General features: G+C 42.1%; 11 protein-coding genes across 16 annotated transcripts; 4 read left to right on the forward strand and 7 right to left on the reverse strand.

Annotated features, from left to right (window-relative positions):
* The first annotated feature begins 10,941 nt into the window (after positions 1 to 10,941).
* On the forward strand, positions 10,942 to 33,414 carry htr7c (5-hydroxytryptamine (serotonin) receptor 7c). Its single transcript, XM_036527684.1, has 2 exons — positions 10,942 to 11,476; positions 32,669 to 33,414. The coding sequence occupies exons 1-2, from the start codon at positions 11,019 to 11,021 to the stop codon at positions 33,405 to 33,407; spliced, it is 1,197 nt and encodes a 398-aa protein (XP_036383577.1). The 5' UTR covers positions 10,942 to 11,018; the 3' UTR covers positions 33,408 to 33,414.
* A 20,956-nt stretch (positions 33,415 to 54,370) lies between these two features.
* On the reverse strand, positions 54,371 to 63,593 carry atad1a (ATPase family AAA domain containing 1a). Its single transcript, XM_036527946.1, has 10 exons — positions 63,524 to 63,593; positions 62,734 to 62,967; positions 62,156 to 62,254; positions 61,791 to 61,911; positions 61,454 to 61,654; positions 60,928 to 61,031; positions 60,526 to 60,615; positions 59,565 to 59,615; positions 58,738 to 58,910; positions 54,371 to 58,393 (listed from the first exon to the last, which is right to left on the reverse strand). The coding sequence occupies exons 2-10, from the start codon at positions 62,905 to 62,907 to the stop codon at positions 58,267 to 58,269; spliced, it is 1,140 nt and encodes a 379-aa protein (XP_036383839.1). The 5' UTR covers positions 62,908 to 62,967; positions 63,524 to 63,593; the 3' UTR covers positions 54,371 to 58,266.
* A 2,629-nt stretch (positions 63,594 to 66,222) lies between these two features.
* On the reverse strand, positions 66,223 to 98,322 carry LOC118776269 (disintegrin and metalloproteinase domain-containing protein 9-like). 2 transcript variants are annotated; one of them, XM_036526471.1, is made up of 23 exons: positions 97,929 to 98,322; positions 92,204 to 92,307; positions 88,710 to 88,768; positions 87,070 to 87,148; positions 79,535 to 79,611; positions 77,260 to 77,461; positions 77,105 to 77,170; positions 76,341 to 76,412; positions 75,935 to 76,104; positions 75,532 to 75,613; positions 74,882 to 75,015; positions 74,588 to 74,759; positions 73,964 to 74,056; positions 73,383 to 73,578; positions 72,642 to 72,747; positions 72,312 to 72,495; positions 72,090 to 72,170; positions 71,721 to 71,826; positions 71,368 to 71,509; positions 71,081 to 71,159; positions 70,572 to 70,601; positions 68,996 to 69,066; positions 66,223 to 68,881 (listed from the first exon to the last, which is right to left on the reverse strand). In XM_036526471.1, exons 1-23 carry the CDS (start codon positions 98,008 to 98,010, stop codon positions 68,824 to 68,826), a joined length of 2,445 nt encoding a protein of 814 aa, XP_036382364.1. In that variant the 5' UTR covers positions 98,011 to 98,322; the 3' UTR covers positions 66,223 to 68,823. The 2 variants fall into 2 exon arrangements, with proteins under 2 accessions (XP_036382364.1, XP_036382365.1); XM_036526472.1 differs by lacking the exon at positions 70,572 to 70,601.
* A 1,155-nt stretch (positions 98,323 to 99,477) lies between these two features.
* Positions 99,478 to 104,246, forward strand: nudt18 (nudix (nucleoside diphosphate linked moiety X)-type motif 18). The gene is made up of 4 exons (XM_036527940.1): positions 99,478 to 99,613; positions 100,241 to 100,413; positions 102,470 to 102,683; positions 103,003 to 104,246. Exons 2-4 carry the CDS (start codon positions 100,252 to 100,254, stop codon positions 103,605 to 103,607), a joined length of 981 nt encoding a protein of 326 aa, XP_036383833.1. The 5' UTR covers positions 99,478 to 99,613; positions 100,241 to 100,251; the 3' UTR covers positions 103,608 to 104,246.
* Positions 104,247 to 105,323: 1,077 nt separating this feature from the next.
* fam160b2 (family with sequence similarity 160 member B2) lies at positions 105,324 to 114,880 on the reverse strand. The gene is made up of 17 exons (XM_036526683.1): positions 114,506 to 114,880; positions 113,309 to 113,387; positions 112,872 to 113,041; positions 112,515 to 112,619; positions 112,156 to 112,275; positions 111,533 to 111,790; positions 111,145 to 111,341; positions 110,797 to 110,914; positions 110,457 to 110,533; positions 109,969 to 110,161; positions 108,896 to 109,065; positions 107,961 to 108,098; positions 107,682 to 107,772; positions 107,070 to 107,213; positions 106,830 to 106,970; positions 106,322 to 106,422; positions 105,324 to 105,718 (listed from the first exon to the last, which is right to left on the reverse strand). The coding sequence occupies exons 1-17, from the start codon at positions 114,554 to 114,556 to the stop codon at positions 105,616 to 105,618; spliced, it is 2,256 nt and encodes a 751-aa protein (XP_036382576.1). The 5' UTR covers positions 114,557 to 114,880; the 3' UTR covers positions 105,324 to 105,615.
* Positions 114,881 to 115,188: 308 nt separating this feature from the next.
* On the reverse strand, positions 115,189 to 140,672 carry si:dkey-220o5.5 (actin filament-associated protein 1-like 2). The gene is made up of 16 exons (XM_036528063.1): positions 140,449 to 140,672; positions 133,505 to 133,633; positions 132,470 to 132,553; positions 132,266 to 132,345; positions 127,184 to 127,280; positions 126,394 to 126,602; positions 125,075 to 125,251; positions 124,631 to 124,723; positions 124,379 to 124,466; positions 122,726 to 122,937; positions 122,058 to 122,182; positions 121,518 to 121,638; positions 121,061 to 121,145; positions 119,443 to 119,612; positions 117,028 to 117,138; positions 115,189 to 116,095 (listed from the first exon to the last, which is right to left on the reverse strand). The coding sequence occupies exons 1-16, from the start codon at positions 140,462 to 140,464 to the stop codon at positions 116,069 to 116,071; spliced, it is 1,824 nt and encodes a 607-aa protein (XP_036383956.1). The 5' UTR covers positions 140,465 to 140,672; the 3' UTR covers positions 115,189 to 116,068.
* A 650-nt stretch (positions 140,673 to 141,322) lies between these two features.
* On the reverse strand, positions 141,323 to 177,256 carry LOC118776865 (dematin-like). Of its 5 annotated transcripts, XM_036527474.1 has the most exons (18): positions 175,851 to 176,119; positions 172,844 to 173,028; positions 158,529 to 158,586; positions 157,127 to 157,197; positions 155,973 to 156,053; positions 154,471 to 154,626; positions 152,624 to 152,668; positions 150,924 to 151,056; positions 150,633 to 150,677; positions 150,252 to 150,401; positions 149,680 to 149,816; positions 149,245 to 149,350; positions 146,476 to 146,540; positions 146,221 to 146,269; positions 145,498 to 145,505; positions 145,097 to 145,162; positions 144,454 to 144,534; positions 141,323 to 143,732 (listed from the first exon to the last, which is right to left on the reverse strand). In XM_036527474.1, the coding sequence occupies exons 4-18, from the start codon at positions 157,136 to 157,138 to the stop codon at positions 143,619 to 143,621; spliced, it is 1,248 nt and encodes a 415-aa protein (XP_036383367.1). In that variant the 5' UTR covers positions 157,139 to 157,197; positions 158,529 to 158,586; positions 172,844 to 173,028; positions 175,851 to 176,119; the 3' UTR covers positions 141,323 to 143,618. The 5 variants fall into 5 exon arrangements, with proteins under 5 accessions (XP_036383367.1, XP_036383366.1, XP_036383365.1 ...); XM_036527473.1 differs by lacking the exons at positions 172,844 to 173,028; positions 175,851 to 176,119 and adding an exon at positions 176,767 to 177,256; XM_036527472.1 differs by lacking the exon at positions 172,844 to 173,028.
* A 5,868-nt stretch (positions 177,257 to 183,124) lies between these two features.
* Positions 183,125 to 187,853, reverse strand: fgf17 (fibroblast growth factor 17). Its single transcript, XM_036526180.1, has 5 exons — positions 187,822 to 187,853; positions 187,687 to 187,723; positions 187,068 to 187,245; positions 185,614 to 185,720; positions 183,125 to 183,415 (listed from the first exon to the last, which is right to left on the reverse strand). The coding sequence occupies exons 1-5, from the start codon at positions 187,851 to 187,853 to the stop codon at positions 183,125 to 183,127; spliced, it is 645 nt and encodes a 214-aa protein (XP_036382073.1).
* An 18,069-nt stretch (positions 187,854 to 205,922) lies between these two features.
* On the reverse strand, positions 205,923 to 232,987 carry LOC118776261 (exportin-7). Its single transcript, XM_036526453.1, has 28 exons — positions 232,923 to 232,987; positions 226,019 to 226,165; positions 225,555 to 225,648; positions 224,754 to 224,920; positions 224,389 to 224,454; positions 222,241 to 222,345; positions 221,620 to 221,785; positions 220,656 to 220,729; positions 219,818 to 219,937; positions 219,421 to 219,567; positions 218,475 to 218,647; positions 217,649 to 217,842; positions 216,829 to 216,934; positions 216,509 to 216,644; positions 214,437 to 214,510; positions 214,121 to 214,201; positions 213,706 to 213,769; positions 212,704 to 212,812; positions 212,102 to 212,208; positions 211,762 to 211,850; positions 211,343 to 211,450; positions 210,939 to 211,021; positions 210,323 to 210,537; positions 209,511 to 209,649; positions 208,918 to 209,078; positions 208,399 to 208,497; positions 207,608 to 207,735; positions 205,923 to 207,222 (listed from the first exon to the last, which is right to left on the reverse strand). The coding sequence occupies exons 1-28, from the start codon at positions 232,938 to 232,940 to the stop codon at positions 207,129 to 207,131; spliced, it is 3,264 nt and encodes a 1,087-aa protein (XP_036382346.1). The 5' UTR covers positions 232,941 to 232,987; the 3' UTR covers positions 205,923 to 207,128.
* Positions 232,988 to 235,548: 2,561 nt separating this feature from the next.
* Positions 235,549 to 239,297, forward strand: kazald3 (Kazal-type serine peptidase inhibitor domain 3). Its single transcript, XM_036525923.1, has 4 exons — positions 235,549 to 236,056; positions 236,550 to 236,710; positions 238,449 to 238,596; positions 239,207 to 239,297. Exons 1-4 carry the CDS (start codon positions 235,549 to 235,551, stop codon positions 239,290 to 239,292), a joined length of 903 nt encoding a protein of 300 aa, XP_036381816.1. The 3' UTR covers positions 239,293 to 239,297.
* Positions 239,298 to 248,783: 9,486 nt separating this feature from the next.
* On the forward strand, positions 248,784 to 263,542 carry dok2 (docking protein 2). The gene is made up of 5 exons (XM_036527550.1): positions 248,784 to 248,870; positions 251,921 to 252,226; positions 254,186 to 254,297; positions 260,732 to 260,907; positions 261,216 to 263,542. Exons 1-5 carry the CDS (start codon positions 248,811 to 248,813, stop codon positions 262,206 to 262,208), a joined length of 1,647 nt encoding a protein of 548 aa, XP_036383443.1. The 5' UTR covers positions 248,784 to 248,810; the 3' UTR covers positions 262,209 to 263,542.
* Positions 263,543 to 288,358: the final 24,816 nt, after the last annotated feature.

Here is a 288,358-nt window from a genome sequence, read left to right on the forward strand (position 1 = left end):
CATTTATGAGGTCAGGCACTGATGTTGGACGACAAGGCCTGGCTCGCAATCTCCATTCCAGTTCATCCCAAAGGTGCTCAATGGGGTTGAGGTCAGGGCTCTGTGCGGGCCAGTCAAGTTCTTCCACACCAAACTCATCACACCATGTCTTTATAGTCCTTGCTTTGTGCACTGGGGCACAGTCATGTTGGAATAGACAAGGGCCTTCCCAAACTGTTGCCACAAAGTTGGAAGCATAGCATTGTCCAAACTGTCTTGGTATGCTGAAGCATTAAGATTGCCTTTCACTGGAGATAAGGGGCCTAGCCCAAACCCTGAAAAACATGTGTGGCCAAATACTTTTGTCCATATAGTGTATTTCCATGGTTCCACGCTACATCCGTTAACGGTACTGTTGTAGGTTTGCAGCAACTCAATGATCGATGAAGTCATAAATTAAAGCGTATCCCTAACAAATGTATTCACCCAACTTACCCTAGCTTAGTTATGTGCAGGGCTTTCCTGCTTACACTTCGTTTGATGCTAAAAAGCCACGAGTAAGTATAGGACTGTATGGGACAACTCGGACACATGGGTCCTTTTTGTTAGCCAAGCCGTCAAAGCCGCTCATTTAGCTAAGTTCAATCACAATTAGCTTGCAGTTATCTAATAGTAATTTCTAATACAGATTCTGAAAAACGCATTTCATCGTATTAATAAAAAATTCAAATATTAAAGCTTTTTAACTCAGTCAAATTAAAATGTTTTAATAGACTGAATAGATGCAGCTACTTAGTACACTTGCATGTCATACACTGACACCAGGTTCGGGTCGGAATTTGACCACTAGCCTAGCTAGCTAGCTGACTAGCAAGTTAGCTGCCTAAACAGCTAAACCCAATGTAACTATATGTGCAATGAAAAATCTAATCACTCAGCAGACTAATTCCAAAGCTATTGGCTAAAACTACGATGAAATATCTGGCGTTCTTTTATTTTGACAGATGTTCTTCACTACGATATACTATCAGTTAGCTATATGGTTAACGTCAGCCAACATGCATAATGAATGCATTCGCTTCATTATAAGCTTCGTTTGAACGCACATTACCTTTTTTCCCCAACCACTCTCCAAGCGGTCTAGATTAGTTACACAGGTGGTTAGCTAACTGTACTGAACAGTGCTGAGTGCAGCAGAAAGTAACACAGAATGAAATATTTGGCTAATTATCACATTTACATGGCCAAACTTCAGTCATTCCGTCTGGAATCCAATCTTACATTTCAGAAATTTGGCAGGGAAAATGCGGATTACGCTGATTTTCCGCGTCGGCGACCCACACGCTTCCATATACAACCGACGACAGACCAGCTGTTGACGGGCAACCGCCTTTCCAATTTTACTAGTTGGCTATTGGATATTCTAACAAAAGGCGGTTCCAGTCTGAATAATCCATTGGTTCGTTTTGTTGTCAATCAGAGTAGAGCGTTCACATAATACACGCTTTCATCGTTGAAATTCCAAAAACTGCAAATATTCTATTTAAAAACCTAACCAAAATGGCCACTTGTTTAGCTAATCGGGTGTAACCACTCTATTAAATAGAGGGTGCGGTGGGCACATAAACCGGCAGAACCTTTGTCCATTTGTTAGTACACCCACATATCTTCTGCACCGCCTGTTCAGCACAGATCAAGGAGAATGCAGCCAAGAAATTTGAAGATTTCCTTGTATTGAGCCAAATGTTTACTAATTCTATATCTCAGATAGGCAACATGCTATTTGAACTCTTTCATAATCTAGTTATGAGGTAGAACCAAGTCAAAGTAAGTTAAAATTAAATAAACACATTTATCCTTTTAACAAAAACATACAATTTTATGATCACTTGTAGTGCAGTGTAGCATAGTGGTAAGGAGCAGGGCTCGTAACTGAAAGGTTGTTGGTTCAATTCCCCAATGACACTACTGTTGTACATTTGGCAAGGTACTAAACCCACAATTGCCTCAGTAAATACCCAGATTAACCTATGTAAGTCGCTCTGGAGACGAATGTCTGCTAAAATGATAATAATGTAATGTAGTATGCCTGCCTAGTGCCAGGTAATCAGAGCACTTGAGTAGGCAGCATATCACAGTCTGTGCTCAAAATACATTTGGTTGTGAACCAGGCAGCATAGGACACTTGTTTTGGTATGACTATTATGACAAACACTGACTTTGATATGACAAATTCACTTTATGATATTGAAAACACAATGGTGTGGTGCATGTCAGACCTGTCTATAACAATGGGTCTTTATAGGAGTGATCTAGATAAACCATCTTTTGTGATGTTCTCCATCAGAGAACTAATATGCCACTGTAGTGGCAAATTCATACTATATTACTTAGCACATAATAAACTGCCGTATCCTGATGTATGGGCAGGATACATTTTCATATACCAATTTATACAGGTGGACAGGTTAAATTGTACACAGGTAGAACAGCAGTTCCCCCATAATACACAACATCCCTATGCCACATTTCTGAGTTTTTGTTTTATGTGTGTTTAGGAAAATAATACACACGACAAACCTGCTGCATCTCTCAAGCACAGCAACAACCAAGAACAAAGCAATTTAGTGTGTGACGCTTAGTGGGAAAATTTAAGTGAATGTTCTATATTCGTCCAAGAGAGGGAGCTAGAGTCAAAGGGACCTAAATGTAGAGGAGTCAAAGTTGCTGAGGATGCCCTAACAGTGGTTAATTTCTCAAGTCAGGAGTATTCCATAGGTAATGTAGTTCCAGCTGTTCGCTTGAGTTTCATGTAATTTCATTTTTATGATTGTACTGTAATGCCAAGATGCATGCATAGCAAGGGTGTTGCTAAATAGAGCAAGCGTAAGAGACCTGCGATTAGCCAGCTATGGACAGAGACCTCAGTCTAAGGTGGATATAGCTATATTTGGAATGGGCAAATGTACTAATTTGCTGTATTTGCACAATATTGTAATATGATATTTTTCCAGAAACTTGAAACAGAGAATTACAACAGAAAATTAATAAATGAGCATACAGGTAAGAGGTTTCAGGTAAGACAAAGCATCACGTTTACCATGTTATAGATTAGACCTTTGCCTAAGAAGAGAATGCAAGAAATACTGAAATGAAAGGCAACTGTTTTGTAACAATTTCAGACATTTTACTCTAAATGCCATAATCACATTCAATACATGTTTTATTTTATGTCCTACAGTGTGTCAACCATCCCTTAAGTCCATTATTTGGGGCCAATCATGTTTAGTCTTAGGTTAAATTCATTTTTATGTTAGATTTGTGTTTAGACACCTCCCGGTTGAAAGAATGAACCGATACTGGATTAACTTGTCTAGTTTTGGCTGTGAGGCTGATTGCTTTAGGTACATCGACACAAGGCTTTCTGTTGATGCAAGGGTATTTGCTGCTGAAGCTGAGAGGGTGGTTTTTAACAATACCATCATGTCACTCCTCCTAAAGGAGGAGTAGTTTAATTTGAGTGATTTTATTGGTCAGTGTTCTGTCCAATGGCATTGAAGCACGATGGGAGGTTAAAAAAGGGTGCCTATTTTCAATGTAACACAGCAAAGCAAGGTCAGCTTCAAAAAATCAAATGCTCTGTATTTAAAGTAGGACTCTTGATAAAACACCATCCAAACAGCTTTCCTTCCTCAGTTTGGGGGTTTGGACAATTTGTTCCAGCCTGTCCTACAGGATGTAAGCATTAACATGTATTCCAGCCTGACAATTGAGCCTTACAACTGAGCCAGCCTTACAACTTCTTTCTCTTAAGCCACAATTCAATATCTGTTTGCCAGCAGCTTGTTACTGGCAAAAAAAGAGAAAACATGACAAAATCTTTGGAGCAGCATGCCCATTGATATTCATAATAAATTGAGGTTATTTGAAAATGTAGTTTGTGCCACATGATATATTTTGACATGAGAAGTTGTCAAAATTAAGTAAAATTGCAGAAGTGGATGTCATAATTGTCTATGATACTCCAGAAGGTTGTGGGCAATAGGTATAGCAGCTGCATATTAGCAGGTCAGTGGCTTACTAGTTATCAAAATGATGATTCACAATAATTTGGATGGTAGGTATGCTGCCCACCAAGTTAAGGGTTGTTTGTAGGGCATACCCCATACATGTATAGAACCGATACTTACTAGCCATTAAACAATGGAAAGTTTTGCCTTTGAGTTGAAGTTATTTCACCCTAATTGCTTAGTGTAATTTGGCTTCATTTTAATAATTTAATGGCAGACAGAAGACTTACAGAAGTTAAGTACAGTACTTAGCACATGTGAGTAACTTGGCATGATTATAGCTGAAAACATTTTGTGGTGATTATTATACACCACAACAGCTGTAGCTAGCTACTGAGCTAGTAAATCAAAGTAGCTAGCTAGCTTTGATTTATAGTCATGCATCTGACTTTATTTGCATGGGCTACACCCCTATGAAACTCCCTATCTCTTTTCTGTGAGTAGGCATCTGTAGCATGTATTGTAGACAGCACAGTGAGGGCCACTCAAGGAGCAGGGTTAGATCCATGGGAGTCTGGAATACCACCTTGACCTGAATGACCTGATCTGCCTTAACCTAAAGTTGTGCCTTTGCACGATCCTATCATTCACTGTAAAAATTACAAACAAATGGGTATTTAGTAAATCTCCTATCACAAATGTGGGCTGAACCAGCCAGTTATCCAGTTATTGAGAAGGGATGTCACCAAGCATATTGTCATTCATCACATGAGCCTAATAATGCCTGGCAGTCTGTCACTTCACCCTCTTGCCTCTGTGCCCATCTCTGTTCATCGGCTGAAATACTGTGGGTGTGGCACACTGCACAGCAATCACAAGCCGTGGTTACAGCAGAATTCACATGATGCTTGCACATCAGAATTATGCCTTTGAAGGTAATGACTATATAGAATGTAGACCTCTTTTAGCTCTTCTAGCATTTTCAAAGAATGAGCAATTTTTTTGTATTATTCCTGGAAAGAGGCAGCTCATAAAAGCCGAAGACTCACATGAGCACAGATATATTCCCGCTTTTACCTTTATTAACAGCAGAGTGGGTTAAGTGCAGCACATTGTATTGTCAGGTCCAGAGAGAGATAATTAACACTGTCAGGTCACATCTTGATGGCAATCCATTTTAGAAAGGTTTTCTTTGATTGGATGTAATAAAAACGTAATTGATCAAATTATATAACCATAATGATATTTCATCAAATAAATTATGTAGTACATTGTATACACCATTATAATTACAATGTGATTATTGAGTGGGATGAATGTCATTTCCAATTCACATTATTATCAGCAGTACTGCTCGTTGTTCATTAAAGAAAAGGCTTCAATTCACCACCCTCCCCTTATGAACTCTAGACGCTGGACTCATGACAGCTTGCATTTCTGTATCGATAACAGCTGCTGAGTGTAGCTCTATGGGGCATTTTCTACCACAGACTCTTAATAACTCATATAATACACTGCTATTCCATCCAATGAGGAATCTCATTTTGAAGTAAGGTGTTTCGTAAGCAATTTAAGGTTAAACCATTTATCATAATTGCAAAGCATTGCTCTCATATCCTGAACTTATTCTGCAATCTGTCAATCCACTCACATTTTTTTTAAAGTGTTGCAATTATCTCAAATGCTATTCTCTGGTGTAAATGCGACATTAACATAGGTGCATATGGGGTAGGCTCCAAATACGGAGACAGAGGGACTCTCTGTGACTGCCAGCTACACACATGTATCTCATTTGTGCTGTCTGTTTCTAGGAAAGGAGTGATTGAGAACATCTGTTCGTCAGTGATGGTTTTCCAGCCATTAGTTTCGTTCATCCTCCAGTTGTGTAGTCCTGTTCGTGCTTCAGCACATTAGACACATTTTCCCAGATGTGGGTTGTCCTCATGGGATTCTGCCCCCAGCTGGTCTCTCCAAGAGGAACTGCCTCTTCCTGCATTCCTAAACAATCACAGCCCCACAGCATTATGTAATGTGTTGGAGGATTTCAAAATATAGTCTTAGAGCAATGTGAACAAGTCTTTCTGCCAATTATTGATTGCATTACATAAATGGTTTTCTTATTCAATGTACTTGAATATATATTTCTATATCCTTTACTAATAGCAGAGATTTTTTGTTTGTCTACAGCTGTCCCTGTTTAACAACAGCTATTACTGTAAACTGCAAAGGAGTTGTTATCTGCATCATTGCAATAGCCTAAGGTGTTCAATTTTACTTCATTTTTAATGTCTCATGCATTTCTAATCTCCATTTTGCAAGTTGCTCCTGCTAGGTATACACTGCAATTACATCACAGTGTATAGTTTTAAAGCATAATGAACAGTTACTTTGACTATCCAACATGAATCTTCACAGGGCTTTTAAAAAATCTATAAATGTGCACGAGGTACCATCAGGGCAGTAAATCATTGATATTGTTGGATGAGGACAGAGGAGACATAATATCCTCCTAAAAAACCTGAAAAACTGTCATCCTTGTCGAAGCTTGTTGCATTGGCTATTGTGAATTCCTCTACCACTATCTACTTACAGTATACACACACGATTATTTATACGGCTCATAAATTGAATTTTATATGCATGGTTTTAAAGGAAATACATGTTATGCAATCCATTACATTTCATTTATATGTTTTCTTTATAACCATTCATTTGTCATTTTTATAGATCATTCATCCATGCAATTGTGTAGAGGAGAGGTATTATATTCTTGAAACCACAGAGTTAAATTTTGCTCATATTACTCATTTTCCCCACCATACTCATTTTCTTATTTTTCATGTGTTAATGTCATTATAATTACCCAGAACCTTTCATCTCTCCACTCAATTTTTTAAGTAGCAAAGGTTGCAATCGTGAGGGCATAGTTTGGCACCAACAAAAACAAACACTCTGCATTTCTATCTTGCCAGGAATGTTAAGTGTTTCAGTAAAATCGCATCCCATCAGAAACAAACCAAAAGCAATCAGGGAAGAGAGGGGAGAGACAGGGCCCCGTCTCTGGAAAGAACCAATTATACTCTTATAATTACAAAACAGATCGGAGAAACACCACCTCCACATCTCCCCTCTCACTTCTCAAGAATGACGTGATGATTCACTCTGTGGTGGAGACAGTCACTGAGAGCTTCTGAAATTGATTCCCTCTTTAACAGCGCAGACAGCAGACAATAAGGTGGCAATATAAAAAGCACTCATTATTGGACATATAATAGCTGATGATGACAATTGTCAAAAAAATAACAAAAGTGTGAATAGAGTAATTTGGGAATGAAGGAGATACCTCAGACCAGTGGTAGGTTATTGATGTGCTTTTGGATGATTGCTTGTAGAACATTTAAAAGCTTTTCACTTGGCATATCCTCTGAGCATTTGAAACTGCGCACACTTTTGAAAAATGGTAATACTTCCTGTTTAAAAGAACATTTAAACTGCTTTCACTGGAAGTGCCATCAGTGATTTGTATCTGAATACAAATCCTAATATGCAACAAAAACATAACCTGTTGTTTGCAATGTATCCGTTTAGATTATTTTGGGCAAAGCTTTGATGTAGTGCAGCCACTTTTCAAAGTTTTTAAGGAGTCCTATGTAACATGTGTGCATGACTGAAAATGTGTATGCTTGCATAAACATTTAGCTATAGTCCTATCCCAGTGTACATTCCCTTAAATCCTGATATGTTGGCACCACATTCACAACAGAATTACACAAGAATTGCTATGTTGCATTGTTTATTTGGGACTTCTGGAAATAAAATATGTGGACATTAACAAACCTTACATAATTTGAGTGCTTTTGAAGACTACCTGGACCTACTCCATTGTCCTTTTTCAAGGAGGTGCAGAACATGGGGCCTCAGGATTTGTGCTGGAGGATTAGAAAGACTGCTTCCACCAATGAGAAATGGAGATTCTCCAAACTCAATCTAAGTACCCCTTTACAGAAACAACACTTTTCAAGGCATACAGTTACACATTGACTTTGGGAGATTTCACGGCTGGTATTGTTGGAGCAACAAGAGGTAGTGTTGTGCTATGCCGGAGGTGCCAGAGACACCAATGAAAGTGCAAGGCATACTGCGTGGGCAGTTTCTCAGGCAATGATTGACAATGCACCCTCATCTCAATGTCATCTGATCATGCTGAGGTCCACAGGGACAGAGGGAGGCTGTCGAAGGAGCTGTGGGCTGGAGAGAGAGCGCGGCTGAGAAGTGGCAACTGGCTGAGAACTTGTCTGGCGTCTGTCAGGGAAGTCAGCCGTCACTTCAGCCCCACCGTGGGGCTGGGAGAGTGCATCGAGGAGCGATACCACTTCGGAGCATGACCGCAGTTCACGTACGATCAGGCAGTTAGTGAGAAGGTGCTCTGGAAGCCCCACTGAAGGTCGGCCTCTTAAATGTCACGTCTATCACTCTGAAATGATCAAATCTGGAGTGACACATGGGAATAGACCGTACCATTCAAGGTTCATAGGCAACCCTCTTTTCTGCTTCAGACTTTCAACCCAGACAGACAAAGATGCTATAATTGCAATTAACAACTTTCTGATTATGAAAAATCTAATGCATCCATTCTCTTCTGCTTCTGCATCCTCCTGTAGGGCCAATTAAGAAGCTGACAGGCTCCGGTATATCAGCAACTGTCTAGCCTTCCCCTCATCACTGTTGCTGTGTTTTTGCCCATTTTAACAATACTAAAATGTCCTCCTTGCAACTGAGGCAATTCCACTGCCATAAGGTCACATTGGACATTGGCCACTGGCATCACACATCAAAACACCCCAATCAAATGTGACAATCATCATTATGACCCTGTGAGCGGGCCTGATCCTCAGAAACAGCTGCAGTGTGTGCAGTTCAGGCGAACGAAGTGGGCTTGGTGAAGCCCAAGAGGTTAACACGGGACAGATATTCCTTAGAGGTTCGTTGACAGCAATTTCCGCAGAGCTGCCATGCACTCTGTTGTGTCTCTGTTTCATTATTCATTCCCTCATCAGACACCCGTATCCGGGTCAACAGACATAACCCACATTCTTAACTACTTCATTATGTATTCACTAATTAATGATGTTAATAGCTGTATTTGGCAAGCATGATTTTCATATAGTTTTTCTTCTGCCTTGGTAGACATTCAGTGCAATTGTATACTGAACTCCTTTTCTAACTTGATCCTCATACTCCAACTTGTTCACACCCCTTCCATGTTTTGGACAACATAATATGTAAGCCATGACCACTTAATTGTACATATATTAAACATTAACATTTTGTACATATTGTGTATATATAATGAAAACACTGACCTTTAGGTTACAAGCAGAGCTACAACAGATCATTTGAAGTGCTTGTTTCTGAGTTAAAACCATTGTCTGTTTTTCTTCACCGATTCATGATGAAAGTCTTTGATCTGGGTGACCTAGAAACTGACGGTTTTGCGTTTTCATAATTCACAATCTAATGTCTGCTAGTCACTGTGTCATATTGTCATACGACGTTACAGATTGAAGAAGTTCTACATTAGACAAGGTTTGTGTAAATTTTGAATTTATGTAATTAATATATATTCAATTATGTAAAAATAAAACCCCTCACCCCAGTGTAGAGTCTTGTAGGTTCCAGAAGCACCAGCACAGGTCACTGACAGACACAGTTCCTCCATCTCATTTCATGGAATATTTTATGAGCGAAGCGCCCGATGAGGCAAAGAAAAGGACATCAGACAGGACACTGGCTGTAACTCGGCAGCTTCTTTTCATCGCCTCCTGCTTTATAATATGTGGTCCAACTCTGTGATTGCGGATCATAACCGCCAGCAATTAATGGCGCGTGGAAGCGCGCTGTCCGTAGAACATAGGAAACGCCGATAATGGATGGTTAGAAGGAAGGGAGACTTGAATGTCAAAGCTCATGCAAAGTGCAAGCAATAATCACAAGGTATAATACATCATAATTTCACACAGTTATAAATACGCAATAATTAGTGAGGTAAACAAACACATAATCAAATTTCTGCCTATATAATATCACCAGAGTCCCCATGTGACCATTATGTTAATTTCCTTAAAACGAATATTACATCTGTGCAGGACTATGGAACATGGACAGAAGAATTAAACAACGGATCGAAAACCTCAGCTAAGGCGGTTTCCTCAAGGTGTCTTTCGGGAGCAATTTCTCTTATTGTATCTTGTAAGGAGGATGGAACGCCACGTATATTTACCGTTCCACTTAAGTAAAACTTGCCAGTTAACTCAGATTTATGAATTTCGGTCATAAACATTAAAGCAATTTATGATAAACGAGGTAAGCAGGTTGCATGTTTTTCCCACGTTGTGCCGTTTGGGCACTCTGAGTGCGTGAGTATCAGAATGAGTTGAACCACCTCATGGGAGAGCACACACGAGTCTATAACCAAAGCCTTGCGTTGCTATCTGATGTCAGTCAGTATCACACTTGTAAGCGCTCAGTCTGACTGGAGCATTCGAAGCCTGACCTTACTTTTTTCCGAAGAACTGGGTTTGTGCGGAAACCGTCTGTGGTGGAGTTGCGTAGGGGACAAACTTTCCGCAAAAATGATCAAAACATGAAGGTGTGAATACTAAGGTCGTCGTTTCCTTGTCTACATCTTGCTTTCCTGAAGTTTCAGTCGGCATGCAAGAGACAAGTGTTACGCTCTTTGAAGACGAAACATGAGGAGGTGGCGCTGTTATTAGGATAAAACCTTGTACCTTTTCCGCGCTGAGGGGGAAACCATATCCCTAGTCGTCAGGCGCCTGAACTAATATGATTTGTTGAAGGACCTTTTTTCCAAAATTTGAATGTTTTATTTCTGTATTTATGCCTCGCAGATGTGAAAGAAGCGACTGAACCCGACGCTAGATCCAGACTGATCCAAAGAATAATGCGCTTGGCAGGCGCACACTGTTGGCGAGGTGTCCCTTGCACCACCAGCGGGATTTCGCTGTCGTGATGTTCAATACCTCGGGCTTTGATCCCACTTACAGCCCGAAAGAAGATGTTTCTGAAGTTATCAATGGCACCGCACAGCAATTATATGATCTTACTGGTCCTACGGCCATGGCCAATAAGTCGTGCGGGGAGGAACTACTTGACTTCGGCACGGCGGAGAAGATTATTATTGGGGCGATGCTGGCCATTATCACAGCGGTCACTGTGATGGGAAACACCCTGGTGGTGATAGCCGTTTGCGTTGTAAAGAAACTTAGACAGCCCTCAAACTACCTGCTCGTATCCTTGGCTGTGGCAGACCTGTCAGTTGCTCTTGTAGTTATGCCCTTTGTGATAGTGACGGACCTAACCGGGGGCAAGTGGCTTTTTGGGGAAGTGTTCTGCAACATCTTCATTGGTATGGATGTAATGTGTTGCACAGCCTCCATAATGACCCTGTGCGTGATCAGCGTGGACAGGTAAGTTAATTTTGTCACTTTCTAATTAGCCTACTATATACTGGGTACTAAAAGATGAGAGTGTGAAAGTCCGTGCGTGAAGCCCCGCGTGAGTATTTCAGGTATGAGTGAGTACTGCATTAAAATAAACTAAATACTAAATATTTGAAGCTAATAATGGAAAAAAGTTATTCCGTTGGCACTCATTTAAGGAAACGGGGGAGCGTGGGATAATATTAATTGGTGAAATTAGTTGGCCTAATTAAATCACTGTCGGATTGTTGTACGGAAGTTACAGAAGCTTTTAAAGCATCAAATCCAGAGACGCAGTGTTTATTATTTATTTCAGCGGGGATGTGGTGGAGTGCAGGTGCGTTAGACCGTGCGCTCTGTGGCAATGAAAACATCTGGCGATTGAAATGAAAACGTTATGTCCAGCTGAGTTACTTGTTACATTATTGTATTTTGTCTCAGGTGAGTCTGTCGCAGAGTAACGGTATTCAGCATAGCTCGATATGTCTTTCATTTTATCAGTTTGCTATTGAGTGAATACAAATTGTCGTTCGTTTGGATTGGTCTCAGCATTCCATTTTCTTCGCAAATGCAAGCATGCAACTTTTAAAATACCCAAGCACATTTAAACATGTCGTATTTTTGCTGCAGATCCGAATTTATCACAGTATTTTAAATGGTCTTTAAAAAAAAGATAACCAAATAAAATCCAAAATGTAACGTACTAACACATTTTAATCAGTCCAGTGTTCCCGTTACCAGGATGGCCACAAAACATCACAAGGCGTTACCCAGCAAGGATGTAAGCATGTAAAGCTTTTCAGCTGACAGTAGACAAATTTCATTAATGTCTCATCTCACTCAGAGTCTGTGAATTTAATGCTTTTAAAAGGTATGTAACGTTTTGAGAATTGTAGCTAAGTGAATTGTGCCCTTAATTCGCCATACTCTTGCAGACACAGAGACACACATGTAAATGTTTAATAATAGTAATAAAATGTTACAATAGCGAAAGAAAAAACAATAATGTGAAGTTCGACGGGAATACAGGGATTACTCAGGGATTTTAACATCTAGTCCTATCTGCTTGACAGTTGTCCAATGGTCCAATAGATGACTATCTGGCTAACTATCAAATAAAGAGGATTTATAACAAATGATACAATCTCAGTCGAAAGCAAAAATTGCATGCCATTTCACCTCAACAAAGGCAACAAAAGAGCAATTACTATAACCACGTAAGGCTCCGAAGTCAGCTGCATGCCCATTTAAACGTTCACGCGTCTTCATAATTGCCTGCCACGACAAATGTATGAGAGCCGCCTTTGCCATATAGCGTTTCCATACCAGAACTACAGAAGACACCATTGACGGCAATGCCATGCGACTGCTGTTAAACCCAACCAAATTCACCAGATGGTATAGATGGTATAGTTGGTATACATGTCAACAAGGTCAACCCGCATTTCCTTTCGTAATTGATAGCTAGCTATCAGCAGTGATCTTGTGTAAAGAGAAATATTAGGTTTCATCAATGAGTACAACTACATGGAATTCTGCTCACAATTAAGATAACTAACAAGTTAGATGATTAAAGGTAGCTAGCTACATCACCGAGCTAACCTTGATTCATTGAGATAAAGTAGTTAGCACACCCGTTCACAGACTAAAGCAACTTGCTATTTTAAGTTAACTAAAGTATACATTTAATTGTAAAGTAGCCTTGAAAGTCAAGTCATCTCCGTTGAATAGGATGGAGAGAGAAAACTACTTTGATTGCCTTACAGGTTGATATGGAAAACATCTGCATGTATTCCATATAGGCCCATCCTGTTCTCAGTCAAGTCTTGCATATGAGTCTTGGAGAAGCCTGCAAAGTACAGTAAGCAAAGACAGCTTTGAGTATACCTCTGGATGTCAGTAAGCCACAAACACTGGACCTTACAACTAACGCTCATTAATACAAGTCATTGCTACTATAACGAATACAACACATTCTCTGTTATGACTTGTTGTAGAGGTTTGATACATAGTCCTACTCAGTGGTGAAACCCTATGGTAAGGTTTTTCACTGGTACAATTGTTTGACAGAAGCTTTTTTTTTGAGAGGAGCTCTGTTTTTTAAAAAAATAAAACCGAACTAAGGAGGGCAAACAAGTTATCAGCATGGCTCCCGGAGCTTAGTTTACCTGCACAAAAGTTTTATAAAACTTACCCAAATGAAAAGGAGAGTATGATGCTGAATGGATGGGACTGCCCTGTAAGCAGCCACGGATAACTAAAATGCTGAGCAACACGAAAAAGCTAATGTTAAACTCGTAGAATAGCAGTATGCAATAACATATCTCTTTGTCTCCTTATTCCACACTGTAGCTAGCTAGATACTGCTAAATGGTAACTAGTGTGTACCCTAATGTGAATCAAGTCACTGGTCAGTTTTGAATTTTTAAGAGAAGGTCAGGGATGCATTTGCAAGGACAGGCACTGTAAAATGAAAGTCTAACTTTGAGTCAATCAGAACCCTATTAATCATTGTTATACTATGCCAATTCTTGCCTACTGCCATACCTTGCTTAACCTCCTAACCACTGCCATACCTCACCTATACTATTTTCTTGTTACTTAACATGCCAAATGAATTCAGTCTTACCAAACTTGCCTACCCTGCTCATCTTTTCCATACAATTTCAACTTGAATGGATACACTTATGTTCTGTTGTGCTGGAAGTCGCTCTGGATAGGGCTGTCTTCTAAATGAATGTAATGTATGTCATGTACAATACATACATAGCCAAGCCTCCAATATACTTACCATGCTATATATGACAAACCTTCCTATGTTTCATGCTATAAAACATCATACCCAACAAAACACTTGGAAAACATTTTAACTGTTCAGTTCTATAGTAAACAGGGTGCTTTCACTTTGCAAACATTTTTCTGCAAAGTGTCAGATTTAGTTTTGCAGCCAGTCTTGTACAGTTGGTTTCCAGTTGTTATTTCAATGTCTTCAATGCAATTACGCAATGTAGAATATGTTTGCCAAACTAAAATACGTGGACACAAGCTACTCTCTGAGGGAGACATCACCAAAGAGTTGCAAAACACTGCTTCCTGCACTCATTTATTTCAGCCTCGTACAACCAGAAACCATTGCAGAGTGCTCATCTGAGTGTTCAGCTGTTGCATTATATAGCCAACCACAGTGGTTTACACTTGCTGGTGAAGAGCTGTTTAAAGTAGCCTGCACACACCACGTATTTTGTCACGCTTGTTTTTCCACATATAGTGTGACTGTTAATGTTGCATCCTAAATGATTAATTGATACTGTCTACTGTCTACAGTCTACTGGCTACACATAGGGTAAAACTACAACACATCAGCAAAACAATTTGTGTTAGCCAGGTCGTAGATATGCATGTGAAGGTAGTTACCAGCATTTGACTTCACAGTGAGAGAGCAAATATTTAAACGTAGCAACTGCAAATAGATTTAATACTGAGACAGAAACAGAAGCACGTTATTAAAAGGAACCGCTGTGACCAACACGTTTGTAAAGATAAACAGTTTGAATTTGAATTCAAACGCTAATTCTTTTGATTACTGTTAGATTTGTCACACTATAGACTGTCATGTCAAGAAACCCGTAGGAAAATTTGGCACTATGTAATAACTGACTGGTATTTGTTTTCCTCTGCTGCCATTAATAATTGAATAATCATTTGCTAATACAAAGACATTGTGGATATTCATCTAATTAGTCATGGTACAATAAATACATGGCATATGAGCCGAAGGCCATGCCATTTATTGAGGCCATGTCAGTAGCCTTTATTTATGTCTTGGCTGCACTAAACACTCAATCCCTGGTTTCAGTTAGTCTAAACCCAAAATATGTGCACAATTATCAATGGGGAAACCAGCAAAGAGACAAAGTTATTTACATATGCTGTGGAACAGAAATAGAAGTACAGATAATGCCGCCAGTTTTCTCAAATGCTTTTTCTTATTTCGTTTCCCCATAGAACTATTCTGATTATTCATGCATTAACATAAAGAAGATGTAAAATGTCTTCCAGCTCACACTTGCTTGTTTGTTTATTTCAGTGATTCCCAGTGAGCATTTCAGAGCTGAAATTTACATTCTGCCTAGAGAAAGACACTTCTAAACGTTTTTGAAGTCTTTGCACATTATGATTGAACTGAACCAGATTATTTCTTTCTTCTCTGATGGTCAAGTTGATTGTAAAACCAGGGTGACTGAAGTCTAGGTTTCTAATAAGCCTGCACTAAATACATTCAAGTTATCTATCTGTGGTTTTTTATTCCTCAGGAGCTTCAATGAAGACATAGTCTGATAGGGCTTACCATGATCAGATTACCTTTCCCCTGCTTGTGTGTATAGTCTTATTAGTTCAATCTGTTACACCAAAAACCTATCATGAAATCAACAATGCTTTGTGAAAGTAGAATGTTTAAGGACACCGGCACTATTTGACTTTTTGAAAGCCATTGAACGAGGGTAGGAACATCATTTGAAATCAATACTGTAAGCAACGTTTATTTATCAATGACGATATATGAATAGACAATGAAATCATGGTTGAAGATAGCGTGCACCAAACCAAGATAACTTTTTTGCTTGCCCGACTGTAAATTGTCGATGGTTCTCCATTTCCCTGAAATCAGAAGAGCGTATGCCCAAAAAAGGTACAATGGAATCCTAGTGTTATTAGAACAAATTCCATCCTGGGCTTTTATGGGCTTGAGGTTCAGGAGAGGTCAATACTCCTTGGAGAGCTCAACAGTAATCAACACTGGGGAACAACAGAGTCACACTAGTCAAGCCATCAATACGAAGCGGTTCGAAGCGTGACCTAGCTAATCTGTAAAAATCGTCAATGAGCTCAGGTCAGAATCATTTGCATTTATATATAATATCAATATAATATATTTTCTGGAAATTCCACTAAAATTCTACCTGGAAATGTATTTCATCATCTTCAAAAAAGGTGAATTTCTTAGTGTCACCACATATGACAATTATTTTCAAATGGGTGTGGGTGTGTTGTGTGTAGCTTCCACAAAGACACAGGGGGTGTGTCTTCAAAGGTAAAATAAATGATTTTACCCTAGATAACCTGAGGTGAGTTGTAGGTGGATCTGTAAAAGCAAATCATATCCTGGAAATAGCACATAAAAAAGAGAAAGTGAAATTAAATGCAAGCAGCTCACATGCAGTACTTCAAGATGCTCTTCCTTTCTACCAAAGTCAATAAAAAAGGTTTAATAGGATATATATAGAATCTATCTACAAAGTCTTCTCAAACCAAAACTACACCTGCCAACATGCAGGCTCCTTTTTTTACCACCCACTTTGCATGTTATAACAACTCTGAGCCGAAGTTCAAGAAATGAGGACTGCAGACCTGCTGCTTGCCAGTTGGAGCTCATGGCATTCTGATGTCAAAGTTGGGGCTGTATTTCTTTGTCAGTCATGTTAGTATTTGCCCCCGTGACACCGAGTGTCTGTAAAATATTCTGACAGCGTCAAATGCACTGTCTCTTACGGGGTCACATATAATATGTCTTAATAACCTTTGTGCAGCTGTGTTCTACAGAGTGCACATCATTTGCATTATTGTTATTTATCAGATGCTCTTACCCAGAGTGATTTACATAGGCTATAATTTTATCCATTTATACAGGTGAGGATATTCTGTACTAAGTACCTTGCCAAGGGGTAAAGTAGGAATACCCCAGAAGGTAATCAAACCAGCATCCTTTCAGTTATGAGCCAATGTAATGCAATTGTACACAATATACAAACTACTGACATATGCAGAAATGGACACTACAGAGAAGGAGCATGGGAACAGCATTTTAATGGTTAATTCCTAAAAATTCTGTATCGTTAAAAACAGGGTGACAAGTTCAGAATAGATACTGTAGACCAGAATTTATGATGTAAACCTCTGGCTTAAAAGTGATACAATACAATATTAATACGTTAGCAACAATACAATGTATCTACGTGTCCATACAATAAGGTGCATTTTGTTCTAATGTGATTCAACATAACCATAAAATGATTCTGCTGTAAAAGAAATTTGGTGTGTATAAGCATTACTTCATTCAAGAATATGCCATTGGAATGACAGTATTCAAAGACTGTCACTGTAACTATTCAAAGACTGTCACAAGCACTCTATTGTCACCCCTACTGCTGCATAGTATGAATAAAAAAATAAAAAGTAAAACTAATGGGATGGATCAATTTTCACATGCAGCATCACTACAGCTGTGTCATTGCTTTTGCATCCATGCATCAATATGAATCCTATATTCATGGTTATCCCAACCCCTAGAATGTATTTATAACAGGCATCGATATGAATGCATATTTTATATCAACTTAAAAGAGAGCACTTCAGCCCTAAGGGTTGCAAATGTGGAATGCCCTTGTGCTGGGAGGGTTTTTACTCCTTTCAGCAGTGGAAGTGGTCGTTGCTAAGAGCCGTCACACAGCACCCTGGAGCGGTGCACGGACTCCTTTGAAGATTACCTGGAAATGCAGAGAGACAGAAAAGATGAAAAACCGATAGGCTGGATGTCCTCGTAATTGTTATTTGTTCACACAAGGCGTTCGCCTGCCTGCAGTGGTTCTCGAGGTTGTCACGGATGGTTTTCTGTCGTCCGCGGCGGGACGTCTGGAATGATTTCCCCCCGCCGACGCCGTGCACGCTCAGCATCTGCCCTCTCTGGCCGCGCTAGTGGCCCAGCTACATATTTACATGGATCATCTCCACAGCAGTGCCTCGGTTCAGCATCCAGCATGTTTTTCATCTATAAAACCTCTGCTGCCTAATCACTCTGGTTGAATGATCCCATTTTCCACTTCAGTAAATGATTCGGGGATGGTCTGCTGCCTGTCTGCAGTCGAGGTTCAAAGAACAACTTTTTTTCTACCTTAGAGCTTGGCAGCTACACTTTTTTTTTGAAAGGTAATATAAAAAAAAAACTAATGTGCTGAACGTGACCTTAAAAGACAGCAGCAACCTTTGCAACCCAGCAGCTTCGCCCTCTGTTCTCAGCTCTCTTGGAAAAATTGCTGGCCCTGTGGTAAATTAATGACATATAATTGCCTTAAAGACCTTGTGGTGCATTTCATTTCTTTGCATATTCAGTTCCCCGGTAAAAGCAGCGTTCATCACATCATTCTAAATACATCTGCGGTAAGGAGAGATTAAAATTGCCTTTAATCGAAGTTCAGGTAACCTAGAATGGAAAAAAGCAGTGGGAGATGGACCCACCGTAGAATGATGAAACGCACAATTGTTGTCTGTCATTTTTGTCCAGCAAGAAAGTGTGGGCATTTCAATCTCCCACAGTCCTCAAGATAGAGTTGACCTTTAAAAAGCTTGGTTGCCGTATTAGGATTGAACCGTTACTCCTCATTCAGGATGAAATTAGCATCAAAGCCAGAGGCAATTCTGACATGAAGTAGCTAAAGGATAAAAAAAAAAAAATGAAAGGCTTGCAGAATGGTTGGAGAAGGGAGAGAAGCGGGGGGGTGGTGGTGTTTACTGCTCACAGTTGGGGCATTGCAACGGACCACAGGTGGAATCAGGCTCCCTTGTGGGATTGATGGATCAGTGAAAGCGTGTCAGTCGTGCTCTTGCAGAACGCTCCACAGGAAGGGCACTGGAGTGTGATAATCCCGACTTCATATGCCGGTCCGTCAGGGATAAGGTATGAGTGTTGACGCAGCGATCGCTGCTGTAGAGCTAATCCCAGCGCTTCGGCACACCCACGCGAGAAACCCGGCAGGGCTAATCAGGGTGAATACACCGCTCAAGTGGAGTAGCCACCACCCTGTGATTGGGGATTACAGCTGCCATCCTCCCAGCGGGGGATAGAACAGTCTCTGTTTCATCTCTGCTCCTGTGTGACAAGGCAGGGAAACATCCTTTCACCTCTCCCGGGATATTCGGGATTCCTCCAGAGCAACTACCCAGCATAACTAGCCCGGAAGCTCAAATGTATCGCTTGCGAATCAAATCTAGCTCGGGTTAAAAGAGGCGAGCCGTGCACAGTTGTGCTAAGGCTTTTGAGTGCAGTCTAAAATCCTCAACCCTTGTGCATCCGCTGTCACCTTCAGTGTACGACTTCAGCTGCAGTGTGAGTGTTTGGAACCTGACATGGTTCATGTACATTAGTTTGTCTGCCCTTCTTACTCCCTTTTTATCTTCTTGCATTCTGAGAGTGGTGGTTTACAGTGCCCAGCGTCAGGCCTCTATCTCATGGAGGGTACCATTTCGGTTTGTAAATATTTAAAAAGCCAGAAATGAATAATTCACTGGCAAGAGGGAAGAACGAAAATTCTCTTTATAGTCCTTGCAAACATTTCAGGATTGTATCAAGGGAAAATGCAGTAGTTAGTAATTGAGAAAGAGGGATTGATATTCAAATTTCAAATTAGAATTAGGCCACCTTACCCTCATTGACTTTTGAGATGGAGGATGTAGACGTAGTTTGAGCTTAAAAAAGTTTCTCACTGTCTCGTGGCATTATACAAGGCTGTCCTATTGATTTCTATCTGTGATACATTATGCTGTGACAGCCTACTTCCCCCAATGTCCTCATGACCACCTGTCCTGTTAGGTAGCAGTAGGGTGTGACTGGCAACAGGTTCGCCCTGCGACACCTGACACTGCCATTCCTTCAGGTGTGAGCCCCGCAGAGCGGAGATCTGCTCCAGATTGCGTCTGTGGGAGTCACGTAATGAGATCAGCTGAGGACAGCCATACCTGTGTGACAGATGCACAGATGGGCTGACCTGGGCAGCAGCATCTCCTGGGACGCAGCCTGGCTCCTGTGAACCAAAGCAGAGCTCCGTCTCCGTCACCCTGTCACCAGTCCAGGGCGGGAAGACATGAGGGCTTGCTGTGATCCCCCCCAAAGCTAATGCCACCAGATCAAGTGAATGTAATAGCATAGCAAGGCTTGCTCTTTTAATCCCTTAAACAGCAAAAAAACAGATAAACATCCAAATCCTCTGCAGTACTTCCAGCCTGCTGGATATGCTTTTCCAGCACAGACTTATGCAATCTGGGCTAAATTTGTCCAGGCCAAAAATGTGTTTCTGAACAAAATAAATGAATCACACGAATGAATTATTTATTTAAAAGCATGGTTTATCAAAGTGGCCGTGGCTCTCTGGCAAGGCCTCAGATCTGTTCACGCAATGGGCTTTCACAAACGAAGACCTTCTTTGTCACCGAATTGAGCTGGACTTCGATCAATGCCGCTAAAGAACACAAGGAAGAAAGCCCTCCAGTTAAGCCATTCCATCTGAGGTCTGTCATGTCTCAATGCAGTCTACTTTGATGTGCATCTTTTAATCGGCAATTACTGTACCCTGGGAAGAGCCTCCAACTCAATGGAATTAAGGGAGAGGGTACTAACAAAATGGGTCGAATGCTCTTAAATTAACAGAATGGCAGGTCCCGTATAGACATGTCATTTGTCTTCATGGCCAAGAATATGTTTTCAGAACCTCTCTGCTAATGACACAGGAAGGTGAAGAGGTGATCTGGTGCTTGATTGTGTCTTCGGCAACTGAAGTGCCATTTTGTTTAGCAATTCAGAAGGGTAGGTTCAGCTGCACCGTTATTTTCTGGGGGAGTTTCCAGGCTTGTTTTAGGGCTTAATTGTTGACCCCTACTTTCACTTGTCTGGCTTTCTAATCTTTCTTGCATTTTATTATCAGTCTGCAGCTGCCCTGCACAGCTGTCTGGTTTGGCCATGTTAATCCACACATGCTCAGCTTCAGTGAATTCTTTCCTTAGGAAACAGAAAAACCCTAATTATCAAAAAGCTGGATAAAGAGGAGAGAACTCAGACTGCACATTCTGTGCAGTTTGTGCAAATATTACCTGTAAAAGTTTGTGTAATTGTGAGGAGGCATATATGTGCAAGAGCAGGATTTGATTTTGATTTGAAAATAGACAATACATTGTGATGAGATCCTATGTTTTCATTTAATTTATTTTACAAACAAAACACTGAAATTTTCCTGTTCAATCAGAGTATTACTGAGGTGCAGCTTCAGGTGAATTGGACACCATGAGCAATGCTACAGATCAACTGTTTTGGCAGAAATCGTTTTACCTAAATTTAGAGTGTTACTCACAGTAGCATTTTAGCTTCGGGTCTGTACTGTACAAAACACAAAATTGTTTTAGCTTTTGGACCCTTGCAGTATAAAAGCCAAATAATTATCTTAACCACTTCTATTCTGGGAGCAAAATCAACAGTTGTCATCGTAATTTTTTTTTCCTCATTAGAAAACTCATTAGTGTGAAAGAAACGAGATGAAAAGCTTGTTTTAGAGATGCAACACATGCAGGCAACAGCTGCGGAGAAGGCAATGGAACATAAATTTCCCAAAGGGAAAGGCACTATGAGCGGTATTAATGTCACGTTCCCAGAGACAGATCATTTGGTGGGCGTCTGAACTAATCTGCATGTTTTGCATGGTGCAGCCCAAGAGGGGAGGATAAGGCAAAGGATTTACTCCAAGCCAGTCAGGGCTCAAGACCTTTCCCCTCCTCTGTAATCATGACATGGTGCTGAAATTTATAATCAGGCAGCGACTGAGCTGAAACAAGGTGGCCAACAGTTGATAACGGCCCCAAAACTGACATGCATGCTTGGAACAGAACTGCTGTAATGCACATCAAATCTGGAACTGATAACCAGGAAGCTGGAAGGGCAGTGAAACATGATTCCTAGTAATAGGCAAAGATTAGATCGGCAGTGCGTGCATATTTTTGGTTAAGGCCAAGGTCTGAAGGTTTGCTTTGCCTCCTTGGCACAGATGAGAATCCTGTTACACAGACATACGCAGGATGTTGAGAGAGGCTAATGCGGAATGTGTGCAAATGTGGAAATTCTATACCTGTATACATTCCATCTGTGACTGTTTATATCACCAGCCACACAGCCAGTGGTTAAAGTCCACACTGATATGAAATGAGAGACTGATGGATAACCCTGTTTCAGTTAGGGCAGTTTGCACATTGGCTGAAGAGCAGCAGGCCCAGCACAAGATTGGCCCTGCTCTCTTTAGCAGTGAACCAGGAAAAAGTGAGAGAGACGCCCTTTGTTGCACAGATGTTCTCAACAGAAGCAAGACAAGAGTCTTGGAGATAAGCATGGCACTGTTTGCAGCACAGGCCTTGGCACGTTTCCCTTTGCATCCCACTTTGTATTTCTTTGTCAGAGCAGAGCAGTTATTTCTAAGTGGTGCAGTGGTCATTCGGGGCATGTGGATCTCCTGTAATTGCTTGCTCATACACCCTGGCATCAGCATCATGACAAGCACTACACGCACCACTTCATACTGGCTCCCTGAGATAGACTCTGCATGAGGGTTGTGCCTCCAGCCAGTTAGAATGACATAAAATATATTAAATTCAAAACCGTATCTGTGAACCTCTGTTTGCTCTGGCTCTGCTCAGTAATACTAAAGGACAATGAAGAATGTTCTCAAGGTACTCATAAGTGGAGATAAAAATGCTACTGCATTGTTATACAAAGAGCACCACGTTGTGCTCAAAAAAGACTTGTATCAACATTGTTCCAACATAGTTCCATAGATTTGGCTTAAAGGAAGAACACTCATTAGTTTACCGACAGCAGGAAAAAGTGGCCTACACACCCTAGCTCTGAAGTTAGATTTTCTCTGGGTAAGCTGGTGTTTCTGCTTCTTTGGAACATAGTCTCCTCTGTTTTCCATGTTAGATTTACATTTGCTCACCTGCAAGATTTCCCGATAACGTACTGTGTAACAAGATGATAACAGAGACTAGCAATGTAGCAATATCGCAAACAGGCCAGGGCATGCAGGTGCCAGTGAATAATGAGAGAACTAAAGAGAGAGAAGGCATTCAGGATTACTTACTTAAGCATTAGCCTATACATACAGTAGGTCATTGTGTTTGCTCTGGATTTAGATCCATATTAGTCAAGCCCATGTAAACCACTTGTCATAAGGAAAACAAGTTATAACAATATCACCCTGTAGCATTTAGTTATTCTAAATAGATATTGCAGATACTTGACACATTAATAAAACATCAATCATATTTTTATTTATTTATAAGAGCGTCCACTCAATGATAATAATGTAATAATATAATATTGCTGACATAACGTCTGTAAAGGAAACATTCTGTATATTTTACAGCTGAATACAGACTGTTGTATTTAGTCAAAGACTGTCAATGTGATCATTTAAGATTAACATTGAGGTGGTCTGCGCAGTGTATCTTGCCTCATCAACAATGCTGTGTGATATATCTTTGAATATGCCTGTTCTTTACAAACATAGGTTAACCAATGTTATCATTCCTTAAGGTTATGATCATTAAAAAAACACATTCAATGAATATAATATAACACCTGGGGAAGTGTTGGAAATGGAAATGTGTTGCATCAGATTTGGTCCCTGCTAGGAGATTTGGTTCCCTTCATCTTCCAACAGATTGGGATACATCCAAGTGCTCACAATAAAAATGTTCACAACTTAAGTGTTCTTACCCCCCTGAGAGCAAGGCTGCTCTTTCTTCTGTCCCTAAAGGGGTCGCACTTTCTGTTTACCTACGCTACCATGAACATGAATTTGGAACAAGTTTTGGACAACGTCCTTTGGGGATAACATGATTCCCAGGGGGAACCAAACCATAGTACCAGTAATTTTGAGTTTAACCTGTTCAGAGTGTCTGGACTTCCTAGTGAGTCATGGCACTTATGAGTCTAGGTGCATAAAAATGAGTCCTGACAATTTTCATTTTAGCTGAGCATTACTCATCTACCCATTTCCAGACCTGGTGAAAGAGTTTGGTTGTGGCTAGGACATAAAGTACAACTGGTTTATTCAGCGGACTACAACTCCCAAACCACAATGTGCCACATAAACTTGCTCCTATGAGTATATGAACATCAAACATCAGGCATTTTTCCGTGTGTTTCAACATAAATATTTTAAAATGAGAAGTACAGCGTTGAAATCACTCACCAAATTTCAGCCCATGATGATCCTTCTTGCGAGGCCAAGTCCCAGAGGAAATTTTAGCATTTTGATGCAGAGTGCAAATGTCATGTTTTGGGCTCCAGCCTTTTACTCAGGCCTAACTCAGTCATTTCAACATTCATGTTGATATATATATATATATATATATATATATATATATATATTTCACCCTTGCTACACAATGACACATCAATAACCCTAACCCAAACCCTAACCCTGACCTCTCCAGCTGTCAGCTCTCATGTGTCTCGCTTTGCTGAGCAAAACATCTCTGATAGTGTCACAATGAAAGCCCTCCAAATCTCACATTTTCACGGTCATGTGCTGATAAAATTACGTTTGAGTTGTACAGGAATTTTAGTGAAAAGCTTAAACATTCCATTAGTTAAAGAAGATAAGAGTGAAGTTTTTGAATGCCGTGATGTTATATGTTGGGTGGTCAGCGATGCGAGACAGCTGGACAGGAAGCAATGGAGCAGTGGGACAGGGCTCTGAGAGGCAATAAACACAGAAACATAAACAATGAGGAACAGAAATAGGTCGTCACAAACAGACAGAAAAAAGAGAGAGACAGTAGGACACAGGAGGGTAGCAGTGAATTCCTTTTTTCCCATATTTCACGCACTGATCTGGACATAACTGGCATTGTGGCCTGCATCCCAGCACACTGACGTTAAGTCAAGCATTTTGTTGTGTATCACATGGCAAATGAGCCATTGTGATTTGTTAGGCTGCAGGTGTTTCGGGTCAGTTTTCTGAAAGTACACTTCTTGCTCTGATTAATTATGTATTCTGCATTTGGCCATAGAGGTTGAATCGGGATGCGCTTATGTTCTGTTGTGATGGACGTTGCTCAGGGTATGCACATCTGCTAAATGCATGCAATGTAATGTAATAACTGAGGGAAGTGAAAAGGATGTAAATTAATGGTTAATGTGATACATGTGAGTGGGATGCAAGGGAACAAAATGGAAGTTGCATGCCCAACACTTTACAGGAGGTAGGAGTGGTGTACAGCTTCTCCTCATCTTTAGCTTTTTGATCCTGTGTGATATCAGCTGCAGTTACCTCTAGCATCTCTATTGTTTGGAAATGTCTTTGTCTGATTACAAGTAGAGGTATGACGATGCTTCTGTGCCTACATATTTAATTAATTTCCACATATGTCAAACCCACATGGCTAACGGTTCATAGATTTAAAGGCCATTACTTCTGTCTAAATGATATAAAACACAATATAGGTAACAAGCAATACACATATGAGGTCAATATCAGGCTTTCGTGATTCGCTGCAGTTTGTAATGTTGCTCGTTCAAAGGAAATCAAACATCCACTCATGCCAATTCACATAGAAGGTTGAACATTGAGCACTCCCTCTCTTTCTAATCAGCCTGTTACCACACACAGGCTTGTTTTTTTCTGGGGCCTTTCCCAAGGGTGTCATGCATCCAATGTTAATTTAATCATTAGTGTAAACAGAACCCAGGGTTTGTTCAATGGTTTTAGTGTGATTTCACATCTGAGTACAGACTTTGCCCATACTATGTACGGGAATCACAGTAGACCTATTTTTGCAAGGCTCAGGCAAGAAATGTTGAGGTCATCTTTCTCTTCATATCAGGGCAGTGTCTGTTCAATGTAATACCTCTCTGCTCCTAGATGATTAAACTGAGGTCACATACGTAGCTGTAGTCCAGTTAGGTACGAGCAAATTGTCACAGACACAAAGAGGACAGAATATGTGATAAAGGAATGACCCACAGGATAAAGCTGCCTTAGAGTTGCACTGATTATCATTACAGCCATGAGGCTAAATCTGTTTTTTATTCATTTTTTCACACATTCATTCTCAATCCATGTTGTGCCAGACAACTTTTAAATACACAAACTGATCAATTATTTACAGTATATGCATATACTCAGTCTCTCAGGTGGGTCAATTATATTTGAAAGTACGTGTGTAACATTTGGATTGACAGCAATGTTATACTGTTTACTTAGCTAGTGTCTATTGAGATCACTACTACTACTACTGCTACTATTGAGATCAAAAAACTACTGGAATGTCAGCACATAAATTAACATCTACAAGTTTACTCTTGCTGTTCCAATAAACAATTACCTTTTGATTTATGCAGAGAAAAGGCCAGTTCTGACATCATTATGATATCTCTAAAGAATCAAAACAAAGAGTATGTAAATGGCTATATTGGCCAGTTCAAAAATACACGGTATTGATGTATGTATTACATTTTCAGTGTATATATTTCATATAGCCATCGCAGTATTGAGGTTGAGAAAAACTTTTGGCCCTTTTGTAATGCACCACGTCACTGCATCTAGCATCACATGACTTTTATTGCCATAAAGTAAACACTGTCTCTCTGTATTCTGTCAACTATGCTGGGAAAAGTCCCATTTCCTTATTTACTCATAGTGTTTTACACCACATTTTTTATTGTTATAGTGCTGTGTTTAGCAGCTGTATAGCTTTGTTTGTGAGAGAATATGAATGAAGACATTTCTGAATTTTGAATCTGTCTAGACCATGCAGGAGAGAGAAGACCCAAGCTTTATGATGAAATACATTAACTTAGCAAGTTCACGTATTTCAGTATTCAAAAACATCAGGGAGTGCTCCGTGTGCTGAAACCATTTTCCTTTTCCAATGGCACAAAAGAACAGTGTTAGCCAGATATATGAAGCAACCTCCAAAACATTGTCTTCTCCTTTTTGCATTAAGAGAAGAGAAAAAGAGAGATATACTACAGACTCTGAGCAAAGGCAACATTTTTTTTTACCTTGTTAAATGGCACCTTGATTTCAAAACTGAAGTTTCCAAATGGATTTTTAAAAAGCCTTTAGATTACTTCATATTGTCCTTTCCCATCAGCCTCATAAAATGGCCACTAATGGGATCATTTAAGTGCTGTCTTGAAACAAGTCTAATAAGAGTGTCAATAAGGTGCAGTCTTATCTCAGCTGTTTGATGAAACGAAATAAAGAGGATAAAAATAAACCAGGCCAACAATTTCTGGTTTAGGTTTTGGTTACCATGACAACTGTGACCTGGATGTCACAGTCATTGCATAGGTCAAAAAAAAAACCAATGTGCTGTAACACTTTTGTTTGACAGGAATAAAAGAGAAAAACAATGCATAGAAACAAATTTTATATGTCCACATCTATCCATATAATTATCAATATTATTTATTGAATGAAAAAATTCAGGTCACACATACCATTTCTAAATAGTTCATTGAAATACCACAGAATTGTGCATGGCGTTTAATGGTATATCTCTTCAAGTAAGATACCAGTGTATAGTAGAGTAACTGGGGGGAAATTAATGGTTTGATGACTAAAAGGTATCCTTACCACTCCTTATCTGTGAGAGAGTTATGAAACTGAGAGGCCCAGGTGGCATCTGACATATAACGACTCACAGCAATAAGACCATAAAGGACTGTTTATACATGGAGGGACAGAGCAAGTAAGAAAGGAGGGGATAACATGACAGAGAGAGAGCGCCAAACAAGAGAAGGTTCTAACTCAAGGTCAGAGAAACACTCAGGCGTTCACTGTTGGATTGCTCCTTCGAGCTCATCAGCCACAGGCCTAGAATGATTTTCACCCCCTGAGTATTCCAAAAGCACAATCAGGCTCAGCCACAGGTTTTCTCTTTATGGTTTCTGGCCCATCTGGCATGGGGCTTAGAACAGCTGTTCATATATACCTCATTCATTCCATACTTATTCCATGTATGTATCCTGCGCTACTGTTGTTATCTGGTATTCATTGTTGTCACTTTGATGTTGTATGCAAGCACTATGAGAGACGTCGGAACCAGAGTCAAATTCCTTGCATGTGTCGAAGCATGCCTGGCAAATGAAGCTTGACTCTGACTCTAAAAGAGCAGACAGTGTTTGTGAGGCAGAAGGAGTTAAAAGGAGATTGCAGTGTCGGTTGGCACACCTGTGACCCCACATTGCACCATGGGGCTGTCTTAAGAGATAAGGGTTGTTTGATCATGCTTGCTCCAGCTCAGGCTCATGCTGTCATAATGTGGAGCTGGGGACCTGTGGGCGTGCCCCTCCTCCCACCCAAAAGACCGGGAGGTCATGACCTCCTGAAAGATATAAACTCACAACCTTCCCTGCAAGTCTCAGCAGGCTTGGCTCAGCAATTATATCCAAAAATAGATGTGCTCCGGACAGCTCAGTGTATATACATGCCAGCATTGTTTAAAGGGGGCAACAGCACACAGTTTGCTCCGTATCTAAGCACACATCAGGGAGGCAGATGACAACATCAGGCAAGCATTTGTTATTTTAATAGGTCCTTGATGCATACAGAACCATTTTATGTGACTCAAATGACTGGCATAAGGTCTGGAGTCTCCGGTCAATCAGGGTTTTTTTTTTTTTGTAATATATTATATATTAAATTGCATATATGCTTTACAAGAAAACAAACACATAATTTTGTGTCACATAATGACATCTTGGGGGGCAGCAACTGCAAATTACAATTGCTATTGAATGGAGTGTGGTATCTTTGAGGGACATATACAGTATTAATACAATCTAGTAATTATGTCCTGCCATATAACTCTGTTGAGCTCTGTAAATATCAAATATCCTTGGAGCAAATGCAGAGCAATGAATAACAGAGAAACATTGTGATACATAGACGATGGTTTAGACATCCATATTGTATCCTAAAAATGATAGGTCGGCTTGACGTTCCTTCAAATACACTTATATTTAACCGCACCCTTTGAAATACTCATGTCAGTACATACACATACATTTTGAATAGACATCTATATTCATTATTCACAATCAATGACTGCAGTAACTCTCAATCCATTTGACCTAGCAGAACAGAATGAGAAGACACAAGTGTCCCGATAAATTGATCTGGGCCAGTAGCTTATATTATGCTTTGTTGGGGCAGTGATTCTTTTATGAACTGCAAATCCTACTTGTATTGTGGAACCTAGAAATAGCTCTCCCGTCAAAAGGGCATGCGTACACACGCATCCCATCAGAGTGATGTATGCGTTCAGACACCGCATGCTCACTGTGCGCGTACAGTAAGGTGCACGTTTGTGTGTGCTGGAGAGCATCAGACGGCGATGAGAAAACGCTGCCGTGGCGGAAGGCTGCACCGTGCCAAGAACATTCAGAGGCGGGATGCTAATGCAAGATGAAACATCATGCGATTTCGAATGTGTCTTATAAACCCAGCGGGGCTACACACTACTCAGCTTAATTCAGCGTATGCCACAGACTACTTTTGGGGCTGCGTGCTTGGTACTGGAAAAATTTACCGCTTCTTAGCATGGCCGTCATCAGAGGATATAGTTTCATGTGATGTCATACGAGGTGGGGGCGATCCTCAGGGCACAGGGGTGTCACAGAGGCAGGGAGCCAGCAGGAAGGTGGGCGTCATTGATTTAAGCAGTAGTCCATCCTAAAGCCATAAGAATTTGACCTCATTTTAAAAAATCCGTGGTTACGTTGTTGTAGACAGTGTTCTTTTTAACTGAATTTTATCATTATTATTATTGTAGGCGTTTAGTTCTGTGTGTTGTGTGCATTTCCGTGTATCCTTTTTTAACCATCTGGGAACCCCTCAAAAATGATATGTTATGTTGGGGGGGGGGGGGGTTAACATGGAAACCCGAATAATAAAATACAAATAAACTGTGGAGGAAGACAGATCCTAAACCCCCTGCCCAACGACCCCTAGTCTGCTGGGGATGCCTCACACAATTTACCCAGGCAATCAGGGAGCAGTCTGTCCTAATACAACCCCACTCTGCTTCACCCTTATAAACCTCTGCCTCAGCAATGTATCCCATGACCAACAAGACCAGTCTGTGAGCTAAAAAAGAGCTCAGCAAGTCATGTGGAGGCTCAAGGTCCCCTGCAGTTCACTCTGCGTTGAACCAGTGAAACTGAGGTCACACTGCTTCAGACTTCAACACCATCCCACCCCCTGTAGCCCACTGTACCCAGAGGTGCTTCCAAGATAAAAGGAGCATTTTGCTGGTCTGCAGTCACAGTTGTCCTCTATCAGAGGGTATGAAGCTGATGGGTACGTTTGTAAGACTGGATGGGGAAAAATGTTGAGAGTGCCTGGTTGTCCTTTCCCTATGTACCAGTTTGTTTTGGAAGGCCCATTTGAATTTACCGCCCTTCCCCCCTCCCCAAAAACATACACGTGCACACTCCATCCTGCAGTTCTTTAAATATTTTAGAACGCACTCCATCTCAGAAAAAACGACTGAGTGGTGCGCTTGAAGAGGAAGTGACAGTCGCAGCCAGGCTGCACTGTTTGCTTTCCCAAGCAAGAGTTCACTTTACTGTGCTTTGTCAACCTAGTGGAAGTAACTGGAGAATACTTCCATTAGCCTGAGCACACACACGGACACAGAACAGATCCTTCCCCCAGAGCAGCACAGCCCTGAAATTACCTGGGATCCCTCTTTTGAGGTTTACTTTAAAATTGCCTGAAATCCTTCCACTTAACTGCACAGGAAGTGTTCTTTTTTGTTTTTTTGAACAAAACTACTCTCAGTGTAAATACCCATATACTGTATGGCTTGGACTCTTCCCGAAAGTTATGACACAGGTATTCCATACAAAACAAGAGTTTTGCATAAAGGTCCATGGGGGTGTTAATGATATGGTAACTACTGCCTGGCAGTTGTATGTGAGTGTAAAATTATTCCTTGCCACATCCTCACTGCTCACAGAAGAGAGAGACTGTTTAAAGGGCACAAAATGGTAAAATCACTCAGGGAACAAGATGTGCCATTGTGCTTGAATGTTATGCATATTTACGCTTACATTCACATTATCATTTTAGACAATGATAAAAAAAAAGTTCAGGGTAGATATAGGAGAAACATTTCAACAATATTACAAATGCTCTTTTTCTTGTACTGAATTACAATTACAGACACAGTGCAATAGTCACAGAATGTTGGAGGTTTTAAATCAATTGCTATGCATGGAGGAATTACAATTTCACTTATGTAAACTATTGGAGGTATACAAGACTCATAGTCTTTTCTGTGAGAAATTTTGAAAATCATTTCCACCTACACTGTTGATGGAAACATTTCTTGAAACAGAACATCAATTTGTTGTATTAAAGTAATAAGATTTGTAAATTAAATCAAATCCATTCTCTTTCACGCTTTACATATGACCTTTCCTCCATTACCAGCATGGAAATGAGAACACACTGCACTTACAGCTCCACTTATGTCATCATCCCAAACAAAGTGATCCAAACATTCCTTTTTTAGCTGCTGCTAAGAGCATTCCAGAAAGCATGGTCCAGATTTTCTATTTATGAGCTTGACCATATTTATAGAAGAGTAATCACGGCAACTACAATCAACAAAGAAAAACTAGACCTACTATAGATTGTCTGACAACAAAGGACATTAAATGTCTTGAGTTTAAAAACTGATCTGTATCTTCTTACAGATACAAACCTGAGATGGCAGGTACTCCTTTGAAACTTTCAGATTGGATCTGTACCTGATCAGAATTGTTATGGAGTCCATTATCATTGCTTCACAATCATGCCCAGCCACCAGTCTTTGGACTGAAACAGGCTCATCAAAAGTTATATCCCCCACAGGTCATCCATCCACAGGGTGCCCCAGGGAAGCTCTTAAGTCTGATGGTTACATAATGTACATTTTGTCCTCCTGCTGTTTTGAAAGAGATTCTCAGCATCCGGATAGTGCAGCTGAAATTAACCCCTGAGTGTCTGAGTGAGATGAATCTCTGTTGTGGAAAATTGCTATAGATCACTGCAGTCTCGGTGTCTCAAGTTACTGGCACATGGGTAGCTGTACAGGGTGTTGACAGTTCTGTAACTTGTATGTTGCATATGAAACATTCACATTTACATTTACATTTATTCATTTGGCAGAGGCTTTTATCCAAAGAGACTTACAAGTGAGGCAGAGTACAAGAAAACATTTGTGATACACAGTTTCTGACCAAAGCTCTCACTATGTGAAGAACATAACGTTGATTTTTACAGTATTGTTGTTGGTTTTCCCCCACAGATACCTTGGCATCACGCGACCCTTGACCTACCCAGCACGACAGAACGGGCAGCTGATGGCGAAAATGATCCTGGGTGTGTGGCTGGTGTCCGCCTCCATCACCTTGCCTCCCTTCTGCGGCTGGGCCAAGAACGTCAACAGGGCCGAGCTGTGCCTGATCAGCCAGGACTTCAGCTACACGATCTACTCCACCGCCGTGGCCTTCTACATCCCCATGGCTGTCATGCTCATCATGTACTACAAGATCTTTCGTGCCGCCCGCAAGAGCGGCGCCAAGCACCGCTTCTCCGACTTCTCCCGCCGCGAGCGCCCGGAGACGGTGGCCAGCGAGGCGCTGAAGATGCAGGGCCTGAAGCCTCCGGGCGTGGCGGAGGAGTGCGCCGCCCTGTCCCGTCTGCTGAACCGCGAGCGCCGCAACATCTCCATCTTCAAGCGGGAGCAGAAGGCGGCCACCACGCTGGGGGTGATCGTGGGCGTCTTCTCCGTGTGCTGGCTGCCCTTCTTCATCCTGTCCACCGCCCGGCCCTTCATCTGCGGGGTGGAGTGCAGCTGCATGCCCATCTGGCTGGAGCGCACCCTGCTATGGCTGGGCTACGCCAACTCCCTCATGAACCCCTTCATCTACGCCTTCTTCAACCGCGACCTGCGCTCCACCTACAAGGACCTGCTGCGTTGCCGATACCGCAACATCAACCGCCGTCTCTCTGCTGTGGGCGTGCACGAGGCCCTCAAGGTTTAGGAGCAACCCCGGGGGGGGAGGGGTGCCAAGGAACAACTCAAAGGCTCATGGGAAGTGTAGTCCCAGGGTAAACTAAGTGTTTGTCTAATCGTGAGGAGACAGAGTGAACTGCACCCTTGGTGTCTGAAGTTCTAGACTTTGCTGGAAGCACAGAAATCACAGAAGGATCTCTTCTAGTTCCTTTTTCTCAGAAGGCAGGGAAAGACCAAGAGGGAGAGACTTGAGGAATCCGTTTTCATGGTCTATGTACATTGACATTGCTGTTGTAGGTGTGCTGCATTTTCCATATACTCCATTATTTTCAGCAAGTTGGTTGCAATGGGTGCCAGTAATGGGTGCCAACTCGGGGACTGTGATTTCAAGCAAAAACCAGGGACCAGGGTGCTGCATGTTATTCTTTAAAAATGATGGTATGTTTTGTGGGTATACACTACCTGTTATACAACATTGAAAATATTAAACACCAGGCAGTGGACTGATAATTCCTGGTGTCCATGACTCAGATGGGCTCTGAAAGCAAAGCAAAGAATTGCCTGAGTAAGGGGATACACAATACACACATAGCTTTCTATACGCACATGACCAAGTGTTATGGAAAAATCCATATCTGTATTTAACACTGCAATCTAAAACACAGGGAGGCATCCTGCCAATGTCATTCTGGTAGTTAGCGTGCTTTGTTAAGAGAACCCATGCTGTTCAGCCTCACGTCAGTTTCAAAGGATTCAGCAGAACAAATACATGCCAAGAAAATATCACAAAATCGACAGGGTTGAGTGCATTTGAATGATCTGATTTTGAACTGATCACTATCACATCAGTACCACAAATGACAGTGACTTCATGATCAGTTTTGGGACATCTAAAGTCTGCATTGTGTATTGTCCAGTGGGGTCAGCATGAAACCCACATTTTGTCTGACACTTTATCAAAAAGAAATACAAAATGCCTGTGAAGTAAATCTGAGTTTGTTTTGCACAAATTTACACAGTTTTAAGCTTCACTAGCTGTTGTAAATTATTACACAGAGCAGATATTCTATAGATATTGGCAAAGTCTGAACAAAGCTTTTTTTTTTTTTTTTAATTTCCTCTGTAAAAAGTTGTTTTCAACACATGAAGTGAACATATTTCTAAATGTCTGCTTAATTCAGACCAATGTTCCCTTTATTTCTCTTGGATCATTACAATTCCTGACCAAACAATTCATAACCATAACCCTATTGGCAGACACTTTTATTGATGGTTTTGGGTTGCGACAGAGGAAGTAATAAGTACAACCATAAAATCCTCAGCTTTTGACAGTTGAAACAGGTGTCGACACAGGGAGGTACCCACCGTGGCCTAAGTGCAACAGAGGGGAAAAGTCAGAGCTGATGTGATTTTATTACCACCATTCCTCTGCAACACCAGCTTATGGCTTTGCCCTGAAGAGCTGGGTCTGCATCCTGTCCCTCTGTGGAGTTTGCACTCACTCATGTTTGCGTTTGTTGCCATCCATGTAAACTAAATCAGCTGAGCAATGTGTGCTTTTTCTACCTCGATTTTTAAAAATATACCATTGCGAAGACACTGGGACTCTGGGCTCTGTATTCTGTGAAATAATTGTTTTGTTTTTTGTTTTTTTTACAACTATTATCTCTACACAAACGGAAGCAGGTAAAAGTATTTTACTACTTAGCAAATAAGGAAGCACCTGGTTAAAAATTTCTGGATCCAAAGTATGGTAGCAGGTACAAACATACAAAGAGGCATGTGACAATGCAAGACCGCACACACCCCCATACACATACACATACACATACACACACATACATACATACACATACACATACACATACACACACACATATACAGACACATACACATACACATACATATACAGACACATTTTTGTGAGCACTGGTAGCACAAAATTGTATTGCATAATTGTATAAATACCTCAGCTACTGAAAGTCATTAGTCATCGGGGGAACAATTGTTATCATACGCAAATATCATGCACATATTACACCAATATTCGCATAGCATCTGTCCTGATACAAAATCAACCCAAGACCCACGGTTGTCTACTATCTGCCAAACTACTGCCAAGCAATGAGCAGGTTTATACAAGCTCCCTTTTAAAACTGACAACCTTCTAAAAAAAATGAGACAGGGAGCACAGAGCTTTTAGGAGAAGCAGGGAATTGCAGTAAATTGGAACGGCGAGGAAGACAATGAACAAGCATGGCCTTTAAACTCAAGTCTGCTCCCAGCCAAATCACTCATTAGAGACTTGTATGGCACCTGTGTCCTCTCGGTAGTGTTTCAAACAGAGTGCATAATGGATACTCGGGCTGAAGGGGAGAGCAGTATAACACGTTAGGGTAGAAAAGGAAACTAGCAAAAAACTCCAAAAAAGACTAAGGACAAACACACTGATATTTTCAAATTTCATAACTGACAAAGACCCACATGGTTTGCTTAATCTCCAAACTGCATGGTCAGCAAACATTTGTGTTAGTAAATAGTATTGCACGTTGGTGCAAAGGTGCATCGTATTGCAAAAGTGTGAAATTGGGTGTTGCAATCAAAAGGAAGTAGGCTTTAGGTGTTGCCACACAGCTTCCTTGGTTCTGATGAGATAGTGAACCGCGAAGGACTCTGACCTGATTTTGACACTTGTGCTTAAGCAGACACATGCTGTTAAATGTCACTTCAGTTTCAAAAGATTCAGCAGAACAAAGGCATACCTTGGAGCACAGTGCGAGTGGCAAGGGTTAGGATCTTTGAATGATCCTATTTTGTATAGATCAGGAACATGTCAGGGACATCTGACAAAGTCCCACGTGGTTTGGTCACTAGTTCATCTCCAAACAGCACCATCAGGGGGCAACATGATACTGAAAGGAAGTGGGCTTCAGGTATCATCACACAGCCTCCTTGGCTCTGATGACAGAGTGAATCAACACTGAGATCATCAACACATGATGGAGAGAGAGAGAAACAGACAGAAAGAGAGAGAGACAGACAGAAAGCCCATACTCTCGTGATCTTCTGTGTGTCTTCATCAGGAAGTGACTGACAGAGAGATAGTGGCAGCTGGCTAGGCCGCACAAGCTGCCCACAGGTCTCTCTGTCAGGCACACCTACTCCCGAGGGTAACAATCTACCATCTATTTTTCATCTTACAAGGTATTTATAGAAGACATAATTAAGTGATTAAACTTTTAAAATGAAAAAATACCAAAACTTTTTTTTAATACCTTATATTGCATTTTCAATTAGTTTTCAATTTGAACTGGGAGCTCAGGGTTTAATTAAAGAAATGATGGAAAAAATATAATAGGAATAGGAAGGTATAGCAAAAGCAGGATTGCAGAATATAACCTCCTGTAACAACATGAAATAGAGTACTGAACTGAAAGTAAGATGACGTATGTTCAAACACCAGCTCATATATGACATAACCCTTAGTCATAAAAGGTTTTTGTAGCCATTTCATCTAACACTGTTCTAGATAGTGTGGTCTAAAAAACCCCAAGGGTCTCTGGCTCCACTACATTTGCTGGTACTGTAAGTTATTCCATGCATTACTAACCAATTCTCCATGTAACTAACTGACAAGACCACATCATCTTGCACAGTCTTTTACATAGTGAACATAAAACCGGGGGGCCATGACACTGCATACGCAACAGTGCTACACTAATCGCATTGAGTTATATGGCAATAGCAAAGAATCCATTTTCCCAGCATAATTCCTTCTAGCAATATATATAAATACCACTGTGACCATGCCAATCACTAAAGTAATCCAATTTATCTTGTGTGACCTGAAATATCAACAGCCTCCCACCATCACAGCCTTTGGCCAATGGCAAAATGACAACAAGCTATCAACTGAAAGCCCACTATAAATGCAAAGATCTTCGAGCTGCCGAAGTCCTGAAATGAAATGAATGAAGTGAAACATTGAACTGGGATCGCTGGTTTGATAGAACACTTGGAGCATGAGCATCCTGAAGTCTATGCGATTTATGACAGCTGCTCCAAGGCTCAGCTCTCCCTCAACATACTTGCCATTTCCTGTGGAAATTCTGCAGTTCCACAGATTTTTTTAGGTATTGCCTGAACAGCTCAGTTAGTTCTATATCGCCTCTGCCTGGAGCTACAACTATTCAGATTTTCTGGCTTGTTATGAACATTCTTGAAGGGCCGTAGTCTAAAACATAATGTTGATCATCAGCATAGGAATGCGGGCAGCACCAAAACTCCCTGGTACCAACCAGAAACTCCTAGATGGAGGACTGACAGAATACTAGACCTGTATATTGGCTCATACCTGGAAGAGGCAGTGTAGCATGGTGGTCAGGAGCAGAACTTGTAACCCAAAGGTTGCTGGTTCGATTCTCTGCTGCGGCACTGCTGTTGTACCGTTGGGAAAGGTACTTCACCCACAATTGCATCAGTAAATATCCAGCTTTATAAAAGGATAACAAGTAAAAAACTGTAACCTATGTAGGTTGCTCTGGATAAGAGCATCTGCTAAATGACAATGATGTAATGTAATAGAAGAATATCATTCGTAAAATGTAAATGTTGGCAATTTAACTGATGTGATGACAGGATTTTTTTTCATAATGAACACTGACGTGGCATCATTCACTGCTTTTAAATTAAATTAATTCATAAAGGCACCTCCTAACAGTCTTTTTTCATATTAAAGAAAAACAGCAAGACAATGGCCATTTGGAAAAAAAAATAATAAAAATGGATAGGTTTCATGAATAGATCATAATGCAATAGAAAAAAAATCTGAATTATCTACCAGGAGCCAAGTGGAGAGCACAGAACACAATTTTAGCCTCTCTAGACAGTGCATTTAAACTGGCTTTTTATTTTCTTCCAGGATGAAAAATGAATGAACTATGTTCAGTGAGTAAGCTGTTCACATCATGGATTCCTTTGTGGAGCAGAAGTGAATCCTCTTTAAGTAAAGATAAGCATAGCAGGCCAGTCTTTACCTGAGTGCCTCACCACATCTGCCTCCTCTGCTTTGGTTCTATTTGTGTTATGGCCCTCATGGCCTCCTCTCAGACATCAACAACCCACACTAAAACAAGACACCAACCCACACTGTACGTGTGAAACCCGACGGCTCAACGGACAAGCATATATCTAAAAAGCACGCTTGCTATTCATACACGCCCACTCACAATGACATCAATGTCCATTTTTAGATTACTCCCTGCAATTGATGCAGGGGTCAAAGGGACACGGCGGCAAATAAATGGCTTTTTGCAGAGCAGAATTGCAGTAGCGTTGCTTTGACGTCACAGAGCCTAACTGAGATGGGCTGGATGGAGGGATCTGAGGTGAAGGTTCCTGATCTTTCGGCAGATGCCAATGGATCACAGATCTCACTGGAGTGTAACATTTACTCATAGTGATGAGGGTTTCCAAACTGCCCCCTGGGTTAAGTCTGGGTCCATCACAAGCGTTTCAGGCACTTTTACTTTGAAGCAGAAGGAAAGCCACAGCTGTGCATTGTACAGTTTCCATCCAATGATGAAAGTTCCTTTAAAAGATCATATACAGACACACACACACACACACACACACACACACACACACACACATTCACACACATTCACACAAACCTCTGTATATAAAACAGGGGTGTAAATTTATATTACTTTTTTCCAAATTATACATTTTTTCTCACGTAGAATGACATTTAATACATAGAACAAACTGTTATTTTGTTCATCATGACCCCAAAATCATGACCATAAGATGGTTAAAAAGCTTTGTTTCAGGGTTATGAACATGAATCAAATAAACAAAATTCCACGGAAGAGCAAATGCATACATTTGTTAGCAAACTCACTACATTTAACATGGTTGCATCCACAGGTGCACCATAGTATCTTGAAAATGCTGGTGATCATCAACAATCAGCTGCTCAGATGTAGTGCTGCACAGACACCAGACACCTTTCCCCCTGTGACAATCTTCTATTCATCATGGGTGGGCAACATATAAAATATTGAGTGTTTGGTCATAAATCTTCCTAAGGCCAGTCATGAATGAATGATGTGCCTGTCGTGTCCCTTCATCGCTGAGGTGAGGTGGGCCACAAATGAGCCGTACATCCCAGGAAACGGCCTACGACTTTAGCCTAAACAAAGACCATGAACAACGTGGGGATTTAAAAACAAATCACCACATTCCCATCCACTGAACACAAAAATGTATCCCATTCAAAGTGACAGACTCATTACACTTTTATGCTTTGACTTTTATGGACTTGCAACATCGATATTCTCTATTTTACTCTGTTATACATCACCCATAACAAGTTTGCAGTTATTAAAATCTGCACGGAATCCGGTCCTGTTATAGAAAACATGGTGGCCTGCTGAAATATTAATAAACGCAATACATTATTTAGTTTGTTTAAACTCCAGTTGTTTTTGTTTGTGCACTTTTGTCATATCAATAGAAGCAGAACAATGAATTTCAGTGGTGTAAATACAAATATGAAATGAAATGTTTGAAAATCTATCCAAAAAATGAAATAACATAGAAGAAAAAGTCAAACACTCTTGCATTCCTTCTGACCTTGTGAAGAAATATCTTTTGAAAAAAATTGTCCATTGATTTGACTTGATTAGATCCATTAGATCCATACCAATCCCATATTTCATCTGGGCTACACCTGAAACTTAAGCAGACTCCAGGAACAATGTCATGATACATAGACACATACTGTATATAGATGTGCACATTCAGAAATATTAATTTGCTTCAGGTTTCAAGCAGAAGTATGGTTAAAATATTCAAAATTGACAAAATGTAAGAATAAATATTAACATATTCCCGTATACCACATAACTGTACAGCGTGGAGGAGCCATGTACTTAATTTGCATTTTTCATTTCTTGCTATCCTATTCCTACCTCGTCCGGTGTTTGGTTACTTTAAAACAAAAGAAAGATGCATTACTGCCACCTGCTGTACTCAATTGTTGGTTCTGTTTTGACTGAAATTTTTGTTTGAATTTTGTTTTACACCATGATGTGGCAATTGGATTTCAGAACATTATGACACTTCTTTTAATATCAATATCAATAATTGATAATATGAATATCCTGCCTTAACCTCTCCCTAGTGAATGACCAGGTTATTATTAGTCTTCTAGATGCGTACCTGCACTGTATGTAGCCAATGTATCCTAACACACAGTGGATATCCCCTTCCGCTCCTCAGGCTTCAGGTTCTGCCAGTGGCCTGCTTGGAACTTACATGATCCTCCTTTATGATCAGAGGAACAAAAGCCACGTTCTTTTAATCAATGAGAGGGGTTCATTCTGTTCAGTAACACCACTGTTATCAGCCAATCCATATTACATAAAGATTGGAGAATATATCCAGCATTTATGCAGCACTCATCCAGAAAAAAAATAGCATAAGCTAGTCCCTGATTGTGCAGTCCTTACAGGGTTAGAGGCCTTGTCTGCAGCCTTGGCTACGAGCTTGCAATCTTGTGCTCCATGAAGGAATTTTCAGAGCAAAAAAAACACATCTGTCATTTACTCACATTCACACAGAGGCAACTAATCACTATGCCGTCAAGCAATCAGTCATTTCTTGGTTCATTCTGAAGATAGTGCTGTGTTTGTCATTTGCAGTGGTGAGATATCTACTCCGTCAAATCCCTCTAATTTGGATGGATGTGCCATTGTGCTTTTCAGCAAATCGCATCCTGATCCTTTATGTATGAATGTGTCCCATTTTGCATGAACAAAAGAAGAACAAAATGGATCTTCCTGTAACATGAAATATTATAGAACACGACCACGCAGAACCGATGGCAATGGCTTAGTTTCACAAAGCAGATTCTTGCCTCTCCAGAAACAGGAAGCCACGGTAGTTGTCACAGCAGGTCGAAGGCTTTTACAGCAGGAAATAAGGGTGGCAATTAGATGACATCGTGCAGCTGGGTCGGCGCATTATTCCAGGAACTCTCATCCTGTCTGTGCCTGTCACAGATGCTGTCTATCTATGCCCGGGTTCTGTCAGAACACATTGGTTCTGATTCACAGCCCAGCCCGTGCCTGGCCCTTCTGACCTGACACCTTGTCAGATCCCAGATCTCCCGGGTTGCTCAGGAAACAAGGTCACTCCGGCACGTTATCATTCTCACCTCCAACCGCCGCTCACCTGCTCGCCAGAGGACAGGCCTGGGAGGACAGAACACCTTGAGTGACCTGCGCACCTATGGCTGCACTGATCATTATGAGAGACAGCAGTCCAACAGCCAGTAGGGCAGAGTGAAAGGTCTTCTACAAGATAAACAAAATCAAGTAACCATGTTCTCTATCATCGTCCAATGTCACAGCTCAGCGGTACTGCATCTACTCGAAAGGCAATAGTGTTTCATTATCTGGGCACCATGGGGCAAACATCATTCACTTAAGAGAGCATCTGCATCTTGCACTGCCAAGGATTCAACTGGCCAATGGAGCTCAAATTCCATCTTTTCAGGAGAGCTCCCAAGAAAGCACTTTCATAAATGTAATGTGAAAATGGACAAAAGTGTTCAACAAAAGTGTAATATGAAATTGCAGTACAGTCAAGTCACATATATTAAGTGTTCTAAAAAGGAAAGTAGGAAGCGAGAAATTAAAATGTGACATATAAGCAAGAGTAATTCAAGCCAAGCTAAAAATAATGTGTGTTTATATGTGGTTGAGTAACAGCAAGTATCCTGCATTGCTAATGTGCTGAATGTTCCAGGTGTCAGAGTAAATATCACATTAGTCTGAACATAAGGCAGCTGTGATTATATGGCAACCCCTTACATGTTCAGAGAACAGAATTTTATAAGATTACAAAACGCATCAAATGCATCAAACCAACCAAAAAACAAAACAAATTCAGCAATCTGGTGGAACTTATCATTGGTTTGCTTTGAGAGGATAGTATTAGCATTAGAAATTTGTACCCATCTGCAAATATAGTAAAATTCTTAAAGCACATATTCTGGTGAAAAAATCCTTGGCCTTAGCCTTGTATTTAGACCAACAGGGTGGTTGTACATTACTTTTCCATTTCTTGATAAAGTCCACAGTCAATGGCATCCCCCCCCCCCCAGAGTCTCTGTTAAATTTCACATGAGACAGATTAGCAATAAAAAATCAAATTGAGGAATATAAATAAAATAAATTGGCCACATTACCACCCACATTAATACCAATCAGCTGGCAGACAATGTTATGCTACTATAGGCATTGAATACTGTGAGAGACTCTCAGAATAATTTGCATACAAATTCTGACCCCATGTCATACAAGGTGTTTTAGCAGTAGCTGTTTAAGCATATGCTCTATGAAGTGAAAGTCTTCAAAAAAGAAGATGAGAGAATGAGACTTTCTCTTCAAATTGACCCATTGTGTAGGGTAATTGAAAGGAGTTCAACATCAAAAACATTAAGCTGATAGAATGGCTACATGGCTACATGGAAACCCTCCACAAACAAATAAGCTGTTAAAAATGGACAGTTAACAGTTAGGGTAAAAGACAAACAGATGTGTGTGTGTTCAGCAAAAGTGATTTTATACAATGAGTGTCACCAAATGCCCAGGTTTGGGAGAGGAGGCTCTACAGTGAACAAGTTCCAAGAGGCACACCCTGGCCCAGAACACAGGCCACAGATGTTTCTGTGATGGTCACAGCCAGGGAGAGGAAATTATAGCCATGTTTATGATGTTTTGCCCAGATACAATGACACTACATTGCATGCATGATGTCCTAATTCTGCAACAGATGGCTACAAGAAAAAAACATTGCACGGGTGTGTTGAAGTATGCACATGCCCCGATTAAATCTACTCTGGATAAGGGAAACAATGTCATTATACAGGCCATTTGTGTCAGAGGAAATTGGCGATGTCCAGTGGCATTAGCTGAATGACTCTGCCGCCACTTTGGAGAGCACAATCGAAGTGTCATTTCCATTTGCAACAGCTTGAATTCCAGGATTCTTCATACGCCATTCCTCTCACAGATTCCGGCGCAACAGCAGAGTGGTCACAATAAAAACCTAAATGGAGTGTGCTCCCCTGGGTAATGAATTGCGTTCTTCCTTTCAGGTGGTAATTCATATTCCATTCATTTACTTATTTATTCATTTCTTTTCATTCGGAAAAGGAGAAACCGGTCATTTGGGAGAGCAGATCTGTTTTCCATGATAAAATGTGACAGGAAACCTGTTTTTCCCTTGGCAGCTGTTATTTTTGTCAAGCTTGTGCGCCTCCACACGGGACACTCTCTACAAGTTCAGAGACCTCAATTTTGGTTGGTTAATCTATTCTTGACAGAGCGATCTTCATTTGTGCACCTGCCTGAATCTAGTCGGCAACCTGCAATCTGAGATTTGGAGTGGGTGACCCTCTTTGCCAGTATCATAATCACAATTAATTACTTCAGAAGGGAGACAGACTTTATCAGTTCTCTGTGCTTTTTAATTATTTATACTCGATAAACATCTCAGCTCCATTCAATCTAAAATAATCATATTTTTTTCTGCCAGGGAGGTATGCTTCATGCATGAAGACAGCATAAGAACCTGTGATTTCACACGTGCATCTTTCATCAGCAGCTTTCATTACATATTACATCTCAGTGTGACATATTGCAGATATGTAGAAAGAAGGGCTAATTTGCTTGCACCGTGAATTGCTGCTGCTAAATTAGCCCTTGTCTGCATCTCAATCAAGGTGGCTAAATTGATTTGTACAAAATTATACTTACATTATGCAGAAGCAACAATTAACAGGAAAGTATTTCTGGACCATGTTAGTGTAAGTACAACTAGCATGGCTAAGAATAAAGAATTATGGTAGTAGAAATGTTTCTATGAATCTGACATCAAAATCTATATCTCTGCAAGCATAATATCATCAAAACTGTCAAACACAAGGTGCTTTGGAGTAGATTACAGCCTGTAGTATTGCCTGTTTAAAGAGATGCATAATGTGCTCACACACACACGCACAAAGAGAACAGTGGCAGATTAAGTATTTCACAGCTCTGATGCTCCTCTCCATTTTGGTGGCTGACAGATGCAAATACGTCAGCTGCAGCAACCGTTTCCTCCTTTGTCCTGAGCTGCAGACAATTCCATTCTCAGCATAACCTCTTATCTCTGATGAGGGAGCGAGGAGAGATGCTCCATTCGGCCAAACGGTGGCAACGCGTTAAGTAGCGGCCGGGTCATAAATATGCATCTGGGCATGCACCAGATTAAACCTCAATCTTTTCCTTTCTCCTCACTGCCGCCTCAGGATCCTGTGCTTCCGCCAGCTTCCTGTGAAATTCAGTGCCAGCTTCAGGGCTGAGTCAGTCTCTTGAAGGAGAAACAGAGCAAAACAGAGCAGGGTGCTCAAAGCGGGGGGTACTCATTTCCCTTTATTGATCATGCATTAACTGTCAACATTTCAAAAGTGTTGTACTGGTCCAAACATCCTATCTGCTTGTTTGTGTTCGCAAGTATCCAGCTGTACTTAAATGTGACCTTGTTAAAAACACCATTTCTACTACATGACAAAAGTATTTGGTCACACCTGTTTTTCAGGGTTTGGGATAGGCCCCTTATCTCCAGTGAAGGACAATCTTAATGCTTCAGCATACCAAGACATTTTGGACAATGCTATGCTTCCAACTTTGTGGTAACAGTCTGGGGAAGGCCCTTTTCTATTCCAACATGACTGTGCCCCAGTGCACAAAGCAAGGACTATAAAGACATGGTTTGATGAGTTGGGTGTGGAAGAGCTTGACTGGCCAGCACAGAGCCCTGACCTCAACCCCATCCAGCACCTTTGGGATGAACTGGAACAGAGATTACGAGCCAGGCCTTCTCGTCCAACATCAGTGCCTGACCTCATAAATGGTCTACAGAATGAATGGGCACAAATTCCCACAGAAACACTCCAAAATCTTGTGGAAAGCCTTCCAAGAAGAGTGGAAGCTGTTATAGCTGCAAAAGCGGGACCAACTCCATATTAAAGTATATTTATCTGAATACAGCTCAAAAAAAAAACAGCTGATTTTTTTAAAGCAACCTTCCATCACAATAGAACATAAGTGTATCCATTCAATTTAAATGAGCAACAGTCTGTAAATTTAAATTACAGAAACAGTGAGCATCAGACCAGGCTCACAGCACTTCCACACCAGTGAGCGTGAGCATAAGACCAGTGAGTGTGAGCAAAACACCAACACATTTCACATCTCACAAGTGAAGCTGGTCAGACCTACAGAAAATCTATTGCGGCCATACATATCCTCATGTCATTCACAGATTAGGTACCACTATTGGCTATTGGCTATTAGTTAGTAGTGCATTATGGGTATAATCCTTGTTTCATTACATTGCAAGAAAGACACTAAAAGAGCTGAAAGTTCTGAAATTGCAGCCAAAAGAGTTGCATCCATAAGTGTGAAAAAATGTATTCTGAACTTTGTAACTTTCTCTGAAATTTATTCAGGCCACACTTCTCAATATTCCTGGGGCTCCTCAGGCAAAAAATAGATCATTTCTATGACACCTAGCTTGCAACCAAATAATGCAGTATACCAATGTGAAAAATCAATCACTAGAGAATATGGAAGCCCCTCTGAAATTTCATGGCATAGATGTTCATTACCACTATGTTTATTTTTCATGCAACTAATTACCGGAAAAAATGGAGGAGAAATTATACAGCCACTGAGTGGGTTACTTAAGGAGATTTTATAGCCTCTTTCCATAATATAGTATAATTATTAATAATCACAAAGTATATTTTCATGCTGTGATATAGTTTGTGACTTCTATAGATTGTTTCATTTCTTTTAATTCATAATTTGAATTACGAAGAATTATAACATGAAATAGAAAAGGTAAATGGAGTCATTGTTGCCTTTTATTTTCCCAACAGTACATTATTACATTATAAGCATGCAGGGTGTTATTGCTCATATCATCAAATATTCCACATTTTAAGAGAAACAGGCAAAGATGTTTTTTTCTCTAGCATGGAGTCTCGGCTGTAATCAGTGTATGTGTATGCACCTCCAGCTCACACTGTATATTAAGAACTCCCAGTGGCAGTCTCTAGGGATGGCCACATTAGAGGGTAATTTATGTTTACAAACTGTAGAAAACATGCTTTCCTCTACAGTTTATACATTGGCAATTGCTCTACTGAGACATATGAAAAAAGAACTCCCTTATTAAATGCAAGAAATAAAATCATGCTTTTTGGCTGCAACTGGAGGAAGCAATTACAGAAATGGTTGACTACTCAATGACTCCCTCACCAGCGCATGGCAGTAACAATGTAGCCCAGTAAAGTAGCTGTAGCATTGAATCTTTTAAAACAACATTAGAACGTTTAAATACTGCCAAAATGCCATTGAGCACATCTCCCTCTTTCTCCCCTAACTATAATACTAATAATAATACACTTGATTTACATGTTCCTTCTCATGTACTGAATATAATAAAATATTTCATTTCTTATTCATTAAAATGTAATGTTCAGTTCTTGTTGTCCGCATGAATACTTGTAGTGCTGACTTGTGTTATTGTATTACCAGTATATCTATTAAAACTGCCTCATACCTGGAAACTGTTCTTAGCTAAAGGACATATAAATATGAAACAGCCACCACGAACATGGAAATTATAACGATAATGGATTCTGTTGTACAGTGTGACATAAGTTAATAGACTGTATATTAAAATGACAGAAAAAAAACAGCTTGCTGTAGGAAGAAATCAGAATTTAAGGGTAAACATTTGATACTGTGCGTATGTGTCAGCAGGAATAATTGACACTGCTGTTTATGAAGCCAGTCTGTTGTTGTGTTGTTCAGGCACTATTTCTAATCATTTACGCCCCACAACCACACCAAATGCCACTGCGTCAATAAAAAGGAAAGTGCATTCACTTAATGCCACACTGTGTCTCACTCCATGCCACAACAGAGACAGCTTCACCTTTAAAGAGTAACAGTTTGTCAGTCTGCATGCGTAATGATGAAGCATTGTTTTTGTTTCGTGAAAATTTGCCATTGAAAAATTATAAAACAAAATGTTCACAACATAACACTCATGTGAGCTACAAACTAAAAATATTCTATATTATTTAGTAATATTCGTTATTAAATTATCTAATAAATATCATGATTATATTTAGCAAAATATTTACAGAGTTCGTAGATGTGACTGGATTTGACTGAGAAAACCGTGATCTTGTGATAAAATTTTAAATAAAATGTTGCAGCAACACCCTCCACTCTTATTGCAGGTAACCTGCTTATAAAGGAGACAGCAATATTTGGAACTGTTGTTGGGTTATGTTACTACTAGCAGATTATCACATCTCCTCCTTCTAAACAGACAACCAAGCAGTCACACCAGAAGACTACCGCCCTGCATGCAGACAAGGAACTTTAGTTCAATTTCAAAAAGTTGCTGAGGGGACTAGTTTAAGAACAAAATCATACAGCTTTGAGCTCAAAATATTCATCCCAACTGTGCTTTTGGAGACCAGAGGGCAGGAAATCAAGAAGATTAATTCAACCATTATGACAGCATTATTTACTAAGGGCTTATGTTTGAAATTCTAGATGGCAACAAGTGGATTCATTTTATATAAATTTAACTGCAATGTAAATACACGTTTTCCATAACAACTGGATGTCTCAAACTAATTCATAAAAACTGCAAGTAGTTTAATTTTGATTGATTTAAAAATCATTAAACACCTGGTTCTTCTTCTAACAAAAGTAATTGATTCAGATATTCTGTTTTAATAGCCCATCATAATATGGGCAAATTAGCCATGTAATGTAAATGTTATTTCAAATACAGATTAAATCTGCAGCCTCTAAACATGTCTTTATGAGAAGTATGTAGATGTTATGGCATCCAAAAAATGCAGTGCTTTAGCAACTAGTAGACTAGAGGTGAACAAGTACCATGCCGGCAGGTAAATGAAGGACAGAAACTTCAAGAACATTGTACCAATTCCAAGTTCAACATCAGGCTGATATCAAGCTAGAACAATTTATTCTATGAGGTGTGCTGTACAAGCATGGCAGTTAGAAATCTTGAAAGCTGCTCTTTTGGTTGCCAGGGTCATTTCTTCAATCCTCAACCCATACAAAAGAAAAGAAAAGAACAGAAAAAAAAAAAAACAAAAAAGGCAAATCAAAAGCAGCTCCCCCTAAAGCCCATTACAATTAAGGCTTATTCCTGAAACAACAGCCGCAGCGAACGCAACGCATGCCAGGGAGGGGAGAAGTGAAGCTGATCCACAGGAAAGGAGTGCATTTGCATCGGAGTCCCTTTCACGGGCTGGAAACCTCACGGGGGGCTGCTTTCATCCAAAGGTCCCCACCACACCGCGTCACTCCCATCCGCCCACACATCTCACCATGAGACTCAACCTTTACTTTTGGCGTGCTGGCTTCCCATTCTCCGCTAATGGGCACATTCAGGCTCCACAGTAATTACTGTGAATGCAGACAGAGAGAGAGAGCGGAAGCCGCCGGGAGTGAATGCCTGCCCCCGCCCGGGCCCGGGCTTTGTTGTGACCTGGATTACGGATCAATACGGGGCTGTTGTTGCGCGCCACGAATGCGCAGCATGCGGCTGGTTAAATTCTGAAGTGAATGTACCGGGAAAAGACACAGCTGTTGCCTAGCACCTGATGAGGTATCTGAGAACGCTTTTTATTATTTCGGAGGTCAATGTCGCCCAAACCCGACACCCACCACACTTCTCACTTTCACCTGAGGGTAAAAGCTGGAGTCATGCTCTAATTTGAGGCAGTTTACGTTTATGAATTTTTTTTTTCTCTCTCTCTCAGGGCCATTATGCAGCAACACGGGAGGTTGTCAACTGAGATCAGTAATATCTACGAGAGATGTGAATACTACTAATCAGGAGACATTTGATATTCTTTAATTTGACTTTTCCTTTGAACAATCACTGGAAGCCATTCAGAGCCTTGATAGGAATAAAGCAGAAAAAACGACCTTTGCTTCAGTGAGACCCTTGCTGTTGGGTATTAAGTCCCTGCTACTTAGTACTAATTTCATTAATTTTTTTTGCATACTATTCTTTCTGTAGTCACATGTGATCTAGTTACTCACACAAATTGCTCATGCTCTAATCTGAACAGCTTTATTCTCCAGACTTGGAGAGCAAGCTCTGATGCCTTTTTTTCTGCCCGTACACTCACAGCGTGTATTAGCAGCATTTTCCGTTGTCTCCTCAAGCTTGTGTAGCCTGCCCTGCTTGGCTCCGGGTTGTACACCAAACCAAATCAGGTTAATCAGAAGAGAGGCAGAGATCTAAATGGGGCGATGAGGCTGAGGCAGCCACCGCGGGCTGTTTGTTCCACATCAGAATGTCAACCGCCACAGCGGCAGCTTGCGCTGAGTCACAGAGGTGAAAATAATGTCAGGCTGAAGTCCAGACAATTCAGCAGACTGGGACGTTTATACGTAAAACCATCCAAAGAACACGTAAGTGGTTAAGACAAGGCCTTCCAATGCCACTGTTACACAGTCAAAGCAAATACACCCGTGTTCAGCTCTCAGCAAGGACGGGAGAGAAAATGGGCTATACATTTTATATTCTGCTTTTTTTTTGTACAGTAACATGCAGTTATGAACAAACAAATGTTGTAAAATGTTTTTTCTTTGAGCAGACCTTGCATATCTCTCATTTAAGAGACTTAAACCTTTGTCACTTAGTAACATCTCTTAGAGTGGTCTGCCTGTTTGCTGACATACCATCCTTGCAAATATTGATACTGTGTTTCAACAGAGCATTATATGTGAGAAAGGCTGAGGGGATAAAAAAAATGCAAATTCTTAAGGGCTTTGAGGTAATGGCAAGAATTTAATTGACATTTTCTCTCAGTCGACTGCCTTTCCCTGTGGACCCCAATATGACTGCTTGACTTCTGCAAAATGGAAACGGGCTCCAAAATCCAATCGCCTCGCAACCCTCCACTAAGCTCATCTGTCAAGCCAATTGTCAACACTGCGACTAGAAGATTACTTTTAATAGTACTGAAGGAACCTTCTCCCCGTTATGTATTCATATCTTTAGAGGAAGGCTTTCTGAAGTTTCACTGAAGCAGTGTGCCCATCTGCAGCCCAATGCTTCATATTCCCCTCTTATTTCCCGCTGAGAAGAAGCTCAGCTTAATGCTGAAACACACACTTCTTGGAAATTGTGGGTACAGGTCTCCTTCTGAAAACAAAAGCAAGAAAGTCAAAAAGAAAAGAGAGCAGTGATTTTGAAGTCAGCTGGATTATGAATTTAGCCTATTGTTAGCCTGCCGATAAGTGCAATTTGTTATGTCTCATTTACCTCATCAAGAATGGCTAGTTGTATGTATACAACTGGCGAGTGCATTTCAGTGACTTTTCACTCACCTGGTGACACTGTGAGGACACTCTTCAGCCTACACCTACAATTCACCAACATTCCTTTGAGAGAGGGCATCTCACTCTAAGTGAGAATAAACCTATTTATGACTCAATACACTACACAATACACAATACACTATCAATACAATAGTTTTCTTTGTGTGCTTCCCACCTACTCATTTTTAGTTAAAAATAAAAAAAAAACACACATAAGTTGTGAAATGGGAGGGGTGGAGGTAGAGTACTGACGTATGGGCGCAATACCATAGTATGTGTGGCCACTATTCCACTCCTTCATTTTCAATACATTTCACACACAGCTTTGCCCCTTCAGACAACAGGCTAAGTGATGTCACTATTGTGAAACTGGTACAGAAAAGATAGTGTCATTTTTTCGTTTCACAAAACCACACCATGATTTTCTTTTTAAAAGTGCCCATTGTGATACAAGGAACATTTCATTTCACTTGCAATTTAGAATCTTGAATAACACACTTTAATACCCTGGCAAATCTCTCCCACGTAATGCATGAAAAACGTAATTTTATTTCTTCAGATCACTTTTCATTGCATAGCAATTAGGATGATTTATCCACCTGGAGTAAAGTGCTGACAATCCTAAAGTGGATGAAAGGCTATGGTTTCATACTCATGAAGGCTTGGTTTAGTGTCAACAATAACTATTTTTTCAAGTGGTCAGTGAGTTAGGGTGGCTGTATATGACTGATCTTGGTCACCTTTCTTGCTATTATGAGTGATCAGTAAATAGAGTACTCAAACAACACACGGCAAATGTTTAAGCCGTACACGAAAAATGTGTGAAACTACAATGGAATCGAACACAATAACTATGAGAATGAATAGAATGAGCTCAAGACAAGACGTATTTTTATAGGGGGCATAACTCAGCTGACAATTCTGAAACAAACGTAAATTGCTACATGCGTTCTCTCTGAATTTTTGCAATTGTGATGTAGGCTGAGGAGCTGCAGATGCTAATGTACACGACCATATTAAACCAGAAGCTCGTTTGTCTTTGGCATGGCTGGGGTAGTCAGGCACACGTTATCTGACAGACTCCGCAATGCACTGATTATGCACTGTCGGGATGAGAGGTTGAGCCGTTTCCGCACGATAGCCCGGGCGTCTACGCGTGTCTAAAAAGACATCCAAATTATTTACGAGCGCGTCACTCGCTGGAGCCTTGCAAAGTGAATCATGTTCCCTACTCTCCTCGTCTCGCCGAGGCGCTGAAAAGATTAGAATGCAGGACCTCTGACCTGATCGCACGTGCAAACACGCACGCACGCACACACACACACACAGACGCACACCTCTTTCAACTCCCACTGCACGGCTAATGAGTTATCATTATCCCATCTCTTGTTTCCTATGTGGGCGTTGCGCTTTACCGCATCATGAGCATTGCTAATAACGCTGACACGGGGACACCCACTCCCCGATTACGGTCGTGACTCAAGTACACACCATGGCGATATATGGCAGCCGCCGCACGCTCGGTACAGCGGATCGCTGTACGGGAGACACGCACCCTTTCAGAGCTATGTTTTGGTGTTAGCACAGAGGGATGCTCAGAAAATATTAAAGGCCATAAAAACGCATTAACACATTCTTACATATTACACATACTGTATAAATTTGGAGTATGTACCATTAAAGTATGGTCAGATATCATGTTATGCTGACAAGGAGAGAAAGTGAGGTTAAATGATGTACTGTAAAAACCATTGGCTGTTAAATCTAAGGACAGATTGTCACTGGGGCCATGGTACTCGGGGCCCAGTGAAATAATACAACAAGCCAGCCAACTTGCCACCAGTTGATTAACTGTTTGTGACACACAATGGGGTTTCTTACCCCGTAACATCAGAAACTGCTTGGGGTGGGGCGTCTGTCCCCAGCACACACCCTCCAAACACACCTCCTATGCAAATCTCTTTTCAACCAATGGTAATAGAGGGGGCTCTTTTAACACACTGCACCTTTCATTTAGCAGTGTGCAGGGAACAAGCAGTAATTTTTTTTCAAGACTAAGGTACAAACCGTACTTTTAAATCTGTGCGTGACCCCCTCCCTCACCTCAATAATACAACTTTGCTCGATGTTCTTGAAGGCTTGAGGCTTTTTTCTCCCTCCAATAGTTGTGTGTTATCCATGGCCAAGCTTCCTCTCACACAGTTACACATAAAAAAAATCATTATTACAATTATTAGAATTATTATTAGAATTCACAACTCTGTAAGAAATACTGTGAAGAAGACACTGGGAAACTTTAATGGGGCCTGGCTCAGCTTTGTGTAATATTCTCAGGCATTGACATTTCAGTTAAATTCATGGATAATTCTGTATGTGCACTATTTTTATCAGGTGAAAAAACAAGAAGAGAATCTCTACCTTCACTGAGCTGTGATACAGAGGTGCGTAAGCAAGAGAAGTCTGGACTTCTTAAAATCAATGGTTTTTTCTAATTTGAATGACAAAAACACGGTAAGAATATGTTTAAATCACAACTAACACGGTAAACTTAGTAATTTCAAACAATTGCTGTGCATGTTTTGAAGGTACAAACCGTACTTTTGATGCTGTACATGACCCCCTCCCTCATCCCAATAACAAATCTTTACTCAATGTTCTTTAAAGTTTAAGGCTTTTTTTCTTCCTCCAACAGTTGTGTGTTGTCCATGGCCTAGCTGATGTTCACATAACATACCACTGCTGCACATAAAAAAAAAAAAAAAAATTCTACTGTTACAATTATTTTTAGAATTCACAACTCCATATGAGATACTGTGAAGTGTTGACACCTGGGAACTTTAACAGGGCCTTATCCAGCTCTGTGTAATATTCTCAGACATTAAAAATTCAGTTCAATTCATGGACCATTCTGTATGTGTATCTGTATTTATTAGGTGAAAAAAAAGAGAATCTCTACCTTTGCTAAGCAAGGTGTGTAAGCAACAAACATCTATACATTTACATTTACATTTATTCATTTAGCAGACGCTTTTATCCAAAGCGACTTACATAGGTTACAGTTCTTTACAATGTTATCCATTTATACAGCTGGATATTTACTGAGGCAATTGTAGGTTAAGTACCTTGCCCAAGGGTACAGCAGCAGTGTCTCAGCGGGGATCGAACCGGCAACCTTTCGGTTACGAGTCCTGCTCCTTAACCACTATGCTACACTGCCGCCCATCTATACTTCTTATGGGAGTGTGAACACCATTTTTTCTCTGCAATATTTGCAATAATTTCATTTCCCTGGATGAAAAAAACAGAATTTAATTGAATCTAATTTGAATGATGAAAACACAATAACAACACAGTCGTAAATAACATGGTAAACTTCGTAACTTTGAAGGATCCCTGTGCATGTTTTTAAAAAGAAAAGGTCACAGAAAAGAGTGCAAAACAAAATAATACAACCCAAGCACAAACCAATCTGATTCGAGCTGACGTTTTTATTGTTCAGTTATCACTTCAGATGTGAACTTACAGATATACTGCTCTCTGCTAATGGTTTCTGTGAGGCAAACACAAATGAATTGTGACCGTTCTCCTACAGCACAACAGTGTTAATCAAGTTTCGTATGTGACCCCTTCTGAGTCAATTCCTGCTGGCAGCGGGCGTCCCTGCCCCCCGTCATTTGTCAAAGATAATTCTGCAAGATTACATGCATCATGTGAGTGCACCGCACTCCCAAGTCCCTGTCACAAATCAGTGGGGCAAGACTAGCATGACGCCGATTTAAAAAAAAAAAAAAAGAGCGCAGAATCGATAAACAAGATTGCCTGCTGGAATATGCTGAGAAAAGCAAGTCAAAGAAATGACTCGTGCTGACTTTGACTGTGAAAATGGAGTTAGAAACCAGATGATCTGGAGGGTCTGGTCTGCATTTGATCTCTTCTGAAGATTGATACGACTGAGCATGTGAGAGCACCATAACGTTATTAACTAATAATAACCTAAACTGAAGGATAAATCCAAAAAGCTTTGGCTATAACTACCATTCTAGTTGTCAGTCTGTTGTCATGTCCAGGAGAATGACTCATATTTCTATATTCGACAGCCCCTCGCTGTATGCCAGAGGACTTTCACTCATTAATGAATGAATTTATTGTCCTCCACCATAAGCGTCGTATAACACAATTAAGACTTGTGAGTTACCTGCCTCAAACAATACAATAGTAACCAATAAGGTGTTTCAGACTATTTATTCAAAAGACAAAATGAATGTACCTAACTCTCTACAGTTTACAGAGCATAGAACCTGTGTGACACATTTACAAGTATTTACAGGATGCAGAGCTACACGGACACATCTGGGCGTCAGTACCAGTCAATGATGACATCCTAAGAAAACCCTCCTGATTAGCTCTGAGAATAAAAAAAAATGCAACTCAAAAAACACACTAAACCTACTTTAAAAAACTCTCCATTGCCCACATAATTCTTGTGATATCAACGGTGCTCCAAGTGACCACAAGGTTTTGTAAGTACTAAATACAAAATGCCAGCATGGGTGACTCCATTCAGTACAGCCATATATTATATGCATTATCACCACTTACTATGAGTAGCATTAAAAATGTTCAAGTGCCTAAAATAAAAAAACATTCAGAAAAATCATTTCAGTCAAACAGGGAGGACAGTGAAGTAACACTTCACTGGAAATTTATGTAACAGTAATGTTTTTTTAAACTAGACCCAGCCATCTCTGTGCTTATGGGAGGCAATTAGGGGAAAGTGGCAGGTAGGCACCTGGGATGTTAGACGTTGGGATTTTACACTGAGTCCAGACTGTTACCACAAGCCGAAACAAACCAAAACAATTCAATCACAAGGGGCGGAACTGTGACACAGGAAATGCTATGCAGGTTTTCAGCCCAAAACTAAGGCCCATGCAATAAATTGTTGGAGAAATACTGACAAATGTCAAAGAAGCCCCAAAATTCAGGCAATAAAGGGTGGATTTATTCAGCTCAAGCCACACAATAATGTTAGGCCTACTGCTTCACTGTATAAACTGCTTGATAACCAAACTCAGGGACATTCAGACCTCTGTGCTGTAAATAAATCAGGTTACTGAGGTTTCATACCTATTCAGTGTCTTTTACTGAAGACAGACTGGACTTTAAAAAGGACAATATGCCACAACAATGTTACTTTCTCTGAGCGACTACAGGAAAGGCCGGGAGTGTTGAAAGAATGCAGTGCTTAAAAAAATAAATACAACATATTTTCTCTTTGCTCCCAACTAAACAGCCAAGACTGACCATCTTTTAAATTGCTTAAACTGAAAACCACAGGAGACATGCATGCTTGCGACAACTGATAAAAAGCTGCCAATACCATGGCCGTTCACGGTTCACTTTCACAGCTCAGAGTGGAACAACAGTGACACCTGCTGTTGTTTTTCAGGCCAAACACCTACGAAGCAATCATCTCTGGAAGCACAGCACCCATTTAATATCACTGCAGCGGAGGAAGAGAGGGCCAGGCTGGGCCAATTCACACCTACAGAGCCAGCTTGTGTGTTGGAGGGTGACAAACAGCCATTGAGGCTATGCCTATATGCTGGCCAGGCCAGCTTGTCATCGTCTCACATTTTTCCAGATGGCAAAATGACATTGGCTGGGATTGGGGTTTGAGAATGTACCAATGGTCTCCATGGAGACAGACAGGCAGAGCAGTTCTGATAACATCTACACAGAGCTAATTGATGTCTGCCCTTTCTCACGGCTATAATAAGGTTCTTGGCATCAGTGAGAATGCAAAGGCTAACAAAAAAAAAGATAGCTCACATAGCATTTCCTGCAGTCTTAAAATGATGCCCAAGTGTAAGACATGACTGTGCTGGCGATGTTAGGCTCAAAGGTCACATTGGGCTGTTCTTAAAAATATTAGATCAAATTTAATATCCAAATAGTTAAGTTTTTAATTCACCTTGAGGTTTCTGTAAAGAGTCAGGACATCTTTGAAAGTATTTGAAACAAACCTCCATGGAAAGGGATTTAGGTTGATTTACAAATGCTTGCTAAGTCCAGTCAAATATTTCCCCAGAGTATTATTTCCTTAACAACCTATACTAAGCAAGTTCAAAAAACTGAAGCAAATGGGCAAGAATGAGCAATTTGCTTGGTCGCTGCTCAAGATAAACAGAAATGTATTTGGATTCCTGGAATAGAAGAACTGATATGGAAAAGAGGTAACAGCAGTTATAGCAGACCGCTTTAAGATTCAACACTGATGATATAACCTTATCCCATCTTGAGAAAACATGGTTTATCTACAGCACAAAATAGAGATGACAGAATGCAATGAAATGAGCAGTGATTAATTCAGTTTAAAGCAAATACATTCACAGAGACTGGTCTGGTTTTCATTTAAAAAAAAAGTCATTCTCCCGTTTGGTATGCTACCCGTAGTTTTGACTTTTGATGCAACAGAACAAGGCTTCCATTTCTAGTCTATTAAGCAGACATGCAGATAACTATCCACTGACAGCATTGCTTGTCCAATGTGAGTTCACAGTTCAAGTGATGCCTGATTGCTGATGCAATCTGAGACACATTCAGCAACTTGAAGCTGAGGGGAAAACATACATGTACTAAATGTGAACTACACAAGCAGTGCACTACCTGTCTACTACACTAGCAGTCAGACAGAACTACACATCTGAAAGTTATTGCTTGATAATGGAAGTTTTCCTTACGGTCCTTAGTGATATCAAACACACAACAAATAATTTGTTAAATATTTAGACTTAGATCTCCATTATCCTTTAAGATAGCTGGCAGGATTCCTATGTCATGATAACCAGCAGTCCAAAGCTCTTGCAAATTCCACAGAGTATAGTTCTACCTTTGCTGTAATTTGGTCCCAGAAATTTTCAATGACATGTAAGACTGGTGCTCAGTTCAAAACCCCTTCAAACCATGCATTAATACTGTCGGCTCAATGACAAAGGATGTTACCGTGTTCATTCTGTGCCTCCAACACCTTCTACCTATGTTAATACATGAGGAGCTTCAAAAGAATTATGCAACAGAGGTAAAAGGTAATTAGGAATGGTATACATTTCTACATGCAGTAATACTGTCTGACTGCCAGCGCATTTCATACTAACATTGACAACACTTAGACAGAGCCATCCCCCGCTTCTCTCAGAAGCTGCCTTGCCTCTATAAACAGAAGGACATCGGTCTCACAGAAGCCAGGAGCTCTGATTAATCCACCTGTGCCGATGTCACTTCCTGTCTCTGACCACAGGTCCCAAGGGCAGTGCCGTCGGAGTGCTGGGAGCAGAGGAGGGGCAGTGAGGTGAGAGAGGGGCAGGTGGGTGCTGGTTAATCCAGGGGCACCTCCTTTAGGGAGCTGTGGCACACAGTGGCTTGCTTGGACTCCTTCATCTTGTCCAGGCCGAACAGCAGGTCCAGCTGGGTCACGGGCCTCAACCGGTCCTCGTCCACCGGCCTGCAGGAACAATGTGTCGCATCATGATGGGGAAATAAACACTACACAACATGGAAAGGCCACAAATTCAAATCTCAGTTCAGGTTTTGTCTTCCCTCTGTCACCAAAGAGTCTGCTAGAAAGCAAAGAGCCACAGTGCAGACATCGTTAATCAGTGTCAGTCTCAAAGCTGTCGCTTCAGACAATTATCAAATTAGCTATACATACAGCTATGTATAGTTCAATACCCATAGAGCTGGATATTAAAGTACCTTGCATATGGGTACAATGGCCATGTCCAATGCGAGATTCAAACCTGCAACCTTTTATCACAAGCCCACGCCTGTGGCCCGCCCCGGCTTTACCTCTCGTCCTCGTCACTCTCCTGCAGCTGTTGCGCGATCTGCTTCATCTGCTGTTTGCGCACGTAGTCGCGCACCCGGTACATGGCAGCGTCACGGCACAGCTCCCGCAGGTCGCTGCCCGAGTAACCCTCCGTCTTCTCTGCGATCTCCTTCAGGTTGATGGCATTGCTGAGCTGAGGGGGGGGGGGGGTCAGGGAGGCGCCAGAAGGTCAGTACTTGGCTACCGGTTGGTCATGAACAAGTATAATATACCCTGAATACCACGCAGGGTGTTACTGGACATGCGTGTTACTCCATCCTCACTAAGAGCAAAACTCAGACATTCATGTACAAAGGTTACAACCTGAGAGGCCCTTAGTGGAGGAATTTGTAGGTGCCTCTAAATGGTTCCGATGGCCAAATAGCCTTCAGAAAACTCTTTCACCTAAAGGCCACAACCTTTTTGAGTTTGCCGGTTACAGGGAAAACTTAAAGAAAAAAGAAAGCTTATATAAGTTATAAGCTTCATAAAAGTTAGGGACGTAGCACAAGGCAGAGGGATTACTTAGCTCTCTCAAAGTGAGATGCATATATTTCCAATTTAATACTTTATACAAGATTTAATTTCATGAGATGGCATCCTCTGGTCACTCTACAGCAGAAGAGATGAATGCTGCTATTTGGCAGTGATACAGCCGTAGTATATACTGAGACAACTTCACAACCAGTTTAGGTGTTCATATTTCCTGAGCACATCAGCTGACTGTAGAGTTTTAAGAACAATAAACAGTCAATTGATGTTTTTGTACAGACTGTCGCATAAAGTGCTGGAAAGATTCGAAATTTACATTCTCTCCTGCTAGAATCAACTTCAGGATGTCTTGTCTTTGCTTCACGTTCTGCAGAAAGAAAAGAGAACAGAGAAATCTTTAGTGTAATTAGATAAGCTATCCATGTTAATGACAATGACACACATTATCCAGATCATTAGATCACTGTGATTATTTAAAACAGCCCCTGGAAAATGACTACTGGTGCCCAGCATGAATTCATCTTTCATGCACATGTGTTGTAATAAACACATTTATTTGGGGAAAATAGGCCATATGCTTGTGATAATTGTCATATATGTTAATCTCAAATTAATTCTCATTAAAGCCCTATGACATGTCTTTACTAGCACAGACCATATATGCACTTTCACACAATAACAAAGTTAGACATCTTGTCAGTTATTTCAATGATTTCAATAACACTGACCGTCTATACCAATAGGTTCAATTTCCCCTCAACACAACATCATCTTTCTTCTCAGTATCAGTAGCAGCAGAGGTTGGTAGCAGTGGGAGTGGTAATATTTATTTGTATAATTTTTTTGTATAGCACATGCCCTTCACCAAGGCAACCCTCAGAATATACAGTTTTCCATTAAATTATCCATCCTTGATTTTTACATTCACCTTCTCATAATTAATATATTTATTCCATTACTGTAGACAGAATACACACAATAATATGGTTAACATGGGATAGGGATATTCTTTACTTCAAGTCATGTAGCTTACAATTCAAGTCATGTACATTGCTCAACAACAGTGCCCCCCCAGTGCGCCCCCCCGAGATCTGAAACAACTAATTCCTGCTGCCTCCATTCACACTGATACTTAAAAAAACATGTTTTCATGTAGCTCATTTTTAAAGGTTTTGGATCAAATGTGTGTGTGCTAAACTACAACCCTGATGATTGGTAATGTGTGCAGTGAAGGGGGGGGGGGGGTGCTTGAGTGTGTGAGTGTGTGCGAGGCTCACTGGAAGGCTGATCTGAAAAGCAGTGGGCATCCTCCGCAATATGGCTGGGTCCACATCCTGAGGTCTGTTGGTGGCTCCCATCACCATAACCTACAGAGACATCGAAACAGCAGTTGGAGTTATCTCCTATGCGATTAATACAGATGTGCTGCACCACTGTCATCCAACATCAAACTGGAACTTAAAAATGAAAACAAAATTACATGGGGAATAAGTCAATATGTGTTTGAAATTCAGGCAAGTGTGTTTGGTGAGATTGCCTGAGCCTGCCTGATCGCCTGAAAAAAAAAAATGTTTAGATTGGCTTCAGTGTTGACAGAGAGCAAGTGCTGTACTGTCACACAGAATACACAGCAGATGGAAAACCACATGGAGATGAGAGGAGGGATTTGGACATGGTACCTGGCTGTCTCCCGTCTCCAGGCCATCCCACAGGCTCATAAACTGGGCCTTCATCATGGCTGTGGCCTCATGGTCCAAACTGGAGCGGTTGCGTAGGAATGAGTCTGATGCAGAGAAACAAAATTGCAAACATAAATGAATAAATAATAGGAATAATAACAGTAAGAACAATCATTGGCAATAACAGGATGGTCGACTCAACCCACATGTCTATATTATTCAACGAGTGGGAGTATTAATCTCATTGAATATCTGAATACATCAGAAGAACCAACAGAGGATGATTGAGTAATTCAACTAACATCCCGCATTACTCCCACATGCATGCTGTAATTGACATTTATCTCTATTTTAATTTCTCCAACACAATTCACCTACTCCTCCTACCCAAATCACCTACGCCTTCGCAGGACGTGAGATCACCTTGGGAGAACAACTGGAGGAGCCCATGGACTGAGAGACAGACGCAGACAAACCAAACCCAAACCAAATGCTGGCTTCCCAACTCAACACCCGAAAGACTCACCAATCTCATCAACGAAGATGATGCAAGGTTGGATCTTGACGGCTAATGAGAAGACAGCAGCCGTGAGCTTCTGCGATTCTCCGTACCACTTATCCGTCAAAGTGGAGGCCTGCAGGTTGATGAACTGGCAGCCTGAAGCCTTGGCTGTTGCCTTGGCAATCAGGGTTTTTCCACAGCCTGGAGGCCCATACAGTAGCACCCCTGGGGCGGGAAAGAGACAGACCTTTCACTTACAGCTCCACATCAGTGACTAAGATATTTTTTACTTTTGGCTACATGAATATAACAGCATTCTGACAATAATGATAATGTTACATACATAAATATGTCTCAATACCTTTGGGAGGCTGGAAGAGCTTGGAGCCAGCGAACAGGTGTCGCTTCTGAAAGGGTAGGATAACCGTGTCCTGCAACTCCGTGATGACCTCATCCAGTCCTGCAATGTCCCTCCAAGTGACCTTGCAGAGGAAACCACAGCCTTACACACACTAGTCTCAGGCCACCACCTCTCCCCCTCTTACAGTTAGCTGAACACCATATTTTCATCGCACAAAACCTGCTGGTCTTCAGTCCCACACCATTTGTTGACACTTGTGTGTGAAACACGTTACAAAAGTAAATAATCCATATGTATTTAAAGAGATTGTACTGTTATTCTGAGTTTTTTAACGCAAATTTCAAACAGGTCCAGGGTTGCAGTACCTTCATGCCGCGTGGATCTACCAGGTGTGAAGCAATGTTCATCTCATACTCTGTCAGCTTCACCCCTTCCACTCCGATCTGCTTCATCAGCTGCTCAGCCTACAGGGCAACACAAACAAACACACAGAACAGCCTTCATACTCTCTGTAATTTCATGACTGGGGCTGTATGGCCACATGTATGGAATAGCTGGACATTTATAAAACATGCCATTCATATTCTGAATCCAATGTATATTAAATACAGTCAATAATAAAGTCAAACTGCCACCCAGTAAACAAGTTTGTTTCTGAAAGCAAAATATTTCCTGAACATCATCAACATTGAAACGATACAATGTAATTCCTCATACAATGTAATGCACCACCGGGCAAATAACTTATCTAACTTATACATGGTTGTCTGTATCTTTGGATATGTTCAAGTTTAACTGAGTCTGCCTGAGTATGCCTTGCTTCTGAATTCGTTCAATCAATGTTGAGCACATTCAGGGAGCCCAATCTCAATCTTCAGATGCAAAAATATACACATTAAATGTCACAATCTCTTTTAAAATCATGCACCAAGCCAAACTTCACCCTTTTCTTTGCTTGTAGCTTTTGCTTGTGTGTGGGGTCCAGGGCTTCCACCACCCATTTGATGCTGAAATAAGTGGCCGCTCCAAATATGGTCAGACGCACTATCATCCCCACCACCTCGTTCCGGGTTAAAGGTCGCATCAGGGCGTCCCGGGGTATGTCCTTCAAAAACATTTTTGCTCTCCGATGTCAGCCCATTGGAAGATAATGGCTAAGAGACAGGTGTCAGTTGCTCTGAGGAGGGGATGAATATAAAACAAAACAAATTCCATTTTTAATGATTAGATAAATCGTCAAATTACTAGATACCAAGCAGGCTGCACACAGGCTATATGTTACTTATTCTGACACCTTTAACTGTCTAGCTAGCCGCACATCATTCCCACAACACACAACTGCTTGGTACTAGCTAGCTAGCTACATTTTTCATATCGAACACGTCAAAATCAATCAGCTAGCCACATTCGGGTTATTCCGTACACCAAAGTTTTAGCGACATTGCTCTTCTGACAACAACATGACTCAGTTTATTGTTCTTAATCATTTACACATGACTGCAAAAACATTTTCTGAGTGTAACGGTACTATATCAGATATGACTGGCCACCTAGATTACGCTATTAGTATCACGCGCAAATTATGGCTATGGTTTCGTAGCAACGCATAATGGGTTGAAAAAGTAATCAGCATTATATATATGTCACATGTACGCTATTGAGATAACAAAATTATAATGACAGCTTTTGGGATGAAATTAAAAACAAACAAAACAGAAACATATTGTACATACAGTTTCCCGAGGCATCCCTTGTGTTACCAACATTGTGCACCGTTCGGGAGAATGGCGTTTAGGATTTCAGTTCCTATCCTGCGGATAAACCGTGTGGAAATGTGTTGCTGTCCTTTTTACCCACTGATTTAACCTTATCCATGTCAGAAATAGGATTTATGTATCACTTATAAACCAATAATTATTTTTCTAGATCTAATGGGCTGTAGTAATGCATGTATGAACATGGATATTGAGATATTAAAATAGTATTAATACTAATCCATAATTATATTTTCATTATTGTCGAGGGGGGGTGTGCCACACCATTTTGCCCTGACGATAGGTAACGTTACCTCTAAATGTTGTCAAATATTCTTGTTTCAGTTCCGGTAGGTCTGAGCGAGGTAACATCTGATCATTTTCGATTCTGTTTTCACGTAATAGCGTTAGACCAAAATAGATAATCAAACTGACATATCCAAACAAGTCCAAAACATTAGGCTATGTGATAAACTACAAAGTTTTTTTTTTTTTTCCCTTGAGATGTACTCTCAGTAGGTATAGGGTCTGACATATCCACAATTCAGAATTGTATCTTATTTCCTTATTTAAGGGTATGCTAGGATTCTATAAATCCTAGCTGGTTTCATTCCATTAAAAGTGGTATACCCATGTACTTAATCGGATGTGTAGCAATGCAGTGCCAAACCTTTTTAAATTGCACGAAGGCTATGATTGATGAAATCTTGTTGTCCAAGCGTTGGTGTTAATGATATGTTCGACGCACATTCAGTGATAAACATGAAAATGTTCTTGGAGACACAAGGCTAGAGTGTCACGATCGCAGTACATGTACAGTTATATGGAACGAACGTAGAACGAAGATAGTTTGTTCTACGTTCAAGCGGTAGTTGATGATTCAGAGTGAAAAACAAGATAGTTGCGAACTGAATGATACACTCTACTAGCCAACTCGCTGCTTCTTTTATCCTAGGTAAAAATTAACATGTAGTCCACTTGTTCTGGAATTTTTTTTTTTATTATTATTATTATTTTTTTTTAAATCTTATTTAGGTTACGAACAGAGCTGAGAAGCTGCTAATGATAGCTAGGTTTTTGTTATAATAGTTGTCCACATAAGTTGAGTATCAGTTTGCTGCTAGCTAGCTCACATTGTGAAGACGAGTAGAAAAATATGACGGAAAATATTGGCTATCTGGTGAATTCTCAGCCAGTTTACTACCATAACTGTGTGATGGTAGCAGTTTGCGTTTGAGTTTGAAACTGTGACACTTCATGAATTGACAATTTATGAGACATGAGAAGATTACATTTCAACTAAGACAGCATCTTATCGTTAGGGGGTGTTTTTTTTTTAATAACATCAGCTGATTTGTGAAAGATGACAGATGGGACTGTTGTGACAGACTGCAATGATTTATTCATAGCATAATTTGGCAGAAATATCCAGGCAAGACTGTTGCACAAGAACTTTTAGAGCTGTTATAATAGAAATTAAGCTTCCAGCCCTTGATGGGCTCTTCATTTGATAGGAGTGTGAGGTTTCATGATCAATACTGGCTAAAGCTATCATGAGCTTTCAGACTTACTGAGATGAACCAAGGGTTTCATTATAGTGGCCTTTTTATTGGATCATAGAAAGTCATGACTGATATCTTAAGATAACTCCACCCATCATGGAACTCATGAAGCCTCTTCATGAAGGCCTGTGTGTTGGGCCTCTGAATCTGCCAGGTTTAATTTTCATATTTCATCAGAAGGTTGCTATGGAAAATGAGGTTGCACATGCTTTGTTACCGTAGTATATTGTGGATATGTCTTATGATGGGTTCATGTGACAGCGTAGAAAGTACTCCTCAGGGTTGCCAGATGAAATAGTTTTCATGTCTCAGAAAAACAAATGTGCTACGAAATGAAACAAGGAAGTTTATTCAACCTGGACTGGAAAAGGACAGAACTGCGTACATGCAGGCTTTTTATTCAGACAGGAGATGCATTTTCACCCTTGTGTACTTCATCTCCCTTTCGGCTGAAAAATGTAATGCATTTATGACACATGGAAATGTAAACTTTATTCATTTTATCCTAATATCATTTGATGACTGTACATATTGTACAAATCTGAATATACATGTTCTCTGATATTGAACAGCCTATCACTTACATTTGTGTAATAAAATCTGTCATTGTACATTGTTTTTTTTTTCCACAGGCAAAATGGGTTATAGATGTTTTCAATAGGTAAACATTATATCTTAAGATATAATTTCACCTAATATGTATGTAATTAATATTCTTTCAGTTACGCTGAATAGCTACTATTTATTAGAATAGATTTAAAATTTGGATCGCCATATTGAGTAACCACATGCACAAGGCACAGAGACACTCCTTTCAATTCAGCAGTCTACCATTTCAAGATCAATCAATTCCACAATGCTATGAAAAAATAGCAATTCAATTGTAATGGCAGGTGGAATATATATACACTAAAAACAGTGTTGATAAAGTGTGAGAAGGTACAAAACAATGGGATTGTCATAAAAAAAGGCTTCATCTCTGCAAAATCCTGAATCATGTAACTTTAGATTTGATTAAATCCAGATTAAAAAAAAAACATGCATGTAAGTTTACAGAAAAAGTGAGTTTTATTTAATATGCAATACCAAAACCACCACCACTACCAACCAGCTAGCTAACCAAATCAAAGGGCAACAAGAAGAGCCCTGTTCTTTTGGCAATGTGTCAGCCAGCTACTGAATCCTCCACCAGCAACCATGAAATCACTACCATAATACTAAGGAACTGAAAGAAATGTTAAGTGTGGTGCAATTAAGCCATCCAATCAATCAGTACATCTTTTCTTTCTTAAGCTTCTGAGTATACATTTACAAGACAATCTGCAAACATTAGATATGAAAATGTAGATCACAAATATGTACATGATTTATAAACACAAGTTCTATTAACACCAGTTTTTGCACTTGCTGCATTACACATGACAAGTCCTCTTGAAGTTGGACCCTGTTAGCTTTGGGCACAGAACAAGAGGCACACAATGGGCCAGTGAGGGAAGTGTTTGACAAGGTGCCATATTGCAATAGTGCCACTTCCTACCGTACCAACACATCTGTGCAGCAGGGGACAGTGGCATTAAAACAGCAGGAGCCAGAGTGTAACAGGTTTCTGAAGCTGGTAGATATAAAGTCCATACATACATGTATGTATAACAGACCTGTAGATCAACAAGGTTCCTGAGACAGGAAGAACATGGGATCATTTTCTTTAAAAAAAATCTAACAGAAATCACCATGGTACAGTGCAGAGTGAAGATTTTGTACAATCAGAGTCTCAAACCTTAAATGATCTGGCAGGTTTTGTTTATGTCTTCTTGATTTTCATTTTGATTTTCATTCATGGCATGTGGAATTTTCATGCAGTGCCCCGTAGCCCTTAGGATCAATGCAAATACAATAGGACTGTTTTGGAGATTACATCATTTGTGAAACAAGCATGTATTAGAGACATAAAGGACAAACCCCAGTCAAACCAGTCAGTATCACCCACATCAGAAACATGTCATATATAAAAATACACAAGACTGATACCTAGATTACCATTTACCTGTGGAGACAGTAACTAAATTTGCAAAAATATAAACAAATTTCCTTTTCAAATTTATTAAATAAAACTAAAAAAAAACAAAGCAACAAGGGGATCTTAACCATAGGCTACTCTCCTGCCTGGCTTGCCAAACTGCATAATCATTCTTCAAGTAGAATGAGTCCAGGTCATACAGCTATCCAACATACAGATGATTTTGTCTGCCCCAAAGTTAAATGGGTAATGTACAAATCCAGCATATTCCAGATGCACATAGTGTCAGAGGCCTGAACTGAAATCTTTGAATTATTGCACGTGTGTGGCTTTAGCAACCTAGAAACTGTTTTATATTGCACTTGTGTGAGCATGTGAAGAGTACATCTATTAACGGGTGTGAAGGAATGTCTCAGGGCTATCCCCTGATGAAAGCCTGCTTTATTTCATTAGATGGGGCAAAAAATAAAAAAAAAACTAAAGCAGTCAAATCTGAAGCTCATATTCAGGCAAAAATCATCTGAGGCAAACTGAATTTGATAGAGAACATCTCTGCAATTAAAAAGAGCGATGTAGGACAAGAATATAAAAAGAATATCTATACAGGGTTCCTGCACATTTCCATTTTAAAAATTCCAAACTTTTTCCAAACCTCAATTTACAGACCTCAGCTGAGTTTTTTGGCTTGTGCTTTGGTGGCTTAGGCTACAAGTCATTGTATGTTAATCCACTAAAATGTTTGGCTGGAAAAGAGATCTCGGCTCTAACTGAAGGCAGAGACCATCTGTTAGATGAGCATTCGGACTCGTACCCTTTGACTCACGATGATTTTCTTAATTTAAATACTACAGACATTCTTTGTCCGGTACAGCTAAACATGTTCTAACTGCATTAAATATACAAAATAGGATGTCCCCCTTGATAGCTTGAGTGCCCCCTTCCAACTCTTTTTGCTTCAGCGCTTCCCTGAAGGCTTCCAGTGAGAAACCCTGGGTTACAGCATACAACTAATTTGCCGCAGAGCCATTCATCTATAATCATGTTGGTTGCATAATAGGATAATGAATAAAAATGCTGAACCTTTGGCCAGAATATGGCGATGTTATGGAATCACAAATCTTTTCACCAGATTTTTCCAGGTGTGAAAATTATCCATATATCTTCCACACTTTTGCGGACTTTCCAGACCTGTGCAGGAACCCTGATAACTACACAGTGTTGCTCAGCATGACGGCAAATTGCAGCAATGCTCAAACCAGTTACAATTGTCCCCAGTTCTAAATACAGCCAGTGCTGTGTTTACATTCCACGTCAGATCCGGGGGGGGTGACTAAAATATGTTACCTAAAATAAAATAAAAAAAACACCATACATAACTTCCCCTCACGTTTTTCAAGGGCTTGTGAGGTTGCTTTGACATTCCTATGATAACACTTGAGGAGCAGTTTGAAGGGCAGTTATTAGCAGTCGTCCTGCTAAGGTGCTCTGATCTCCACTCTTCGCAGTAGGGGGTCGTTGGAGGCCTCAGAGTGAGCATAGACTGGTGCGGGGTCACCATGAACACAGCTCCTTATTGCAGGAAACGCTTTGTCAAGTGACTTGCATGTCTAGTCTGGATTTGGCTGACTGGTGCAAAAAGTTTTGGAGGAAGAGTTTGAGTGATGCACCCCACTGGGCCCCACCCCCCCAGCACTCATGGGCTATACTGGAGGTGGAGGCGCAGGTCTCTGAGGCACAAGTTGTGTTGCAGCAGGTGGTCTGGAGAGAGAGAGAGAAGAGAGAAAAAGACAGTCACGCGAAAGCTGAGACTCTTACAGCACAGCAGCGCTCTTGGTTTTCCCAGATGACACAAAGGACTGCCACTGCCTTTACCGTGGGTGAGGAGGTGGTGGAGGCCTGACAGCATATGATGGCGCTGACGCAGTCCTGCTCGTCTGTACGACCTGCACACAAACACAACATCCAGACCGGTAAGAGGAGACCAGGGCCAGGCACCGCACAGGACGTGTTACATACCATTTAGCTGAAGCACAGGGATAAGCACTGCCAACAAGACGGTGGAATCTCTGCTTTCCTTCAAGTAACATTGACCAAAGTGGTCTTTTTGAATGGGCATTTATAAAATGCACTTAAAATGTAGAGGGAAGGTGCAGCACCATGTGTTGTTACAGCTCACAGATGTTCTGTGAGCTTACTGACTGTTTTGTCAAGTTTTACTTCCATGGAAACAGTTGTTAAATTAGTTACGACCGCTGGATAGTCAAATTGACTGAACGTGGTCAATGGGATCACAACAGACAGTGATCCAAAAATCAGACTGTCAACATTGCCTGATATACTCTATATATCTCTCTATTAATTATTCCTAGCAGTTGTAAGTCCAGACACTGCTACCTACAATGTAATGCCAGCCACCATTCTGAAGTAATGCCATGATTACCAGTTTTGTTGTCACTTATGTCTTAACATTTTGTCACTGATCCAGAGCGACTCACAAAGCAGTGAGTTGTGCTGTGGTGATGAAACGACAAAGTTGTGTGGTAGTGATGAAAGTGCTAAATCGAAACACAAACAGACCAGACTTTGCAGGGCAAAAGAGCTTTTCGTGTGGCGCAATGCGAGAAAGTGCCGATGCTCTTTTGCGAGAGGGAGGCGAGGACAAGGTGAGGGTGGGGTGGTGTGAAAGAGTGTGGAAAATGTGCAACCTTTACCAAAAGAACACACAATCAAAGACACAGGTGTCCTGTTGCAAAACAGGTTAGTAGAGGGTCGAGTAGATTAGCAAGAAGAGGGAAAGTCAGAAGCATGCTTGCTTTTCTCACAACCCAAAGGCCACAAAACCCCTCCTCTGAAAAGCCAGTTATCAGCTTCGGCATGTCCATGCCTCCAAAATAAGCGTACTGAATATCGATCTTAGTTTTCTGTATTATTCTCTCCAATTACATTTGTCATATAGTATTCATAATCTGTGGGAAATTTCTTTTTTTGAGACACCTTATATCTGTACATTACCTTATTATTATTATTGGCATTTAGCAGATGCTTTTATCCAAAGCGACTTACATCGGTTACAGTTTTTTACAATGTTATCCATTTTATAGAGCTGGATATTTACTGAGGCAACTGGGGGTTAAGTACTTTGCCCAAGGGTGCAGCAGCAGTGTCCAAGCGAGGAATTGAAATGGCAACCTTTTGGTTACGAATCCTCCTCCTTAACCACTATGCTACGCTGCCTCCCTCTGTAGGACTCCCTAGCCCTCAGAAGGATGTGTAAGTGATAGAAACACCCTGGTGTCCAGCAGCTGATGACAGGCTGGTGACAGAGGGGCCTTGTGGCCAATCCCTGAGGTGGTGTGCCAACAGGTCAGAAGGGTGCAACAGGGTCCCTAAAGCAGCAGCGATGCCTGAAAGACCCACTCCAAAAGACCAAAGATACCATGTCATTTACCTCCTCTGGTGGTAATAACTGAACCTGGTGCTTTTTTTTACAGAGGGGAGAGAAGAGGAATCTTGTCATTGTCACATACTTTCAACACTTTAACACATGTTTGTTATCACACTTTGATCTATCCCACACGAGGGGGGCATACTGAAAGATAACCAAGTCAAGTGCAGTTCTACCCGTATTTCTCCATGTAAGCGGAGCACATATTTGTAGTTTAGTTACGCAGAATACCCCGTATTATTATATAAAAAAAACATTCATCATGACAGAGAGACTAACTCCTTTGGAAATCTGGGTAATTAAATCTGGGAAAAGATCAACACAGGGCCTTATGAATACAGACAGACAAACAAAGAAACACAAAGCATAAAACATGGAGGAAGGGCATCTACACTAGACTAAACTATAGCCAGGTTAAAAGTGTGATCCGGTTATTTTTAGTGGTTTATTTGTCACTTTCTCAGCACATGCGTGAAGTTAGCATTCAGTGTATGGGGGGGGGGGTCACTCACTCCGTCCTTGACGATGTTGTTGGAGCTGCTTCTCGGGGGCGGTCCTCGGCTGCTGTTTGCCTGGGGTCTGCTGTCAGCCCTGTACGGGAATGCTGAGGTTACACACAGTAAAAGGGGCGGGGCTATCTCCTTAACAGCAACCAGAGCAATAGGGGCTACCCTAGCATTGCCAGTCCTGCATGGCCTCATTCTGAAATACCCATCTGCAGAGCGGAGTGACAGGGGGAGCTGCTGTAGCCCAGCCGCGCTCCCGGCTGCAGTCCAGAGTCCTGCACTGCGGCACTCACTCGTAGCCCTGGGATCTCTTCTTCCTGCAGAAGCGCCGTCGCAGTTCGTTCCTCCTGAAGAAGACGTAGAGGCCGACCGCCAGCAGGGGGAGCACCAGGAAGAAAAAGACCAGCAGGCCGTCCCTCGTGGAGGTGTCTTTGTCTGTAGGGAAGAACGGAAGGAGGGCGGATGCTCAGGTCGGCCCCATTCTGGCACAGCTGCAGTGGCTGTGCGGTTAGACACCAAGCACAAGCTCTCTAAGTGGGAAGACAACACGTAACAAGGGGCCTGCGGAGAGCCTCATCAGTCAGCATGCAGTAGGACCCTGCCAGCACTCGGCTGATAGGGGGACGCTACTGTCCTGTTGTCTCACCATTCCACGTGGGGCCACTGTCCACGCTCCCCCCGTAGCCTTTGGCTTCGCAGTTGGGAGGGGCCCAGCCGTTGTCACAGTGGCAATGTTTATTGCTGTTGCATACCTGGGGGAGCGGGTCAGGAAACAAAGACTCACATTTCAAACCAACCACTCAGAAGAAAAATGAGGTCTCATGTGGAATGAAGCTGATTGCATTAAGGAGATTAAACTCATATGATTGATATCTTCTTGGAATCAGCTGAGCTACTTTTGTTAACAACAGAACGAGGATGTATAGATTAGTGTTAGGTTTGCAGCATGGCATGATACTGACAGTGTTCATTTGAGAAGGGAAGGAGAGGGGATGTATTTTATGCTAGGACTTACCCCATGACCATGGCATTTGTTTTGGACGTCGCAATCATATTTCAGCACCTCAACACTCACACACTGGTAATTCAAACACACCTGAGAGCAAAACGAACAGGAGACAAACCCACTCAGTATATGCACTTAGACCCACTTAGCTATTAATGCAGCCACTAGAAGTGATCTGAGGTGGGCGGACTACCTAAATTAGGCAACAGCAGCTAGATGGAGACGTAGTACCTTGTTTTCCCCACACTTGGTCCCCTCGTTCACCATGCCCGGGTCGGGGACATCCGAGCCCAGCAGGAAGTCCACCCCCCAGCACTTTGTTCCAGCGACGGGCGTCTTGATGATGGACGGCTCGATGCCGAAGACCGTGACCGACCCCACGTTCTCACACTGCAGCTTCCCGCACATGGCGTTCCTGTGGAGACCGCGGTCACGAAATGGCCCAGAGCGGTCAGAGGGCAAACGCGTGCAAACCAGAGATCCCAGCATGACAGTACAGATGGCTGTGGCTTTCATGCGTATGTGCTGTACATGCGTGTGGGACGGGGCGTTCAGACTGACCTGGTTTCACACTTCTTGTAGCCGTGGCCCTGGTAGCCGCAGTTTCCGAACCGGTCTCCCTTCAGGTTAACATCTTTAAAGCAGAGGTCCGGGGCAGCCTTGGCCTCTGCACACAAAAATGAGGAGACTCACTGAATTTGACAGGATGCATCTCTACCAGTTTCATCCACACTTCATCAAAGTAGTTTGCATTTAAATACCGAATTACATTATTACTTAATGCTGTCAGCCAAACATGTCTTGCTCAAGTGAGAACCATCTAGTCAAAAAGTGTAGGAGCTAAATGCTACCTTATTATGTGCAGTAATGAAAACTCACAAGAGATGTGTCTCACCCCAGTGTAATTTACAGACATAAGCAGCTGATGTAATATGTTTACAGTTTTTATTGCACCAAAGGCTTTATTTGGCTTCTAGTGGAAGAGGCTTGCTGCACTACTGCACACTGAGCTAGCTGCATGAGAGCCTCCACAATGGACTACAGACATTTCACCACAAGAGGGCAGTCAGACACAATTTATAGACTGTATCGCAAAAGCCTTTTTCCTCCTAAGTAAGTTAGGTCCACTAACAAGACCATAATGACAGGACAAATGCAAGATTACTTATAAATTTGATTTTCTCCATTAATGTGCTTGTTGGAATCTAAGTAACCTAAATAATTCCTCTAAGGACCCTGTGGATCAGACCTCTAACAGTAGGCAATGTGGCAGACTCATGAATGAAAGATGTGGGTACTCACTTGGCCCAAAGATGGCCTGGCACTGCCTGTCGTAATTCTGGCACTTGCCATTGTAGCAGTAGGCCTGGCTCTCCTTGCAAGGGTGGCCGTTCTGCTTGAAAACGTCGCTCTGGCAGACGGGGGAGGAGCCGTTGCAGTATTCCGGCAGGTCGCATTCGTCCAGGCTGCCTCTGCATACCGTCCCGCCCGGCAAGAACTGAGAGAGGAGGAGAGGAAGGAGGAGGAAAAAAAAAAAGGGGTGGAGGGGTGGGGAGGAGGGAGGAATGGAAACGAGTGTGGGAATAAATTCTCCAGGCACTGCGGACTGGCTGGACGCTCCAAGTGCTTCTCATCAAGCATAAAACCAGTTGTCTGCTGTCTCGGGAACAGAGTCAACACACAAGGCCGTACAAGCAGAAGGCTGCAAGGCTTAGGGATACTGCTGGACCATCTCAAAAGAAACTGCCCTGATATACTAAGCGCTGCAGCGACAGGCCTGTGGGTAATGGTATTTGAAGACGTCTGGTGTCCAATCCACAGGGTGGCCTGTTGACATTACATTCATGTAATGTAATGTAATGACACAGTGTTACAGTACCTACCTGGCAGTTTTTGCAGCACACTCCGTCAGCACACTGCGCCCCGGTCTTCAGCTTGCAGGTCTTGGCCTCGCAGCAGGGATCTTTCTCACATTCCTGCATGGGAGAGAGAGAGTTTGGGGGTGATAAGTACAGCTCTGCGGTCCTCTCTCTCTCTCCCCAGTACGCGCACACAAGCTCGCCCCATCTGCAGCCAGAGGCTGGCAAACACATCAGCGCCCTGAGACCCGGCCCTGATTGAAATTCAGGGCTGGTGCTCTCCCCTTTCACAGCGGCAGCATGAATCCAAACAAGCCTGTCACTGATGCCGGGAATATCCATGCGGGTGTACGAACCGGCAACTCTGCTAGAAATTCAACCAAGGGAAAGTGCTTAGCTGGATACACCAAGCAATTATAAATCAGCTTTATTAGGCCACTGTGACTTGACCCACATGTCTATGGACTTCCAGAAATATGCCAATTTAAAGTACAAATTTTACATAAATGAAAAATGGTCATTTCAGAGTAAACTGCTGGTCGTTTTACAAAGAATACATTCAAGGTGGCAAAGACATTTCTCCAATGTTGAATTAAAATGAACATGGGAGACAGGTTTCTCTCACGCACACTCTCTGCGGCTCCTCACCTTATCCGAGCCGCAGTCACATTCCTCGCCCACGTCCACCAGCTTGTTGCCACAGTAGGGGGCGCTGTAGGCTTCGTCGGGGCGTGGGATGTTCAGCAAGCAGCTGCCCCCGCTGTTGAGGATCAGCTTCTCGAAATCGTCGGCACTGCAGCTGCTGAAGTTGCGTGAGCCGCTGTGAAGGGGGGGGGGCAGGGGAGGGGGTTAGAGTCGGGGGAGAGGCGGAGCACTGTGATGGACAGGTAGCCGTGACGACGGGGGGGGGGGGGGGGGCCCGGGGGGGCCGGGCACACTCACGTGGCGCCGGAGTTCATGATGCAGCTTTCGACGCTGCAGTGGCAGTTGCGGTCGTCATCGTGGTTCATCCCAAGGTTGTGTCCCAGCTCGTGGGCGACGATGGACGCGAACGACTGGATGTTGTTGCTGGTGTACTGCGAACCCAGATAAGAGGAGCCAGTCAGACCGCACATCATGTCTCGGGCTCAAGATTATGACTTAAATAAGCTTAAATAACTACGTATGTGCGGCTTATACAGTATGAATGCCCACATTCATAGTCACAGTACAGTAAAATACATCGTGTTCTATGTTAAGTATTACAAGGATAAATAAAAAAAAACAAGCATTTTTAATATTAGAGTATAAAAAGTAAGTTTATTTGGAAACAACTTTCAACTTGAAAGACCTTTTAAAACTGGGAGGAGTAAGACTAAGAGCATGTTTTTCAATAAACTGCACACTTCCCAACAAATGAGTATGCGAGACACTTCTACACATCATTCGCTGGGCTTAAATCAGTGAGAAAGGCGGTATTTCAGAATGTCTGCCTATGGCAATGCTGCCTGTTTCATAGTGAGTGTAAAAGAAGGTTTGGCTCGCTTTGGCTGCTGTGAGGTGACAGCCAGCCTGTGGGATCAGCCAGGCCTGGCTGATGCAGAGTGACGTACCGCGTTGATCCCTCCGCCGTGACTCCGAGAGCAGACCGTGCTGACGAACGCCATCCCCGCGGTGCCCCCGAAGCTCTTCTTCCTGGGGGAAGAAGGAGAGCACAGAGAGTGAGAATGGGGCGGCAGTGAAGCATAGTGGTAAGGAGCAGGGCTTGTTACAAAAGGTTGCCAGTTGGATTCCCTGCTGGGGCACTGCTGCTGTACCTGTGGGCAAGGTACTTAACACACAATTGCCTCAGTAAATATCCTATAAATGAAGGGCATGTTAAAAAACTGTAACATATGGAAGTCGCTGAATGACAATAACGTAATATTGATGTTCATGGGGACAGGGGGTGTGGAGAGGGGTGGGGGCTTGTGGTGTGGTGGGCGGGGTTGAGCAGTGGAGGGGGCGGGGACTCACAGGATCAGCTGGGCGCTGTCGTGTCTGCGTCGGGGAACCAGCTGCTGCTCCCTCCACTGGACGAAGCGGCCGAGAACCTCCCCCGCGCTGCCGTCCGTGTTGATGAGGTTCTGCTGGTTCCAGATCTCCAGCCCCACCAGCACAATGCGGATGTTTAAGGCCACGTACATCTGACATCAGAGAGTGGGGAAGGGTGGGGGTGTTCGTCAGGTATAATGGAGAACTATTGCCACTCAATATGAGCACTGGGTTTGTGATCAAGAGAAAAGGCATTTACAATGCACAGACTAAACTGGAAATCTGACTGGCTCCTTTCTGCTGACTCAAGTCAAGGGCGCTGCCATCTATGGGCGTGAGCTGCAACCTGAACACTAACGAGCCGCTCCGCCTTAAGTACTGTACTCACGCTGTCGACGTAGTTGGCGAGATGAACCATTTCCTCTCTCACAGCTGTCTGGTTCCTGTTCATGTAGGAAAACTGGCAGGAAGCAGGTAGAGAGAGTAGTATTGGTATGGTCCTACAACACACACACTGCAGAAACTCAAAGGACATCAAGCCAAGGTAAATCCTGAGAGCCCGAGGAGGAATATGAACACAGCATCCAAGCACATGATCTGTTTCAACACAGTTATTCCACAACATCTGCAGGACAACAGGGGCCCTTCTGTATTGCAATAAAATTAGATCCCATTACTCAATTACTTGGATCCCAACCATAACCATAAATGAATATAACTGAAGGCTGTACTAGAAATATTTACTAATTTTTCTATGTCTGTTGCAGTGAAGCATTGCAAAAACTTACTTGACAAGTAAAACTTACTTGACCTACAGTATAAAAGTGATGTGTACAGCAGCACAAAAGTGACCCAACCATGACAGACAGAGGAAGAGTTAAGCTGTTTTTTTAATCTTTTTTCATGAACATGCTTTGTATATTGTATTTGCCTTGTGGCTTATTTTCTACCTGCACTGCAGAAACCTGAATTTGAATATCACATTGAGAGATCAAAAATGTATTGCATTGCGTTGTGGTGAGGTGTACTATAGGGTACTGCATTATATTGTAGTTTAGTAGACTCTAGTGTCCTGTATTGTAGTGTTGTCTACTGTAGGATACTGCATTATACTGTAATGCAGTGTACTGCTTTTTATTGTAGGGTACTCACCCTTTCGTTGTCCACCACAAGCAGCAGCTCCACGTAGTGTGTCTGGTGCAGCACAGCCCGTTTTCTCTAGAAGAGCAGCAAACGCAGGCGTTACCATAGCGACACAGGGGCCACGGGCCCTTGCGCTTGCAGCAGAGAGCAGGGCCGTCACTCACCCTCAGCAGCTGGCTGACGGGGACCTCGCGCGGGTCGTGGTGCTGTTCCGACCCTGTCCCCTCCTCCGTTCCCGAGTGGGGCGTCCCGCACTGCAGGGGCTCTGTCTGGACGTCCTCCAGCCGATACACTAGGTGCTGGAAGCCCGAGGAGGACTCCAGGGGCTCGATCCCGTAGCTCCCGTTACGCATGTGCAGGACACCCCTGCAGGTCGAAGCACAGAAACGCGCCTTCTGATGACAGTCTGCAACGTTCCCGCCCACATCAAAACCGCCGAGCTTGATAATGAAGAGGACCTGCCGTAAGCCTTAAAAGAATAATTGTGGTGATGTTCTCTCTTCTATTCAGCGTCAGTTTAATCAGTTTCTTGTTACATGGACTATGTCATTACCACACTCCCAAAATGTGCTACTATAGGGGAGTGGACTGTAGACAGAAGGGCAGCGTGCCGGCTCTGCTCGTTAATTACTATATATCCCCTGAAGTGCAGCACTTTGGAAATTACACATTGATCAAAGTCATGCTTAGTCTTCTGATAGGACCAAAAGTACAGCTTGTCCTCAGAGCAAGCTTGCTGAACCGAATCGAGGAGGTCAAAACAAGACAACCAATTGAGCCCTTAACGGGAGGAAGCGGCTTTGGCTCTTCAGGGAAGAGCAAACCTGACCCAACAGGGGAAAAATACCTTGCGCTGAACATTGATAGTGCCATTATCTACTTCACTTCTTGGTTGTCTCAGGACAAGAGGAGTTATTTCATCAGTCACCCAGGGCTGCCTCTATTCCAAACCAAGACTATATTCCAAGCCTCTGAAGGGCCCTCTGTTAAAGTGAGCCTAATCCCCATTTCTACTCTCCAGCCCATTTCAGTTATTTGCTTCACTGGTGTAACAGGCGGACATTCACGTCGCCAAAGCACATGCATGCCGGATACTAGAGCAAGCGAAAATCATCCGTCTCTTGTTTGTGTTCTTGTCTACATGGTATACGGTGCCCCTCCCTCTCCCGAGAAGTGTGCGTAACTCCTGGCTCTGGATCGGATTCCTGGGAGATTACTGGCTGCGAGTTGACTTTCCTTCCTGGGCCCCTTATCCACTTTGTGGGGAGAGAGAGAGAAAGGCTTACAGTCTTTTAACTGTGCTACGGTACTTGGCAGGCATTATGTGACCGTCTTATTGACCCCTGCCGTCACAAGTGAAATTTCTTTTCCCCAAATGCCCTCGTGTGATGGGTGCAGAGAATTATCATTATCACCACAAAGGAAATTTCTCACACAAGTTGAATGCAGCTATATCTTTTTTGACAGATCAGGTTCCTTGCGCGTTCATAGGTGCAAGGACATTTCAGTCGTAACACTCTAGATCTCTAAGCTGTCACCGAGTCATTAAAGGAGCAAAATTCGGACACTGTGCAGACGTGCGTGTTTACTCTAAACGGGACCAGGAATTCCACCCGGAGCTGGATGAAACAACGGCGAGTCACGGCGCACGTGCTGCACATGTGAGGTTTCAGCGGCCCGCCGAAGCTCGCCCCGAAGCTGACACTACGCCACGTTTCGGGTCACCGCCTCCCCTTCACAGACCAGCAGTTTCTCTGCAAACCGCGGGAATAATCCAATTGTGTCACTGAATTGACAGTGAGAGAAAACGGCCTTTTCAGGACGTTTCTATCATGTTCAGTGTCCTGCTCACTGCTGCCCTGGAAACTGGAAAGAAAAAAAGAGCCAAAAAACAACAGTTGGTTGTAATTAAATCTAATGACCCTGCGCTGTTATATAATGTAGATGTTCTGAGGCAGTGCAGAAAAAGGGACCTTTCTGCAAGCACAAAAAACAGCTCACAATCCCCTTTCCTACCCATGAGCAGGCATAAGTTGCCTTCCTTCTAAAGCAATAACTAACCAACAAACAAATAAAAAGCCCACAGGTTAAACAGATGCACTCTTCACTTTGCTGTCAGCCATGTCAGTCAGCCCCAGCCCTGCTGCTTCAGGAGGCCACAGGGTGTCTTTGAGAGCAGGTGGCAACAAGATTCTTTCACCTTAAATCTTGCCTGTGAGGACTACCAGTGACGGGGAGGTGGAAGAGACTTAACCCCACAGCTTGATGGGAGAGGTGTCTGCCGGACTGCTGCTGGGGCCATGAATAATGGAAAGGGGCTTTGGGGTTGCGCCTCGTGCCTCAGCCCACGGCCGGCCAGTAATCCTGACCCCTGCCCTCTAATCCACTTTCTCTTCCCCGGCCGAGTGTTGGCAGAGCGGGCGGTGACAATCCCCTTACCTCAGGCCGGAGCAGATGCTCAGGGCCACCGACGAACCCTCCACGTCCTCCACGTAACCCTGATAGTGGCAATGATTCTGCGGAGAGGAGATGTGAGAGGTCAGAGGTCACTTCCACATGTCACGCATGATCAAAGCGCAAAGTAACAGGATGGCGGCTGGTGGGGGGATTTAAACAGGAACCTGTTTTAAAGGATGAGACAAGTCATTAGCTCTGACCATTGTGTGGGGTGAAACGCTTCTTTTCCTGTATTTGTAACTTTGGGGAGATCGGCACACTGGCGAGAGCTTTTGAAAGTCAGAAGTCAGCCTGTTTCCGCTTAGATCCTTGCACAACGGCAAAGTGATACTGATAGCCAAGTTTCGCTCAGGGTGTTTGGAGTCTCGGACTGCGTTTTCCAGTGGGTGGTCTAAACTCGTCCAAGACTGGAAAGGGGCCCGATGGTGAAAGAAAGGGGCAAGGTAGATATCGTTTTCCCAAAACAATACATTAAAGCAGGAAGTGATGTACTCACACGACATCTCCAAACAAAGGCATATTCAGTGCTGTAGATTATGAGTGTAATGTCTCCCCCTCTCACCAGTGTTCCCTTGGCCTCTCCCAGTCAGGAGAAAAAAAAAAAAACCTGGCAACCCTAAGCACTCAAGCAATAGCATGACCTAATTGTCCAACTCTTGATGCCTTGCATATGTGCAGTCTTCAAAACATGTCATGCACTGCAGCTGAGAAAGACACAGAAAGATACAGAAAAGCACAGCCTACAAGCTATTCATAGGAGTATTGGTGTTAACTACAAAGAAATCCAGATAGCAGGTCACCCTGAACGCCGAGTTAAAAATTGCTCTGCGACTGCATTCCAGGTTAAACATAGCATACAAATACTGTAATCTGGATGTCAGCGAGCGATCAAATCCTCCAGACCTAAGGAAGGCAGAACAAGCAGGGTGCTAGACAGAAAGAGATTTAGACTGCTGTTAGGAGTGGGTGTCTCTAACAGGGTTTGGCCTTTGTGCAGCACAAGTGCAGTTCTCTCCTCACTCTCTGTGGCTGCCGAACTCTGAGGGAGGTCACAGCCGCCACAGAGTCAACGGCACAGCATCCTGCCCTGGCAAATTCCGAGTGAGCGACGGCATTCGGTGCTAGTGGGCAGATAACCAAATTCGCTCACCGCTTGATGCGCGGTCTCGTACCTTGCCTCTGCGAGACCGCAAATAGAGCGCAGACGAGCGAGAAGCTTGTGCCCCGACTCCTCCACGGCTTTAATCCGTTAATCAGTTAATCGGAGAAAATATTTACTTAATAGTATTAATCAAGCCTGGTATATCTCCCAGTCTGAAAGGGGGGGCAATACCATAATGTGGCCGCTGCATCACTGTGGCTCTCTGTTCTGTGAGCGAGGGGGGAGACACACAAAGCCCTCACTGTCACCAGTGCGTCAGAGAAACAAGGGCTTCCACTCGGGGTGAAAACGCGCCAAGCATGCTGTCTGATAAGCCCTTCTTTTTCGGCATCTTGAGGGGAAAAGTGAGATGTCTACTGACCTGCAGTTTGATACATCGAGGGAGAGATCAATGCAGTACCACTGAGAAACATCTCCCGTTTTTTTTTTTTTTTCTTCATCCCCAAAGATATTCAGTGTGCTTATTTTTGCCAGCGTTGGGGAAGAACCTGTCATTACACTGCTTTTTCATGTTTCCCAGTATTTGCCTTGTTGATCGATAGAGGAGAAACTGCAGTGTAATTAAGCACAGCAAAAGGCTGACCTGAAGCAATCAAGTGAAGAGTGGTGCTTGTAAACTCTCACATCCAGGAATTTTTATTGAGCCTCAGAGATGGGAAACTGAGTCCATCTCTGCGGTGGCTTGGCTCAGAGCAGGATCCACACTCAGTTCCTGTATGGTTCCCACAGGATCGTGTAAAAGACTTCCTGTTGTGCAGGGCCCCGCGGTTCCCAGCCTGAAGAATGAGGAGGATCTTCCTGCTATCACTGTCCTGCTGTGAGCTTTGCCTACTAGGGACCAGTCCTGGCAGCTTGCTCCTCAGATGATTATCTTGCAAATTACTTTAGCTCCAGCTAAAGTACAAAAAAGTTGATGTTTGTTGTCGTGTCACTGTAATGATACTAAGATGTCCTTAACCCAAAGTTCATCTGAGAGAATTCATTAGCCACATGTAAAGTGTGTGTTTATGGAGAGGCTTGTGGGTTCATCTATGAGACTACTGATGAAATCCTACCCTGGCAGAATGGCAGAAATTGCCATGCAGCACAATCACACAGATGGAGAAAAACATACACTGGAATATGACTACTTTTTTTAACTCAAGGCTAGCAAGTTATGCTATCTGATGATCACATTCAAATTTATCCACTGGCAGTAGCAAATAGAGGGGAGACAGGGAACCGCCCTGCCCTCCAACAATAAAAAACATCTCCACTCATGACAGAGAGAGAGAGAGAAGCAGTGAGTGATAAACCCAGAGAGAAAGAGACAGAAAGAGACAGTGAGTGATATACCCGGAACGAGAGAGAGAGAGAGACAGAGAGAGAGAGAGAGAGAGAGAGAGAGAGAGAGAGAGAGAGAGACGGTATTATGTCCTGGCAGGGATGACATATTCAATGCAGTACAATGAGAGGCATTCTTCAGCGGCCAGTCAGGAATTAGACGAGCTATTATGGGTCGTGTCAACAGCCCCCTCCCTTCCCCGCACACTCGGGCAGGTTCACCTCGGAGCGGGTCCGCAGGGTTTGTCATTCCCTGTTGGTACATGGAGATCAGGCTCACCCCACGTGGCAGGGCGCTTATAACAGCCGCTGATGAGGGTGTGTAAACAAAGCAAAAACAGGGAGCCCGGCGTGCCTACGAAGGCACCCGCAGCCCCGTCAACGGCCTGCAAAGTCCAGGAGAAGGCGGCCAGCCCCTGGGTTTGCTTCCAAAGTAAATGTCTGCTCTAAAGGCTTAACGTGATGACAGACATTCAAAGGGGGGGGCGGGGGGGGGGGGGGGCATCTGGAAGACTTCTGCGAATCTTTACTTCACTGATCGATTAACAGAAAATGGAAAACTGCTATGCAGTAATTTAACCCTTTTCTACACTCTTGCTAGGCCCCACTGTGACCAAGGCGTTACGGCCACCGAGGTAAGCCTGCAAGTGGACGAGCGGCCAATTCTACATCCGTTTGCTGTTCCTTACTCTCTTCATTCCCAGAAATACCACCACACTTTGCTTTCACACTGATGAGATCAGCCCGGATTCCCAGTATTTCGAAACAAACGACTAACTGAGCTGTTTGTAGTTCACAGAATGCGGGGGCTGGGCACAGAAGCTGATAAAAGAAACAAGAAGTCTCAACCAATCCCTTTCCTGTTGTTAGGAGTGATTCAACATCTTACGATCTGCTCAGTTTTACTGAGAACTCTTCAGAAAACACAAGCTGAGGCTGCATTCACTAAAGACCATGCTGCTCTCCCTCTTCACAGATGAGTGCAGATGTCTGGTGGAGCGGAGTTGAGACACTTATGCTTTGAGGTTACACCCTCTCCAGCAGTCACCTGTGTCACCTGTGGCAACTCAGTTCAGTTTTGGTATTTATAACCCTTTCAGTCTTCTACATGGCCTACATTTCCTTCATCACAGAGGGTCCGTTCAGTACCATGACTGGACAGCACGATATCTTAAAAGACGTGTTACATGCATTTGCAAAGGAAACGAATCACTCCATGCTGACGTCAAGTAAACAGGAAATATTTAAGCTGTCAAGATTAATGTGAATTTGTGCTTGTCATATTAAGAATGGAAGGCTATTCAGATTTCATTCCTTGGAGAAAGTATGTGACTAAATAAACAATTCTTTGTTCAGCAGAAATATCTTCCTGTAGCTGTGCGGCCTCGGTTTCCTGGTTGAGAACTAGAGTCTTATTGCTTTTACAACATTTATTAAATCTAAATAAATCCAATAAAAACTGAATTAAGATTGACTGCAGTACAAGACACATCTGCAGCTTTAAAATATGTGAAAGAGAAAGTCCATAAATGGATATGTGCACAATGAAAAGCAATTTAACTTAATGTCTTAAATTTGGTTATGAGATGTTACTGCAAAAACAAATAACTATCACAGAAAACATGCTTTCTGTAATCCTAAATGTAAGCAAGCAGACAATTAAAGCTTGGCTAATTTTTTATTTTCTTATATCTCACAAGTGTATTTGGTGTGAAAACACTTTTGCCTGGACACACAACGGGTGGCTCAGATGTAGTTACTGTCTGTTCTCACCAACTTCCTCCCACACTAAAAAAACCCCACCGAGGGACATGAGCTCCAGAGGCATGCTTGCACAAAACAGGGTTTTCAGGAATAACAGAGACTTTGCTTTTAACTGCAGGAAAAATCCAGTGTAATAGACGAGGTCTGAGTTATACAAAAGGAAAGATGTCGAATGTAATAAATCTGTATGGGAAAATCAGCAATCCTCTCAGTGAAACTGCCTGCTTTCTCTCAGCTTACTGTATTACCCTCATGCACATGGCATAACCGCCAAATTACTGGAGCATGAGTCAGGTACTTGCACAGTGGAGCAACGGAAAGTATTAGGGATTGGTGTGTGTGTGTGTGTGTGTGTGTGTGTGTGTGTGTGTATGAGCATGCGTGGGTGTCTGTACGTGCAAATAACATAACAATGACCTCACTGTGTCCACAGGGTAATGTTGCAAAGACTGAATGAAACCAGGAGTCTAAAGCTCAAAATCAGCACGAGACACAACAGATTCTAGAAGAGGAATGATAACATTCACTCTGCAGCGTGGCCACTGCTGGTCTCCATTATCCCACATGTGCCAGTCAAAAGCCACTGTCAACCAGCTGCTCTGCTGGTTTACACATTCTGCTGGGGTTGTGTACATCCATAATGGTGGACTTTGCTTTGGATTCCTTAGAGAAATGACATCAGTCAAAGAAATGGCGCCTGAACAAACACTTCAAAAAAAGACTCCACTGGCAGTAATGTGTGGAAACTGTGAGCCGCTAAGGTCCAAAGTAACTTGTGGATTACAATAATGACTCAGTGACTCAGTGAACTCTCTTGTGTCGCCACCCAGCATTAGAGGAGCGACAGGGCAAATCATTACCGTGGCAGAGACGCACTGCAAAGTTGCACAGTTACAGGAGTGACAAACGCTTCTCTCCCCACTGCATTCGGCCCAGTTTATTAATACTAAAGTGGCAAGGGGTGAGCTGTGGGTTTGTGTTCACAACGACATGAAAACCCCACTGACATCTGAGGTGACCACATTCCTGCACATAGATTCGTAAAGGCTGAAATACTTCTGTATTCTCGTCTTCGGGTCCGATAGCATCTCAAGGCTGTGATCTCAGTGGTTTCTGCATGCCAGTGCGATAATCTCGTTAACTCCTCACCGCAAAGTACAGAGGGTGGGGAGCCAGTGGCTTCCAGATAACACGGACGACACCAAGCTCCACGGCGTCGCTGTGGCACAAAATCAGAGTTTACAAGTGCAATTAATTCATAGCCACGATTGCCACGTTGCATTTCCGTACCAGAACCACGCAGCACATGCAAATTTAAGGTGGTCTGGTGATTGCGTTCATTGCATTGAGGGGATCAAATGATGTCTGTTCACAGAGTGTAACAGGTTCCACTGCACTACTGTGAGGTGCTGATCCAGTCTCCCCAACCCCTCCCCCCCCCCCCCCCCCCCCCCCAATCCAGACCATACCCTACCCAAAGGGACACACTGAGTTGGTCCCCATCACAGGACAAAAGCGGCCCTACCAAGAGTTAGTGTGTAGGGTTAAAAGGAAAGAGTGATCAGCCAGCCATCTTCCAACTATGATTTAAGTGTAGTGACATTGATCATAATACTGTTCCTTTCTCAGACCCAAGCATCCTTAATTCTCTAGAGGTTACATACAATCCTCAAGTCTAACACTTGAATTAAAAAATCTCATTATGACATTTCTAGAAAGGACAGCATTTCTGCATCCTCTAGGAACAAGAAGTCACATGAATAATAAGTTTCCAGTTAATGTCCGGTGAAAAAAAAAAGCGACCTGAAATAACATCCAAAAATGCTTTCAGAGCTGTTTCTAGCGTAACCTCTTCCTCTTGCGTTTCACCTCCAACTCCCAGCTCCGTCCCATCAAGTTACCCGGCAAACATAAGGGCCGGTCTATGTTCTGGCACCACTTCCCGTCTGGCAGTGAATCACGCACCCTAGAGAGGGTCTGAGAGGAAGTGGGCGGGGCTTCCCATCAGCGTGACGCGTTTTCATCAGCACTGACCCCAGTCCCGTCCCTGGCCCTGTCGAGTGCCGAGCTGCTGCTGCTGCTGCCTCGTCATGCTCCTGTTTGCAGTGGGATCCTCTGCGTAACCGGTGACGTACGGCGATTTCCCCATGGCCAAACGCCGCATCACCCTATCGCAATCACAGTTGTTATGGCGCATGCAGTCCATTGAGGATGTCTGGCCTGTCCATATAGAGGTTAAAGGGTAATCTAATTTGACCTCCTGAGAATGAGAGACAAAAAAACTAACCTAATCCCACTGCATGCATTTCCTCTGTCTGGCAGAAGGAGATTGAATTAGGATGCTTCTGTTCTGACATGCTTATTTCCCACTCCTACTCACTCCCTGCGCTGAGGAACACATGCTCTTTCCTTGTTCAATATTGTCCTTTGGATCCCCTTGCTCACCCATTCACTTTTATCTCTGTCGCCTGCACAACAGGAAGCAGTTGGAAGTAAACACCAACGAGGAACTCATTTAAGATAAATAGCCAATGACGGTGGTTCAGTGCAGTCCTTTTGTGGGAATGCACAAAGGTGAGATTAACTTGTCAGAGAAGTTACTCGCACCATTGCCTTCCAATAGACAGAGTATATTTGTCTGGCTCCTTGGCCACACCTGAAAAAGATCCTGCATACGGCTGGCAACATGACAATGCCGAGGGACAAATAGTTTGCTGTTTTGGCAATGCAAAGGACATTGAGACTGATGACATAGACTAACTTCACAAAGAACGTGAAAGTGTGTTTTAGGAGTTGCGATGACCACTGGGAGAAACAGGGAAGCAACATAATTTGACTCATTTACAGTGTAGCAGGATCCTTTGCACATTTCAAAAGTGGCAGATTCTTGAGGAAATAAAGTCCAACACTGTGTTGTCTAATTACCTACTGATGCTACTTTTAGAGAAGTATTGAGTCTATTTTCAGCAATAAAATCAGTGATTTACTGAGTAAAGCAGAACAAAATGAAAATTTATCTGAAAATTAACTGCTGCAGTACCAGTTCTCACACCATGTGGTCAGTTAGGGACTGTTATGTGGATTGTTGGGCCTGGATAAGGGAGGTTCTGTATACACTCATTCCCCCAATCATCTTGATCATTATGCAACCACTGACATCAAACCCCACCCATTTTGTGTTGAAGCTGGACACTGATCCAGGACTGGTGCTTGGGGTAAGAATCTGCCTAAACGGCTGACTGCTGGCAAACCTAACAGCTTGTCTTACCTGCATGCGGGGCCTCTCTGTGATCAGGGAGCCATCCTTTCCGTACGAGTAGACGGTGAAGTCCTCGGGAAGGAGCAGCCTGCAAGACCAGAGAAGGCAGTTACGCACAGTTTCGGGAGAGGAGAACGCAGACGGGCTCGGTGAAGCTCAGCGGCCCGTCGGACTAATCCGTGACCCGCGCACCACAGAGAGGACGTGCTGACGATCCATTTTTAGATCGCACCTACAGCTCAGGTGCACCCGAGCGCGGCCAGCGTGAGGGGAGGCGTGGCTGCGACGCCGGCCCCCTCCCCTCCTCTCCGCTGGACGCTGCAGAGGAGCATCTGGTATTTTTCTCCAGTACGTCATCGGGAGCGGCGAGTCCAGCGGGCGATTTGGGTCTGCAGGGGTGGTAATGATTAATCCACAGCAGCGCTTTGATCTGCCAGCCAGCTGCCGGGAACTAACGCTTCCTGCAGAAGGGTGTAAAAAAAGGGGAAAAAAGGAGGGGACGGGTGACCCACCTGCCAAACCCCCACAGCTCAATATCTCATGGGAATGACAGCCGTACTGCACAGCACTGGCCGCTAAGGGAGGGGCTGCTTCCTGTTCTGCATTCTAGTTCTCTGTTAGTTTCAATCCTTACTTCTCTGAAATGCTGATATAGATTTTTCGAAGAATGGGAAAAAAAAAGCCATCCAGGGGGCAAAGACCAAAAAAGAAGCACTCGATCTCGACCTAGCGTTGTCCGTGCACAGCCAGCAGATAAGAGCCGTTGGACAGTCTTCTGTCCTTAATCACATTTCATTGAACAGCATCCTCTGTTTGATGCGGTCTGCTCTGTCCCTAATAGCCCCATGTTCAGAACACCCGGACCACACTCGATACCATTACAACTGTCCCCCAGGAGAGCAAGTGGGAAAACATCAGCTCTCAAATTCCCTCAAAGCACCATTTCAGTAGACATCCTGCCAGAGCTGCCCGCTGCCTAATCCTCACGGCAGAGACTGAAATATATAACTTTAAGTAAGGGACAGGTGCGAGAGGAGCAGGTTCCAAACACAGGGTTTCTTTTGGCACAGGCGCCTGGCACAGTCTGAGGGCAGGGCCACAGGCACAGAGCTCTGCGCCTCTGCAGCAGCACAAAGGATGAGGTGGAGGGCATCCTTCCTGGAGCCTGATCCCTCTCAGGCTCTGCCAGCTTTTAACTTTTATGGATGGAACAGAAACGCTGATGTGTTCCTTTTAATTGCTTTATAAAACATTCCTGTCTCAGTTAATGGACTCCAGACCCAGGGTCTGGGCTGCACCCTCTCCATCCGCCAAAAGCCACCGACTGCAGACTCACCCAGCACAACCCGGGCTGAAAAAAAAATCATTCACACAGACCTTTTTTTTTAATCCCCTCACACTGCTCTCTGTGAGTTATCGGAAGCTCATTCCGAGCCCCAGGCAACCTCATTTACCAGTCGAAGTGTGATGCAGTGGCAGCGGAAGCCTGAATGTGACTGTTTTGTCCCCCCTGATGTCCCATTCCCTGGGCTCGGAAAGCGTTCACCGAACCGAGGCTGCTGCTTCAGGTCAAGTCGATACTTGTGAAAACGCCATGCAAGCTTCCTCCTTCAGGACTAGGAGACCGACACACAGAAGAAGCAACTTACTCGTTTTTCTCGAGGACGACGACATGGTCCTTCCCCTGGGCGCGGATGACATACGACACCTACAGAACACAGAGAGAGAAACATCCATTACACCGTGTGTTTTCATAAGGCATGCTTAAATAATGGCTGAATCCTATCCCCCCATCCCCCCGGCCCACCTCCCATCAACTAAGTTGTCCATTAGGGGAGAGTGTTTATTGGCCGGTGTCCTGTCCTATCAGTGGTGAGATATCCATTGGCACAGTGATGTACGGCATTGGTTTCTGCCCTGCCCTGCCCGCCCATGACACCGCATCACATCTGATAATCTCACCCCACAGTCTCGTGCCCGCAGTTGGCTCATTCACACAGACCATGAGCTTTTCCGCCTCAGGTTACGGAAAGTTCAAAAGGGAGCCGACGGACCACAGACTGCTGCTGCCCAGCATCTGCGAGCCAGCTGTCCTCTCCTACAGCACTATCGAATCAATGAACGTGTTAACGTAATGCTCAGCTAAAGGCTTCGCTCCATAATGACTGCGCCTTTGACCCTAATCTCTGCGTTACAAGGTTGGATGAGGAAAGGTCTGACCTAACTGCAGAGATCGTGGATGGGGACTGCAGAAGCTTTGCGGGATGAAACAGCAGGATGACAGGAATTCAAGAATGAAAAAGTTCCCGAAAACAGCGCTGGTTGTGCGCTCTCTTCGCCCCTGCCAAATTTCTGACACGGCGCCTTTCGATCACATCGTGCCAACGACAGAGAGCCAAAGAAGAGAACACATGACAGGAAAGGACAAAAGGAGAGATGAAGGACAGGCCAGGACAGAAGCTGTGAAGCCAGCTGCTTCTGCCGCGCTGTCCTGGCACAGCTGGTTCTTACCTGACCCCTTCTCTGTGTCTCTCTACCACCCTCAGCTACCACCCTCAGACAATCCTGACTCATGGAGCCCACCATGCCCCTGTGTTTATAGCTCCTCCCATGAACTGACTGCCTGATCGCATAATTGAAAACATCTGCAGAACCAAGAGCGGAGCTGAGTTCTTTTAAACCATGTGATCGCTCTGCGTTGTGTATGCTCTGATGGGGGTCAAGTAGACCGAAACATTAGCATTTTTTCTATAATAAACAGAGGTGCTCTGCAAGTGCAGTGTGTGGGAGTTTTTTTTATCAGATGATAGACCAGTTAATATGTACATCACAGAAAGATTTTAAGGAAGTAAGAATTAATGAATGGAATTTACAGTGGTCCTACCCAATTGTACACGAGTTTCTTGTTCTTGTAGGTACTTGAGTCAATTTGACATGATTATATGAAACACACTGATTGCGGTAAGGATACCAGTAAAAGCTATGTCAGCACAACTGTGTCATTATGATTAATATATGCATTTTAACAGCACTGGACAGGAAAAAAATTAGAGTACGGAATTATAAAGGCATAATATAATGCCTATAATTAATCATTTGCTTTTGTCCAGTGGCAGGGCTCAGATTACACAAGCTCAGAGCCACAAGCTCAGGGTCAGCCACCAATAAACAAGGGTCAGAAACTGTTACCCTTGGGTTGTCATCCCATTTTTCAAGCTCCTTCTGGGCACAGGCAAAGCAGACACCTGCGTCTGCTGATGAAATGTGCAGACCAGCTTCATCTAATTTTGCTAAGGGAGAGTCAGGATGCAGTAACAAAACTGAGCAATTTAATTAAAAACAAACAAATAACCATATGACAGGCTAAATATACGACTGCGGTCTGACCTACTGAATAAAAACATACTCATAAAACCACAGTGAAACCGATGTGTGCAGCCTGTCACAGATTTGCTCCGCATAACACTTCAGCATCGACAGCCTAGTTTGCCCACACAGGTGTGCGGAGAACTGAGCTGCTCCTGCCTGTGTTTGTTGCCGCAGGTATTTGCAGAGCCAAGCCCTAGTGCGTGCTGCTCTTAGTAGCTTCCCCCTCACCGACCGGGCACCTGTTCCTGACAGATGGTTCCTGCGGTGCTTTTGGATCCACAGAAAGGAGGAGTGTTTTTGAACCGAGCACAGGGACGAAAGAGCAACGGGCCAGTGCTAGGAGAGCCGAAAAGCGACGGGCTTTGCCCCTTTCTGCCACTTTTCCTCCATTCAGAGGAGGAGACATGAGCGCAGCAGCTTTGCCCTGGCTCTCTAATGTCAGCAGGCAGCCTCCCGACCCCCCTCATCTGGTGGTACAAACACAGGATCCAGTGAAGCCCATTCACAAAAACACCGTGGAACACTGCATTTTCCCTGCCATGCACGGACATACGCTATAATTTGCCCTGCCCCTGCCAGAGCGGTGTCATTACGCGTTCTAATTAAACAGTCGCTGTGTGAAGAGGAAGGACGAGCGCAGCCTCCTCTGTCCCAGATGGAACGTTCCCGAGTCTGAGCCGCAAGCGTGTTCAAACACGCCGACCAGACACACTGGAACTTCAGAACCCGTGCCCGGCAGGCAAGAATGCTGGATCACCCACAGCACTGCACTGAACTCCACAGCAGCAGAGTGTGCAACCAGCTTGGCTCGGTCTGACATATCTGTCATAGCACTGAACGGAAGTCTTAAACATTCCAGAGTGAATCAAGATATAAGCACGGATTTCACTGGCGAAGGACGGACGAGGGGGGGTGGGACTTCACTTGAACTTAACAAGGGAGGGCCCGGATGGTATTTGTCTGGCTTTTAGGAAGTGCTTCCCCTTTGCCCAGCAGAGTACCACCGACCTCTCCCAGAGCAGGCCAGCCAAGTGCCCTCTGGATTACATAACTGACCCTGGTTATACTTCCAGGCAGATTTCCACCATTATAGCACTGGGAAAGCCAACTGCCCAGTGCAGAGGAGCCAGCCAGCAGGAAGCCTGTTATCAGCAGAGGTACTGTGCTGGGACTGCAGTGGGAAAAATAACCACAGCGCTCACCCAGAAGCCCAGCAGCACCAAGCTCTGGCTGTCAGCCATCATGAGGGCTGCCCTGAATTTCAGGACACCAGGAGAGTGCAAGACTGGAGACTGGAGAAGTGTACCCTTAAACCTAATGCACATTATTATGGAATGCATCCATCTGACTAATACAAAGGCCATATATCAACACCACACAAAAAAGTACAAATTTTAAATATGTTTCTTACATAATGGTATGAAAGGAAGCTTCATGTCTGAATTGTGGTATTTGACCCTTATGCTACATTTATCTCAAATGAAGTAACTAAGAGAAGGGAAGGGAAGCCAGGCTGAATGAGGCGGGCCTGACACAGTCAGTGAGGTTAATATGTTCAAAACGTAAGAATTTGTCATACCATTCCACTAAACAAAGGTAGCAAGTCATGAAACTGCAATGTGTTACAAAGTTAAAGACTTCCTTCCACTGACTAGTTGAATTCAGCCAACTGCATTACATAGCATGGAGCATGTGGTGAGAGGGGGGACAATCTGGGAATAGAGCCCTGGGGTGAATGGGTGAGATGTGCTGTCATTTTGCCCTGGTGCCACACCTTGTCCGAGGCCACATTGTCCAGGTCTCTCCTCTGCTTCCCAATCCGCCTGGGGACGGTCACTTCGTACGCGGACAGCTGGGAGGTCTGGTGGGAGGCTGAGCCTGAGAAAAAAGGTGAAAAAGAAAAGAATTTCTACACTGTATTACAGAGCAAAATGATATTACCTATGAATGGCAAACATCTCTCATCATGGAGGGCTCATCCCTGTTCCCTGTCTATCCCTGCTGAGTGAAATTTCCCCATTTCCTCTAATGTGTCTGCATCACTTTTTATCATAAAACACTCTTTTAGGATTACCAGCAATTCTGCAAAGTGCAATTGATTTTGCACTAAGTGCTGTGCCTCTGATTTTTACTGTCTGAGCGGGCAGCACCTTTGGCTGTGCCACACTGCGGGATCAGACTGAGCCAGCCTCCCTCCTCCCCCAACCTCCGCCTGATTTGTCAGCATGGTCGGAACAGTGCTGGCGTGCCGTTTTCCTGGGGTGATAGGTCAGGACGGGGCAGGGGAAAGAGAGCAGGCGGCACAATGCAGGACACCTTCCTGCAGGAACCCTGAGCCACTGATAGACACCGCATCAGCAGCTCCGCCTGGCGCATGGGCTTCCAGCCCCCCCCCCCCCGAGCTGGCGGGCCGCCAGACTCGGGCCTGTCCTACGCTGCCAATAATGCGCTCACAGTGGACACTCGTGGCCCCTGGTGTGCGAACGACCTTCCTTCCCACAAGTGTAATATTAAATGTGGTTTAAAAAAAAACAAACAAACTCCTTGATTGGATTCTTGTTCTGGCATGTAGCCTACATGGTCTTTGTTCAAAACCGATGCTGTCAGTTGCAACATTGGTGTTCCTGGAAGAGTTTTACTGCTACATGGCTCTGCTATAAGTGGAGAAATGTGATTAACAATGACTGGATGGGAGGATTTAAGTCAAATGTAAAGTGAAAGTGAAGTGAAGTGAAAGTGAAATGAATAACAGTCTACATTAAACACAGTACTAAAGCTGCCCAAAGCCCATTTTCTGATTGACACAGAACACCCTATAATGTTTCACTAGAAAAAATACAATAAAATATAATAATATTTACTTTGTCGTTCACAGCATACCAAATATCTCAAAATTTGTCACAGAAACCTCAATCTATTATTCTATTTTATCACTTTATCTCTGCTTTGATCTCCACAAGACAAATATGAAAATATCCTCCCACAACACTGGCTGAGGCCCATTCTTGTGGTGAGCAGACTAAAACAAGGCTGCTCAGGAACCTCAAGATCACATTCTGCACTCTGCTGCAGAGGGGGCCCAAAGCAACAGCCTCAGGTGACCTGCAGGAATGGCAGCATGTGGTATCTCCCATGATCTTCCCTGACCTGCACTCTAATGAAGTAGTAAAGATGTAGCTTGTATTGTATTATCAATACTGTGAGTAGGGCTGGGTGGTATAGCCGTCCTATTTTTAGCGCAATAACAGCTATCCCTGATGCGGGAGCACACCTCCAGAGTTCAGTGAAATGCTTCCCGGGCAGAAAAATATCACTTGTATCTATATGTTGGTTAACTTACCTATTAGCTTTGAGGTTAGCATATGTTTTCACTCTTTATCTTTGTAGCCATGTGTTTCTATCTACCACACGGAAGCAGCATAGTGCTGTTGCTGTGATATCAACATTGAATAGATACGAGTGGCATTTTTCCCCCGCAAGCAATTCACATGGCCTCGGAAAACTGGAGGTGTGCTCCCGCATCAGGTATGGCTAAAGAGAAAAAATACAGGAAGAAACCTAACGCCCCATGCCGGGGATAGCTGTTATTGCGATGTATCGTGACAGCTATACCGCTCAGCTCTAGCTGTGAATATAGGATTAAACCCCCTTAAGATATAAAGTTTTGAAGGGTTCTGCGAGCCATTTAAATTGTTTCTTTTGTTTACAGCACACAGCCCTCATCTATCTAAATCATCTAATTTAAAGTGGCTCACAACATGACAATCTGTTGAAGGTCAGGGGCTCTGATGCTATGGTGAAAACCCCATCTCAAGAAATCTTGCCACACAATTTATTAAACTCTGACACGCATTTTGGAGGACATTATAGAGGACCATTACATTGATTAAGACTGTACTATACCTTCTTGTATGTATATAACATTCCAGCATTGCTCAGCACAGAGAAACAAGGCATGTTTTCAATTTCAACCTGACCACCCCCAGAATGAAATCAGTCTTTTCATCGGGTACCTGTAGGAGCAGCTGGCCCTCCCATCGAAAACACATTCATCACTGACCGGGTGCCACAATTATGGAAAGGTCAAGGTCAAATTTGCAATCCACATTTCTCTGATTCATACTGAAGTGGATAAATATGGCATAAGCAAAGCCCCAGCAAGACAGACTTCTGTGTGGGAAAACACTGAACTCCTGAATCTCAGACATGGGTGTTTAAATAAAGACTTTGGTTTGGCTAAAGTCATAGGCTGGAAAAAAAATTCTGCCTTTATATTACAGAGTCTAATATACAAATCAACAACAAACAACCAAATGGGAAATTGATTATACATTTGTTTTATTAAACTGTTATTTGCATACTTGTGGTATGCCCTACTTTATTAAATAAAGTAGCAGTCAGGTACTAATGTATCCATTCCAGTGAAGCATTACACTACTCATACAAGTGGTTGCACAAGCATCACATCTTCATTGACCATAATTCTGATCGGGGGAACTTCAGTCTGGCAACAGAACTGAACAGACTATGGTGTGAACAGCTAAGCAGCTTGCTGTGATCTGTGCTACACCTCAGACACTTTCCACGAAATAACTGCAGTAGACAAATAGACTTGATACAAAATCTGAAAAGAACATATGTTCTGCATTATTGTCAATTTGTTTTGCTTCAGTCACCAAAAACAAGGAGTGCAACCTTAAACCTTACTGCAATATCCATTTAATAAGGGTTTCTACAAGCATGAAAATTATGAAGAAAACATAAATAGAGAATATGTTTTGAGGCATGCATGCCTGGCACTGGCCACTTAACTTAACTCCATAGCCAACAAGCGTTCTTGCCTTATGACTTTTGGTGGTTTATTCACCCACATCCACAAAGCTATTCACATGAGCTAATGAATTAAGATGAGGGCAGAATTATGAATATGAACTCCAAGGGATACTCAGATATCTAAAATGTTTTAAGATGGCCTTTTGCATGGCACTGACTTTCAGGACCGAATGGACACCCAGCTGGCAAGTAAACATCCTTGAAAAAAATTAGTCCTCAATTGCTCCCAGCTCTCTCGCCTACTCCACACAGGCCGTTGCACTGGCGGTTTAGCGCTCTTTAATTAACGGGTGTGGGCAAGCAGCTGTGTATATTGTCTGCTGTTACATCTGCACACTTTGTAGGGCGCCTGGACTTCCAGCTTGGTGGGAGAGATAACAGCCAGCATTGTCCTCTCTATTGCCATGGAAACCCATTTCCCACATTGCCTTTACCATGGCGATAAAGTTCAGCCTAAATCAACCTCTGGCTAAACCAAGAGCAAAGCGACTAGCCATAGACACAAACATAAAGAAAGACCGGGACCATCCAGAAAGTCACGCCACACATTTAGAAACAGGGAACGGAAGGAAACATCTGTGGAGGCAGGAATGGAAAAATGTAAAGTCCTTGTAAATGAACAAAAAATACATGATATAGGGGCCACAACAGGATATTTGGGAAGATACATGTCATTTGGCAAATTTAATACAACTAATCAGCCACAGAGAATGCAGTCAGAGTGCACAACTCTGGTGTCCTAATTTTAAATTCTTTTGTATATAAATATTAGCAGACTGCTTGAATTAAATATTAATTGTTGGGAAAAGCCAAAGGAAACAAAATAAAATGATTCAATATCTTGATACAAGATAAACATACACTGAGACTTTGTACTGTAGTAAAGTAAAGTAAGTTTGACTGTACCTCTAATTTGTCACAACCTTCAGCCTGATAACTGCTCAAACATAGCGCTCCTTCAACCCTCCAAAATCTTTATCTTTACACCAGACATAGGATGTGGGCAAATGACAGGAACTAACACCTAAAGAAGCAAATCTATACTGTTTTACAAGTACAACAGTTTAAAAAAAGGACTAAAATAGGTGAGAGGAGAACTGAAAAGAAAGCTTTCCTCACAGACCATTATAGGCACTGGCAATTGTGACAAAGCTGAATAAGAGTTGCCCTGTGGTGACCTCAAAAGTACGAGTAACTGTAAAGTAGGCATTTCCAAAACATACAGATTATTCAAAATAAACGAGCTGACCTTTTGCTCAGAAAAGTTTAAAGTGCTCCTGCATGTCAATTATATGCTCAAGACGCGTAATTTGCTTCTTCCTACAATTCCAGATAATTATCTTGCAAGACAATAATTAATGTAAGTGCAAATAGGCTACACCTTTCTTTATTGCGACAAAAACTATTCGTTAGGTGTTTTTACGTGATATACCACACAACAGAGATTACGGTGATAAATTGTACGAGTGTTAGAATATGGTATCGTGGGGTTTACTATCAAAATATGTAGTTGGAAAACATTACGTTCCTTAACAAGGATCTAACGGATACGTTCCTGTATCCGTTAGATAAGATGCATCGCACTTCATAGCTAGCTAGTCAGTCGGGCACACAATATTCAAAAACAGTTTCACTGGCACGTAGTGAAAATATATCCATCGTTTTCTATCAGGTTGCTTTGCTATATACACATCATCGGTATATACCCAACATAAAACCTCACAGAATTAGACTGGTAAGCTGCTTACATGTGTACCACCACGTCCTCATCCCACCTTTAAAAACTCCTGTAGACTGGCAACAAGTCAAGGGAGCCAACTCGTTTTAAGACAGGCTAATCGACTGGACTCACAAATATCAAAAGAAATGATTTCTCCTGTCAGCCTGCGATTACGATAGATATCAGTTGGGGAGGAACAAGCGCAGAAGCTCAAACATTTAAAAACATACTAGCCAAGCGCTTGTCACTACATGTTTGTGGAAGTTGGAATTTAACATGTTTTTTTTTAGCTAGTAACGTTTGAAACTTCTACATAATGCTTCGTTTCTCTTCATTCGCAGTGGCAGTAACTGTCATAGGACACACATGTCATGATTTACCCGTTGTCTTTTTTCATGATTTACCAGATGTCTTTTTTGTTGCATCTGCGATGTATCAACCAGGAACCTTAATTGCGCGAAAACGTTAAACTGTCATACAGCAAATTTTAACATTATAACCTGCGAGAGTATTTTACCGTGAATGATACAAGTCACAAGCTAGCTAACTGGCAAGCTTTAGCATTTGGTATGAGAATGTAACGTTAGTTGACTCGCCAGCTAACCATCCAAAAAAGTGCCTTTGTAAAACGTAGTGTTGGGTACCTAGCAAAAGAGCTCACAGTAGATACAGTGAACCTCATCTACCGAAATGGGTTAACTTTAGCCATAGACTATTTAATTACAGTTGGCTAGCTTTGTTTTGCAAACCACTGTTTACAAACGAATAATGTTTGGTGTGAATCTGGTGTAAAAATACATTATAAGCACATGTATGCAATTTTTTAACCAGACAAGAAGCCAACGGTTTGACAAGTAGCCACAGATAACAGTCAATTATTAGCTTAGTTAGCTAGACAGATGTCCACCTTTCCTAGCTAGCCAGTATGGATTTGCGCACGACTTACTTCCGCTGCTGTCGCTGGGCTCGAAGAACAACGCAAAGACCAAAACGACTTGAAAGCACTGCTGAGGTAACGTTGTACCCATATTCTTAAATCCAAAAAAGCTGCAGAAAATAATTATGTTCAGTTTATCTTCCTTATCCAGGCGTTGCCTTCCAAGCCGTAACGCTGGTGAAGTCCCTCTCACACATACTGCGAAAAACCCCTAGCAATCTGTTCTATCTTGCCATTATTGTGTTCTTATTTCTAATTAGCGACTGACGTTACAGTTCCTACAATGTTGCTAGTTTATTTATCCGTATTACGATACCATGTGACTATAATAATGACAGATTATGCTGATTCATTGATATGTAGCTTGAACCGTTTGTTCGGACGACTACGAATGGCAAATCCATTGAACTATACTAGAATAGCTTAGATACAACAGAGCATGCGTCAGTAAACAGTTTGGAGTTATATATTTAACCCTTTGCTGTCTCCCGTCACCCTATTCCGGGGTTTCCCAAAGTGTGGTGCGCGGACTGCCTCTAGGGGGTGCGCAAGACTAAAAAAAATGTAATGGCGGAAATGAAAAATAATAATTTTTTAAAATCTAAAATAAACTGTTTGAAGTGTTTTTTTTTAGTTTGCATGCATTTAAAAATATAGCGACTATGTAATCATTAGAATCTAAAATGTCATAGCCTGTTAACCGGATATGCACCTGCCGACCTTTGTGTGGAGTTATCCAGCTTTCTAGCCATTGCCTGTCAATACCGGTAGCTAGCCTAGCCTGTGGCTAACTGAGTATAAGCGTATGTGCAAACATGTACAAATGGTTAAAATCGGGGAAACTGCCGTGCCAAAACGTTGTTCAGCTATTGGATTCGGATATCAGTAATGAGGGAGGAGATGGAAAGATCGAGTGTGAGAAGGGATCGGAGACCAGAGAAAGGGAGGGAATGGGACATGGAGAAATGGAGCGGGAACAGGAGAGGCTATTCCAATTATTATCCATTATTTTGCGTATGATTATACATTAAACTCGATGGCTTCGTGCAGCTGTAAATGTGCTATGTTGCGTCTTTTTTTTTTTTTTTGGGGGGGGGGGGGGGGGGGGGGGGTCAACTTGGTCAGGATGTAGAAGGGGGTGCGTGACCTAAAAAGTTTGGGAACCGCTGCCCTATTCAATGTAACGTTACGGTATGATACTTAAACTAAACCGTTGGTTAATTTGTAACGTTACACCAAGGGCGACATATTTGTTAGTTATGGCATATCTAGGTATTTCACATTAAAGACACCTTACTTGTGTAATGTTAACCGAACTAGCTAGCCAGCTAGATGCTTAAGGGTCATAGACACCTTAGATTACCAAAAAGGATTCGTTAACGGTAATGATTGGCATGGTGTTATTATCATGTAGCCTATATTTCCTAAAATATAAAACAGTTTATGTATAAACGCGGAAACAAGTGAATATCTAACTTGTGAGCACATATTACAGAGCTTGGTAGCTTGCAATACGATATACTAATTCATTCGCCTCGCTTGCTGAATAATTGTTTCTCCCCGGTCCCTTACATGCAGCCAATTGCTGTACAATGACAGTGAATGGACTACGGACATGATGTACATAGCTACTGTAACTAACGTTAGCTAGCGTCCGGCTGTATGGCCTGCCGAAACATTATTTTCTGAAAACGGTGCGTGTGAATAATATTTAGCTAACCCTAGCGACAACTACGACGTTTGGCCTGAAAGTTCTAGCTTGATAAAAAAAATTATCGAATACTCTTGTTACACGAAAATGTCACTGTTAAGCTAGCCACCAGTCATAGCCGTGGTGCAGCTAGCTTGCTAGAGGTAGCTAAGGTAACGTTAGCCAGCAAAGTTAGCTGTGAAATGAGCAACTTTCACATAAAGCAAATTTTAGCGACAGGATCTTACAGGCAAATTAGCTACATATAGCGTTATCAACGACCTTTATACAGTGAGTGTTTTCAGTTTAGTAATATGATTAGGTAGCTAACGTTGGCGTTTGAAAGCTTTCAAAGTGAGTTTTTGGATTGGGTTCTGCAGATGTAGCTAGTCAGCTGTGTGATCATTTTGCCAATTCACTTTATCAACATAAAGTTTTCTCATGCAGATCATACCCTGAGAGCTATACTAACTCTTATAAAAAATAAATAAATCGTAAGCGAGACAGCTTGTCAGACTGGACGGAGAATTTTGAAATTGCTGATTTTTGTTTAGTAGCTCCGGTTGGAATTGGGAAAGAGACTAAATCGCTTTGCCAGATAGTTAATTAATATATTTTTTATATCTTGCAGCGAGAGCAAGCATGGGTTCCGAAGCCTTAATTTTAGAGGATAATGTGGAGAAGATTTTAAACGGGGAAGGATTCGAAATAAAAGAATTAGATTCTGTCCCTGAACAAGTCACCGCTGTAGCCCTGCGGAAAACCGTTTGCTACATTGTGAGTGCCGTCATCTTCAATACAAAGGTAATGCAAGACTGGAACGCTGCCATGGTCCAAGGGAACCGACTGGGGTTGAATTAGCTAATCAAACTAAACTGGTAATTAATTCAGTTAGTGTAATTAACTTTCAAGTGGATTGAAAACCAGACTCCCTATTTGTGGATTTGGCACCGGTGTGTGGAAGTCTGCACTATAGTGCTGGGCTAATGCATGACATTTACAGTAGAATGTATTAAACAAATGAATTGTGTTTACAAAAATACTAAGATATATATTTCTACTTATGTTAGAAATCTGTTAAAATGATATGCTTGGACATTCTCCCAATTTCATATCATACACACCGGTGAAATTTTACCAGAGCACTGAGCGGTTGAGTCTGAAATACCTATGTTTCCATTAATAACCTAACTTGGTACTTAGTCTGAATATGAATCATGTCAGACATAATTACATGTTCACACAATTTCGGGACTGTATGAACGTGTTATTATGCACCATTCCTATCTTTCCTCAACCCAGAATATGAACCCTTACTCGTCTCTCAGTTTTTAAAAAGCATATGTAAATCTTAGCATAATCTGTATGTTATTAAGCTTATGGTATTTTGTTGGTTGTTGACTGTGTTTTCAAAATTTAAAAAATCCCATTGAAATACATTACGATGACATCACTTTATATTTAAAGCATAACTGTCCCTGGCCAATCAGTGTATGCGAAGCATAACCAATAAATTGTCAAGCCATGCACTTGAACCTTACATTGAAAGATTTATAACTCTGACCCTCAACTGATGGCATGGGGGTCCACATGTAGATATCAAAGGGTTAATTTATGGTCTGCATACAGCTCCAAAGTACTTGTAATCAAGTAGCTGATGGAAAAAATGTTGCACAGTAATTCTGTGAGACCTTAGGCTGGAAGTTTAAGTAATTGCTGTAGCAATACCCAGTTTGACATATTCAAGTTTACCTACATTTTGGTTGCTCTGACACATGCATAACCCTGTTAAAGCACAACAAAGACCAGGGTAGATTACAATGATAGAGAAGTGCATGGACCCCCAAAACAGCCTACAACCACGCATGTGAGGAGTGATATGAACTCCAAATGGACACTTTATCAAAAATGATCAGCAGCAACAACAACTTTACCCCCTCATACAGACCCCTGAAAACAAACAATGGCAACTGAACAGGACACTGGGAAAAAAAAACCCCACCATGTCCAGGGAAGCCACAGTATGTTCTCACACTCGTGGCTGCTGTCTCATTCCAGATGCTCTCAGGACACATGTCAGCTGGCAGTAATGACCGTCAGTTGTTCCAGCTAGCTCTTGAGCCAACTGTAGATCCCTCCAGACTTTCTAGCCTGGTTTGAAGCAAGCAAAATGGCAGCCCACAGGAACTTGGCAATTACTATTTCAATGAGACCCAACCATTCTTACTATTCTTAATAACACAACTATGATTTCTTTAACAGACTACCTCATTCACCAATGTTTGCATTTTTATTTCGCTAGTGTAGCATGTTCCTGCCAGCTTACTCTGCTGATGCTGTCTAGATAGTGGTTTGTATGTGGTTACAATCCCATGTACTGCTTGTTTTTAATTGGCTTAATTACCACAGACCAACCATTTCTTAGCTTGTATGCATCTAAACCACAATTTATGGTGTGCTGTTCTGATATTGGTTCATTAGGATTAATGTTTCTAAGGGCTGTGAAAATACTGCCACATTCAGACCTCCTCAGACACTTCAATTTTCTGATTTGCATTTTAAGATTGTTGCTGGTAGGACATTTTGCACTGTCACTTGTTTACATATTCTGCCCCCCAGTGGCTACAAAATAAATTTCAAGCTGTAATTTGAAAAGCATGGTCATTATATTTTGGGCACCATGAAAAACAAGTATGATGGAATAATGTGAATATTTGCCATGGCTATAAACTGAAACAAACTTATCAAAACAACACAGTTGGCATACACGTCTAACATTAGCAATGTTTCATGCCTTCCGAGTAGCCCTGACTCTTAATGGACTGAACTTGCCATGTCTTGTGGTCACCTTGGTTCACAGAATGAGGTGCTGATGATGCAGGAGGCTAAGCCTGAGTGCTACAGGCGCTGGTACCTCCCAGCAGGTCGCATGGAGGAGACCGAGAGCATCGTGGAAGGCATGAGGAGAGAAGTGAAGGAGGAGACCGGACTGGACTGCCAGCCCATCACCCTGCTGCTGGTACAAGAACAGGGGATGCAGTGGATCAGATTCGTTTTTCTGGCTGAAGTCACAGGTTGGACTAAACCAATTACCTGCTTGCTTTTATCCAAGGAATGAAGAAAAGATTTAATGGGATATACTTGTTCAGGAGGTGCTGTAACGTGTAGACTGCATGCTTTCCATATAACTACTAATATTGTTGACTTTTTATGTTTTTTTTGCTTGTGTTGTACTCTGCGTCACTTGTAAGTCACTCTGGATAAAAGCATCTGCCAAATGAATAAGTGTAAATGTAAATAACAGCAGGTACCGATCCTAAAATGCAGCTTGGCTGTTCTCTGTTAATTAAATACGGTGTCTTGCCTGACCCATGTACCATGTTTGTCCACTAGGGGGCACCCTCAAGACAGAGGAAGAGGCTGATGCAGAGTCAATCCAAGCTCAGTGGTGGGACAGAGAGTCCCCACTCCCACTGAGGTGTCGGGACATCCTGTGCCTGATTGATGCGGGTCTAAAATACAGAGAGAAGCCCTGGTTCTCTCCAGTCCTTCCTGCAGACATCCCTTGCCACATCATCTGTCAGAGACTTCTCCTGACCTTCTGCAACCCCGATGGAGACGTGTGGGTCTTGCTGGGCAGTGCTGGAGACCTGCACCTTCCTGTCACCCTGTCTGTCAGATCCCATGCAGTTACCTGGTCCAGCCACAGACTGGTAAAGGAGTGCATGCCCTCTTCCTACAACCAGCTCAATGTCAAAACCTGGGGCATTCTGGGAGTGCAGCACAATGGGAGGATCCCAGGGAAGACGGATGGGATTTGCTTCAACACGCTGGTGTCTGTGGGGTACACCAGCGAGGCGTCAGAGGCCAGCCAGCCACCTGTGCTGGAGGGCCCTGGGTTTCAGTGGCAGAAAGTGGACAGTCTTCCCTTAAGGGACAGGATTCGGGAGAGAATGACCTCTGGGTCCCTCCTCCCACTGCATAATCTGTATTGCTGAAGGGGAAACTTACTTAGGAGTCAGAGGCCATGGTTGCATTCCAAACCCCTCCCTCATCCCCATCTCCCCTCATTAAGGGCTCACTTGAAACGTCATCCCTGAGTGATTACTTTACTAGCCAGGGTCAGGGGGGAGCAGTGACCTGTGTTTTGTCTGAAATGCACTGCAGCATTGTGACACAGTCAATCTGTAATTTAGATTTGATCTACAAGCATGATGCAGATACATCAGTTACAAGGCAGTGCTCATTTTGGGGACACACACTGTATATACAAGGGTGTACTACTGAAAACATCCCAGAGTTCTGTAGATGCCACAAAGGCATCTTTGCTGAAATATACTTCAACGTTTATCAGTTACTCAATTAAAATTTATATCAGTCTTTTCTGCCAGTATGTAAAAATACAGAACAACCTCATTTACAAGGAGATTGAGATTTAGGTTTCTATTTTAGGACTATTTAAATATTTTCAGATATAATCACTTGTGTAAAGGCAATGCTTTGAAAGCAGGTACATTGTTCTACTCCCATTGAAATGCTCAAGACAGTGGCTTGGAATGCAGCCATTGAGTGAATGCTAACTGGGGTGGGTATCTGCTAAGGATGTTACAAAACCTCCAATATGTATCCAAGAACAATAGGGCTTACCTCATGGACAGTAAACTGCAATATTCCTTCAGGTAAAATAGCGATATTTAATTTGATGGTTTAACAGATGATGTATTTCTTCAACTGAAAGCAAGGTTCAAAGATTTTACGTAATGAAATGTTTCATTCTGAGGAGGAATAGTTTTTGATACTATATAATGCTTTATTGTATGTTTCTGCTGTATAATGAATTCTATACCTCTTTATTCTGGTTTAATACAGTCCTCAATAGAGGCACTGTGTTGCAGTGGCCTGTATGTAGCCTTATGAGTTCACCTGCTTCTGCATCACCAAGTCAGGGGTTCATTAAGGCCTCACAAGAAACTACAATCAGTGATTACTTCAATACTGTAACTTACTTTTTAATGCTCCAGTTCCAAGGACCCCTCATCACAGGGTAGTGACCCTGTGTAGCTGATGACAATTTCATACAGTTACATCCCTAAAGAATACTCAAGTAGAAGGTTTAAGAAACAGCTCTTCATTGCAAAGTAGCCAATAAAACATTTAAATGTATTTTCCAAAACTTTGTTATATGAAGGAGTCTAATATTAGTACATTTATCCACATACAGAGGCTGCCAGCAGGCTGGAATGTATTGTTTGCAAATGGTTGCATGGCTCTTCTTTCTAATTTATGATTGTGCATTATTGCATGAATCATTGATTGACAAAAAATAAAAGGGACAAACTCTGGAGTTTAATGCTCTTGCAGTTGGACATTTTAAAAACTGTACAACGAACAGTGAGAAAAGGAATCCTGTCCGTATTATAGTAAGACATGACACACTCTTCCCAACACTCCAAAGAAAGGAAAATGAACACCCGAAAAAGTAAAAACAACCATGCAAATAAGCAGAAATAAAACTATGCATATAAATGCACTTTAAACTTTTTTTAAGCAAAATTGCACTGTATTAACCATAAAATGGCCTTTGAATTGATTACTTTTGATCAAATACATATATTACTTAATATGCGAAGGATATAATAAATGTTACCTTAAAATACATAAATAAAATATTTGCAATAGACTACTGTTCATATATTACAGAATATAACACTCAGATTTAAAACAAAGCAAAAGCTAATAACAAGCAGTCACATATCAGCATAGTTTTGACTGGACATTGCTAATCTTCTTAATGCACACATGTGCAGTGTCCTTTGTACCATTTAAAGCCTCCAAATCTAGAACCAGTACATGGTCTAGTCACATCAGCCAACAGTCCCTTAACAATACTGCGATGACATTTACCTGTGCAATCAATGTGATTAAGCAGCAGACTGACTGGTGCAGTTCACAGGACATGTATTCCTGAGGATTTGTACCAATGCTCTCCAGCTTCACAGGACAGCGTTAGTGTTCTTCTAAGGGAAGTTTGACGAACGCTATTGCAGCCAGCTCCTTACAGAACTCTTCCAGGACTATGACTCCCTTTAGCAGGGTCATGTGATCTGTTCTGGATGTACAAAAAGGAAAAAAAAAACAAGGGTTATGCAACAAGAAGTGACTGATTTTACCATCGCTGGTATTCAGGCATTTCAGGCCGAGCTGCTGGATTCTTTTGTTTCCTGGTATCTGAGCAGCGCTCAAACAACCAGAATGCAAACACACATAAGTACAGGCAGCCCTCATTTTTCACTGATTTGACTTAGAACAACCCAATGCCATCATTAATTATTTTGCAACACAAAGTGTTTATGATTTACAATGAGGGAGACTGACGGCAAGAGTGAAAAAAAATAACTGCAGCAAAGTAAAAAAAGAAACCCTATCAGCAGTCTTTGAGTTGTCTTTTTTGTACTTTGCTTGAACTTGTGAGGGGTAGGTGAAGATAACAGAGACTTTATCCTATGGAGAATGTGTGCTCTCTCATTTGCCCTGTAGCTAAATAAACATCCATCTGAAGCCTGCTTATAACATTGCATCTACAAGAAAATAAGAATCAGTTCCTGATGATCAGCTTTACAACGGAGTTTCTGGGAATGCACTGCGCCGTAAAAGCAGAGACCGTCTGCAGACCATAAACACATCTGCCTTTGTTTTGAAGCTGAGCTCTTACAGCGACTCGGGCTCCAGTGCCATCAGCTGTTTCCTCATGTGCAGTAGCCTTTCAGTGAAGTTTGGGATGTGCTGGATTCTCTGCATCAGGTCACCTATTACCTAAGGGAAGAGGGGTTGGAAGTTCTTGGAACAGATGTGTGGAAACAAAAAAAAAAAAAAAAACAATGCACCAGAAAAAAATGAAATTCTCTAAGAATTACACTTTCTTCAAGACTAGAACTTTCCAGATGACATATTATAGATATAGATATAAATGAAAAACAAAAAATGAATGAACATTTTATTCACATATATGTTAACATCTGAGATTAACATTTACACTCTACTACATACACATACTACACATACTATAATTTGCAAATAAAACCCACGCAGACCCAATGCAAAGAACAGCCAACTCCTGCCTGAGGTATGGGCTAAGTTCATAACGGTTTGGCGGTAATCCTTTATGACTTCCAAAACTGGACGGAGAACCCTGGAGGGATGGAGTCCCTGCAGTCACCCACCCTGATGAGGACAGAGAAGAGAGAGCGGCTCCCAGGGGCCAGGCTGATGTAGGGGTCCAGCAGGTACTCATGCAGGTGCGGGTGGGGGAACACGGCCAGTCGGGACAGCACTGACGTCACCTGGAGGTTCAGCTCATAGGGCTGGGAGAGGGGAGATGCCACCCTTTATCCTTCTCCCATAATGCACTGTGCCACTTCGCAGCACATGTCACATTTTTATAGTTGGACACACTGGCTTACCTGCTCCAGGATCCGAGCAAGTCTGTCAAAAAGGACCTTCAGAAAGTGGCCTTCAAAGAAGTCTGTGCCGACAGGAAGAGGCTGTGGGGGCTTGGGGGTGTCTGACCAACCCCATTCCAGTGAGAAAGCTGTACATTCTTTAAACTAGAAGGTTTAGGAATGACAATGTTACAAAGTCATCATTTATGGTAACCCCTACTTCTCAGATCCAAAACATCCCAAAGAGCACAGACTGGCTCCATCTTCTTGACAAACATCATAAATTGCCTAAACTTTTCACAGAATATGGAGGAATTGTCCTTTATCCACCAACAGTTATAATACGTCTTCAATTCAAAAGTATGGCAAAACCAAAGGGAAAATTCAGGTGCGGCCGGTCAAAAGCAACTAGGCAAATGGATGGAGAAGGGAATAAGAATTCTATTAAATATTTTCTAATGTTTAGTTCAGTGCTACTACTTTATTTACACGTTCATGTTTTTTGTGCTTAAGAAATGTAGAATAGTGTGGAGCTGAAAAGAGAGCCTTGTCCCCTATCCACTGCTGGTTTTATAGGCCATCATGTCCACATATGTACTTGTCTTGAGTTTGAAGGGGCTGTTCTAGGCTTACCAGTTCATGTGCATCATGTACATAAGTGTCGTATCCTGCTCCCTGGACATGCTGAGAGGTTCTTGCCTCTTGAGGGACCAGGCAAAGGAAACTGCAAACCAAAATAACATAAAACACCTGTCACCATCTGATAAAGCCTGCTCACATGAAGTAGTTTGCCTTCAATTCAAAATCAACCATGACCTTTTAAAATATCTTTGGAAATGTGCTCTTGTTGGATTGGATTGTGAAAATCAGGATAATCTGTCTGAATTTGGTAAGAAATCAGAGATCCCGCACCTGTTTACGATGTCAGCCACTCGTGTCTGTGCAGTGGGGTGTGGATCTCCTCGGTTTTTGGGCAGAGATAGCAGCTGTTCTGAGTTGAAGTGATCCTCGGGGTACATGTCTGTGAAAAAGGGGTCCTCCTCCAGCTCTCTGTTCACACAAAGAAAGGGACCAAACTCACTGTGGGAAGTTCCATCTGATCATAGTATGGGGCAGTGTTTCAGATCATACTCATGTACTGTGTCTTAGCTGTGCTGCAGGTCAGTGTACTGCTTTGTAATGCATGAATATTGGTTTGTAAGACAATGATCTCTGTGGACAAATTACCACCTGACATGTTGTGACTTAACATCTCATACAGACTTGTACTAAAGAGTTTATTGTTAGTGTCTGTATGTGAGAATTTTTTGGAAAAGTAAAACCATTCAAGAAACACCTGTATCCAAAATGTACATTACTGTATTACGATGTAGCGACTTACAGAATACTTTATAGGTTATAGGTATACGTTTATGTTCCAGATGAAGCTTAAGTTTGTATTTCATACTGTATATTGATACAGATATGAAAAGAACTCTACATTTAATACTACATTTCATTTGGCAAACTGGATGATGTAGACAAGTGGCGTCCATTTCTGAAATGATTTTAAAATGACCTTTCAAAAGGCTCATCCAATGTTCATCCAAGTGATCCTTTAACAAGCTGTTGACATGTAAATGCTTATTTTTTTCCTTTAGCTGCCCAGTGAAAGTGAAATTTCTGAGATTTTCAGGGATAAAAACTAAATGTCAGAGCATGCTGAACAAGTGCAACAGGTCTTAACAGGGCTTGTAAATGCTTCACAAACAACATTTATTTTCCAGCAATGGAGGTCACAATCGTAGTGATGTGCACGTATGGGCAAGGGAAGCGAGGAGAGCCTGGTGACTGCGGTGGGGGCTCACTCTGACTCGTCCAGGGGCTCTGTGTCAGGCAGGTGCCTGTCCTCTGTCCCCCCCGGCATGGGTGCAATGTAGCCACGGTGCTCCAGGTTCCTCAGAACCAGGTTGGACACAATTTGCTTGTGTGGTTTCTGCAGGAGCTCCTCGAAGAGACGCAGGGTGCTGACGCTGATCTGAGGTCAGAGAAAAGCGGTCAGTGCTCATCCGTCCTTTGACAGCTTGTACTGACAGAATCTCGGGGATTACTCATATATCAATATTTTGAAAGAGTGAAATGAAAAGTAATAAATAAGGTCATAATCAAAAACCAAATGATTCCATGTTGTGCAGATTATCAAGATTTAAATGTTGCCTGTTCATTATTATTTGTACAATTGTCAGTGGGCAATTGTCAGACAACTTATTTATGTTCACAATGGACAAGTTGCAGGCAATTCAATTCAGTAGATCTTTTCAAAAACATCTTTGAATACACCATCATTAATGCACTGAATATTAGTGAGATCTAACAGTGTAGCAAACAGACAGGAATAAATAAGTTGTGAAAGGAAGCTGTTGAAAGGTGAAAGTATGCATATTGCACATAACAGAAGTAAAAAAAAACCAAAAAAACAAGGGGTGGCTTTATAAAATATGCCCTTCTCAGTCTAGAAAACTGCTTAGTTTGTTATTTACAGGGTATTTCATAAATAATCTGCTTAATCCAATTATTTATGACCTAGATACTGGCCCTAGTCACAAATTCACATGACACATTGACATTTAATCTATTGCCCTTGTCTACTGTAATTTTATCATCATTTTTAACATCATTTTTTTCTAGTGACTGTCAAACTGATATGGAATGCCTGTTATGCAATCTAGCCTCACAACTGATTTATGACTAAGCAATAAATTCAACTACATGCATTCAATTACGTGCGATTATATTCAACTAAACTCAGTATCTTAGCAGCATGTTCTTTGTCATTCCAATGGGCAGAAACCCCAAGACCATTCCTAAACATCAGATGCCATTTCTAGCACAGTTCCACTGTGCTGTCGCTTTGAGTGGCCCCACCCCACCGATGACCCACCTCGTCAGAGATGTGGTCGCAGTGCTCGACGAGCTGGTAGCGGAGTACGTGGCTCTCCGTGTCCATGCGCAGCTCGCTCTGCATCTGGCTGCCGAGGAGGAAGAGGACCAGCTCGTCCAGCAGGGCAGGGGCGCTGATCTGGCGTACCGCGCACGACAGCAGGGCTGTGCTCACCAGGACCCCCACCTCTGACCTGCAATACAAAAAACCCAGCCTCATTACAGAATGGAGCTTGCGGGACACTCCGTTATGGTGCCAGTGTAGCATGGTGGTAAGGAGCAGGACTCGTACCCGAAAGGGGCACTGCTGTTGTACCCCTGGGAAAGGTACTTAAGCCGGAACTGCCTCAGCAAATATCCAGATATATAAATGGGTAACATGTAAAAAATTGTAAACCATGTAAGTCGCTTTGGATAAGAGCATCTGCTAAATGCCAATAATGTAATGTAATGACAGAGCCAACAGGAAGCACAGGGCAGAGTACTTACACCTGGAGCAGCTGCGGCTGCACGACCGCTGTAAGCCACTGGTGGTGAATTGCTTTGGCTAGTCTCACTGAGAGTACCTGTAAAGGCAACAAAACCACTTTTTCCCCCTTGTCAACTTTTAAGACGCAAATTCACACTGAGAATGAGAACAAGAATTTCCCATCTGAAGAACTGAAAAATTCAAGGCAAATTAACATAATAGAACACTTCCTTTAGAGCTGCCACACCATTCAGCTGGGCAGAGCATTTTCTCTCTGTAACAAGGTCAGGATTTAATGGTAATGCAGTAGACTGACAAACAGCTCTGAACGGAGCCTTGAGCCTTATACGTTCCTCTCACTTTTTGTGCCTCTTTGGCCAGTTGGTCACAGTAGTCTAGCCACTCCAGGAACACCACCAGGTTTTCATTGCCAGGGACTGTCAAGGTCTTCTCTGTGCAGCCAGGAGAGAACCGAGTTCTGTATAACACACATAGCCAGACAGCGACGTTACTCAAAAAAAAAAATCAGGAGTTAGTATGAAGTATACTTCATACATGCTTCTTCCTACAAACATCTACGTACAACCTGTTCTAGTCAGCTTGAGCTGTTAACATGTTGAGTTAAAGGTCGTTCAGTCCATTACAAAGTCCAGGAGCTCACACAAAGCTGAGAAATTCCCTATCAAGGGTTGAAGGGTGATACACAACCTCCAGTGGGCCCGAGGGAAGTTGTGGATATCTGCAGGGTCCAGGGAGGAGGGGATCATGCTGTAGAGTTCACACAGCCTCCCGGCCAGGAGCTGGCACAGAGCGGTGCTCTCGGCTAGGCACTCCGCAGTCTCTTCCTTCGGTAGCTTCACTAGGAGCAAGAGTCCCTCAAGGGCTTTTAGTGCAACTCTGCTTTTCTGAAAATGGGGAAAACATAAGACAAAGGACAAACTTCTCACCAGTACCGTGTCACTGCTACCTCTTTCCTTGCATTCTCTCCCCTCCTCCTTGCACAGTATGACTAGGTTACTTGGCTGGTAAATTTAATCTATACACCCTGTGACTTCCGCTGGTCATGTGATGTACCATAAGTCTGAGATGTGCAAACCTGGCTTTTAGTCAAGTGTATTAAGGCATGGATGAGGTCGTTGTCGGCTGGGTCCGCACTGGGGGAAGACGCCTCACGTGGGGGATGCTGGGAAGCAGAGGAGGGGCCTGGTTTCCCACTATGGAGGGAGGCTGAGGCTGTACACTCATGCTGGAGATTGGGGGGCATTTTGTCTGTGCTGGGGCCTTCACTGCTCTGAAGCCTTGCACTGTCTTCTGAGGTAGAACTGTTCTTCTTAATGGGTGCATCACGCTTAATCTATGAAACATGCAAGAATGGAAAATTCACATTAATATAACATGCCAGGTACATTTTAATTTTTTATTAGGATAAAATTTGTATATCACAGTAGACCAAAGGAATTTAGTAACTACATCCATGAAAACTATTTCGTTAGCAGTATGTTGAAACATTTCGACTTTTTAGCCTCATCATTATGAACAAGTAGTACTCTTTGGGTTATTAAGACAAGGTCAAACAACAAAACTTTTCCCTGAATGTTCAGAAGGCGGCAACAAACTGGGACCAATCTTCAGCAGCAGCAGTGTGGGCACTGAGTCCTGTTAGGGAGAGCCCAAAGCCCCTTTAATTTTTTTTTTTAAAGGCCAACAATGGTAAAGTACCTCCAGAATGTAGGTGAGCACATATGGGTCTTGTTTCAGTCTGGTGCAAACAGCAAAGAGAAAGTGTGCCTCCTCCCTCTCTGTCTGTGACCCAGGGAGAGCACACAGCCGAACCAGCTTCTGTTAAACAGCATGGACTACATCAGGATTTTTGAAGGACACAGCAAAACGGATCAAATGTATAATTTTTTTAAACATGCTTGAGATCAAATTGAAGAATATTAAAATTATTAATAACAGCTGGAATTCTCCATCAGAGGATTTAAGATTTAATATCATAAAAACTGGAATCATACAGTGCAGAACAATGATGACAGTGTTTAAAAACACTAAAACCTGTCAAACAACATGTTCCTAACCTGGACTGGCCTGTACACATTGATGATGTGAAGCATCGGCTGCTGGATCTGTTGTAGGAGTTTGGTGAAGAAAGCCAGGACCTGCTGGTTCATTCCTGGAGGGTACTGGACAGGGAGGAGAGATAGGGTTGGCATTGAGCAATGGGGTAGTGACAAAACATGAGAGGAAAACCTGCAGTGAAATTCAAATGACAAAGGCCCAAGCCCCTGAGCAGAGCTGCACGGACTAACAACACCTTTGTTCATCAGATCTTCTCCTAAAGGCCCCCAGCAAGACACTGTAAAAGGTATCTGCGCACCGTTGCGGAGCTTACTTCACTCTGCATGTGCCCTCTCTTGTGCGTTTCTGCGTTTCACCTGTGCTTTGCCTAAAGTGCAGAGGGTCTCCAGTAGTTTGTGCTGTAGGAGATATTCCATGCAAGGCCCCGTCTCCTCCGACTCCTGCTGCTGCTCCTCATAAACCAGTATGTCCAGCATCTGTTTCAACCGCCAGGGAATGTCCGTCTGTTTAGCGGGCGTTGTCTCATCTAAAAGAGCATGGGGGCCATTTAGACCAGTTCCAGTGAATAGAATAAGCTCCACCTTTGCACAAGAAGTGTTTGGGCATGGAGTACACATTCTTGTCGAAGATGAAAACCTTTCCAAATGAAAGTTTGGCATCACTTTCCATTCCAGAGGTTTAATGGATCATCAAACAAGGGCTTTTGTTCAAATGGGTGACACCTGGACATTATGACAAACCGGAAGAGATGTGGAAAAGATGGATAAAATCAATGGATCTGTTCTGAACTCACCTGTGGTTTCAATGTAATAATTAGTTATTCCTTTCCAGTGCTCCACAAAGGACTCCAGCAAATTTACTGAGGGCTCTCTCTGAGACAAACAGAAAAGACAGTTGAGCATATTTGGACATTTTAAATGACAGACGCCAGTACAATGACTTAAAACGGCAAACACGGATTGCTGCATATTTTGTACACCAACTGAGTATTATGGCAATACAAGTGAAACGGTTATCTAGATTTTATGTATCCCCCCAAAAAACAGGAAAAACAGATGTGAAGGGAGAAGTTAGAATCTTAAGTTTTATCGTTTATATGGTTTTATCAGATGGCAACCAGAGCTCCTTGAATAACAATCATCGCCAGCCCGAGAGCTGTTCCAACTTGCAGGAATGTTGTTACTGTTTTTTTTTTTTTTTTTTTTCACCCGAGGCATTTCCCACGTGAGCAGCGTGCAATATGAACCGGGAGAAAAGCATATCAGATTGTTTGTTAACGTAATATTTTGCAACAGTTATCGGATTAATTTAATCATCAAATGTATTCGCCAGACGCATGTGTAATACTTTAACTCATATTAATAAAATGGCTTTTAAAAAGTAGCTTTCTAAACTGGCGCAAGTAGCTCGCTACATGTTAGCTAGCTAAATGGCTAATGTTAGCTGTTTACCTTTTGCTCAGTGGCTAGCTGGCTACGTCCACAAAATAAACAGTTGGAGAGCACGGTCTAAACTAGAAATAAGTTTAGCCAGTCAAATGGCTGTTTTCTGGCTAACTAGTAAGACGTTGCCAGTCGCTATCTGGCCACTGTTAGACTGATAGCTAACAATAACTATTGCAGGTTTTAAAACTACCTACGTGGCGGTAGAAGTTGAAGCTATATCGGCAATACAACGCACCATAAAGCCAGCTAGCGTTAGCTAGCTAGCAGACTCGACCTGTTGCATTCCAGAGTCTAGATACAATGTAAAAACCTGCCAGCCCCGTACAGACGGTGCCACGATATATGCTGATACAGTATTTTGGTGAACATAACTGCAATTGCGAGGAAACTGCCAGTTTAAAATGGTAGCTAGCAGGCCAGCCTGAAGTGCAGCCGAAATACGACGAGAGAAGGCCATGGATAAAGCCGGGGAGCGAAGTTGAGGCATTGGTACTTCAACTTGCTGCGGGACATCCGTAGCTTGTTAGCCCGACGGCTTTACTTACCGTTTCCAACGCCTGCTGAAAGAGAGTCGTCAGTTTATTGAACATGTCCATTGTTGGCAGCCTTCTAACGTCTTGGATGTTTTATAGCTGGATGCATTTAATCACCGGGTTTTCGACCACGTAGTTTGTTCACAGTGTCAAATATTAAAACTGTGGCCATTCCATTTTCGGACGCTGGGTTCTTGTTGGCTAGGTTGTAGACAGCTAGTTAGCTGGCTAATGTCGTAAGGCCAGGGGAGTGTCTTCGATATGAGCAAGCTAGAGCTAGATAAGACGGGACCCAGGTAACTGACTACCAAGTGGGTAGGTAGCCTGTTAAATATTTACATTACTGTAGGTTCCTGCTGTTGCGTTTCGAGCCGCATCTTGAGCTTATTAACACCACTGCTACCGAACTGAATAATTGCATTGCTGTTAAGCAATAAATAAATATGATCTGTCAGCATAAATTGTGGAGAAATGTTTTTTTTTCTTTTTCAGATTTCTACTCTCCATTTAAATTTGTACATTTGAAGTGACAGTGAAAACGTCCTATATGACTAAATACAATGAAAAGGAAGCCAGGGAACTACTTTAAAACAAACAAAAACATGTTCGCCAAGTGATGGAAAAAATGCATTATACACAACCATACCTACTGGTGGATGTGAATAAAAATACAACAAAGACCACCTGACCCCACTTTATCCAGCGTTGCTTTATTGAACAAATACAGATATGGTAAATTAGAGTCGTACGTTTGATATGTGTGCTGGGGGCATGAACTCCACTGAAACAGGTAAACCAAAGACTCATCTGTACACATCTTTCACAATACCGAAGAAACATTACACCAGTGTACCTCGGCATAGCCTCAAAAAACCCTTTCGTATGAATACAACAGTAATACAAATGACCGGTTTAACACATCGATCCTTCATCTCGTATCGACTGCAAAATCTAGCAGTTAAAAACACGTTTTCAATGATGAACCACCTTTTAATTGTAGTACTTTATTAAGCTGAAAAAGTAAAGTGATTCACAATACCAAATGATAATTTGCATCTGACAGTCACATTTCATCCGTCAGTTCCTTTAATTGAAATGTACTTGGATACTCCGTGTGGTTTCGATGAAAGTAATTGCAGTGCATGATAACCAGTTCCTGGTCTTAACAGTAAAGAGCCTGATGTAGAGATTTACAAAACCGTGCTTAGCGAAATAATGAAAATACCTGCAGAAATCTTAATTATGACTTTCAAAACGTAATGTCTGTGTTTAGTTTTCACAGCAAGAGTTATGTTACCACTGTGATGAAACGGTAGAGCTGAGGGTGTTAGCAGTTTTAATGGAACAGGGGTGCAGGTTTGCCATCATAAAGAATAGCCTTTCAATGACATAAAAATAAACAGGAAGGGAAAGCCACAATATAGATTTAGGTGTTTTTAATGAATAAAAAAGTACCAAAAATAAAAAAAGAACAAGTGCATGATCCACATGCACAGTAATAATATATTCAGTGCAATATATACTTATACAAGTAAGGGAATGTGTACAAGGTGAGGGTTAACTGGCTGACCAGTCTCAAGCAGATGCCTTCGTCTCCCATTCCTAAAATAAAACACAAGAACATGGGGAATGGTTACACAGATTCTTCTGAAAAATACCTTCCAATCAATTAATCAATCAGTCAAAGAATCATTTCTGTGGCAGCCATTTCAGATAAATACCTCACGGCATTACATAGCTTCACTGCATGCAGCACAATTGTCATCAATTGTCAAGCTGTCATCAACCAGTAAACAAAACAAACACTGTAAATGGATGGAATGGAATTTGTCCAAGGGTGAAACAAAAGATCAGCGACCCTGGTCCCTGGTTCTCTATTAAGTCTCTTTTTTTTCTTTTTCAGAATAGCTGGGGTATTTTTAAATGTTGCTGCCCCTGCTGCAAAAGAGAGCAAAGAAAGCATGGTTCCAACAAAAAAGCCATAATGGCTCTACTGTGGTGTCACAGCTGCAGAGGAGGGAAACAGGCTGCTTTCTGTGGAGAGGGGGCAGGCTGGGAGAGCTCTGGGAATGGTAACCCTCTCCCAAAGAGGAATGGGTAGACGAGGATGGGGGAGGGCAGATGGTTACCAAGTCTGTAAGTAGATGTTACGTTTTGACTCTCAGCCCCCACATCCATAACACCATTTTATCGGGGACTTAGGTAATCAAAAACCGCTGTAACCTTACAATTCAGTTAAAATGGCAGAATCTGGTTCTTATGGTCCACAAAAATCGGTGGAGTTTGATTATCAACATTTTAAATGGACAATCCATTCTTTCAAGGTACTGGACATAAAGCCAGCTGTCTCTCGATCCAAATACATGATCAAAATACAGTCATAATATATTTTAATCCTATCAAATGATTTTTACATCTTGACGTCAGCTAATACATTAAAAATGATGGAGTCCCTTCAGTATGACACAATCTGTCTGGAACCAGTATTACCAGTTTGGACTGCTTTCACAGTGCCATCCTGTGCCACCACATACCTTTCTCTTCTGGAAGACCTTGCCCTTCTCAATAAAGAGGGCAGAGGGCGCTCTTTTCAGGGAGTTTTTGGCAGAAGCTGTCCGTCGCAGCAGAGGAGTCAGGAACCCTCCCTGCGGAACACACAAGCACCATGAGGACAGTGAGGCGGTATGAGGTTCCAGCATAGCATTATCCTAGCTGCCTCTCCCTAACACCATGCAGTGTTTTCCAGCCGGCAGCAGCACAGCCAGACACGCACACTCCACAAAAGGCCTGAATGACTGCAGATTCCGTGTTTAGTCTGCCCTGACTTCCACACCTCAAGCATCCACGCTGTTGCACACTACAAATCACAGCTGGATTCTTCAGCTTGCTTACAGAAGTAGTTGAGATGCTGTGAGATCAACACTTTGGCAATGCAATCCCTGTTCACACTGGATGAATTACCTGGGCTCCTGTGAGTCTTTTACTGATCTGATCACTTCAGTGACATCTCATTAATTTTGCTGTTCCAGAAACCTACTACATTAAGTGCATTTCCTATACCTCTCCTAATTTTAGTCCAGTGTAAATAGCTTGTCTGAATATCACTGGAACCCATCATTTCACATCAGAATGGCACACTGATAAGTATTGCAGAGTCAGCACAGTGATATTTGTTCATTTACAAATTTTACATAGAGGTGGATTGTCTAATGTACGTATGCATTATTTCTGCAATGCATGTGGGAAGCAGAAATCTTTGCACTGCAAAATAAACATCCATTCTGTAAGAATATGCAATATTTGAAGGTAACTGAAATACAGCAAATCTAAATTTTTAGAGGTTTTATAAACCTCTAGAAGAAGTTTATAGGAAACCACTTGTTGATGTAAATTTTTCTGAAATATATAAACAAGTTTCAAAATTTCTGTATCCATGACCTACATTTTAAACTGAGTAATCAATGTAGCTTCATATACAAGACTTGTACTGAGGATAGATGACTCATTAAAATGTGCATCACTGTCATTTTTTAGAATAAAATCATAACACTTTTTCTTCAGCATTGACAACTTCACTCCTGCATATATCCATCAATCAACTTAATCAGATCTGTTTAATTTGTGAGATTAGAGAATTAATTTCAAAAAAACAATATTCTCTCATTTTCAAAATTTTAAATTTGGGTTGTTCTTTGCCTTTTTAAAAAGACACTTCTCATATCACACTGTGAGTAGACTTTTGCATGTCAGTAAAACAACTCAGAAGACACCCTATGGTTTTTGAGAGAACATATCAAGGTTTGAGAGATAATCTGTTTGTTCCAAATTATTGATAGTTGAATAATTATAGCCCAGTGCAAATAGTACTAATCCTAATCTGTGTTGTCCAAGATCCACTTGTTCATTTTTCAGTATGGAAGAAAAAGAAGCAGAGGAAGTGTGCATGTGCTGGTTGGGAGGTTTGTGTCACTGGGGCCTGACTACAGGGAAAATTCTTGGATTGAAATTGAAAGTTTGGGGGTTTTGGCTTTGGTTTAGAAGGATTTCCTGTAAAACATGTGCAACAGATCCCACCCCACGATTATTACATTTGCGAATCTCTTAAGTGCTCCTTTTTCCCCTCCTTGCTCCCTTGCACATCAAATTTATTGGCACAATCTTCGGCGGAGTTCTGTGAAATATCCTGCACCTTCTAATTAGCATAGTGCCTGATTCAGGGATATCATTTAAAGTTTACACATGAGTAATTCAGTAGTATTTTTAGAGAATTGATGCCTGGGTATGAAATCAGCCCAGATCTTATCAATGGTGTTATCAACATGTTAATAAATTGTATAATAGGGCACATTAGGCTCCATTTCCACAGTCGACCTGTGGAAAGGAGTTCTGCCGTAGCTTTTGATCTCCGCGGAAAGCTCAGAGAGAGAAGCAGGTCTCTGGATGACCTCAGGAATCGGGTCATCACTTGTCTGGCTGACTCTGCCCCCTGCATATCAGGAGGAAGAAGCAACTGCGGCTCCTGCACGCATTCTAACTGCGTTTGAAAGGGGGCCTTCTGAGGCAAAGATTCCAGGGTGACTCGACCGCTCAACGAGGGCTGGGCTGGCATGTTCTGCCTGGAAGAGGAAGAAAACAAGAAACCTATCCCTGTGGATGGTATTTAGTACTTCATTACTGTCACCACTCATATGCTCCGGGCTCTAGTCACGTATAACTTAATATTGTGTGAGGAGTCACCAGATATGGAAAAAAAGGGAGGACCACTGTACAGTGTGGGTTACACTGGCTGCCAGTGTGGGTCTTTGCAATAACAGAACGTGTCTGCTGTGCGAAACAACTCTGGCAGCCTCCTTACCTCACACCTCACACTTGAAAAGAAATACACACATCTGTTAACAGGTTCTGCTAGACTGAGGCGGGTAGGGAAAAAGCTGGGCCGGTGCCCCTACCTGCGCTTTGTCAGTGCAGAAAGCCAGAGACTGCCTGAAGGAGGTGCGCTTGGCCGGCTTCCCTGCGGTCACCAGGTTCATCTCAGACCCGGCTCTCAGCTGCACCCTTCTCTTCCCAGTCAGGTCCATCTTCTGAACTCCTCGCTCCGGGTCAACCACTGCTTTCATGCCTGAGCGCGATAGTTGCGATTATACACTGAAAATACCACAACATATGCCCAGCTTTTATGGTGAAACTGCACAGGAAGCTGCACTTATAAAATCAGCTTAATTCAAAATGTCCAATTTTGGCAGTTTGGGAATTTCAGATGTTTGCCGTTTCTCTGCAGTGTACATTAAAATGGGACTTTTTTTTTTTTTACCAACATTCTTGACATTGTGTATGAAGGTTAAAACTGAAAACGTGAAAAGGGGTTACTCATTTCAGAATTTTTTTCTTTTCAGTTTTTTTCAAGAGGCAGTTTGTAGAGGCTTTCTCAAGAGAAAAACAAGAAATCGTCAGTGTGTTTAAGAGGCCCTTAAAAGGACTTGCTGCCACGAGGCTACATCCCTCTGCCACAAGCAAACCACCAAAAATGACAGCTAACCACCAGCCCCTTCCATCCTGGGAACACATGGGAACGAATTGCTCCTCTGCTCTGAGGCAGCACAGCCGGTTTAGAGCTCAGCAGCACACTGTCACCTTACTTGCACTTCTTGTAGAATCCTCATCTGCAGAGCATTTTATATTTCCCATTCATCATTTCAACTGGAAAAAAAGCTTTACCATCATTGCACTTTCATCATCATCATCACCATCATCATCATCACTATCATCATCATCATGATCATCAACATCATGCAAAGGATCATGTATATGAAACACCTCTAAGTTTGTATATTCATTGATTTGCTCCAAAAAAATAAATACTACTTCCTTATGACTTATGAATGTAATTGAATTATTCCTAGTTTTTCCACTTGTGTAATACAAGACAATCAAATATATTGAAAAAACTAGTGCTGTTGATTTTAGAGCCTGTATTAAATATCAAGCTTGTGTGCCTTGCAAAATCTCACTTTGATGCAACAGTCATACAACATGACAAGAATATGAAATGATGATGGAAAGTTCTGCTTACAGAATCTGTAATAACTACCATATAATTATTTAGACACTATCCATATAGCCAGACTGTGTGCAAGCTAAATTAAAACCAGATGCAGTGGAATTGTTTCATTTTTGCAGAAAGAAAGCTTCTGTGCATAAGAATGCTAATAATATCCATAGTCGAGCCACAAATTCTTCACTAATCATATGTTTTGCACTGAGGGGCAAAAAACTTGTTCTGTTGAAAAAGCTTGTTCCCCCTCTAAACAGACCTCTTTATTTTTCTAATTTGGTTTATACTATAGTCAGATTTATACTCACTGTCACACACAGCATTTAGCATTTTGGAACACAGATAACCAGGTTCTCTTAACAGAGATTTCGTTATTTAATGGTTAGTTAATTGTAAAAACAACCTTTGTTCCATATACACTGACTCCCCCAAATTCTGTGAAAATTGGTAAGAAAAAGCTGCAAGAGTGATCACAGATGGACACCTGGAAAGGCTAGTGCATAAAATGGACTCACTGTGATTGGCAAAAACTTCGTTGTTGCTGTAGATTTCTTTGGAAATTGCTGAATCCCCCTTGGCAATATTTTGGGATTTCTGGAACTGATATAAAATAAACAATAGAATTAAAAAACTGTGACTAGTAAACAGAAACAAATTTGACTCCTTTTGACTGCTGACAGCTGGATCACTTTCCACAGAAATCTGAAGTCTATTCTTCTCTTTCAGTATCAGTTTTTCCCATCTCGAGCCAGAAGCCAATCTGAAGCCTTGAACTGGACAAATAACGGCATAGCAAAAGCACGTATTAGCAGAGATCAGTACCAGGATGACATCAGCTCAAAGCACCCACTGATTCATCAAAAATCACTACAGTGTGATGGTCTTGGAGACTTTTGAAGTCCTGGGCTCCACACCCTGGGTGTTATGCCCTTAGTGTAGTATTCTATCTCCCACCCCTGCTCTGGAACGTACCATGTCCTCCATGATAGAAGAGTTGGAGTAAATGGGCTGGGAATGGCCTGCTCCACACAGCTGGTGAAAGGGGTCATCGATGTACATGTTGGAGGTTGGGAACCTGCGTGCCATAAGACCACTAGGGGGCCAGAAAAACAATGACTGTGTGAAAGGTTTTAGATGGGAAGTGCATTCTGTCCATGAAACACTCATCCATAAAGCTTTTGATCCCAGTCTGAAATATTTCCTTTTTATAAACACTTCCTCTGATCTATATTGAAGCTGACAGAATTATAGGAACAGAACCCATTACGACCCCACTCCATCTTCAAAGATAAAAGAACTCGCTCTCATGCTGTGGAAACTGGGGATGGAAAAATGCAATGGTCAACGTGACAGAATACAATACACGAATTCATGTTTTGCGCCCTGCAGAATTACGACGGAAACACCACAATCAGCTTTGCCAAGTAAGGGACCGTCTACAAAGTGTGTTGTTTTGAGGGGCAGTAAGGCTGTGCTGGTGTTTGTAGGGCTGTGGTAGAGCAGGCCTGTTACCTGAGTCCTCCAACAGGCCGTGCGTCCAGCGTGGTGTCTAGGTGCTCGTACAGGGGGTCAGCCTGACTCACGCTCCCGTCCTGCAGGAGCTGAACCCAGTGCTCTTTCTCATCTGCACAGCTGGCCTGCACACAGACACAGGGCACAGTCTGTCCCTCGAGCAGACAGCGGCCTTATAGCACACACAATGCCCTAAGTGTAGAAGGAGCTGCTAGCCGTGGCTCCTCCACTGTTCCCTTTTTTCCACATTACCAGCCTGTTTAATTTGATATTTCACGTGTCATTTCTGGATTCTAAAATCTTCTCTGCGCTTTGGTTCCTTTTCCTAAACGTTTATGTGGACTGTTGCAATGTTGTGCAACAGGTCTTCACTGAAAAGTAGAATTTGTTTTTTTGAGAACGAAACAGAGAATGAGCTGCTTAAGAAAGGCCACTTTTATTTAACTGTATTATACAGGTTTAGTTGCCAGCTCAGGTTTGTGTTATACAGGTTTGGTTGCCATTTGGATTGTGTGGCAAAAACTTTGGCCTACCTTTTTGCTACACAATCATAATCCTAATCCAAAATGTCTGAAATTGGATTTTAAAGTGTAGGCAAGGGCAATACTTTTCAGGTGTGGACTCAAGAGCTGGTTGGCTTGGATGTTAACCGTGCTGTGATCTCTTACCTCCAGCACGGCCACCTGGTCCCCGTGTTGGGTGATTGTGATGCGGTAGGCCTGGGCCGTGTCAGGGCCGGGGCGCACCTCGCACCCCCGCAGCTGCACGCTGTACTGGGGGCTCTCCTCGCACACCTCGTCGCGGAACATCTTCAACACCCCGTCCTCCACCTGGCACCACAGGCTCTGCCACTGGCAGTTCATGAGCACATTCAGGAGGCCTGGTGACCCCAGAGACACAAAGGAGCGGCGGTCAGGTGCTGCCAAGAAGTTCAAGACTGGACAGGGTGGCGATGTAGCATAGTGGTTAAGGAGCAGGACTCGTAACCGAAAGCTTGCTGGTTCGATTCCCTATAGGGAAGGTACTTAACCCACAATTGCCTCAGTAAATATCCAGCTGTATAAATGGATAACACTGTAAAAACCTGTAATTGATGGAAGTCACTCTGGATAAGAGTGTCCACTAAATGCAAATAATGGACAGGTTCTGGCTGTTTATATACTGGCATCACCCATAAGTGCAGGAGTTCACCCACAGTAATGAATGTATGTAATTTGGCCAGCTGGGATGTATGAAGGCAAACCTTGTCAGCACATCACAAAAGTGTGGAACGGTAGTTAGAGAGATGAGCTGGTAATCTGAGGGCAGCAGATTCCTTATCTAGGTGGAACACTGGCTTTGTGCTTTTGATTGAGGCACTTAACCTGAACTGCTTCCAAAAGTATTGAGCTTTATAAGCGGATAATATGCAAAAAAATGTAAACTATGTAAGCCACCCTGGATAAGAATGTCTGCCAAGCGAATAAATAATAATTCTCATGTGCTGCATGGATAGGACAAGCACTGAGATAACTGAACTCATGGCAACAACACTAATAAGACCCTTATTTGTTTCTCTTTGACACTAAGTGACACTAATTTCTCAATTATCCAAAGTGTTCCCTCCAGATAAAGGGTCTTTCACTGGCAAAACTAACCTCCTGAAATTAATTGGCAGAAAGAGGGTGTCCTTTTATAGCCTACTTTCCAGGCCTAGCATAACACTGCCACTAATACATGCATGGAGGCATGAGTGCATGGTGTGACCTCAATTACCTCCACCCTTCACAGTGATCCAATTACACAATCAAGACACCAAAACAAATGGGGTGGCACCCAAATGTGGCAGAAGCTTCATTATCACCAACCAGCAAACACTGTTTTTGCCATTAATTCTGTTCTTCCAGGGCCCCATCGATCAGTTATGTCCCTGCATCGCACTGAGCACCAGCCCTTCTTCACATGTAGGTGTCCAAACCTGTCATGGTTTGCTACAGTAGGTCACTTCAGGCTTTGTTTTGGGCCAAAGGTGGCACAATTTAATTCTCTTGGAATTCACAACAAGAATAGCCCAGTGTCAAATTGTAACACAGTGTCCTGTCTGGCGGTAAATTTAGCTCTCACTTAATTGTTAAAGCCAAACTAAACAATGCAACCCTGTCTTAATGGTGGCATCACCAACACAGCACAATCAAACTCAGTTGAGCACAGTCCTCACTGGGCAATTTCAGGTAGCGCTACCATTATCAAGTCAAGGGGTCAGTCCAGTCCATGTACATAATTTGATGCCATTTCACTGTTGTTATACAGGGGAAGGGGGTGTGGTCAGAGCCAGCTCTTACCCTTATCCTTGATTTCCACACTGCTGAGAGCAGAGGGCAGCCCAGAGAGCTTGTCCTCGTCGGAGTCCGAGTGAAGCACTGTGCTTGACTGCAAAGGAAGAAGCACAGCTGAAGCTGCAACCAGTATGCACAAGATGCACGATGGTCTCAGAAGACCTCAGAATAAGGAGAATAATATTCCCTCAGGCTTTTTGGCTGACAGAGGAGGATATTGTACCGTAATAAGGACACTGACAGCAGCACATTATTTACCCTGCGAGAGTCTTGCCTGTCACACTTGAGTAAGGACGAGGAGCTGTAGGATTCCTTCTCATAGTAGGAGGAGCCGCTCACCTCTTCAATTATCTAGAGGAGTAGATAGAAGATTAATGTGAAAAAATCAGCAGATTAAATTGCCTTAATGTTAATGTTTATTCTAATTCTGTCCCTAATGCTGACTCATTAAGGTCTCAAAGTACAGCCATGGGAGCTTTACCAGTGGAAGCGAAACAACAGAACCAAACTGACTATGCTTATCATTGTGCCCATGTTCATTGGGACCACAGTAGCCATACAAAGTCTATGGTGACCTGTAAGCTGAGGATTTCCTGTACTCTCCCCTACACGTCTCTCTCTCTCGCTCCCTATCCCTCCCTGCTTCTCTCTCTCTCTCTCTCTCTGAGGGGGGCTGTGCTGTTATCATAAACACCTCCAAACCTTCCGCCATTCCTCGGCCTGCTGGCAGCTCTGAAAGCCCATGACCACAGTGTCGGAGCCTGCCACCACCTTCAGCTCGTGCTGCATCTTCTTGCTGTGCTTGGACTTGTAGACCACGTGGCAGCCCCTCAGGCTCACCTCCAGCAGCGGGTGCAGGTCCTTGGCACACTTATAGCACTGGGAGGAAGGCAAGAGGGTCAAGTGACTGTCAAAAAGCAGTCTGCCCCTCCATCACACTCCAACTGTCACACTGGAGCTTCCTATCTTTTAAGAAGTGTTATTAGTGTCTGTATACTCAGCAGCAGAAAGAGAAATTTAAAGATTGCTTCTTCTGACTGTTTGAAAAGTTAAGTGATGCTGTGGTACTGTTTCATTCACAAGAACCACAGGTTACCTTCAGAGCAATCAACTAACGCAGAAGCATTAATATGGTGTAACAATTAAGACAAATCCATGTGGCACTGGAGCATAGGGAGTCCAGTTCATCTCAGTCCAGCCCATGACCACTGTTGCTATATATTAACATGTAATCTTTTCATTGGGCCCACACTTAAACACAATGAAGTAATGAACCATGTCAACATTTAATTGTTGTAGTTTTTGGAAAGGTTTTAAGGTCTTAGGTTAGAATATTTTAAAATTATTTTATCAGAAGAGGGCATCTAGCCCAGCATGGGACCTGCATTGATTGTAAACATGTGCGCAATGCTTTATGTGTGTATTTTTGTCACTGTGGAGTTGCTATAAAACATCAAAAAGCTTTACTACACAAGCCATTTTGATTCTGGATTTCATTTCAACAATGATTTTCATTTGCTCTTGTAAAATCAATACTGCTATGAAATTTCTGTATTGTACTGTCGTAAAAGTGAGCTTGTATTAGTGAGTAATGATCTGAACAAGATAATAGATTTAGTGTGAGAATCAGGGAGTAAAAGGGCCTTGGATTACTAGTGAAGAGGGCAGAGGACAGAAGGGTATGCTGGCTGTCTGTTCCAAAGCCTTAGAGAATAAATCACTGCTGAAACTGCTGGTGAGTCACACCAAGCCCCAGGCTTAGTGCGGTAGGGCCAAGCAGACAGCCAGGGCCAGTCATGCACCACACTGAATGAGCCACATCCTAGGGAGCTCTCCAGTGAATGTAGAAAATACCAGAATTTAAAACACCAGCGCTATCATTTACAAAGAGTTTACAGAATGAACTACAGGGCTGAGTGTCGGAACACACACTGTAAAACAGAGCAGGGGACTGCAAACACGGGTCCAGCAGTGTTATGAGGGTGAGGCTGACGTGTAAGCGGGGCAGGGGTGGGCTTTACCAGGAGTAGGTTGTTGCGGATGATGAAGAGCTGCTTGGTCCACTGGCCCAGCCACTTCTTCCTCCACAGGTAGCCACAGATCCGTGACTCGGGGGCGGGGCGTAGGCAGGGCTGTGAGGCGCTCCACTGGATGTAGTGAGCCCGGTCCTTCACAAAGTCCTCCTCCTCACCGTATGACTCGTAGTGACTGCTGTCTGAGTCCACTGTGTCTGAAATCCGCACAAACACACACCCACACACACATGTCAGGAACTACAATATCGTTGACCTGAGTTACAACACACTGAAAGGCACACAGGCATACACATCATGGCTACACTTCTGTTGCACTGGTAACTCTGAAGAGTGTCACAGAATACTGGAAGAGAGGAAGGACGTAGACTGGGGGAAATAGAGAAAATCTGAAATCACTAAAAATACATGTGCTTTGGCTGTTTCTGGCATGAAAACAATTCAAATGAACAAATACAGTTCTTAAATAAGCACTGAAGATCCAGTCTTGAATAAAAATCTCAAATGTCACCTTGGCTTCCAGGACCAGTTTGCATTCCCAGAATCAAAATTCTCCATTCAGACAGGACCTCATATAAAATTCTGATTTTAATTATATGAAAACAGTGTGTCAGTGTGTCTTTGTTATTACTGCACAATTCAATGAAGCTGACAACATTACACAATTAGACGGCGGCAAGGTGAGGAAGTAGTGGTTGTTTTTTTGTTAAATCTGACACATCCCACAGAGCCAACTCTGTAATGGTGCCCATGCACTTTAATGGCCAGTGAAGCATACCTGTGGTCTGACTGACTGGAACAAAGGGTTCTGCCTCTTCATAGCAGTCTTCATCGAAGTCTTCTGGTGGGTGGGGGGGCACTGCAGGACCTAGATTCTAGACCACAGGCAGAGGGAGACATGCTGTTTCATCTTGCCGCTGAACAATGACACATACTGTCAGGACCTGCACACATTCAGGGGATTGTCTACTGTGTGCTAACTTACTGAGCAGATTTGAAAGGATCTTGTTTTACAGAGTTTTCCCACACAAAAGCACTTCATTGGTCAATTCTAACACTAAATATAACTGACACATTTTCCAACTTGGTGGAAAAAAAATAAGGATTGATCTTTGGATCTTTGCAAGAGTATGGTAAAGGCACCACTATGTAAATGTGAGAACTAAATTCTTATGGATCCTAGAGTGGAAATATCAGCTTTATATGGAATGGCAAGTGATTATACAGACCCCTGATGCAGATTTAAAGGAAATATCTCAGCACACAGTCGGCCTCTAAAAGCTCAACATTATTTCAAAAGGAAAAACACAGGGCCAAATGTAATTTTGGAGTCCCAAAACCAGTGCACGACACAACCCAATTTACTGGAAAGAGGGAAATTTTTATTTTTTGAAGGGTCAGGCAGTGCAAGGGCTAAAATGAGAAAAACCGTTTGGAGGCAAATAAAGGAAGACAATGCCTCTAGCCTGTGCTGAGATCAGTAATTTGTACCATCTACCTCAGGGAACCCTCCCAAACCACTGACTTGGCACAGGACAGCATGACTGAAAAACCAGGAGGCTTCAGGACTGGTGGGTATGAGACATTGATGCAGTGTTGAAACAGCACTACACTGTCTTTTATTAGAAGGCTGTCCCCACCACATGAAATATATGTGAACCAGAGGCATGTGATGTTAGGAAGAAACAAAGGCATGCTGGGAAACTACATAACCAGAGCGGACAGTAGAAAATTAGCCCGATCTATCACATTCGTGCTGAAACACTGAACAATAAAAGCTACTGCTCTCATTGTCATACATTTCATATTTTAATAAAGTCACCACTTCACTTGTTATTATGTGTTAAAATGTCTTAATGAGGTACTTTTCTGTCTTTCTTATACTGTTGCTTTTTTTCCCCAAGGAAGTCCAAGGATTCTCCCTGTGAACGGAACTGTAAGTCAAGCTCCTGGGGTCATGGTGCTAGAACAGACAAAGGCTGACTTTGGAGCTGACAAGCCAATGAGGAGCAGGGGAGAACAGGAAAGCACAGTACAGCATGTGCACTATTTAATCCAGATTCGTATCTGCGGATGAGAGACCCCTCGCAGTCTGGGGGGGGGGGGGGGGGGGTGGGGGGGGGCTGTGGGAGGATGTGGGCCGGCAGGGGGCTTTCGGGGGCTGCTATGTCCCTTTTTTCCCCCACACTGGCGCAGGGAAAGTGAGAGAGTGAGTGAGAGCGTAGAAACGTGGAACGCTCACATGCTAAAGCAGTGGGAGACATGCCTGTAGAGCTTGTAAATGTCCATTCCACATTCTTTGCACTTTATAGGGAGAAGTGAGCTCCCTTTTTTTCAGCCAGAGTAAGTGGTGACCACAGCCTTTGTTTTGCACAAACAGTGATAAAGTTGAGAGTGCGTGCAGCTGTGGGGCCCGTTCGCACAGCTACTGGCTGACAGAGGAGCAATTAGCACAGGGGCACACAAAGCTGCCTCTTCATTCACCACTGTTCTGCCATGTGTATTCATCCAATAGACCCAGCTTTCATTTACTACACTTCTGCCCTGGATCTACAAACAGTTCACTACAGTGTTACTGAGGGCTGTTTAAATTTGAACAAATACACCTTGTTATCTACCGTTTATTTTTCTTCTCTTTTTACTTCCTTATTTTAGAGATTTTTTTTTCAGTGTAGATAACTTGCATGACCTGCTTTGGACATGTTTTAATAACATTACTACCAGTCTGTAGTACAACGAATGAAAAACTTGAGTGAATGAGCTTGAAAGCCTATGAATTACTGGCAGCATTTCAAGAAGCCACCAGCAATTTTACCCCAGATAAGATTTATTAAAGAATGCATTATGAACACTACTCCTAGTGGAGGCTTGTATGTAAGTATGTGCATTTGCATGTGCGTGTCCATGTGTGTATGTATGTATGTGTGTGTGTATGTGTGTTTGTGCTTGTGTGTATGTATACAGGCACGTGTTTGTGCATGTGTGTGTGCACCTTTGTGTGGATGAGTGTATCTGTGAGTCTGCGTGTGGCTCAGCAACTCCCGTTTTGCTCAATGCTGCTCAGAGGGTTGCTGCCGCTGAGCTCGTAGCCCCCTGGGGGCTGGCCTTGCGCCGTCCAACTTCCCCCCAGTGCGTGGGTGTTCTATCACTCCATCACGTAGACAGACATAATTACTGCCTGAACATTTACTTCCTCTCCCGGGCTCCATCTTGAGCAGTGGCATCATACTGATGGAGTGGAGATGGCTTTCTGCATAAACAGAGCATTTCCTTTCACAGATACTGAGCCTCTTCAAAAACATTTCCCCCCCAGGCCTTTGATTTCCAGGAGCCATGATCAGCAATCCCATGATGCCCTGTGGCACCAACCCCAGTGTCCCGCTCAGGCACACCGGGCGTGGCTCCAAAGGTTGGAGGGAGGGGTGTGGTAACGGGGTGTGCCTGTGGGTGAGTGGGGGCCACCTTGGGATTTAACAAACCAAACCATTTTGACGGCCTGCCTTAACAACATAATGTAGAATTCCACTCATTTCTTTAGCTCATCATTTCAAGAAATGAGACTGCCTCTGGGAAATACAATGGCTGTGCTCAAGAATGGCTTTCCCATGGGTTCATAGCTCTGTTCTCCCACATAAATGGTGGAGTAAATCCATAGATTTAAGTGATCATACAACAGTATATGTGCCCCATGGGCATCCTCTAATCCTGTAGAACATTCTAGATAACAGATGCAATGACTGAAATGTCTCGATGACGATCTAACTGTGTGTAAGAGCAGAAGCAGAATAAAAAAACCAACTCCATTTACAATAGCTGATTTTGGTGTCGGCATAATATTTTTGTTGTTTATTTCTGGTCACAGCTCCTGGCCACTTGAAAGGGCCTTGTTAAACACAGGAGTTTGGCCTCTGACCCGTTGCACTGCTCTTCACCCGTCGGTGAGACGTGTGGCGGGGCCTCCAGAAACCACATCAGGCCCGGGACCCTCTCATTAGCGACCCACATCAGAGCCCCCCCTTCGCCGGGCTGGCCTGAGTGCCTGTCAGCTGCTACTGTATGGCCCATTGCTCTCCCTTGTCATTATGGTCAGAGGCTCTGGGTCAGCCCTGAAAATAAACCCTGTCGCTGGTTTTCCTCTCCAGAACAGCCCGCTCAGCCATGGGAGAGCACAGAACCGGCGTGCAGGCACACACTCCATAGCACCAGGACCCCGAATGCATGCACTACCCAAATCCAGCCATTCCCAAATCTAGGATTCAGGGTTTTTTAGGTCTGGACTTACAAAGTCTGTGTTTGCGTGTGTGTATTTTCTTTCCCAATGTTGTTACTTTTTGTAATAGCTTTTGACTTGGAAAAACAGTTGACTGTTTCATTTGTGAGTACTGCTTCATGATTTTATGCTTTATTCATTACATTTAAAATAAATATTTATTCATGTCCACAGCGTTTAAGGACACAAAACATTTTAGTTGAGCTGAAATGGGATCTTATGAGGGAAAATTCTAGGAAGTAATCTCAGAATATTCCAAACTCTATCCATTTCACTTTCAGTACTGGACAATCTTGACACAGTCAAGCCTTCTGGTGATTAACGCAATCAAAATAGCGGTTGTGACACTCAGTAATACAGTCTGTGACAGCTTTGGTCCTAAATGTCAGTGTTTGTCTTTCCTGTAACTCCCAGAGATGGGGTGACAACTGGGCCTAATTTTTCTTTTGAGGCAAGTACCAAAAATAACTCCACTGAAGTCAAACCAAAGAATACAAGGACGGTTTTCCATGTACTGATCCTGAAATGTACTGTGATGGTTTTGGCTCAGGCGAGCCTTCATCAACACTTGTGTCTAGTCACATCAAATGAGTGAAACTAGGCCATTAGTCAATTGTTCAGTTCAGAGAAGCTAATAGTTTTTGGTCTACACAGACTATGAGTTAATTGGAACAAACTGAAAATGCAATGCACAGAAACACTACATTATTACTGTGAAGTGGTAGGTGTTATACACGTATGCACTGATTTCAAAATTGTATTTTTGTACAACAAAGTTTTTTAGACAAATTCCAGGAGCATGGAACATTTCACACATGTGTACTTAATACTTAATACTTCTGTACTATATATATATATTTTCATTTCTTACAAATGGCAGAGGCCAGATAGGATTTTTTCAGAAATACTTTATCTCAGCCATAGCTTTATCGCAAACATCAGCCTACCTGTTCTGTAAATGCATAGTATCAGTATTGGCCCCCAAAACCTATACCCTTAACCAAATACAACACACTTAGGGGAGCTCTCAATCCAGCATAATATAGCTTGACTTAGAGCTTGTGGTCCTGAACATGGCACACAGCAGAGCAGATGGCATAGCATAGTTAACAGTCACAGTGCCCTCAGTATTCAGAATGATTTCCCTCAATTGTTACATGATTTTAAACACTGTGTCAACATAAAAAAAATCTACATTTCTTAACCTCTAAAGACAACAGAATTCCTAATGGACGTATGTGTCAGATATTACATCTGTTACACAGTCTGGGCTGTCTTTGCTGCTGTGCTGTCATTGACTTTGTGTCTGTTAGTCATTGGTAGCTGGAGATAGTTGACTCTGTTAGACAAAAGAAACAAACCAAAAAAATCCTACCATTCTCAAATGCAACAGATGGGGAGCTCATTTCAAAGTCCCTCCTTCTTCTTTGTCTATGCAGTACAGAATCCCTTGGGACTAAATAAGAGGCCCTAAACAGCTAGCTAAAGAAATGCTTCCCCTCTGGTCTCCCAATAAATGGTGGGGGTTCCTCTGTAAAAATGTCCTCTCAGGAGGTCAAAGTGACCACTGCGGAGGGGACAAAGACTCACCCCCTTCAGCAGCCACTCAGCAGAGGCGGAGGAGGATGGCTCTGCAACGTGATTGAGGTCAGCCGTGGACTGGAGGCCACCTACAGGGACACAACCAGGGGTGGTCTGTATTTAGGAAACCAGGCACTGACCCATGAGGCATGTCTGAGCGGGAATCTCCAGGGACGAATCAAGAGGACAGCTGCTTAAAGCATGGAAGCATACCTGTGTCTGACGACTGAATTTCCCTGAGATCACTGTTAGTGGCTCCAGAAGGACAGTTCATTATCATGTACTCTGCATCTTCCACTGTAACAGAACACAGGCAAACAGATGCAAAACCCGTGAGAAAGGTTTGAAGCAGTCAAAAAAAAACATAATTCTTTCACTAACAGTCAGTGGATTTATCTCTTTCACCTTTGAAGTACTGTCACTATTTTTCCTCCTGACACTCTAGAGCACAATCTGATCAAGTTTCCACAGTTTTTTTTTCTCACACAAACTCTGGTCTCTCCCCATAAATGTTTAAAACACCCGTCTTCAAGGGGCCATGGCTGTGCAGTGTATGTCTCATCTTTTTTTACTGGATGGTGGTGAAAAGGTCAACCATAGACACACTTCCTGTGACTAGCAGTTGGAGTGAATCGCTGTGGGTTCTCCCGTCTGTGCCCCCAGCACTCCGTAAGCCAGTGATGGACACTATTTGGACCCCGCACTGAGACAGATGTGAGGTCATTGGAAACAGACCAGGGCTTCACAGTGATAAGGGGATTTATGGCTCAGCTGCAGTCTGCTCTTCTCCACAGTTTTTTCTTTTATATGTAAAGCACACTCCATGCCCCTCAAACTGTCCCCCCCCCCAACATACACACACACACACACACACAGAACAGAGGGTCATGCTTCTTATGAATGGGGTCTGTTTCTTCTGTCTTTCAGCTCCATTAAAGGACTTCTTTCACAGCACTCCCTATCTTAAAAGTTTTTTTTTATAATCATCTATTGAGTACTTCTAAGAAGAACTACACAGTATTATCTCTTTGGAATGTATTGCATATGCTTCTGCAGTCTGATTACTGCTTATTTGTTTCAGAAGGGGTCCTATTTCAACTTTTCACCGATGGTTCAATTTGTCATTCTATGAGCATCATTGAAACATCTGTCACACTCATTTAATACCTTAAACCTCTGAATGAAATTATGCAGCAAAACCTTCCCTTGTACGCTCCGAGGTGTTTCTCCGGAATGCAATTAACCTACCTGGCGTGTCCTGCAGCTTCATGAGCAAATCAGAAATGGACTTCTTCTGGGCCTGTGCGATGTAGCTGAGGTTCTCACTGTCCAGGACCAACAGAAAGGCCTGCAGGTCCGAGACCAGTCGGTTCAGTACTGTGGAGAGAGGAGCTGTTGTGATTAGGTAGTCCAAAGGACTAAAGCAGGATGGTGCTGTGGCAGTTTCATGTATCTCACCAAACCAGACATGAAGCAGTCCTGCTTGGCTTGTTTATGGAAGTGGTTGAGGGTAGTCAGGCTAAGGACTCCACAGAGATGCTGGACTGTGAAAGGCAGATATGGCCTTGGAATTGAATCAGTGGATGGCCTCTGCAGATATTCTACATTCTCACAGGAAGGACTGAAAGGTTCAAGTCTTGGCCACTGAATGCTCAAAAATTATAAGCAACATGGTGGATGTAAGGAAGACTTATACACATTCACCTGAAGTAGTGACTTACATCCACTCTACAGAAGTCTCATAAAATGGAACTCTTGAGCAACTAGTGGTACCAGTTGTTGTGCTGTCTCCACATTCCACGGCTTCCTAAAAATTTTCACAGCTAATTTAAGAAACTTCCTCGCATTATTTGTCAGGGAATGACTCCTTAACAACTTTAGCCCCGATTCATGATCCCACTTAGAGGGGTAAAATTAAACACACATACTCAATCACAAACAGTCTCTCGCGACACGGTCAACATCCACACAACAAAAGACAATGGCTCTTCAGAGACAGAGAGTGTGTGTGAGTGAGCGTGAGTGTGCTGGCTTACGCTTCACTGTGCATGGCAAAACCACAGGAAAACAATAAGCATTACAGTAATGTGTGATGACCACATTCTTACGTGGAGAGGGGGAGTAGAGGTCTCCCTGCTGGTTAAACCTCTTCAGCCTACATGCAAGCAAAGACAGTACAGCCCCACTTCTGCTCCTGTGGTAAACAGAGATGACTGGAGAATGTGGGAGAGAACCTCTGAAGGCCTTTGTATAGCAGTCCTAGTATCTGTGTATATTACTCTGTTTACAAAAAAAAGGGGGGGAGGCCTTTCTGCCCAGCACGGCAATGATGTCCTACAAAAAACAAGTCACTTGTTATAGTGTCCTCAATGGCCTTCAACTTTCTCTATGAAAAGAACGCCCAAATGCCCAAGAAACTGAAACAGAGGACCAGTCCTGAATGGAGCTCTCTCACATCGTTCTCGCTGAAGAGCTCAATTGTTTTTGTTTCATAACTCATGCTCCTTCCCTAGCACAGGAAAAAAAACACAACAGTTGAAGCTGATGCATTCCCACGGAAGACATGGATGGATAGACAAACTGCGCACGATGAGAGGGGTTGACATTCCGGCGCTTTCCTCTCTCAACCCTCACCGCCCACCACTTCTCCTGCCCTTGCCACCTTTCTATCCTACCTTTCTCATCTGTATTTCTGTAGAAATGTATCTCCTTACAGTGAGCTCCCCTCTCCAAGCCACCCCACACACACAGATGCTTTTCCCACAGTACTCTTTATACCGCGACCTGCTGAATTTACCACCTACCAGTATGCATGCTTTTACCCATAAAACTTGTCCAAGGAAACAGGCACCTGCGAGAACACGGCTTATTTGAGGGGACATCACTGGCACTCGGTCACAACCATGAAAAAGAGCCAGAGGGTCAGTGCATGCGATAACTGTATCTCCCATTCAGATGTCAGATAATTTCAATGAAGTAAAATGAATGAGATGTGGGAGACAAAGGCCAGAAGTCAACACCCCCTCATGAAGAGATGTTTCCAGACCAAGGTCATACGGCGGCCTGCTGTACTTCCAGTGGTCTCTTGCATCTTCTGAATGAACACTTCAAATTCAAATACCAGTTCATAAACAAGGGTCAAATTCAGATTTATTCCAGTATTGGTTATTTGTTACTTTGCTCTTGGAACAGTGTTGGGAGAATTTAGTTCAACTAAACAATTCTGAGGCAAAGACCTGTGGCACTCCACATTCTTCTTGGACAACAAAACATCCAATCTGGCCCTTGAAGCCTTAAAGGGATAACATAACTGTCCTTTGAAGAACAAGGTCATCTCACTTCAAACGAGACAAAAAGAAAACACTAGTACTCTAAATTATTTTCAAAAGGCCATGTTTTGAAAGTCCACTTGCTATTTTTAAATATCTACCAATTTAGGTTTTACACATTGACAGCAGTGATTTTCATGTCTGGTCTCAGCAAAATCATATATTTAAGCTTCCCCTCAAAATCCTGCTTAAATCCCAAACCAAAAACATAACATTGTGTGGCAACCCTGATGTTAAAATCAATTTCTTTTTTTTCTCACCTACATGAGCTTTTCTCACTGACCTTCAGACACCGCTGGTTTGGCAGAACAGTGCTGAAAACAAACAGAACAGAAGCATTCCAGCTAACCAGACATCAATGTTTGTCTAAGGGAAAGAAAAAAAAAGGTTTACAACCTCAATTGCCTCTATGGAAATGTAATACTTACATGTCAAGCAAGAGTGAGAATGTCAAAAAACAAAAGATCAAGGCAGATGCTTTTAAGTATGGATATCAGAGAAAAGCTATCTGTGCTAAATGGCTTTTTATGGGCAGGGACTATCTTCATTTCTAACACAGCTGTGAGTAACTCATGCTCTGCACACAAACAGTAGCGCCTGCCGGTTCTGTTCCAGTAGGAGCACTTGGGCTGTTTTCTTACTTTATCCAAGATTTCATCCTTAGGGGTAGAATTCCATTCGCCTCATTCCCTGCTCTAGTATTTCCTCCTTTCTCTCCTCATGAGAAAGATATTCAGCAAGCCCATCAGAAGATGTCTCTTAATACTGTCCAATTTTCATCTCACACTCTGATTGGCAAAGTCAACTCTATCAAAGTCAACTTTATCAACGTTCTACACCATGCAACAAACTGCTCTAAGCAATCATACCACAGAATGAGGTTCACCATTGGGTCACTCAGACCACAAGGCAAATATGTGAGGATGACAGAACTGGTGTTGACATCAGTATTGCAGTTTGACCATATAAGACCAATCTCATCTGAGTCAATAATATCTGAGGCCAAAACCTTGATAGGTGATTTAGTCATGTTTGTAAGACTCAATGTGCCCTCACATCCTCAAAATGACAAAACAGACACCACTACATCTAACCTGAGAGCCACTTCTACTCTGAACTTTAGGCCCTTCAATCATAATCTCTGCTACCGACAAAAGAAATCCCATGTACTTGGTTGTTGTCACATGGCAACTGAAAGCAAGTCCAAACATGTGGATGGAGTCATAGCAAAATGTATGACATTAAGAATGGATAAACTCATATGATGACTGAAAAAAACAGAAGCCACTCTGAAATGTTAGACACTGAAATGCCAAACCACAGAAAATCACCCCCTGCAAAGCATGTGAGATTCTTCCGCCTGCTTACCCAAACAATTACGATCTTCAAGAAATAGTGTGACCAGTCCTCACAAATCACACTAGGCGATCAAGGGTGCATTCTTCTTATTATTAAAATGAGACACCAAGGCCACCCCAGAGGGGTGGGATCACAAATAAACTTTTTGGAAACCATTCCAATTCCAATTTGTTAATATTTCTAATATTTCTGATGTTTTAAGCAGAGAGATTTTCCAGACATTAGAAATGATTATGAGCCCCACTTGGTTCAAAGCCCACTCAGCAGTGCCTTGGGGATAAGGGGCATGTCAGCTTTCCTCTCCTGCTACAGCTCCTGTTTCAAGTGGTGAGAGGGCTTGCCTCTTGTTGGCATATCCCATGTCTTCCCACTCAGGGGAAGAGGGGCCTGACAGAAATGAACTGCTGGAACTAAGTGGTATGCAGAAGGATTGCAGTAAGGACAGGAGTGGTGAAACAGCAGCTGAAGGGTCCCCTGAGTGTGGAATGAGAATCCGCTAATCATACCCATTTAACCCATGGAACAGCCTGGAAAAAAATCACCAAAAATCACAATTTCAATGGATGAACCTGAAAAGCAATTCTTCCAATATCATCTGGAAAGAGACAGGATCAGTGATTTCAAGGGTCAACTAACCACATGTGTAAATTTTAAATAACCCTGAAATAACAGAGTAACTCTGTCTGTTATGTAATAGTAGGTGAGGAATAACAAAGTCCACACTAACTCCAAAAATAAGAGCACAATTAGGTAAGTGTTATGCTATTGTGTTTTATTTCTTGCACAACATTGCTCACTAATTTCAGCAACCATCCAGCTCATGGTAAAGTAACAAAAGAATAAGCACTTGTTGAAATTCAGTAGTTAAAGATGTAATTTAATAGGGGTCTTAATTAAGCTACTGCCAATTAAGAAACTAAAGCAGCCACCAACATGCTGGAGGAAAAAAAGGGGGGAATGGTGATTATGTGGGATGTAGTAGATTTTAAGCTTCATTGGCCGGCTGATCCAGTGTCCATAAGAGGAAAACGTGGGGCTCTGAAGGCAGACAAAGCAAATGATGAGACACAGTGAGACTGATGTATAGTGACTGATGCATCGTAGTTAGTGACTGATGAACTGTAGTTAGTGACTGATGAACTGTATCATAGATAGTGATTGATGTATCGTAGTATGCTTGGCTTCCACTGCCTAGTCAAGATTGCCCAAGTTAACTTGTGGTAGGACTGTGGTAGTGTTATGCTCACACTCACTGGTTTGGGAGTGTCGTTAGCCCGCACTGACACTGTTGCTCATTTAACTTGAATGGATGGACGTACGTTCATTTGTGCTGGAAGTCACTCTGGATAAGAGCATCTGCTAAATGCATATAATGTCATGTAATGAGAGTGGGAATGAATCACTGCATCCTGAGAGGCTGTTGGAGGGTGAGCAGTATTGCGCCTAAATGAGTCGGGGAATGTTGATCTTCCAAATTAAAGAGCTCTATCCTGACATCAACACAACATCCTGTTCCCGAGCATAAGGCCAACACTGGAGGCTTTGAAGTCGGTCCGTGCTTGCAGGGCACATGCACACAAATATGTATACACGATCAGAACCGAGATCAGAAATTTGCAGGATCTCAGGCCACAGGGTGGTGATCGAAAATCATCTCTGGCATTTGGCTTGATGGTTTCAAGCTGCACGCAGTGTCTTTGATACACCGCACATCACAGAAATGCTGAATTTGTTTGAAGAACAATTCAGTCAAGCTGTGTGAACACTGAGGCACAGCCCAAGAGTAGAGGCTGCCTGTTCCAGGAGCCATAACCAAACTAGAAAAAAATCAAGACTGAGGATGCAGTGTCCATCACTAAATACCCGCTTGCTCAAGATGTGGTTTTTATGGGATTTATGTTAAATGAGTGGTGTACCAAGTAGGCCTATATACTGTACACAGTCTGATTTTGGAAGAATCCTGTGTGTGTGTGTGTGTGTGTGCGTGGGTGTGTGTGTATGTGTGTGTGTGTGACACAGTAGGAGAGAGAAAGAGAGCGGGCACACTCTTATTTTTCTGTCTCTAGAAAACAGTTGTGAAAGCGTTCTGCCGGTGACAACACCGCGTTACTTTCAGCTAGAACAGGGAAGAGGGGAAAAACAGAACTGCCCTCGTCCAACTGATAGCCTTGAGTGGAGTTTAGAAAGTTACTTGGTGAGCAGGGAAAAAAAGGAAAGCCTTACTGGGATGTAATATTATCCATGATGTCATTTTTGTTTCCAAACAGGGTTAGCTTTCAGAGGGTGAGAAGGGAAAGGAAAAGACGAGCATTAATACAGTCAGCATTTATTGTTTTTGAGTCGTTTTGCGACCCGATTCTTTCTCTAATGTAGCTCTAGAAAGAAACGAATCCGACGAGACTTTCATTAGACCTTAAATAAACAATCCCGCTGGTTCTGAATCTCTGGAGATTCGCGGGTGGCGGGGGGAGAGAAAGGAGGGTATTTCCGATTACTGCTCTGAAGCTATTACATACATTCCTTTACAATGATAAAAACAGCAAACAGTCGCTCGGACAGAGATTTACCGCTGAAGAGAGTACCTCTCAATGTTCAATTTGGGTTCCCAAACTTAACTTTTAAAATACAACATGAAACCGGTGGCTTTGAAGCGAAAATAAAAATGAACAGCGATCATCATTCAAAAAGACAATGCGGTCGTCCAGTGCAGAGGAATAAACTATTCAAGGCGCCCTGTCGGTATTTTACAGAGAACGACTTCTTTACCTATGAGCCCGGGATCAAGTCACACCAGGGTAGTGAAGCTATGCGATTTTCAAAGCGCTAAAATGATATACTCAAGTGGGGGGTGGGGGCACCGTGAAACTTAAGTTTTAGAGGGATTTTTTTTAGAGTTTGAAACAAATATGGGGCGTGCCGTTTATTTCTGCAAATCATCGTGCTGTAATACACTTCTGTTTCATAGTGCATACCAAGTTTATTCTTGCAGACCTGCATACATGAAAATGTTCAATAAATCTCACTGATACTGTAAAGCCTCATTCATGAAAAATAAAAGGCTAAAAATTAGGCTACTCGTGCACATGGAAAGTCCGAATGTGTAATTTTACTACCTAAAACATAATAGTGCATCAAAAAATGTTTAGCATCTCTTTTCGGGTATCACTGTTTAGCACTGATTAAAGAAAGGGCTTAATGAACGCTTGCAAAATCTTTTCCGCACAATTTATCAGTACCTTTGAGCTGGAGCACACTAAGTGCGGTTATAATAAACTGAAATGTTTTGATTCATCTGACACCTCCCCAAAACACAGTGAAGCATATATTTATATCAACAAAAGCTAACCAACTTTAATGAAGTTCTTTTTTTCACTTTCGCATGCTTTTGCTCGACTAGCGGTGGTCTGTTAGACAAAGTGTGAGCGCCGAAAGACTTTCGAACCTCTACAATGAGGGTGAAAAAGCCATAGACTTAAGCCTTATCATGGGAATATACAAGTGTACCTTTCTGTTTGTCCATCGCTGACGATGTTCAAGGATTTCCAACGGCAGACTCTGTATCTTTTCCAGATGTCATAGTTGTGTGAGGTCCGTTGCGCTGCGCCGACTTTGCAAGCTACAGTGCTTCAATGAAGCTGCAGGGTTTAGCAGAATGCGAAAGGATAGCAGCGACGGGATTCGGCCAGACTGCTTCTACCACCTTGAATGTTCTTGCACTCTCTCTCACTCCCTTTCCCTCTGAACATAAACACACGGTCATTACGAGGCGACTCATCAGAAGGGTCTAGCGGAGGGGATGTTCTGTTGCCATACACTGCTCCCTGTAGGGAGGAAAGAAACTTGCAGTTTCGATTAAATACTTGTGTCCCCAGGGTGGTGAATAGGTTCCCAAAATAAGCCATTTTGGCAATTCAACAAATGTTCTTATCGAAGCTCTCTCCTGATCATGACACTCATTGACTTTAATGTTAATGTCACATTCCGTGCAGTCTCTACTCACCAGGTGCGACGGTAACTGCATTATTCCTACTCAATTCAGTCACTTAATGATCGAACCAGTCTTCACTTAATGAGCATTGGACCAATGTTCACCAGCAACATAAATATATATAAAACATAAATAAAATTAAACACGTGAGGAAGGTAAGAGAATGTTAAACGAGTCGAAACCTTATCCAAATTAATTTACAGTATATAAAATTAAGTGCTCATTAATGCGGCTTTGAAGTATTCTAAGGACATTCAAGCGCAAACACCACTCACTCGAAAATCAAGGATTATTTGTATTTGTTTATTTTTTTTATTTCCAACACACTTTCACATAAAAAAGAAAAGTAGAAGAAAGTTTAAGATGAAGAAAATGCAACGATTACTGTAACTAATGTGCTCTGTAAAGTATGGCAGAATGCTCATTGTGCATGTAATGTTTGACGTTTCCGGTGCTTTCGTGAGATTCACGTGTCATGATGAATCGTAATGGTTTGCAAGCGGGTGAGAAACAAAACGATCCTGATCACAGGCATACTGCACGGCAAGGAGACAAAGCTGAATCCTTTAGATGGTTGGTGAAAACGTTCAATTTACCTCCAAGGCTCAGGTATGCATAAAAAGGGCTTTTTCTCTGAAAACAAAAACAAAAAAAGAAACTATGGAACTGGCACAGAAAAAAAAAACAACTGCAAAGCGATCACAAGTTGATATGTGCATAGGAAGCTGGGGGATTTGAGTTCAAGATGTGCATGGAACAAGCCCCAATCCCGGTGGCAGGCCGGGACAGGGCAGGGTGCATCCGCTGGGTGTGCGTCCTGCCTTCCCATCACACAACACACCTTAAAGGAAGAGCCCTGGCGGCCCAACAGTGGCGACATCCCAAGTTTCCAGTCCCGCAGCTGGGCAACAGAGCCCGAGAGGCTCAGAGGGACTGGACAGCGGCAGTACACCTCTCACGCCTGGCTCTCCTCGTGAAAACAGGCTCCGAGCGACAGGCGGCAAAACCCAAAGACAGCCGGGACCACAGCCGTCGCCCCAATGCACATGGCTGGGTCGGGGGTCTGTGTGGCGCTGGAGGTATGGAGCGCTCTTGCCCCATAACCCCTTCTCGTCACGCGCTCGTCTTGGCCCCACCTCATGTTGTCACTCTCAGTTAATCTATAGCGATCACTGTCCATGGTTCGTTCACATCTCCAACGTAACCTGCCAAGCATTTCTTGTCATCGGGGTTTTTCACCTTTTTCACTGATTCTAATGAAGACTGATGGTTATTTACTCCACATTCTTAGATTGATATATGTTTGTAAAAAGAAGGCTTTTCACCATTTAGAAAGTCATGCCACTATCTAGGTAGAAATAATATACTCTGCTGAAGAACAAACAGATGTTGCACGTCATTTGTTCTTGCGTGCAACTACAGCAGAGAAATGCCTAAAACTCTCTATAAATAAAATATCAAATACTTTAATATCATAAGTCTGAGTTCAATGAATGAGAATGATGTGCCACCCATCTCTTATGGCCAGTGCTGAGAAGGCAGACAATTGATGGGAAATTTTATCGATGTAAATTGAGATTCCTTCATAATTTATCCTATAAAACAGGAATACTGCTCTCGTTAAACAGAAACAAACTTAAAAGGTGCTTGAAAAGAGGGTAGCAGCTAGGGGAGAGACAAAAAGACTGGGACAAAGAATGATGTTTTTGCTGAGGTCTTCATTCCATGTGACAGGAAAAGATGCTCTACAATCATCTGAAGATGAGTGGATGTTTAACACACAGATGTAAATCTGCCAAAAGCTGTGATCCTGCATATGATTTTGCTTTCCTCTGTACACTGTATCTATAAGTTTTCTGTCACCTCAACTCATTACAACTCATTCTCATCAATTGAGAATAACAGTTCAAAGAAACTATCCCCTTTCCTTTATTTATTCATGTATTTTTTTGGTTGGTTGAAAAAAATGAAATGAATAAACGGGACATTTAAATAAGGTTTCGTTAACCTAGATTTAAATGCACTGATGAGGGTGCAGCAAAAGTAATGAGACCATCCTTTCTGCTGGTTGTTGTCTTTGCAGCAAAATTATGCTGCTTAATTTTAGGTAGCGGGCTACCAACCTGTAATTGCTGAACTAATTATGTTGACAGTGAAGTCAATCATTTCTACAGGCAAACTATTTGTGGCAGTGTTTGTGTGATAATGTGTGTACTGAGTACTGTGGTTCATATTAGGAAGAACTGAACTCAATACATACAACTTTCCAAGACTTTTTTTTCCCTAAAGTGGGAAAGCAGCCAGTCAAGTAGTCAGAATCACTCTACTATATCTCTTTAAGCCTGCCTATGAGGACGACATCGCACGTAAGTAAAGCTATCTCTGCAAGGTACTTGCTATTTGTCATTCCCATACACTCCTACAATGCAGCTGCAAGCTGAGAGAAAGAGAAACAAGATACAGTGGCTTTGACCTTTGATAAGACTGTTGATAGTTGATTTCTATATAAATATAACCAGGTACAGGACATTTTAAGATTCGATGCAGCAGGGCTCTGCCGATCAAAGATTTTTCGTCCTTTCCCGGAATTTGCACGATTGGTTTATTTTAATTTCTTGAATGTATATTATTTGCCTCATTTCCCAGGGAGTGCAGTGGCTTGTGTTCAAGAGTGCCTCTCCTCCCTCTAAAAGAGTGAAACCTTCTTCTTCAGGTCGTTGCGCTTCCAGAGAGAGAGCTGATCGAATTCCTCGATGGGCATTCCAAACAACTGCTGGAATTCCTCAGGAGCCAGGTGTCTCTGTGCAGGAGACGAGAGGAAAACAGGTCAAACCCTCCTTTCATGTTAAAAAAAAACACCAAAGACTGCAGGCCTGAATGTGTCCCCATAATAATAATAATATATAAACAGATACTGTAGACTCCCCCGACCATTTAAGTCCATGCCAAGAAGTGAGTCCTTCAGTCCCATAGATCTGACATTGTCAGAGGAGACGTGTAAGTAAACAACACATGTGTGCATGCAGTGGAACATGCTTACATATGACAATAGTATGAAGATATAATGCAGGAGTGAAATAATAGGTACCTGCATCCTACATGCTCCAAGAAGAGTTTTTAATGAACACTATCAATATTAAAACGATAAACATTAAACTACCAGAATGAAAAGACTTCTACCATAGACAGATGTCAAACCAGCTGTGATTGGTTTCAATTGTCTGAAGGAGATCAGTTGAAGATTTACGTGGTTGAAATGGCATGTTTACTTATCAAAACACCTTTGGGTGCATGAGACAGGTGGTGGGTACTCTCCGCTACATACCTGCAGGTCACACATGTGACATATTGAGATTTTGAATACGGAAAAAGTAACACACACAAAGTAAACAGGGTACAAGTTTTCGGCTTCTTAAATATGAAAAAGGATGCACACATGAGATCCTATTCCTGTAGCTGTCTGCAGAATGTAGATACAGTAGCTTGCTGTAGAGCTTAAATACACCCACTCATCCACCTACCTCCAGTCTCATCCTGTCAACCCCTGGTGGGAGTTTACTTCTGCCTCTGTGGGTCACAATGAGCATTTCATAGGGATAGATCTGAGGAGAGTGCATAGACACAGCCATTAAAAACACACTGTTTGTATTGGAGCAGGTCTGGGCCACCCATACACAGCAGCTTCAGATTCCAAAGAAGCACTACCCAGTATTTCTCAGATATCAAACCAATCCCATGCATAGCTCATGCTGTCTGAACCAAAGACTGTTCCCCTTCTAGGGCTGTATCAAATTCCTTTCATCACCCCATTAAAACATTCAAATTGCTATTCAAATTGCTTTATTCCTCAATTCGCCCTTTTTTTTTTCCAGGCCACTAAGACAAAACGCAGGCATTGAAAACATCAAGCGATCACTTGATTAAAAAATACAGCCATCAAACCTTTCATTCCCAGAGCAAAACCTTGCCCACTAATTCTCTGTTTTCATTTTTTTTAGTTACTGTGGATGGCAGACTAGACGAAGCAATGAAATGTTAATGGGTGCACTTCTTAGGCTCTGAAAAAATACACTACGGTGAGAAATAAGTGGAGCAGGTTTCCCTTTGGAACAAGAGAGGTTTGAGTGTCTGGTCAGAGCACTGTGTCAGTCAAGGCCCTCTCACCTTCTGTTCCAACATACTGGGCAGTGAGTTTCCTCTGTCCATCCTCCCTCTCTGAGATTCTCCATTCTACAGGAACAACCAGACACACCCGACACAGAGGAGATCTGTGTAAGCGCCCACAGACACACTCGCAATCTCCCCTCTACTCATATTCTGAAATCCCTGTCCTGCATGGAACTGCCAGCCGCTTACATAAGCAATGAGTATTGCAGCTACTGCTAATAACGGTGTGTTAGTGAAAATCCAAAATCTAACGTTAACGTGTGGTTGTGAAAATGAGAATTAACAAAGTAATAATGGACATACAGATATGTTGAAATTATAGTCAGTATATTGTTGGCAAGAAAATAATATGTATGCGCATATGGTTTTCTTGTCATATACCGTTAAAGCTCTCTTACCTGAAGACCTGTTGAACAAGAGAACAGAACAACGAAGATTGTGTTAGAACGCGGTCATGACACATTTTCATCCTGTGCTTCCTCTTGTTGGCAGACATCACTGTCCGTTACCAGATCTTTTGTGTATCTTTTTTCTTCCATTTCTACATGTCAGCCTTTCTATTCTTGGGCATGTTAGAGGCTGATGGCCACCAACATTAAATCTGCTGCCTTACCTTCTCCTGAATACACTCTCATGTATTTTTATCATTTATGCTGACTTTGATTGTATCTTTCTAATAGCCCATAAACTCTGTCTTCCAACAAACAGCCTTTTGTCTCTCAGTGCATATTTGTTGACATTGACCTCAGTTGTGCTCTTTTTATGTATCCCACCCATTTTAACCCCAAAAGTACGTATTACGGGTTTAGTAAACACATTTATTAATTTACATGCATTTCTGGGTTGTAGTTTTAACATTTACATTTACATATACATTTATTTATTTAGCAGACACTTTTATCCAAAGTGACTTACAAAAGTGCACACAGTAAGTATAGCTTACTTTATATATTTAAAAACAGTCATATCAACATATGCTTTCATTATTAGGAAATGCATCTGAAAAGAGAGAGCCTGAAATATCCTTTGCTTCAACAAAGGTCTTACACAAAAAGTGATGACACATGCTTGAAATGTACAGCAACAAACACAAGATAATGACGGTATACTGCTGCCCATACCTGATCCTCCCTTGTCATTGTCAGCAGGGGAGAACTCAGCAGACTGGAGCTAGGAGTGAACATAGAAACAAACTTGGAATAACACTGAAGACATCCGCCTCAAGTGGTGTCAGCTAGTAGAGAATGCCATATCAACGGCTCATTAAAATCCTCTGCCTTGTTCACAAATTTAAGAATGACAAATCGCATAGAACAGCAAGCACACGCTGATGTTGTGGAAACAGCATCTCCTGGTTTCGCACTCTCAAGACTCACCCTAGCGAGGCCAGTCCTGCTGCATGCTGGCAGGGAGGTGGATTTGGAGGCGTTGGAAGATGAACCTAGGAGAAATCAACACAGATGAAACAGCATTCAGCACCATGGCAAGATTTTACACAGCAACTACTGCAGTGTCGACTTGAAAAACTTTGTTTCCTTTTTTGAGGCCATTTGTTTCCTTTTTTTTAAAATTAATCAATTTATTCAAACAAAAGAACAACTGAAAAACAAACAAATAGAACGTAAACTGTTTCTAATGTAATTTTTCTCATCCTTGTTTTCTTATGATTTTCTCATACGCTTTCTTACGATCTTTACCGTCAAACAGCTGTTGGTCCATGTATTACCTAAAAAACTCTTCTTTCAAATTTGTGTAAACAATATTACTTTTAGGACTGACTAATGGAGCACAGAAAATGAAAGGCACAAGCTGGTGAATCAATCACAGATAACACCTCTGACAACTTATCCACACAGCATCCGAGGAATTCTACAAAAGAAACACAAATATAATATAACAAAGATCAAACTACACAAAAAATCCAATTAATATCTTTTGGCTCTTACAACTACCACAACCCTTATTCAGCAATCACATCACAAAGAAAAAAAAGCTGTATGAATACACTACCCAAAGTAGCGTGCAGTTTGAAGCCACTGCATAAACCAATCACCTTTCCAAGTGCAAACAAGACAAAGGAATCATTCCTTTATCCATTGGGGTACAGTGATTTTAATGCAACACATTTCAGACAAACAAATACATCTTGATATTCAGACTTAAAGGACTCTTACTTACAGTGTCCACTGTCTGAAATTCTGAAATGTACCCTAATCACAAAACTTATTAGATAAATGCAGTAGTTGGCAAAAGTCTCTTTTCTAGAACTCATTCATCAGACCATCTACATAAGGTGACCTCACACTCAGCTCAGCTGAACATAATTACTTTCCAAATTTAGGGGGTTATTTGTCTACAAAAGTCACTGTGTATATCACATGGCCACATCACCGTATTATTTGGATTGCTACTTTGACTGTTACGCTCATGGAAAATTATCATAATTGCAGAGGGGAAAAAAATATTCCCACGTTGCTAAGCAATCGTTCCCCTGCAGCAATGTAACTGATACAACAACCTGGGCTGGTGGAACCGTAATGATTAAACAAACAGATTAAAACACTAGCCAAAAATCTGCATGATCCTGAGAATCACAGGATCTAACCATCTGCCACAATTTTGTTTTTCGCATCCCATTATGGTAAGGCCAATATCCATGATAAATAAATCAGTCTTTGATACAAACACCTGTACACCTGAAGACATCTTTTATTATGGACAAGTTATTCAGCCCTCAGGAACGTTTAACTGTTCAGTTCTTATTTGTATCTACTGTTTGAGTCTCAGTAGTACCGATGTACTATTCCATGTATCACACTCAATGTATCAATGGAATGCAAACTCCCTCTGCCTGAAATCACCGGGCACCACCCAGGAACTCATATTTCCCTCACTATCAACATAAATCAGTCAAGGTTTTTGCCAACAAATGCTGCTAATTGCTGCAATTGGCTTTTATGTAACATGCTTGCTGGGCCTAAATAAGGCCATTTCTAATGTCAGAATTTTACGGCACTGTATAATCTCCAGTTGGCAGCATTCCAACCCCCAAAATACCTCCCCTCTTATTTCTCTGCCAACAATGCACAGTTACATCCTCTGACTACAAAGATGGGAATTCAGCTCTGAACCGCAGTGACCAGCTCTGGCCACTGGGTGTCCTCAGAGGTTTGGCTTCAGCAACACAAACCCTCACTGACTTCATGCATTCCACACATAATTCAGTCCCCAGAACAGAACATCCTTGTCCCTGTCAGTTCCCATTCTCAAAGTCTAACTTAATATGGAGAGCAGCATGACAGCTGTCTGAGAAAAATGGCGACATCATAATTAAGGCCAGCCAGTAAGATGAGGAGTGTGGAAAGGGAGGGGCCTTTGATGGTATGAGTCCCGCCCCTCACTGTAAGTCCTTTAACTAGGAGACTCAGGGTGGGTCCTGCATGCAGTGATAGGGAGACAGGGCAAGAAGAGAAGATGGGGGTTGTGCCCTTTGATTCAGTTGAAGTTCATGCTGGAATGCCTGACATTTCATCAGAAGATGAAGTGTGGGTGAAGCAAATCTCTGTCACACGACAGTGTGAGAAAGGGAGGACATGAGGACATCTGAGGACACAGACACACACACACACACACACACACACACACAGGCTCATTCATGGCTTAATGTATCTAAATAACTTCAAAATGACATTCTAACAATTGCACAATCTCTGAGAGCAATTTATTGTGACACTCCAGCCACCAAAATGCTCTCCAGATTTAAATGCAGATTGATTCAGTCAGTGTTTACCCTGTGGAGGAGGGAATTCCTCCGGCAAAGTTAAAACCTCAACCCTCTCTTTGTTCTCATCCTGATGAGTGTGGTGTATGGGACACAGCTATCTTGGTCAGCACTCCAGCAACAATGATCAACAAAGCCAAACAAATACTTACGCATACCCGCATGTACAAACACACACATGCACACACATACATATGCAAATACGCACACACCCACACACACACACACACACACACACACGCACACATGCGCACACAGACACACACACACACACGCATGCATGCACACACACACACACACAAACATACATGCACACAAGCGTACACACACCGACACACACACACAGATGCTGGCTCACACTAACCCAGGTGCATGGGCGTCCTGTCTGGCAGCGAGCGGGTTTTCCTGCGGATGGGGGCTGACTTCTCTATTTCCTCTTTCAGGATCAGTTTCCCCAGGTTGGACTGGATCTGAAAGAGAAAGAGTCCTGTCAGCGCCATTCAGAATTGTGAATTAATCATGGAGACTTTGGCCTCTATCAAGAGCTTATGGGCAACATGGTCAAATTCAAACCAAAGTCAGCCAAACCATCCATACCACTGTGTGTATATTATAAGGCATTACCAAACATGCTATTGTTTGTCATCATGTCATCATTATTATGTATATAGAGTATATGTGTAGACATAGATTCAGATATGTTCAGAGATGTTCGTATGGGGATATATGATTGACACTTTCCTATTCGCTACAGTGTTGGCAGGTGCATGTGATGTGTGCTCCGGTCGACGCTCTGTGCCTTGTTGAGCTCCTGCCTCTGCAGCTGCCTCAGCCTGGACATGTCCTCACTCAGGTCTCCATCATCGTACTCCTCGTCCTCCTCGTTCCTCTCTCCTCCTGCCTTCTTCTGTGAGGCCTTCTTCCTCCACTCGGTCTCTGTGACAGCAAAGGGGACAGCCAGCTGTGAGGGAGGCACACCGCCCACTGCCCTCTCACCCTCAGAGACGCTGGCTACATTCACCTGGCTGGGGAGAAACTCAGCTGTTTCACAGCGCCAGAGAAACAGAGGCTCTTTTTTTTGGGAACGCATCACAAGAGCACTCCACTGTTCCCAGGCTGTGACACAGCCGGTTACCCTTTTTTGTCATTAAGCAACAGTAGCGACAGCTCTGACAGCAGGGGTCACATGAGCACAGACACAGATTAAGCCCAATAAGGAAGAGGAACGGGGTCTGGCACGGGCCACCGTCTAGGGCCTGATACAGACGCGCATGCCGAGAGCTGATGTTGACATGCAGCTGAGAGAAGCCAAGAGATCCATGGAGAACAGTGAGAGGGCGGGGGGGAGGGAGCAGGGACCAGCAGACGCACCTACAACAGCCAGAGAGGGCGGACAGGGCCAGTAGTCTGTCTCGATCTTGGAGGGCTGGTTGGGATCGGGTGGCTGGGCGGCAGGGAATTTGGACGACTCGATGATGAGATCCTCTATGTGTTTGCTGTGCGGGACTGACATGGGGACATCTGCAAAGAGACGCGGGCAGGAAGAACAGCTGGAATGGTGCAAAGAGCGCTGATGAAAACCATTCACGGGGCGAAGGCGGCCAGCAGCGCTTACTGCTGAGGCCAGGCCAAACACAACCCAGGCTTCCCTGTGACTCATGAATTATTTGTTATACAGTACTGCTGTTCATTGAAGCTCCGTTATGAAGAGTTCAGAAAGTAGATAAGCGCAATGGAATATCTATGGAATACCTTGTTTGTAAATGGGTGGCTTCTTGTAGATGTTAGTACCGTTGTCTGAAAGGAAAAAAGAAAAAAAACCTATCAAAATCAACCCTATCGTTTGGTCAGATGCAACTCAGATGCATTACATAAGAAGTAAAAATGATCTAAAGTACAGAGAAGTGCCATCACGGCGTAAAAGCAGAGTCAAAACCATTACTGCTTTCGTTTTATCCAGTACAGCGCACAGTGACATACGTTACAGCCCTGGTCAGGCAGAGAGGGGCCCCAGCAAGGGGGGTCCAAGGGCAACACACATACCTGGCCGATGAAAGTGCTGCATGGGGCCCTTGGAGGAGCTGCTGACTTTGCGGATCTGAATGGTCGATCCCAGCGAGGACCCCCCAGGGGACTTCTCCTCTGGCCACTCCCTGGCCTCCTTGCTCGCAAATGTCTGTGCGTGACATGAGAGAGGTCATGGTTTGGAAAATCTATGCAGTACGTGAGGGTCACTTTATGCTGGAACGCCTAACCAACTTCCATATCAGACACCTGCATGAGGCTTTGTTGGGTGTGTCCATTTCTTTAGCGTGAGGTCATGTGTGGTAGTGTCTTTCTTTTTCACCAGAGCTGTGTTGGCTAGGGATTGGGATTGACTCATGTCTCATAAAATCAATCTCAGCCCTCTCCCTGGATGGTGACTGCTGAAGAGTAAGGCCCTCTAATTTCATTAAATTCCACCTCAGCTCATTCCCCAATTAGTTTAACATATTCAAACACTAACCAATCCAGCTGAACAGCTCCACAGCCCTTTAAGTAATTTAATTTTCAAAACCAGCCAGTCTGAGGCCATAACCATTAACATGCAGTTAAGATAATGGCAATAAAATAGCAGGTTACACTAAAGAGACCACCTCCAAAAGCAGCAAATATAAAGATTCACGCTTGGGTGTAGAGGGATCCAGTCTGATGAGTGTAAATCAACAACAACAATAATAATAATAACAATAATAATAATTTCTTATTATTGTTATTATTATTATTATTATTATATGGCCTCGGACTGAAAATTGAGTATTTTTGGCTGAAACAATGGACCTGTCACAGCATCTCATTTTGACTGATTACTCAAAAGTGAAGCAATGAAACCATATTATACTGTACGAGTATGTGTTGTTCAGAATGTTCTGAAACACCACCTGTGCAATTTCTTGTCCACCCTGACACTGAGTGTTGTATGTGTTCACCACTGATTTTTACAGACAAGTACCACACATATAATAAGGCTAGCAAGCCTTTCACACATTGTAAATTTAACTCCTGTCAGAAAACATTCCCCCCTTTAATTACACACTTCCTGCATCATAAATAACCAGTTTGGCCAAACAATCCCTCTCCATAGCAGTACTGACAGACACCAGCAGGGAACTATAAAGAGTGGAGGCAGAGAACCAAACCACTTGATTGTCCTAAACCTGAAAGATCTGCTTGCTTAAAATCCTTTTAGTTATAACAATTTAAAAACCTAATTGGTTTCAAACTGATCCCTTTGAAATAATCACATATATTGTGTATACATTGAAGGCAATATAATTCCCTTGTTAAATGCATAAAACTAAAGACCATGAATGCTCTTGCAACATGAGACACAATTAATTAAATAATGAATTGGCTGGTGATTGGTGATCCATCTTTCGCAAGCCTGTGGATCATGTAAAACAATCACAACAGGTTCAGTGCAGTAATCAGTTTAAATACATTCTCTACCCCCCTAATTTCTCACTCATGGGCTGCCAGTCTTTCACACTGCTTCTTCGACTCTAAGCCGTCACACACAGCAGTCCTGACGAAGAAGTCAAAGCAGGAGGAGTCCGTCCATGGGGGAGGACGTGAAAAAGCTAGGAAGCATTATCACTGTGCAGCCCAGAGGGAGAAGCTATAATGTGGTCCTGTAGAGAAGCCCTAAGGTTTTATATCCCGGGTAATTATCCCTCTGAAAGCCCAGAAGCCATTTATCTTACCTCAGGGGAGGGTGGGGGGGTGATGGAGCGGGGCGACATGGACCTCTGAGAGAGGAGAGAGTGGGGTGGGGGGGGGGAGAAGGGGTAGGGTTAGGGGCAGAGAGAAAGAAGGGTGTGGTTAGCTGTCTTACCTTCACAGTGTGCTCACAGAGGCTTTGCTCAGACAGAAGCAGGGTCACATGACAGACAGGGAATAACTGCATCTTGCTTTCTCCACATTCATTGACAAGGAGACCTCATTGAGCTCCATTCACCTCTGAGCTGGAAGTCCCACAGATCACCCAGGATCCTTCGGCTAATGTACAAATTTGGGACATGAACTTGGACTTTATAGAATCTTATTATCTGTCCCTGTTTTAAACCTGACAATGACGCTTTTCTGGCTGTTCTCAAAAGAAATGAGTCATGGCATGTTTTAGTCTTACGATGGGCGTTTCCAATGACCCACCTTGGCTGTTGAATGTAATCCAACATAGTGGCCTGCATTATAACTGCCTGACTGAAATATCTTTATCTTTTTCTGTTACTGCCAACATCCATTACATTTGTCTATCAATAAATAAGTGAGGTCACCAGACAAAAATGTGCACATTTGCTCCCTAGTTTATGATGGAGAAGAAATCCTGATGCTTGTGTATTTGTTACTCCTGATTGCAGTAAATGATGCAGATCTTCAGTACAGTATGGGAGACAGTTGTTTATTCATTTTCTGGAAAGAATAATCAACGGTGTCTGGGGAGAGGACTGCTACCTTGCTAGAGAATTGCTAACGGCAGTTTCCAACTATGATGTTTAACTAGATAAACATGTCTGCTTTGGCTGAGCCTGAGCTGAGGGGAAAACACTATCACGTCTGGCACTGGTCAACCACTGGTCATCCCTGGTCTAGGTACCTTAGCCAACATGAAAGCTAGTTACATAGTTACCTTACCTAACTAGATATATTGGTGGACAAGCCCACTAGTTGCCTTACCTTTCACTGTGATTTTTGTAAACAATGTGCAACACTTTCCGCACATCGCTGGCTAGCTAGCTAATCACTGGATGCCTGTTTCACATTTCTTTCATCCAGGGACTGTGTGGAGCTGCACAGGGATCTGACAAACATTTACCAGTAATGTTTATTTGTCTGCACAGTCCGGTGCTGTTAAAGTATTTGAATATGCAGACCTACCTTTATAACTTTTTTCCCTGTATTTGACATTGCATGCCACTAATTACAGAGCTGATTGAGTCCAGTATACATGCACATGCGAGTTATAAGTCCAGTGTTTGTAACTTAAATATAGTCTGTTGTTTGGATCTGCAGGTCAGCCAGTGAGTTCCAATTAAGAATGACTGCAATTTTTAAATTATTTGACAATAATTCTAAATCTGGTTTTGATTTTTTTTTGCCAGATTGAGAAGCAAACCAATTTAAAATTCACAGATGATACTTTCCCTTTTTTGTTTCTAATGTAGATTATGTAAAAATTGGCTTTAAGATCAAAACAGATTTCTGATTACTTTGTTACACTCTCAATTAGTTATGGTAACCGAATCCAATTATATCTCGGTTAAATATGTTTAAAGTGAGATGGTAAGGGAAACATATTCACTGAAAACCATCGGCTACTGATAGATGATCCCTTCAAAAAACTCAGCAAGCTTTTTAATTTCATAAAACAGGTTAGGGGGATTTCTGTGACCATGTCTTCTTCCAAAACATGAGGCCTATACTTTCATATTATAGATGCATACACCATATGAACTAACAGACACAGTTATGTTAGTAGTTAATATGTTACCATGGGTTGTAATATGTTAGCTGTGATAAAATGACGGATGGTGTGGTAATGAGCGCTGACCTCTCGACTCCTGGGCAGCTCTGATCTATCCAGGGAGGAGTAGTTGAAATGTGGCTCATAGATCATTAAGTCTGGCCGTTCAATGTCGAGTATGGCTTTGTCTTTGGGGATGGCTGCCAAATCCTTATATCCTATGACCTGATTGTCCATTTTTGCCTAGAAGAGATAAGAACGAACAAGAGAAACACTAAGCATCCACAGAAGAGAAAATGCCTCTGGTGAAGACAATGCTATTCTGCAATGAACAATGACAATGGACAACAGACAGAACTAGGCCAGAACATGTGATTCTCTGGGTTCGCACAAAACTGTGCAGATTTCATTCCTCTTGACAAACCAATGTATTTAAAGTAAGGGTTATAGGGTCGACCTATTATCAGACTGGCCGATTATCGGATCCGATATTCAACATTTTTAGGATTTTTGGAATTATTTTTTTTAATGCTTTTTCTACACTGAAGTTGCAAGAACACCACAATCTTCTGATCTACTTCTATGATGACAAGCATGCCCAGTTTCCCAGTTACACTGAAATGCCCGAATAATGCACTTTGTTGCAGTGATATACAGTTAACTATAACGAGATAATAGAGTGCATTTATGTAGCGATAGCTATATTTTTGAGTAACGTTGGTGCCAGTGCAACTGGAACTTTAGCTACCATTTTGCGAACGTAACATTATTCGCCCGTATGGGTTGGTGTTTTTACATGTTATAGGTAGCCGATGGTCATAATAATGTCAGCTAATGTTGAGTCTCGTAGAGCTAACTTGAATGCGATAGCAAACGTCAACGTTGAATTGGGACTACTAATTAAGACTCAAATTTCAGTAAAAATTTAAGTTTTGCTAGTTTTATTTTTTACTTTATTTACGTTATAAATCTTTGGGGAGCTATTTTGTTTGTTTATCTATTTATTAAAATTTTCAGTTAACTTTATAAGAAATGCTGCTGGGAGCTCCCTGCACTTTTTGTTTTAAGATAATGTTTAAAAGTTCTCTTTTAATTAAACTTATGCTTAAAGGCATTTTGTGTTGGAGTTTGTGCTAATCTAAATTTTGAAACCAAGATTTTCATTTTTCCTGCAAATGTATATCGGTTCCAAATATCGGTTATCAGTCTCCTTGATTACTTATAATCAGTATTGGTATCGGCCCTGAAAAAGCCATATCGGTTGACCCCTAAAGGGTTGTCATTTTTTTGCATCTTCACTCCAAGCTCTCAGTAAGATATCTGCCTGAAATCTTCCTTGTAGGTCATTTGAGCCCTGGTAGACCATCAGAATTGCTTATAGAACTAGAGTCACACCAGCAGAGATGTCAAAGAGGATGGAGTCACATGCTAAACAGCTGTGCTGGCGTACGTGACATGGTATGTTGCGAACATGTTCAAGCAGTTCAGGCAATATTGCAGAGCAACGTCAATACACCCCTAATGACAGGCCATGGTCATAGTGAGAGAAGTCAATGTGCAAGGCGAAAACAAGGTGTACGCCCACTTACCACAATGGTGACAGCCGGGGATCCAGGAACACTGGGCCCCCGGGAGGAGGACACACTGCCAGGAGAAGTCCGGGTCTGCTGCTGCTCCAAAACATAGGTCAGAGGCCAGAGGTGAGAAACACCATACATTCAGCGCCACAGAGCCATACAACACTCAGGGAACATCACACACAGGCATTTCAAACACACACAACTCATCAAAGAAAAACACATACAACACACAAAAACAACAGACATTAAAAATCAAAACTCATCAGGCAAAGACAAAAATAAAACTAAATAAAATCATTTTCAGAGAAAATATTTCTTTGTTTTTATTTCTCTGCCCCCCCCCCCCCCAGCCAATGCAGGATACAGATTTCTTAAGTTTAATCTGAACTGAGATGCCTCACTAAGGCTTAAATATTACAGCACTGACTCATGCTAACAGCCTTTTCTGTAGCTCTGTGCACTCCTTCAAATACCACAGAGTCCCTGAAGCTAATGTCTTACATGTTCAGTGCATTATGCATAAAATGTGTTTCTTATTCAAACAGGCATATTATATACAGATCTAGGAATCTTGATGCATTATCGTGATCCTGGAAGCCAATGAGCTTTATAACACAAACGAGGCTCTAAAAATTGGACGTGTCTTTGCAAGGAATTGTTTTGCTAAACACTACCTCTACACTGTGCTTTTGAAGGCAGGCTTTGGACAGGCCCTTGACAGAGTAAGTTCTTTTGAGTTATTACTGAGGTATAAAAGAAAGATAGGGTTACTGTCAGTCTCGCTACATCCAGGTAATTACCTGATGATGCAAATAATTTAAAAAGTCTGAAATCCACTGTCAAGAGCACTAAAAAACTGACCAGAAGGGATGATATAAACCACATCATTACCACAGATGTTCTATTATGCCTAGACATTTGGCTCCAGTGCTCCTGTGTCCTCCAGTTGGAAGGTTCCATTTGATAACTGGATATCCTGGTGCTGTCTCCTTTCCTACACTGACTATGGATGTTCTGTTTTAGACCACACCCCTTCAAGAATATGCATACTGTGCCAGCAAATAGGAACAATTGTCACTTCAGCAATGGTGGATACAAAATTTTCAGTGTGGTGTGCATCAAGCTGACTATCTGGTCCATACATAAAGAATCTGTGTCATTACCTTCTGCATCATTTTGGAGATGAAAATATGCTGTTCCCTTGATGAGTGTCAGCCAGATGGGGGTTTAATTTCTAAATAATAAAAACAAAAAAAATGAAAGTTTAATTCATAAAATAAGATAATACTTCAGACAAAATAGAGGGGTATTGTTATGTACTAAAGCCATAAGAGCTGGAATTCACAGCCACTGGAAGATCATTGACTTGTAGATGGATTAGTGTCCATGTGGCACGCGTATTAGTAAGCGCTGGAAATGAGGTCATAAAGCATTGACCTCTCCAGTGGAGGAAAGGTCAGCAGAGCAATGGGCCGAACACACAATGACCGGTCAATCTGGACCTGAAACTGAGATTCTTCCAAAGCATTTTCAATTTTGTATTCTGTTTGATTTACATCAAGTACTGACCAGTCTTGTCACATCTTACTACAAGCAACACACTTACGTCTTTATAGAGTAAAAAGTACAATGGCATGAAATTAAAAGCATACTATTAACAGGCATTGAATCCTAGCAAGCAAACAGCATTGTTAAAAACAACAAAAAATGCAATACTGCACATGACATTTCTGCAAAGCCTTTTCCAGCTAGTTCAAATACAAAAGACACATTCTAGGGCCAAGTACATTGTTCACCTCCTCCATTGAAAAATGACCTCTGTTTAAAATCCTCAAATTCCATTTTCAGGACTATATTGAAAAAGTATTCCCTCCTGATATATATATCACAACTCCCACTATGCTAGTTGCAGGTATGCTCATACGCATGGGGCAGGACATTTGGGATGAATGAAGTAAATTAGACCATATCAGTAGACTAATCTTTCCCACACATCCCAGCACAGATAATTACTGTAATACAACCAGCTGTATTTCAGTGTGCTTCATCAAAAACCTTGGTTGTAGCGTAATCCATTAATGTAACATTACATGTAATGTAAGAGTCTGGGTAATTTTAATACCTCAAGGGGTAGCGTTTCTATTAAGGGGCAAATACAGAGTGAATTTGCCATAACAGCTGTGGTGATTTTTCACCCATCCACAAAATTACAATGTTCTATCCAATCTCCGAATGTATCAGTGGTTTCAGGTAGTATCCATGAGGGGGTATTACATTATAGAGAAGGGGGAGGGTGATGGGGGGGAGACAAATGAGGCATCATCTCTATTCTGTCAGCAGAGATTGATTGCTTGTCCCATCCCCCTTCATTCTAACCATAACACATGGATAGGTTGATCAGCCCCCTACTGAATGAGGGGTTTATTGTTGGAAGAGCTCCACATTAATGATTTACTTCTTACACCGTGCAAAAAATTCCAACAAAACAGCCGTCTTCCTAAAGCGCCTTTGCAGAATGCCCACGTTGAAAATGAATCGTCAGAATACTTTCAGCAGCAATCTTACCTCAGATAGCTGATCGAGTCATTTCCAGTCAGGTTAGGGTTTATAACCCAAATCAGTTCTGAAACAGAAAAGAAGCATGTCATGCTGACTGTGGGTGCAAGTGCATTATACACATTTTAAATGCATACAGCTACAGATGTTCTCCCCCAACAGACAATCACAGGGCCTTTCCTATTCTGGGATTTACCACTGTTATAGAATAGCTCGCTCGTGCTGTTTACGAGGCAATAATTCAGCATTTCATGTTCTCTGTGATGAAGATAATCTAAGCCTCTGACATCCTGGAGGGAAATCAAATGTGCTATAAAGGTCAGTCACATTCAAGGTCACTGGCATAAGACATGATTCTTTCACTGCATCTAAACCATCCGGTTTTGACCTTTCCATTGTGGTTTATGAAAGCCTGAAACCACTCGCAACAGCAATACAAAGAGTGACTTCTACATTCAGAGCAAATCAAACAAGAAGTCTGTGCAACGCCAAGTAAAACGACGTACAAAACGCTACTAGTCACTGCAAGTAATAGATCAACAATTCTTGACAACAATAATCTGAAAGCCTTGTGCAAGCGGTCCCATCTTTCTTTCCCATCGGTTCCTGATGTAGAAGCAGAGATCATCTGAAACCATTTGGATAGACGATGGAGCTCTGTGTTCCCCCTCAAAAGGTATCGATCCATGGTGGCTCTTTATCAGCAGTGTGTTCTTAATAATTCATACCTTAATGTAACCTCACCTTGTACTCAAATGGCTCATTTTCTCACTGGTAATTTAGCTTTTGTTCTCTGTTTACTGTTTTTTTTAGATATGACCCATTTAGGTTGTGAATACAGACCTGAAAACATTTTATAACAGCAGTCTCCATCCCTTCAGATAATTCCGCCTGGAGTGAAAAATGACTTCACAGCACTTCACATAATGGTGAAATACAACAGTGCTTTTTTTTAAATACAATAGCAGTTGCAAAATAGTTGCAAAATATACACCTATTATATGTAAAATGCACATGTGTAAAGCGAACATCTCTCTGGTGACCAGCAGTGCCCCAGATGAGGGGAGCAGAGTCATCGTCCAAGATAAACTAGATGCTCAATCACATGTGCACAGACCGTTTCGTCTTGTCAGCACCATGTTGGAGAGGTGATTAGCACCGTCAAACCACAATTCAATTCACATGCCTAGTACAGTAGGGTTCAAATAAATTGTTTCTCCTCTAGGTGTTCTGTCTTAAAAAAGCTCTGTGTCCTTAAAAAAGGAGGGATATGCAAACATTCCTCACTCCTCTGCTCCCAAGTCAACCGTGCTAACTTTTGTTTGCAACTGTCAAACAATATGATAATTTACAATACAAAGGCGATCATAATCATCAGATCAAAGCAGGATAGCTAAATTGGTCATGCAGAACACTGCACTGCAAACAATTTCACGTATGCATTCCATTAGGACTGTCAGTGAGTGTCTAGCTGAATAATGGACAACATTGTCCATGTTGATCTATTTCTAATTTTAAAAGTACCGTAACAGACTTGTATCAATTCCATAGATGTAGCTGAAAAGCATTTGTCTTAATATTTTACAGCTGAAGGATGGTACTTTAAATTTAGACTTGGATGGTGTAACAAACTCGAAAGCGTTGTTTCGAGGGCGTTTCTTCTATTCTCTTCCAGATGGGTGTTAAAATTCTCTTAGAAACCACTCCCTTCCTATCATGACTGCCAAGGTTAGTTCCAACTCCATCACGCAAGCAGTTAATTGACTGACACACGTGGGATTGTACTGTTCCCCTGTGTCCCTGCAGTCTTAACACAATGCAATTGCCACTGTCTTCACCAGGCATGAGCTCTGTTTCTGAAACAGTGCCACACCACTGTGACAAACGTGACAGGCAAGAGACCCTGACGATGGAGAGGGTGACTCATGGGGTGGTATTTAGAAATGGGAGCCGGGAATGAAGCCAACTGCACGCACAAACATACACACACACAGGGCTCAGACTGGATACCCTCCTCAGAGCTCTGAAATGCAAGAAGATGATTCACCATGCTACCTGGTTCGGTGGGAATCTGACAGAGACATTGAGGGAGAGGAGGAGGGTGGAATAATGATGTTACACCGTGTCAGAACTTCGCAATAGTCCTTCCATAGCCTCGCCGCGTCAGTCACGATAACAAGCAGAAAAAGAAATGACACTCCTGAAAATATCCTTACCAAGTGCCAGCAGTGGAGACCTCCCACATCTCCCCTGGTTCCCTACTAAGTTGTCTTCCCATGACAACCATTTGCCTGTCTCTGTGGTGCAAAGAGCCAGAACCCATTCCCAGTGTGTGCTGGGCTGTTAGGGATGCAAATCGTATTACCAGTGGTGTTGGAGGCTGAATTCTCTGGGGCCTTATCAAGATTCCAATATATTAAGTGTGGTCCCTTTGAGTGGAGAGGGGTTTTTAGAGGATTGGATTCTGCTTGTAAATGCAAAGGTATGGGGTTTTTACTACAGGATGAGTTGGAGAAAGATTTGAAATCAATTGTGATGTTTCCTGCTCATAAAAATAGGAGTGGAGTTTGGAAGGGGTGGGTGAAATAGACACCTTAATCAACTTTCTATTTTCAAAGGGGAAAAAAGATCTTTAGTCAAACTTAATTCAGACTCCGTATTACCTGTAAAGGTCTGGATCCCTCACTGTATACAGTATACAGAAATAACATGCATGGATTTGTGTATGTATGAATTTAAATTTAAAAGTGATCAGCTGTTTCAGTTGTTTGTGTGTGACTTCCTTTAAACTCACTGACAGGCTGGGAAGAAAAAATAACAGTCCCCCAATGGCTGCAGCGTGATGATTCAAACACAATATATACCACAAGGCCATGCAAAATATGCATGGCAAAGTACAGTGCATGTTACCATCTAAAGTAATTGCAACTGTACAGATAGCTACAGTTACTGATGGTACAGATAACTAACAGCATACTAGGACAAGGCATTTACTGAAAACATGTAAACTCACACGACTTGAAAACTCTTCTGTGAGAGGTGTGTCTTACCAGCCAACTTTCAAACAAACCTATAAAAGCTCTTCACAGTAAATAAATGTCTGACACTACCTTACGCATAAGGAATGCTGGTGTAAGTCTTCAACTTTTCAGAACATGTTGTAGCTATAAAAGTGTCTTACCAAACTCAATGAATGGCTAGCTCCTGTTACTATGGGTTGAATTTATTATGTACTGTATTTCAGGGAAAAGTGGACAGTGTTATCTATGTTTGCCGCAATGATATAACCATGTTGGAAACTAATGCTTTACTCTCCATTAAATGAGTTTAAGATCAAATCAATGAAATGTTGCCAGCACAAATGCTTTTGGTTTGAACTGTATTGTGTGTCTACTGCTTAAATAGCTCTGAACACCACCTCTTATCTCAGGGTACCCTCTATTAGTCAAGTGCCATTATTCTGTTAAATATGTCCTCTGAAACTACAGGGAGACAGAGATTGGCTTAATCCTAATGCACAAAGCAAGTTCCCAGTTTCAAATTTATGCTCCAGTTTATGGTTTTGAACAAGACATATAGTTATGTTTTTGCTGATGATTCACTGCAAGATACTGCTTTAATCTCAGGGCAGAGGAACAAGAGATAGCAACGAACATATTAACTTGGATTTGAAAACTGAACTATTTCCAGAACAAACAGCTGGCTGATGGATTTCAGGTTATCAGGTTACTGATGGAAATCATCCCTGAACACAGCATATTTGCACTGCAAAAATTTAAATATCTAGTGAATACTGTGTGGAATTTCCCATTAAAACCAAACAGCCACTGAAAACCCCTGATTACAATTTGCCTAAATAGTAAAGACGGAAAAAATTGAATTTGGAGGGACCCACTTGGTACTTGAGGGGTTAATGAACACACAGAGGAAAGGAAACCATCTAATGACTGGAATACAGAGCTGTTCATCCCAAACCACCAGTGTATTTCACATAACACACAAAGGTGGTATTCTGTAACATCTGCCCTTGAGATTCTATATCCACTGATGCACAGGAGGATCAATACCCAGTGTATTCAGCTCAAATGTCCAGCAGACTTGCTGTTCTTTGGGGAACACAAACCTGAGAAGTTGTTTACATCCCTTAGATTTTCGAGGACATTACTGCAAGAATCACAAGGCAGGAAGAAAGGATGGGGATTTTTTTTTTCTGTGTAAACACACACACCCAGACAGAGCCGAAAGTATGCAAATATATCTAATCCCTGATTACTCAGAGCTTGAAAGTGAAAGACAGTGAACAAAAAAAGCTGAAAATCAAAGCAGACCAAGATTTCACACCCATGAGATGAACAACAAGACAAATAATCCCCCCAATGCTCGAGTCACTCCAATTTCAAAACCACTTCCGAGCTCAGACCGTACTCCATTAGCTGCGCTTCAATTTCCCTGATGGTGTAAACATGAAACTCCGTGTGCTCAAACGCAACTCTGTTTTTTTTCTTTTTCCTGGAAGCATCCTGCACTGGTTGATGCGCGCTTGGAAAATGATGGGATGAGTGAAGTGGAAAATCTCAAACTCAATGACTTCTCATTTCAAATTGCATTTAAAAAGGCAGTGCTGATAAGGCTGGTCAAAGTGGGATGTTGTCGTGAGTACTATGGTAGAATTTGAGACTGCAAAGCTGGTTGGGTCCCTCAACTAGTGGAGGCCACTATCACTGACGTACAGCCTCATTACAGAAAAGATTACAGTGGGATTCATCTTCAGCCTGCCACAATAACCTGGTTGCCAAGCTGAGGGAACAGCTATTGGTGAAAAGGAGGTACGCTTGCACTGCATTGTGAATAACTGGACCTCATTCTGGATGCTTCTTTCAGAGTTGCAATGAATCAGCATGCCACTGTTCAAACCAAGGCTCCGTAAAAAGTATAAAATAAGGGGTGGGTGAACTTCAATGTACAGAGACAAAGAACACCAAAGTCTTCAGTATTTGTGCTTGATATTGATGGGCATGCTCACCCAAGCCAGTTGGAGGGCTTTTTTTTCCTCTCAGGCCAGACTGTCGCACTATTAATGACTTTCAAAGCCCCTCAAGAGAAAAGAGGTACGCTATCTCCACAAACTCCGGAAGACAGAGGCTGTGATGCCCTGGGCAGCACTCGTTAGGGAGCGAGTTGGTGTACAGGTGTGTGGGCGTGAACAGGCCCCTGCGGAGGCACGCACATGCGTGCAAAGGATGATGGGCCAATTCAACGCGCTCCAGAACCGCTTGCGTGCCCGCCTCTGAACTCAGAGAATGCAGACTTCGCCCCCAAGGTCCATCGCTCTCTGCTGGGAGACGCTCACCCAGCAACCACCTACTTGCAAACAAGCACTAGGGCTTAGTCATTCTGTGGCCTTTCAAACAGACACAGGGAATCACATGCACATATCTTAAGAGGGAAAAAGTCCACCCAAGCAAACCAGTGCATTCGATGGATGTACACTTTCTCAAGAGGGATAAATTCACCATTCTGTTCTAGATGGTGCCACTAACTAGGACTTTTGCAGGTACTCCTCAACACACTATGGATTCTGTAAAGATATGGCTGGTGTAATTATTGACTAAAGTGTATTTTTTCAACCACTGCCAGACAGCTAGTTGAAGGTTTTCATTTCTAGATCCAGTCATATAAGATCGACTCAGACTGTGCTCAAGGTTGATCTGATGTTCTGTCTCATTACTCCAATGTGTTCAAGAGAAAGAGACATTGCAATACCTATTAAGACAGGACACCTCCAATTGCCATGTTTCAAATCTTTCTCAGCTTTCATAAAAACTCTTTCAAAGGTCTGTTGCAGTAAATTAGGTTGTGATAACAAGTCTGAAGGTATAGCAGGTTCACAGTTTTCATCACCAGTCATGCAAGGAACACAGAATGGTGCCCTCTCCTTCACTGTTCTAAACGGCTCTGTACTTCACTCCTTTGCTAGCAGACATCGATAAGACAGCACGGTTATGTGTCTATGCATTACAGTACATTACATTACATTCATTTAGCAGACACTCTAGAACATATATGTACCCATTCGAGTTTCTGATTTATTCACTGGATATGTTGGTCCCCAAGTTGAAGGGAACAAGGAAATAATGCAATTCAAAATGTCTTTAAAAAGAATATTTTTGGAGGTGGATACAACACTTTCACTGCATACCACACAAGGTGGACAATGGTGTTTTTGCCTTTATACAATAGAAAATCAAGACACGTCTATGAGAGTGAACATGCTGAGTAGTATTAAATGGATGCTAGCTGATTACAGTTTGCCTGTTGACACTTGACATTATTTTTCATTCTTAAGCAGGCTGTGTGTGATTTCGTTAAGTTTAATTCTCACATTGAAGCAGAATCAAATCTGACATTTCTCATCAGCTCAATCAGTTTCTTCCTGTCAAGTGTAATCAAAGTACATAATTTTAGCTTTTCACAGGGTTCTTTTTGAAGTCCCCCCAGAGACTAATCCCGCTAAAAATGCAGAAATACTCAATGCAGGTATTTCATTTCAACAGAGTTTTTTCAATTTTGCGGATTTCTTTTACTCTTAGGTGATGGTAGCATGTTGGCTGTTAACATTGACAGGCTGGTCTGCCACAGTAGCTCTCCCAGTGGAAGGAGAGTGCCTGGATCAATGTAGCTGTCCAGACCACTCCACTTTTTATTTATTTTCCTCTTTTGAAGAGAATGTCACAGCTACCCGGGACTGGTGACCTGTGTGAGGACCAGGACCGATCCCCCACAGCCCAGCTCTCTTTTGAAACAGGGCTCCCAAACAGCGCTGTGGGATTAAATCAGGCCTGCGTTGAGCTGCCCATTGTGTTTTCTCCAGAGCTGCACATTACACAGATTTATTGGCGGCCAGGAGGGTTTTTTGTGCCTGATGTTTGCCTCCAAGTCAATTGTCAGTGGTTTCTGTTCTTTTTTTTTTTGCTGACTACCCTTTACAACAGAAACACTAAACAGGCTAGCTTCAAGAGCAAACGCTGTTAATTTATGTTTATGGCGGCGTGTCTGTTTTCAGAGGGATGTTCCACCCAAGAAAGAGATTATTTACACTCAGTGGATTAGACTCCACCAAACGGGTGGCAATAAAGACCTCTTGCACCCTTCTCCAATGCAAGTCAAAGTCACACTTTACTTGTAAAATGGTGGCAAGCAAGAATTTTAGGTTTTGATAAGATACAGGCATAAATATCTGAAATTTGTTCTCATGCAAATGTATCTGTAAAATTAGAACTAGACAAATTTATAAAATAGGAAGATCAATCCATAAACATCCCTATAAACGCAGCACCTAGCAAAACCAACTATCTTTCAAACAAACAACAATGGCGCAGTACACACTACTAATGTAAATTATGGAATAACTTGCTTCACCACATCTCAGAATCTGAGACAGTCTCAACACTCAGATCCAGACTAAATCACCTTCTATTCACTTGTTTCTTTATCCACAGATATGCTTTCATAGTTTGACCGCTGCCAATGTTCCTACATTTCACCTACGTGTGAGCTGATATGTGGAAATACAATATCAATTACCAATAACCTTTCTCTCTGTTCTTCTTCCCCATGTCTATTGCTGTGCCTTTGAGATCCTACATCGACTCCAACAGCAAGGGTGACCTCTTTTACTCCGAACCACCCCAAGGCAATAATCAGTTGGTCTCCCATGAACAACAGACAGATGACAATGAGGGAAGAAATTGGCTCTCCCGTAGTTCAGTTGCCTCTGTTTAACGACATTGTTTCATGGAAGCCTAAGGATGTTTCCTTTTGTCTCTGTTACAAAAATACTACGTTATTTTGCATCTGTCGGATCTCAGTCTCTCTTTAGACCACCTTAATTCTCTGATATACCAACAGGGTTAAGACAAATTTGCTATTTATCTTCGCTACAATCTCAAGAGTAAATCTTATGTGTAATACCTTATGACACCTTCCTGTTACAGCATTACATCAGGAAATATTTGCTCACCAACTAGAATTGCTTAGATATACCTTGTGTTTAATTGTCTAACTGTTTTCATTAATTTAGGTGGTCACCAAATCAGCCTAACTGTGTTTACGAAGAATTAAAGTATAATTTCTTTTTATCTGTGATTCAAATTAAGAATAAAGATTACTTGAACCCAGGTGTAAACCTCTGGGTGATTCGTTTCCACTCTGTTGTCACTGTGTAATTGCTCTTCTTTTATCCATCTGTTATGACTTATACTGTTTCTCAGTATTGCAACTCATTAAAGCACTCTGTGACCAAATAAACAACCGTACTGAAAGAACACTGTACTAAATCAAATTTGATTGGCTGATCATGCACAGCAGGTTCCCTTCTCCAGGGTAAATTAGAGCCCCTAGATTTTACATTTTAGCATAACTAAGCTTAACACCCACAAAAGCAACTTATTTTAAATTCCTTGCTCAGTAATACTACATTGGCTGAATCCCATGACTCACCTGGTGATTTCCTTGTCAGAAGTCTGGTTCTCTAGCAGCTATTACACATACTCATCAACTGCTTCAGCACCACACAGTACCTGCCAGGCTAGGACACCTTTGTGAACTATATTTGCATTTGCATTTGTTCACCTTATGGTACAGATGACAAAACACAGATAGGATTGTCACATCCTAGCAGTCTTGAACTATAGGCCAAAGATACTCAAGATCTCAGCCAAAGAAGGATCCTATTTACTCCTTTAAATGGTCCTTCTGACTGGGGATGGAGCCACTTTGAGCAGACAATTCGAACCAAACCATCCACTCATCCACCCCACGGACTTTGCCATCACCTCACTCAAAACACACACAAATTAAAACTCCTTCAAATGTGAGCATAATTGCTTATCTTTTACATTTTCCACAATCTCTCTTTCAACAGAAGCAATGTCCAGAAATGTACCAATCCCAACAGTGAATTTACATAACTGTGAATTGTGTCCTTCATGCTTTTCATTCTGTTAAACTACAGTCAGTGTTGAAAAAGCCCCTAGGATTAAAGCCATGTGCTCTAGCCGAGTCTGCCACTACTCTTCATGAGAGACGTGCCTCCTTGCTTATTTTTTTTCCCTGCCACACAAGCTTTTACACAAGGCATGCTTGTTGTCAGGGAAACGTGACGCAATAAATCTCAGTCGTGAGAACAGCAATAGAGGCTCCCCTCTAATTACGAGGACCGCATGCATGACTGAGCGGTGACGAGGACATTAACTCCGCAAGGTCAAGGGCGACGTTTGTTAAAGCCACTCTCGTGACATCATCCGCATTCTCATACAGAAGGACAACAGAGGCGTCCACATCAATCCACCAGACAAAAGGAGATGATGCAACTTTTGGGGAGCTCCCTCACGGTGCGTTGTCTCAAAATGAGCAACTAAACAAAGACAGCAGAGAGTCTCTATCAAAACAGCAGCTCCTCCTGGTCTACTGCTTTGAGCCTTTAGTCTGAAGGTTCAACTCTTACATGCAAGTCAGCAGTCTTCAACAGCTGACATGTACTACATGTGCTGCCACAGTATTTAAGATGATTAAGAAAATATGAATAACAAGGCGTGAAAAAAAAGTCATGTGCTCGGCTGGGTATGAAATTACTAAGAACTTCTAAAAGACTCACTGAAACATGTTGAAAACACTTGATTGTTAAATGGCACATGGAAGGATCCATAACACCATATATACAGCATATGCAGTACACATTCTATAATGTGTGTAAATACATTAGAGTAATGAGAAACTGTCTGTTCACTGAACATGTTTGCCATGTCCTTTCCTAATTCAAAGAACACTTGCACACCTATGACAAGGTGATAATCACTGAATGCTATAGAACAGCGTTTCTCAAACCTCTCCTGGAGGACCCCTTGGCCTGCATGTTTTAGATCTCTCCCTGGTCCAACACAGCTGATTCAAATGGTCAACTCATTATGAACTCCTGAAGCTGCTTAATAACAAACTAGTCATTTAAATCAGCTGTGTTGGACCAGGGATATATTATACTTTCTATATTTAGACTTCATATACATTTTGTTTGATGACATCAACAATTTAAAAGCTTTCATTTAAATTTAAAGTTTCACTGGAGAGCAGCATTTGGCTTTCAGTCAGGAAGGGAAATATGAAGAAATGCCAGTTAGGCAAGCAGAAACTGCTCTGATCATAGAAGAGGAAGAAGTTTTCCAAATATAACTACCAGTATGAAACAGTCATCATTAACAAGGGTATAGTGAAAAGATGCCTTTATTGGAAGAGTGCATTTATTGAAACATTGTTTATAGTATAGATTCCAACATGTGAAGGGGTTCTGAGGTTTACTATGGTCTGCAACAAAGTGAGACTGGCTTCAGGAGCCAAGACGAACCACAGCCCACTTAACAGGGTAGACACTAGCCAGATGTATTTACAGAAGGGCTTGCTGTTATCAATACAATTCATACTAGGCAACTGTTACTCTGTGGGAATGCTTTCAAAGTCTATAGAGGCCTCAAGTAGCAAACAACAAAATCCACAGGGCATGTTCAATAAACACAAGCTCTCAGTGGCAAACAATGAACCCCTGTGAGCCAAAAAAGAAAAAAGCATGTATTGGAAACAGAACAAAATTATATTCACAGAAAAGAAAAGGACTCTAATTAGCTAATGGAGAGATACAAAAAATCCGAATTGTTAGTCTACCGTAAAATGCACTTTATGTTGGGATTCGAGGATGCTAAGTGGAAGAGCCCAACAGAGAAGCGCCTGTGAGCTCTTCTCTCTCCCTGTCTTTTTTTCTGTCACTCTTGCTCCCAACAACCCCACGCCAAAAAAAGAAATACACTTATCTCAGCTCAGCAAGAACGACCAACGCCCAGTCGGCCCGATGCTGCCGTCACCAGGGCAACACTCCTCTGATTGGTTCCCTCAGCCACCACTAGTGAACACATCACCTTGGCTAGGCCTCTTTCCTCCCGCAGGAGCGCACATGCACAGAGCTAGTCACATAACCAAGCTGCTGTTGCAGATAAGGCACTGCACTGTGTTAGCTGACTCTAACCAATTTAGAAAAACATACTGTAATCAGGACGGAATGAGAGGGAACTCACCCCCCATAAACACATTACGTCAGGCCTGTTTGATTTCTGGCATAGCCAGTTAATTTGCTCTCATAAAAGCATTCCTCTCTTCAAAATGCACAGTCACACAAACAAAAACTTGTGGGTACACAGGCAGTTTCACACGCACAAAAATACATGGTTGCACACACACAATTTGTGAATGCTTTTTTACCAGAAGCCTAGGTATACCTCTTGGCTGTACACACAAATTCTATCAGGCATTCTCTGTTTACATCCCACTACCATGTCTCCCTCAGATGCTGTGCTTTGATTGTCCTCTCCAGGCCAGGGGAGAGCAGCCCCAGCTGGGCTCAGCAGAAGAGCGCCAGGTTAGCTCATTAGCATTGAGCTAACACAGCATCTCCCATCCTCGGCAGCCTCCCTGCCCGTACCCATCTGTCGTTCCAGGCCCAGCTTTGTCCCACCATTCCTCCACATGCCTTACACTGCTGCCTCCTTGCTGGGGACATACTGAGTGTCCCAAAGGGTGCTGGGGAAGCCTGGTCTTTAACAGGCTGTGCAATCAGATTAGTGTATCGCTATTTCGCTCCATATGCATCTCAGTTAGCATCTGGACTCCTGCAAAGCATGCTAAATCCGGTATTTTTCCTTTTTTTTTTTTACAAAATCACAGCCGGAAACTGATTTGATGGTGTTTGTTCAGTTTGTGGCTGCATTTTCAGAATGACTCATCCCATGACTGCTGACTGAGAGGACTCCGTAAGGGCACCTGAGGTGGCTACTGAAAGAGGCCAGGTCAGAAAACACAGGCACCAGTGCCAATCAATACGTTACCCACTGTGCTACAGAGAAATCACTTCACTGTGCTTTATGCATCCTGTCATAACAGCCGATACTCTTTCCCTGATTGAATAAGCATCATAAATATTCATCTGCCTTTTGAGTGTCAATCTGATGTAGAGGATATTATGTGGGTGTTTGTCCTGGAGGTGGGCAAGAATGAGAAAGAACAGAATTGACTGATTTGTATTACTTTATATCATATATTAATATTTCAACACATTGCAATGACACCAGCACATTCACACAGCAAGGATGGTGAAATATAGTGCAAATCAGCACACATCTCAGTTACAAGCCCTTAGGGTGCACTATCCAATATGTAGGAGAGGGTTGCACAAAGAAGGGTAGAGAGTATTGATGGTCCTTGTCTGTGCCGTGATGTATACAACTTATAGGAAAGCTGAATCCTCAACAATGGTTCTGAATTTTTGTACATCTTTTTTAGACCCGAAATTTAGACCCGCCTTCAACGAGTGATCCGATCACTAAATAAAGTTGTCTGAATCGGGCCACTCAAAGGCCCAACCAAGGCCTGTAAATGAAGTGGTTCAGGTCAAAGGTATGAAGCCCATCACCTTTGTGGCTCACAAGCATTGCAGCTAAAAGTTAGATTAACTTCCAACTAGATCAGCCACCAAAAAGCCATCTGCGATGTAGAACTTTTCCATGAACAGCACATAAATGATCATTAGCATTGTGCACTTGCAAGTAGAAGCAATAACATTCTATGGCCAACTGCACTGCAGTCATCATGTACTGAACCATCTCCCGGGTCTTAAAAGGATCTCTGGAGAACTTTCAACACTGCTTTCAGAGAGAAGTAGACATCAGAGCAAATCAATACTGCACTGAAGCGGCTACCACCGTTTCGATGGGCCCCCACAGCGTCTGACAGACATTAATACTGACATGACTAATTATGATAACAGAGCATGTGAGGCTTTGGATCCCAGAGCCGAAACACCCCCTAACAGCCTCTTTTACATCTCCGCTGCCTGTCACTACATCTCGCAGCCAAACTGTTTGCAGAGACGAGAGGCCCAGTCCTAGTTTCAGGCTATATACTGCAGCAATGGTCGCAGTCTCCACATCGTGACTCACTCGCACTATTCATGTTTCCCAGTGAAGGGGAACGCTGGTGAAGTGTGCTGTTGCCGAAAAGAGAAGAATGGAGCACTCCCCCTCAGTCCCCCAATCCTCTCCACACACATGCATGTACACACACACACACACACACACACACACACTTCCACTTCCACCTACCTTTGCGGCAATAGCGCTAAGGCATGTTCTGCCTTTGCAAACAGCTGTGAGAGGCAATTATCGTACATCAAAACAAATCACCCCACCTTCTGCTATACCGGCTATAGTGAAATAGTGACGGTTCAGCTCAGAGTGGGATTTGGCAGGAATCGTTTTGGTGCGGAGTAAATCTGCATTTTCTGGCTTAGGCACATGAGCCAGACACAGAAATCTTAATCCCAGGCTTGGATTTCTCATTTTGAGAGGAATGGGGTGATGCTTTGGGGATCTTTAGACCAGGGAGGAAATTGCTTGCATCTCCTTAGGAAAGTCATGCATTTAATGAATAGCCTGTTGTTAACGCCCTGCCATGCTTCTTAAAATTGGGACTTTATTAAACTATCAATAGCCCAGAGAAACTGCTACAGCAGTGAGAAATTAAAGGGGGGGACAAGGATATTCTTAATGCCAGATGGTAGGTTTGCAAGGGAGGAAGTAGCACTGATATTAAGCCCTTCTCTGCCAAATACACATTCAGTTATTTCAAACATTTCTACAACTACCCAGAACATTCAAGTTTAACTTCAGTGATAGACACAGATTATTAAGAAATAAACAGTGGTCAGTTTGCATCTTTGCACTTATCAAAATCCACTGGATTCAGCAAAGTTACACAGATCAGTTAAAGTTACATATCCTCCTTGTTTCTCCTATTTGTTTCATGCCATGGCACTGAGGACCCAATATGTGACATCATCATTTGTGCCTGATTTTAATTAAAAATCCCTGTCCCCCATGAAATCCTGTTCACAATCAATTCTCTGTTAAGAAGCTTAAGGAAACCAGAGGCTAGTTTGCCAGCTAAGCAAGTAGACAAGAAGCTCAGCTTAATCAGTTTGCTTGCCTTTGTCTTGGATGTTTGTAATGACAGCTCTGGGCTGTAACTTTGAATAGCTACATTTGATTTGTTGCACTTTACATGTGTGGTGAACATGTCTACACTACAGAGAGTAATTAACTCTATCAAAAAAAGTACTTAGATGTTAAGAATAGAAAACACATCAGTTTAAGTCTTAAAAGACAACAAGAGAAAGTGAGTGGATAGCATGAAAAAGGATGAAGAATCAATACAAAAAGGAAGCTTACGTGTTTTCCCTCACAGATAGCATAATAGCCAAAGGCTATTATGGGGATCTCTCACAGTCTAGGGTGGGAATCAGAGCTGAAGCTGGCCAGCTGATGCTGAATTTATATGGTGGAGTTATTCCCAGAACCTCAATTACGCTTCAGTCCCATCCAGAGAATGTGATAGACATAGACTCTTGTTAAACCTACAAAATCAGAATAAGACGTGGACACAGTGATGGGCAAGAACTGTACAGAACAATACAATGCATTGTGACAATTTGTAGTTTCAAAAAACATTTTGTTCTTCTCACTTGTTCAACAATTTCCCCAAAAATGGCGTTCTGTGTTAAAACCATAAAATTAAAACCTTCTCACCCCACATGGGGTCAGTGCAATGTTAAATAGCTGAGATCCTCTCTCCTTCTGACATCTAAATCATAAGAAGCATGCTGAATTCATTGAAAATTTCCACTTCAACCCCAAGATTAGCACGGCAGATGTGAGACCCCCATTGTCAAACTGTTTCTTCAATTCATGCCCTTCCTTGTTGAAACTTGAAAGAAGTAAAATGGCAAAGAAAATGGACTATATCACCATTTAGTCAGAGGACATCTTGTTTATTTAGCTGCTGATAAGGTATGGTGATTAGGTGAAACTCTTCAACAAAAGGGACTGTATGTTTTCTGCCTGCCACTAATCACAATGGCTTCCCAATGCTTTTCTTACTCCACATGTGATAATGCAGTAGCCTTGACATTTTGTTGACCCATGAGACATGATACCAGCCAAGAAACAGTAGGAAACAGCTGATACCAGAAGAATTTCCTGCACCTCCTGAAATTGGGGAAAGCCCTTTTTTTCAACAGCTAGAAAACTGTTTCCTTTACCTGCACATGGAATTCTCACCTTCGCTTAACAGAGCATTGTGTACAGTGATAAGACTTGCCAAATGAATAAAAAACACAAAACTATCCTGCATATGATATTATAGCAAACAGTTTACAGCATGAGATGATAATAACTTCAAAACTAAGGTCTGAGCGATCACTTTGAAAGAACACATTGGCAAAGTGCAGAAACAATCAGTGCCTCACACAACATTATCAAGTTTGACCTTAAAATAGCTAACATTTTGCCCCCCTAAAAAATGATCAGTGTTCCATTTTAAGGGAAGGACTTCAAGGGCATGCTTTGTGGCGGATATTAGGAGAAAGTCTGACTCTATGAGCCACCCTGGATTGGATTCCACCAGGTACCTCTGACATGACAAGGGATTTTCTGGTTAAGGCTTAATAGTGAAATAAGTAAATGTATGCTGACTAGCTCACACATAAAGAGAGAGGTACTCAGCCTTTTCATTGCCTGCCTCTTGAATGTGTTTTGCTGGTATGTATACCAGTGTTTTTACTACCTGGTCATGGGGACCCACAATTAGCTTTTGGTTGTTGCAATGTGCCTGTTCTACTAGAAGGATACAAGTAAAGGTGCTACTATAGGTTATTTCTACTCATCTGAGCCACTTCAAGAACTTACCGTTACAGGCAGATATTTCACTTTGTTTATTAAGAGTTGTCATTTGTTCATTGAGACCAAGAACAACAGATTGAAAAAAGAATTAAGTGTCTTGACATCTCTGCAGAATTTGTTCAAAGGGCTGGTATTAAAAATATATAAATAATTTAACAGCATTGGCACAAACGTCACACATTTCAGTAAGAATCTGTAACAGGTTACATGTGTAGATCACATAAACTTATTAATTTAGTATTTCCATCGTTAGGGAATCACACTTAATTTGAAAAGCTCAACTGTAGAGACATGGTGGATCCATAGGACTTAAGGTTTGAGAAACGCTTTACATTACCATAAGACTTTTCTGATTATACACTATTCCAAAAAGTCTTAATGGTCAGAGGTTTAATGCAACGTGAATAACTGCTCCCCCGAATTCCGAAGCTCACATTTAAGAACATTTAACACATCGTGCTGTTCAGGAGGATCCACTATCGATTAGAATGTAACCACGGTGCATGTAGGTTCAGGGCCTCCTACACTCAGCTACCGTTGCTAAGCATACACCTCCTACACATATCGTGGGCACGAAAACTGAGGGAAAGAAAATGCTTCCAAACACTGCAGCATTTTCTTATATGACAAAACGAACGCTTCCCGAGAACTAAACGTACTGATTCTACTTCAGTGGCATACTAACATTCACAAGCACTAGTTTCATTTCTGTGCAGGCTGCAATGGACATGTCATAGTAATGTCATAATACCTAAAAACATAAAGTATATCATTGTGGCAGTTCATTTTAAGGCCCATACTGATAACAACCAAAGAAGAGTCTGGCAGCTATTATTCGATGGCAATTAATTGTAACTATGTTCATTGTACATCGTAAAGCATCTTCTACTTATCCTTTCTATTTTATGTTATGTATTCCCAAACTACCAGGACCAACGCTTCACAATATTTTCGCACGTGCAACGTAGTAGTACTAAAAAGGGCCGCTTCAATCTTACGGAACAAAACCTTATCACTGCGGTCGCACTTTCATTACCCTTGACTGTCACTGCATCCATTTCACCGCTCGCCCGTCCTAATCCGGCGAGCATGGGACCTGTCCCGCTATCTCCATCGCCAACGGTGTTACGTAAAAACATCACATAGACCCTGTATAATCCCATACACATATATTTCAGTTATGTGCGTCTCATAGTAAAACAGATTCAGTCTAATATGCCATATTTATAGGTTTGGTTGAAAATTGAAAACACAGTAATTCTCTAGCAAGTGTAGACTCCTTCATTTTATTAATAAACTGCTCTCCGTGCTGTTTACGCCGATTCAGAAGTGTAAGATATGACATCAAATAGGCTACCACAATAAGCATCACTGGAAAAATGCAGTGTTACTGTTTCAAATATCGTTCAGAAACGACATTTTTTTCAACGATAGTGTTCATGTAGATAAAGCACCGGTGTCTAGGAACGTGATGGAAAATAATATTCAGTGCTCTTACCTTTTCACACCTGAAAATATTGCCTTCTTCCAAATAAACAATTCCCCTTCCCCTTCTTCAACAATCCAGCAAGCTAATCCCTTTTGCTTTTAATTCCCTGGACACTACTGTCAATTCGGGGGGTTAATGCAGGCCAAAACTCCCCATTCGGTGCCGTTACATGGAGAGAATATGTTCGTTTCGGTTGGGAATAGTTATCTGCACTAGACTCGCGGTGCTGAGTGCACAGAGCGAGGCTGCTCTATAAAGATAGCGGCAATGTGCGTTTCTACTGTTGCTGCCTGTCGCACAGCTGGCTCGATCCATTCTCAATGACGGGGGGTACCCTGGAAACATGACATTGCACTATTCGCCATGGAGGAGACACAGCAAACATGTCATTCTTTGAGCTGCCAGACCGAAGAGCATGTGAATTAAATCCCAGTGCATTCTGCGTATTTTAGGAAAATGCTGAAGCCTGTTGGAGGTTTCTGTGTACAATACAACAGTAAGCTATCTTCCAAACCTTCTTCAGGGGTTTTAAAATTGGCATTACCAGATACCGAATGATGCAAATAACATGTGAAAGACACTTCGTGTCCAGTTATAAAAACAAGAGAAAAACGAGACAATATAGATTGTGGGTTTTTCAGTTACGTACAAGTAAGGATACGTCATATACCAGCATACCTACTAAATTAGTTGTTGGGCTGGAAATTGTCATGTAATGAAGACTACGTTAAAAACAAATGTTATGAAGTAGATACTGCAGGCCTATATTTTAAATGTGTTGTTGTCTGAACGGCTAGTGAGCAGATGAGACTATATCAGCGTACTGTACTACATTTTCCTTAGCATTCAAGCTAGCGAAGCAGTAGGTGCAGTACAGCAAAAAAAAAAACTGAAATAATACATAAATAAACAGAAGGCACGTTACCTCAACATGAAACGTGCCGCCTCACGAACCTCACGCGAAATATAGCTCCGTTAGGAACCCATTTCCTCGGGCATCCTAGCACCGGTTGCCAGGACAACCATTTCTCGATCGTTGGAGGCGAAGGCTGTCCGCGTGTGGGTTTAAAACAGATTACTGATTTAAATTACAGAAATTTTTAATGGGCTTCCCACAGCGTGTTTTGCTCAGCACATAGTGGACGTGCCATGTAGACGTGCGTCTCCTGCTCCCCTTTCGCTTCAACAATGTGTGACCAAACGTGAGAAATATTTTTTAGCCAATGGTTATTTTATTGAGAATAAAGGATAGTAGTTGAGTGGATGTGCGAATTAGATGTTTTCTTTTCCTTATCCTTTTTTGAGGTCATATGGGTTTATGCCGCTGGTTATTGTATTCCTTTTTAAAGCTTGTTCTTCCTTTTGTGGCTTTCTTTTGTTATTGGTCTGACGTTTTCTGCAGGGTGTATTATTGCTTGTATGGGATAAAGAGCTGCTAGAATGCATACAGTACCAACCAGGCACGTGGCCACCTGACCTCAATTCTCAAAACTGTCCCAGAATGGCATTGACAGGATTCCATTCAAAGTGTGAGGTCAAACATTCTTTACTCATCTAGAAGAGATCCTCATTCGAAGGATCTACACATACAGAATGGCCCAATACCCCACAGGCTTATGTATGATGTGAAAAAAGGAAACCCCAAAAGCTTTGCATGCCTTTAGTGGTAAATGTAAATGTTTTCCTTTGGGCTGATATACATATGCACAGCAGAAATGCGTGAGGGACTGTATAAAGAGAATAATTTACTGATCAGCAACAACCAATTTATTCTGACGTTCTGCACAAAAACAACTACAAGTGCATTGATGTCTTGACTAGGTTTGGTGCAAATTTGTTTGGGAATGTGAAAACCTAAATCTAGCTCTAAACAAGTATTTTCTTCTTGTCCACATGTCAAGGCCAGCACTGGGGAATGTGACATTCAAAAAAGACGGAAAATTAGATGATGCATTTTGCAACAGCATTTGGTGGTTGTAGCTGTTACACCAGGGTCACAGTTACACGTACAGTTTAAAAGCTCCCTTTGAAATGTTACGATAAAGTACAGCTCTTCATGAAAGCTAGATAATATACCTACTGAACCTTGCTTTGGGTACCACTTGACAGAAAAATTAGGGGTTGTAGGCAACCAGAAGGCTTTTCAAGCTGGATTTCTGGTGCTTTTGTACTATGGTGATGTGCACATCTAGAGAATATCTTAGTATGGAAATATTACTCAGATGAGTGGATTCGATTACATTTACACTAGAATCTTGAATTAAATTGTGCATATCAAGGGACAACAGTAGTGAGCAGCATATTGAGCATGGACAGAGACTTTAATGCCCTGACAACAATGCTAGAATGAATGTGCCAAATGTGAAAATGAGTGAATTCTTTCAAAACCCATCGATGTGTGAAAAATGCATTTTCCAGCCATCAGGGGTCTGGCTCATGATGTGGAGGGATGAAAAATATTTTTACATATTTATACACTAAATGTTACAAATTCCATCCCAATTAAGCTATGCTGTTATAAAGTTCATCAAAAATGTGTTGTTACCATATTGGGCATACCTGAATAATGACAGGCAGTTTGTGTGCATGTGACAGCTAATGCCTAATAAAAGTACGAAATGTGAGATGAATGGGGTGAGTGCTGTGTGAAACTGACATGTGTGCAAAACATGCTTGGTAGTCACACTGAATGTAGCATTGAACCTAGGGCAACAAACATCATCTCAGCTCCTATCCATAGGCCATGACCAATAGGTGTGCCTAATTCGGGGTGAAATTGGATGATGATGTCAAGATTTATAAGCAGAAGGAAAACAGAAAGCTAGAAAGAAGACACAGGATCAAAATGGTAGGTTTTAAGTCTTTCAGGCTTGAAAGCCTTAAAGTGGTTTTAAGGCAGGGCCAACCCAAGCTTCCTTAATTAAGTGGGGCCATCCTGCATACAGAGAGAATTCCCTTAGCAATCTTAGTGAGTCAGAGATTGCTTCCATGTGTTTGAATTTTAGGTGGGGCCATTAGGCAGTTTAGGTTGACCAGGCCCACCCAGCCACCAGCAAAACTGGGCTTGTTTTAATTCCTTGATTCCAATAGACTCCATTCCAAAAGACTCCTCTTCATCAACTCAAAGCAATAAGGATTTGGTTATTTAAAAACAAACTGATGACCAATTTACTAACAATGACTGATAATACTGATGATGACTATTCTATGCTAGGACTAAACATGATAGACTAATCCTAATGACATCTGGCATTGGCAGAAAAGGTAAAAAGAAATCTAAACTTTAATCTAATCTAATCTTTAAACTCTAATCTAAAGAGGTTCTGATAAATTTTGGGTTCTACAGGGAATCACCACAGGACCCAGTGCACCAAAAACGAGACTTATATATCATAGTGAGGGAAGAAAAATGTCATTAAAACCGTGTAACTGGGAGAGGTAAATTTGGATTTAAAAGCTTGTTATATTTATATATAAAATATGGCTTTACTTTTCCCTAAATGAGCACAGGCAATACCCACAAAATATTTTGCAGTACAATGGGAAGGTGAAATTTCTGGGTGCTCTAAACAGCAACAATTCCCTAACATTTTCAGTGGTGTTTTCCCATTCTAAACACCTGAAAAGAAATTGTGGCAAAAGAAGGAGGGATCCAGAGCCATTCCATGAATGGAATGGACCCCGCAACGTCTGTATCTGTGTCACAAACACCAGAACAGGACTGTATGGAGAAACAGAAAATAAAGAAAACAAAGCCACAAGTACCAGCAATGTGTCCTTAGAAGCTCTTATGGAAAATAACTCCAAAATAATACCTGGAATACTTTGGTTTTGTGGGAAGGACAGAGGTTGTAGTTGCTATTCTTTTCTGTGAGAGCAGAGTCTTTATGAGCCATCTTCTTTTCCTAAATATGATTTTTAAAAAACATTTGTAATGCTGTTGTACTCAACAGGTTTATTTTATTTTACATGCAGCATAGAAAGTTTATCTAACTTTAAGTATATCTAAATAACTCTAAACCTTTTTGTAATTAAGATTCACATTTAAGACAATTTTGAGGGCAAAAACTGAGGGCAAAATGCATATAACATTTTCTTCATTGACAAATAAATCCCATCTTTCCCTAATGCATGAAAATGCTCAAAATATACTTATTTTCAGGACATTCTGATTGAGTCCGTCTTTCTACAGCTTTTTCCAAGTCTGCAAAGTCTGTATTTAGTCCAATACTGCAAAAAGTACCACACACAAGGCAAAACATGCTGACATTTGTAAATCTATCTTATAAATATCTGAATTTTTGGTATAACTGACAGCTTTATAAAAACAAACTGAAGAAATAAACCATTATTGGAACCAATTACAATTTTTTTATTTAGTTAAAAGTATGGGTTTTATTATGTATTTTTGAGTGCATAGGATTGATTAGTGTGTCCGGAATAAACAATTATTGTACTTTTGTGGAGCATTTTGCCATATTGTGATGACATTCAACAAGGCGAACTCAATTTTGCTTCGATTCCTATCCGAATTTTCGATTACTGCTTTTTTAACACCGGGTGGCGCCATAGCTCCTAAAATTGAACTGACGTCTAAACGCGCGTTATCATTCTTAATTATGGCTGAGTTGCAATGTTGTTAATACAGCTACGATGGATAAGATAGTCTTATGACAATTGAGTTGAAGTGTTGCATGAAGCCTCAAACTATAGGGCCATTAAACACCTAATTCACGTTATTCTTTCTCCTCTCTCAGTGCTCAAATAAAGGCCTATTGTAAAACTAGCTGAAATAGAGCTGACCGTATGTGTACTCCCGTAGTTTTGCTGTCGTCGCTGCAGTATGCACGGTGTCTTCACCTTCACCTTTGTGCCTAAAAGTCCGTGCACGTGCTTTGTGTCCGTTCTTATAGACTTCGTATAAAAATAACGATCGATAGTTTGTTCCAAGGTTAAATGTATCCTCTGGATGCACGGCGAATTTCTAATACTTGCTACATTCAATACAAGAAAATGTGATCAACTTTTAAAGCGGACAACCATAATACGTGAAACGCTGGTGGGAAACGGTAAAATAGACATTGTTTTACAGGTGGTGTTGACCCCTCAGATTTTCTACTCAGTCTTAACAAGCTTACAGTTTGAAGCACCTAATAACGTGTCTACCACATGTAACATTACATGTTTGAAAATAAATGAAAACGTTTTGTCGTTCCAAATTTATTTTATTTTGAAATGAAACGCTGGGACTGAACACTGACCGGACATTGACCAAATATTCTGACATTGTATTAAAAATCACAGTAATCAAAGTTAATTTCAGGATTCAATTAACTAATTTTTTAAAATATGCTTATCAAATATTTACCACTCAGCCTCTTGCACAGAATCTGACTCAGCCTGCAAATGTATAGGTAATTTGCTAACATACTTTGGGTTACATCATTAATTTGTAATTAGAATCTGATATTACAGTGGTGACTTAATTTTTTTTTTTTGTTGGTTAGGCGTCTGGGGTTTTAGATTACTGACACAACGGGCTATTTTAAGTTTCACCAATGTTTAGAAAAAGATAAACATCACTCTTCACCTGAAAGGCAAATCATTTTGATACATTACATTTGTTTAAATTGCTCTACAACCTGTCTGAGGTTTTGTATGAAGGCAGCCATCTACCATTCTTGTGTGAGGTTAAAACACCAGTGGGCCAGCCTAATTGTCAATTCACTTTGAGAAATGGGGAACGAAAAGTAAAACACCAAAGCAAATCTGCCCTAATGTTGACAAATCCTTCTTAGTGACATGTCAGAAAACAGACGTGTCTAAAGGGTCTTTCCCAGGCATTTTCCACACCTCACCAGTACAACTGAGGGTGGGCAAAATGGACAAGAAAAAAAAGACGATCTGAAGGGGCGACATTCACTTCCTTTTCCCTCCTGCTGGAATGGATTGATTAAAAAGTGCTGGTAGTCCCACAGGTGCAGGGCACTTTATTCATTCGCTTTGTTCCCCAGAGGCACAGCCACCAGTTTAATTACTGATAGTGGAAACGTTATTTCAGCAGCCATTTAAGTTTCCTCTTTAATGAAAACTTGTTTCCATAGGATGCTGGTCCAAATTCAGAACATAAACACAACCTCAGTGAAACCTATACAGGTGACATTGAAACAAAACAAACCTAAGAAAGCTTGACTGTAGTCCCTGAACATTCCTGAACACAACAATACAACCTTGCCGACCAGTTTCCTTTCTTTTGAGCACACCACATGTTCTCCTCTATAGAGACAGCAAGATGGTGAGCATTGACCAAACTGACAGAAACAGCAATGTGTGGGCAGAAGTAATGTAGATGGTTCTAAATCTTGGTAAGAGGTCTACCTGGCCCACATGTATGTATCTCACACAACAACAGCAATGCCAGAAATTTAAATGAGTGGTCCCAAAGCCATAGAGCTTTCTTCAGATAGAAATGTTTGCACCTTCTGTTGTTCTGTTGTGATGCCTTAAAGAGCTAAACAGGTTTGGAGTTTTTATAAAAATGGACACGTATCTCAGAAAACACAGCTCCCATCTGTAGATTTGTCAAGAGATTGTAATACTTCTAGTCATGAGACATTTCCATAAAAAGTAGTACCAGCTGATGTCATTCTGCAGATTCCTCTGAACTTATACGGATGTAGATGTACACAAATCTACTTTATTTTTGTTTATAATGAGTTCTCTCACTTGACCCTCACTCAAAGTAGAAAGCAGCTATTACCTGAAAATTGCAAAGAAGGTTTTCAAAAAATGTGTAGTGTTTCAAAACGAGTATGTAGACATCTAAGGAAATGTGTGGACCAAAAAAAAATCACATTACATTTAATATAACAATTTTAAGATACTTAGATTTAGTGCTACAACGGGAACCCTACTATGGAAAACCTTCACATGACAGAAACTGACAGCCATTTCCCTGCACCCCAGTGGGTTAGTGAGATGATAAAAACCAAACTGAGTTGGAACATTTATTCATTTCTAAATTCTTATGACCACTGCTCCTCTCTGAACAAAGCGCTGACACACATACAGACACACACACAGGAATATTAAATATATACATTCATTTCATTTGCTATCTCACCTTATTTACACATAGCCATTGTACAATGCCATCTATTTTTAAAGTCTTGTCTTTTTTGGCATTTAAAGTATTAAAAATATAAAAATAAAGTTGCATCTTTCTGTTATTATTATTTAAAAATATGAGTCCAATCCCAGTCCTATGTACAGTTTGTCCTTTGTTAGGGAGACATCCGTGACTTCCTGTTACGTTTTGCCCGTCGGGTGGGAGGAAAACTGATGAACTCAAAGTGTCTTGGTCTGTCCATATTTGGGAAGGGCAGTGGGCCCTTATGGAGCCTTTTGATGAAATGGACCTCTCTCTGGTTCTCCCTGGTTTTGGACGCCTTGATCGGCCTTCCTTTCCTGCTGAAGGCCACGTACCAGCCCTCATACTTGGCATTCTGGAAGGCCGTGTAGTTGTTCTCCAGGACTATCTCCGTGAAGATGCAGTCTCTGCTTCTCCCATTGGGCTGAGGGAGAAAGGAAGAACAGGCTTAAAGTCAGAGAGTGTCCCGTGGCAAACAACGTCATGCCAATGGGACTGGGTGACATTCATCCCTCTGTTTTCCGTCATTCACACTGCTTTTCAGACTCGGATGAAGTGGTTGAGTGAATGCACATGCCTGGCTGAACAAAACTCAGGGGAGGCCACGGTGATATGAAAACCAGAAGGCCTGGTTGCCATTTTCTGAGATGGAGATAGGTTTTAGCGCTTAGACAAGTGATGGCAAGGGGGGGGGGGGGGGACTGATAATCTGGAAAGCGATGTACTGCTTGATAATGAGGATGTGAAAAAAGCCCCCAGCATTCCCCAGCCTGAAGGTCCTGCTGGTGCGAAGAGCACTGGCCAATCAGAGTATAGGAGAAGGAGGCTGCTGGGATGCACACTACATTGCGACCTCCAGCAGATGACCATGGCATCAGTCATCGCAAGTGCTACACCAAACTTAACATATAAAATTCCATAAACTATCTGATTCAAAGCATAACAACTTATTGTAGCAAAGAATATCAATTTGCCAATTTCAAATGAGAACATTGTGCTACCATTGAGTGTCTTTGTTATTCATACAAAGGCATATTTGTGCAATGCATGCTAGCACATATCCAGGCCCTCTGAAGGTTCCCTTGTGATCAGCAAATATTTTAACACTTTGGCAATGCCATCTTTCACTTTACCCATGTTTCCTAGAGACAGGAGCTGTTTGAAAGCTACATTGCTTCATCCCATATCTGTATTTATTTATTTGAGATTAACACACACCCAGCCAGAACTTGGTCTTTCGACACACTCCAGAAGCTGTGAGCCCAGAAGCCCATTACAATACATTTCTTCCGATAAGTTTTGTTTTCATGGCGGGGAGACAACACTGAATAAATCTTTTCCATTTCCATGCAGGAAGAGGAAGACTGACTTCTGACCGACCGTCTTAAGGGTGTGAAAAGAATTTTTCCCCTTCCCTGGCACTTGCACAGGGATCTGCAGAGCCATCAGACCATAAACGACAGTCAGGTTCTTTCTTTATTTCTCACAGACACAGGTAAGTGCAGTGCTGTCTTTTCCTGTTATATCTGTAACAATTAATCTGGATGTAACACTGCACATTTTCAATCACTGTGATTTTTATCGTGCTCCATCCTTTGGGTGAATTATATTTGAATCTCTCAATTACCAAAATGAATTCAACCCAAAATTCAATGTAAAAATGTAAGCCATTTTTCATTAAATGAATATACAATATCCAGAACTAATATACACAAAAGGAAAAACATTTGTGATTCTTTGTATGTGGACAACAAAATGAAAAAATACAATGGCTTCTAAATGGTTAATTAAAGTGGAGTGGATACAATTTGAACAATCAATCAAATATTGAATGAAGTTACTGGCTGAGCAAATCAATATATTGTCACTCTATTGCATTTATAAATACTACAAAATACATTTTAATAAATATGATAAAGACATTTGTAAATATTCCACTGAACCACTGAATCTGCTGGGGTGGCAGTGTAACATAGTGGTAAGGAGCAGGACTGGTAACCAAAAGGTTGCTGATTTGATTCCCCACTGGATTACAGCTGCTGTACCCTTGGGCGAGGTATCTAACGCAGAATTGCCTCAGTAAATATCCAACTATATCTGAATCAGAACAACTGCTCCGCCTGAATTATTTCTTCAACAAATTGAAACCTATGTAAGTCGCCGTTTAACAGCATCTGCTAAATGACAATAATGTAATGAACTGAAAAATAAAATCCGAACATGTCCCTGCAATGTTGATGGGACTTTCACCTGGACTGTGAAAGCAGACCTAAACTAACTGTCCATCATATCCACCAAGTAGGTATTTATGCAGAATAAACTCGCCATGTTCTAATTCATAGCTTTATTTTAAATAAAGCACAGCTGTACGTGTCCTGTGATTTCAACAGAATATCACGACCCTATCTATCTGTATGCTTAGTCAATGAATTTTGTTTGGAATGCTTTGCATATACTACAACATTTGCGACTACTACTGAATTCAAAAGGTTTGGTTCATAAATACAATGGGATGGAGGGCCTGCAGGTTTAGCGTATGGCGTAGAGCAGGGAGGGATGGCCGTCTTGTGTCGTGTAATACTCATGTGTGAAGATAAGACTGCACTGTAAAACATGACAAACCTTTCCGACCAGCTTTCCTTTCCGGTTCATGCAGAGGTAGCGTCCGCTCTCTGCCCCTTTGATCCGAACTCGGCTGCCGAAGGTGTCCGTCTCTACAAAGAGCCTGGCTGGAATACAAAGACAATCCACCATATATATAAACACACGACCAAGGTGGATCTGCTTTCGTTTAGTACAGCTTTAGTACCACTGCCCAACTAAACCAAAATTCGCTGTCTGAGATCAAGGGCATTTCATATCAGATTGGCTCTTAAACTTGACACACAGGAGGACAAAATATCGCAGGTGCAAATGGATCAGTGCAAGGCCTAGGTCCAGCTTATGGATTCCGTCAAATCTCTGTTGCAGCTGATGTAACTCTTCTTAAACCATCATTGTCAGAGTTGGAAGTAAAAAATTGGTATTTGAAATACTTGAGAGACTATAATGTATAACTTGATAAAGTAAATACACAATGTAAATTGAGAGCAATAGTTATACTCGGCTGATTCACAATGATCAAATTGCAAGGTTCTGATGTAAAGAGTTCTGCCTGTAATGTAAAAATCAGAGTAACTTGAACTGTAAATAAACTGTTTAAAGGTCACCCTTAATTAACGCTCACTCTAATTTAATCCCAAGTGCAAAATCTGTCCAGATATTTCCCAACTGCCAACAATTTCTCCATTCACAAACCTCTGAAAACTGATATGTCTGTACTTCTACAGGATTAGTGTCACTACAACAATAAAAGACATGTCTAGTAACTACAATGCTTTACATCTCTACAAGTTTGGCACTGATTAAAAGAAAAACAGAATACATTCTTTGTAACTCGATATTCTACAATAATAACTGAGATGTCGGAAGAAAATGTTTATGCACTGTATGTCAAAGATAAGGCTACCTAATATTAAATTATATTTTAGTTTTTAACCCAGGGATTCAAGTGGCCCTACAATGAAGAGGGATTAGGAGCTACTTTAGCTACTGTCCAGTATGCATGTGATGATTTGCTTATGTTCTTATTTTAAACAATTATGTCATTATTCAATTAAAAGTCATAAGGCGTAAGTCAGAAATATCAAAACAAGTTTCAACCATTTAAAAAACCTTTGGAGACAGAATAACCACACCATAATAGCACGGTGACCAAAAGGTGTGCCGGTTTATCGTTTCTAATCAGGTTTTTCACTCATTATTGTGTATTACACGCAGACAAAAGGCAACGCTTCATTAACCAAACAAAGGCTAATCGCTCTTTAAAGTTTTAATTAGCATATACAGAACACATGGCGAGAGACATTTAAGATGACGGTCTCCATTACACTATAAAACACAATTTGATTTTTTTTTGTTGGTCTCTCACGGTGTTATTGAATGATTAACTCCCACAATTAAGCTAACAAACTTTAGAGCTCTATGACAGGCAAATTATATGAAATGTGTTTTACTGAAAGAAAAGAAAAACTAACCGAAAGTATTTCCGTCTTCAGCGGTAGCGGTGACCTTCTTGCCTTGAATCTGGACGTGCTTGCCGCTGGTCCGGCTATATAGTTGGTAGACCCTGATCTGTCGCCGGCTGAGCTGGTCCGTCACTGCGCCCTGCTCCCTCACATACTGGTTAAAATTAGGAGACGGGTGATTCTCCCCCTTTTTGTTTTTTATGCAAAGGGAAAAATAAAATCACATATTTTTCGCTAATGCTCTCTAAATAATCGAAATGAAACATGCAATGCAAAGTTAGCAAAATACACCTATTGTGCAAATTGTACACACTGAATAAGGAAAACTAAGTTTAGTAATTACAGCAATACGTATGATTGAATTGCTCCACTTAAATGATAATATATTAGGCCTACTGCAATAGTTATGCTTACTGTTATGACTAGAAATAATGTCATCTGAGAAACTGAAAAAGAATACTTAAACATATATATACAAAGACTGATAATATTGTTAATACCTCCGCAAGCAGCACAAATTTTATACGTTTGTGGGCTAACAACAAAAGCCCTTTATTATATGAACTAAGCGCTACATGAAGCTCATAGAGAAAAACCTGTAAGGCAAGTCAGGATTGTGAGGACATACCTGCGCGTGACACCACAACACGAAGAAATGAAAAGATCTGTGAAATTACAAGAAATAAGAAATTAAGTCTTAATGATTCCTAGAACTTTGCCTCTTGGCCATATTGTTAAAGAACATACATGAGAAGATTCTTACATGTAAATACAGCGCTGATTTATTGCATACATTCTCCTGATCTTCCTCCCAACGGTCGTGACGACGTTATTCCCAAATGCTGCGGAATGTAAATCCAACAGAATTTCTTCTTTTCAGGAGCAATTTGTGCTCCTACTTGACCTGTCCTTTGCCCGTTACCGTTCAAATGAACAAACTCACTCCATCCACAAATCAAAGTTCAGAAGTGATGGACGGTTTCTTCATAGGTCCACGTGAGAAATGTTGCTCGAATCAGAAAAAAATGAATCCAATTTCAAAAGTGAATGTGAAGTAAACTACATGAGTGCACAGATTTACAATCGCTACCTGGCGAGTCGTCAAATTCCATTATTACTTGTAAAGGAAGCTGACTCCTTGTTGGGGATGTCTACAATATACAAAAAGTCTCATTGTAAACACTGCAACTCGTATGCGCTGTAGTGACTTGGGTTGGGATGTCACGAAAGCGACTGCTGTAGCCTAGTGTTTACGTTGTCACTGCGTCTCCTGATATATCCAAATTTGAAATGCCTCCTCGCCCCTTGCGCGTCTCGGTCTCTGGCTGCGCTAAGGTGAAAAATGAGAGAAGGCGAGGTCCCTCCCATGCATTTGGGGAAGGGGGACCAGTATAGTGGGTGGGCAATGGGAAACAAAGTAGTGTCACCTTGAGAGAGCCCAATCAGTTGGAAAAAAGCTGTGGGGTAATATAGTGTTCAGAGAGATGATAAAAACGTAGGTGAACAGATAATGAGGAAGATGCAAACTATATCAACAATCAAAGCGTGTCGCGAATAGCAAGTTGATTCTAATAACCAGTTTTCATAGCGGATACATTTATATATACTTTGAGGAGTATAAATGAAAGCTACCATTCTGTACGCTTAACACCCAGTGGAAGAGTGCAGGTACAACCACAAGCGCTGTGTACACCTAATGTTCTCCGAATTTACATTGTTTAATGTGTGATTATTATTATCCACATTATATGTGTATAAAATGAACAATAAGCAAAGTGCAGCACGGAAAACACTTAAGAACTATATCCATTACAGAAGGGAGAGGTGGAAATAACCTGTGCCTATGCGTGTAGCGCTCTTTATCGTAGCGCCACAGGTTGCGCCAAAATTGCTTCGTTTGAGCTAGGATTTGATGCACGTGAAGAAAAACGTTCATCATACTTTTTTTTTTTTTTTTAAATGTGCTCGGTATTATCAACCACTGTATTTAAACACGTTTGGTTTAGCTGCCAGGTTTTCCGATAGTGGGTGTGATGTGACCCCTCCTGAAAAGCATTTAATTGCCCCCCCCCCCCCCCCCCCCCCATTTTGTTAAAGGAGTTTCGGCTCACACCATTTGCTAATGTGGTAGCCACAGTCGATAACGCAACGTCTTCTTTTTTGCTGTAGGAGCAGCGGTTATCTTTTGTTCGATTATGTGGAATCAACATCGCCTGAGTGTCAACAATTATCAACAGGATGCTCAACTTTCCGACTGTTAAGGACCAATAATTAGTAGTAATACGCAAGTTTTCACTCGTAAATATCTTTAGGAAATGCATTGCTATTCAAATCGATTTAAAACATAATCAAAATGTTTCACAGCTAGGGAGAGTACAGGCTTTAAGTTAATCAACGACTGCAGTCTTACAAAGTTTTTTTAAGAACTATGGGGACGTAACTGCAATCACCGGTGAGGAGTTGGATATAACAAAATGGGAGCTCAGAACTGCGTTGATTAAACACCATATGACATAAATGTCATTCATATGAAATATATAGATTTGTACTTGCGTTGTTGTTATCTGTTGTCATCCTTAATGATTCTATTTTAACGTTTACATATATACAATTTGACCTTAAAACATGTCTTGACATACATTATTTTAAAAAATACAAACAAAACCATAACCTGAGATCAAAGCTGCTTGCTTATCACACAGTCAAGGAACTAATCTTACCCATCCTGATTGAGCAACTTAGCCCATAATTTGTACCTTCTGAAAATCCCTGCTGTCAAAGTAGTGCTCTTGATTTTTCTTTAAGAAGACCCCTCAGAAAATGCAATTTGAGGAGACAAAAGATTCTCTGCCCAACTGAGCAGTAGAAATATTCTCTGTGTAATGGTATAAAAACAAGCCTTGTATTTTAACTCGGAACATTAAAGTAAAGATTACAAGAGAGCAAAGATCAGTTTAGTTTCTAAAAGACATGTTGCTCTGTAATTAATGCTTTCACTATAAAAGACTACATTCCTACACAGGACATCACGTAACCGGACTCTAAGTCATTTTGGTGCCAATCCCTGTACTTACATCTTCCCTCTATCCCTCTATCCCGCAGGTTAGTTGTCAAACACAATATTTAAGCTTCTCAAACAAGCCATTTGGCTCTTGAATGGGGAGTATGCCTTGTAGTAATTGATTCTACTTGTTAATGTAGCCTCAAGAAAGCATTCATTCCATCAGTCAATTTGTATTGCTCAAACCTGTTCTGACAAAGTGACCCTCACTGTGGAAAACGAGAGGACAGGATCAATGTCAAGATGTTGGCATGGTATCCCTTTAATTTTTAGATCATCTGATATATGACGATGCTAACAGACATATGATACATATATAATCTGCAAACTGGTTCTAGGCTTGCTTATGCGTACACAGCAAAATGAATGTTATTTGCATTATACTGAAGAAAAAAACAGGCAGGTGTGTACGCTCGCACACACACACACACACACACACACACTGTTCTAGAACAGTGTGTAAATTCATCTTGTTACATGTGCCAGTAATACACACCATCTCTGGAAAACACATTTGCTTCCCAGAGCATGCTGTATGCGTCTAGCATGTGGAGATATCTGAGCCACACCTCCGCATATTCCCTGTCTTTTGGCACAATTAAAAGATGTCCACAGACTGTTCCCTCTACAACCACCCAAAAGCACCACCACCAGCCTGCAGGCTCCCTCACATTGATTTTGCTACCCCTCCCATTGTCTCCCTTTCAATATTAACTACCCCATTGCTTTAGATTACTATTATTGTCATGGCTAGGAAGAAATGGCATCCTCACAAATCAGGTCGACAGCCTATATAGATGATAGATATGAAAGGTGTCCTCAAGAGGCTAGGTTGTGGGACTCTCTCCAGTGTCCGACTTGTTTGCAATGATAAGGACACCACTGATCTATCTCAAAAGTGATATTTAGATGGCATAATACATTAGGTAAATAGTACAGTGGTAGGTTTTTTAGTGGTGGTAAATCATTACATTACATTTACTTATCTTGAAAAAAAGACATGACCTTGGCATGTCTTTTTTTTCATCCATTTACACAGGTGGATATTCACTGGCTACCTTAGGTACGAACCTTGCCCAAGGGTTCGACAGCAGCGCTGCACTTGGGTCACTAACATTTGGGTCATGAGCCCTGCTACGTACCGGTACACCACACTAAACCAATGGAGTATTACCGGCACCTGTATGATAGATACAGAGAGAAGAAAAGTGGGATGTTTAGGTCATTTGTCTTGCTTCCAGTTATAGCAGGTACCTCTTGAGGCAATACGGGGGACAGTTGAGGGGAGAGGGAGCGTTTGCAGTAGCTGGCCTCATCACTGTGGAATTCACAGTTCTCCAGTGAGCTGCCTTGGGTGACGGCAAAGTTTTTTGGGAGAGGGATGTGCAAAAAAAAAAAAAAAGCGGCCTCATTAAACGGCACTCGTCTGATGCCCGCTCCCATAGTTTACAAAGTGACGGTGAGATCTGAGACCTTGCAACTTGATCTTATTTATTCGTGTCTCAGTGGGCTTTACTGACCCGAAGCACTGATGGAAATAACCTGCGGCTCACTTGCCAGCCGCCACCTACAACACCAGCAGAAAAGGTACAGAAATTCCCCCTCAGGACCAAAAAACCACTGACACCCCCCCTCCCCCCCAAACCTTGGGGGCCGCCTTTTAAAAAAAGACTGGGTGACGTTGCAGAAACACAGAACAGGTGGAGAGAGGGTTCTGAGTCAAGGGTGAGGACCCAATGTGGAATGGATCACATGTAGGCTTGTGGCCTGACCCAGACTCTCAGATTCCCGTAGGCCAGTCATCGTCCCATAGGACAGGCCTGTCTCACTATTATCAGAGCCCAAATGGAAGTGCAACCCAAGCGCAAAATAAAACATCCGCATGATGTCTTGCAAAGTGCAAGTGCTGTGTGTAATTTGGTCATCAACTCTAGAACTGGCTGTAGATTTTAAGTACAGGTCATAATGATGTATATAGTTTAAATTATGTCCTTCTAATTCTTCACCAGTTAAAGGAGAAGCATATACTCACCAAGTAAAGGGGCAATGAACATTTAACAGAACAGTGACTGGGGATAGCTACTGTTTACACTAAGAGGGATCAATGAGAGTGCATGACATCAGTTTGGAAGCGTTTTGTTTTTTAAAACTTGAAATCCTGAAACATCAGGCCTTGAATCCAGGTTCCACTGTACCCCAGATTACCGGTGAAAGGAGGATTGGTGGTCTCTTAACAGCTCCAACCACATCGTAAAAATCTCTGCCATAAAGAACAACTGGCCACTCATTCTGACCCCACAAAAATAGAGGCAAAGGTTTAGAAAGTGGGTGGTCTTGCTTATGAAAATTAAACTGCTCTTTTACAAAAGAACAGGTACAGTGTTATTACCTCTGATCAAGCTACCTGTGTTTTTGTACAGAGCTGGTCCTTCCTAGACCTGGGCCCATTGTGCACTCAGGGCTCACACGAACTTTTCACACAATGTTGTCTGGTAGAAAAATGTTCCCTCAGACCCCCCAAAAAATTCATTTATTTTCTAGTGTATAGTCCACAAAATACAATGTGCTGATGCATTTGATGTCAGTCAGATTTTAGAGAGAAAATAATGGGGAAGGTTAAAAAAAAGTGGAGACCACATTCTGGTAAATCATTTATTTGAGAAATGTTCAGAAACCTCATCAAGTGATTGTACAGCATGTGGAGCTATTGGCCATCAGTGGGAAAAAAAGCCAAAAATGAAGAAATCAGTAATTAATAGAGGAGCTTCCCAACCCCCACATACACCCCTGCCATTTGCAAAGGTTCAGCTGGCCATTTGACACAGCTGACACAGGCAATAAATTTGAACTAGTTCTCTCTCCCCTCCCCTTTTATCTGTACTGAGGGTCAACCCCCCCCCCCCCCCCACACCCACACCACCCCCCCCCCCCCCCCACACACACACACACACACACACACACACACACACACACACACACACTACTCCCCCTTACCCTAAAAATGACAAGCATCACTGACCATGTGAATGCAAACATACATGTCTATTATTTCCTCAGTAACACAAAGGCAGCCTCCTGTCCCCCCCCACCTTTGTACAGCCGAACCATTCCAAGCGTGTGTGCGCGTGTGTGATCCCTCAATCAATCACAGGCGGTCCCGTAATCACTCAGGCGAGGCAATCTGTTTTTAAAGTCAGAGGATTTCAACACAGCGACAGTGACATCCGTGGGGTTAGGCCCTGGCAGCCCCTCTGACAGGGGCTGAGCACTGACTAATGAAGATACTGTTAGCGATCAGTCAAACGCCTTGCAGGCACTTTAGGGTCAAATTCATTAAATGGTGAACCAGCAAGTAGCATGTTCAACTCCACTGCTGCCACTGTGCAGACACTTTAATGTTTAAACCCACTAACAAATTATTAGTAGCATAAACACTGAAGGACAAGGACTAATAATGTAAATTGTTTAGAACTTTAGTGTCCTTAACTTAAAGACAAGAAACTTCAGAACCCATTTGTAAAAACTACTGAAAAGTATGTTATTCTGATTCACTATTTGTTTTGAGTACTTTGGACAAGAATATTAGCAATTTATAACTGATTTGCAGCATGACTATGTAAAATATGGAAACTGAGAAACAAAAACTTAAGACAAACTCATTCCTTGCTAAACTTGTTGTAGCAGGAAAAAATACAGCCCTTAATATTGAGTGTGGTCACTCTGCTTTGCTTATTTGGAGTAATTTGGAGAAATTCTGTAATTCTGATTCTTCTGTGCAGTATTATGAATAGTGTAAATTACAGTGTAAACCAACAAACACTTCATTACTCTGGATCAACTTGTATAACCCCTTATTTTAAATACAAAACACTTAAGAGTCCTGTGTTCATTTTGATGTACACACTAGGGAATATTTTATCCAGCTCAAATCAAAATACTTTTTCCATCTGCCTAAAATCGAGAAAAATGAAACTGGGTATTGTAAAGTAAATACATAGGATGGCATATGATTTGCCTACCCAATGTTTTTTTCTATTATTCGACAACAGTAAGTGTGGTGTCATGTTGTTATAAGATGATATATTTGGGATGTGTGTGTGTGAAAGTGAGTCAGACTGGAGTTTTAAGCCTCTGATCTAGGGATGTCCAGCACAACAGTCCCTGCTGCCGTGGTACTGGAAGGCCGTGGACGCTCTGCGGGCGAAACCCGAGTTGCTGATCCGCGATTAACACCCGAGAGCCGCAGACGGGCTTCGGACTGTGTCAAGCGACGTGGCCTAAGACGCTGGCACCGCGTCAGACTTCAAAACTAAAAATGTGACTCAGGCAAGAGCCATTCGCAGAAAGGCAGTGAAAATAACCGGCCGCCGCCCAATTCCGACGGGGACAATCGGATGGCCTGGGCCAGGCCCAGCGCGTCGGAGCATCTGTGTTATTTTTAAGGAGCAAAATGTCACCGCGCGGCAAACATGCCCAAGACGCATGTGTAACAGGGTTAGGCGCAGGGGTCACGCAGAAGGCGTATCACTTTCTGAGGACAAGCCAGTGTTGTTAGAGCTGCACAGAGCAGCCAAAGCATTCAGAAAAGGGATACACTCCAGAACACAACCCCAGAGGCTCTGAAACAGCCTAATTACTCACCAAAATGCTGTATTTGCTAAATATACTGACATAGAAAGGAGAACCTGAATGATACACTTTTATAAACAGAATTGTTTAAAGGCGGCGTGTCAAGAGGGAGATGACTCAAAGGCTGCTGTTGAGCCTGCATTCAATTGTCAGACAAAGATTCCTGAGGAGCCATTGGGACCTTCCCAGACTCAGTCAGTGAACAGTCATTGCATACCAAGTTTAAATAGGTGTAATTAATTTATTTAACAGCTGTATCCAAGCACAACAATCTTCAGATCTCAATACGAAAACAAAGTCTTTTGAAACACAGAGGGGAAAAAACATTCTAAAAATGTGACCTCTTAACACCAGCATTTGAAAAAATAGCCATTTATTTGAGATTCGTTATGGTCCCGGGTTCTTGTGAACTCCTGCTCCCCAAGGACCCATTAGTCCTTTATATTTGACTGTTTTGGGTTGTTTAGGCGTAGGTGATGAGCTTCTCCAAGATTCATTCTGTCGTCAGCTGACACCACAGGCACATCGGACATATGTCAGTGCAACACTCTTGTGTTCAGTGCGGTTGACTATTTTTTTCCTGACGTGTATATTTTTTCTGACCGTTCTTAATGGAGGATGTGTCTACTCTAATTACAAAGCAGCTTTGCACAGCTTAATTTCTTTTTCATTAAACCGCTAAGCTCCTCCCAGCTACAACAGTATGTTACTTATTAGGCTATATTTTCCATGCATCTTCTTATAACCCAAAATACTCCCTCTGGAACCAACAGTGTGAAATATGTTATACTATATTACATTAACACATACATTTATAGTTATAATATAGTTTTATAATTAGAGTACACAATACTTGTGTATTAGACCCTGGAAAGTGGTGTCTGCTAAGTGATTATAATAACATGAAGATGAATGTTCCTAGCATTCACACAGCAAACAATGGAAACAATCCATTAAAGATATCCAGAACTAAAAGGGTTAATTAAAGGGGTCAATGGACACCCACAAACGCATGTGTCTCACCCTGAGGGATCAAGAGGTAGAGCCACTGCGTATACTGGAAACTCTGTTGCCGATCAGAGCCTGGTTGTCTGTATTACGGGGGCGGTTTGCGGGCCCCCCGAATGGCAGGCGCTCCAGCTGGTTTGTGAAGCAGTTTAGGCCTGAGTGGCTCGGGAGCAGCTGTCCGTCCCCTCCACCCCTTCCTCCTCTGATCTCCGCTCTGCAGTTCACACCTGATCACCGACGACTGCACTTCACGGAGGAATTTTCCATTTTCTATTTTCTCTCACCCCCTCTATGGCCCCACCCCCACAGGCAAGACAAGTGGTGCCCCACAACACAGTGACCGGCGACACGGCCAGCCGACTGGGGGGGGGGAGTAGCTGGGGAGGAGGGGCACGGCAACACGTCCAGCATTTCAGCTACGCTGCTATCGTCTCGCTTTCTGTGGGAGGGCAAATTCTTAGCGTCGCTGTTGTGACTTATAGCGAGCCGGCCGCTGCCGAACGGAGCCGCGGTGGCGACGCGGAAAGGGAGCGAATTTAATACAGAGCGATCAATCTTAAAACGAGGTCAAGGCTTTTCTGCCCGCCCAAACGCCGCTCTCTTAAATTTGGATTTAATGCGGATGGACAGATGATGAACTGTTTGACTATTGTCTCCAATGACACGCTGTGTGGTTTTTAGGTCTGAGACCTACTTGCAACAGCGAGGGGAGACAGAAAAAAAAGCTTCAGATATTGCCGCTCCACAAACAAGTTTCACAGCTGTCCTGATGCAATGCACCATGCAAAATACCAGCCGTGCGGCTTGTGGCTGGAGACAGCAGAGGATACTGTAATTACACATACTTATTAATACTGGAATAGACGCAGATGCTGGAGAAGTGCCCACACCATCTGTTTTCTGAAGGAGATTGATCTTAGCGGGGCTTTTCATGATTGTGGAAGTGAGGAGTAGAAAGGGGCTGCTTCTGCAGAAGATAAAATTCAAAAAATTACACTTAAAGGCATGTATTTTTTTTTTAAGCTGCCTGTATCTGGGCTTTGTAAAACTAGCAAGGCCCAGCCTTACAGTGAGAGAAGAGGAGCGCAATACCCATTGTCCTCAGGTTCCCATGGATGAGGAGTAAGAAATTAGTTCAGCCAAACCACTTGCAAGCTGCTGTTGGTGAGAATGCAGAGGCGTTTGTGTACAGAAATCGTCCCGGGTCAGTGACACTGTCCCTTACCTGGCAGTGACCTCACAGAGGTGGGGAGGTGGGGGGGGGGGGTGGAATGAAACCCACCCCCCCATCTCTCCTCACATCTCTGGACTCTAATCCGGGCGTCCCCCTCAACGGGGTCCTTGGTCCCAATCAACCCTTTCATCTCCGGTTGCAGAACCGCCAGGGAGACGCCCACTTTACAGGCCTGTGCTTCAAGTCCTGCTCCACCAATCAGTCACATGTTTCAGACACATAATGACAAAGTCAAACAAGGGCTGGTGACACGCGTACTTAAAAGAGTGGCGTGGGCTGCTGGGAGGACTGAATGAGGGTGTGTGTGTGTGTTTTGGGGCTGGGGGGGGGGTGTTGTATGGGAATGACATCCACTCTTTGTGGTCACATGAGGAGAGATGATGGCAAGGGGAACCAAAAATGCCAGGGTCCAGCCATCCTTTAGTTCTTTTGGAATTTCACAACTGTCTTATCAACTAGCGTATGTGTATCGACATACCCTTTGAGCATGTCAAATACCAAACGTGAAAAAAAAAGTAGTACGAGATTTAATTGTGACCTCATTATAATTACAAAACATCACGTATAGCTTTCAAAGATGTCAATGATGTTTGATTTAGTCAGTGTGGTCTCTTGTCAAACGGGTGAACATTAACCTTGGCAATTCTGACAAACACGAAAAACATTTCAGAGATGCCGAAGCTAAACTCCTTCTCGGGGCTGGCAAGGACCTGTGTGTAGACAGTTAAGAGGGGGAAAAAGGGCGAAGTGCCTGTCGTTCGGCAAACAAGTCTCACTGGGCAGTCCAAGTCAAAAGCTTACAATTACATTCACAATAGCACACAAAGTAATGGAAGTAATTGGCTTACCTTTGATGCTGGGGGAGGGTCAGAGGGTCACAGAGAGAGCAGGGTAACAGGACACCTCCAAAGACAGCACTTAAACACTTCAAAAAACACAAGTGGAGCTCCTGTTTCCCCCTCACCTGCGTGCCGCGGAGCTGTGCGGCTCGCCAGCAAGTCGCTACAGGACCCCTCTTCCACGCGTGAGCTGGGAACACACAAGACAGAAAGAGCTCTATGGCCGCTGCACGACGTTCATTTCCACAGGGCTACTGTTGCCAGTGTCTTTGGTCCACCCAACGGAAGAAGCCCACAACACCATGAAGCCACAGTTAGCTTTCATTCACGCTGCCACCAAAGACCTTGAAAGACCTCGAGACCTTGAATATCTGGAAACAAAAAATGTATGTACCATATGGCTGATCTCAAATACGTCATCCTGCAATCCTCATTACACTTTAGGCAAGATTCTCGTTAAGACGGATTCATGAGACATGAAAAGCATTTGCACTCAGTCAGTGATGCATCCTTGTTAATTCTCAAATGAAGCTGATATAATCACTAGCAACTAACACCAATGTCATCCAGTTAAGGGCACATGAGCAAATTCTCTGGAAAATTAAACCTTGTGAAAGCATTTTGTTTGGACAGCCTTGTATATGCAATCTACTTCAATCATGCTTTGGCTGTCCAACCAAGAACCTTCCCTTTCAGATACTTAGGAATATGTCCAAGGCAACTTTAACAATAATGATATTGTATCATGAATTTGTGGATGAGTAATGTGGGTGAATTAGAGAACATTGCCCGTGTAACCACTTCTGCTAGAAACTCGGGGGGCTGGATCAGTCCAAGAGTCAATCAAGGGGTCTTACTACCGATCTGATCATTTACACAGACACACAAACTGCCAACAGGATACAACTGTCATCACCTTTGCCAGCCTTCATGCAGCAAACTACAGAAATGTTCCTGGCTGTACATTTCAGCTTTTTATAGTGTAAATCACAGGGATTATAGGGGCTGATAATGTCTGCTAAAATCAAAAGATTTTGATATCTTTGCAAAATCCCATAACCATTCATAATAGATAATTTTTAACACACTTAACCTCATCAGAAGATACTGGAGAGATAAATATATAACGAACAGCTGAAAGGCATAGCTCACAATTACTCCAGAGCGTTAAGTGATTTCCTTTGTGCAGCAGAGCGGTGCAGGGGAGAGAGAGGATCTGTAGCACAGCCGAGAGAGCAGCTGAGAGAGGGACCACCCCACCGCAGCAATGGGCCCAGCGAGACACCCAGTCCACCGCAACTCACTCTGACCTCCACCCAGGTCCCCCCAAAGTGAACATTTAGACAATTAACGTTCCCCTCCACCGCACGAGGGAACCGGCGGCCATCTTGAGGCCTGTGTGTCACCACACTGTGTCAGTGGCTGTGTGGCCTCACTGGAAAATGAAGATTGAATACAAACGTGGAACACAAAAACTGCTGACAATACTCAGTCAAGCTAACAGAGGACAGGAAGAAAAGTGTTCAGTTAGGAGTTGCCACCAAACAGTAAATACAGCAGATGGGCCTGGATGAGGTTTAGACAGTTAAGACCAGTAGCGTGACGTGCTTGTGCCCTTTGTTCTGGTTAAAGCAAACAACACCGGGAAAGTGGGAGAGCAAAAAAGAACCTCCTCTGAGGTACCAGGGGCGAGAAGGCAGAAATAAACATATGCCGTGTTCAAGTCAGAAAGCAAAAACACACAGATTTGAGAATGTCTATGGTTACATGTCAGTTCTGAGGGCTTCCAACATTCCAGAGAGAATGTCTCCCCCCCCCTCTTTCTTTCCCCCACCTCCCTCCCTCCCTCCCTCTCTGGGGCTGTCAGATTGAGAGGCAGACAGAGGGGTCCACAGCAGGGGGAAACTTGGGCTGTCCATCACTGGGCCCCCCGTAGCTCACAGTGTACCCTGTCACACTCTAATTAAAACAGAAGCCGCACTGAAGGGCACTTTCTCAGGCACAACTTGCTCTTGCAGCAGGCTGAGCCAACCGTAGATCCACTGCCTGCAACTGCCGGCTCTAGCACTCCCATTTAAACCTTTATGCCAGGTGACATGCAACGCGGGTCGAATCATTCAGCAGTACCTGTGAGTGGGCAAGACATAACATTGGGGTGACCGAAATATGTACATGAGTGTCTGAAGCACCAGCAATGAAATAACAAGAACTGACAAACAATAAACAGCCATGACCAGGATCCTAAATAAGTGACAGCTTACTGTTGTAAGAAATCACCTAAAGTGTAATCAGATTTGGTTGAATATTTCTTTATGGCACATTTGTTAACACATTGATGCAATTCTTAGGGTTTTTGCTGTGATAAAACCCAAACCTTGGATTGTTGCCCACAATTGGGTAGAACAACAAAAATCCAGCAGAAAGTATGAAATGCACATTGTTTTTATGCAGTTTTAAGGTTTGTGGATGAACCCATACACCACATTTTAATTACTTTCAACAGCACGTGGAGGCACTCCTTTGATTTGTGCAGCGGGGAAGAGAGGAGAAACACAAATGATTTTGTTTCAAATGTACAAATACACACCCTTTGAGTCAACCTCCCCCTAAAGGCGGCGGGGGGGGGGGGGGGGGGTGCTATGAATGCCATCCTGTGAGGTACTGTATCTTTCTCCCAACCCACCCACCGCAGACACTAGCCGCTTCAATACACAACGGCACCTGAACCGTGAAAGGAAGGTGAAAATTAAGTCTAGTTTGGGGGGCATTAGAAAAAGAAAACCAGTTTATCTCCCGGGTGGAACGATTTCCCTCCCCTATCCAACACACAAGAAGACAGAGACCTGACCTGAATAGAAAAGCAGCATGGCCTTTTACAAAGACCTGTTAGAAACAATTAGTCCTGACTGCCGGAGTTTGATTTGGGGGGACTAATTGCCGGGTTGGGGCTGAGGCGGTGTGTGTGAGATGGCTGGGAAGCCGGGCTACTAGGAGGGCCCTGTGGGTGAGCGATGTCCACACAATGGCGCCCTTTATTCCACATTCAGGTGCTACAATGTAGGTGTGCTCAAAGGACTTAATCCTACATTCAAGCTCGACAAGAAAAGTCTTTCACATTGAAAGGTGGTACAACACTGTTTCAGGTATGTCTGCCCACCCCCCCCCCCCTCACCCCCACCAACCCCCCCCCTCTATTCTTGCCCCCTACCTCCTAGTCCATGTGACAAGAAAAGAAAATGTAATTACCTAAATTATAGTGTTTTTTTTTAGCTTACGAGATAAGAATTTAGTTTCTTCCATTCCGAGGAACTGTCCAGGGGAAACCCAATCCCCCCTGCCCTGCTGGGAGCACCTCAGAACACTTCACTCGCGCCGCCTCAAAAGGGGGCCAGTGGCTTTTTGCTCGCACCAATTTGACTGGGACGCCATTTTCAACAGCCTGACATTCAATGCGCCAGGATAAAAGCAGGGCGCACGCCGCGTTTTTGAGGCGCGTCGGCCCTCCGCTGCTCCCCAGCTCATTCTTTCGCCTATAGACACGGCTGCGTTTTCATTTTTTTTTCCCTCCACCTCCAGAAGAAGTCAGGCTTCACGTCCTAAGTACCCCCTACTCTGAAATCTCACCTGCTTTCTGCTCCTTTAATCGCTAGACTTTGCATTCCTTCATGCAATTTACAAAAGCCTCTCATGTACAGGTAAAGGGGAAAGAATTTGAGAACAAAAGTGAAGGAATCTATGCAAGCCAGGACTGACATCATGTCCCAAACAGAATCAGAATATATTTTACACACGCAGACCATTTCATTACACATTTAGTCCCAAAGAAACTGATAAAACCTCACTAAAGGGATGCCCATTTCATATTCACTATAAAAAAAGCAACTTGTCACCTACTAAAATTGCTGCAGTCAAGACGGCTGGCACAGATAAAGAATTCACTTCAACTAACATCTGCGCAAAAGTTGAAACTACTTCAATAGCCACTTAAGTTAAACATTCCCCATGGACCTTTCTTTGAGTTAAAAGAAGCTATCCCCACATAATTAAGATCTAATAAATTTCAAGATCAAATGTGAAAGCAGTACTGGCCTCTCTCAGCCTGCAAAGCCATCAAAGCGACGGTCTTCGGTGATTCCTTTCTGTTGGAGGCTTGTGATCATTTCTGCCCTGCGCAGCAACGCGTTTGTTTTTGCGTGCATGCAGATATTGGGGGGAAATCCTCACCTTCCGTGTCCCTCTGCTTCCACAGAGAAATTTACATCAAAGGGGGTCAGCCAGTCAAAGGGGCAATAGAGGAGAGGGGCTGACAAATGCACTGGCTGTAAAACTTAACAAGGTGTGAACGCCCTCCCTGCGCCCTGGCCCTCCAGTGCACAGCAGCCTGATCGGGGTGCCAGGGTCCGGGGGAAGGGACACTTGTGTTTGGAGAGGAAACATCAGGTGGCTGGACCAGGCCCTTACCGCGGTGCTGCTGGACACTCCTGATTTATCTGCGCGCTTCAGAATTATGTTCCTAACCTCTTCACCCCTCTGCCATTTGTGTTGTCCTCCCGGCTCTGTTCAGACAATTAAACACCCGTGCATCTGCCCTCCACCACCCCCCCCCCCCCTCCACACCCCCATTTCACCGGCTCTGGGTGTCACCGACAGTTCAGCGAAGACACTCCGCGCTCTCTCGGAGGGACTTGGGACTGTCAGTGTGAGGAGACTGTCGTTCCAGTGTCGTTCCCCCTCTGTAGTGCTGGACATTCCAGGACTGCAGATAGCCCCCCTGCCCCCCCCCCCCCCCCCCCCCCGCACACTCACACACTTTGAAACCAGATGCCTTGACACAAAGATAATATGCACTAGACACAAGGCCACACATAGAACACAGAAAACACACATGCTGGATCCAATTGCTTGGCATGTGGGCTGTCGTTCAGGCCAGGCACTGGGACATATTTGGGACACTTTTTAATTATATTGATATTTCAGGCCAAAACAGTGCAACATTTTTGAAAGGTAAAGAGCGTGTAATATGCAACCTCATTGTGAAAAGAACGCACATTTCACTGAATCAAAGGCCGAGTCATTAAGGTCGATTCTCGACAGTTCGTTACCAACAAACACAAAACATTTTATGAGTAACATTGCACAATATTAAAATCAATAAAAGGCTGACATTTTCTGCCTGAGATTTTAACAAATCAAAGAACAAAGCACAAAGATTACAGTAATTCCCAACCACCACCTGAACTCAGCTAACCTTTACTTTTTTGATTTTGTCTTTATTTTCTTTTTCCCTGACGTGTGATAACAGCAATGGCAGTGTCCAGCCAGGGTGCCCTGGTAGCAGCGCAGAGATGCCTGTCACTGCTCCGCGGGGGACTGTCATCGGCCACACCGACGATTAAACAAACCCCTCTTCAAAGCACCCCGTGGGGTCTCCCCACCCTTACCTGACAGGACACTAAGGATCCCAGTCTGACTCTCCCAAATTCCAATGCAGGATGACAGATGTAAAGAGTCACATCCTTACCTGGCAACCTGAGCATAGCGTCAGTGTGTGCAAAGGGACGGAGCTGCTCTCTTCTGGGTGGAAATACACACAGAATAATATACCATGGTGGGTACAACTTATCAAGACTGATATTTAAATAAAGCATTAAAACATTTCAGGGTAAATATCTTGTTCTGACAATCAAGGTTCTTTTTAACAAATGTAGCATTATGACTTTTGACTCCAAACAATGCCTTAAAAGAATATGACTTCATACTTCACAAATTGTGAAGGCAGAAACCCTATATTGTCAGAGTCAGCTAAACTGGGCATATGTTTTAGTAAATTATCTTCATCACTAATAATGGTAGAAATATTACCTGATTTCTTGAGGAATGTTCAAAGCCTCATTTCCAAATACTCACAGTTGTAAGGGACTCATGACAAACTAGCGCCGTCTGCTGGCTCCACAGAGGAGCACACTGTGAGTCAAGTGAGTTGAAGAATTCTGATTTCTTGCTTGGGCAAAGTGTATACATCACCCTGGTCTGTGGGACACCTACACCGCACTCTGGCCATTCTGTTACCAAAAGTCAATATATTAAATAGTGGGAAACTATCACATACATATTTTCATTTCTGTAATAATTACTGAACTGAATAATAGATGGTGACATGGCCACAAATCATTCATTTTAGAGAGGAAAAAAACCCAATCCATCCTCAAGGTCTTAAGTTCCATTCTGGTGCAATCTCATTTAGGTCACCATAATGACTCTGACTGATAATTCAAAAGAAGCAAATCCAAAACAAGAAATGACCACCACTGCAATACCCCCGCACTACTTTAATTTTGCTACACAATAATGTGAATTCAAAGGTAATGTGCAGATTTAAGAATGATGCATCTTTTGCCTTAACAATAGGTGGCTCCATTTCCAACCACAGGAGGGCATTAGAAATTCATTATAGCGAAATGACAATCGGAAACAAATGTGCTGTCAGTGGTTGTAACACTAATTTGTTAGAGCATATCTTTTGGTATGGGACATCCGCTAAGACAGGTGGCAGGGAAGCAAAATAAAGAAGCAAAAAGCAAAGTAACATCTTTCAAGATTTCAAGTTTACAAAATGAAATGACAGGATTTACACAGCACTCAAGTGACATTAACATTCAAGTTGCAGACCCTGAAAAAAGTGAAGTCACCTGAAGCCAAGCTAGCGAGGCTGAAAACTACCAGACATTGTAATCAATGATTATTTTGTCTTTGTTTCATGATGTGTGTCTTTATAGTAACTCTATCGCAATGTTTGATGATGTCAGGGAAGACCTCAACTGTGACAAACAGTATTGCGAACCTATTGCCAAAGGAACCACAAAGAGAACAATACTTGCTGTGTACACTTCAATTCGTCATTCACCTCACTAAATGTCACTGTATGTGTAATATATAATACTTTGCTTGATAAACATTTATGCTAAATTGATACTAAAGTTGGACCTATGGTCAAAAACAGACACGTTTTCAGCATGTCTGTTCAGGATCAGGGTTACGCACCACTGGCCTAGGCATAAAATGATTGTAAATAACTACACTGCATGGCTAAGTCAAGGCCAGTGATAAAACTGTAAAACTACTTTTAGCCGAAATTAGTACTTTTTAACTGTTTAAAGAAAAGAAGCGGGGAAGGCTTTAACAAAGCTGTCTGAAATTCCAGTTGCAAGATTAAGAGACTGAGGTGGTGGTGTTGAAGAGAACTTGCGCTGAAGTGACCTTTTCAACATGTCATCCTCCAAAAACAACATAACCACCCACTCCTACAGCTAACCATGCAAATGTTCCACATTTCAACTATTTCCTTGTGTATATCAGCAAACCTAAAAGTGACTAAGACCACTGGAATTGTTAACAACAAGATAATGTGAGACGCTGTACTGGACATTTGATCTTTGTATCTCAGTAAGATCACTGAGGTCCCCAAGGAAATCTTGTGACTTTTAGAAAGCAAAAGAAAAAATGACATAATATAAACACCCAAGTAACTGATCTAACTCACTCTCAAACACATTCTCTCTGGGTCTTTATGATCCAAAACCATATGGAACAGCATTACAAATTTAAATATCTTGAAGCATTGACAAACAATTTATACATGTGTAACATGTATAATGTTGAATGTGAAGGAATGCAGACAAAGTTTCTCAGTACAAACCAATGATGTTTATTTTGCAGTCACAATGCTTGCACTATAAGTAGCAGACATCCAAAAAAATCAACCAGCTACCTTATCACTCAATGGACCCAACACACAGTCGCCAAAAGGACACATTCACATCAGGGAACCAAAAATAAAATAAAAAAATAAAAAAAAAATAGCAAAAAAAAAAAAAAAAAAAACAAAAAAAAAAAAAAAAAAAAGAACTCTGATAAATATGAGTGTTGAACATGGTTAGAGATGAGCTAGTTCTTCACAATTAGCAGCAACGTCTGTTGAGAATAGCACAAGTTGCTAATAAAATCCACTCTGCATTTCTAAAGATCTTTTAGAGCTACCATAGTCTATGCATTATTTTTTCAGATATTGAAAATAAGTGATTTGATTTACGGGTGTCAATGAAGTAAAGGGTGACCTAGAAAAGAGTCAGCGAGAGAACCTTGAAACAATTCAGGTCTTGAATTTAGCCACACTTGGTCACTGATAAAATGCCAGGCTTTCCTTGGAATATGGAAATTTTCCTTGGAAAAGGGCAATACCCTTTTAGCCCTCTCCACCTGAACGCCAGATTAATACCAATGCCATAAGAGACAGAATTACTGTGAGATTCAACCAAAGGCAACTGTTGTCAAGAAAATGTTTAGAGTGATTGGACCAATACTGATGTGAGTCCAGTCTTTGGACTTTGGGAGTAGGGCTGAATGCAAGGCTGGCAGTGAATGGAACTGAACTCTGGTGATGGTCAATGTGACAGAGAGAAGGAGCCTGAGCCCCAGGCTAGGTCAAAGGTCACTCTCGGGAAACCCTGGTTTCACTGAAGGGAACGGATACCCACTGACTCGGACAGATACTCCTCCAACATCTGCAAGGCAGCAGGGCTTTGTATTTACAAATCCTTTTTGCGCTCGGGTCATTTGAAAGGTTACAGGAAAATCTACAACAGGTTTGATCATCTGAAATTCTCTCACACTCCCCCAAAACCCTTCTTTTCCGTCACAAAAATCCATTCTCCCACACACTCTCAGTTCTAACAGAATCTGTCACCTGGATATAACTGTGTACCCCTTACACACATCCAAACTCTGCACTCAACACTGCTGTACTACTACTGGACTGTAAAAATTTCAATCACACTGTTTTTTTGTCTTTTGATACTGAATTATTATAAACATTGTTCAAAATGTTACGAAAAAAATGTACACTTGATTATTTTTTTTTTTATACAAGGCAGGCAGAAGCAGACTACTACAATGACCAGCCCCCCTCCCCACTTGAAGATCCTCTTTCTCTCCCAGGAGGGGGGTTTGGAGAGGACGCTTCCCTCTTTGAAAGTCCTTGCTGCTCCCCAACTGTCCTTTAATTTCTCTGTGGGCTTTGAGCCTCAGCTGTCAGTATCTAGTCAGGACTGTGACTTCTGGAAACTGACTTTAAAATATATATAAAAAGCACAAAAAGGGGTTGTGGTGGAGGGGGTCCAGGCATGGAGAGGTCAGGGACAGGGGCGCAGAGGGACTGTGGCAGCGGCCCCCATGGCATCCGGGCCGGGGGGGGTAGGGCGGGGCCGGGGGCACTGAGAGGGGGACTGTGAGGCAGAGGAATGTCAGCTCATCATGTCGTTGCTGTTCACCCCGTACGTAGAATTCTTCATGGAGTCATTGACTTCCCTTCTAAATACTGAGAGGTTCTGGGTAAACCTGGTGGTGGAGGGAACCGAGGGATGATGGTTAAGACCACCATAACAAACACCAATAAGCTAAATCATGACTCACAAGTTACATCCATACTGATGCTTGGGTGCAAATCCATGCAGAACAGTGTATTCTTTAAGCCACATGGTGACAAAATAAAAAAAAAAAACTGCACCACTCATCTGCAAGATCAAAAGCTCAGCGGGTGGGCCGAGTTAGAATTTAAAATGGTTACATGTCAACGACCCAAACAAAAAAATAATTAAAACAGTGATGAATCAGTTCTCACGGCAGACAGAGCAGAAAATGAAGCAATACTAAAAATATCAGTCACAATGCAACTGGATCACGACCATGTCAGGATGCAAATGTACAAGGAAAATGTACACACCTGTCTCTGTTTTTTGTGAGTAAGTTGCGCTCAATGCCTTCCATTAGATTTTCAAAGCAAAGGTGCATGGCCTGCTGCTTCTCTGGCGGCTGGCTGTTCACTATACTGTTTCTCAGATCAGCAAAATACTGAGAACACGAGGAGGAATGCAAACGCAGAGACCACACATGGGTTAGTGCCCGACAGGTACATCTCATATACATCCATGGTCACAATTTTTGCTGGGATGCTGATCACATAAACCTGAACATCACAAAGCATCACAGAACTAAGGCTGCATTTCCAATGTTTACCTGCTTCACAAGCTCAATATTTTTTATGCTCATATTACCAATACTTTCAGGCACAGTAATAGTCATTAGTTACACCCTCTTAAAAATGCCACTCCATATAGCAACTCCAACACCAAAAAGAATTGTAAATGCTTAATGATCATTTTATGTTATTTGTGATGATAAATTTTGTCATAGCACTGCTGAAGAGTAACGGACTGAACAAATAAAGTGAGCAAAAATTCCATTTACATGATTTTGTCGAATGTTCAGGGCCATGAAATATTTCATCGCTGTCTGATTTTGTGTTAGATTATGATATTTCATCTCATGCCTGTTTCTCAAAATGTTACATATCCCAATTTCTCCAAAGCTTGTATTACAAACCTTTGTCCACGACTTTCATTTAAGTTACAGGTTGCAAAAAATGTGACAACGCCACAACTTTGACAATAATTAGTGGTTAATGTCATATCTTGGTAAAGACACATAACAATGGAATCAGAGACTCACGGTTACCTTCTCGTTTAGCAAGATCAAGCCCAGCAAAGGCCGGGACATAGACCACTGGTTTCTGCAGTCTTCAAAAATGATGATATTGAGTACAGTTGATAACATCTGCAAGAAATGGATGGGCGGAAATCATGACATTGCACAGCACAATCTGCTGCAATCAGCCGCATCTGTTGGGTTTCTGGGGTTCCTCTCCCCGCCACATTATATTACATTATTTTCCACTTAGCAGATGGTCCTACCCAGAGTGACTTACATAGGTTACAATTTTACATGTTATCCATTTACGCAGTTGGATATTTACTGAGGCAACTGTGGGTTAAGTACCTTGCCCAAGGGAACAGTTAGTGCCCCAGTGCGGAATCGAACCAGCAACCTTTTGGTTATTAACCCCACTCCCTATCACTACACTACACTTCTGCCACATGACAATGGAGTGTACATGTCAGTTACCACACACTTCCACACATGAACGGAACAGAGGCACAGATCCATGATGGTAGCCGAGCAGGGCCTTCCCCTTACCTGCTGAATCATCTCTGGGTGCTGCTGCATTATGTGCAGGAACCGGTCGCTCTCCTGTGGCATGGGAGCCGCCCTTTTCTTCGTGCTACGGGATAGCTGCTTAAATAGATACGTTACTATGTGGTCTAAGCTGGAACAACATCCTGTACATACCATTGTGTCTGGAAGAGAAAGGAGATGGAATGGAATTAGTTCATGCTGGAGAATGCTGGAGAGTGAGCACAGTTAAAAGATAACAGTTTGTTGGGAGTGTAATGGTAACGCATCAGTATTGGGAAAATGAATGGAGAGAGGCAGGGGCAGTATAAGCACAGATGAATGGTCTTCAAGCAGCTGTGTGTCATCTTTGTTGCATTTATTGGTCAAATGCCTCAAATTCACATACAATAGGCATCAGGTATCCAGATTTGGGGGTCTATGGATACAAAGAAACTTTACATAGCTCACAATGTCAGGAAGAGGCAGGCTGAATAACATACTCAACCCCTGTGTGTGATGGACTTAACATGGATAGAAATGAAAGTTAATCATCTATCACTGGGATGGAGTTAACAACCACTGTAGTACTTTTGATAAAATAAGAAGACACTTACCAAGCGCTGTAAGTCCTTCCGAGATGGAGGAGAGAATATACATGATGACATGTGGTTCCAGGCTAGCGATAAAGTTCATGTGGTCTTGGGTCAGTACCTCCAGCAGAGAGTAGTAGGACTGGCTGAGCTTGGGGTAGTCCTGCAGGAGATAGCAGTCGGCCTTGTGTTACACACTGTGTGAGAGTGAACGACAGCGCCCCCTGCAGACCTGCATCTGCTGCGACCATCACTGGTCAGGGTTTCAGTACCAACCGACAAACAGAAGCTTTCTCCTGTCTATGGGTCTCAGTTATTCCATCAGGGGAGGAAAGATTTCTTTTTCTGAAATCCAGTGTCTGCATCATTGGTACACTGTTATCCAACCAGCTTTGCTTAATATTCAGCAGTACAATTGATAATATGCTTAAAAACACAAGTCACTCTACATAATGGATCCTCATTACATTACATTCAGCAGACGCCATTATCCAAAGCGACTTACATAGGTTTACACAGGTAAATTTTATCCATTTATACAGCTGGATATTTATTGAGACAATTGTGGGTTACACACCTTGCCCAAGGGTACAGCAGCAGTGCCCCAGTGGGGAATCAAACCAGCAAACTTTCAGTTGTGAACCCTTCTTTTTACCACTATGCTACACTGCTGCCCCTAAGTAAATGTAACAAAGTCTTCTCCACAAATAAAGGGTGCCACATTCCAACCCTACTGACTACCCATGAGCCAAAACAAGCAGCTATTAAAGTGGCTATAATCTAGTTTCGGGTAACGGAGGCCCCGGTGAGCTCCCTGGTGCGTCGGGCTGCCTCACCAGCAGGTCACTCTGAGGGATGGAAAGGAGCAGCTTGATGAAGGTCTGCAGGGCGTTGTCCAGCGCGTCGTCGCCGTACAGGCGGAAGACGCCGAAGTTGACGTAGTTCCCGCTCAGCACGGCCTTCAGCATGGAGAAACAGATGGAGATCCCCTTCAGCTTTAGTGCATACACCTGATCCTTCGGCACCTCCCCTATCGTCAGGATACGGTTACCTGCGGGCGGGACACGGGCATTTCATTCCGTGAGGCTCACACTAAATGAACTATGACATTCATAAGCTTCCTCATCGCAAATCCTATAAGTGTGTATGCTACTAGAGACATCCTAATCTGGAACAATTGCTATGTCTTAATTTCTCATATTAGCTATTTATAAGGCTGGATATTTACTAAGGTAGTTCCTGTCAAGCACCTTGCTCATGGGAATAACATCAGTTCTACCGGGAACACCTTACAGTCACAGTCTCAGTTCCCTAACCACTGTGACAAATGGCTGCCATTAGTCAAACCGGAAGGTGTAGGGAATACAGTATGAATGTAAATAATAATGTAATACATAAGAATGTAAAAACACATGTGCTCCATTTGGGCAGCTTTGGTGCATTCATATTTACCATATGTAGTGATCATCTTGCTGGTTTCTCTAAAAAGCAGGATTCCGTTGGGCGACGACACGTCAAACTGCAATCTCTGTGACCTGCAAGACGAACACAGAATGAAGCTGGCTATGAAGCGGGGAGTGTGTATTTCCAGTTAACATTGGCACAAAGATGACAACAATTTGATACAGATGCAATACCGGATATATCAAAGTGACTCTACTGCTTTAACATTTACACCTCTGTCTCAGAAAGTAAAAAGTACAGAATATGAATTTTTTTCTACTGTATATTTTGGCTACATTTCTAAAACAAAGACAAAAAAAACATATTTCACTTTGGTGACCCGTGAATGACCTGGAATGCATTTTAGCATGAACACAGACACCAGGACAGTGCAAAGTCCCAAACAATCCTACCTGTTGTGAACAAGCTCTGCCATCAATTTGAGGACTGGAGTTGTGCATGCTGGGACGTGGTACCAGAGCTCGATGGCTCTCTGCAGGATGGGCATGTAGGAGGGATAACTGGCAGGGGGACAGAAGCTAAGGAAAACATCACTGAGAACATGACAGGCGCAATATGCACACCCCCACTGGAGATAAATTCAGTTACAATGTGCTTTGAAGAGGAACTGTTTTAAAAAAGAACATTTAGTCCTCGTACATGTTCATATTTCTGACATGTTCATATATCTGCTCTAAACAGCTGGAGGTTTCAATGTGTATTATTGTCTCAAGTTAAAAACGAAGCTAATGAAATAACACAGGAAATAGCTTGTTGAGTCAGTGACAGTGCCCATTCACAGTAGCATTCTTGCTGAAATGTAAAAGGATACATCCAGTCAAACAGCATCATGAAACTGGTCTTAGCGTTGAAGGCAAAGGCAATCCCTCTTAAATCTCTCACCAGGCCCACCAAAGTTCTCTGAGAAGGAAGAAAGAGTCAGTCTTTACAAACAGCACTGTTCTGAATCTTCTGATACAAACGGGAACAGCCATATCTTTTGCAAGCGTTTCTTCTCCACAGTAGAAACTGAGCTAGTTACAGAAATTGCACTAAAGCAAGTGGTTTTGTAAGTGGTTTTCAAGGCCAATCTCAGCAGACTCAGAGGTCACGCTTAAGGCAGAAGAGAGGTTTGGACACTGTCCTGTAGCCTAGCCGCAGACAGCACTCACTTTCGCTTCCTGTTCGTTGAAGGTGTTGGTGCTGAACATTTGCGCTACAGCCTCAAATGCAGCTGTCAGGGGCAGCATGAACTGCTCAAACTGGTCCTCGTCTTCACCTGCACAGAGACAGACAGAGAGCTGGTTACTCAGAGAATGTGTAGTGCCGCAAGTAGCAAGAAAGACCCAGGGTGCTCAGAAATTGTAAAGCTACTGCTAAGTTGAAGAGTGCTTCCTAAGTGCTTCAAGAGAACAATGAATCACAACAAGTAAAAGGTCTCCTCACAAAGTCTTCTGGTCGTACAAGTGGGTCACCCTGATCATATCCTTGAGCAAACTACCTCACTAACAATGCTGCTTTAAGAAACCAGCAGGACAAATGGGTTACAGAATGTGTAGTGTTGACTTGATGAGCTTTCAAGACCTTTGGCTTAGAGCACTTGTGCTTTTTTAATCCATGTAATTGACCTCATGGTCACAAATGCTTTAATACATGCAGTAGCACAGTGTAAACAGGGTTGGAAGGCCATGACCATGACTCATTCTGAAAAGCCAGACCCATGAGGGATCACGGGGAACAACTAAAGATCAAGATCACAAATAGCGGTGCTCACCTAAATCCACCATCAGCAGACGCCCCAGTGCTGTGTAGAAGGTGGTCCGACACCTCATGTCGCTGAGGTTGGACTGATTGTTAATGCCCAAGAAGGAAAAGTGCTCACTCTGTCCAAAGAAAAAGAAAACGGAGAACGTGAATTGAAAATTATGAATTCATACAGATGGTATTATATAGACTATTATGTAGACTATATGTAGACTATAAATTAATTATAATTAATTCATCATTTATAATTATAATTTCATTTTATAAATACACATTTTATATTTTATATTATATTATAATTGTAGTCTTAATGTATACATTTATATTTCTAGCCTAATTATATGGACTATAAATTCACATAGGCTGAATTTTTGTGTCATATTTATGTACACTGGGGTCCAAAATTATTGGGACACTCACTTTTTTTTCCTGAAAACCCACTATATTTTTGCTGCATATTCCATCAGACATTGGGAAAGTCATATTTATGTCAATGTCAATTTCAGCTTCATCTTCTGTGACCATGTTCCTACCTTGTTAGGTTTATATAGGCTTCAGTATGAGTGTTCAATTAGGGGGCAGGGCAACATTCAATCAGGCCTAATTGAAGTGATGGTCATTTTTGTTCACTTGTCTGCACTCAATAAGTATGTAGGTACCTTTTAAAATTAAGTTAATGTTATGGATTTGTCAGTTTGTTTGGCAGAATTAATGTCATACATATTATTAAAATGTTGGAAATAAGGGTAGTCATCAGGCAATCGTGTGAGATGTTTGGAAAATGTTAATAGTTGCTGAACCATGTAACTGTTTTCGCCACATCATAAATTAGGTCTGAGTGATAAAACTAATAGCTACATGGACACATCCACACTTAACCACAAAATGCCCAGGTGTCCCAATAATTTTGGACCCTAGTGTATATCAGGCCACTTAGTTTCAAATCATTGTCCAAAAAAACCCCCATCAGTGGAGGAAGACATTTTGGGGGTAGATATTATCTGGTACTTACTGTGTGGTTGTTCAGCATGAACTGAACAGCGCTGAGTTTCACCAGCTTTCTCACACTGCTGTAGGTACACTGAGAGTCAAGGTCAAACACACTGCTGGCTTAAACAACACCTCACCAACAGCTATAACAAAATCAGAACTCTCTACATTTGTCCATTTACCACACAAGGGCAACATGATGCATATTTAGCTTTAAATAAGATGGTGTTACTAATACTGTTTGACAAAACCAGAGATTCTGTTCTTTTCAATATCACACACATTATGTGTACAACCTTTCCATAACCCTAATGCCATAGTACCTTACCAAACGCTGTAACTAAAGTCAACAGTCCGAAAAAATCTGAAGAAATGGTATGTTACTGGCGGTATGTGAATATGTGTGGAGAGACAGCCATGTAGGAAATAAAGGATATCCAATGGAGAGATCGTTGAGGAGCTGCAGGGTCTTGGAGGTGATGGGTTCACATCGTCCCCAGTACTTCAGATTAGTGATTCTACACCAGATACATATTTATTTTCACAACAGCAGCAAAATGTACTTCAGCGGCATTCTCACAAAGTCATATTATGTGACAAGAGCATAATAACTCTTTGTGACAAGGATCAAGCGGAAATAATAACAGGAATCAGTGGAATCATAACATATCAGCCACTGTTGATAACTACAGTGCTGCCATCTAAGGAGTCCAATTAAATTCATCCTGGGAATTGAAATCCTGTCGTACGCACATTTTCCCAATGAAGACACTGAGCACCATGGTCTCGTCGTTCAAGCCCAGGACTTCTGACAACCGGCGGTAGAGCTGAAGGAAATTGACAGAGTTTCAAATGAGAAATGAAGCTGAACATTACACAACACATTAAATCCTTTAACATGGCCAGAGTCAAAGAGACCCACTATCAGATGAAGCCATTTACATTTAAGTTGTGTTGTTAATTGCCTCTGAACTCACTGAGGGTCACTCAATGACTACATTACATCATAACTGATGGTGAGGAGAATGAAAGCAAAAGTAGCAAACTCCTCTAATTTATTTTATAGCCACTTGAGTGTGTGATCTTAGGTATTTGCCACCTGTCACTGAGATTTTGTGACATCTAAATAATAAAATTGAATAAATTTCTATAACTGATTACAGATTTAATACAATGTTAGTATGACTACTAGGGATGTTAACATATATCTGGGTATCCGGTTAACCGATCAGAGCAGACTCACTGGTTTAACAAGTATTGGACATCTTTTGTTTTGGTATTTACAAGCACAAATCAAATCAAATCTCAATAGCTAGTTAGGGGAAGGGCCAACTGAGACTAGATGGAAGACACCTTGTAGATAACTGCACCATACTTTTGGATATCTGTATCATTTCTGAATCATGCCACAGCCCAGGCCAACAGGGACACTGTCAAGATGACCAGCTACATAGAAATGCTTCTGAGCAATAAAGCTCATTCTTTCAGTGCCTTATGTCCATTACCCTGGTGATCTCAAATAGCTTCAATATTTCCAATTACATGCTTTTGATAAATTATTGCTATACTCCCAAAGACTAAATGGTGCATGTTATGTTTAAGGTCAACTGTGTTGGAGGCAGACAACATCTGAGCTGGCTCGCCCGAATACATTTCTCATCGTTATTTACATCCCTTATCAATAACAATTTTTTGTGTTGCTTTTCAGAAAAAGATTGTATGCTGTGATCTGTGTATCAAGGAAAAAATAAAAAGAAGACTGCCATTCCATTTGAACCATTTTGGTATGTGCTGCTGATCAGGAATTGCACCATTCCATCACCACCCTTGGGTATGAATGAAACCCAGCTGCTAAAGCAGCCACGGGGTTTATCACAGCACCATCTTTGTCAATGATAACACTTCCTATAAATTTAACTGATGTAAATCTGCAAGCTTTTCACTGATGTTTCCAATGGACGGTTATTCACATGGTTCAATGCAATGGGAGTTTTGCCAATGTCACTGCTGGCTTCTAAAATCTCACACAATTGCACACCATACTGCACTAAATTAATGCAGCTCAAATACAAACACATCCATAAAACCCCCAATCAGCAGAACTGTCGTCAACCGTGATTCAAACTTCTTTTCAATATAACCCCCATGACATTATCAAAGCTCATTTTTGTGGGTGCTTGGATTGAGGAGCTCTGAAATACTGCTCCAGGAAGCAGCTTCACTGTACAAACATTCAGTTGTGAATTACCCTGATGACTCACGGGTAGACTACAAGTTCCAGAGAAAGGGGTTCTATAGTGTCTCATATGCAAATAAGTTCATTCATAAATGTCACATTGTCAGATTTCTCCATTCTTTTCAAAGCCCCATCGCTGCTCGCTAGGTCCGATTGTCTAGAAAGCCCAGAGGGACAGCAGAGGGGTCTAAAGCCTGGAGAATGCTAAAGCTAAACCAGATTCCAAGAGTGCAGGGGAAGTGGACAGACATGGCTAAACTACTGGTAATCACTTATCTGAGCTGTTCACATTTTGGAGTCTCTGGACAGCACGAAGGAAAACTTATTCAAGTGACATTTTTTTAAACACAGGTTAAGTGACAATCAGAACACTGGGCACTGCTCAGACATTGCAAATGAAGTCCAAAAAGACAACTCAGTTGCACTGTAACAATCTGCTTCATGTAATGCACTTTAAATGGTTACCGTTAAAAGACAAGGCATTTCTCATAAATTGTAATATGTGCCAACTGCTCTTATACCCAAAGGCTGTTTTATTACACCTGTGCAGCTTAGTCCTCTGCAAACACAAAAATAAGTCAGTAATTACCTTAGAGGATTTTTGCACCTGGTCTCCGATGTAGATTTTTCTAAACTGCTCGAAGAAGCTGAGCATGGCCAGCTCCAGCTTCTCGTTGCCTGCCTGAGCCAGTCGGGAATCCGTCAGGTTCATCAGCTGCAGCACCCTGTGGAGACGATGGCAGAGAGACAACGCTCGCAGTTAGGAGTAGACATCAGACATCACACAGATGAGCCGTTTCACCTGCCGAGGAATCACCTTCATTGAGGATCCTACCGTTTCCCTCAGCTGACTTTCAGACACAGGAATGCCACAAGCTATCCCGTAAAATAAAAGACTGGATTACTTGCCGACACACTAGCTCTCCATCCATAGCATCCTGTTCATCCGTGCTGGCGAAAGACACTCGGCCACCGATCACTGCGCCGATGATATAAACCAGCCAGGTCAATCGCCCTGCAGAGAGAGAGAAACATCCTGAAGCCTCTGAAATCAATGCATCAAATTTTATTTATCACAGTAGCAGTGTGGCATAGTGGTAAGGATCAGGGCTTGTAACCAAAAGGTTGCTGGTGCGATTCCCTGCTGGGGCACTGCTGTTGTACCCTTGGGCAAGGTACTTAACCCAGAATTGTCTCAGCAAATATCCAACTGCATAAATAGATAACATGTAAACCTGTAACCTTGCTCTGGATAAGAGTGTCTGCTAAATGACAAAAATGTAATGTGTCACCCCCAAATCTGGATACTTTGACATATGCCTATTGTATGTGAATTTGAGCTATTTGAACAGTAAATGCAACAAAGACAACACAGCTGCTTGAAGACCATTCATCTGTGCTTATACTGCCCCTGCCTTTCTCCATTCATTTTCCCCAATACTGATGTGTTACCATTACAGTAATGTAATGTAATGTAATATAATAGTGCTTGTAATAAAGACCGTCACACAGTACACCTGAGTGCATTGCACAGAAGCAATGCAGGCCAGAACAGATAAAAAAGAAATGTAAAAAATGAACAAAATGCCAGGAGAAGAGTGACTGCTGAAATCCTACATTATAGCTAAAGTGAAACAGTCAGACACTGCAGGGTTAGGCATGGATCACCTCACAGGAGCAGCAGGCATCTTGCCTGAAGTACAGTGAAAGAGAGGGCGGGTTCCCATACCTTCCTGTACTGCGATGTCCATGGCACTGGAGTTAGTGGACTGCAGCAGCTCCTGGTAGGACTGGGCCGACTGGTCGAACAGCTGCACCAGCAGGGCGCAGGTCTTCTCGTACTCGCACCGCCCGATGGTGGACAGCTGGTCCAACTGCTGCTGGACCAGTCCAGTGTCATCAAGAGGGTCCTCCAGACCGTCCCTGTCCAACAGAGACACTGTGTATCAATCATACACACCTCAGTGAACTGGACATCACCAACTGCATCTCCTGGTCCCTGTGATTAAGGTAAAAACTACGACAGATGTATGTGTCACCTTGAGGCTATTATTATACAATGTGTTATGAAAAGGCCCAGTCATCTCCTGTAAACTCTGACTTCAAACATAGAGCAAGCGGTTATGCACAACAATTACCTAAACTCAGACAGGGTGAGCCGTTTAGCCTCACTATGGCCAAACAGAGGCTCAAGTCTTTCCTCATTAGTTCTCAGGAGAAAATGATTTTTAAGATCTCCAATTAAAGATTTTCTCATTGATCTCCAATATTGACGACAGCTGAAAGTTAACACTGGATTCCCAGCTGTGCTGTGTTAGCATTATCTAAGCGACTGGAGAAGCAGCTGGAGTCAGGGGAGACGGGCCCTGGCAACCATGTGACTCAATTAATCCAAAAACTTCCAAACAGCTCAAATAAACCACCAACAGCACCTTTCCCAATGCTGAGTTAACCATAAACAAGTACTTTGCTAAAGAAAACACCCAGGTAGTCCCACTGGAGATGTATGAGTAAGGGAGGGTGGAGAGCCCCAGCAATGGAAGAACACAGCCTACCTTAGGATGATGTGCACAGACTCCAGGCGTGAGGTGATGTAGGCCTTGGTGACCTCGGGTGTGTACGTCTCCAGCATGTGCGGCTCGGTGGCCTTGACGTAGGGCACTGAAGCTGCCAGGCGCTGCCAGAGGCTCAGCAGGTAATGAACGCTGTTCGGTGCAAACTCCCAGTGCTGGGGGTGGGACACAAGAACAAATGAAATAGCTAGTGAACCTTCAGGGTCTTATGCATAGGGCCTAGAGAGTAGTTGGCAGAATCTCAACCTCAACCCCAGCTGGAAACCACTGTGTTCCCTACAGACATCAGGGTAACTAGTCATAAAGATAGACCGTTTCATGTCATAGTAGTCTGCTGTAAGACAAAGGCTAGGCCTTATAATCAGCACAGCCAGTAATACGTCATAGTTTTTCTCTCAAAGTCTGCTAAATTTAGCTCTGAGCACCACTGAATTTCAACTAAGAATAAACACTGCTGTAAGTCCTGCTGTTTGATGCTGATAAATAATGAAATTCTCCTTTCCTGATCTTGATGCACGGCTACAACAGCTGCCAAACTGCTTGGCCCACTTACACAGTAAAAAAAAATAATTACATCCTGAAAGCCCAATGTAAATTCACGGGTAAGCAAAAAAACAAAATAGCTTATTGAATGAGTTTACATTGATGGTCTTCATACATACACACAATGGTCTTCATCAGAAGTACTGTCTTAAGAGCTGGGGATCAGGCAGAGAGCTCATGCCAAACAAATCCACACTACGCTGCGGTTTCAATGAAACCCCTTACCCAGCACAACCAAAATTACAAACCCATTAAAATATTCTCCTTGTATCTTCACCCTAAGTATTAAAATAACTGCTAGTACCACATTTACACTGAAATGTGCACATTAATGCCAACCATTGGCTGCACTCTACATTCATAAACAGAAGCCAAATTCACTTACCTGTAGGCTTGTGACAGTGAAGTTGGCTATCAATCGAATAACCTCAGGATAATTCTCCACCTTGACCAGTTCCCCCAGCTGATAGTTGCTTTTCAGTCTGGCTAACAGCCGGCAGAACTCATGGTAGTTGTTTGGGTCTGATAAACTCTGGAAAACAAGAAGAAGCATTTACTCTCTTTTATAAAAAACTACTAAAGATATATCATAAACCTACAACTGAAAGATCATTCCCAGGAATATATAAGTCTGCAGTATAACTGGACTGAAGTTTTCCAGCATTTCTCAGAAAACTCACTTACCACATGAATTGAACCGCAGGGTCTCATGCAAAAAATGCCAGTCAACTTTGAATGTGTTCTTGAACTAACAGTCACAAGTGTTTGAGGTCTTTAAGTACCTGAGGGTTTTCTAATATCCTTTTGACCCCGTCTACAAGGTGGGACAGGAACTTTGCTCTCTCTGCGTTGTTGAATAGAGATCTTCGAACGGACGCTATTTGCACTAAGCACGACAAGACCTGGGGTGAAGAACACAAAGACCAGGGAAAAAACAGGAATGATTTAGTTCAGACAGAATCAATAAAACAACAAAAAAATATTAACAATTGCAACAACTATGCAAAATGACGATGTATATATACTCTGCCCGTGTCTACCCTCCTGGTGATGCATCATGGGATTGATTTGAGTTTGTACTAGAAAGCCTCTGCCCAATTCCCTGCTCCCCATGTCCTAAGAGCTCCAACTCCATGATCTGAACTTCTGAAAGATTAAACAGTGACTATAAATAATGTATAATGAAATATTGTTTCATATAAAACCTGAAATAAGACAATAGATTTGACAGCTCCACCACAACTTCAGAGGGGGTTCTTTTGTCTATTTCCCTTCTTTTATATGGACTGGACACCCGCAGGTCTTTGGAAAACATACTTGATTGGAGTTTAAGCCCTGCCTCTTGGGGGTTTCAATCTAGAGCAAAAAAAAAAAAATCAATTGAATGAAGTGTTCTTTATTTTCTGTGTGGATATCTCCGGCCTGAAGCCCCAAGAAGTTACGCATCGCGTTTGTGCTTCTCTCAAGATGTGCAGCGGATGACAGAGTAGTGTTAAAAGCACTTGATGTTGCCGACCAATTACATGCCTGTCGGGGGGGGGGGGGGGGGGGGGGGGGAGAGACAAACGCCCTAACCGCCGGGCATGTGTGCTGTGCTGACCGCAGCGTGACTTCACTCACCAGAGGAGAGAGGGACGGGGGGATGGAATGGTACAAATCAAAGAACAGCTGCAGGGTTGAAGAATCCAGGAACGCTGTACGGAGGCAGGAGACAAAAGAGAAAGATTGTACATTAGCATAATGAAACAGCCCTTAATAATCAATCTTTTACCAGAACAGCATGAACCTCTTAATAACGCTATGCAGTGAGGGCTGATTCAGACACAGCAACAGCAACAGCAACAGCTATAAAACAGATGTGTCATTAATCAAAGTGTTACAGTGGAAAAGTGTTGACGTTCAGGTACAACACTGCTGAATGATAACTATCATTATCATTGTCATCAATGTGATATGATCCTGTGAAGATGCAGTCTTCACTACAGACACTTTATTTCTTCCTGTTATTATTCGTGTATGTGTTGTGTAAAAACCCTGTGCATTATCATGTCTAAACCTCATAATAAGGTTTTTGTTGTCATGTTTACCTTTAAACAGTGAAAAATGTGAGAACGTGTGTCTAGCTGGTACTGCACTGTATAACTGGCAAATCGGTTAAGTGAGAAGCTACAGCCACCAAGAGGCAAAGACAGAACTGGGGACGGTTTGTGTTTTTACTCCTTGGAGTTTTGCCTTATTTATGATAAATGTCTTTTTTGTACATCTCTGTTTCTTAATGAAAACGTTTTTTTCATGGGAGCAGTTCTGGCCAGTGTCTTCACAGATCCAACCATCCTAGCTCAGATTCATGCACTGCCAGGCCCGGGAGGCCAGCTACACACACTATTACTTTAATACCGTTTGCAGTCCTGACACACTGCATGAACACAGAAGCACTTGTTGCAGACATATAATGGTTGCAATGCCCAAGCTAACTCCACCTGAAGGGGTGCTCAAGCTAGCAAACTGGTATTCAAGAGGAGTCCGGATGTGAAAAGCAGGGTGCAGCCCCACCTTTCCCCACCCCTCCTCCCCGCATCCTCACCCGATCTCCAGCTGGTAGGGATCTGCACGGTGCACAGGTCGTCCGAGGACTCGTCGGTGGAGGTGCCGATGAAGTCAAAGTTGAGGCAGTTGTGCGTCAGCTTGAGTAGCTGCATGAGCAGGCCATGCTGACTTTCGTCGTTCAGGTTCAAGTTCTTCCCAGAGGCCTGCCATAAAGAAAGCAGGCAGGGTCAGCACCTCCCACACCGCAATCGGACATGCCCATACTTGCACTTCAGTGTGGTGAAGTCCAGTCTCTCACATGCCAACACTACAAAGGTGTGGATCTTGGGCGGGACACTGGTGGACAGTGAAAGACATGGTTTTTCAGAAACAAGAATTAATTTTAGTTGTGTCCAACCACACATTATTTCCTTTTATGACTTTATATGACTTTAAAATAATCAGAATAAATTCTGATGTGTGAGGCAATGAATCCGAACAATTACCATAATAATATTTTTGTACTTCAATACAGAATCATTTTTCAACTGGAGAGATCAGTCATTATTAAAGACATGACGGTGCAATCATGAAAAAGAAGTCCTATGATGGATATAGCGGCTGACCCTGAATGTTTGAGAGGCTCAGGAAGGTGGCTGGACAGCCCTGGGGTCCTCACCTGCTTCAGCAAATTGCAGGAGAGTGTAAAGATTTCGAATAGTGAGGAGTCTCTGAACGAGGACGCAATCTTCCGGTGCTTCGTCAACGGATGCGTTGTGTCAGCCTGGGCGAAAAAATAAATCTCTCTTAGAACAAAAGTGACGGTCAGGTCTGTACCCAACAACAATACGGACTCATGAGTCATAAAGGAGACAAACAGCAGGCTGCAGTTAAGAGGCTGCACGTATCTCCACAGCTTATGAAAAAACACATAACAAACAACCAAACCAATCACACAGAGACAAGCATATCTTCCCTATATCAGTATTTATTCTAAACAACAAGATAAGCCTAACACATTTCACAATATTTGCTGCGTATTATTACAAAAACCTTACAGGCAATACTGAATAAAGAAAAAAAAAATAGTGGTTTCACCGTTTTGCCTAACTTGTGATTCTTCTGCAAACACTAGTGTAAAACTAGTGTTTCAGTGCAGCTACTGACATGCTATATCAACAGGATGAAAAGCTGCCCTCAAAGGACCAAATGCTTTACACCTTAAGGTTTGGAGGTTTTCTGACAAATATTTCTGCCAGCCACATCTACCTTTTATTTTTATTTTTATTATTAAGGCTGATTCTTCATGCTTCCTTAATTAGGCAGCAAGCATTTCTCTTGCGCTTCCTGTGTTCTTCTAAACAGATCCATCTATATTTGGTTGGCATATTTATAGGTAAGGCGCATTTGGAAAAAAACAGACATCAAACGCCTTCAAGCCAAAGTAATGCAACGGCGCCAGTTATGTCTCTCTCATACACTTATTCTTTAATCTGCTTCAAAGCAATGAAAAGAAACAGTATGACCAATACCTGAGATAATTGGGAAATATCTAGAAATAACACCGTTGACAGGAGACTAGGTCGTTTGCAAATATTGGTTTATTTTGCGCTTATAAGAATTACTTTAAATGTTAAAAAAACGTTAAAGAAAAAATTAAACAGCAGTGATAGAAAAAAACATGGCATCTGAAAACCTAACAGTATGGAAAATAGGCAATTATCAATACGACAAGATGGATTCATTAAGTAGGACGTGACATCATCAGTCCATTTGTGAGTGTTTCAATGACTTCCATGAGACCTGCTGTTCCAAAGACGCCAATAGCAGAGTGAAGAAAATTCCAGTATTTCCAATTTCCCTTAACTATGTAAACAAGTAAGTGTAAGCAGAATTTGAATATCCTCTTAAAAATACGCCCATTACAAAATGTCACCTCCTTCTTTATTATTTCTTCTCAGCGGTATTGTCTTATCATCTCTGTTACATACAGCAAACAGATGTATACAACATCCTATAAATGTGACTTAAATACTATTGAGTATTCAATGATTTAATATCAGAAATGATTCACATCTGCATGCTGGTGGCACAGAACACGGTGCTCACCACCTGAGGGGAACATACAAGACGACTAAAGTGTACACGCCAAGATAGTCAGAGAACAGCCTCCAAAACGGCATAGCTAAAGATAAACCCAACATACATATCAGAACTGGCTGATAAGAAAAATGTAATGGATTACAGCATTTGCATTTATGCAAACCATTAAAATATGAGTAGGAACAACATCAAATTCCCCAGAGTGTATGAAGGTTTGTATTACAGCATTTTCACCACCACGTTTAAAACCATAATACTACCCTATGAAACATAACTGCTATAAAAAAAAGTTGTGAAATTTGGCATCTCCCCTATGCAGCCATGCCAAATTTAATCCGAAACCATGACTACAAACCCTATTTCTGAGGGATAAGGATTCTGTAATAGATTTTGGCAAGTAAAATGGTGTTGATAACCACAACATAGAGCTGGGGGAATTTATACTTTTAAAATATTGAGTTACTCACAAGCAAAGCTGCTTAAAATTAGTGGGAGTGCAGGAGCATAAATAGTCCTTTAGTTAGGACAGGCTTTATCCCAAATTAGACCAGGTGCTTCTCAATCTGTAGTGGAACCCGTCAAACACATTTTGTTATGCAGGTAAAAACTGATCAAATGGGGGGAAAAATGCCTTACCAGCCAAGCTCGGCAGCAGAACCCAAGCACTTGTAGATGAAAAAAATGATGTTAAAAAAATAAACACTTACTTTGCTGAGGAACTTACTTGGTTAATCTCATTGGTGAGCTGGGAGAGAATAGTCACTCCTATGATGCAGTGCTCAACACTGTCCTGCAAGGAATGCAAAGCCCTGGGGTTAGTGGACCGCACACTTTCATTGGAAACATGCTGATTCACAGATATGGAATCATGACAGTATCAGTATCAGCTTAAGCCTTGCAGCCCAGACTATGAGGGGGATGAATCATGGCCATACACTGCTGATTAACCATAGTGGAAATCGACTGTAAACTCAAGACAAGAATTTGTTAATGTGAAAAGAGATCCGTTAATAAATCTCGGAAGTCTGAGCTTCTAGAGCGATGCATACGCAAAACCTCCGTTCACCATCCTTCACACTGCATAGATACCTGCAGGAATCTGGTCACATCTGCAATGACGTTCCTGAAGACGTAGTCTTCCTTCTGGCAGTCAAACCAGCCCAACTTGGTGATTCTGGCGTACAGCTGGATGAGGGCTTGCGTCACAAAGGCTGCCAGCTTTGGCCTGGTCGCAAGGTAGTTTAGGACATAGTTCCCTGTGAGGTATGTGAAATAAAGGTATAAAAAAAGAAACAAACAATAAAAGATGCTCACAGCATATGCAACCACTCTAGTGAATCATTGCCTAAGCAAGCAAACACTTTCTGTCCAAGCACCACCTTAAATTGGACAGCAACTTTGTGGCCTGAGCCATCATGTGACCAGTGGACTTTCTACTGTACTAAAACAGAATGAAAAGAGAGTCTTGGCTGTGCGTGCCTCACAGACTTGGCTCTTTGCGTTATATATTTTTCTCGTAACTTAATCAGTCATTAAGTGATTTTCAGCAAGTTAGGTGAATGAGGTACTGAATTGACAGAAATCAGCTCAATATAAAAGCAAAGAACGCCTGCCAGCCTGGTGCACACTACACTAAGAATATAACCTCAGAGGAGAGAAAAGAGAGAGCGCATGCAGCTTGCAGCTTGGGAATCACAGATTATTACTGTGTGTGTCTTTAATCACTGAAACCAGCCTGAATGTGACAGTATTTTACAGCCTGAAAATGTCCCAGAAACACTGTCAACATCCTAACCAGATGCCCTGTAAGACAGAGCAATGGCTCGGCACACCAAGTGCTTTCAAAACACCTGCTTCAATGAGAAGGAAACTGGGCAGAGTTACACTTACGAATGTCGATGCGCTGTTCCAGGGGAAGGGGATTGGTTGTTCGTGATACCAGTTTGGAAAGACATGTGGCGGCCAGCAACTGGGAATATGAAGACTGAAAAAAATAACAGGACAGAGGATAAACTACAGCTGCATGGAAACAATGGCTACAGACTCCAACAAAAAAATGTTACAAGGGATATAAGTCTGTCAGAAAACATCAAGAGCAAGTAAAAGTGAGCAAAGTGAAAATATTGAGTTTATATGTATGAATGGTTAACATTGTAACCAATATAAGTCGCTCTGGATAAGAGTGTCTGTGAAATGCCAATAATGTAAATGTAATGTACACTGAGATTGTCACTGCTTTTTAAATACATCTGTACCACAAAGAGAGGGAAATGAGGATAACATCCATCAAGAGAAAGACGGTAACAGATTGAGATCACCCTTAGTCACTTCTATCCAAATTTTAAAGAACTTACACTCCCCCTCTCGAGCAGTAGCTGGCATTTGCTCAGGCAGTCGGGACTGTTGGTGAACTCCACCAGAGCCTTCTCTGCCTGGAGCCTGGTGGTGGTGTCTGTGGTCTCATACAGCTGCTTGCACAGGATCTCTAGCTGCGCTAGGCTCTGGAACACAAACAGGGCATAGGTGTCACAGACGAGACATCACACAGAGCTCAGCACAGGGGACTGACAGAAACACGGTAAATCCAATGAGGGTTGCTGTTTTTGCAGTTCAAATAGAATGGACAATATTTTTTGTGATTTACTCCATTACATAGTTTTGGTACAAGGCAATATTTACCAGTACGTTTACGATATTTGGCATGTTCATATTGTTCTCAGTAATTGGCTGTGCAAAAGATCAGTGTGGAATGCTCTAGATGGCGAGCACTGTTAGTCAAAAGATAATGATGCGATAATTACAGCAATCACCAACGCCACACTAGCTTGGGTTGAGTCATGTCACATGACACCACTCCTATCACGCCCCTCACAAAAGCAAAGGAGAGTAATGCACAGCATGGGGCTACTCAACCCAGGTCCTGGAATACTACAGTGTCTGCATGCTTTCCTTCCATTCAAGCATCTCTCTACCAGACTCAATTAATCAGTAACGATTATGCTCCTCTAGTTTTCCCTCCCCAGTTCTGGGAATAGGAAAACCAGGTGGACTGTGGCTCTCTGGGACCAGAGCTCAGCAGTTCCCAACACAGTGGCAGCCCTGTGTTCACGCTTCAAAATCTCAAGAACAGACCAAACGCGTGTTTATGCCCCACTGATGTAAACCGCAGATAGTCAATAATAATAAGGACCGGGAGGCCAAGGGCGTGAACCTCACACGGAGACAGACGGAGAGCGTGCTTTGTGTATCCTCTGAGATAAAATAAGCGCTGCCACGCAGGAAGGCAACTGCACACGGCAGATAAGTGTGCCTCCACTTCAACTTTGTTAGAGAGGAGGCAGGGAAGATCGAAGCTACTGGGACTCATTTCCTGGGAACAAGTGGTCAGCACTTTCCATTATCACCCAATCATTTGCATAACTACAGGCCAATGTGTGCATCTGCAAACCCCAATGCAATATAGACGTTTGCATTTCTCATATTTTCAGTTCGAAACCACCTGGGAGAGAGGAGATTACCAAACGTATGGAGCTGGACCTCAGTAAACGAAAGGCCACACACTGAACATAACTTCAAGGTCAGGTACAGCTCTCCTTCCTAGGAACAGCCAAATCTTGACAGATGAATCAGTAATGCTGTCTATCTCCAATTAAACAGTCATGTTGCACCAACACTTGCATTACCAGATTTGTTAAGTTCTAAAATTTTTAAAAATACAGTATGACATGTACATCTTGACTTTACAGCTTTCAAATGCAGCGTAAGTGGCATACTCAAAGGTATTCCAACACATCTCCTGATTGCATTATGCCTACTCCACTCTGGCAAAATATTACAATAGATTGATTACGACAGGTGACTCCAAAGATGACTCATAACCAAAGTGCCACCTTCCATGCTCTTGGACTGTATTTCCATATCAATTACATCCATTAACACTCAATGAAAAAAACCCTTCTGTGGCACATGCAATAAGGGGTCATTATACATTAACATGCCGGTATTTCTATGTGTGTATGTTAGTAAGATAGATTGCATTTTTATCAACAAAACACTGACAAATAAGCTATTCCTAGCTAGCCAGATGACTACATAGCTGCCTAGTGAGATAGTGATGCACACAATTCAGCTACATAATGCCTATGAAAGTAACTATTGCTAGTCTGCTTATAAAGTAATTAATTGCTAGCCCCCATGCAACAAAGTATATTTATTCCAAAGCAAAATAATTAAATTTTAGCAACAATCACAAGTACAGCATACTGCTAGGAACTATCCACCCATTCCAAGGAAGTTGTAATGGTACTGTAATGATGTCACACTTCCCTTGCACTGCATAATCTAAACACAAATTTTAGTCTGTGTTTTGATAGCAACAGCTTTTTTTGACTCACATAACAGTAAAAAGTACCGGGTATAACTGAAATTGATACTGAGATGCACACAGAACCAATATACTCCATCCATCTACAACTAAGCACAATGACACATCCGCATGTGTACACACACACACACACACACACACACAAACACACACACACACACAAGCTCTCACACAGAATGTAGCAGAATAAAAGACATTAAGACAATCTGATCATAAAAAGTAAACAGTGGTTGCAACAGCAAAGGGAACCCATGTTTCAGATCACCTCTGCTGACAGAAATCTGCAGAGTCATTTTAGGAGGCGGCCCCTATGGCAGTAGGAGAGGGTTGTCTGTTTTTGTCCCTTCTGTGACCAACAATGCAGACTATGAACGCAGACAACACATTTTAGTATAGGAAATACATGCACCCATGATGGTGACGCCAAAACATTTTTAGAGGCCTATAATTTAGAATGCATTTCGTGAAAATGCCAATAAATAATCCATGCCATTTTCAAGGACAGCTTCTCCTCAGACCAGAGAGTATGACACAAATAACTGAAAATCTAATTTTAATTTTTGGCCAAGCCTTTCTCTGCTTTTAAAATGCTTTTAGCGAAATCAGTCCCAAGCAGGAGATTGACGTTTCAACCTTATGCTTGGCAAAGCTTTAGCTGTAATAAAAAAGGCCAGTTAAGAATGTGGCATAGCTGGCTCCTTGAGACAGACTACAAAATTCACTCCATAAAGGTACTTTAAACCTCGAACTGCTTCTTGACTTTGAAAATTAACACAGAAAATAGGCCTCAGTCAGTATTAACTTATGAAATGGAAACAAAACTGAATGCAAATACACCTCGTCGGGTTTTTTTTTTTTTTTTTTTTTTTTTGAGGCACATTTCGGTGACATCGCATAGTTTTCATCCTTGCCAGTGATGCCTCCCTTCTTGACAGGGCTTTAACGAGAGCCAAGTCTGACCAGGGAGGAGACAGCTCTGCACACTCCCCCTTATCTTTCTGTCACCATGCTGACAATTTCTAGGAACTGGTCCCAAAAATCTCATCCAGCGCTTATGAATTAGAGCAGTCTGAGATAATGGGCATGTGTTCATAAACACACACACACGATATGTGCAGAGCATTATTCTCATGTCAGCACTCTGCCCCCCACGGGTCCAGACATCAACACTGGGATGAAAATAAGGGCACTTTAACACCACAATCGTTTGCAATTAAGTAACAACAGGAGTACTTTCAACCCCCCCACCCCAAAGTTACATCCACTTCGCCATAGAGCTGCAAAATGCAATGGCATATCAACTGATTTGCAGACAAAAAGAAGTTTGTTTGCTCCCTCCAAATCCAAAATGTCAGCTATACAGAACAGGCCCTGCCCAATACAGAAGAAATCAGCCAAATGCTGCTTTCCTGAGGAGTGCTGATATTTTTGTGGTCAAGTACAGCTGAAAGGCCAGGCTGTCTAATTTTTGCTGTACATGGAGTATGTCTCATTTGCTGGCCTGTGTATAGCTAGAGAAATCCATAAAATAAGATCAGGTTTTATGATTGAAATTAGTTGAATTACATTACAGTTGCACCTGTTGTAGCTTTCTGATTTGGTTCTAATTTATATACTACATCCACAGCTAGCAGAACAGCACACATAAAAACAAATGTGAATTTACAATAACAGGGACACATTCAAGTTGAATTTTCATGGACATTACATTACTTTAGGAGAAACAGCTCATTCCTTCCTCTTGGCTGCTCTAAAAATATACAAGTAACATACAATATCCAAAACACATAAATTTTGCTTAAAATGCCAACAAAATAAGTTGACAAGTTGTTGCATTCTTATGGTGTAGACACAGAAAGAAATATTTCAATGTGGAGACATGTCACTGGCATTCTTACAATAGCTAGGACAGCTAGCTAGCTGTGAGAGTGCCATATGTATCTATGTTTTCCCATCAACAACAGGGCATACTTCAAGCGCAGTTCCTAGTTAATCAAGACCAATAATTAATGAACACGACAACCGGCTGCTCCTAAAATGGGGCCTCAGATATCAAACTTTTGCATTCATTCATTAGCAGTGTCAAACTCAATTGCCAAATGGACGTGAGTATGTTGATTTTTGCACCAAGCTGACCTCCAAGTTTTTTAAATTAGTGGAATCATCTAGTTGGTGTGGATTTTGTACACAATTATAAATAATATAAACTGAGATATGCGCACACACTCTATTATCAAATATTTTAATGCAGTGTTTTTGGGAAATTTTTTATGCAACTGCATACAACTAATAAGCTAATTGGACCAATTAATCCAGGGTAACTGCATAGAACAAGGACTAGCATACAAAAAGGTCCTGCGGGACTTGACTTGGATTTCTACTGTCTCTTCAGTTATGAAAGAACTACGCTGCTTGTATTGACTTTTCTTCCTACTTGTCTTATGGTTTCAGCCTCCTGTTGCTGCTAGAACTCACTTCAAAACCCTTGCTGTATGTCAGCTATTCAGCTCATCTTTGTCTTTGATCTATTATTGCCATTAACTTCACCCATTGCATAAGATCTTTGCCCACACGTACATAAACTGTAGACTTGGTTATAGAGACCGCTTTCAGTCCCCTGGGAAAAAGGGAACACGCTGTCCCATTGGTTGCACACTAAAACAGCCACGCACAGCTCCTACCCTTAGATTATTGGATCGCTTTCAGCATAAATTTTGCATGCATTCTTTATTACATACATTCTATGTACAATATACAAAATATGAATAACTTCAGCATGATGCTGTGGAAATTTATACTATGTAAAATGTAAGCCACCATGGAGGCAAGTAATGCAACAAAGGAGAGGCTAAACGGCTGCTGTGCTATTTGAGATCAAATGTTAAAGGATCTTCCCTATGCTTCAATGTCCAATTTCCAAAATGTAAAAACAATTATAAAAAATATAAAAATATTTACAATGTCCCACTTCAGTAACCATCATCTCCAATTCAATTACAGAGTGCACACCTGGAAAAACTATGCACACTCACACAGTAGCACATGTGCAAGCACACACATATTTACAAGTATGCATACCCCAAAACACACAACAAACATTATGCGACACAAAATCGGTCATTTTAGTAACGTTACTGCAACCAGGTGCTTGATCACGTGCCTCGGTTTTGAGCAGGCGCTTCGCAGATCCAATGATATTAATATTAAATGAGCTGACAGACGCCCATAATAAGATTAACCCATCCAATATAGATTAGTTGTGCTGCGTAGTGCCTTCTTTAAACTAATTCCCATAAGCGAGCCAAATATTCAGCCGTCTAACCATTGGTTAATATCAGTAGCCCATCAAGTTCATTCTCTAGTGTGCGTTAAACGGACAGTTTGAAGTGTTTCGTTCAACAGCAATGCTCACCACTACATACAACTCCATCTCAGAAATCTAATTTCTTAACCTTTTTTTTTAAGATACTGACAATTAAGACCTACTGCATACGGCGCACTTCAACATGTACTAGCGAAAGGACATAACACCTCTGAAATAGTAATCACTTCGTTCTTTCAGGCTAAATGCGGGCTATGAGCACCACGTGTATCGCCCTTCGGCTGAATGATTTTTTTAATGGAACATACTTCATATTAATGTCAGCTAGCTAGGTTTTCTAGTCCGCTAGCTAACCAGCTGAACCTGCTTCAGTTACTAGATGTAATAACTACGTAGCTAGCTTGCTAGCAAGCTTACGACGGTGGAGCACACTGCAGAAGCATCACTTCCTTCAATTCAATTTACGCGGGCGAAACGCTCCAAGTCATGTCGCAAGAAAACAAAACTATTACCGTAGTAAAACAGTCATGGATGTAACTAGATAAGCTTCATCTTAAGCGAATTGTACGGCACTAAATCTCCCCTTAATTTAATTTGATTAAATTGATTGTGTCGCTATTCTCCGCTTCGCTCAGTTGTACCAATACAGGGGATGCGCCGGGCCACCGCCGACCGGACACCAGCGAGCTAGCTGACCATATAACTAAAGCAAATGTGGGTCTAGAGGTCAGCATCGCGCAGTGGTCTTAAATACGACTGAAACCGATGCAATAACTGGTCTGGCGCCTCGATCATATGTGAAATAGTTTCTTTTAGACTCATGCATTTAGCTAACAAAGTGATTAGCGAGCAAACTGCTACTGATGTCAAGACTACTGACCTAGACACTCCTCATAAGCGATGCAGTGCTTAGCCAGTTAGCTGGCTGCATCAGCAAGTTACATCTAAAACGACCCGAATAAACCACAGAACTAGATATTTCTGGTAACGTTTACAGCTAAATAATCGTTATATGGCAAGCCATAACTGTAATCAGATTTGGACCGTTTCTGTATTAAATTCCCAAAATGACCAACAGGCCGATCGTATTGGATGTCTTGTTTACTTGTGCAAATGTGCTGCACACGGACCCTCCTTCACAGCTTCAAGTTCCAGCAGCCAAATATCGCATCATACTCTAACGTTACATGGACAATGGGACAGCGTGTTCCGTGGGAAGTACAATAGTTTGATGCGTTTTTGATTATACACATTTAATCTACATGGACCAATGAACAAGATGACAGGCCACAACAGGTCAGCATGTTAGCTACTCGCTCTTATTGGTAGCCAGTGAGCTAGCTATATCAATATACAACGGAATGCTAGCTAGCTTGCTAGCTGATCGCATCCTCATTAAGCCACCGAAACCATCAGAATTTTGTCTGCTCCCTGCATGCATAAATAAGTATTTTGCCATGTAGTCAGTCTAGCTGTCGAATCCCTAATATAACAAAGTGCCTTATTTACGCTCATATATTTTTACAATTGCAAAACATAAACCTCTGGTTACCTGCACATGATCCGCCATTTTGCTCCATTCATGCTCCTATCACTCCCCCCGACACAGAGCATGCGCGCGAATGGATAAATTCTATAAAACACTTGCGCAATTACCGAACCGCATTTTCGCCGCTGGAGGATGATACGCAACTTTTCTGAATATGACCCTACTCTCTGCTTCAACGTCAACAGCGGGTCTTTGTTTACATGGTTCTTAAAGGGAAACTGTCTTCTTTGCAAGAATGATAGTAACCTCCATTCATCCACTGCAAAGAACGGAAAACTTGGGACACTAACATGTTTTTAAAAGTCTCTCTCTCTCTCTCTCTCTCACACACACACACACACACACAACAACAACAAACAAACAAACAAACAAGAGAATGCCCTATAGCCTACACTATGTTTGCCACTTCATAAATCGAATTGAAAACACATGCTTCTCATTAATTACCGTTTTTGACTTCACATAATTATCATAGTCTAATTATTATTATTGGACGAATTAGGCGATGAGCTTACTACACAAAGTAAGTTGGATATTAGGGGCACTATCACAGTTCACGCTAAAATACACCCGAATTGCAAAAAGCATTGTTCTTCTCTTCAGAATAAACGTTATTTGTACATTTTAAGCCTGCATCAATGCAATCCATTTGGAAATGCTGACGGCTGAACCTAATGTAGTCCTCACGACATTAACTGAAAGCCAAACTAATCCCTGACAGTGGGCACGTGTCAGTGTCTCTCTGGGAAGCATTGTTCTGCTGTGTGGAACACAAACAAAAAGACTTTGGAGCGACAACTTTGTCATTGGTTGTCACTATAGCTTTATTTAATAAATTGTTCTGGAATCGTAGCATGACTGACATAGGTGATGTTCTCATTCCTACCCAAATATTCGGCATTTTTCTCGCCAAAAGTACTCACAGACCTTGAAATCAGAGAATCCCACGGTGAACACACTGGATTTTGGTCACAGTTATCTGTGAAATTCTTTAGACATACATTTTTATGTTTGTGTGACAAAAATTCCAACGTCAGATTATAACATATATGCAATCTACATGTCATGACTAAATCCAAGAATTTGACATCTTTACACGCTCAGTTGTCAAAAACTGACTATGGAAGTTAAGATACCTCGGCATCAAGGTTATTCAGTCTTGCCACAGAAATTTGTTATATCTGCTAGTTTAATATGAAGTGCTAACAAACTAAATTATATATGTGCCTAACGAACGAATTGCTTTAAATTGTTCAATATACTAACTGTGTCCTCTTTTGAGGGTGGTTCTGATTGTGCCCAGTCATTTGTGGAAAATAAGAAAGAATTGCGTGTTTGTAATACTAATAAAATTTTACATTTTATTATGCGAGTTTTCAGTACAACTGCAGTTTCAAGTACAATTTAAGAAATGGCATGCTGTGTTATAGGCTATATTGATTGATGGAAGAAAACATTTTTTTGTATTTAAATGGCTAGAATCGGACATTAATGGGCAGAAGCGACACCTGGAGGAAATAAAATGCACATCGTTCCAGCATGACCCTTCGAAATGCCTTGCAGAACAGAATAGCTCAGGGCCCTTACCCCGAGGATACTATTTTGCATGACAGCTCTCAACTCATACTTTTTAATGGTGATTAGCCTATCTGATATTCTTTCTCAGTAACTGCATCGAGAGTAGTGGTTTAACTATCAAAATCTTTGACACGCCAGACCTGTAAATCTTTATGTGTTGCTGCCATCTCGTGGCGGCGGTCCTGGGCACAATGTGTGGCATAGTCTCATATTTCTATCAAAACTTTTAAAAGAATTCCTTACATAACACTCGCATGAAGAACGTGGGCACTGCTTAACCCAAATGCATTTACATAGGCTGGATGGTGCTGGCTGCAAACCATTAAAACGACTTAGTCTGTAACTTAATATTTGGAAGCATAAACAGTTCAGTGGGAGGGAACGCGCTAACGAAGAGAAGCTTCCCAAGAAAAGCTTGTTAAAATTGCCCACTTCATGATTTTCGGCTGAGACAGTCCTTCGTGAGGCTGTTCTCAATCATTTCAACTCAAGGTACAGACAGGACACCGCCGGGGGGATGGGGATCAATGCAGAGCGCGTGAGAGACTGGAGAAAGCAGAGACATCAAAGGAGGTGCGCTCTGTTCCTTGTTGGATTACTGCTTTCCTGTCGTTTTTATTTTGACCGGATTTAGTGAATTTCCAGAGGACCGCTAAAATATAGGCTTCTTTAACGCAGATCTCTCTATCGTTTAAATGCAGCGCTTCTTTTTCTTTTCTTTCTTTTTTAACCAATCTTGTTACTGTTTCACAAGAGACCGGAGGCACCAGAGGAGCTGCAGGCTACAAGCTCTCTTCAGCAGAAGTTTCTGAGAGAAGACTACCGAGCATTCAGTGAAACCAGTAACATTTGGAAACGAGAGGAAATTTGATGGTGCTCTAGAAGACATAAAACAGTGAGTTGAACAGAAGATAGATTTATTCATTAATATCAACAGCAGGGTCTTACAAATTCTTGTTAATACGTCCATAGATTCGAGAAATTTAGAAGTCCAGCTAAATCTGTGCATAGTAAGATAGCTGTCTAGTCATAGGCTTTTAAAGCAGTCACGATGCCATGGGGTAGAGTAATTCTTGCACTGATGGTGATGAGCCTGAGAAGGACTGAAAGCTTCCCAAACAACAAACTCGAGGACATTGAAGAGGATGTTCAACCAGACGATTTTGACCTAACGTTACTGGAGGATGAAACAGACGGCAAAAATGCGTCTGAGTGCGACCGTTGTTCGCCAGAGCTGTGTCCCGTGGCAGCGGGCTGCAGAGCAGGAGTTGTCTTGGACAGCTGCGGCTGTTGCCCTGAGTGCGGGAATTTGGAGGGACAGTCGTGCGATCTGGACTCCAGAAACAGCTTTTACGGTGTCTGTGGTTCAGATCTTCAGTGCAAAATCGACATCTCAGATCTGGGACGGGGAGAGGTTCCCGAGCCACAGTGTGTATGTAAATTTCAAGAGGCAGTGTGTGGTTCGGACGGCAGAACGTATATGAACATTTGTCAGTTTAAAGAGGCTGCGTTCTCTACGGCTGGACTGAGTATTAAGGGCAACGGTCCCTGCCAAACAGGTATTGTATATTGATCATATATCTGTACATAAACTAATATTTATGATTCCCATATTTCACCAGTGAAAAGCGTAGGCTACAGTTTGGCAGAGGGGCTATTATGTACATGTGAAAACACGCAAACAGCATCCCCCAAAACAAACAAACAAACAAAAAAAAAATCTAACACAAAGTTGTTTTTTCCTTCAGTTTTAACAAATTTTATTTTTGAAAGACTCAAAAATTTGTTTCCAGATTTAAAAGCGAGGCTGTGGGCATGTGCTGTTTAACGACCTGTTGCCTTCTCCTTTGCTCCAGAACACAGCCGTTTTTATGTCCTCGAGGAAGTTTTACTGTCAGCTATTAGGACATTTTTTGTGTCTTTTCCCAACCGGTGTTAGAAAAGATTTATTGCCTCTAGCTGGCGCCAAGATATGGATTGCCACATTCAGCTCACACATCCATTCACAGAATAAGCTCGTGATCTTGATTTGATTTTATTTTTTTTTTCAAGTTCCACTGATTAAGGTTCCACCACATAACATTGTAAACGCGACCGGCAGCAGCATGTCGTTCCTGTGCGAGGTCTTCGCATATCCGATGGCGTTAATTGAATGGAGGAAGGATGGTAATGACGTAATTCTCCCGGGAGATGACCCTCACATTTCTGTACAGGTGAATGTTACCGAATCAGAGATATTGCACGCACAACCTAACATCATTTGAACGATGACGGTTTTGCAACATCATCCAAAGTCCCATGTGTGTACTCTTTGCACAATGTGCCTAATCATCATAGCCATTGAAATGATGCAAAAAGTTTGGATGTCACGTACTTGTAATAACTAGATGATGTTGCATCTGTAATCCACTGTTAACGCTGCTGATGTTAACGTATCAAGCAGTACTCTGAAAATAAATGATTGAGACCATGCCTACACTGTGTACCACTGACAACCAATACTAATGGGAACTACTTAGTTTAAGTGTAAACACATTCCACGTAAACGACAGACTTGATACACTGCAATAATTCATGACAGTCATGTAATTATTGTATATTATTGTTCAAGCTAAAAATTACTATGTTTTACACACATAACTGCAACTGCATATTATTTTCTGCGTAAGGCTACAAAACTCTTTGTTGCCTTTTATCATGCAGACAGCTGAACATTTGTAAGTGTTTTGTGTCTTGTGAAATAACCAACTCAAACAAATTATTTGAATATGTGAATTTATTCAAAACAATAAATGGAGGTGTATTATTGAATGGTTGTGAAAACAACCATTTTTTCCCAAAAAGGTAGTAAGAGAGTGTAGAAAGACAGGCAGTAGAGCAAAAAACAGTGATTAGTGATTTTTGAGTGATCACTAACTGTCAAAAATCATCAAGAGATGGTTTCCATACTCACTGTGATATTCAGACTACCAAAACTGTCATGTTTGTATTTTAAAAATTCAACATGGCAAACTGGTTAACTAAAAGTAAATGCATTGTGCAGTGTGGTAGTGCAGCTGGATATTACTAGCTAGCTAGCTGCACACATCTCCAGCTGTTCCACTCCAGGGGATCCGGTGCCTTGTGAGGGAATTTGCCTACAATATGATGCAGATGACTGTACTATATTTTAGTAAGTAGCAGTTACCAAAAATATGTTCCTCAGCTAACATTAGCTGACTATTTTGGCTATATAATGTAATGTAACTATGTGGCCAGCCAGTTATACATAATAGTATGTTAGTGATACATAATAACTAATTGCAGATTTAGTGTGGGTTAGCCAGCTACTTAAGGTTAAAATATTGATGTGGTCGCTCTAGCTATACTGAGTGCGTGACGCCCATTAAACAGCAGTATACGAGTGGCCAACACAATGCTGAATAGAGTGAGACTATTTCTGCGTTTTAGTATAGGCCTACATGATAAATATAGTATTTAGAAAGAAATACACAAAAATAAAAATGTTCAGATCTCCAAACAGTTCCACCAAAAGTTGATCTTCAGTGACCCGGTTTAAAGCTATTTTCAAATATCACTGCTTAGTATGATTTACATTATGTGTAAACATGTAAGCTGAAGAACTAATGAATTTCATTTAAACTTGCTATAAAATTGGATTCCTTTGAAATAAACAGCAAGATATGGCACAAAGTACCACACTTGCAGTATTGCAATATTGTGTGACCTATTGCAGTTTACATTACCTATGAATGTGGCCATTCTGTTGGTTGAAAATGTGACCTGTGATTGCAAGATTACAATGTCCTAAATTCACAAAAAGGCTGCCTTAGAATTTTCTGCCTGAGACCTTACAGTAGAATTTCAGAGCACTGTCCTCACCCTTGGCAATGTGAGACTGTACATTGTCTGTGTGTGAACTTTAACCTGTGTCTCTTGTGTGCTGGTCAGTCACGAGGAGGTCCCATGAAGTACGAGCTGTCCAGCTGGCTCCAGATTGAGGACCTTGCCCCAGGCGATGCGGGCACATACCGCTGTGTGGCCCACAATGCGATGGGTAGTGTCTCTGCATCGGCTGTGCTGGGAGTGCTGGGGCCAGGTTGGAGAACCTTTCCTGCTTTACAGTTACACAGCACAAATACACACACACACACACGCACACACACAAGCAAGCACATATCTATGCATGTGCACATGAACACGTGTGTACAAACGCACATAAATACACATACACATGCATGCATGCATAAACCTACAAACGCACACATACTGTCTCTCTCTCTCTCACACACACACACACACACACACACACACACACAGTCACAAACACATGCAGCCATCTCAGCATAGTCACTCTGGATTAGGAAGGTTGATACAAGGGGAGCATTCAATCTCGCTTCTCTGTTGCTTTGTCCATAACTTTGAACCACATATTTAAGGCAGTACTACTTGGTCTCAATCCCACATATCTCATATTCATCATTTTTTGAAAGGAGTGAAAACTAATTTTTAAGGACTAGATGTCATAGTTGAATAAATGCAATACTCAGAGCTGAAGAACCATAGTAGTTAAACTCAATTTGGATCCTCCCCAGCTGTAATGGAGGGTTACAATGGTGAATGAAATGTGCTACATAGTAAACAAGCAGGTGAAATGCAATGCACGCAGCATTTCCTTACCCAGTGTCGGTCTGCTTTTTATTTTTCAGATGAGATGTCTGCCTATTTATCGGAGAACATGTCAGAAATGTTTGGATATGACCATTCAAGAGACTATGATGAAGACTACTACTAATCCCCATGCCGTCCCCTGTCTCCTTGAAACGACCGCGGCGTTTGTATAAGTCAGTGTTCAGCTGAGGTTAGCATCACTTTTGTGTCTGCAGAAAGCTGCTGTTAGGTTTGAGGGCTGCCACGCTGAGCTGTGGTGTTGCGCTCAGCCGAGCCGCTCATCTTACAACCACTAATAGGCTTCTTCGCTACGATTTGGTTTAAGGGAAAAAACGATGACAGAGGAAAACATCTGTTGATGTGAAAAACACACATCGTTCGCATCGGCTACAGGGACTTAAACGCGATCATATTCTCATCCATCCATTATGGGGTTATAATATCCATCCTAGTGTCCAAGCTAGTATCATAGAGCATAAGAAAGCAATAGGGATGAATACCCTTCTGTTTCAAAGTGATCGTATCACAGTTCCCTTGTGACTATAGACATAAAATAGGACTGCTTTTGAACTGCGACATTCCAAAAACGCATGAATAGCATCTTGTAAGAGAAGATCCCAGACCATGTTCGTACTGTCCTTTAAAACATTTGACATTCAGCTTAGCTTTCTCCCTGAGGTGTACACAGTATGCGGAAGCACCAACTGGATCGCATTTGAAATGTCTTACTGAATTCATCTCCTTGTAATGCATATTTCGGTTAGGTTTGCCTTCCAAAATGCTGGATCTCTCATACGCGTGCAGATGTATGATGCAAGCCAAGCTCCGACAGGGGAGGGGGAGCACACAGATGGTTTTAATGTTTGGGAATTCTGTACAACCCAGGCATATGTAGGGTCTGAATCTGTTCTACAGGAAAGCTATATGTCATGTGAGCAGGTGACAAGCCAGTTCCTAAATCACTGACCCCTTTTCACCACCCAACAAGGGTGAATACAAGGTTCCCCCAAGTGAACCCCTCAGCAAAATCGTGTCCCCTACCCCCAACTAATCCTGGTCTTCAGAATACCCCACCACCTGGAGTGTGTTTGCCCTCTGTGTTCTTCTGCCAGAATTTTCCTCCGTTGCTGGTATTTTTTATGAAAGATTAGGAATAGTATCACGTGTGATATAAAAACCCTACTCTGTCCCTGACACAAGGAAACAAATTCTTCAGCCACTTCCATGCCATGGTTCATGTTTTATTTGTTTATTTTTTCTTTCATTTTAAAAAAGAATAATGCTTACTGTTTACTCATAGTACTTTCATTTAGTGTAATTTTTGTAAACGGGTGCATAATCTCAATTGTAAATAATTATAAAGTCAGTAAATGTAAGTGTTAATGTAGGGTAATGTAAGGTTGTTTGGCTCTCTGTTGGTAAAATTGCAACAGTTCGAAAGAATATATGAAATACACAGTGTAGTTATAATGGTATATTTAATCATGCAGAACTCCTGCAAAAAATTCTTGTGTGAGACTGTAATGCTTCTGTAATGCCTCTGTCTGTCCTTTCTTGTTCTAAGCTAAAATGCATATATTGTGAAAACATGACGACGGGCGACTTGAAGCAATGTAATTCTGTAAGAAACATTCCAACAGAAATGTAAAATTGATAAAACATGCAATAAAAGAACATTAACCACAAACAGCCCCTGAGTAAAGCGGACTGCCAGAGACCCCTCAGCAACACAAACTGTTAAAGTAATTAGAGTCCGAAACCGAATAAATCAAAGCGGCAATGTCACTGAGCCTCGCGGTGCGGCCTCTGCTATAGACAAGAGCTCAGCAGTCTTTCGGCTTGTTTTCATCTTTACTGTATATGTGAGGCATTCAGGCAGCTTTGTGCCGTCTGAGTTCTACGGTAGCCCCTGGGTTAACAACCGAGGAGCAGTTCAGTTCCACCCGAACTGCTCGTTACTGCTCCCGATCGTGCGGACACGGAGAGAAATAATTAGAGAATTTTTCTAAAGCTCAGAGGGTTATTGAGCTCCACTCTCTTTTGTATGCTCCTCATATCCTGTGCAGGAAAAGCCATTACTGGAGTAGGAGGAAACCCAAACAGTTTGAAATGAGCAGTTCACGACTGCTAGGGGTGCAGCTGCCCTGGCCCTGACTGACAGTGACTGAGAGCCCGAAGTGGAAAACATAACATTCATTCATGGGACTCGACTGGGTGCAAACTGGAAACGTCAATGTGTCAGATTCTCTGTCTCTATGATATGGTGTAGAAAAGCAGGGGTCATTAAAATTCCATAGGCTTTGTGTATGATAGAAGCCCGAAGGAGGTTTTGTGGATTCTTGTGAGAAGCACACCGCTAGCACCTGGAAGCCATTGGGGAAACTCCTGTTCAGTTCTCCAAGATCGCAGCACTGAATTGGTGTGAATAAAGGAAACACTCCAGCTTTGGCACCCATGAGTAAACAATTTACTTGTTTCTCTTAAAAAAAAGAACTAAACTAAAGTCAAAATGTAAAAATTCCAGCATTTATTTAAAACATATAACAGTGCATAGAAAGTCACTTTCCATTTTTATATTAAACTACACGGAGTTAAGCAAAAACAAAGAACCAAACAAACACAACACTTAAAATCCACTTTTATGAATTATGACCAGAATGGTATGGTATAAACAACTCAACAGAATGTCCAGTGGTAGTCAACAGATGCAAACCTGCCCTCTTCTGGAAGAAAGATGTAAAAATCAGGTCTGCAGTGGCTGTCTTGAGTCAGACTGGAATGCAGTTTGCAGCTTAAATCCTATGTGGATGTTGGTATGTGCAAAATGATTCCACCCCAGCTCAGTTTCTCTAATTTAGGGTTCCAGAGACGTAGGCTAATGTCCAAGTATGCCTGGCATGCCACAGTTTCCATTACTGTGGTTTGATCATTAGGGCTAGTGGTCTACATTGATGGTTTTAGGCCAATGATATAATGCCAGCTCAGTAACATAAGCAGATGAATTGAATTTGTTGACTGTGTTAATTACTTTCAGAAAAAAAAAATGTATTACTACAGTAGCTCAAAATAACAATAGCCCAAAAGCCTTACTTTTAGCTTTTGGAAAACATGGACATTTCACTTCTCTCATCTTCTGTTTCTGATATATAGAGGGAAACAGCTGTCATTATTTCAGTCATGTCAGGTATTTGTACAGAGCTGGCTGAAGCCTCAGAGATTCCTGCAGCTGAGCCCAGAATCCACCCGTCTCTCCCATGAAGCAGATGTGAGGTAGGACCCCACCATGCAGTAGGCAGAGTAGGGATGTTCACTGCCTCCCGCAGAGTGGTGAGGCCCACTGCTAAGACAAGCTCTGCTGTTTCTGAGGCTTACCGTGCTTCAGAAACAGAGAATAGGAAACAGTTGATGGAAAGGTGGGAGCAGGTGGGAAGGAGTGTGGTGGGTCAGAACTAAACACTTTAGAAATGGAGTGTTTGTGTATGGGGCCTTCGGATACGATAGGCTCGCAATTCCCCTTTCGTCTGTTGAAATAAGGTGGCAATTGGTGGATAAATCTCTGCCCAGAGATTATTCAGGGAGTCAAGCTGGTTGGCAGATGTGACAGCAAAGGTGGGCCTGGGGGACTGGGCCCTGGCTCGAAGTCCACGCTTCACCACACATGGGTATCTAGGGTTCTGTCACTCACAGTGACGCTGCCACTGGTGATGTGGGTTGCGGATCATGACATCATCCCAATCATAACGATGAGGAAGGGTACACCGACACAACCCTTCCTGCCTCACTCTAATATGTCTGTTTATATTCATATAATTATAAAAATATAATTTTATACAATTATATACACATTTCTATCTAATTTTGATTATTATACAATATAAAACAAATATGTGAGCTGTTATTTTTTTTCTCTATAACTCATCTGCCCTGGCTTCAGGCTGGCTGCGCAGCCCGTGAGATGACTTTTAAATTGCAGCCTTGCGTTGCAGCCGCGGGAGGCAAATGCACACATGAGGCGACCAGGCCGAGGTTTTAGAGTCCTCACATCACGCTCGGTTTAACTCAGGTGCTCCTGCTGAGGACTGGGGGGCTGCTGTTTATGAGATGCATGCGCCGTTTCAGAGAGAAGGCCAATATACATATCAAAAGCTTCTCTGTGCCTCGAGACACAGCGTGCGGCTTCAGACGCCGGGAAATCTCTGATCGATTGCTTTGATTGGACAGCAAATGAGGGGGAAAATACAGTCCCTCTATTAATGCAAATAGAGCAACAACAAGAGAAAATCTCTTGATTAGAGGGAAATGCCAGGGAAAAAAGAGAAAAAAACAGAAACTTCAGCCACATCTCCAGAGCTCATTATCATCTAATGAGTGTAGTGCTTATGAGCACATTATTCCAGGTTAAAAGGATAAAATTCTGCCGCTTAACATTTCTGAGTGAGGTTAATTGTACCCAAATCCCACTGAGCCTTGAACAAGATAGAAATATGGAAAACAACAGCTTCTTTTTAAGGTGCAACTGGCTCCCGTTTCTTTCCAGTGTGCCTTTAAAAGCCCTCATTATTATTTTGCTTTATAAGAACTGGTCAACAAAAAACTCACATGTGCACTGAGTGGAACACAGTTCTTCTCCCTGAGTGTCAAAGGTTTTTGAATTATTGACATGGATGACATCCCTTGTAATGGACTGGGAATAATGCACGTCATTGTCATAATGAACATTTCAACTGATCGCAGCTCCCAAAGTCCCAAAGCAAAAAGAGGGGAGGCAGGTAAGAGCTCTGCAGTGTAATTTTTGTTGTCTTCATTTTATTCATTGAAGCTCAATAACTAGTGGACTCCTGTGAAATGGAAAATATAGACATCTGCAGAAAGTGAAAGGAAAAGTACAAACCTTGTTAGACATCTCTAAATGTCTCATGTTTTAACACCTTTCTGTGTGACTCGTGATATGAATGGCTCAACTGTCCCACTTCAAAAAAAACAATTTGCAAAGAGTCTTTGAGTAGCTCCATATTGATGGTCAGATCACGCGGCTGTTGCAAAAGGATACTATTGGTTAGCATAAAGAAGAATTAAGTGTTCAATCAATAAAATTACACGATTAAATGTATCTTTATTTCAACTACTTTGGCTAGAGATAGTTATGCTAACAGTTACAGGATTGTGGGTCGTCACGTGTCACATGCCAGTGGCCTCCGTCTGGCCATCCCTCACAATTTATCCCATACTTCCTTCCCATAATTCTTCACAGGACAGATGTGTATTTTCTCCTCACTCTTCATAAGGTTCCAGAGCAGAGCCCTGCCTGCCCTTTGGCAATCTGACTGTTACACTGCCAGACATTTGGAGATCATATTGGCTGAGCATATGGTCCGTGTCCGGCACATGGTCCTCACTAAAACCATGAATGCTCTCTCATTCTACTTCTGGTGTCCACAAAGAAAGTCTTTCTTCTCTCAATCCAATGTTGACGTTGGTCGTATTTTATATGATACTGCAAATAATTACTCTCACTCTTACTTTTGTGCTCAGAGATGTGGCAATGCATTTATGTGAGTGTCGATAGTTTAATCTCTGCTTATAAAATTGGGGTACAATTACAACATTCTTTCCTGTGCCTCCTTTGGAAGCACAAACAAAAAGTAAAGCCTACTTGCTGTTTGTACTGAAAACACATAAAACTGATTTTCATCAAAAACACAATATTAATGTAAGGTGAACTGAGTTCTCCAGTTTGGGTTTCTCATTGCAGTATGGTAGACACATGGTATATTCTAAGTTAGGGCCAGGATTGGGGTACACTTTGTTACAGCAACGTTCTCTCATGAATGAGGTAAAGACATTTATGTGAATAGGATAGGGATTCATTTTGCGTGAAAAACATCATTGTTTCTCAGTCATGAAATGAGAAACAGGAATTTTTGAGCCAACGCATGTGTGAAAAACAAACTAACCTGTAAAGGTTTGCAGTTCTTAATACTCATTCTTACCTTGTATTCAGTGACACCAGAGTCTCATTGCTTGGTTGAGAGCTTAAAAAGCTTTCCCTACCAAGTTCTTCTAATATTGCAGCAGTGTAGGAATGTTACTCAGACTCAAGGGGCCAGTGTAGAGTTTTGGTTAGAGTTATGAGCTGCAACATTACGCTGCCAATTGGGTTCCTGAACAGGCAGGGTACTTCCTCTGAGACTTCGCCTCTAAACCCCCCAATGTATTGTGGGTATCAGCTGCAGTCACTAAATCTGCCAATATGATGAACTAATGTTCCATTACAGGGAATTGCTGCACCCTGACTTGATTAGTAATCATGAAGGCCAGGATGACCTTCATCTGCCATCTTCATACACATAAATGATGTAGGACACTAAAGCACAAAAGTAACCTATTTTTAAATCATTCCTCACCTTACAGTTTAGTGGGTATTCAAATTAAGTACACAGATCTGTGAAAGTGGTCACAGATTTGCTCTTTCGTTTCTTTTTTCACCTAATCTAATGCCTGTTTTTGAATTTACAACATTTCTTTGTGAACAAGAAGTAAGCGCATGCTTGATTTCAGATTTCCTACAACAACTGAGTATTTTTGCAATCTCAATATGAGCCCCTAAAGCATATTCATCCAATTAATACATTTTAAGGGGATGTTCCATTCCGTTATATCACAGTTTCTTAATCGATGCTCTTATCCAGAGCAGCTTATATATTTCACATTTTTACATTATCCATTTATACAGCTGAATATTTGCTGAAACAATTCGGGTTAAGTACCTTGCCCAGGGGTACAACAACAGAGTCCCAGCAGGGATTCTAGCTGGCAACCTTTGAAGCACAAGCTCTGCTCCTTACCAGTGAGATATGTTATTATGTCATTATTTGTAAAGATTGCATTTGAAATGGATGGTGATCCCTTCAACATTGCTCTTCTTTGCCTCAGGTGCCCAGCATGCAAAGTGAGATTGTTCAGTACAAATGGAGAGAAACTGAAAAATGCACGCTGGGGTTTACAAGAGACTGCTGTGGAACTGGTTACAAAACCATCAAAGATATTTGTATTAGCTTGTTTTGTTGCTTAGTAAGAATTAGGGGTTCCTCATTGTGAAATGCTACCATAATATAAGTGGAGGACAACATACTTTACTGTACTTTAACACGATACATTTTTGATATACTTTTGACTGCTTTCTTAAAAGTAAAAAAAAGAGATGAAGAATAAAATAAGACAAAACCATGATTCATTCCATAACAGATTACAAGCAATTTGTGGCTTTGTCTGGGTGCAATCTTTACTTAGTATCATCGGAGGTTGTCTTTAAGGTTTTAGGTTTTGGGGTTCTGCTGTGGTCTGAGCAGTAGAATATCAAGGTATGCTCTGGGAGGTGTTTTAGAAAGAGGGCAGGCCTGCTGAGGGGTTGCTGGTTGCCAACAGGAAGTGGCTTGGCTGGAGATTACAAAGAGGAAATGACATTTGTGACTTTTGCCTGAAGGAGTGGTGTGAGTGTAACCCATTTGAGTACTGTGCCATTTTTGGTGCTGCCAATGGTGGCATTGGAAGAAACTCTGAAGCACCAAAATTGGATTCCATGTTCAGAGGTACACAATAAAATGAGCTGTACAATGCATATCATCTCCTTGTGTTTGGAAACAACTGCAATAAGATACCTTAAAGTTTGGATGAAGAGGATATTATTTTTAATTCTAACCATCAAAATCAAAATTAAATCCAATGAGTTTTTTTTTTCTGAACAGTTCTTTGTTGGGTAGTTGTTTTAATAACGCAGTCTGAATGAGGCTTTGTTTCCTCCAATGATAGTGAAATAAGGACAGATAAATTGCAAAGCTGATGGAAAACTAAAACAGGAACAGGATGCTCTCGTTTGACCACAGGACAAGAATAGTGAGGTTGTGAAATCTCAAAATAATCATGCTGTGAAAAACAACTGCCAATGTGAGGAGGTTAGACTCACCATCGCTGTGGTATAGCTGCATGGGCTGCTGTATTCTAAGATTGCTGAAAGGACAACATGAACACAGATACAAATAAACCAGACAAGGAGTGAAAAATACAGTCGGCCATACACTTAAAACCTTCCACCTCAATCACTGAGGTGGCAAAGAGAAAATTAAGGGTTAGGAGAGAGGAGGGCAATTAAATTGTAGAGAATAGATTGCGCAGGTTACAATATGGATTTCAAGATGAGGGGGTTAGAAGGATGTTTATATCAATGGAGAACAGGAGGAGCAATTGGGATGATTTTTTTTTCAGCCAATTGTCACATACAGGAAATACAGAGAAACAAAACATTTGTGAGGGAGAGAGAATCTAGCCTGACTGGACCTGAAACGAATGAGAAAGATGGAATTATTCAAGACATCAACCACAAGCACGACGAAAGCCCAGAATGGCAGTCAAACTTTGAGTACAGAGTGTTTTACAGTTGCTGCTGTTTGTTTCTGTTGGGAGGTGTGTTCTGACCTTATATTGGGCCAGTTTTTCCACACTGTTTTCTGCTGAGAGGGATTCATTTTTGTGGCCGTTATCACAGAAAAAGGAATAGTTATTAGTAGTTAAAGAAATAATGGAATACAATGATGTAAGATGGGTGGGTGGGATGCTATTATCTAAAACGGATGTTTACTTATCTTTGGTTGTTTTTTTGGCTGTTATTTTTTTTTAAAAGAGCTGTTGGGCACAGTCATTGCATGGACACAAATTATATTATCAGGTGTTGTGTAAAGTGTGTGCATACACAATTACCATTTTATTCCACATTAAACATATTTTGCCAGGAGAGGTGGGCACTGCAAATGTTAGATGAGTTTCAAGGCAAAAAAACGCTGAAAATGTTTGGCGTTGTAGATAATTATTTCCCAGAGGGACCAGTCTTGATGGTGTTTGTCTTGAATAATTTTAAAAGGTTTTCAGCATATGTGATTGTTGTTTGTTCACAAAGTACAGTGAATGGTGAATAATAGGGGTTCGTTTTTGTTTTGGGACATCCTACATCAATGCCTTTTATTTATTTGTATAGTGTAAAACCAAACAGAGAAATTTGCATAGCTTTGGCTTTAACTATATCATAAACCACAATGCAAACTACACAGGCCCCTGATGGGAAATTATGACAAAATGACGGAGCCAAGCCTGGTCCACCATGTAAATTTGCCCTATAATAGATTACTTAGGGTGAAAAGCCAGGTAGAGTTTCCTTACTGTGAAAGAGCTGAACATGACAGGGAGAACACTGGGGGAACTCATCACTCCGATCCTCCACACCGAAATGCTGCGTGTTGCTGTGGGGTGTGGGCACTGCGACTATAATTTACACTCGTGTCACTGACAGATCATGATTTGACAAAAATAGAACGGAAAAACGAGAGCAAAGGATCGCGGTTTTAAAAAGCAAGCACACATACGCACGCGTGCGCACACAAACACGCTTGTGCAGCTCTGCTAATTTGTACAGTTGTATGAGCTGAGTTTTGAACGGCGGTACAGGGCGTACAGGAAGTCAGAATGACAGGGAACTTGGGGCCCTTGCGTCACTTGCAGTCACCACAAGCGCAGCTCATCTTGCTGCAGGGCTACAGACGTCTCGAGGGAGCCAGAAGAGGAGAGGCCCCAGGGGAGGCGAGCTGCTACACCATGGACGAGGACATCAGGAAGAAGGGAATGCTGTATATTCAGCAGCAGAGGTTTGGGAAGGTAAGACACAGCACCTCTATTTAGGCTCCAACTGTGGAGTCCCTTCACTTAATCGTGTGTGCAGATTGGCTTTGTTAAAAGGTACACAGTATGCCAAATGTGGAGTTATCAGTAGTTTACAGTGATCAGTTAGCACATACATATAATTGGTGCTTGAAATATCATTAACATCCTCTTGGAAAGGTCAAGAAGTATTTGAAAATTAGCCTTGGAGAAAGTGTTCATTTGGGAATAACAAGGACAAGTCAATGACCGTTACAAGACTGATTTTAAAATGCTTGATATTCACAACCAAACACTTCCCCTGGGTTTTACCGTCTCCTAGAACCACCTTAAGTGCTGTTTTGGGTCAAGAGGAGGAATCCCTAATGACGTATCAATAACCCTTGAAGTCTCTGCGCTAAATCCTGTCTCCTCACTTTGTGAAGCTAGGAGATTAATTCAGCGCTCTTGTACCTTTATGGTCTCTTTATCATGCACAAAGCAATGATTCCTGAATACATTTTAGATTTTGAAAAAGGGTAGCAAAAAAATCATGGTCAAGGAAATTTATTTGAGAGACTTGTTTGATATCTGTGTCTTTGCATTCCATCTGTGACATTAACATGAACAATGTGCCACTACGTTCTGTGAATTATCATATTGAGATCATGCCTACGTGACTAAGCACTAAAGAAAAGGATGTGAAACTACTGGCTTTAACTCATGGTTCAAACTTTATGAAGCAGTGGTTTGTTTGGAGTCGTAAAAAATGGGGGTTGGATTCGTGGAAAGCGACTAGGGGCCGGTGACTATCGAGAGATTTGACTCATAAAAAAGTTCTGAGCCCCTAATTTATTTCATCTCCTGTTTGGAAAAGAGCGTTTCATTATGCGGGAAGACACACGACACATTGGAAAACTCAGCTGAAGAAATACACCCTAAAAAAGTGCTTTCGCAATCTCCAGCCCTATATTAATATATTGTTTACAGATGTAAACAGTGGTTAAAATCTAAACTGGAACAGGACTGGTCCCTTAGGTCGCCAAAACTAACACTTGAAATTTGCTGTTGTGAAACGCTTGCTGGATTCGAATGCGAATTTAACAAAATATATATTTTTAATCAGGGTGGATTAAAGATGAGTGCAATCCCAAAACCCTCTTCAGAAAACACTGATGCTATTTTCTGGCATTCAGAAATCATTTACTGTGGTTCTTGATTTGCCCTTAGCGAAAAGCTTGAATCATATTTTGTGCTTATATTAATGTTTTCACTCAACGATTTTACAAATGAAACCCGGCCATCGAGATTCCTTTCATCTCTAATTTGATCCTGTTTAACATTTTTTAAAATTTTTATAAAGGACATGCAACTTACCACATTTATATGTGGCGTTCACTACGATTTGATGGATGTTTTGATGACACTGTTAAGTATATCCATTTGGGATTTTCACAAAATTAGTCTGCTGACATTCGCACTAGAAACCGGGCTAATTGAACAAATTAAACTGGCTTATTCTGATAACCGCCTGCACAAGGAAACCTCATTAAAATATAGCAGATATATAAAGTAAATAGGCTGACTAAATGGCAGAAAATTGATTTTTGAGGGGAAGCAACGTGCAATACGATATGTCACCCATTACTACGCTGCACATTTTGCACTTGAGAAATCTATGAGTAATTTAACCTTGTGGCAGAGAGGAAGCACTTAGTGAGACTTTGTGGGTTTGTGTACATTGTGAGCCACTCCTATGAACAGACCGCTTGCTTAGGGCCCCACAGATTCTTATGGGAAATAGATGCAAACTATCTTACTGAACAGTAATGGCTGTGCATGCAAAACAGTCGCTAGCCATTATGAAAGCACTGAGGCAACAAAGAGTAAAGTTCATCTGCTTATTACGGGGCCTGACATTGCAGGGATTGATTGATAGCTCGCAACAATAGCCCATTTTAAACCTGCTGCACTCAATTTAAATATTGGCAGTTTCGCCTTTTTTATGGCTGTTTCTCACGGTCATTGTTACGATCTTGAAGAGCTATTGAAGTACCATTTGGGCAGACAAAGTCTATGTCAAGATGGCATTCTAAGAACCAGATAGAAATAGAAAATTTCATTCAGTCAACATACTCAGCGTTCAAAAGTCAGTGACAGGCGTTTCGTGTAAATATCGTGCTCAGGTCATGGTTAATCTGTGAATTTGAAGGCATAAGGGTTTTTTTTCCGTGGCCTCACTGAAGAGCACTTTGGGTAACCTAGCAACATTCTAAGCGAGCTTTCATAAAAATGCCACACAGAGGAAAAATGATCAGAGCAGTTTCTTTTTCTGTGTTTTTATTGGCTTCAGAAGGAAACCTTCTGGGGGTCGAAAACTGTTCTGACATTAGAGATTGCAGACAGAGGTGAAAAGGGATTGGGTATCATGTTAACTGCACAGTAGCAGGGCCTCTTGCAAACCCATTTCCATTGTAGTGGCTGAGACACACAGCAGACCGTGCACTCTCGACCAGGCAGCTGGTTCACGATTTGACCAACATTGAAATGTCACTCCCATTTAGCAAACACCTTCGCATTGTTAGATTTGCACTTCACACAGATTTGGACATTTCCTCGTTGTGGATCAACGTGACTTTGAGTGATCTGTACTGAGAGTCTTAGTCAAAATGCGATTGAAAAAGGCAATTTATGAGAAAACAACAGATTTGTTCGGAAATAGAAAATCGGCATTTGTTCCATTCAGTGTAGTTTTCAGGCATTTACTCGCTACAACGAATCAAGTTTAGAGTGTAAAAACACTATGATGCCAATGAGTCCTGTTGTAGTAATTATTGAAAAAAGAAATCGGATTTTATTTTGACGTGGGATCCTTATAATCTCTAAAAATGGTATTGTAGCATTACTGATCATAATCACTTTTAAAGTTACTTCTCCAACAGTAGTTTGGAATTTCCAATGACATTTGTCATTGACCACTACGTATGTTTTTTTTTGGGGGGGGGGGGGGGGGGGGGGGGCATTAATCAATCCACTTATGCTAACTCTTCCAATCTTCTCTCCTGTAGAAATGGAAGAAGGTCTGGTCTGTGATCTACAGAGAGAGCTCCTGCTCCATCTCGCGGATGGAGTTCTTTGAGTGCAAGGACTGCGCAAGCAACATGGAGAAGTCGGACAGGACCCTGCGCAAGCAAGAGAACAAGAAGGTGATCAAGCTGAGCGACTGCATCCGCGTGTCGGAGGTGGAGATGGAAGGCTGCCCCAAGGACTGCGGACCCTTCCTGGTGGAGACCACCGAGAAGCTCTTTGTGTTCGCTGCTGAGAACTCCGAGCTGGAGGACTGGACCCAGAAGCTGTGCGAGATCGCCTTCCCAGTATGTTCACTCTGACCCTTCTGTCTGAATACAGGGAGCCATCATGTTTTGTTTTTTTTTTTGTCAATGGACTCAAATACATGTAAAATTCAATTTAAAATTTCAAATACCCAGTAGTATCAACTGTTTATGGTAACACCACTACCAGTATAGATTTGTGAAAATGCAGAAACAAAGAATATATGGAACATATTCTTGCAGTGATGCTGGGTGTATATAGTTGGCAGACACATTACATTACCTAGCAGATGCTCTTACCCAGAGCAACTTACATAGGCTGCAGTTCTTTACATTGCTATCCATTAATACAGCTGGATATTTACTGAGGGAATTGTGGGTTAAGTACCTTGCCCAAGGGTACAACAGCAGAATCCCAGCGAGGATTGAACCGGCAACCGGTTGGTTAGAAGTCCTGGTCCTTAACCACTATACTACACTGCCACACACATCCTTTGCAAACATGGACAAATTTACAAAACAGCACTCAGTTAAAAAGGAAGTTTGTCAGACTTCACTCTCTGCTGACCTGGGGCACACCGGAGGTTGGAGACCTCTGGTGTAGCCCTACACACACAGACCCATACACCCTACATCGCCACAGCTCTGACATATTCAGTGTCATATGACTCTTAACACAGCATGAGTCATGGCTCCCTGTACCATGTTCAGGCTAAAAGCAGTAAAATAGGAATTCCTTCCCAACGCTTAATACTCACCAGGGATACAAAACACACAGAATCTGTTGTAATATTTAATGCGCTACCCTCTGCACTTCAGTGCAGCGGGGGATGAGGGGCGGCAGGGCATTCTGGGAGCAGTCTGCTCGTGTATCGCATTGTCAGCATGAATACTTCCACACACTTCCATACACCTCACACTTCCAAGAAATGTGCATGGCTTGTCACTGGTCCCAGATGCAGACTGTGTATCTTCAGTTATGCTCGTTTGTTGCTAAATACAATGCTAAATAGACTAGCCCATGCATGTCATGGCCCTTGTGGCTCGGACTTACAGAGGCCACAAAAGCTGTTGTGCAGCACTGCCACCGATAGTCTTACACTTTGCATCCTGTGGGCTTAAAAGAACTATTACTTCCTCTTCAATGTGGACAATGTCAAGTTCTTTTGAAAAACAAAATCATATTATATATTATATATATCCTTTATATACACAAACACAACACACACACATACACACACACCCTAAAGTTTGCAAGAATACAGTATATATTACACTCTGTTCCTGTTTGGAGCTAAACTGACATCCAGTCTGGTTCACATCAGAAGGTTCTCAGAACAGTGGAGAAATATCAGAATGAGGAAATGTAGGAAATATAGAAATACAGGAGGAGAAACAACGAGATTGCACAGCATGTAACAATGTCCCTTTTGTTTGGTGCGGGAAAACATTTGACTGCTGAGAATGTGTGCAATCTTTAGCTATAATATATCACGTCACAAAAACATACCAAGCTATTTATGACCAGGCGGCCTGCAAACTAATGATGATAGGACCAAGCACGCTCAAGCACATCTCATTTCCTTAGCTAACCAAACCAGTTTTGTTTATAAGCAACTGTGTATTTGTCTAGCTGGCAAGTTGGCAGAAAAGCGAATAGAGTCAGATATATTATGGTGGCATATGGCGGGCAAAATATGAGTGTGCTGGTCAGATTCACCAATCTATATTAGTGTATGTGCTTGGTGCTGATTGATGAGGCTGGGTCATAGTCTGCATGAAACATTTTTGCTGTTTATGCTGTTTGAACTGAAGCATACACAGCTGATTATTCACATTTCACAAGGTCTGGGCGGCCAGGGCTGAATTTTCCGTACGAGACGCAGACACTTTTTCAAAATCGTGCTCAGTAAACTCCCCACTCTTTCAGAGGGTGGATTGAAGCACCAGTACCTCTTTTAAACTTAGTTGCTGATCAATGACATTTGTCACCCTATGCAGATGAACTGGAGCGAGCGAGGGACAGCGAAACGCAACAGTGTGCAGCGCTCGAGGGCGGATCCGTCAGAAACAGGAATGGAGGACAACTCTCTCTACAGCAGGAGGGAGTGTGGTAAGAGCCTGTGGTTTTTTTTTTTTTTTTTTTGCTCGTGGTGTCCGACAAAAATGGCTTATCATTAACAAACTGCTGGTGATACAGAGAAGAACTTGTCCAAGTGCTACTGCACAAAAAAAGTTTTAAGGACTGCTACACCCTTTTAACTGAACCCATGTCTCTCATTGGGTGAGTTGTTATATGGAGACAGGAATATATATTTCTGTAATAATTTCAACTGAACAGACATGGGGTTTGAGAGCGAATGGCATTAAATAGTCAGACTTGATGGGTTGAAGCCTTCTGCTTCATCTGTCTCTGTCACTGGGGCATTCTTGCTGCCTCTTTACTTTCCTGCCTGGTAACAGGACCACATGTTTCTCACTGTAAATATTGGAGACTTCCAGGGGCAGTGTTTTTAGCAAATTCATCCCTGTGCATGCGATGTGTGTGAAAAGCTGCTGCAGGCCTTGGCCTCTGGGCTTGAGAGACAGCAAATCCTTGTTGTGTAGAGAGAAATGGCCTACTGTGTTAAAGAGAGGACACGCTTTCCGCTACTTCTCACTTCCCTGTGAAACAGCCACAAACAAGACGCGGGTGGAGAGCCACCTGGCAATAATCGAATCCGAGAAAGGAGAAATCCGCTTTTGGCAGGTATCTCACATTCCCAACATATGGAAGGGGAGGGGAATTCAGACATAACAAAGCAGACAGGAGACCTTGCTCTCAAACACCAGTGCTTGGATGGTCCTCGATCTGTTGCTCTCCTTGCGATTGAAATCTTGTTAAATATTTCATGAAAGTGACAGAGATACAGTGCAAAAAGGCAATGGGATTACAGCCCCTCACACCCTGTGTGCTGTCTCTGTGAGATCTGGAAATGTGACATTCCTCGAGAGATTTTCCCGTGTTCTGTTGGTTCAGAATGATGGGGAGCATGCTTGCAATGTGTCATGAGCAGCTCAGCCAACCACCACTTGCTCCTCTGTGGGCACTCTCTGGAACCCAGTGGAATATGCTGTTGCAACTGAGAGCTGTTCCCCCGGAGATGCTTACAACTAGATCGACGCTCCTCCCCACTTCTCCTTTTCTCTCATGTAATACATTACAGTGAAAAATATCTCCACCCTATGGTGTATTTTTCTTGTCTTGTGGCTGAGAAAGATCACACTGCTGGCCGCTCTGCATTGCAAACTGCCCAGTTATCGCTATATCTGGCTTACTCTACTATACCATCTGCAAACATTTTCCATTTCTCATTTTTGCATGATAGTGGCTCTGTTTAACCAGCATATTCCACCTTTTTCCAGCTGTGATAAAACCATATTTCTGTCTTTGTGCTGTGCTCTACTCAATCTTTGATGGGCTGTACAGCTTGTGCTTCTTTGCCCATGAAGTGATCAGTAGAAACAAACTGCACATATTAAAGCAGGCATCTTTGTGCTCACCCAAAATTCCTCCTGTATGTGGTAAAACTGCATCTTTATTGTAGTTGAGAATGTTCAATTTTTAAACAAAATTCAACTAGATTTAAAGCATTTTCCATCATGAAAACCTTACCACAATAGATCTCCTCTCAAGAAAGGCAACTCCTTAACACTCAAAAATGTGTCACTGCCTCCAGGGAGCTTCATATAAACATCTTCAAATATTTATGTCAGACTTCCCTTTTCTCCTGCTGCTAAAAGTCTGCCTCTGTCTGTGCTTACTTCTTGTGCGTGTGGCAGATGAGAGCTCTGTGAACAGTCAGACAACTTCATAAGGATAAGGGCTGAGAAGCACATAGTGTGCATCAGTCACCAGCTGCAACTACATCATTCCAATCAGTAATGATAGTATTATTCCTCATCTATTTAAATAATCTTAATAAACATATAACTGGCTGATTTATTCCTTTATTTCACAACAGGGCTATAGCCTCAGTCAATGTTACTGTCTGAATAAAAGGAAATAGTTTTGCTGATTAAATGATTATCGTTTTTCTGGTCTTCAGCAACCCCATCTTAGGATGACCAAATCACAGCGTTACTAAATCGGGATGGTTCTAGAATAGGTGGGGGGCAAATTAAAGCTTTGATATTTTATTTACCAAAGGCAAACCATACAAAATTTAAATGTAATCAATTAAATATAGCAACATACGAAAGCTACTGGAACATAACACAGTCGGTGACATTAGTGATACAGACATAAAACAATTCTCACTACAAATTTCACTCCCTGCATTCAGTTGCCACTGAAAAGCAGGGATTGTCTGACGCACTGCAATGTGTTGCTGCTTTTGAGCAGAATGGTGCCAGCGTGTTCATAACCAGTGCCTCAGTGTTAGTCCTGCCACAGGTTATCTGCTTCAACAATACTGAGGTACAAAGAGTTTCAAATTTCAACTGACAGCCAGTGGAGTGGTATTTATCCTGATGCACCATGTTGTCGTGCACATTCCCAGATTCAGGAGTGGCATCTGAAGACTGCGTTAGATTTATGAAGGAAACTACAGTCGAGAGTGTGACTTCTCTGACCTTTAGTTTTTTTTTCAGCTTTTTGTGCTGCTTGTTTCACATCTGTCTGACTGCCATGAGAGATGCTGAGAGCTACTTTTCTGCAGACTTAGTGCAAGTCTTATGCCGCACTTTCATAAGAAGAACTGTTTTGCCATTTATATTGTGCTTGCAATGTACTGTTATTCTTTTTTTTTTAAAAGTTTTTCTTGGATTGTATATTTATATGATTACTATTAATCTGGTGACCAAAGAAGTTGGGAGTAACCCATACATGCATAGTATGTAACCCTCATTGGTTTTATGCTAAAACAGTGTGGCTCGTTAACTAGAAACAGTCAAACACACAAAGTACACCTCCCATGCCTCCTGCAGGATTTCCCCACTCCATGGATTTAAAAGTAACCAAAAATATTCCCAGTTCCTAACCTGTGTTTATATTAATACATACTTAATGACCACGTCTAAAATAACAATAAATAAATAAATAAATACATTCATACATACATACATAAAAATAGTTCCAGTCAGATATAAAAAAGACCATGACTGCTGGAATATTGTAATAATAAATTCTAAACGTTACCTTTCTGAAGTACACATCAGAATGGATTTAGGAGTAGTTTTTAATGTGACTAACCAAATATTTAATAGGATATTTGCTCGGTGTCGTGCATAAAATAATTTAATCTGTATAGTGGATGACAAGAACTTCAACAGCACTTATATTGTCTTTCACATGAGAACTATCAAAGTTAAAGATACAAGGATGCAGTCTTGGAACGTTTATCTGCCGCAAACATAACCCTTCAGCTGCTAATCCAAGAGGATGCATTAGTTGACGGGCGATTCCATTCTGTTAAAAGCTTTTTTTTTCTCTGTTAAATGAATCCGACAACCGCTTGAATGCAGCCAAAAATGCGGAGGTGTTTCCCCCCACCCTCACTCGCTCTGTCCTCGTACTTACACCCACTAACACATTACAGAGCCCTTGGGAATTGATTGAAACCAAATCAAACGCATCGTGCGTGAAGCACACAAATGTATCTCTCCGGGGCGCGAGGTTGTCCGCGGTGAAAAGACACGATGTAGAGCCGAGCTCTGGAATCGTCAGAGGCAGATGCTTAGGGAGAGCACAATGGAGAAGCGTGCTGGAAACACTGCCGTGGTGACGGGGTTGTGAGACATTAAGCCAAACTCACTGCTGTCGTGACCGAAGATTCCCACTGGGTTTTTTTTTTCTTTTTCATTGCATTGCAGATCTCTTGAGTCGGTTAGGTTAGGTGTTACATTTATTCTTGTAACTTTTATTCTTCTAATTTTTTTTTTTTTTTTTTTTTTTTTACCATCAAGTCATTTCTCTGCTTTAAGTAAATGTATATACATGTCAAAGTAAGGCAAGTAGTTGGCGTGTTAGAGGCTTAAAAGATTTAACTTGTTCGAAAATCACCAGGTATCGCTGAAGAACGCTGTTGAAGTACATACATGGATACCCCACACTGTGTCATTAATGCAGGAGAAGCATCTGCTTCAGCAAATATGCCGGGAGATTTCGGTCAAACTGCCAGGGTATGGTCAGCCTTCCACCTGCTGGATAATCTGCTGGACAGAGGCCACCTGCTGCTGGATCTGATTGGACAGGGGTGTTACATCTAAATCTCAGGGTTCTGAATGTGGCACAGACCACAACATCAAAGCTATGCTCATCACCCCATCTACAAACCCAGTCTAGTGCTGAGGCCAGAACTGATGCGGGAGGTCAGTGCCCTGTACGGAGCAGCGTTCAGCTGGGATCTCTTTTGACTAGTACTGGTGTTATTTTCATGTGTTTATTTTACCAGCTGGTGAAAGACTGCAAAAAAAAACGTAGTGTTCAGCCATGCACAGCTGCTGCATCTAATGAGTGAATTGTAACACTCCAAGCAAATGCCAGCACTCTGCACCATCAGCCCTGTCTCCTTGACCAGTACTTCCTGAACGCTGTGTGCACAGGCAGGGTAACAAGAGAGATGTTAACTCACTTGGGACAGCAGTCTGGAGCTAAATGCCCTATTTCCCTGAAGTGATGGAATCAGCGCATAACAAGCCATACCTTTTTTGTTTGTTTCATGCATTTGGTAAAACAGGAGTAGCACAACAACAAAGGCAAACACCTGTTTATACTCAACCCAAGTAGCAGAGCGGCAAAACCACATGCGGAAATCATCTGATCTATTTTCTGCACAGCAAAGTTCTATTATAGAGCTTCAATTCTACAGGAAGGAAACAGGCTTTTCGTTCATTTTTTTGTCTGTTGAGGGAACGGTGAAAGATGGTATCGGGTTACACAGCTGCAACAGATGGCAACTTTTTTTTATTTACTGAGCAACCTTTGCCTCTATGGAAGCATGGCTGTGGCTTCTAAGGCCACATGTTACAAACAAGCTAACTGCTCGTAAACCACGTTTTACACACAGGTGCTGCTGGGAAACAATAAATCTATAATCTAAAACTGCTGTCTCCATATTAGTATCATGAGAATGGAGTAAGGAAATAACTCTCCATTGCAAGTTGTTTACCCCTATCAGACAAGAAATTTAGCTATCACAATGTCAAATCTTCTGGTGTAGTCCAGTTATTGTTATTTTTTAAGGAGAAATTCAATAGCTATACAATTCTAACAATTTGTACTGTGCAAATGCTTCACACCCACACACCACACATGCACACACACACACACACACACACACACAGTATGCAGTCCTAAAATATCATTTCAAAAATGGTATCTTATCATACCAATTCATGTCGCAATGAATGCAATTAATGCTGTCAGGCTCATTATTTGCATTGTGTAGCAGGCATTGTGTGAAATTGAAATTTCCCATAAAAATCAAAATTTGCAGAACCCTTTACAAAACTCAATCCTTACCATGCACCCCCCAGTGATATGTTTTTAGTTCCCTTACTATGAGAAAAACCATTGATAACCGTTATTAACTGAGACATTTGGTCTGTGCACTTACAGGGTCTTACAGTGACAGAACCATGCTTGGCCAAAACCTCAGAGCATAGATGCCACAATAACCAGAGACGTAGCTGAAAATGAGACGCAAGCTGTGAAAAACAAATAGCATCTTCATGGTGAAATGGGGAACTCAAACTGATAGTCCTCTTTTTTCATAGAACTAAGTAGTTGGTGACATTAGCAAACATATGCACAGTGAGGCCACAGGGGCTTGTGCCCAACTTTGAGCCTGTTCATGGCGTAGACTAGCAACATGTAGATTAGGTGTGGTGAGTTGTGCATTGCTGTGGTCTGTTAAAAAAAAAAAAAAAACAAAAACCAAGACCACACTTAGGTAGCTTATTTTGATCTCTCTATTCTCATGGAGAATTCTCACATCCGCACTTTATGGGAGAGATGTGCTCAGTTGAAAGGGGGAATTCAAACTCGTTGTTCTACTACTTTGTCGGTGAGACTACTTTCTATGTGGACGGAAAATCAAAAAGCCTTGCAGCTCTTCAAATTATACATCCGGCCATAAATGGAACGTGATCAGCCTGTGTTCGCTCGTGTGCAAAAAATATTTCCATGGCAGAGCTGACAAGCACTTCTGCGTGTGCAGCGGCTCACAGCTCGGAGTAACTTAACTGCACTGTGGGTTACAAGGCTTTGCCAATGAGCCAGCAGACCTGGTTTTGAAGCAAGACCTGAGCGGTGCATGTGCAGTTCAGTACAAAGAGCCTTTCTCCATGTTGAGGAAAGACACCTGGCGTGACAATGCATCCACACGCTTCAACACCACACGGCAAATCGAGTGCAGTTGCTTCCACACTATGATTTTCGGCCATTGTGAATCCATTCATGTGTCTAACTGTTTAATTGCGATGCTGGGTTTGGATGCAAGGAGAGAGTTTTTTTTGCACGTTTTTGCAGCATTACATAGACCTTCTCCCAATGTGCTCCTGCAGTGCCGAAGGACTTCAAGGTGACGGTGAGGAAGACGGAGGCCTCGGAGAGGTGTCGGCTGCGTGGGTCCTTTGTCCTGCGGGCGGACTTCGACAGCCTCATTCTCATGGACCCAAAGTCAGGAGACGTGCTCTACACCTGGCCTTACCGCTTCCTCAGGAGGTTCGGTCGGGATAAGGTAACATTGCTGTGAAAACCACAGAACATTTCTGAAAGAAATGACAGTTTTAGCTAACTAAGGAACCTTGAAAACTAATTACATTTGCATAACCACTTTTCTTTGAACCAGATATGAAACCCAAAAAAAGACCTGTTAACGAGTGGGATGGGATTAGACAATGTTTTTTTCATTTTACGAAGAGAATTTTCTCTCAGGCTAATATCATCTTATTTTACATAAGTTTCACATCCTAGTGTGGCCCTCATTTATTTGTGAGCTGAGAAAGGCTGAGGATAAAAAAGAAACTCTCTGACTTACCGTTTCAGGTTACGTTCTCCTTTGAAGCGGGGCGCAGGTGTGACACTGGGGAGGGTAACTTTGAGTTTGAGACCAAGCAGGGGAACAGCCTCTTCCAAGCTGTCGAGATGGCCATCAACCTGCACAAGAACAGCTTCGTCCCCCATCGGCAGCAGTCGGGTGGGGTGGAACCGGAACCTGCCCCGAGGCCCCCAGTCACAAAGGACAGCGGTGTCTACAGCACCGTTTCTGAATTGCCGATGAGGGACAGCCCTCCTCCACTGCAGGGCACTCGATCCAAGCTGGAGCTGCCCTCTGACAAACTTCTCACGGGGGTAAAGAGCCTGACGCTGGACACCAGGCCTCCACCCCGCAAAAACCAGGTCAAGAACATCTCTAGCTGCCCGCTGATCAACAGTGAGGACCAAGCCTACTCCCAAATCTCCATGCCCCGGGAGCAGGCGGAGCCGGAAGAGGAGGTGCCATCCTCTAAGGCTCCATGCAGGCCTGGCTCTCAGGACTCTGAGTATTCCCTCCCGTTTGACGCCATTGCCAAAAATCTGATGGCCAACATGTTCCTTGCTGGCCACCTGCCTATGTCCGGGGACAGCGAGAGGGAGGACTGTGTAGATGACACAGAGGTTCCAGATCCTCTCTATGACTCTATTGATGATTCAGTTGTCAGGTCAGTCATCAAGGCCCGTTCCAACAACAACAATCCTGCCAAGGTGGAGCACATTTACGACGAACCAGAGGGGTGTGCAGCGGGGGCTGCTAAGAGTGGCCCTACATCCTTTTATGATGACCCGGAGGAGGTCAAAGGTTACGCGTGGAAGCTGCAGGGCACGGCGGTGGACCCAAGTGGCCACGAATATCCGTACAACCCCCACATTGATGACTACGCCGTCCCCAAGCCGCCAATGAGGGCTTTCCCAGAACGCCATGTGGAGGGAGCAGATGAGGAAGATGACTCCCCTTACGATAATGTGATGGTGAAGGTGATGGACAGAGGGAATAGATAATGGCGTTTCTACAAAACCAAATTGCTTTTGGAAATCAATCATAATTACAAGAGTAATACAGCAAGCCTTTGGAGAACTATGTGAACTTTACAGACTGGATGTAGACTCTCTTGGCTTTTACTGTGACCAAGGAAACATGCCTGTCTTGCTTTTGCAAATATATGATAAGAAATGCCTGAGACCGACAACAGACATTCAGTCAATGAAAGCAATTAAAAGTCAAGCAAGACAAAATGTCAAAACAAAAAATGGCTCAGGCATTCGTTAGAAAAAGTGAGGTCGAATTTTGCTGGTTTGCCTTGAGTGGTGCAGTGAAGCTTTTTGTCAAGCTCTCATCCTTAAGGTTCCATGAGTGACTCATGTCCATCTCTTCTCTCATTGCCGTCTGGGAGGTGCTAGATTTTGACATTACAGTAGAGCGCAGTTGCTCACTTATTTTAGATACCAAAAGAGAATTGACTGAAACCACTGACTTCTCTGATCAGGGCAAATTTAAGATGCATCAAAAGGCATTCCACAACTTTTTCTTGTTGAGAATGTATTATTCCACAATATTAATAAATCATTATGCATGTTGCTATTTTACATGCATTTATTTATTATTGACGTCTTCAGCTGGTAATAATTTGAATTGACTCTTATCGTTGAGAATTGGATTTCACACTGAAACCCGCCTTTTTGATGTTCTCACCGAATGGGTATAAGCATTCCCTGAACAGACCATTCTCCTGCTCCATCTGATGGGCAGTGGAAGCAGAAATAAGGAGTGCAAGATGAAGTTGCAACAGCACAAAATGAAAAACTGTGAAAATGTTCACATTTGTGGTAACGCAATCTGTGTGTGACATTTCAACCTCAGATCTGCTCCTTGTTATCTCATTATAGCTCGTACAACTGGTCGGCAATGGCAGCCCTTTCCCACAGCCAGACCCCGGGTAAATGAAATGTTTTACAGCTTTGTTAATGAAATCTGTGACCTTACTTCTCCAATTTTTTTATTTTTTATTTTACAAATGATTGTAACAAGGGGCAGCTTGATTAATTGGAGGGCTAAATTTGAGTAAATTAAAACAATTTATAATGTTAAAATAAATGAGCACGTATTAAGTGGGTTATACATACATGTTAACTACGCCATTAATCAATAGCGACGTGACTCAAGGAGGCTCTCCCTTGAGCTCAGCACCCATATTAAATAAATAATCAGGGCAGAGGACTTGTGGCATGGAAATGATTCGGCCTGTGGCAGACAGAGAATGAGAATGTCACAATACCCCATTAATTTCCCTGCCCTGACAGTCCTTTTGCTGCTCACCCCCCCCCCCCCCCCCCCCCCCCCCTTCCAGGTCATCCTGCTCTAGCTGTGCTAATCTTGCAGAGATGGGACACCCAAGCAATTAAGCCACCCCGTACCACCTTGTATTCTCCCTGCACCCCCCCCCCCCCCCCCCCACCCAAACGTGCTTCACTCTCACCAAAGGGCATTTTAGGATTTATTTTTACATTACGTTCCTCTGAAGGTGACGAGAGTATACAGGTTGTGGAGCAATATGCACAAACTGCTGAGGTAGACTGCGGTGTGGGGGGAGTTGTTCACATGGCAAGAACCTTGTGAGATGGCTGGTTCTATCACAGCTCTACCAGCTGGTGCGGGCTAGATGTGGACAGTGCTGGTGTTTGTGATCTTAATGCTTCTCACCTGTGCCATTAAAAAGGATTATGTATGGGAGGGAGGCGGTGGCATCACACGACATGCACAGAGCGCCATATACATCAACAGTGCTGCCCCGTCATCTACAATTAAAAAATGTCTTTGAAAAGATCAAAATGACTGAGGTGAACACAAAGACCGCGGCAATAAATCACTTTGAAGCACAATCTAAATGCAAATAGTTTTTTCAAAGCGCAAATAAATCTGCATCATGTGTACCCCTGCTGGTCCGAAGAGAAATTAAGGGAGCAGATGGAAAAAAGGGCATAAAAAGGGACTGTTAAGCAGTGGTGAATATGCATTCGTCTGTCCTGCTCACACTTCCCAGGCCCACTTATGTTTTTCCTCTTAATTATCCTCTTGATTTGCATAGCACAGAATGAGTCTCTATGTCGAACACATTCAAATTCTGGGACAAATCAAATAACAAAGGAAGGTAAGGTGAGTAGAAGTGCAGAACTGTTCATTCACTGTTGTCACTTTGCTGCATGCTTTCGTTAAATGTCAGTATATTTTTATGGCCTGTGCTCTATTGTCAATAAATAAAAAATGTACAGTAAGGAGCAGATGTTTTATTTTATGTTCCATTGGTTTGTTGCTGGGGTTGCAAGCAAGGAATGGTATTACACATACAAGAATTTCTGTATTGTTAAAATCAGGGCAAGATAAATACAGGGAAAAAACTGAAATATTAAGTGTCCTCCAGCCAGCCGCTATGCCCAGATTCCCAGCAGTGTAATGTTTCCAGTAGTACACAAGGGGGCAGTATTTCTCTTTGCCTCTGTGAAAGTAACATAACGTTTGTGCATAAGGGGTGTGGTGAGGTTTCCAATCAAAGTATAGTGCTGAGTGCTGATATATATGTATGTATATATATGTGAACATTGTGTTTAGTATGAAACTATCAGGCAATTGCAAGTTACAAAGTATTACAAGTACAAAGACAAGTAACAGAGCAGCCTAAATTATTTCTAAAATTGTTGAATCATTCCTTGTGCAATGTTACTATGGATCTCTGAATGTTTAACAACAATCATTTATCTCATGAATATTTGAAAAAGAGGTTATCTATAGCTATTTTCAGAGATGTACTCTGCTGAATATTCTTGTTTTCCAAACTTGTAGTCTTTTAACCCATTTAGGATGGGAAATGGATCTGAACAAATACCAGTAGCAGGGGTAACTGTGATGTGCCACTGATCTCTCAGCTTCACATGCAAACAATTGACACTTTACTTAAGAGATTTGTTCCTTATTTGCATAAGGAATAAATGAATAATCTCACAAAAGAACAAAACAGCTGCATTTGTAACTTCCGCAATATTACAGCAGTGCTTTATACAGTAATGCTCTCAGTACTGACTGAATTGAACTCTCTAATCTGTTTTCTTCATGATGATGTCACAAGACTGACTCCACCCTGGTTCTCATTGTCTTTCTGTTTGAATGGAACGGGACTGGGCTGCCATACGGAGGAGTGATTCATGTGCCAACTCTGTGGCCATCGTAAATGTTCCCTCATCACAGCAACTGGATTCTCCCACTCTCCCCTCCACAATAACAAGCCCGTGCACCGTCTGTGTGTTCGTATATGTGCATGTGTGTCTGTGTTTGTTTACATGTGTATGTGCACATGCATGCTCTTATGGGCAAGAACGTAAAGCATTTTTGCTTGTGTGAATGTGTTTGTGTGTATCCATGTGATTTTGCATGTGTTTTTGTGTTTGTGCATTCACAATATGCTTGTGCGTGTATGTTTCTGCATGTGATTGCCTGTCTGCATACATGCATCTGCGTGTAAGTGTGTGTGTGTATGTGTGTGTGTGTGTGTGTGTGTGTGTGTGTGTTTGCTACCCTGGTACATCTCACTCAGCCATGCAGAACTAAACCAGAGATTTGTCACTGCAGTGAAGCACAGCAAAACTTGTCCAGCCTCATTAACCCCTTCACGCGTCAAATGAGGACTGAGATTGCTGACTAAAAAAGCCTCTGGAAAGTGTATGACTGTGTAGAGCCATGGAAATAACATGAGCTGCAGTAGAAAAGACAAAATATTCAAGGAAAACATTAATGTGTGTTTATTCGTTTACCCATTCATTCACAGCTACTGGCTAAAACTTACTATGCACAAAGTCTTCCCCAGGGCACAGTTCTCAACTGGAAATCACAGAAAATGAGGGATTTGAATATGCAATACTGCCACACTATTCCATATTGTTCACAAACAGAGACCCATAACATACAGGCACATGGAGGCAAGTGTGAACACACACAAGACCAAACTCACACATGCACACATACATAAAACATTAAAAATTCACTCCCATATCTAATTCTCTGTGTATGGCTGGATATTGATTTTGATACATTGCACAGTGTTAAAACAGAACATTTGTATGGTGAGTGTATTCAGAAAAAATACACTAAAAGACAAAAATAATCAGTACAAAAGACTGCCTTTTACAACAACGAGCAAGACAGATTTTTAATCCTCACGAATTCCAGGCAACTGCAATAAAAAAAATGTAATTCCATTGCCAGTCCTTCAGGCTGACATAGCAGGATTCTTCTTTTGGCCTCTTTGTGTTGTGAACATCTCTGCATCAGTGTAGCAAAACAGCATGATGTGGTTTTATTCTGTGGGTGAAAGGTCACCGTCAACATCATTACCAGCCTGAATCATTGCTCCTGTAATCTATTATTCATCATATAGTGCTGCTGTGTTAACATTCTGTGAACAAAGTCCCCCCGCTCTGTACACGCCATTATAGTTTTCTCCATTGCTTAATCAATGTTAATGAAACTGGAGTCAAAGACATCAAAACCAGTCCCTGCACAACCAAAAGCATATTATCCTATGCAAAAGCATTGGTGCCTTATGCATCTTTCCACACAAAAATTGAAATGCACTGTTAAAAAACACCAAATGCCTGCACAAGATTCGGATTTCCCCACATATGCTAGTAACTGGATGCAATTAACTCCATTTGCATTCATTCTGACTGTACATGTGCAACAGCAAATTTGTTCAGTTTTTCAGTTATCTGTCAGACCTAAATCATGAATAATAGGAGCCAGTCCTGTGCTTCCAGCACATCTGTGAAAATTTGTGTACAATGCTCCTTTCAGAGGAAACAGACATGCTCTTGACCCTGTTGACGTGGAGTCATTATTGACACCAGATGTCATTGTTTCAGGAAATGTTACAATTATTGACAAAAGCAACTTCAGTTTTTCATTTTATATTACAGGAGTGCACTTCTGGTGCTGAACAACATATCAAACAACCATGTGCTTTCTCCTTGGATCTGAATTAATGCAAACTGCACATGGATATAAAGTTTACTTGTACATATAAATACTTATTGCTCAACCAAAATTCCAGCAACAGTAAGACATTTGGGTGTTGGCTAAGGAAACGTATTAGTCTTGTACATCATCAAACTACATGCACATGAACATAGGCACAGTCCTACTCAGCAAAAACAGGAAATATGGAACTCATTCTGCGTTTTAATTGAGATGTTAGATTATCCTCAAGAGAACCAAAAGATATAACATTGGCAAGAAAATTTTCCACTGGGAGGTCAAAGTTAATCAAATTTCAGCTCAAGGGTCTTACCAGGGACGTTGTTTTTCAAGAGGGGTATATGACTCTGAGCTGCACGGTAGCACAATAACTTATTGCCTGCCGTCTTGCCCCATAAAGGGGTTGAGCAGTGAACATGCGCCATGATGTTATTGGACCACAGAATGCATTACCGGAAACAAGCAATGAAATTACAGAGACAATCAACTTACTGAGTTCTTTTCCCCAGTCGCCCGGTGATGAGGCCAATAACACCACCACCAATAACAGAGGTTTGTCTCTGGTGGAATTAAAGCAAAGCGCAAACACTTCCCTTAGAGACCTGGTGGGTTCCAGGCAATGCGTTACCGTTACTTATTAAAAACCTGGATCCTCTTGTTACCCCAACTGCTGTTCTGCTCTACTTTTTTGTGAGTGAGGGTCTCAGGGGGCCTCTTCAGGTGGTGGGATCGTTTTAGATACCGCCCAATGAGTAATTAATCATGGCTGGCAACCTGACAAGCATTAAATAACCGACTGTCCGAAAGCCTCTCCTCTCTAATCCTCACGCACACAAATAGCACGCTGGTTATTTTAGATTCAATTTTCTGACACATGTGCCCCTTTCTGCAAAAATAAAGCCTTGCTGTGACTGGATCAGGGACAGACTTGAGCATTTACACTCAGCCTAAAAACTGAGCCTTTTGTTATACAATGTATGGTACAAATTTATATGAATCTAATAAATGTATATACTCCAATAAATATAGCCTAAAGTCAGAATAGTTATGTAGTAATTAACCACCAATAGTCAGAAATCACCATTGCATTTGGCAGTAATTGATTTCCATATGTGTTGATCTCAAATATTTAAATGTGAGTACTACAGTGATGCTCCTCATGTCAATAACAAATGAACCTGGTTACGTGCAATTGTCTCCTATCAATAAACATCTGTGGATGTAATATTCAATGGAATGTTGTAGCTAATTGGCTCCAGTGGAACCAATTAAACTTGAGCCCGTTCCAATGAGTAATATAAGCAAAAGGATATTAATGAAATGGATTTAAATGAAATAGCTATCTCGTTGGCCAAGATGAATATACTGCAAGAACTCAGTGTCATTTGAATTCTAATCATTTAATCGCAACAATGTTCTATGAGAACATCTACAGCTTATATGCATGTAGTTTCAATTACTTTAACTGATGTTGTGAAATGAGAACATCAAGAGATTGGAAAAGGTCTCTTTATTTCCCAAGTGTACATAAACAAATCTGTTACAGATTATTGTTTTGACGTATCAACACAGCCTCTTGTTCTCGGTGCTGGCAATGCCAAACAGTTATACTGTTGGTGGGAGTGTATTTTTTTTTCAGTTCCTTCATTTAGAAAAAGCCTCTAGTGGCAAGGTAATGCATGGCAATAATCATGCAGTTGACCTTTCCAAGTTAATTCATTCATGGGTTTTCTCTTTCTTCTTCCAGATATGGGTGTTGTTGGTTATTGATGAAGTCAGTGGCCATTATTTGGTCCACATGTCAAATGGAATTTTTGGTGATAAATCAAATTCACCACATTTATTTACAAGATCTTCAAGCCAAATTGCTCCAGAGACCTGATAAGCACTGACCATATGGGCAGAGATCGATAGAAAACATATCAATTACTATTGATTCTTGATACCCTTTGTTAACCTCTTGACCCAGATTGTGGTGTGGAAGTGCTGATGTTGGGGTCAGTGGCTTCTCTGGTTTCAGATTGGTGAAGTTGTCTGTGGATTTATATCTATGATCATTCTCCATTTCCATTGGGAAACTCCTCCCCAAACAAATGATCAAGACCTGATTAATTCCATTTCAAATGTCTTTCAACTTTACCACCAAATAAAAAAAGAAAATAAATGAATTTTGAATTCAGGAGGGACACAAAATAGAATATCACTGATGGATTAACACAAGGCTGTCTTGCAAAAATATCTCTTGAATTCTTGAGTGTTACCATGTGTTACTTACAGTTTGTCATCCCTGTGAGAAGCATCCATTTTTTGGCCCAGCAGCATACATTTTCTGGCCCAGTACCAAATATGAACTTGATATCTGATAAAAAAGAAAAGACAAAATGTCATTTCTCCTGTGTAAATGTTTGCTTAGAACAACAACAGTTCTTTCAGAAGAGCTTTTTAAAAGAGTCTAGATTCAAATTCCTCAGTTACTGCAGAGCCAACCACCCAGTTAAAAGATGACAAACACCACAAAGAATCCATTTTTCTCTCTTTCTTATTGACCCTTGTGTCCTGTAGTCCATATGCGGAGTCCATATGAAGCCATGCCACTAGGATTTTTCTGAAACCTGAGCTGGAAGAAAGGCACGGCTTAATGGGACACACTTGAGCAATTGATGGGAAACGGCTGCATCGTTCATCCACTGAAATGACATACTCCACGGGCTCTGCTTGTATTTCACACATTCTCACTGCCATCTTCAGCGAGAAAGAGAATGCATGTGCGACTCTTACTGTGGGTAATGCCTCGGGGCCCAGAATGCTATGCTACTGATGCTATGCCATCGTTGTTGGAGACCCCCCCCCCAGCCTGCCACCCCCCCATTCCCCATCGCCTCTTAGGCCGTGACTGAGTGGCAGGACAAAACGAATGCTGACGGCGGGGCAAAAGAAAACCCACACAGGAGCCGGCGCGATTCAAACCCACGCAACACGACGACAATTATCCTCATCAATCAACACACACTTTCCCCTGCTCAGCCACCTCCAGCTGTACCAACGAGTACAAGGGGAGAGAGGAGGCAGAGCAGGAGGCAAACTGCACAGATTGCTCGTTGGCACATCTGTGTCAAAGGTAACTAGGACCCAACAATTTTACATCCACTGAAATTCTTACTTGTGTTGATGCAGCAGAGGTTGAGAAAAAAAAAAAAAAAACAGCACTAATTTGTGTGTAGCTCTGTTCGGCATTTGATTTCACCAACCTGTACAAAAGGGAAGTGACTCACCGAAAATGAGTCAAGCACACTTTGTAGGTCTCCACACAAAGTAATAACAGTGAGAAAATTAACACATCGTCTAAAACCATATGAACGGAACAGTAGTGAAATGGACCCACGGTCAAAAGACTCTTAGTGAATTTTTTCACTTAAATAAACGCATGATGGGTAGTAAATAACTACTTCTACTTCTTTTTAAAGCAACATTGCTCTTTATAAACACACAGATGTTTACAAAGCTTACAATTTAACAGGAAACGATTAACAATGAATGCATGATTCATCCGCGGATTCATCCACAATTTCATTAGGAAACAGGAAAAGTACAGATAATAGGCAGGTGGGGGGTGGTCTACCTGTAAATACGTAGTCCTCCAAACTTGGTCATGATTTGTTGTTCCCAAGATCCTGCCCTGGGATGGGAGGGGGTCTCAGATCAGGTCAAGTGAGGCAATGGGCTGCAGCAGACCCTCCTCCCCAGTGGTTTCCTCTGCGTTAGGGAGTGTTCATGCCGAGCGGAGGAGAGGGTTATCAGGGCCTCGGTGAGCATAGCATTACTCTCAGGAACACTCAATCACAGGGGTAACGCTGGGGGTGAGCTAGCAGTCTCTCGCTGCTGGGTCTGAGATTCAATTCGCTCACAAGGAGGGGGTGGGGGTAGGGGGTGCCGGAGGAGGGGGGTTACAGGCATTGGGGGGCATATTCACTGCAGGCCTCGAGTCAACCCACTTGTTTTCACCACATGGGGCAACAGAAAAGAACAGAGTGTGAGCACAACTGACCTTGGTCTCCTTGCAAGGCTGAGGCAGTTCATCACAGCCTGTTTCTCACTTGCCCTTTGTTTCTCAAATAGTACAATTTTGTTTAGGCAGCTCTAGGCCCTGGGGGACATATTCTGCTGTGTATCAACACTAGTTGTACTTCTGCATAGTGCTTTTTTTCATTTCCCTAATTCACCACTTAACTCCAGACGCCCAATCTGTTCAGATCCGCCTGTTCTCTTAATTAATGCCAAGCTTGGCACATTTGAATATTAAACAAGTGCTGAAGTTCATCGCTTTTGTCTCTCTGCTGAACTAAATTTATAAAGCGATGCTAAAAACAGCAGATAATGTATGCTCATTATTATTTATTATTTTCCAAATTGTGATCAACATTTAATGCCTAATGCAATTCTATTTCAGCTGGGTGGCTACGACAAGCCCACTCTGTGTAGATCCTGTAAGGTTAAGTAAATAACTTTGTTATTCATTCCATGTGAAAGACAGCTACTGCTGCAAAGGATGAGAATTATTTCCTCTAAGACTAACGTCCATGTGTGCTCACATGTACGGCTGCATGTCACATGTACCACAAAGGACTCGGCACACACAGATCTTCTTTACTTTCTTTGAATACAGAGGAAGGACATAGCCCATAGGCTGTCTTTCACTAAGAGAACAAGGTTACCTACCTACCCTATGTTTTGTATCATAGATAGGCAGCCACTAGATTGTATAATGTAGAGCAATACTATAGAACATGTTACAAGGAAGAGGCTATCGGGTCACCCTTTACCAACTGACATAACATGTTCAGGTTTAAGTGAGGCATAATATGTGGACAGATGACTACTGTATGTAGAAGTTCCCAGGAACTGAACTGGTTCCCTGAGCAACACACTCATGTAGTAGCACATGGTGCACGGGAGCAAAGTAACTACAAACTATAACCACATTTTGATGGAAGGTAGCCCTCTGAACAGGGGCGGAGCTATAGGCGGGGCAGGCGGGGCAGTTGCCCCTGGGCCCGGGCCCCTCCTGAGTTGCAGGGGGCTCTTCATGGCCCCGATGTGGGCCCCCTTTAATGCACATTCCAGGCTGCGTCCTTACGATCAGTGCTCTTTCTTCTCCCACTGACAAATCAATAAGCCAAGCCAGCTCAACTAGGTGCCGGTCCCAAGCCCGGATTAATGGGGAGGGTTGGCATTAGGAATTATAGCCTAAACTATAATGAGAATAGATGATTAACTGTTTAATATTGGCCTATGGTTTTGCACTCCACTCTTGTCACTGGCATAGGCGGGGTTGGGGCCGGGGGGCCCTTGACCAATTTCTGCCCCAGGGCCCTTTGTAAAGTTGTTCCGCCACTGCCTCTGAAGCATAACACTCATAAGGCAGTAGATACTAGGGCACTGAGATGAGAGGCTACTGCTCAGAGTAGGGCAAATCCAGTTAAAAAAAAGACCCATAACATGTGAACCTTAACTGCACTGGGTCAATCTGAGTCAAAAAGGCACTGTCCAAGTCTGAGACTCAGAGGAGGTTTATTACACCCAGAAAACCCCAGAAATTGACATATGCCCCTAAACTATGTCATCAGGAGGCAAGGGGCAAGACACACAAAGTAACCAGCACTCAAAGGATGTGCCCAAAAGGTTTGAATGCAAGCAAGAAGACTAAAGGCCAGCACCACTGTCAAACCCTGCTAAATACTCTTTGGTAATGCTATACAAACGCACAGTATATACCATTCCTGATAAACATGCAGGACTGGTATGAAGTGCCGTACAGCCAGACAGAGAGTCTTTAGCTCCAGTATAATTAAGCAAAGGGTGGTCTAAGTAGGACGACAATCCTGCTGATTCTCCTGCTGATGAGTGCCTTTACTACCATGCACGTTTTGAATCTTGAAAGGTGTAGAAGGAGAGGAATCTGCTGGCCCTCACTGGCTGCCAGTGAACACAGTCTGCAGTAATGAGACCTGCTGTTGCTAAAAGGTAGCTAGAAGAGGCAAGCTTGCAAGCTACCTGAAATCTAGTTAATTAGCTACCATAGCTGTAACAAAAGTGAGTGCAGCTAGGCAAAGAGGTCCAAGATTGAATCTACTGAGACATACAGCAGTGTGAGTACAGGAAAGGCAGCAGCCTCAATTTGACTTGTCACTGTTAGTCCTGTTACCTTCCCTGGCAGACTTTAAATATAGAACATGGTGGGCAGACACACTGTGGCTAAAAGGTAGCTAGGGGTGGCAAGCTACATAGCTACAGAGACGAACAGCAGAATGAGTCCAGGAAGGGCGCCAGCATTTAACTTATCCACTTCCTGCCACAAAAGGTCAATATATAAACTAGAAAAAACCCATCTATTACTGTGAGGTAGTGGAACAAGCTAGCTAGCTACTGAGACTACTAAAAGGGCCAACAGCTGACCTGCCCTGATGACTGCTCTCTTCTTAAGGCTACAAGATCAAAGCCACAATCTCTATAGTTATTTAAAAATAATAATCCAAAAATAATCATTTAATAAACAAACTAAAAAACTAGCTTTCTCCATATTTTACAATGGCCTTTGCTCATACACTCACCTGATACAGAAGAACTTGCCCAGTATGCATGAGAAGCAAAAAAGGAATTTTTATGTTGAGTCCTTTACAGGATGTAAGACACAGAGTCATGCATGTGGACTCACATTCATGCCAGCAAGCCCTGCAGAAAAAAAAAAATCCCATCCTATGTTGCCGAGGCAGCAACATTACATTTCATTTTACAGCTCCATGTCTGTATACAGTGGAGAATAGTAACATTTTTAGTCTCTTTAGACATTTTGCTGTTTATCTTATAAAGGCCATTAGATTCCAATTCTTGCCCTGCTCTCCCCCAGTGTCAGGTCGTTTTAGCTCCAGCTGTCTATGCTCCAATATAAACGGCAATTCTAAATAACAAACGTTGAGAAAAGTAATGCATTGCATAACCTACACATTTGAGTGACTTGAGACGAAGTGATTTGAGCACAGATTTAAAGGAGGGATGGGTTAGCTTGATTATGTCACCGGCACTTAATTGAAGACAGAAAGGGGATTGAGACTGTGAATATGCAGAACAAAATATCCTGGGGTGGAGGGGGGGATACAGCGACTGGGTAACGCAGTTAATCATGTGGCCTGTCGGCTTCATCTCTCTGCAGAGTTCTCTCTGCAGAATCAGCCATTTCTTCCACTCCAGCAGCCCGTCTGAACTCACTCTGCCTAATAAGGTCCCACTCTCTGCCAAACTCTCATTCGAGAGGAACATCCAAAGCCCGTGGCTCAAAAGCCGATTAGAGCAAACACAAACAAAAAAAAGGTTCTTTTCTCTCTTCTTTTTTCTCTCTCTCAGTCCCACTTTTACTCTCTCTCTCTCTCTCTCTCTCGCTCTCTCTCACACACACACACACACACACACACACACACACACACACACACACACACACACACATACATACATAAAAAGCAAACAAAAGCAATTTAGTGGCCTTTGCGCTTGTGTTGAATGTGTTCGTGCTGTAAGAGTTCATTAGCCGATATCCTGATATTCAATTAGCTGGGAGTCTTTCCTTGATGAGTGTAATACACTCAGCACTGTCATGTTGTAAACTAGCTTCCCTGTGTGGCTGCAGAGGCAGATTAATCAAAAATTGATTTCTCCTGTGGCTCACTTCTTAAAATGTATTTTGTTCAAAAGGAATAATATATCTGTTCACCAAATTTGAGTGAAACTATTTGTCAAATATCAATGATTAAGTAAAATCATACAGTGATGGCTAGGCTCTTGGTCAATGCAGACACTGATATGATAAGACTGACATACTCTCGCTGTTATTTCCAAGTATAATTTGTCAGACTGATTAGCACTGTCTGAAACTGAATGGAAGATGTTTGTCTCTCTACACATTTATTGCCTCATGAAATATTGCCTTTCATTAAATCAACTTAAAAAGCCTGCATTTTCCAGACATTATTCACTTGCCATCAGTAACTGCAAGTTCAGACAGCCCTTTACAGCATAGTTTGTCCGAACAAATCCAACAGAACAACTTCCATGAATCCGTTTCAGAAGAATCAGCAATAATTTAGAGAATGCAAATAGACTGGTGACTTATCTCTTGTCTTTACTTTGACATGTGTTAACATAGAGACCAGCAGAAGGCCTTTCCACAATAAGTGTGTTGACCAACCCCAGATTCAATAGTTGGTTGGCCCAGAACCAAGATGAGTCAAACATAAGCATGCACATAAAATCAATGTTCACTCCAAGCAAAGTGGCATTGGCATTGTTCAAATATCAACAGTAGTTCATGATATAAAATAATAATAAAGGTTTGACATACAGACATGAAGATTTCTTCCTCCGAGATGGTGGGCATCTGTTTAAATCTAATGATCTCACTCACTCATTTTCAAAACAAATGCAAAATTGTTTGTCATACTAAAAATAGTATAGTGGTACAAAAAAAGAGAAACTTTAAAGATAGTGATACTAGCACTTGAGCAGCAGACTCGAGACTCCATTAGTTTAAATTCAAACTCCCAGATTGTGTTGCATTAGAATGGAAAAACATACAGTTAAGGCATGTCAGTGGAAATAGAGTTATTGTTTTTGTCTAAGACCTCACTTTTTTCTTGTAGAGTTTTATTCATCTAAAAACAATTTTCCTGGAAAATGGAAGAGTTACTCACTCCTCACAATAACACAAAACATCGATCAATAACAATTCACACATGCAGTGCCATTATGGCCATGCCAATCACAGAATTCTTGCAGTGAAAGGAAAGTTCAGTGCTATCTGTTTATCTAGCTAACTTTTATTCCCTTTCTTCTAAATTAAACATACTCAGCGTTGGCTCTGAAACATTTTGGAATTACAGCTCTTTGATATACCAGTGATGATAATCAGGAACCATTCTGTGAAAATATTTACAATGACTGATTTAATTAGTGATTCACACTGATTGCAATCATGTGGTGAAGAAATATTCACAACAATGCAATTCCAAAAATAGCTACAACAGCTAGTGAGCACAAGACTGAAATATACTTTTAAAATATTACCCATTAACATTTTAGAACATATTATCAAAAAACTACTACTACTAATATTAATATTTGTTTATATGGTACCTTTTCTAACCTTCAAAATTTTTTCGATTTGGTGGGTGTTGGGAGCTAAATGAACATGGGTGATCGACTGCAGCCAATTTGTGGCTGACAAAATACCACACATGAACTCAAACGTCCAAAACGCGCCCCCAACGCGTTTTTAGGCTGACAGAATCATTTCTCAGTTTTGGCCTACCTAAGAACTCAGACGCCCCCTGATGACCATGAGAAAGGCTGTGGAACATCGGCTCAGACAAACTTCTTTCTCAAACAGAGCATGTTGTTCTCAGAGTATGCACTTGAATGCTTTGATCCCTGTAGATGACCCTAAACAAAGATGTCACCCAGAGTGTAAACACATTGCATGACTACCTTTCAATAATTAGGATTCAGCAGCAAACCAGCAGCGAAAACCTTTCTCTCGGTCCCACCCAACTGGCTCCTCATATTGAGGATGATTGACAGACAACCCTGTCTACTGTATTGCTTTCCTATTCTTGTTTAATAATTTTCCCAGGAGGTTGGATATTTGGCAGCTCATTTAACCCTTTCAACATGTTTTACTGTTTAAGATCGTATTGCAGTTGGCAGCAGAGCACATATCCATTGACTGTGAAAGAACAAATAGTTGGACTTCTAAATATAATAAAAATTGACAATGCCTTTTCCCCTCACAAACCAAATTTCCTTTTAAAGTCATTCTCGTTATTTCATGCACACTGTCTGCACCCTCTGTGAAATTACTGTGCAGAGACAATGCAGTTTGAGAACACAGAAATTTAGTATTAGCATTGCCTGAAAAATAAGACTTCCTTCCCTGTAAAATCTTAATGTGAAAGATGTTGTCCACTCACAGTGAATACTGGTCTCAGTGAACAAGAGAATTTGTAAACAGAGGAAGAAAGAAATGCACAAGCTGCCAACTTAATTTTGTTTCCCTTCACACCAAAACAAATTTCAAAAGATTCATGGTCAAACTTTAAACACGCTTATCCATTTTTGAAGTTCTTTACATGATGCAGTCTGACATTATAGACAAGCCGAATCTTGATTTACAAAGTCAACAACAAAAAAAATCCCAAGTGTAACTTCTCCCAGTGCTAACAGCTGGACACTTGGTGCTGCAGTACATCAAAACCATTGATCACACACTTAAATTTCTTCATTAGGACAGTAGAATATATGACGGGACTCAAACTAGCTGAGAAAGCAATTTCTGAGCATGCATAGCAAGGTTGATTTTTTTTTTTTAGTTTTATGTGCCACAGTTCTGTGCCCTATGTGTTAACCCTTTTAAAATCTTAAACAGGCTCTAAATCGCAAAACAACTGAATTTGCATGTTTTATGAACTATGTTGCCGTAATCTACCTTGACATTCACCATGTATTCCTAATTATATGAAGTAAATAATGTGCGACATAAAAGTGAACCTATAACATAGCCTTAATGTAGTGCCTTGTCTTCACTGGTCAGGTTACAGACTGACTCTAGCCTCTAGACAAATTGTGAGCATCTCCGTTGTCACTCACACCTATCCAAACCTGTTGTAACATCACCGACCTGGACGACTTTTGCTCAAACAAACCTGTCCAGGGGGACATGTCAGTGACAACATAATAAAAGTGGGCATGGCTCATTGAATGTGACACACCTCCTACTTTCATGCATTGCATCCAGCTAGTGACACAGCTAACTTAGCTGGCTAGGTTACATCTCATTATTGTACAAATTGATTTGCTTAAAACATAGACTTTTTGAAATACAAGTCCATTTCCTGGCCATGTTGTTTTCCCCTCTTTAGAGCCGGTTTCCAGTAGTTCTGAAAGGAACTCTCTGCTTTATGGCCACTTGCTGACATGAAGTCCCTGGTTTGTAATCCAGCAACAGAGAGCCTTTGCAGAGTTGTCTAATCTACAAAAGTGCGCACATCTATACATAAGTGGTATGGCAGACTCAGATGGGAGACTTTTAAATCTCTGGCTGGGAGACTGCAGGGATGGAGAATCGTTGTTGTGCACCCACTCCCCTGACAACCCTCAGGCCACACAAGGTAATTTATTGGTCCACATACCCCCGTGAAGCACAAGCAAGCTTGACAGTAATTGGTCATGAGTCAAGTTCATTTCCAAGCGCTGATTCTATATAACTTGCTAGCTAAGAGCAATACATGCTCAGTATTTGATTGCAGTTAGTTAAATAACTTTGATGACATTTTGAAATGTGTTGAATCAGTGCTCTGTCTGAGATGGTGCCAACTACCTACACCAGGCACCCTTACTTTATCTATCAGTGAATGACAGTTTGTTATTGATTGATGTAAAGTGATCAGTCAATTTTGACTAACATGGAATGCCAAATTGACCAGAACTGGTCAGAACTATCCAATATATAATATGTTATTTAGATCCCTCAATAATAAATCCCTGTCTACAGGCATACTTTGCTCCATTATTAGAGGGCAGTGATCCAACAGGTTTTCCAGTTCTCTTGAAACCACCAATGCTGACAGACTATCGGGAGGTTAAATTGGTATAATTAATTCAGTGATGAGTAAGATCAGATGGTTAAGTGCCTGGCTGGAAGCAAAGCCTGCATATAACTGAAATTGATTATGCTTTTCGATTGTGAGTAACAACTGGTAAAGTTTTTTAGAGCTCCTTTCTTCAATAGTCTTCTTTAGGCTTCCACATGGAAGTCAGATGTGAATGCCTGCCTCTTCCTAACCTTGTTAACACCTGACCTTCAGGGGGTTATGCCTCTGGTTCATCTGGAGGGAAATAAGGGGGGGTTCTCACAAACAACAGAAGAACATGAATTCAGATCCAGCTAGGCATAGCAGCTTAGGATGGGGCAGTCTCTCTTCCTTTTTTCCACCTCCTATTTGCGTCATTCAAAGCGTCTGAATGAGCACAGGGCAAATTTGCATGGGTTTTCATCCTCTTTCTGAGATGGGATTCGCCCAGTGTCAGCAAGGGTGAAATCCTGCAAATTCAGCTGAAACAAAAAGATGCCAAATGTTGCCTCCTTTCTCTCACTCCAGTGGCCATTTTACATGTGCAAGAACGGGGAATGGAGTATTCAAGGGGAAATCAATTTAGTCTGTTGTCGGCGTGCTGTACAATTTGGTTACAGTCTGATCTCAAGAAAGTGGCACAGTCATCTCTGACAGCTCTGGATTGAGCTCAAATAAATCTGACTTCAACTCCATTATGTTGACATGTTTATAAGAGGGTGCTGTTGTTGCACCATATAGTACATGCTGGAATTGCACACAAATCATCAGATATTATGTGGAGAACATTTTTAAAAATAAAAATTTGAAATCAAACCTGTGTTTAAGCCACTGACATGGTCCAGTGTAAAAATCCACAATTTTTTACATTCTCAATGTCACTTTCACAGACCTCTTACTGAGCTGAACAAGGAAGCAAATCAAACTCATTGCAGGACAGAGTGCTTTGGCAAATCATTTTTTTCCAACTTTTACACAAAATCTTTTAAACATGTTTTTAATGTTTTAACATATTTTAAGCTGGTATATGTCTTATTTTCATAAGATTTTTGTTATGATATTTCATAATGAAAAAAAAAGTCAGTTGCAAGCATGGTTCTAAGTACAGACAATTAAGTCCATAGACACATAAAAAAGAGGACCTGTGTGATGATGACGATCAATAGTTTAAGAAGGGCCATGCGCACACACTCACAGATGAGGACAAGGTGACAGTACGAGTGAAGTGCACAAAATCCCATCTCATAAATAACAATATATAACACAATAGGTAAACACACAGTAATGAGCTAAATGGCGCCAAAAGCTCATGGGAGACATTATTTTGAAAACAAGGGACAGCACACTCTTGCGGCCCTGGTGCAGTCAGAATCTCTCAATTTTCATTCAAAGCTGTAAGAAATTTATATTCATATGTATGTTTAAATATGTGCTTGAAATCTCAGCAAGAGAGCCTTATGAAGAGAATATGTCTGAAAAGAGCTCAAGTGAATGCTGATGAATGTTTCATAATGCACATTCACTTTTTATTTCAGAAACTACTTTTAATAGATTTCAGTTTTGGGTATTGTCACAATTATTCTTTTTTTCTCTCACTTTGAGACAGCTTACATTTTGGCAAAATACTTGTATTGTTTGTGGTGAAATAATCCATACCTTCATTTGCGGTATACATTGTCCTTTTTTTTTATCAAGGTCTTGCTTTGAATGCATGGCTAGCTCTCTGTAGATGCAAATGTCATATTCATAAAATAATGATCAGTCTCTCAAGTTGCACTGTGAGATGTTCATGATACATAGCACACCCAAAGGCACACAGAAATAGAACAACTGCATTAAAGACAACAAGGCATCCCTTTGTAGGGAAGAATAACAATGGCCAATAAAGCTAAGTGCAAGCTGCTTTGTATCACTCTTTTCAGAAGTCAGATCCTTGTCAGAGATGGAACAAAGTTCTTTTCAATTTTATGGAGAGGAATTTGACTCAGGACAAAAGCTATGCTCCTTGAGAATGTCAAAGCACCCATATGAATGAGTCACCTCTCATGTTTATGTTTTTGGGTGTGACAATAGCCAGCTTTGTGCCACTTGCAGGCAAGTCTACCATGTTTCGTCACTCCAAGGCATCTCAGCATCCTCTACATCTCCCCCAAGCATATCCTGACGGCGCTGTCCGTGAGCTGAAGTGACTGTTTGACCCATGACCCCATGAACAATGCACCAGAGAGAAGAACGTGGTCATGCATACATTGTCAGGCCCTCCGTGTGGATGAGTGCCCAGTGAAATGTGGTTTGAGTTGATGACGGTGGACATTTGGTACGAGCACATCTGGAGTTCAGTTCTGTGTTCTGCTCCTTTCTCAGCTCTGGTGCTTGCTCCAACAACAGGAAACCTGATACAGACCAGAGACAGAGGCAAGAGACATGACTGATAGCAGGGGGACAGATGGAGGCATTTGACCGATTTAGCCTCAGGATCTCTGAGTTAAAATGTGGAGATCTTATTTCATTCATATAAAGACAGCAGAGTAGTCTGCAGACCCAACATTACAGTACCTGGTGGAGAGTCAGCATGAGCGAGGAGGAAATTCTTACAGTTTTAGGCAACCTATTTAATGAATTCTTAAATTAGATATTACATTAGCTGCAGTTTGCCTCTAGGAATCCCTACACAAGATTTGGGATATTTGGGAGGGTAATTTGTCTAAACATCACCACGAGTTAAGCTTTCATGCCCTACTTTAATTGGAAGCAAGCTGCTGTAGCTGCTTGTAAGGATATTCATCTAATCAGCCTAACCTTATCCGGATCCAAGTGCTCAGCCTAAGAATAGGGATTGAGGGAGATTTCACATTTATTGAGGGTAATGTTCAGGGCTCATTATTTGTTTAGAAAGGGAAACGGCGCTCACAACAGGAGGCAGGAAGGAAGAGGACAACTGTGCCTTGGCCTGTTCGTACTGCTGAGCTGGCAGCGCATGCTACCGAAGGCGCAGACATCCCCCCATGCTTTACATCGTGATAAAGTTAGCGCCCTTACCCCCCAAGGGGCCAGCGCTGTCCATTAACCCAGGCACTTCATTGCTTAATGCGAGATGTGGAGATTGCGCTGCCCCTGCGCCCTGCGCGGCACATGTCAACACTCCTCTGTTGTGATTACCGCCGCTGGATTCCCGGCTCCTTTATTACATCTGTCCAGGCAGAGGGGAGGTGGGGGTGGGGGTGGGGGGAATGGGGGGATGGGGGGGGGGGGGGGGTGCTGGGGATCTGGGCCATCGGAGTCGCGGTGATGACTTCTTCACCAGCCGGCTGACAGTCACGTCACGATGACTGATGAAGCGTTGGATCCGTCCTGACAGGAGCTTTGCAGAACTCGCTGAGGAACCCGAGAGGGAGAGCATCATCTCGAGTGGTTGCCATCCCTCTGGTATATGATCAAACAAAAGCCGGCGGAGGCCAGCGAGGTTAATATTCAATATCATAGTCAGAGGGAAGCGTGACGGTGCGGTTTGGGGAATGGAAGGGGAATGTGAACGATTTACAGCGAATGGCATTGCATAATATGCCAAAGAGGGGTGGGTTGCCCTTGCCAGATATCACTTGCAGATGACAATTTGAAATGTAAGGTAGAAAAGCAGGGAGCAGGTATTGATACATATTAATCAAGGCAACATGTGTTGGAATCATAGCTCAGCTTCTAACACCCTAAGTAAATTAACAACATAAACAGAATTTTATGTTGAAATCAGGACAGCTGCAATTGTCTGAGTGGATCTTTACTCCTGCACATGACCCTTTGTGCTTTTGTGATTATGGAGACTGGCATCTGTCTCTAATGTCTGCACATTAGCCATGATGCCACAGGGTAGTTGGACACACATTGGTCAAGAGAGGTAGGGAAACACAGGAGTCCAAAATATTGGAAGGCTGGTGTTTATTACAGCAAGGTACAGGTGCAGAGGTGAAACATATAGAGTGGAGGGGAATATATATATATATACTAAAAAGGAAATACATACAAACTGAAACACAGTGTTACAACACACGAACACTTGTCAGAAACAACAAGAAAAGAAAAATACAAAAAACCTAGCTCAAACTACTGAGCAGACTTACAGAAAAGACTATTTGCAGTCTCAGGCTACAACTTTCTCTCCCAGGCCTTGCAAAGGAAATGGCTTATAATACTCTTTACCTCACAGGTTACCCCTGACTGGAGCGTGCCAACTTGAAGATGGGCAATTGCTGTCTGGATATCACACATTTAAAACCAGGCAATTCGTCACATAACAGCAATATTTTACTAAACACATAAAACCAGACAGCCTCATTTCAATCTACACAGAAGATAAATGGACTGAGATCTGATCATCAATGCGTTAAGAATTCCCGTAGGAGCATTAGCTGTTTCACCCAACGTCTATAAGAGGGGTACGCGCACAGGCGCGTGCCTTTTGCCTGTAACGGCACCTTACACGCTACCGCGTACACCACGAGGTAAGTTACCTTCTTCCACTGTTTCTGTTTAAATGCATATTACCCAACCCAGCTACACAAAATGTTTAAAGTAAATGCCATTATAAAGTCCACATTCACATTCCTAACGACGGATTTCACCAACCGACGCGATGTGCATATTTCCCTTTACATGCGCGAAAGCCGGCATTTCACGGTTATATAGGAAATGTCCGCACTGATTTGGCAATCGTCACACAATAGCGCTGTCGATCGGAACACAACATAAATCCCTACAACCATTTATGTTCTTTCTCCCACATTTTGTCAAAGTGAACAGGTCGGTCCATATGTGATATACAAATGAAATGTGGCGCTAAAGTGCAATGCCAACGCTAAGTTGCATCGTCACACATGTTTTTTTTTTCTTTAAAGCAATGAATTATAACACGTAATTCCTAATCGCCTGCAATATGGCCTACATTCCCTGCATCACAGACTCTAAAATGTATTTTTCATTTAATTAATTCTCCATTAATATAACGGAGAGCAGGTATCTTTGAAAATACCAGTTGTCTGAATTATTTCACCAGCTGACGACACAATTTCAACAACAGAGAGAAGGAGCAAGATAGACAGAGAGAGAGAGAGAAAGAAAGGAAAATTTCATTCTTGGTTTGTGGCTCACAGAGCGAACAAAGTTGAAAATTAATCACAGTTTCTCTCAGAGAAGACAGCTGTGACAGATTGATGCTGTCCGAAACTTTCGGCAGATGGCAGATGGCTGTACTGTAATGACCTATTGGGCATAAGAGAGAACAATAGTGCGGGCAAGTGTGGCAAGGATAGCTTCATAAAGAGTAATTTCCTTTTGTCAGAACTTAAGATGGCTCCCTACTCTAAGGAACAGGAAAAGGTTTCCCTCTAACCACTCTCCTGTGACATACAGCACTTACACTTTACGAATTTGATGTTTCTAGCGAGGGTAATACGGTCTGTGTTAATGTGTTTAGGTTAATGTGAGGACACTGCATCAAAATGATCTTATATTTACAAATGATGTGTAGGCTTGCAAAATGGCTTCTGGTTTCTAACTGGCTTACATTTCCACAGAAGATCCCATTGTCTCATGGCGTGGTTAGTGGCTTGGTTGATATTTCATTAACATCATCGTTGGCCGGAGGGAGCGTCTTCAGTGTCCGGAGTCAGTCGGCGCTGATCCTCAGCTAGTGTCTGCATGCGACCACAGCAGGGCCGGAAGCAGTGCAGTCTCGGGGGTATGTATGTATTTTCTTTTCCCATCTCAGTAGCTTTTCACATTGACTCCTGGAGAAGCCCTGGCAATTTCTCAAGGCCAGGCATGAATTGAGCTCTCGGAGATGCCTTGATGGGTATCAGTTCCAGCGACAAGGGCCAGACACCTACTGGGGCCAAGCATGACTGGCCAGACAAGATTACTTCACTGCTGGGAGAAAGACAGAGTGAGAGCGGGTGTGAGAAAGGGAGTGAGCACGAGAGAGAGAGAGAGAGAGAAAGAGACAGAGAGGGAGAGAGTGTGTGTGTGTGAGAGAGAGATAGAGAGAGAGATGATGGCCCTGACACTAGGGCCAGCACTGATACCTCCCTGTGTTGTCATATTGTCATACATACCTGCAGATCCTATCCTGGTGAGCCACAGCCAAGCAAATGTTGTGATGATAGTATTGTTCTATTCCCGTTGGAAAACCAAAGATAGGTGTATGTAAGTGATGCAGCTGACAAACACTGGAATAAAATGTGTTTAATCTTCGAAAGCAATGTGATAACAGATGGTGGTTGACTGTACGTGGTCAGATGAGTCTGGATGATGTTTTGGACCTTAAATTTCCTGGATTGTTAATGTACCCAAAGCTTTCTTTTTTGGTATTTCGGCTCCCCAAAAAACAGAACAGTAAAACTGAGGAGGACTGGGATGCCAACATGAAAGAAGTGCAATGTATATGGCAGAATTATGTACTGAACTTGTATCTATGAGGGGTAGAGAGACTTTAAATTTTAATGGCATGGACCAACCTATTGCATTTATATGGTTATGTGGATGTTGGTATCATGATGGTGTCCATCTCAAGTATTCTCACTGACAATCTGTTAACTCTACAAGCAATAGTTAGTGCATGCACTGTGATTGCTCAACAGGTATTGTCTCACTGAATGATTTCATTTCATCATTAGTCCCACATGAAACAGGTTTTGAACTGTGACCAACATTACCACAGGATTCTGTCAAGTGGTTCCACCAAGATAGCTCCCTATACTGGTACTCCCCTTAAGCTGAAAGCAAAAAGAATGCATTTGTAAGAATGTAATGATATTGAAATGTATCCTTCTGTGGGAAAACCTGAAAACCAAATGTCAAAATTCACCCAACAATATATTTTTAATGCTATTGCCACAAGCACTGCTGAAACATGTTTTGCGGGATTTCCCCATTTTTAATTAGTGCAAATACAAAGGCTGGTTCAGTTGTGGGGATGTGCAGCATTTCTCACCAGTAGCGTGTCAGTCTTTTCATTTCTGTTGACAGCTGTGCCCCAAACTGAGACAGCATCTGTGAATTTCGTTGCGAAATCAAGAGCACTGGGTGGTTCACCCACTCAGTTAGGGTGTAGTAACAAGTAAGTCTCTCCTCTGCTGTGTTTCCATACGATGCATATTTCATTGCAGTGCATGCTTGCCTCCAGATGCATGCAAGGCTGGCTCAGTGAGGCAGGCCTGATAAAACCCTGGGAAGTCTATTCAACCTATCCAAGAGTATCTACATGATGAATGGTAATAAATTACCTGGAAATGACCTCTTCTGACTTTACTTCTGCACAGCTGGAGTGACAGGTCGAATATCACATGTGGTCTTTTTTGTCTTCATTTTGCAATTTGGTCAGAAGGATCATGTTATTTCACCTTGGACAAAATTAGAACAAATCAAAGACTAGGGTCTTTAAGACATTCTCTCTCTCAAAAATATTAATTTGAAACACTCCATAGAATTGTTTGTTGGTAAGACAGCATTGCATCATAAAAAAGCCTGTAAATGAAGCTTTGTGGAGCATGTGATCTGATCATTGAAATAACGTACTGAAAACACATCTGAAAATCAAGAGCTGTGGGTCAATAGCATGTTTAGTGTTAAATATTTTCTTCAGAATACAAAGAAATCTTGGCCAAACCCAGTTTTAACTGGATTCTACTGTACTTGCACTTTACAAATTTGCTGAGAGCCATCAGCACACAAAACAAAGGTGTAATTTTCTCATGCATGTCTTGGGGTTGCATGTAGGCTTAATTATCTCGACAGGGTTGCAATTTGAGCGCGGTGGGAGGACCATAATCAAAACAAAAGAAAACAAACAATGGAAAACAATGAGTGGGCCTGGGAAGAATTTCCCAAGACAGGGTGAAAATTCTAGGAGCGGCGGTCTTGGTTCTTTTGTGCAAAGGGTCAAAAGCGTTCAATCTCATGCTTTTGCGGGGCCACAGAGGAACGGGTTGTTATGGATGTCACAACATTGGTTACAGATGAACGCAGCAGGCGCTGCTGAGATACACACGAGACAGCCATGCCGGGACAGAAACATTAGTTTATTTATGATTGCATTGGCGCTCAAGCTTAAAATCAATCCCAGTGTGAGATTACTCTGCAGAGCAGGGCTCCAGTGGCAAGCCTTTGTGGAAGACAAAGTTAATTCTTAACCCCAGCAGTGCAAAGGAGTGGTGTGAAGGTGGGGGTGGGGGTGGGGGGGCGCATTGTGTAGTTAGGTGGGGTAGGGAATGAGAGGACTAAAGCACAACACAGACTGACAATAAATTTTTTTGTCAGCATAAAAGCACCAGAGGATGCATGCCTTCCACATACACCAGGCCCTTTAAAGAGCATGCAACAGAGAGGGAAAATCATCCACATCTGCATAAACACCTGACTCCTTTAATGGCACTCAGTAGTGAAAATGAGGAGCCAGAATGAATTCTGTGTGTAGCATGATTGACTTAGGAGTCTGACACAGAATAATGTATTTGTCAGGGGCAATCTTTGACGATTTGGTTGATACTGTGGAGGAGTTCCTTTACTATGTGTGAACTGAGATTATATACAAAAGAGCCTTTCAATCTGCTGTGCAGGCCCGGGGGATTATCTCAGAGTCAAGGAGAGCTGCAGTGGCCGAGTTTTCCTTTCTTTCCTTCTTTCTTTCTAGGCAAATAAGAGGGCAGATGAAACGAAAAAATAGCGGCAAAGGCAGTAAAGGCCCCATGACCGCAGCGCGAGGAGGCCTGCCATAAGTGATAACAAAAACAGATTAAATTGCAAGCGATTTTTATCCGAATGCTTATGCCAAACGGCAAACATCCGTGCAAGGATGGGGGGGGGGGATAAGCTGACAAGACTGGCAGTCGCGGAGCTAAGCAGACAGACGGTTGGGTGGGCTGACGTGTGTTCCACTCAGGGGCAGGAAAAGACAAAGCAATATGCGGCGGAAGCTGTCCTCACGGAAGCCACGCTCCCCTTGTGTATCACGGGGAAGCGAGAGCTTAATCTCAAGGTTACCTGAATCCGGTGCATCACGACCAATTTTCCCCCGGCGTCCGCACCAATGTCCTCCGCTCTCTGAGGGGCCGGGTGACTTTGAGAGCCAGCCGGCCGACCCGAGTGCGGCGCTGCTTCGGTCTGTGCGGCGTTGTGTGGTCTCGCCTCGTGGTCGAACAGAACACATGAGAGTGCGGGCTCCGTCAGGCTATCAGCTGTCCTGCATCACGGAGGCTAATTCCCTTTGATTTTCTCAGCTCTGTGCATTTCACAGCATCTTCTCAAGACGGGATGACATGGCAGTGAAATGATAAATACTCTTGGAAATACACAGAATAGCAGAGGACATATTGAGGTGAGTGATGGATGGATTCAGCACCACCCGAGGCAATGCAGAGTTTCCCCCTCACACCATAAGTATTTTACATGTTTTTGACACTCACTCTTTA

The sequence above is a fragment of the Megalops cyprinoides genome, chromosome 4 (assembly GCF_013368585.1).
Source record: "Megalops cyprinoides isolate fMegCyp1 chromosome 4, fMegCyp1.pri, whole genome shotgun sequence".
Taxonomy (NCBI): domain Eukaryota; kingdom Metazoa; phylum Chordata; class Actinopteri; order Elopiformes; family Megalopidae; genus Megalops; species Megalops cyprinoides.

Excerpts from the sequence above, each read along its gene's own strand:
- htr7c (XM_036527684.1), top strand. The coding sequence starts at position 11,019 with ATGTTCAATACCTCGGGCTTTGATCCCACTTACAGCCCGAAAGAAGAT. Across the intron at positions 11,477-32,668 it reads TGCGTGATCAGCGTGGACAG|ATACCTTGGCATCACGCGAC; the intron begins GTAAGTTAATTT and ends TTTCCCCCACAG.
- atad1a (XM_036527946.1), bottom strand. The coding sequence starts at position 62,907 with ATGTTTTTGAAGGACATACCCCGGGACGCCCTGATGCGACCTTTAACC. Across the intron at positions 61,912-62,155 it reads TAGATCCACGCGGCATGAAG|GTCACTTGGAGGGACATTGC; the intron begins GTACTGCAACCC and ends TTCCTCTGCAAG. Across the intron at positions 59,616-60,525 it reads CTTTTCAGATCAGCCTTCCA|AACGTGAAGCAAAGACAAGA; the intron begins GTGAGCCTCGCA and ends TTCTTTCTGCAG.
- LOC118776269 (XM_036526471.1), bottom strand. The coding sequence starts at position 98,010 with ATGGGTACAACGTTACCTCAGCAGTGCTTTCAAGTCGTTTTGGTCTTT. Across the intron at positions 71,827-72,089 it reads ACAAATGCCATGGTCATGGG|GTATGCAACAGCAATAAACA; the intron begins GTAAGTCCTAGC and ends CCGCTCCCCCAG. Across the intron at positions 71,510-71,720 it reads CAGTGGCCCCACGTGGAATG|ACAAAGACACCTCCACGAGG; the intron begins GTGAGACAACAG and ends TCTTCCCTACAG.
- nudt18 (XM_036527940.1), top strand. The coding sequence starts at position 100,252 with ATGGGTTCCGAAGCCTTAATTTTAGAGGATAATGTGGAGAAGATTTTA. Across the intron at positions 100,414-102,469 it reads CCGTCATCTTCAATACAAAG|AATGAGGTGCTGATGATGCA; the intron begins GTAATGCAAGAC and ends CTTGGTTCACAG. Across the intron at positions 102,684-103,002 it reads TTTTCTGGCTGAAGTCACAG|GGGGCACCCTCAAGACAGAG; the intron begins GTTGGACTAAAC and ends TTTGTCCACTAG.
- fam160b2 (XM_036526683.1), bottom strand. The coding sequence starts at position 114,556 with ATGGACATGTTCAATAAACTGACGACTCTCTTTCAGCAGGCGTTGGAA. Across the intron at positions 113,388-114,505 it reads TTCAGCAGGCGTTGGAAACG|AGAGAGCCCTCAGTAAATTT; the intron begins GTAAGTAAAGCC and ends TGTTTGTCTCAG. Across the intron at positions 106,423-106,829 it reads TCTTCTCTGTCCTCATCAGG|GTAATAGGTGACCTGATGCA; the intron begins GTGGGTGACTGC and ends CTCTTCCCTTAG.
- si:dkey-220o5.5 (XM_036528063.1), bottom strand. Across the intron at positions 127,281-132,265 it reads CTGAGTGGCTGCTGAAGGGG|AATCTAGGTCCTGCAGTGCC; the intron begins GTGAGTCTTTGT and ends CCTGTGGTCTAG. Across the intron at positions 125,252-126,393 it reads TCCGCAACAACCTACTCCTG|TGCTATAAGTGTGCCAAGGA; the intron begins GTAAAGCCCACC and ends CCTTCCTCCCAG.
- LOC118776865 (XM_036527473.1), bottom strand. Across the intron at positions 152,669-154,470 it reads AGCTGCCCAGGAGTCGAGAG|AGGTCCATGTCGCCCCGCTC; the intron begins GTCAGCGCTCAT and ends CTCCTCTCTCAG. Across the intron at positions 151,057-152,623 it reads CCCCCCCACCCTCCCCTGAG|ACATTTGCGAGCAAGGAGGC; the intron begins GTAAGATAAATG and ends TGTCACGCACAG.
- fgf17 (XM_036526180.1), bottom strand. The coding sequence starts at position 187,853 with ATGTATGCAATAAATCAGCGCTGTATTTACAT. Across the intron at positions 185,721-187,067 it reads TGAAGACGGAAATACTTTCG|CCAGGCTCTTTGTAGAGACG; the intron begins GTTAGTTTTTCT and ends TTTGTATTCCAG. Across the intron at positions 183,416-185,613 it reads AAGGAAAGCTGGTCGGAAAG|CCCAATGGGAGAAGCAGAGA; the intron begins GTTTGTCATGTT and ends TTTCTCCCTCAG.
- LOC118776261 (XM_036526453.1), bottom strand. Across the intron at positions 219,568-219,817 it reads GGATATTAGAAAACCCTCAG|AGTTTATCAGACCCAAACAA; the intron begins GTACTTAAAGAC and ends CTTGTTTTCCAG. Across the intron at positions 207,223-207,607 it reads CTCACAAAAAACAGAGACAG|GTTTACCCAGAACCTCTCAG; the intron begins GTGTGTACATTT and ends CTCCACCACCAG.
- kazald3 (XM_036525923.1), top strand. The coding sequence starts at position 235,549 with ATGCCATGGGGTAGAGTAATTCTTGCACTGATGGTGATGAGCCTGAGA. Across the intron at positions 236,711-238,448 it reads ACCCTCACATTTCTGTACAG|TCACGAGGAGGTCCCATGAA; the intron begins GTGAATGTTACC and ends TGTGCTGGTCAG. Across the intron at positions 238,597-239,206 it reads GCTGGGAGTGCTGGGGCCAG|ATGAGATGTCTGCCTATTTA; the intron begins GTTGGAGAACCT and ends TTTATTTTTCAG.
- dok2 (XM_036527550.1), top strand. The coding sequence starts at position 248,811 with ATGGACGAGGACATCAGGAAGAAGGGAATGCTGTATATTCAGCAGCAG. Across the intron at positions 254,298-260,731 it reads CTACAGCAGGAGGGAGTGTG|TGCCGAAGGACTTCAAGGTG; the intron begins GTAAGAGCCTGT and ends GTGCTCCTGCAG. Across the intron at positions 260,908-261,215 it reads GGAGGTTCGGTCGGGATAAG|GTTACGTTCTCCTTTGAAGC; the intron begins GTAACATTGCTG and ends TTACCGTTTCAG.